At 42.5% G+C, this 263,973-nt stretch overlaps 2 protein-coding genes across 2 annotated transcripts; one reads left to right on the top strand and one right to left on the bottom strand.

Annotated features, from left to right (window-relative positions):
• Positions 1-16,334: 16,334 nt before the first annotated feature.
• RALGPS1 (Ral GEF with PH domain and SH3 binding motif 1) lies at positions 16,335-240,791 on the top strand. Its single transcript, XM_056860277.1, has 20 exons — positions 16,335-16,420; positions 30,833-30,959; positions 35,758-35,865; positions 36,477-36,527; positions 51,277-51,360; positions 53,309-53,398; positions 55,895-55,987; positions 75,924-76,050; positions 154,140-154,277; positions 155,220-155,313; positions 183,177-183,244; positions 219,064-219,190; positions 220,474-220,625; positions 222,351-222,402; positions 227,808-227,888; positions 232,916-233,021; positions 234,673-234,765; positions 234,973-235,078; positions 239,477-239,568; positions 240,762-240,791. Exons 2-20 carry the CDS (start codon positions 30,903-30,905, stop codon positions 240,789-240,791), a joined length of 1,749 nt encoding a protein of 582 aa, XP_056716255.1. The 5' UTR covers positions 16,335-16,420; positions 30,833-30,902.
• ANGPTL2 (angiopoietin like 2) lies at positions 83,934-115,759 on the bottom strand. The gene is made up of 5 exons (XM_056860278.1): positions 115,712-115,759; positions 102,427-103,272; positions 87,446-87,639; positions 86,033-86,303; positions 83,934-84,326 (listed from the first exon to the last, which is right to left on the bottom strand). The coding sequence occupies exons 2-5, from the start codon at positions 103,226-103,228 to the stop codon at positions 84,127-84,129; spliced, it is 1,467 nt and encodes a 488-aa protein (XP_056716256.1). The 5' UTR covers positions 103,229-103,272; positions 115,712-115,759; the 3' UTR covers positions 83,934-84,126.
• Positions 240,792-263,973: the final 23,182 nt, after the last annotated feature.

Raw genomic sequence — 263,973 nt, forward strand, 5'->3', positions numbered from 1 at the left:
GTGGCTAATTGCTCATATATCATGTGAAATTGTCAATAATAATACCACTTAGAATGTATATAATGTGTTTCAAATGTTCAAAGTGCTTCAGATCATCTCAGTTATCCTTATTTTACAAGGTAGGCCAGTAGGATAATGTTTTCTCATATTTGGTTCCAAATATTGGACAAACCCTCTTACAATAAGGCTTTGTTTTTATAGTTTTTTGGCTTTTAATTGAGTTTCACTCTTGTAGTGAATTTCACATTCTGGTTTCATCATTCTCCTAAATTAAATATTAATAAGTAATTGCTAAATCAAATGCAGTGTGATTTTTGATAAAGGAATTACGTGAATATAAGAGAAACGTAACCTGTCACTCAAAATGAGGCACAGTACAAAAAAAATCACATGATCCTAAACATCTGATCCAACATACGTGCCTTCAACAGTGGAGTTTCAACACTGTAGTAATACTTCTGTAAAACTTGGTTTGGGCAGCTGGTGTAAACTGACAATTTTGTCTAAGTATGTCTTATGGAGGCAGCATGGTATAGTGGTTAAGAGCAGTGGTTTGGAGTGGTAGACTCTGATCTGGAGACCTGGGTTTGATTCCCCACTCCTCCACATGAAGCCAGTTGGGTGACCTTGGACTAGTCACAGCTCCTAGAGCTCTTTCAGCCCCACCTACCTCACAGGGTGTCTTTTGTGGGCAGGGGAAGGGAAGGTGATTATAAGCCAGTTTGATTCTCCCTTAAGTGGTAGAGAAAGTCGGCATATAAAAAACAACTCTTCTTTTGCCTTGTTACCACTAAGTAGGCCATAAGTTTGCCTTAAACAATCAAATATACTGTTAATTCTGTTTTGGAGTTGAACTGAAAGCAGAAGTTCAGGAGTTGAAATACATAGGGAGGTGTTTGGAAACCTCCCTTGGCCAAGACCCATTGGGGCATTCTGTTCATGTGTGTTACTGGTGGATAATAATAACAACAACAGTTTTATTGCATTAGCTCAAAGCCATAGCAAAACAATAAAAACAACAAACAAAGGAATACAATCACAGTATCAAGTAAAATCCCCAAAGAATATCTATTCGAAGTTTAGAAGACATAATAAGCATTTAAAACACAAGCTTTATAGCTAAAAGAAGCATAATAGTTTACTGTCAATCAATCATCACCTTTATTGGCATAAAAAGGAATAATCAGAACAGTCTAAATACACCCAGCATCAAATTTAAAAATTTCACAGTTAAGATACAAGCTCCCTTATGCTTATTGCATGTTGTAAGAATTCTGCTACCCGATTGGTTAAGTCTGGGTTCTGGTTATTCAATAAGAACAATAATCTATATTTATCAGACGACTCCTTCTTTTTACTTAGCTAGGGTAATAAGAATTTGACCCGGATTTCTGCATACAAATGGCAGTATAACAAAACATGAGTAACAGTTTCAACATGAGCATACTCACAAGGGCAGAGTCTGTTCATATATGGAACTTTACAATATTTCCCCTCTCTCAGCGCTGAGGGAAAAACATTAAACCTGGCCAGCATAAAAGCTCTTCGTTGATGCGGACTAGTTAAATTATAAAAATACGAAGCAACTTAGTTCAAGCAAAAGGGAATTTCCATACTCAGCAGGGAGCAGGTTCTCCTAGCCACACTCATAAGTTCTTGTCTTTCCATATCCAACAATCTGCTCTTAATTCTAACAAATATCGAGTTTGCAGAGTCTAGGGTCATCTAAAGAAATCCCCATAGATTTAATTTTATGTTCAATAAATTTTGACCATTTGAATTGAACATCTGCAAACATCATGCGTGTGAGACTGGTGTGTTCTGATCTAAACAGTAGATGCAACCAAAATTTGATTGTGCTCAACCAAGCTCTAGTTGACAGCAGCCTTTGGTTAAGTTCCAGGCATAATGCAGCATAAGGGACACATTTTGGCACTCCTAGGATTTTATGAAAAAAGGAAGATTGTAGACTTTCAATTCTTTGATTTAACGCGTTAATCCATATTGGGATACCATATAACAGTTGAACACAAGACTTAGCAATAAAAACCTTGAGGGCAGCGGGCACATATTGATTGCCTTTCCCATTAAAAAAACATGCTATAGCCTGGGCTGAGTTTTTTGCTGTCATTGTGAAAATTTTTTGGTATACAGCCCAGCTTAGATTACAGTTAAAATGTAATCCAAGGTATCTAAAGTGCCTAACCTGTTCTATATTATTGCCATCAATAGTCCACGAACAGGGTTTCCATGATTTCGAAAAGACCAGCACCTTAGATTTCTCATAATTTAACTGAAGCTTGTTATCATTCAATAATTTAAACAGCATTGTAGCAGACGTTTTAGACCAATTCGTGAACGAGATAGTAAAACTGCATCATCTGCGTACAAAAGTAGTGGAACGTGGAGCGAGCCAAGTTTGGGGCTAGGACCATCTATGGTTGCTAATATTGGGGCCAAATCATTTATATACAGATTAAAAAGAAAAGGTACTAAAATGCACCCTTGTTTGACCCCTTTGTTAGTTAGAATTTTGGAGGTTAAATTCTCTTTTGAAGTGTATTTGACCTGGCAGCTGGTTTTAGAATATAGCTTTCTAATTAGGAAGAGCAACCTCTTATCGTTCTTCATTTTAGTTAATTTGGCCCAGAGAAGTTCCCTAGGAATAGAATCAAAAGCTCCCTTGAGATCTAAGAAGGCAGTATAAAGTTTGGTACCACTCTTTCCACTATATTTGTCAGCTAAATGGGCAAGAACAATACAATGGTCTAAGGTAGACTTACCCTGTCGGAACCCAACTTGTTCAGGGCCAAGAATATTTTGATCTACCATCCAAGCAGAACGTTAGTTTAAGTGATGTCTTGCATAAAGTTTCCCTATTATGGATAGCAAGCTTATGGGCCTATAATTTACCAGCGAAGTGGGATCTCCCTTCTTATATATTGGAACTATAAGCGCATTTAACCATGCATCTGGCATCTGACCTGTTAGGTCGACTAAAGTAAACAGAGAGGCTAATGGCAAAGCCCACCAATCTGGGTGGAGGTACTGTTCCTATAATAATGAGGAGTATTCCAGGATAAACCAGTGAACTACTCATTTACCAAATTTGCATGAGAAGATTTTGACTGAATCTTTATAACCGCGGCCACAAACTTTGCCAATTGTAGTGTTGCCCATTTATCTCTATCGGCACATAATGTCACCAATTTATTCTGGTCTGACTTCCCTGAGCATTGTGATAAAATATTCCCAAGATATCTTCCATAGTCTACTGAAAATTTTGGGCACCAAAAAAATCACATGCGCCACATCCTCAATGGACCTATGGTTGCAAGAGCAGACTTGCTCATTATATGGGGTTTTGTTATAGTGACCTCTCACCATTGCCAATTTTAAATTATCTAGATGTGCCTTAGTAAAGGCCTTTCTATACTCAAAATTTGATAAATAGGCCGGGAGGGTTAATCGGGGGTGGGTGGGTGGGGAACGGGACGACTGGTTACTGATGGATAGTGTTCATTGTAATCTTTAAGCTGCATCTACTTGCATTCTTGCTGAAGAATAAATTTGGAGTCACACAAAGACAAAAGTATCCTGTGCAAGTAAACCTGAAAATAAAGGGACCATTATTACATATTTAGTTGTGTACCAGTGTACATTGAGAATATAAATGACTTGAAGATTGTGTTTGTGCTTAAAGGCATGGAGAACCATAATTTCTTGGTTTAAATTCAGAGTATAATTACTGAATAATATAGGTAAATGTACCATAGTGTGGAGTATGCTGCTCTTTATCAAGTACTTTGATTTAAAATCCAACTACCGGTAAATATTGGTGGTTAATTTTGTGAAATGTGAGTAGCTTTGCTGGAGTTAAGATAAGCACATGACAAAGCCTGCTCTGACATGACAATTTATAGCCACAGGTGATGTACTAGAGGTGTTGTTGGGTTGTGTAAATAAACATCCAGACATCTTTATCATAAAATCATTTAATGAACTGCAGATGCACAGAAGCTAGCTTCAGTTCATGGTACTGGCTGTGAGCAAATTGTTTGAATAGTCCATTAGTATGATATAGGAATTTTTCTGGTGCCACTCCTAAATACATTTATTTGGAAATGACCAAGTTTGCATTAATGAAATTTACTTCTGGTTAAAAGTCAGTATTGTAGCCTATAAAGTATCTTTATGACTATAAAAAGGTTAAGTTAGAATTGGCCTTAAATCAGTGAATTGGGACCTTAGTGAAGTATAAAATTAAAGAGTGTATACCCAGTCACTATTGGCAGACAAACAAATGAACAAGCAAAATCTTTGGCATAAGGAGGCTCATTTGAGTTCTGAGAGCTTTAAAATGCACTGGATTCTTTAATTTAGTTCCAGTTCTCTTAATTTTTATCTTGCATACTGTACTGTTCATTGTATTTACTGACACTAATTCAGCTGTAGTGTGTTAGAGTGTTATTTTGAATAGTCTGTTTTATTTTTTTAAAAGGTTGTTCTGTAGCAGTAAGAAGATTATTTGAAACTGTGAAAGAGGTGATTAAATCATGCCTTGTCAATTGACAAGTCCTCTGATTGGTATAAAGATTGTTTTAATATTAATAATGGCACACTGCCCTAAGTAGTTTTCATAGAAAAAGCATAATTGGTACAGTGGAGTTTAGAGCATTACACGCTTGAAGGACATTCCCTGAAATAAAATATATTTAGGATTGCACCAGTAGTCTGTAATCCTATCATTCATTTACACTGGTTGGAGGAAGATACGATCCTAGCATTGCAATCCTAAACAGAGGTACTCCAGTCTAAGCCCATTGAAATGAATGGGCTTAGACTGGAGTAACTCTTTTTAGGATTATACTGTAAGGGAGCAATCATAAGCAGGTCTGGTCAGAAATAAGTCCAATTTGTTTCAACAGGGCTTCCTTCCAGCAAAGTGTTTTTAGGATTGAAGCCTAAATCCCTTGTGCCAGTGGATTCTGAGTATCTAGTGGTGCTAGATAATTAGGCCAGTATAATATGTTGTCATAGTCATGATGCAAGTGTACCTCTGCCAGTGCCTAGCCCAAAAATTGACATAATTGAGGCTGTATCAGGGAGAAGTAGTAGTGCCGTGTTAGTTTAATACTTGGTCTTGCTTGTAACAATGGTATAACATTCTGCTGGCCAAAGAAATAGTATAAACTAAAAAAAAAAAACCTGTTGAAATCAGTGGAGAACCAAAAGCCACTACTGTCCCTTCCATCTTCACAGCAGACGACCTGCTTGCTTGCCAGGCCAGCCACTTGCTTGGCATTCTGCCTGCTGGCAACACCACTGTTCTGCTTTCCTGGCTTTGCCTACCCACTCACTAGCTGCCAGTGGGGAGGAAGTGCAGCAGCGGGCATTGATGGCTTCTTCCTTGCATGTTTACCTGCATTGCTTCCCCTCCATGATTCAGGAAGTGGCAGAGTTAGTTTCTCCTTCCTCTACTGGCCCTCCGTGGCTTACGCAGTGATGGTGGGGTGGTGGTGGTGACAGCTCCCATCCATTTGCTGTCTTCCCTCCTCTTGGAGGTGATAGGGCAACAGCAGCTGTTGGTGCCTACCTGCTGCTAGGCTGAAGTGTGGCATGGTGGCCGTGGCTCCTTCCTACCTGCAGCACTGCCTTGGGAATGAAGGTGGTTTCTGCTCATCCCCCCTGCCCAACAGCTTCCAGGGGAGAGGAGGTGGTGGTATGCCTCAGGGAACACAGGCACCTCCTCACTGCTGACGGTAAGTTTATGTTGCTTATGCTTGCACAGACAACGCATTCCTGTAGTTTGGGGGGGGGGATTCCAAACCGCCCTCCATTTTTTAAAACGTTTCAGATTTTTCTGGAATCTTGGGGGGACCACCAGGTTTGTAGAAAAACCTCCTTTCTCTCTCCATCATCATGATCTGCAAATATAAGTATCCACACATGGGGCCATGTTCAGAATTAGATATATTGTTATTAGGTAAGCATGAGGGGGAAATGCCCCTGTACTTTACTAAATTGTCTCCAAATTGTTTATAAATGCCATCTCTAGCAGCCCTGTCTCTTGGGCTTTAGTAGGAGAGATGAGCAAACTGTACTAGATTGTTGGTGTTACTTAACTTTTTTGGAAAACACATAGAAAATCACTTGCTACCTTGTGAGAGTTTTCTGATTTATGGAGGTGCATGTGTGCAGATGTTGCTAAGTGCTTGTGCATTGCTCCCTGATAATTGTGGCACATTTTTTCCCTGATAAGCATTCTTTATAATTATTTTTAAAATGTAACTGGAGAACAGTTTGCTGTTGCAAAAGGATTTAAAACATTCATAGGAAGAGCATGTTGTTTCTTTTGAGGAACAGGCTTTTTATAATGGTTTAAGAATTTTGTTTTTCAATAGAACAGTTCTGCTGGCCAACATCAGTATTTGATTAGCTCAGAAGTGGAATAATGTAGGAGTATATCCCCAAATGTAATATACATATCCCCAAATATAAATGGTCCTGACCTGGATAACCCAGGCTAGCCCAATCTCGTTAGATCTCAGAAGCTAAGCATGGTCGGCCATAGTTAGTATTTGCATGGGAGACCACCAGGGAAGACCAGGATTGCTACACAGAGGCAGGCAATGGCAAACCACCTTTGAATGTCTCTTGCCTCGAAAACTGTATGGGGTCATCATAAGTTGGCTGCGACTTGATGGCCAAAAAAAACCCCCCAACAACTGTAAATGATGTGATAAGGCATAATTATGGATTTCTTCTACCGGTAATATCAGTAGAAAAAGAAGTAGCTGAATGGGAAAAAATCCTTCCTGGCTAACAAATATGTGGGCAATTAAAACACTTTCAAATCATGGTAATTTTTTTATTTTCTAAAAATTATCCAATAATGTCAGAAAACAAGAAATCAAGAATGTCCTTAGACACCCTGCGACAAAGGGGGAATAGGGCTTCAGAATTACAGTTATGTTATCATGTCACGTAATTAAGAAATGCGTAGGAGAAAAATCCCCCTAATACTGGATAGCTATTAAAATAACTAGACACTGAGCATTACTGATTAGAAGAAATTATATGAATGCACAGAAGACAACCTTTCTTTCTTATGGTTCACGATAGATGGTGTAAAATCCTTGCTGACTTGAAAGGGTAGCCATTTTAGTCTATTTTAGTAATATGAAACAGAAGTCCAGTGGCACCTTAAAGATTAACATTTATTTCAGCATGAGCTTTAGTGAGTCAGAGCTCATTTCTTAAGATGTACATTACAGGGAAATAATTTTGTACATATTTATAAGAAAAATGACATTGGGGAAGGAGGAGGTGGGGCAGAGACAGGCTTTGTGTGAAACCAATCATACATCTTTCAGGTATAAGGGGCTGGAAAAGACTTATGTTTTTACACGTAATGGATGATGAGAGAGGTAAGAGTTTACAGGCTCTCTCTCATGGGGTCAGATAAACCAGTGTAATTGAGTACAGTAAAGTCTCTTGAAACAGACGGATCTAATTCAGACTTTCCTAGGTCAAGCCCCCACTCCCCCATGATGCTACAGGATATCTTCTGGTGAAGGGTGGTGAACAGTTCTCATAATTTGTTCTATAGAACTTCTAACAGGAAACTTATATTTTGAGGAGAAGAAATTATTTGTGCATATTGTAGATGCAGGAACCTTTCAGAGGGTAATATATTCATTGTATGTAGCAAAAGTTATGGTTGTTGAGATCCCAGTTTATCAATGTGATTTTGTGCAGCAATGTTAAATGAGAAGATTAGGGTTGGTTGGTTGAAGGATTTAATTGTACTAGCATGCAGCTACCTGTGCATTTTTGGTGGAGCTCTCTGGAATAACGTTTGCCTCCTCCAGCCACTGTTAATGATGTTATTCATAGATCTCTGCTGACATTAGTTGTACTACTGCTATTGCCATATATCTGTATTTTCAAGCTGCCCAAGATTGTGTAACACACAAAGCTGGGTTTACATTTTATTTATTCCTTTAAAAATTATTGAAGTAATGACAGCTGTGCCCTTAATTCCTCAAAAAGCAGTCCCATAAATGAAAACATTAATTCTCATATTGTTTTTTCCACCTTGCTATATGAGCAAATCTTGTTCTTTTTGGATTGCTTGATGTTCAAATTCCAGGTAATTTGCTAAATTTTCAATTTCTTCAAAACCTTTGCAAATACCTGAAATATCCACATCTAACAGTACAATTGCAGATTCTTTCAAAGAGCTGTCCTCCCTTTGTATTATAACTGTGTACCGGTCACACAGCTCGTATGTAGATTGATAGGCAGTAAGGTTGCTTGCGTAATGATAAATACCAGCCTGCCTCAAAAAGTCTTCCATGGTCATGTTTCTTTCTTCCTCAGTTGTCAAGTCAATGTGAAGAAAGCCTGTCAGATACGTAATTATCTCTTGCTCTCTCACTAATTCAGTATATGTAGAAGTAGGTTTTACATACATTTGTGTTTTATTCAAATCATAGAGCTGATCATTTTGACTGTCAAGACGTTCTAATTGCGTTGGTTTCTTTTCTTGTGAGTTTTTGTAGATAGTGGATTTGGAGTTTTGGACATCTGCGCTGTTCTGGGATAGAAGTTCATCTGTATCAAAAACGGATTCACAGGTGGCAGTATTTTCTCCAGTTGCTTGGTCCTGAGGCCCTGCTATGAGGCACCATTGGTCATTTATTTGACTCAGCCACACTTGAGCCATTGCTAACTCATCTGAAACAGTATCATAATAGTGTTCTCTGTGAGGGACAGTATCAACACACTTAGCACCAACTTGCAGCAGCTTGGCTGTACTACCTTTTGTTACCCAATACTGCTGTCGAAGTTGGATTTTTTGTTGTGTTGCTTCCATTTTCCTGCTGAAAAAAAGCATACATTAATGCAAATGATCAATGTTGGTGTCAATATTATTTTACCAGTTGTGCTTATCCTGTTACTTAAGACCCACCAATGATGACTTGCATACAATACTATCACTGGTGTATATAAAACTGGCATCTAGCAAGAGTAAGGCCTTTTCAATAGCTTTTCCACACTATAAAATTTTCTTTGGCTAGAGGTTGTTTTCTTTCATTCACTTGCCTTATTTAGAAGGCGGGCAAAGACTGTCTTGTAATACCAGGTTTTTAATGATGGAGCTTAAGCTGTTAGGAGAATTTATATTCATCTGTTTCAGAATTGATCTGTACTTTATTGTTTTAATTTAAGTTTTAAGTATTGTTATATAACTTTATTGTTATAATTTAATTTTAAGTTTTTTATGATTTTAATGTTTTACAACCTTTTTTTAGTACTGTTGCTGCAGAAGTAACATACAAGTGGTATATTTTGCTCTTCACTGGAAAAAAGAACCTTTAGACCTTGCCTTCATAATTTCTCATCTTTCAGGTCATAAAAGGTACAGGAGAATTTATATTTCAAATGCCTAGGTGGTTGGGATAGCTGGCACCTAGGATTTTTTTCCAGACCTTACTTAGAGTAAATAGTTAAATCTTTTATATACATAAACTATTGTCCCAGGATGCTGATTGATATTATAACCTAATGTGAAGATCCAGACCTGGCTTCAGACATGCAATTTTGTTAAATTTATTCAACACACATTTTTGACATCCACCCTTCTTTTATTGTCTTGTGGCAGAAAAATGATCAGTGTGTATTCTTCTCACTGAGAGAGCACCTTGACTCATGAGGTGATTCCACTCCCTTTGGGATAGGAGGCAGGGACAAACTGTAGCTTTCTGTAATCACTAGTGGGATACACTCTTTTCCTTCCAGCAGTTCTTTTCCTGATTTGACAAGGAGTGCAGAAATGAAGAAACTGTCTTTGCAGCTCTCCTAGGACATTTTTACCATAGTGTTTTTAACCTTTGTTTCTCTCACTGCCCTGCTGTTTACATGGAAGCTTTCCTTCCCCACTTAGGGTTGTCCCACCTCCAGGTGGTGGCTGGAAACCTCCTGCTATTACAACTGATCTGCAGGCAACAGAAATCAGTTCACCTGGAGAAAATGGCCATTTTGGAAGATGAACTCAAAGGCATTATACCCCACTGAAGTCCCTCCCCATACCCCACCCTCTGTAGGCTCCACCCCCAAAATATTCAGGTATTTTCCAACCAGGAGCTGGCAACCCTATCCCCACTTCATCTTATTTACTTCTATTTTCTTTTCTTTCTTTATTATTGTAACCCACTTTGAGCCCTATTGGGGAGAAAGCAGGCTGCAAGTAATTGATTAAATTAATAAAAAATCTCAATCAGAATTCCCCGTTTAACAAGGCCAGGGCCTCAAGAAGCCTACACTGTTCAGGATGCTTCCTGACAACCCTTTCATGTCCAGCAGGGAGAAACAAATCCATCCTGTAGACCAGGTGTTAACAAATGATAGAAATATTCCCCTCCTGCCAAGGCAGTGGAGAAGGAGTTTTGGCTTACTGGTGGAATACATACCTTGTAAACAGAAGGCTTTGAATTCAATCTCCAGCATCTCCAGATAAAAAGGATTTCACATAGCCAGTGTTGGAAATACCCTTTTCTGCCTGAGACCCTGAAGGGTAGTTGCCTATTCAAAAAGAAACACTAACCTAGATGGAGTGGTGGTCTGATATGGTGTAAGGCAGCTTAATATGGCTAAACTGAACGATGTGGAATTTAACTGTAAAAGTTGCTGACACATGTCTGGTTAGATGTGCTATACTGGTACTTAAAAGCATGTTAGCATTAAAGGAGAGAATGGAATATATTATTTTTATGTTAATGGAATATATTATTTTTAATGGAACAGCGAGAATTTTAATAAGCTTTATATTTGTATTTGATTGTTAAACTTCACAAATAAAGCAAAAGTGGAGCGTAATATATAATTTTAATGTTGTATGCTTTCTTTACTTTTTGTTTTTTAAAGTAAAACACACCGGCTTGAAATAAAAAAAGAAGTGCAACTATTTGATTGGTCCAGTAAGGACTTGTGATCCTCAAACAGCAGTCTCAACTCCCAGCTGCACTTTCCAAGCTACTTCTGAAACAGAGGAATTTTAAACAGTAATATCTGAAGCAGCATGGAGCTTTACTGTTCAAAGGAAATTACAAGTCAGAAATTCCACTGCATACTCCCAAGACCTTGGGGCCTAAAGTAGTTCTTTGGATACAAATATCTCAGTCACCAGAAAATTATATTATAATGCTATCAATAAAGAACTGGCGTCCCTGTCTGCTGATCTAATTCAGCTACCTTATTAAATAAGAAGGTTAACATTTTTTGAGGATAACCCAAACTCGTTGGGATTCTAACTCCACCTGCCTTTCCCCTCCCCTTCCCCTTGTCAGTTCTGGCTTGGGAAAATTCGTGGAGATTTTGGGAGAATGCCTGAGGAGGGAGGAGTTAGGGGAGGGGAGGGAGCTTGGCTAGGATGTGATGCTGTAGAGTCTGTCCTCTGAAGCTGCCCGTTTCCTTCAGGGGATCTGATTTCTGTAGTCTGGAGATCACTTGTAATTCCAGGAGAACTCCGGGCCCCACCTTGAGGTTGGTAATCCTATTCCCTAGTCAGATGACAAAGTGTAATTCTCTGAGTTGCTCTATTTACCTAAAGGCCGAATTCAACACAATTGAGGGGGGCAGCCATGTTCGCTGTATTTGTGTCTGTTCTGTTAATGACTAAAATGGAATAGTAGAGATCTTTTTACAGCAAGAGGTGGGTGTTGGTGAAGAACTGATTCCTCCTCCTTCCCCTGCCTTTCTGCATTCTATAGCTGCAGGCATTCTTCTCCCAGTTAGGTTCTGATACCAAAAGTGAGATGGGTTGGGGAGAAAAAAAAGCTATTGAAGTATTGGGTGGCCGGTAGCGAGGGAGGATTCAGCTCCCCTCACTTGTGTACACTTTTTTGGGGGGTGGGGGAGAGTCAAAAGTCACACTTATTCCAATTTTAGACATGAGGCAGACGTGGATAAACAACTCACATCAAGTTAGCCAAAGAGGACTAGCCTAATATTTCTCCACTTTCTATATGGGACTGGCACTGGAAGAATTGGCTGATTGCCAGGTCTCTTAGAAATTTGGTGTCAGCACCTATTTTCAAAATGCATTTTGTACAACCATGTGAATGGCTGGTACCTAAAAACCTGATGTATGTTCCCAAAATGCACGTGATGCGTACAGATCTGAATCTCTACTCACAGATGTGATACTTTTTGCCAAGCAGGCTGAAATCTAGGGTTAAGAGTGTGTGTTGAGCATTTGATAAATAACATAAGATTTCATGTCAACCAGCAGTCTATAGGAGGAGGTGAACAGACTAAGGAAAAAGAGGATTTTTAGCACAGTATCTGTTATAGCATGTTACTATATATAGTTAATGTTAAGCTGTAAAACTATATAATATATGGCTGGAGGGGCACTGAAAATAATATAGCTAAATCCCTCCATACTAAGGTTTTATCCTGAAGCCATATAGCCCATTTTATACCATATATGAATAAACCACATTAAGTTTCTTAAAAGTGCCAGATGGCTGAGTAACTGAGGGAATTGTACTATTCTGTAATTTTTGTTTTCATGGTAGTGAATGCATCCAGCTTTTTTATCAGGTTGCACAGAAGATATTTTAATAAGAGGACAAAAATTCAATTCTTAAAATGTTTCAATTTTTCCCCCAAAAAATAAAAACTCACATACATTTATACAACCTCAGTTGAACTTGTTTCTTTTTAAAAAAATACCTTAGTTTCTAGCTCAACTGCTCACTTCAGCATATATAGCTTTTCCATTTGCAGTTTTTCTTAAAGTAGGGTCAAAGTGACACTAGTCTTCACCTCCCTGTTCTTTCTATTTTTATCACTGACTGCTCTGCCTGATCAGTAGTTGTTTAATATGATTCCCTTCATTTTTGTTTCCATTTAACAAACCTGATTATCAGTTATTTACTTTCATTCAAGGTTTTTGAAGTGGCTTACCTTGTTTTCTGTTTCAGATTTCAAGAACATAGAAGGCGTTTATTTTTCCTAATTTCAATCCACTTCTCTTGGGCACAAAAACAACTTTTCTTTTGGCTTCTTTCTTTATACTGATTTTTTTTGTCCCGCTGTTTATTTTTAGTTACTACTTGGAGCTTCTATGGCAACAGTGGTAACTGTGCTTGTGGCAAGAACATGTAGTTACTGTTTATAGATACCTCCTGATTGACACTGAAGTGCTTCATAGAACTTTTTACCCAGTGCAGCCTATTTTAGACTGAAACCTGTTTTAGGTAACAAACATAGTAGAAATTAATACAGCTGTAGGCTTAATGTTTCTTAAACAGAGGAGAAGGGCCATTTTTGCAGCAACTTTTGTTGGATCTGGGACACCAGTCTGCAGATGAGTCAAAAATTGTTAATTAACTGCTGATTATGTGACTACATTGAAATACTATCAAATGGTCCTTCTATAAACCCTCTCTTCCTTAATTGCATCTTGATTTCAGGGTAGACATCAGGTAGTTACTCTTGTAGAAGTTGAGCCAATGACGTGGTTGGATGAACCACAGATTGGAAGGTTGATTCGTTCAGAAATTGAGATGCAGGTATACTGAGATATGCTGGAAGCTCTGCACTGGGATAATTTTGCTGAATGGGGTATGTAATATGAAACGTCCTCTACCCAGCACTGTACATATATATCACTCACTGTATATATCACTCATATGTCACTCATATCACTCATCCCCTTGTTTGACCAGGTCAGATGGTTCTTAACAGTGGTGACTCCCTGTATAGGTTAGAGGGGAGATTTTGGCATAGATACATGACGTTGAGTCAAGCATGGTTGAGTAGGTGGTTGGACAACTTTAAACTTTTCTGGATGAAGTTGATTGTTTAGATCCTTTCCAGTCTGGTTTTAGGCCTGGTTATGGGGCTGAAATAACATTGGTCACCTGGTGGGTGACCTGCACCAGGAGATGGACAGAGGAAATGTAACTCTGTTGATTCTCCTGAACCTCTCCACAGTTTTTGATACCATCTATCATGGTATCCTTCTGGACTGGGCTGGGATTGAAAGGCACCATTGGTTCTGGTCTTAAGCGGAGAGTAGATTTCAGAAGGTGGCTCTGAGGGACTGCTGTTCAGCCCTTGGCTTTTTGCCTGTGGGATCTCTCAATGCTCTTGTCCACTGTGCTCTTTAACAGCTACATGAAACAGCTAGGTGAGGTCTAGCAATCTGGGCTGACTTGTCATCAATATGCAGCTGACACTCAGCACTTTCTACCACCACCACAAGACAGAACTGTCAAGTCACAACTGGCTTATGGCAACCCGCTAGGGTTTTCAAGGCATTCAGAGGTAGTTTGCCATTGTCTGCCTCTGCATCATGATCCTGGTATTCATTGGAGGTCTCCCATCCAAATACCAGCCAGGAGCAACCATGCTTAGCTTCTGAGATCTGCCAAGATTGGGCTATCCTGGGCTATCCAGGTCTTATGCCACTGGGCAATTCCATGGAGGCTATAGAAACCATGAGCCAGTGCCCAGAGACAGTTCTACAGAGAATGCTGGCTAATAAACTGAAGCGTAATCCTCACAAGATAGAACTTCTGCTGGTGAGTAGAAAGTCTGACCCGGTATTTAGAATGTCACTCATTTTGGATGGGGTTGCACTCCCCTTGAAGGAACAGATCCGTAGTCTGGGGGTGCTCTTGGATCCAGGCCTGCTGCATAATCAGGTGGCATCTGTGGCCAGGAGTACATTTTGCCAGCTTTGACTGGTTAGCCAGCTGCATCTTTTCCTGAACAGAAAAGATCTGGCCACTGTGGTGCATGTCCTGGTTACTTCTAGATTAGATTACTACAGTATATTTCTAGGACCTTGGCGACCATGTGCATGGAGCATTGATTTCCAGCATGGCAGCTGACAGTGTTTCCTGGCATGAACTTGCTTCCCTCTTTCCTTTTTCAAGTTCCATTTTGTCTTCCTCTACCCTGTAAACACTCCTCCCTTCTCCCCTCTTTCCTTTTGTCATCTTTCAAATTCATTCTTGCCCCTTGTTCTGCCCTTTTTTGCTCTTGGGCCTCTCTGTCCTTCACTTCTATCCCATGCCTTTAGTCCAGCCAGATACAAGATGTACTAAAGGCAATTGAAGGATGGAATGGTTCCAGTGCTGGTTATTTGACTGACTGTTGGGGAAGGGGTAGAGCCAAGCTCCAGCTGCCTCCCTTCATGAAATCTGTGTAGTAGCTGCACCTGCAGGTAACTGGCACTTGAGGTTGAAGCTTGGTTCCTCTTGTCTTCAGTGGGGCTGTGCATTTGCTTGAAATGACTTTGTCACAACACCAGCTCCAACACCAGTAGAGAGGGGGGAGGGTTCCTCCCTACAAGAAGTAAAAGAGAAGAAGAGCTTGAAATGCCAAGAAAAGAAGAACAGAACTGCTTCAGTCTCAGCCAAGGAAACCCATACCTGGAGCACCATACCTGCCACTCCTAGAATACCTTTACTCATACTCACATATCCGAATGACTATCCATTGTGCACAGGCTTATGGATTCACTAGTACTGGCTACAACTGGTGTTAGATTTTTTTTACTCAGTCCAAATTTGTAGTGTAAAAATTCATTATGTAGGACAGTCTAAAGAGAATGATAATTCCTTTGTATACAATAGACATGTAACATATAATCATGGATATGTTAATTGTTTAAATATGTCTAAGTTCATCAACCATTAATATGCTATGTGTATGGTAATATGCTATAGAAAAGTTCAGTGTTATAAATTTAATTTAATATCTGAATATGTTGCTGTATAAGACTTTCTGTCTAAATAATACTTTTTTTTACTACAAAATGTGTGTTTTCTATTGAATATTTATTCTTTCTGTCTCTCAGATGGCAAGAACAATGTTCAGTTTGCAGCTCAGTTTGAATACATTCACAATTGTGTAGTTTCATTTTTTCTCAAAATTTCGAGGAGGGGAGAAAATGGACAAAAAAGGAATTTTTCCTGTGGCGTAGAAAAAATTCAAAATATCTGGAAATTTGACATCTATAGCGATTCTACCTTTCTTGAACAGAAATGGAATGATGCCAGAGTGAGACCATTTTAAAGTGGTGGCTCCAAGCCTCTAGATTTTGCTTCCAGAAGAGGTTGGGAAAGCAGTTCTCTTAAATGTTTATTCTTTTTCAGGTAGCTTATACTTGAATTGTTTTTTATGTATCTATGCTCTCTGTTCATTATCTGTGACTGATTTTCTGGGCCTTGATTTGTATTCTTTGGAAGATTGTAACATATGTGAAAACGGGAAAAATAACATTTGTGTTTTAATTTGCCTCTTTCAGAAAACTTCTGTTCTGAGAAATGTGTTGCCATGCCTCGCTTGCGTTTAACCATCCAGAGTTAAAACTGGAAAAGAATACACATTATGGGTAAGTGAACATGCTTACATTTTATCATGGGGAAAGGGGATGTAGAATAGAAAGAGAAAGCTATGGAAGAATGACAGAATAATAACAGACAAGTTTAGAGTATGCCATTGAACTAAAGCTGTCAATGCTTGGTATGCTACTGCAAGACAAGAATCTTAATAATGTCTAATAGAATAAATCTCTGTAGTGAATGTTTTGCTTGGATGCCGTATATCCATGGTAAATCCACTTGGATTTCCATCTGCATACCTCTTCATCCATTGTGTAGGTGGGCCTCTTGCTATGGATCACATTCCTCTTGTTCTAGCTAGATGCTTTCTGGATCCTTTAATAAGCAGGTCTTATGTTAGTGGAAGTCCTTAATGCCAACTGAATGTGCGATGTGCTGGGGAGGACTGCCTCTGCAACAAAAGGAGTGCAAACAGAAAGGAAGTGTAGGATCCAAGCCCATGTGATTATATCCTGTTAAGTCATAGGAAAGGTGCATATGAATTACACTTCTGATTACACCTTTCATAATCTCTTGGCTCCTATTGCTGTAGCATGGTTCAGACATAGCAGCAAACCATGTTTTGTCAAAGGATGGTTTGTTGTTGCATGGGCACAAATCTGGTTAATTGCATTGCAGTACATTGAAACTGATGATATAAATCTTCAGTCTAATCTTCAGTAACTTTCAAACACAACTGTCTTCATTTCAAGGGTTGTTTGTATCCGAGCAACTGGGATGCTTGATCATGGTTTAATACAGATTAAAAATCCCACGTCTCCATCCTAAACTGTTACTGCCAGTTAATGAGGTAGAAACAAACCTCAGTTAGTAAGTGTGCCTTCCATTTTGGTAGGAAAACCAGTGGGAGTCAGACTTTCATCTTCAATCTTGGCATTTTGTGCAAAGGGAGGAGGGAGGGAGCATTGTGTCAGTTTGGCTATTTACTAGATTAATGATCGCTATTTAAATTAAGAGTTTTAAGTGTAGTTTAGATTGTTAACAATAGTTTTCCAAGTAGAGCTCTAGAATTTTTGTTAGATGGTCGCTAGATGGCACTGTTGAACAAAATATTATGATTTTAGATACCTGCATTTTGACCTTACTGGTGGGCCTCACTGGCTAATGTCTAAAACAAAGCACTTGATTGGCAGGATTCTCCAGTTTAAGTGCAATTGAATTATTTTGAATGATTTGCTAGTTTTTCTTTGTGTCCCTAGTATTCCATTTACATTAGGAAATAGTAATTTGAATACCATATACAAGTATAGTAAAGTGCAGAGTGGATTGAAAAACCTGTTTGGCATTGGGTGCTGAAATCAGAAATATTTTACCGTATATTGAAGTGCATCTGAGGGCTATAAATTTTGTTCTTCCACTTTTTAAACAAGTGGGATTCTTAAAATGCTAATGAACGGGCTGAATGGCAGAGCCAGGCTGTAATCAGCTGTACTGTAATAAAATTATCTGTCTGCCTCCTTTTTGAGTAATTTCTCTGAAGTTATTTTGAATGCTGGTAACTGCGCTAAACATGGTAGAAGGGCATGGAAGTGAAACAACTTTCTATATTCAGTGTGTTTTGACACCTACATAGATGATGGGAATGTGAGTGGGGAGTGGTTGTACTCACCAAAAGAATTCATAGCCATTTCAGGAGGAGGCTACTTTTCTTTTGTAATTCTTTTGTTGTTTATTTTAAGGTGCGTGTGTTAATTATGATTTAGCATGGACTGGAAAGATGAGTCTAGGAGCCAGCAACAGATACGTAGACCCCCATGTAACAACGTGCATAGGAGTTTTGCAGCCCTAAACTCTCTATTGCTCCAAAATAGCCTTGTGATTTTATGTGGTGAATGGAGAATTCAATTTCCTATAGTTCTCTGTATCCAGAAGCACAGATGGTAGTTTTGGGAGCACAGTTATTTTTAAAAACTCTAGAGTCTTTGTGCTATTTAGTTCTTCACAAATGAAGGGAGAACATCAAGGGAGAATTTCAAACAATACAGTTAGTACAGATTAAACAGCAGCAACCACTTATGAGACCTGCATTTCTTCACGTTTTATGTAGTCAAGATCTAAAGTAACATAACATAGTAAAGCTGGTGTAATGCTCGCATTAGGCTGCCTTTGAAAAGTGTTTGGAAATGGTTCAGAATGCAGCTGTCAGAGTTTTGTTTGAGGCAGACTGCCTGGAGCATATAACTCCAATTTTATAAAAATGCACTGGCTCCTAGTTTTTTCAAGGCCCAGTTTAAAATGTTGATTTTCATCTCTAAAGCCTTAAGTAGTCTGGGGCCTGGATAATATAAGGAAACTTTCTTCTTTATGAACCTATTAAACATTTCTTTGGCAGTCCTGCTCTGGGTACCCTTGTAGTCTGAAGTTGTGGTCAGTTGTTATACAAGGGCCTTCTCTGCAGTGGCATTAAGACTGTGAAGCTCCATTAAGAACATAAGAAAAGCCATGCTGGATCAGACCAAGGTCCATCAAGTCCAGCAGTCTCTTCACACAGTGGCCAACCAGGTGCCTCTAGGAAGCCCACAAACAAGACGACTGCAGCAGCATTAGCTTGCCCGTGTTCCACAGCACCTAATATAATGGGCATGCTCCTCTGATCCTGGAAAGAATTCCTAAAGAAGTTCAGCTTCTTCTTTCCCCGTTGGTGCTATAGGTTTCAAGCCATGGCTTTTGCTACTCCTAGAAGGCAGGCATCATGTTGAAATGGTGTTTTTCCTGCTGTTGGGTCAGAAGACACACTCAGGGCCCCTCATATCAGGGAAGGATAAGAACCTGCCACCCATGCTGTGCTTATGCCTTTTCCTCTGTCTGCTGCTCTACTTGAAAGAATGATAGTAAATGACACAGAAAGGTAGGAAACAGTGTGAGTAGGCTTCTCCTTCTTGATTCTCGGGAAAAGGCAGGGGGAGGGGGCAGGGCCCTTTCCAGGCTGCTGCATCTTTGTTTTCTGGGACTTTCCATCTACGGTTTTGTAAGCTCCTTAAAGTTAATGAAAAAATTGAAAGGGTCAGTAAGGGTCTATATTTATGACAGATTCCAGACTTGGCACACTCAAGTTTTGTCTAAGTCCATGGCATCAGCAGTGATAATTAGAAATAATCTACTGTTATAACCTAGGGTAGTAGATGTGGCTTCTAAACTTAATTTCTCTCTTTGTGGGTGGTGGAAGAATTGTTTTGCAGTAGTTTGAATGAAATCTTAGTAGAGGTTAAGGGGAGGGAGGTTCTGCTCAGATAAAGAAGGCTCCCGTGACCTGGATAGTCCAGGCTAGCTTGATCTCATCAGATCTCAGAAGCTTAGCAGGGTCAGCCCTGGTTAGTATTTGGATGGAAGACCACCAAGGAAGTCCAGGGTCTCTTTGCAGAGGCAGGCAATGCCTTGAAAAGTCACCATAAGTCAGCTGTGACTTGATAGCCAAAATACCCACCCTCAGATGGATTGCAAAACCAGCGTGGTATAGTGGTTAAGAGCAGTGGTTTGGAGCAGTGGACTCTAATCTGGCGAACCAGGTTGGTTTCCCCACTCCACATGAAGCCAACTGGGTGACCTTGGGCTAGTCACAGCTCTCTTAGACTTGTCTCAGCCACACCTATTTCAGAGGGTGTCTGGTGTGGGGAGGGGAAAGGAAGATTATTGTAAGTCTGTTTAATTCTTCCTTAAGTGGTAGAGAAAGTCAGCATATAAAAACCAACTCTTCTCCTTCTCCTCCTCCTCAGTTGCCATTTTGGGGTACCTGCTGTGTAGAGAGCAAGGGTTACTTACGTGTCTTGCCTCTTTTTGCATACATGCTGAAAAGGGGAGTAGGACAGCTGGGTAAGGTCACTTGGTGATAAAGAGGATTACTCCACTGAGGTCACTCAGTAGTGGAGAAGCTCTGATCCTTGGCTCATTCCTCACTACAACTTCTGGTGCTTGGCTTGAGTTTCCTGTCCCTAGTTTTTTAGGTTCCCTGCTGGCAGGGTCATAAGTTGTTCCCCCATTCTTATCATGTAAATGTCATGCGGCTTCCTTTCACGTACTTGCAACTGAATTGGTACTGGGTCTGGACAAGGTGCACTGAAAAGATTTTGACTAGAGTGTCTGAGGAATCTCTTGTTTTATTTTTAGAGCATTCAGTCTGGGATCCTAAAATCCCATTAAAATCAGTGGCGCTAATAAACATGTTTAAGATTTGAGGGTTGGATTCACTATAATGTTAACTCCATTCTGACAAATAATTGTGGAACTCTAGTAGTTTCCATGTTATTAACAGTACCATCCTAAGTAGAGTTACACCCTTCGAAGTCCATTGATTTCAGTGGGTTAAGAAGGGTATAATTCTGCTTAGGATAGCACTATTAAAATACCACAGAGAAAACTGTAGCTGTTGAGCGCCTTTACCCAAGGAATATCGAGCTAATTACATGGTGTTTGAAAAAGCACCATATAAAAGGGCATTTTAAAGCATATGTATTTTAGTATTGATATTTTAAAGGAAATTTCTGTTTATTTTTTGTGAGGCATCTGGAGCTGAACTCTCCCTATGAAATAATCTGCTGACTACTGGGGAAAATTATTTTGCTGCTTTTATGACTGGTGGATGCATTAGGGCTCCAGTGATGCTTCCTTGTATCCTTATTGGCTTGCTTATCATTGAAAGCCAGAACTTAAACTGGACACAATACAAATTCACATAAGGGATTTTCTTTTACTTGCATGAAAGAATCATTTGAGCCTGAGCATACCAAAAAAATGCAATAATGAGGCAGACAGAGAGGCAAGAAAATATTAAGTGTGCCTGATATGAAAGCCATGTTGTTGTAGTTTCTCCACTTCACTGACTAATTTGCAAGATCAGTCTAAGATATAGACATTTATTGCAAAACAGTGGTGTTCAAGTAAAGCCCACTTCTGTCTAGAGTCAAATAGTGTTGTAATAAAATTTATGCTATGTTCAGCAGTGGTGATGAAAACATTAAATTTATTAGTGTCAACACATAGGTATTTAGCTGTGCACATGGTGAACAGACAGCATGAAAATGGAGAAAATTAGGTTCTAAGAAAGGTGTTGTAAAAGATTTAATTTTATAGCAAACTTACAAATACATATTGAGAATATTTAAAGGAGCAGGAGCAAAACATCATCAAAGGGAATAAGTCTTTGCTTTGCCGTTTTCTGTATAAAAATTACAGACTGCATATGAGGGATGTGGAAATTAGAATCACACAGGTTTGTGACAGTGAATATGGATGACAATTCTGATTCTTATGGTCTACTAGTAAGTATATGATAAATACACTGATATTGTCAAGTATTCCTTAAAAGGTCTTGTCTTGTTACTCAGTAATTTTATGACACAGATTATTATTTGGACAGACAGAAGATGATGTATTTATTTGTGGGAAGTTTAGATTGCTTCATCCTTCAGCGTCTTTCATGATAAGTTCCACAAAGAAGTTTCTTCCAATCCAACAATAACATTGTTGGAAGCAAGCAAAAAGGATTTGAGCATTAACTGGAGCTAGTCCAATGGAAAAGATACTTGCAGTGCATTGGAAAGGATAATTTGTCCTCTCTTGATACCTTTATTTATGGTCATTTGAAGTACTAGATGATGAATTGCCATTCATAAAGCATTGACATTTGTCAATGGCTAGACTCTAGATGGATTATGAACAAATTCTGTTGGCTTCCCAATTGCAACAGCTGTGGCAAATATGAGCGTAATCTTAGGTCTGTAGACTATTGTTTCAACACGCTCCTTAGTGATTGACATGTTTTTTGCATTGCCAGAAAGCAAGTGAGATGCTGTATTATTCGGAGCTGATTTTGTTGTTGTTGTTGTTTTTGAAGGCACGAGAGAATTTGCTTTGCTTTTTAATAGGTTAAAACAGGAGTCTAGTTTGGTTTGGCATTTGATGTAGCATCAGTTTTTCCAGTTGTTATCCATTATGCTTCCACTAATTCTTGGTATGGTTGTGTACTGGTGCTGATTTTTGATTCCAATCATGATTTCGATAGCTCGTACAAAGGCTTAGGAAATGTGCCAGATATATCCGAACGGCTGTCTCTCCTGAACAGTTGGGTTGATTAACAGGGACGTTTGACACCATTTTCAAGGCCATATGAGAAGATATTATTGGAAATGCGTGACCTCTGGGAGGCAGCCAGAGGGGCTCATGAATAGTTTTGCACAATTGGGATGCCGTGCAATAATAGTAATAGCATTGGTCATTCTCGCTCTGGGAGAGGAGGCCATCTTAGAGTGGGTGTTTCCTCTTCCTCTTGTTCCGGGAGGCAGGACCTAAAACTTTAACTGCCTATCCCTGGAGGGAACGCCCCCGCCCTTTCCAGTCTTGTTCCTGCCTCGCTCCGGGAGAGCAGTGTAATCACAGCTCTCTTCTTAGAGATATACAAGAGCTTAAATTTCCTTATTCTATTCCTTTCTGTTTTCTACTCTATCCAAAAAAAAAAAAAAAATCTTTTTACTCTATTCTTACTCTGTCTCTAATCTATCTTCTGAGGCAGGGCAGGGTAAAGTTTTTTCTCCTTCCCACCAAAACAAAATGGCGACCGATCGCCCCGATACCTATGTTTCTGAGGGGGATTTGGACCCGGGCCTACTCCAGGCTATGCCAGACGCTCGGGATCCGCCTGCAAACGATCACTCCGGTGATCAAAAAGGCAAATCAAAGAAAACCACCGGCAAGCGCAAGAAAGGCTCTTCTCGCCAGGGAAGCGCTAAACGCCTTCTGTCTGCTGCTCGCGCCTGCTTATCTACGGCGGATAAGTCCGCTAAAAGCAAGCCCTCAACCTCCGGAACCGGGAACGGCCGGGGAAATACAGCGACTTCGGCCGCTATCCCCTCTACCAGCGCGCAATCCATTGATCAGGCCGTAGGCGTCTCGCCTCCACTTATACCCGGTCGGAGCACATCGGACGCTGGTAATGTACTCCCCCCCTCCCTTCCCTCCCAATCGGCCGTGAGCGAAATTGCTCTCCTGAGAGCGGAGCTCGCCTCATTAATCAAGGACGCTTTCACAGAGGGTTTAAGAGCCGCACAGCTCCCCTCCCCTCCCCCTTCTATTGCCGGAGTGCAAGCGCCCGGTCGAGACCTCCATGGTCCCCAGGAAATTAATCAAGCGGGCGGCGGGCAGCGAAGTGGCCCTCATCGTTCTCAGGGGGGAGGCGGTTGGCCCACTAAAGCAGCCTTGAAGGCTACCTCTTCTTCCCAGCCTCGGGTATCAGAACAGGAGCCATCACCTCTATCTTCTGATAATGAAGTTTCAGATAGAGAGGAAGGCGAATTCTCCTCAGAAGGAGAAGACTCTTTGCCAAAACCAACTAAGCAAACTAGGATTTTTGAGGCTGATGACCTCCAGCCATTTTTAATAAAGGTGTTGGCTGCATTAGATCTCTCTGATGATTCTACCACATCTCAGGAGAAAAAGAAAGGCGCTAAGGAATTCTTTCATTCCTATACTACCTCTGATACTGTGGTACCTGTACCTGACTATTTTTTATCTCTACTAAAAGGGGAATGGGACAAGCCCATGGGGGGGAAACAGTTCCCTCAGACTACCAGAAAGCTTTATAACATAGCCAGTAATACTGCTGATCTGTTAAAAGTCCCTCTAGTGGAAAACCCCATTACTGCACTACATACCTCTGACACTGTCACTGAGGAAGGTTTAGTGTCTATTAAGGACCCTGCAGACAGAAAGACGGAGCTGGCCTGTAAAAAAGCCCACGAAGCCTCAGCTTTAGCCATTAGCTCCTCTATTACATCCGCCCTAGTGTCCAGAGCAGCTATTGTCTGGACTAGGAAGTTAGCTAAACTGATCCCAGAGGAGGATAGAAGTGCTATGGAGGGAGTATCTAGAATCCTTAAGGCAGTCTCCTTCCTGGCTGATTCTACACTAGATACCATGTGCTTCTCGGCTAGGGCTTTAGCCACTGCAACAGCTGCCAGACGGGCCCTTTGGCTGCGCCCATGGCAAACTGAACATAGATCAAAAGCAGTGTTAATGGGTTACCCATATGTAGGAAAGAAATTATTTGGGGACAAGTTGGAAGAAATATTAGTAGAATCAAAGGATAAAAAGAAATACTTGCCCAGAACCCTTCGCAAGGAATCCAAAGGGTTCTCTAGCCCTACTTCCTTTCGTCCCTACCACCCATACTCACGTTACAGACCTGAGCAGAAGAGAGGTCAATGGAATTACGGAAGGGGATCCTTTCGTAGAGGAGGGCGCTTCCCTAAAAATTCCTCAAGACCCCAGAATTTCCAAAATGACAGAGGTGACAAGTCCTTTCGTCAACCAAGACAGTGACGCCAGACAACAACCAGTAGGAGGCAGACTCAGCCTCTTTCACCACCAATGGTCTCCTGCCCACACAGACCATTGGGTCTTACAGACTGTCACCCACGGCTACCAAATTCAATTCTGCAAAAGACCACGAGATCGTCTAGTAGTGTCTCCTGTGTCTCGACAACCAGACAAGAAACTCAGAACCTTAACGGCTATCCAACATCTGTTGGAAATCAAGGCCATAGAATATGTAGTCCCCTCGGAGCAATCGTTGGGCATATATTCCGTGTTCTTTACTGTGCCGAAAAGAGACGGAGGATGGCGGGCCATCCTCGATCTGAAATACCTGAACAAGCATGTCACATACAGACGCTTCAGGATGGAGACTCTACATTCAATAGCAGAGGCTTTAAGACCAGGAGACTTCTTAACCTCCGTGGACTTGACCGAGGCCTACCTTCACGTATCTATTCACCCAGATCACCGGCGATACCTCAGGTTCCTACACAATGGTCATCATTTTCAATTCAGGGCACTCCCCTTCGGTCTCGGTTCAGCCCCACGAGTCTTCACCAAGGTCCTGGTGACCTTGGTAGCCCTAGCACGTCAGGAGGGCGTACGGCTCCACCCATATCTCGACGACATTCTAATTTGCTCATCGTCAAGAGAGCAAAGTATCCAACACACAAACATCGTGCTCCAGCTATTAGACAGCCACGGCTTTCTAGTCAACCACAAGAAAAGCCATCTCACTCCGACCCAACATCTTCGCCATCTAGGAGTGTACATAGACACCGTCGCCAACTCCCTGGTTCTCCCATCCGACAAGATTCGCAAGATTTGTTCTCTAGCAAGAACAATCATGAAATCAACCTCGGTCCGCCTCATGACCCTGGCGAAGCTGCAGGGGCTAATGATTTCATGCATTCCAGCGGTACAGTGGGCGCGACTACACTCAAGACCCCTTCAGTGGTTCCTCAAGCCTTTTCAAAAGGATATCCTGATAAAGAAAAACAAGTGTCTCCTTCTCTCTGCCACGGCAAAACGCAGCCTCAAGTGGTGGACCATACCAACAAATCTACAAAAAGGGGTTCTCTACATTCGGCAAACTCCTCTACAGTTGTTCACGGATGCCTCTCTGACGGGTTGGGGTGCCACTCTCCAGGGTCAGCCAGCACAGGGTTCGTGGTCACTTCCAGAAAGGCGACTGAACATCAACGCCTTAGAGATCCGTGCAATTTATTATGCCCTCCTGCACTTCCAACATCAACTGACCGGATCAGATCTTCTGGTGAGGACGGACAATGTCTCAGCCAAAGCTCACCTGAACAAACAGGGAGGATCCCGGTCCTCGACTCTGCACAAGGAGTCTTTAAGAATCCTGTCCTGGGCGGAGTCCAACCTCTACTCCATCACAGCAGAGCACATCCAGGGAGCCCTCAACGTCGACGCAGATTGGCTCAGCAGACAAGATCTCAGCGAGGCCGAGTGGACCTTGAACCGGGACGTGTTTCATCTCCTGACAACTCACTGCGGCACGCCCTTGGTGGATCTCTTCGCGTCCAGCAAGAATCACCAGCTACCAAGGTATTATACAAGATACATCCAAGCGGGAGCAGAGCAGACGGACGCTCTCACGGCACCCTGGCCTTCGGGGCTTCTATATGCCTTTCCTCCCTTCCCACTCCTTCCCAGAGTCCTCAGACGAATCAATCTCCTTCAAGCCACAGTCATCTTGATAGCTCCTTACTGGCCGCGGCGCCCTTGGTTTCCCACTCTCATAGAGATGTCCATAGCAAAACCGTGGACGCTTCCACCTCGACCAGATCTTCTCCACCAGGGTCCGATTTTTCACCCAGACCCAGGCTGGTACAGACTGACCGCCTGGGTATTGAGAGGGGTCGCCTCCTGAAGTTGGGTTATGACCCAGAGATAGCAGACACTATTCTTGCTGCCCGAAGACCTTCTACACAGCGGATATATAACTCCACGTGGAAAGCCTTTGTAAGGTGGTGCCAAAGAAAACAGCTTAATCCAATCAAGCCCACCATCTCCAACATCCTAGCCTTCTTACAGGATGGACGGCGGCAGAGTTTATCTCCAGCAACCCTACGTCGTCAGCTGTCGGCAATTGCTACCATTGTCCCAAGGTTATCAGGTTTCCCACTAACTCAACATCCACATATTAAGGCCTTCCTAAGGGGATTTACTTTAATCTCACCTCCAGTCAAACACAGATACCCTACCTGGAGTTTGCATACAGTTCTGACAGCCCTTACTCAACATCCGTTTGAGCCCTTAAGGAACACTTCATTGAATCTTTTGAGAATGAAGACTTTATTTTTAACAGCTATAACTTCAGCTAGGAGAGTTTCAGAGCTAGGAGCTCTATCGGTTAGGCCAGGTCTTTGTACCTTTCACAAGGACAAGGTAGTCCTTGTTCCCGACCCTTCCTTTATCCCGAAGGTCAACTCCCGTTTTCATAGAGATCAGGATATCGTACTTCCCTCATTCTGTCCAAACCCTAAAACCCCGAAAGAAAAAACCTGGCACACCTTAGATCTTAGAAGGGCCCTTCACACCTACATTGACCGTACAAAACATTTGAGAGTGTCAGACACTCTCTTTATCAATCTGACAGCCCCAAACAAGGGCAAGTCAATGTCCCGTGCATCCATCAGTCGCACAATTACTAACTGCATCACTCAGGCTTACAAAACAGCAAAAATTACTGTTCCCTCAGGTTTGACAGCCCACTCTGTTAGGAGTGCGGCCACATCAGCGGCTTTTAATCGCAGAGTGCCTATTGAGGAGATCTGCAAAGCCGCAACGTGGTCTTCAGTTTCCACCTTCGTGAGGCATTATAAACTTAATCTCTATGCCTCGGCTGACGCCTCCTTTGGAAGGTGTGTTCTTCAGAGCATCCTCCATGACGTCTGATCCCACCCGGGCAGGGACAGCTCTTTTAAGTCCCACTCTAAGATGGCCTCCTCTCCCAGAGCGAGAAAGAGCCTTGGATACTCACCGTGAAGGCTTCTTCTGCTCTGGGATACGGAGGCCATCTTGCCCTCCCAGACGTCTACGTAAATCAGGAGGACGCTACTAAAATTGACTAAAATAAAAATCGGTTAGCTCAATTTGAATTGATTTAGCTCAGTTCTCAGGTTAGGTTTACATACAGTTTTTATTAGCATGTTTATAGTTACAGTCACAAATTAGCATTACTTCCATATCTGTCTACTGTTCTTTACTTACTGTTTCTATGTTTAACGGTTAAGCTCCTTGCTCGGAAAGTTTTTAGACTGGAAAGGGCGGGGGCGTTCCCTCCAGGGATAGGCAGTTAAAGTTTTAGGTCCTGCCTCCCGGAACAAGAGGAAGAGGAAACACCCACTCTAAGATGGCCTCCGTATCCCAGAGCAGAAGAAGCCTTCACGGTGAGTATCCAAGGCTCTTTTCAGTTTGTAGAAGTATTTGTCTTTGTTTGCCTCTCAAGAATTTTATAGTGTGTGCTGTGTGTTTATTGGTAACATTTATAATCTGCCTCATAACCGAGGTTGTTGAGGTGGCTCAAAAAAGTCATTAATACAATAAAACCAGTTAAGCTGTAATCTCAATAAAAAGTCATCAACTGTTGTAACAATGAAATGGCAGCATATCAGTTAATAAGAAAATCAAAACTAACAGAACAGCGATTATAAGTAAGAGCAGTGAAACCAAAACCACTAATTCATTGTCAGAGTCTGGGAAAATTAAAAACAACAACACTTGTTGCCAAAAAAATTAAGACAGTAAGCTCCAGGCAAGTTGATTCAGGGAAGGAAGTCCACAGGCAGGGTGTCACTGCAGAGAAAGCTCTGTCTACTCATTTCTGAAAATGAGGCTACACAGAGCAGGTCTTCTGACAATGATCTTAGCAGATGGCAGAGGAAGTAGTCCCAAAGATACCGCAAGACCATTTTGTTTCCCAGGGCTTTTAATGGGCTAAAACTGCAGGTATCTCTTGGGAGGAGGGTTTTATTTGGAGGTTTTAGTTTGCTTATTTTGAATTGTAACAAGCGGAGACCTGGAAAACTCACAGGGAAAAAGGAATCCCATCCTTCTCCCCACTTGCCTGCCTGGCTGCTTGCCGGCCAGCCCTGCCTGCAGTGCCACTGCCTCCACCTGCCTGGATCGTATGACTGCTGCAGTGGCAGGGGGGACAGCAGTGGCTCCTGCTCCTCCTCCTGCTTGCAGTGTCTCTGCCTCCATCTCCCTGGATCATGTGGAGCCAGGGGATGGCAGCAGCTGTGGTAGTAGCTCATGCTGGGTGCAGTGCCTGCTGCTCCCCCTCCCTCTGCTCTCCTGCAATAGCAGCAGTGGGTATGGCAGCTCCTACTCTTCCTCGCCTGCCTGCCTGGCTGGCTTACTGGCTCACAGGGTGGCAGGCATTTGCTCCTCCCTTTTCCAAAAATGGTGGCTGATCTCACGATGCATACTTTCCCTAAAAATATTACCTTGTAATTTTGGGTGGTGTCCCCTAAGTCAGTAGAGAAATACCCCTTGTCTATACCTGGCCCCATATTCTGTGTTTTTTGATCAACCCATGGGCCAGGTATAGAATGCAACACGTTATTAATTATAATTTGTGAGCCTTGTTGGGTCTCCTTGGGTGGACTCTGATCTGGAGAACTGGGTTTGATTCCCTACTCCTCCACATGAGCAGCGGACTCTAATCTGGTGAACCGTGTTGGTTTCCCCACTCCTACACATGAAGCCAGCTGGGTGACCTTGGGCTAGTCACAGCTCTCTTAGAGCTCTCTCAGCCTCACCTACCTCACATGGTGTCTGTTGTGGGGAGGGGAAGGGAAGGTGATGGTAACGGCTTGATTCTTCCTTAAGTGGTAGAGAAAGTCGGCATGTAAAAAACATCTTCTTCTGCTTCACAAGAAAGGCAGGATACAAATATTTGAATAAATAAGATATACCTGTATCAGCCCATTGAGGGCTCTAGGGATAAGAATCAGCATATGGAATTGTGCTTGGAAACTGGCAGCTAGGGGAATTTTACTGGTGTTCCCAAGGAACTGTATTGGTTATTGGTTCTGAGCTGTGATGAACTAATTGAAATTTCTGAACAGTTTTAAAAGGCAGCCCTGTGTAGTAATATATTCTGGATGTGAACAGAGCATGGAGACTATGGCCAGTTCTTGCCAAGTGTGTAGAAGGAGCAGAGGAAAGGCAACACTTAGTAGCATTGTAATTATGTAGGACTGTATAGTTTAATAGGTCAGTCACTACCAAATTACTCAAAAGGAAGATGACCCTGAATGTAAGATGACCCCCTTTAAAAATGTTATACACTCTCTCAAAAAAACTGTTATTGGACATAATGGTAATTTGTATGCAAATATAAAACAAGGCCTTTTTTATGACATCCCTGGGGGGAAAAACCTAGTCTTGCATTTGAGTAAATACTGTATATCAGTAAATGGACCGACTCTTGTGTGGACAACAGAAGTTGTAAAACTGGGCCATGCACAGTCAAAGTAGGGATCCTTATCTACTCCAGAGTCCTCCATAATATGCAAAAAATACTTCAAGCCTTAACCAAAAGGGGGTCGAAAACCCAAAACAGTCTGATGAGGACTGAAGATGCTCTAGAAGGGGCAGATTGCTGAGCATCAGTTAAAAGAAAAAATGAAGAGGGTATGAGGCGGAAGCAGCTTGCTCAAGCTCCTGAAGCTGATAGGATTCCGAAGGGGTAGATTGTTGGGGATGTTTCCCCCCCACCATTCCTGTGATTCCGCAGCTTGTATATCTAGCTGCATTTCTGATTCATGTCTTAGACTGTTGAGAGGATTGCAGGCGGCTCCTTTGCAGTCTACCACCTTCTACAGGATCCAGACAAGATTAGCAGACCTTTCTAACCATTGTCTAGAAAACTTCTGAAGTTGAAAAGTGACTAATATATTAAATAAATAAATAGTATTGACTAAGAAATGCTGTTGATGATATTCTAGCAAATTGACATGGAACACTGCAAATACTTATTAGTCTTCTCAATAACTATTTTTCTGTCCCCTATTGGTGACTTTTCTTCAATCAGTTTCTCAAAAAATACATTTGCCTTGCAGCGATTCTCCATTCATCATGTTGCATTACCAGCGGTGGCTGAGCTGAAGTTTCCTGTATCCTAGGGAGAGTATGTATAAAAGGAATGGCCTCATGGCCAACGTGACAGTGACTTCCCCCACTCCAGAGGTACCTGTTCTGTTTGTTTTTATTCTGTTAGCTACTGTAGTAAACAGAATTTGCGGTTTATTTTGATAGCCCTAGAAGTCATTCTGCTGTCAGTTGGATTTGCCTGTTTAATGAAGAATTACAGACTACTTAAAATTATCAAATTCTTCTGCTTCGATTGTTAATGTGTGTGTGTGTTGTTAATAAGCGAGGAAGTTCAATTCAAGAGGGATTTTGCTTGACCCTGGAGATTAGGAATCTTGCACTGGGAATGGCAACTCTGGGTAACTTTCCAACTGTGCATAGAAATCTTTTAAAGTCTAGTCGTCAATGTGATATTTTCTTTTGACTGTTGAATGGTTTCAGGACATGGGTGAAGGAAGGAGGATCCAGCCTGTTTGCAATGTGGCTCTGGAGCTTCCTTCTGCTTGCATCTAGGTCTGTAGCATTAGACCCCCCCCCTCCATCTCTGTGCCTTTTGCCTCCCCTGTAAGCTTCATGCCCAGAATTGCCAGCTAAGTATGAGAAAAACAAGCATTATGGCACAAACTAACTGACACATCCTTGTTGGATCCCCTCAGAAGAAACAGAAAACAGCAGACGTATGAGGGAACTAATCAGTGAATGCTTGCTGGTCAATAGTATAGGCTGGTTGCTGGCTAACTGATAGAAACTGGTCTGCAGAAAGCTGTTGGTTGGTTCCTGCTGAAATCTTAACCATGGTCCTGTTCTGATTGGCCAACTCCTTAATATTGTGTTCAGTATAAAATATTTAGTGAATAGCACATCCCACAGACTTACAAGATTTACACCTGAGCTCTCATGACCTGCATAAAAGTAGATTTCAAAGTAGATTTCTGTGTTCTTTCATATCCGAAGAGTGGATGGAGCATTATCTATATTATGTAATAGTGACATATGACCTCCATCTGCGGATATCTAAATCTGCGGATCAGGGCCACATGGACACAGAACAGATTTTTCTGCAACCTTCGAGGCCCCCCAGGTTTGCAGAAAAATCTGAAATCTTAAAAAAATATATTGGTGGTTTAACCCCCTCCCCCGCCATAAAATAGGGTTGTCTGTGCAGTTGCAGACAATGCACACTATACTGTGATTCAGGAGAGCTGGTGCTGGCTGATGCATGGAGCAGTGGCAGATGCTAGGAGCCGCTCCAACCAGGATCCAAGGTGAGTGGTGGGGTCTGGAGCCGTGCCAGTCTCGGTGGTGGTGGTGGGGGAGATAGGATCTCGGTGATGGTGGTGGGGGAGATAGGATCTCTCTCATAAGTCTCGTGCCCCCCTCACTTCTATGCTTGTCATTGACAAATCAGTTACATACCCGTTCAAAAATTTATATATGTATATACATTATCTTTATGTTTTTATATCTAGTTCTGAATATGTCCCCAGAATGTGGATTTAAAAAATTCCGTGTGGTGGGGTCATGGACAGCCAGAGGGAACTCCCAGATTTGCAGACAAATCCAAAAAATTTGAATGTGAAACAGAGAATGCTGTTGGAGAGTCACAAAATCTTGCAAAATTACAGCACTGTGGGGTTGTCTGGCAATCCAGGCACTGCTGTCTGGGCAAGCCCAGCACGACGAGTAGAAAGCAGTAGCTGCTGGGAGAGGGAGACAAAGGGGTGAGTGCGGATGGGGTAGAAAGTAGAGAAAAAAGCGGGGAAGAGAGGGAAAGTATGAGCGAGTGTGCGGGGGGGGGTGTATAATTTTCCCTCCCCTGCAAGTTTCATGGGTTCCTTGGTTGTAGATCTGTAGACTTAATAGTCACATTCACTGCCAAAAAATTGCATAGTAGCCAACAGACCAAATGGAACAATAAATATTTTTCATCCCCAGATCTTAAATCTTTTCATGCATGAATAGGAGGTCATGCATGAATTGGATGGAATATATACATAGTTAGTTAATCTTTAGTGGTTGATGAGCCTGCTCTTGGTTTTGTTTTTCTGGACCTTCAAATGCTGGAAAGTAGAATGACTCATAAGAATGACATGTTTTTAGATTAAAACAATGTTCATAGTTGTTTCATCTGTGTAGTTTTGCCAGGTCTTCTTGTAATTGTGGGATACTGTTGTATTCATGAAGGAAAATGCTATGCAGTGTCCCAAGATCACTCAGTGTCCAATTTCCCAAGCCAGAAATTAGTTTAGAAAATTCTGTGGTTGTTTTTACATACTCCAGTTATAGCAAATAAAATTCAATTACTTGCACATGGGAATAATTTACTTCTTATTTTTTCAGACTAAAACTATTTTCTACCTACCCATAGGTTCAATAATATAAAACATCTTTACTTTAAAAGCAGAGCATGTTTCATAAGAGCACAAATGTTACCGCAAATGTCTGCAGTTTCCCTATATGCATCTCCATCCTTTTGGCTTGTTGCTTTCAAACTGTAACTATCTTTCCCTGGTCCAGCAGCTTGTGATAGCCACAACTTTCTGATGCACACAAGGAGCTTCTCTGCCTACAATGACTGTCATGTTCATGTTAATGGAAAAAACCTGATTCACCCATGTGTTCCATTTTTGCATGTAGGTCTGCTTAGTCTGCTGCATGAGAAGGACAGCTTGTGAGAAAATGTTTGCTGGCTGTCTCCATATTCTTGTTGAGGTTTCTTCATATAATGCTGTACATGAGTAGTAGCGTGGGGGGCGGGGGGTAACTGGTTGATATATGAACCGGTCTTAGAACTCAGCCAGTTAGATGGTCACAGAAGTAAACTGTTCCCTCTATAATCCTAAAGAGCTCTTCGTAATTAAAAGCATCTAAACTCTTAAGACTTGGGCTAGGATTGGTAAGCATAAATCTATTTTAACTCAGCTCCACTGGGTATGACTTGACTCCTGCAAAAATAATCATGTTAATAAACTTTTTTTTTATCCTACCAAGTATTTTTAGTGAGATCTTCTAGCATTAGAAATTGGAAATACTAAATGCTAGGTTATGGAAAATGCCTTTTATTATGCCCTATTCAGCTTTTTGTGGAAAAGTTGTGCAGGATTACTGGAATTCACCGTGGGTTTAAACCAGTAGCTAAAATAAAAGAATCAACAGCAAAACTGAGCAAGTAAAACTTGGATAAAACAAATGAGCATAGTTCAGTGATCTAGCATTATTTATGCAGGTCTTAAAAAATAAAGTCACTGTACAGTAAATGTTTGAAATATATAAGACTGGCAGCCTTGTGGTTAAGATTTCTACCATAACCACCAACTTGCAAGAACCTACTTACTGACCTGCTTTTTTTGGCATCTTACATAATCATCTTATTGAGAAGTTACAGTAAATCTGTAATGCCTATTAGAAACTGTCTTACTAAATTTTGGAAGGTTGCCTTCTTGATTAATGCACTAGGTTCAGGTTCAGAAGATAGAAGTTCCCCCACCCCCCAATAATCTTGCTGTGCGTTTGGATATCTCACTAGTGACTAGCCAATATACCAGAAATCCACAGAAATTTTTTACATTTCACAGATGTACATTTAACATCTGACACAATAGGGAATGAACAGTGATGATTCCTGTATTTATGGAGTGGTAAAGATAGTTGCCTCATATGCACCTTTTTCTTGTTTCATTTTCTGATGCGCTTTCACTCAACTTTTTAATTTTCTAGTGTTTCCAAGAGCTTAATGAGTTTGGACACGTGCCCTGTTACGTTATATGGGATGCAGCAATTACTGTAACACATAACATAATACAAAACCATCTTAAAACTAAAAGATAAACCAGATTTAAAGACAAAAAGACCCCCCCCCCCAATATAATAAAAAATGTATACCATTTCTTGATGGTGAGAAATCAGAGCTTTGACATAACACAGCTGGTGAGGAATTCGAAAAATATGGATTTTCTTAATGGGAACACACAACCCAAAAAATCCCCAAGTGTGAACTCCCAGGACTGTTAGCAGTAGCTCAACCTCTAGGAATGCAAGTGTTGAGGACTCCCATGTATAGAATTGCATAGAAAACCTCAGTGAGATAGATCATGGAGAAGTGGGGGCCAGTCTGGTTCTGAGAATAAGCACATCCAATATGGAGAACGAGACTTGACAGTATAATATCTATTTTGAAACACTCTTGGCAGGCTTCTTAAAAAGATGCTTAGGGCAAAATGTACTGGCACAGAGTGACAACAGCTCAGGGTTGTTGTTGTTGTTTTTACCTCCTGCCTTACCAGTAATATGCAGTTCTACTCTTACTTACATTACCTTTTTACTGCTACCCATACCTACTTGTCCATACTTCCTCTGTCCTCTCAGTCACTGCTGTGCTTTGCAGCTTGCTGTCCCAATCATTTAAAGTATGGAGTGTTCTATTAATTGCATAATTGTATGGCAGTTATTCTCTCCCCCCCCCCCCCCAGTCTTAAAGGTAAATGCTAGGCAAAGGTCTATGGGACTATCCCAGTCACCTTCCTTATTTTTCTTTTTTAAAAAGACAAGTTAGATAGGATTGTGGTGTTCTGGGGAGAAATGTAAGAGTGACAGTAGGAGGTAGAATTTGCTATTCATCTTCTCATCTGCCTACCCAGATATTTCCTAAAAATAGAAGCTTTCAAGAATCGCTGCTGTGGAAAAATCATTCTGGGGTACATCCCAGACATTAAATTGGAAGCTGTTCCTATACATCACTACTCATCTTTTCTCCTCTGTTAGCCAGTAGCATCATTCTGAGCCATACACAAGAAGAATCCGTTCTTTATAAAAAAAATTCTTTATAAAAATGCTAAGCTCAGGCTCTGCTAAAAGTAAGATGACTTATAATTAATCCCATTCTTTTCTTTCACAGGGCAGTAGCAGTTCTGACTCACTAGAAGGACGGAGTTCAGATTATGCCCATAAAAGCTATGATGCAGTTGTGTTTGACGTATTGAAAGTAACACCGGAGGAGTTTGCAGTAAGTACAACTACTGCTTTTAAGTTAATGCTTATGATTTCAAGTATTTAAAAGCTAAAGGTAATCTCTCGTGCAAGCACAGAGTCATTACTGACCCATGAAGTGACGTCACATCACAACGTTTACTAGGCAGACTTTGTTTACGGGGTGGTTTGTCATTGACTTCCCCAGTTGTCTACACTTTAACCCCAGCAAGCTGGGTACTCATTTTACCGACCTCGGAAGGATGGAAGGCTGAATCAACCTTGAGCCGGCTACCTGAAATCGACTTCTGTCAGGATCGAACTCAGGTCGTGAGCAGTACTGCAGCTTACCACATATACTCTGAATAGTTTGGAATGGCGGGTGTTGTGTTTTTTAAATTATTTACATTTACATGTTATCTTGTGTATGTGCCCTTATTGCATCACAGCTTTAGTAGTTTAATAGTGCAACTTATCATATCAGTGTCACGACTTGTATGCAGTGTCACCATTGGGAAAGACCACATACACACCTTCCAGAGTGTGGGTTCTATTCGAATTTTCTGCCTCAAGGCCAAATACATTGGGGTGGTCCTGGACCAATTTTTTATAAATTTGTAATTGTTCTATCTTTAACCTTTGTTACAGAGTCAGATTACGTTAATGGATATGCCAGTATTTAAAGCTATACAGCCAGAGGTATGTGCCTTACATTAACTGTAAATGCTGTTGAGATGTGTTGGGGGGGGGGGGGAAGGCCATTACACCCTGTTGAAGTTCTCTCTCTCTCTCTGCTTTCTCACACTTCCTTTCTACCCTCAGCCTCTTTCTTCTTCTTCATCTCCAGATCATGAGGGAAATGAACCAACCATAGCTGCAACCAAATGCTTCAAGCCCACCTAATGGCTAGGTGTCTGCCCAGCTCCACCAGTGATGCATTGTGCCTAAATTGAACTACAGGGGCTGGCACAGTGACATCCCGGACTTGAGCAGAGCCAAGAATGAATTTCTTATGGTCAGGGCTTGGAGAAAACCAATATAAGCACTAAACTGGGGAACATGGTCAGGATTTGGTACATGGGAGCCTTACTAAAAGTCTAAAGAGTACCCCTGTTAAGTCTCTTGCAGCCAAAACAAGAGTTTAACAGACCTTAAACCTTTAAAAAATTATTATGTATAAGATTTCATGATCTAGAGACTACTTTGTCAGATGCATGAAATCTAATGCTTATAGTGCCATCTTAAGTAGTTACTCTCTAATCCCTTAACTTCAGTGGAATTAGAATGGTATAACTCTTCTTACGATAGCAGTGTTAGTATTTATTTTCTTGCCATTTACTGTAACTGACAAGCTAGAATGTCATTCATGAAAGCTTATACCATAATACATTTGAAATTTAAGTGGCCGCTATTCTCTTTTAGTGCCCTTACCTGGATGGCCCAGGCTAGCCTGATCTAGTCAGATCTCAGAAGCTAAGCAGGGTCAGCCCTGGTTAGTATTCGGATGGGAGACCACCAAGGCATACCAGGGTTGCTGTGCAGAGGAAGGCACTGGCAAACCACCTTTGTTAGTCTCTTGCCATGAAAACCCCAAAAGGGGTCACCATAAGTCGGCTGCAACTTGATGGCACTTTACACACACATTCTGCTCTTACTTCGTTACTATCCAAACTGCCTTCCTTTTACTTTTCTCCTTTACACTAAAACCAGGTGCAGGTCTTCCACCCTCCATTTGGGCCTCCACAGTCATCACCTCCTCTAGGCAGAAGATGGAAATGTGGTTTGAGGCAACCTCTTTAAAATTGTTTGACGCTTCTTATTTTAGAAGTCAAAATAGCGAAAACCCAGGTTTTCTAGGAAGCCGTGTAGACGCTGAGTTAGTTTGGCAGAATGCAAGGAAAACTTTGAAGTCTTGCAAATATTATATAGTGGTTCTTTTCCCTAATGAATATATGAAGTGACTAATTTTACCAAGACGTGGCTGGTGAATGCAGTCAGAGCTCTGAAACATAAATGCTTACATCTGCAGTTGAACATATAACATATGGAGTGTATTCTCGGACCAATTAGGCCTCAACTTCTGATGTTGCTGACAGATTTTTCCAGCTGTCTTGTTTAATGCTGTGTAGTCAAGTAAGAACAGTTACCTTGTAGCATGTGGTATTCTTTGTACTTGCTTTTGTCGTGTTTTGCTAATAACAATATATATATGCTGTCTAGTCACATCTGACTTATGGTGACCCCTGGTGGGGTTTTCAAGGCATATATTCAGAGGTGGTTTGCCATTGCCTGCCTCCGCATCACGACCCTGGTATTCCTTGGAGGTCTCCCATCTAAATACTTGCCAGGGTTGACCCTGGTTAGCTCTGAGATCTGATGGGATTGGCCTAGACTGGACTATCCAGGTCAGGGGGATAACAATACAAAGTGAGCTTAATATATATTGGTCTTAAGAATGGCTCTGATAAGCTACATTTCAGCAGGGCCAGCCTTAAGTGCAATCCAGCGCAAAGTGCAGTCCAGTCTAAATCTGTTGGATGACATTTTAAAAATCGTGACATTCTGGAGTGCCTGTGTGGTGTAGCGGTTAAGTGCTGGACTAGAGAAGGATGGGATAAAAAATGTCTTAGAGATTTTGGTGATTTTTCACCACCAGTCCCCATGGTTGTCTTCTGCTTATCAGAGCAAGCTCTGTAGCTCCAGGTGTTCTTGGGAAATATCCTAAGACTGGACATCAAGTTCTTGTAGGTTATCCGGGCTGTGTGACCGTGGTTTTGGTATTTTCTTTCCTGACGTTTCGCCAGCAGCTGTGGCAGGCATCTTCAGAGGAGTAACACTGAAGGAGTGTCCTTCAGTGTTACTCCTCTGAAGATGCCTGCCACAGCTGCTGGCAAAACATCAGGAAAGAAAATACCAAGACCACGGTCACACAGCCCGGATAACCTACAAGAACTGATGAACTCTGACTGTGAAAGCCTTTGACAATATTCTGGACATCAAGCTTCTTCATAATAAGCCTTCACAGATTCAGACATGATAATAACTGGTTGGTAGAGTGAAGGCATGCACATTCTTAGGCCAGAAACTACAGTTCCACAGAGGAAGTAGGGTTTAGAAGTTTAAAAGTAGGGTTTTAGCTCAAAAATGTGTGTGTGTGTAAAGTGCCGTTAAGTCACAGTCGATTCATGGTGATCCCAGCAAGGGGCTTTCAAGGCAAGTGATTAAGCAGAAGTGGTTTGCCATTGCCTTCTTCTGCAGAGTCTTCCTTGAAGGTCTCCCTTCCAAGTACCGATCCTGCTTAGCTTCCAGGGTCTGATGAGATCAGGCTATACTATGATGCCTTCCCTCGCAATTCAAAGGTATTGGGGGAAAAACCAGCACCAGTTACTGGCTGAGAATTCACCCAGAAATCAAAGGCAGTCCCAGCTTGTGAGTAAATACGTTTTATTTAGATAAGAAAGAGAGAGGATGCAAACAGGGTGCTAAGAGATCCCAAGAACAAGCAGAGGAATGTTTGAGAGCAAGAGCACACAAACAAGGACAGAGTTGCAAACATTTTCAAAAATAGCAGATCCCAATAAAGTCTTGATTATACTTTTCTCAACCTTGAGTTACATTGGTCCAGTTGACCCAAGCTATTGTTGCCATCATGGTGGACACGTCCTTTGCAAGCTCCCCTTTCATGGCCTTGAGAGGAAGAATGCTGGCAAAATGAATTAATCATGTCTAGAGAGTGCTAGGTTAGCAGTGCCAGGTTAACAGGAAGCTATTTATTGAGCGGAAACCCAGCGTGGTGTAGTAGTTAAGATTGGCGGACTCTAATCCGGAGAACCGGGTTCAATTCCCCACTCCTCCACATGGAGCCTGCTGGTTGACCCTGGGCCAGCCACAATTCTCTGAGAACTCTCTCAGCCCACGCGGAGGAGGCCACCTCCGAACAACGTCTCTTGCCTTGAAAACCCTACAGGGTCGCCATAAGTCAGCTGTGACTTGACGGCACTTTCCACCACCACCATTTATTTAGCACTGAAGATTAACTGTCTACAATGGGAAGGTAAATCTCTCCATCGTTTGCCCCTCTTCTTTAAGGTGCCCTTGCCCCAGGCCCTCAGTGTGGTATAGTGGTTAAGAGCGGTGGAGTCTGATCTGGAGACTGCGTTCGATTCCCCACTCCTCCACATGAGTGGCGGAGGCTAATCTGGTGGACTGGATTTGTTTCCCCACTCCTACACATGAAGCCAGCAGGGTGACCTTGGGCAAGTCCCAGCTCTGTTAGAGCTCTCTAAGCCCCACCTACCTCACATGGTGTCTGTTGTGGGGAGGGGAAGGGAAGGTGATTGTAACGTGTTTTGAGTCTCCCTTAAGTGGTAGAGAAAGTTGGCATATAAAATCCAGCTCTTCTTCTTCTTCTCCTTCTCCTCCCCCCTCCCCCCCATCGAAGGATAGCATTTCTGATTCTAATGCGATGTATTTGATCTGAATGTATTTATTAGCTTTTTCTTTATGCGTGTCATAGTGTCTACAACCCTAATCCTTATTCCCTTTCTTTTTGTCGTAACATGATACAATGTATCTCAGTCAGCACTAAGTAAAGCAGATTGTATCAGAGACATTCTACAAATGGGGCCTTAGTGTAAGGGTACAGCCTCTTGGAATGCGCACATCTGTTCTCACAAACCGAGATGAAAATACTGTCTCTAGTCGTACTTTCTCTTTTCTGACCATCATGGACGATGCAGTGCTGCTGCTTTGTATGAGTGGAAGAGGGCATGAACTTAAATTCTGAGAACCTGCAGCTGAAATTCGTCAGTGGCTTTTCCACTCAAGCACCTGTTAACAACATTTCAAAGCAACCTATCATTTGGCCGTAGCAAAAGGAAAAGTAGTGTTGTCATTTGCTGGTCAAGAGCCAATGGGTGCTTTTCTTAACTTTGCATATGCCGTGTAGTTTAAGGATAACTCAAAATCAGCAGTTTCAGGCATGGTGCTTGACCTTTTCTGATGTAAGTTTTATCCAGAGCTGAATCTACAGGCATTCCAGAGGACAGAGGAAAGTGTTGGATGTTTTACGAACGGTAATGAGTACCATATGTTTGTAGATATTAAAACATTTTAAAAGTGAACTATAGCAAGTCTTGTCAAGCTTACAATTCGCAGGATATCTGTAACACATTAACCGTATATTAAAACTCTTAGCACCTTATTAAGCTTTCTCATTTTTTGTGTCCTGAATATTAGCATTAGTACACACCATTGGTTCACAATTTATTTTGTATTGGTAGAGTACAATTAAAGCTTTTGCATATCAGGTTGATGTCAAAAGATTAAACTTTAAAACTGTTTCAGTTGACCCAGCTCAGATAAAGATTCTTTACTTATATTAATTGGAGATTTCCCAAGTCATATTATTTCTACTTCCCGTCTATTTCATTTGTACAGATCTGTCTTATCTAGTGTGAAACAAAGCCATTTATTACAAGACTTGGAAAGCGGCGTGGTAACTCACTGTCCGTTGTTGAGCTTGTACACTCATCATTCCATAAACAACTAGAAAACAACTTCTAAAGTAAAATAAGTCAGGATTTGATAGTACCGGTAGTTGTTACTGTGTTGTTGTTACTGCCTCATAATATGTAAAGAGATATAAACACATCAAGAACACACAAGAAATACTTTAAGTACATTAGGAGCAGGAAACCAACTAGGGAAGCAGTTGGACCATTGGATGACAATGAGGGTAAAGGAACACTAAGGGAGGATAAAGCGATTGCTGAGAAACTAAATGGATTCTTCTCATCTATCTTCACTGTTGAGGGATAGGGCAGATACTTTCTCCTGAACAGATATTTTGGGGAGGGGAGAATGAGGAACTGGGGCAAATAGTGGTAACAAGGCAGAAGAAGAAGAGTTGGTTTTTATATGCCGACTTTCTCTACCATTTAAGGAAGAATCAAACCGGCTTCTCTTCCTCTCCCCACAACAGACACCCTGTGAGGTGGGTGGTGCTGGGAGAGCTCTAAAGGGAGCTGTGACTAGCCCAATGTCTCCCAGCTAGCTTCATATGTAGGAGTGGGGAAACCAACCCAGTTCACCAGATTAGCACCTGCTGCTCATGCGGAGGAGTGGGGAATCAAACCCAGTTCTCCAGATTGGAGTCTACCACTTTAAACCACCTCTCTTAACCACTACACCATGCTGGCATGAAGTCCTAGAACATCTAGACAAACTGCAAACTAATAACTCACAGGGACCAGATGGTATTCATCCTAGAGTTCTTCAAGAACTCAAATGGGAAATTGCTGAACTTCTACCGATGATATGCAACATGTCCCTTAGATCAGCCTCTGTACCAGAGGACTGGAGAATGGCCAATGTAACACCCATTTATAAAAAAAGGTTCCATGGGGGACCCAGGAAATTACAGGCCAGTTAGCTTAACATCTGTTCCAGGTAAATTGATGGAAAGCATTATTAAAGATAGAATTGTCATGCATATAGAAAGGCTGAGCAAAACCCAACATGGCTTCTGTGAAGGTAGGTCCTGTCTTACTAACCTTTTAGAGTTTTTAAAAGTGTCAATAAGTATGTGGATGGGTATGAGCCTGTGGACACTGTGTATGTGGATTTCCAAAAGGCTTTTTGACAAAGTTCTTCAGCAAAGACTACTAAGCAAACTTCATAGTCATGAGATAAGAGTACTAGTGCTCTTACAAATAGAGATCTGGCTGAAAAATAGGAAGCAGAGAGTAGGACTCATTGGTCAGTTCTCACAATGGAAGGATGTGAGCAGTGGAATCCCTCAGGGATCTGTGTTGGGACCCATGCTTTTCAATCTGGAGTTGGGGGTGAACAGCGAGGTGACCAAGTTTGCAGATGACACCAATTACCTGGGTGGTTAAAACAAAATCGGACTGTGAAGAGCTCCAAAAGGATCTCTTCAAACTGGAGGAATGGCAAATTAAAATGGCAAATGAGATTCACTGTGAGCAAGTGCAAAGTAATGCATATTGGGGCAAAAAAATCCCAGCTTCACATATACCAGGGGTGGGGAACATCAGGCCCGGGGACCATTTAAGGCCCGTGAAGTCATTTGGTCTGGCCCTTCATGGGTCCTGGCAGATCTCTAGCTCAGAAGGATCTAAGACTGGCGATCCGCCCGCTCCCACGTACAGGAATAGCCTCTATTCAAGGCGGATGTGAGTTTGTTTAGCTGAGAAAAGGAACCTTTTTTCCCCTTGCAGAAGAGTCATTGGCTATGGAGCTGCTAGGACCGCCCAAGAAACCGTGTTAACCCTTTCCCACCTGGGCCGTGGAGAAACGTATTCCCTCTGTACTACAAGAGGGCTGGGGGTGGAAGTGGCGACAATGGAGGGGTTAAAGGGGGCAGAGCCAGAATGTGTGTGGGGGAGAGTTCTTAGCCAGTGTATCCTCATTTCACCCCTAATTTTTAAGTTGATAATTTTGTATGGCCCTCGAATGATGTTATAAATATCCAAATGGCCCTTGGCGGAAAAAACGTTCCCCGCCCCTGACATATACACTGATGGGACCTTTGCTGGCAGCGACAGACCAAGAAAGGGATCTAGGGGTGGTAGTGGATAACTTGATGAAGATGTCAGCCCAGTGAGCAGCTGCTGTGAAAAAGGCAAATTCCATGCTGGCCATAATTCGACAAGGAATAGAGAATAAAACTGCTGCTGTCATACTGCCCTTGTACAAATCTATGGTGAGACCACCCTTGGAATACTGTGTACAGTTCTGGTCACCACACCTAAAAAAGGATAGTACAGAACTTGAGAAGGTGCAGAAAAGAGCAACCAAAATGATCAGGGGGCTAGAGCAACTGCCCTATGAGGAGCTGTTAAAACTCTGAGGGCTGTTTAGCTTGGAAAGAAGGTGGTTAAGGGGAGACATGATAGAGGTCTATAAAATTATGCACGGTTTGGAGAGAGTGGACAGGGATAAGCTTTTTTCCCTCTCTCACAATACTAGAATACGAGGTCATCTGCTGAAGCTGGAGGGTGAGAGATTCAAAACAGAAAAAAAGAAGTATTCTCATAACACATAGTTAAATTGTGGAACTCCCTGTCCCAGGATGTGGTGATGGCTGCCAACCTGGAAGGCTTTAAGAGTGGGGTGGACATGTTCATGGAGGATAGGGCTATCCATGGCTACTAGTCAAAATGAATACTAGTCGTGATGCATACCTATTCTCTCCAGGATCAGAGGAGTGTGCCTATTTTCTTAGGTGCTGTGGAACACAGGCAGGATGCTGCTGCAGTCGTTTTGCTTGTGGGCTTCCTAGAGGCATCTGGTTGGCCACTGTGTGAACAGACTGCTGGATTTGACGGGCCTTGCTCTGATCCAGCATGGCTTTTCTTAAGTTCTTATGACCCTCCAACTATTGTGCTGCATTGCTGTAATTAACGGTCTTCAATAAATATGACTGATTACAGCTTTGTAATAGATTTTAGTGGTTCACTACCCATTCCAATTGCTTGAGTCTCTCTTCCTGCTGCTCCCTCTCCCAATTCCATTTATACTCCAGATGCCCAGAGTTATTCTGGATGGAACATTTTACAGGAGGATCTTGAACTCCCTGCAAATAAGGTTATGTAATGGGACAGCTGGTTTTTGCATATGGTATAGTTATGCTGGCTGACACCTCTCTTAATTTTGTTTAAAAAGTATATAACTCAGAAATGTGTTGATACACTTACATAATGGTTTACTATTTTTCAACATTATAAATAGAAAAAGGGCAGCATAGACAGTCCTAGATTTTAAAATATACGGTGAGACACAGCAAAAACAAATGCTTTTGCAAATGCTGCGTTGTAAATTTACTTTCCAGTTACTTGCTGAACATTCTTTTAAAATGTTCCTCAGTTTAGTTCTTTGGTTAACTTAAATTCTAAATCAGAGATTTATTTAAAGCAAAGTAATATTAGGTTAGCTATGCACAGTTTAAAACAAAACTTTAATTATAAGCATCTTCGAACTCAATAGGATGTTGTAGAATAAATGTTTCCTGACTAGAAGTGATCTTAAAAGTGGAGATAATTCTTGCATCTGTTACTGTTCTTTGAAAGCGAGATTTTTTTTTCCAATCTGGAAGAAGCTGCTGCACTATAAACTCACTTGCGCCAGTACTTGTTCGCTTAACCATTTAGTTGTAGAAGCCAGGTGCTGGCTCTGGACCACTACAGCAGGGCCAATTAGTCTGGACATAGAAATAAAGAGCTTGGGTATTGTCAGCTTATTGGTGACACAACACCAAATCCATGAATACTTGCTCCCAAGGGCTTTAAATAAAGATTAAATAGCACGGAGAAGGAAACAGCCTTGCAGAACCTCATAAGACAAGTCTTGCACTAATGACAACTGGTGTCGAACAGCACCTCTCTGTATATGTACAACAATACACGAGGAACAATTTAAATCAATCCAAGTAAATCCCTCATGACCTACTGTTACCCCAAAAGCAGCCCTGGGCCAGGAGACTTGTTTTTTGAGCCCCCGCCATGACTTCTCAGACTTTCTGGTGTCTGAGATTGCAGGAGAGGCTCCATGCTTGATATTAATGCCAAGAAACTAAGGTCAGATTACAGGCAATCAAAAAGCTGACTCGTCAGGTTCCCCTGGAAGCTCAGGCATTCCCTTGACAACAACTGTATTCTTCCTGAAGACTTCCTGTGGACTCATCAAAACTCTGTCCAGGATTAATGATAGGAGTTTGGCCTTCCTCGGGCACTGTGCAGTACTCCATAGACGCAGTAGTCCAACACACTGTTTCCTGTGAGGCTTTCCCTCCTTTCTCACGCTTCTTCCTTCTCAGCATGATTCCTCTTTCTCCTCATATCCTTTTAGTCATTCATGTGTGCAGGGAAAAGGTTTATATTTTAATGTTTGAATGCAGTAATCAATGTCTAAGATAGCAAGTTTCCTTTAATTTCATTTCATTTCATTAACCTTTATTGGCATACCAAAAGACAGAGGTTTCCTTTAATTTAAAGATGGTCTTCAAAATGTGTTCCTCTAGATTGGGGGCATCTTAAATGGGGGTGAAGTTCAGAGGACAAAGGGGGAATAAAGAAAGCTCCCAACGCTGATATGAAGCAAGAAGGCCAGGCCTCCCACTAAAGCCCTGGTGACCCCTTCTCTGCTGCCATGTAACAGGCCAGCAGGGGGGAATTGGGGGTGGGGGCTCTTCAGCATCACAGTCACTTCTGGGGCAAAACTAGGAGTGGTGTTATTGTGTCAGGGAGTACACTAGGATTCAACCAAAACACTATAGTTTTTGGTGAAACCTAGACAGTTGCAACAGTGCAATGACATCACTTCTGGTTTTGCATTGGAAGTGACATTGGGCATTGGTGCGATGCCGGCGAAACTGTTCCTGCCCTCCAAATTATCCTGCTGGGTTGCCATGGAGCCTTTCAATTTTACAAAAAAAAGGCGATGTTGTTAATTTGGGGGATTATATTAGTGTGAGGCTGCTTGTGGCCTTTTAGCTGTATAAGCAATATTTAAGTAAGCAAAAGATGATGTTGGGGAGGGTAGTGCTACCCTGACTGTACAACACCTTCCACACCTTGAAAAAAGGCTTACATTGCTTAAAATGTTGTTGGTAATGGAGTGAAAGCATTGGTGGCGTTTAGATATTAAGATTTTTGTTTATCTTTAGGTAAATATTTGTAATAATACTGGTATATTTTGTTTTCACATTGTAAGCTGTGAGTGTGTGTAAAGTGCCGTCAAGTCGCAGCCGACTTATGGCGACCCCTTTTGGGGTTTTCATGGTAAGAGACTAACAGAGGTGGTTTGCCAGTGCCTTCCTCTGCACAGCAACCCTGGTATTCCTTGGTGGTCTCCCATCCAAATACTAACCAGGGCTGACCCTGACATTGTTAGCTACCCTCAGAATAAGGCAGGATAAAAGCAAAAGTTTGAAAAATTTACAGGCATCAGCAGTTCCAGTATAACTGGCACACTGCAATTTAGCTTTTTAAATTATCTGAACATAATAGCATGAATTCATGATGATGCTTGTCTCTGCCTGCATCTGTCAGGATTTAGACATGTCGTCTTAATCTCGATGCCTCCCCCCAAGTTTAGAAAACATTTGCTTATGTTTTAAAAACAATGTATAGTGATTCTTGTAGGTTATCCGGGCTGTGTAACCGTGGTCTTGGAATTTTCTTTCCTGACGTTTCGCCAGCAACTGTGGCAGGCATCTTCAGAGTAGTAACACTGAAGGACAGTGTCTCTCTGTCCTTCAGTGTTACTACTCTGAAGATGCCTGCCACAGTTGCTGGCGAAACGTCAGGAAAGAAAATTCCAAGACCACGGTTACACAGCCCGGATAACCTACAAGAACCAATGAACTCTGACCGTGAAAGCCTTCGACAATGTATAGTGAGTTTCTTTTTGACATTAATATCAATGTGCACATGGCAATCAAAAGCAGTTTAGAAATCTCTATGGAAAAGTTTAAAATATAAAGGATAAAACTCAACGAGAACAGTAATGTTTACAGGTTTGTTTTCACTCCTACTTACTTTCAGCACAGTTCAGTCAGACACAGGAAAGGTTTCTAATACTTTTTGCCACATGAACATATGCTTTCCAGACTCTTGGACCCCTAGATAGCACGTGGAGGAACCACGTGTCTTGACAGGTGTAAATTGGCAGCATCAGCTACAGCAAAAACACGCTGGAAACTTGTCTTAAGAAGCGTGGGCGGAGGTTGGAAGTACTTTCCCTGCTGTTTCACAGTGCAACATGTGGACCCTTAGATCCCCACAGGACATCCAACTTGTCACATTCACATAGAATTCTTTGGAGGCCTCCATCTCTTTGGCTGATTCTGGGTCTTGGACAGTGTGGCCTCTAAAGCACAGAGCTCACATTGGGGAAATGGAGTCAATAAATTTGCTTGAAATCCTGCTGTTTGTTTTTTTAAAAACCAAACACAAGAGTGATTTAAAGTGGGTAATCTGGTTAACTCATTTCCAGGATGCTATACGGTTTGTTAGATCCAAATATAAAGAGTATACAGATATGTGGTAACTTGAGCTAGCAATTGAGGAGGCAAGCTGTAGAATGTATTTGGGACAGCAAGAAATAATGATTTGAAAATAGCCTTCTTTTTCCCTTGGCAAAAGTAAAGCAATCTTTTCCGTTTTGGATTACACTGCTTTTCGTGCATAGTTCTCAAATGTTCATATACATCCAATTTAAAACAAAGCCAGTAAAATATATCTGAGATGTTTCATTTGTAGCTGAATAAGAATTGTTGTCTCCAGGAATTGTTGTTTCTAGGAAAATGGATAATCCACTCTGCTCTATAAACCAGTCCTTTAAAAGATACTGGGTCCGTCTCTCAAACTGAGAAAATTCTTCAAGAAAAATGTGCCGGATTTTGTGATGGTCACTAACACTGCCTGCAGAGGGAATGAAGGCGGATTCTTGCAACCATGCATGTCATCTAGCCTAGCTTGTAAAATGGGCCCTTACCTTGATACGATTGATCTGGCCACCTGGATCCATGCCACGGCAACACTGAGTCTAGAATAGTGTAATGTACTATATATTGGTCTCCCCTCAAAAATCAATTCGAAAACTCCAGGTGGTGCAGAATACCGCAGCTCAGATATTATTGGGAGTTAGATGGAGCACATATATTACTCTCATTCTGCAGTCTCTTCACTGGCTGCCCATCAATTACTGGGGTCAATTTGAAGTATTGGCTATCACATACAAAGCCCTTCATGGCCTTGGACCCTCATAGCTGCGAGACCACTGTGGTATGTTGGCTGCACTTAAGCATATTACATGGTAAGGCAGCAACATTTCTAGATACACTGCAAACTCAGTTATATGTTGTGAGAATCCAAAAATCTGGCTAAAACTAAATAGCATTGTCCTGTGTTCCTCGGGGGATTCTTCCGAGTATCTTTCCACCTTGGGAGAATCTGGCATCATTATAGAGGAGGACTGTTACCTTGAGGTAATGATGGGTAAAAGCATTCCCATGCCTCGGAGGCTGAATAAAGACCTTCATTGCACTGGGGGTAGTGTAATAAAATCCCCAAGCCAAGTAAACATTTCAGACAGTTTTTCTCACCTTCGGTGAAGAATAAAAGTTAGGTGTTTTAGAAAGTTGATATTGTGGGAGGATAATGCCCCACTGATTTTCAATTATTCAGAAATACCAAACAATTACAGCAAGACCTTTGTAAATATATGTTCTATTTAACAAATAGTTGTAGCAAATCTTATGAAAATGTATGATGTTGGCTTCACACATTTTGTATATTACGTAAATTGGCAGTAGCAATATTGGTCCCCATTGATGCAGAAAGTAAAATTCTTACTGAAATTGACAAACAATTAATGCCCTTCCTGGTGTAGTAGTTCAGATCATATTTGGTATGTTCTTGATTATTCCTAAATGGGTGCTCACATCATCTGTAAGCTTATTAGCTTGTTTTTTTTTTTCACTTACAAGGCCTTTGTTTCTTATGAGATCTGCTTTTAAAGAGAGAGAGAAGAAATGTTAATGGGCTCTGTCAAAGCCTTAAGATTTCTGATAGTTGTTTGTTGAAGGATGTGAACTTGTATCAAGAATGGAAAATTTGCTTATATATTGTTTTTAAATTGGTCAAAAAGAAAAAAAATACCAATAGGTTTTCAGTATAAGATTTCTTCTTGCCCTCAAGAGGGGGCCACTGCTGTGACTTGCATGAGCTTTGGGATAGACCTGATGATATCCTGTCTAAAAATATATCATTTCCAGACATTTTGAAGCCATGCGGGGGACGACAACGACACTTTTTTTGGGGGGAGTGAGAAATGTTGGGGGAAATTGAAATATATGCAGTTCCTTTCTTATCAAACTTAAATTTATTTTAATGCTTTAACAACATAAAAAGCACCATTTATAACAGTATATAAAATTATACTATTTCCCATATTTATTGAATATAATTTATGAATGCCTTTCAGCCCATTCCTGACTTCTGAGGACGAAAGTCCTCAGGAGGCCAGGAAGGGGCTGCGCTGGCGTTGGGACCCCCGCCCCAGGACACCGGCTGGGCCTTCTGCCTGCGTCCCACCAGCATAAACACCTGTGCTGGAGTTCCGAGGGGCATTCCGGGGGGTGTGCCGGGGGCAGAGCTGCTTGTAGGCAGCTTCCTGTCCCCGTTCAGCCCAGAATGCTGGCAGTGAGAATGGAGTTGCTGCAACTGCTTTTTAACAGGCGCAGCATTGCTGTTCTGTATGGGGTGAAAAGCCCTATTTTTACCCCACCAAAAAAGCCTCTAAAAGGCTTTTTTTGGGTGTTTCGACGGCTGTGAAACGGCTTTGGAGGCGCTGCAGCGGTTCCTCGGCGATGCTGCCTCCGGCCACTGAAAGCTCTGCTATTATGGGCTATTTGTTTTCTGCAAGCAAAATTGTAAATATACTCAGTACTTAAAAGTGATTGGCATACTGCTGCACCCTGTAGTACCTTTGTACCTACTATAATAAGCGAACGGAAGTGTATTATTTGGACAGAAACAGACTTATCCATTAACAATAGGACTAGTAGCTTATTTGGGTATTGAGTTACATTTTAGAACATTGAAGTGAACAAATTCTTCAGTAGTATGTTATTATACACATGATAACCATGATATATTAATTGTAGGGAAAATATTCACATTTAAACAATAAAGATTAAGCATATGTTGGACAGATAGAGTATAAGTCTCCAGCATCAGCAGGATTTTTCATTATCTAATGATGTTGATTGCCTTACATAAAAATATTCATATTACATATTTTTTAAGTTGGTAAAGCCCTGTTTTAAAAAATCTCCACTTTTGCTTATTCCTAAAGAGAAAATATTTCATAGGAGTGTTGGGCTTTCTTCCTAAATGTTTGCAAGCCTTCACATCTCTAGCCCTGCCCCTTGTCTAGGGGGCAGATCATATTTGAGACTACTCTACTCCCATCCATTTTGAGTTGTACAATAAGAGAGGCCACTTCATAATGTCTCAGCCTGGCTGCGTTCACCTACCCATCCGTAAATATGTGGATTTTGGGTTATTGGTGAATTGTTTCTATGAGCCAATGGCAACTACAGGCAGATGCAAAGAGCCCTTTTCCCTTAGATTTGTACTTGGCAGCCTAGCCTTTAGCATCAGCTAGGCACATGCCCACTGTTGACATTTGAAATCCCCCCCACCCCCGGGAAATGTAGGTTTTTCTCTAGTGGCTCTGATAACAGGGACTACGCTTGTAGAAATGAACACGGTATTTGTTTTTTTGTTATGATTACTTGGGTTCGAAAGATCATGTTTCATAATTCACATGTATTTAACATGCAATTTTTTGGGAGGGGGGGCGTGCTGTGAAAGTTGGTGTCTTTATTTTTGATACAGTGTTGTGCTATATTTTCTAGGAATTAGCAAGTTGTGGATGGAATAAGAAAGAGAAACACATCCTTGCCCCTAATATTGTTGCCTTTACAAGGAGATTTAATCAGGTAAAGATGCTTATTCTAGTAAACAAATAAGTATTGTCTTCCAGGAGTCAAGGAGAATTGGATTTATTATACTGTATAATGGGGCATGTACTACATCTGAATCTTATTAATAATCATATTTTATGGATTTGTGAGTTTCTTAAAGTAATTATAACTGCATCTTGTTTCCTACACAGTGTTAAAATTGGGCAGCAAATGATTTGCTGATTGCAGTTGACTGTTCTGCAGCGGTTGGGTCTAAAACTTCTGAAGTAATTTTCTGATAGCTAGTGTTTGTATCAGTTTCTTAACAGACGTAATCAGTAGTATGGAGTATCGGTATTTAACTCTTTTTGTTTTTCTTTTCAGATTTTTTTATTAAACAATGAATGCCCAGAGAATATTATTACTGATTAAAATATTTGGGTTTCCGCTCCAGTGAGTTGTTGTTTAAGTAACTAGGTTTGAAAGATACCAAAGAATGATGTAATCCTTGTGAAATGCAAAGTAAAGCCAATTTGGAAAAAACATCACATTTCTTCAGATTTGTCTCTGTTAATATTGATGTACTATGTTGTACATTTTTCCACATTTCTAAACAAAACATTTCTAATTTTCCCCCCCAGCTTGCTGTTTCCCAATCTCTTATACTTGGAAAACGGCAGAGTTAACCTGCAACCTTACTAAAGTTTATGTAAACATGATGTTCAAACCATGGCATTCTTCTCAGTTAAACAGAGAATAATTAGGTAAAGATAGTCCCCTGTGCAAGCACCGGGTCATTCCTGACCCATGGGGTGACGTCACATCCAGACGTTTACTAGGCAGACTATGATTACAGGGTGGTTTGCCATTGCCTTCCCCAGTCATCTATACTTTACCTCCAGCAAGCTGGGTACTCATTTTACTAACCTCGGAAGGATGGAAGGCTGAGTCAGCTACCTGAAACTGACTCCCTTCGGAATTGAACAGAGAATAATTAGCATTAAGTTCATAGGCATTATGAAAAATCAGTATACCCATTCTGAAAATCTCTTCCTGGTAAAGGTTCCCAAATATTTTACTGTGGAGGTCCTCCAGTGGGAAGCTTTTTTAAAATTTGCTTGTCGTGCTTCCCTGGAAGTTTTTTTTTACTCAGTTAGTCCCCTCTGTCATATTATGTACCACATTTGAGGCTAGCGGTTTTGTAGCTCACCCACAAGCTTCCTTCTCCTGCTGCCCAGCTTTCATTGACAGGCCTGCCCAAACACCTAGAAACTGATTTTCTGCAACCGCTGATACAGTACAGTTCTGATGCCTTAGTCTTAATTTCTTGGGAAACTGCACAATAGTTTAGGCTGCTACCAATGCCTAAACAGCTATCATTTCAGAGCAAGTCGACAGAAGTATATTTTATGACTAGGGTTGCCAACCTCCAGGTACTAGATGGAGATCTCTGGCTGTTCTGACTGATCTCCAGCCGATAGCGATCAGTACACCTGGAGAAAATAGCCACTTTGGCCATTGGACTCTATGGCATTGAAGTCCCTTCCCTCCCCAAACCTCGCCCTCCTCAGTCTCCGCCCTTAAAACCTCCCGCTGGTGGCAAAGAGGGACCTGGCAACCCTATTTATGACCAGTGACTTCTTCTGCAGAGCAGCACTTTTTCCCATGCGAGGGAAATATAGCCTGAAGATATCTGTAAGAAATATCTTGTAATGGGATTCGTTGTCTTCTTGCTTCATGCTTCCAACAAGTTTTATGTCTGTATGGGATAACAGGTGTTGAAACTCCAGTGCAGCCACTGAATTTGTCTGTCTTTTGACCATGGACATGTGAATGTGAATATCCTGTTTGTGTGGTTAGTGGTTGGCAGTGTTACATGCTTTTGTGCACTAAACCTGTTAAGAGTCATAAGCATACTAGTCTTTTAATTCAGTGGAATGTGCCTTTCCTGTTAAATTAAAGCCTATATATGTACTTTTTATAGGTCAGTTTCTGGGTGGTACGAGAAATTTTAACAGCACAGACGTTAAAAATAAGGGCAGAAATATTGAGCCATTTTGTGAAAATAGCAAAGGTAAGTTTGATGGTTTTTAATCCCATCCTTCTTGGAATGTTCTTTACATTTTACATCTCTTCTGTTCCCTCGTACTGTTGAAAAATAAAATGTACTTTATAGAAATTCAGAGGGCCATTCAACTAGTATAAAAAAATTGCTAGTGGTTAAACCTGTCCCATTAATATAGATGAACAAACTGTGTCTCCTATATCAGTCAACTCAATTTTACTACTGTCAGTTAACAGTTCTTATTGACAAAGCTGGGTGTCATTCTGCAAAAAACACATTGCCATTAAAAAGTTTGAGAAAGTATTTTACTCTACGTAAAACAGGCTTTCCTAACTTGGAATTCTGGGAGATGGTTGTACCTCTTTGCCAGTGGAATAGGAACTCCCAGAATATGGAATGTAAGGCCATTTTTTTTTCTTCCCCTTTCCTAATTTTCCAGTTTACTGTTCCATTAGCTCCCATCCCTGATCAAATTGGAATGAACCACACAACTTTCCACAGTGTGATAGTGCCAAACTCCATGGTAATTAGCTTAAATTTGGGGATTACCAAATAGGTGACAGTTTCTTTAAAATGAGGCCTTTTGGCCAGTGGAGAGCAGCTGAGAAGCACGTGTTACTGACTCACCAAGTTATTCTGCCCGCATATTAGCTACTCGTTTTTGAAGAGAAGTTTGTGTTTACAGCAAACCAGTTTATTAAATTGAGGTGCTCTGGGAAACTGGCAAGGAATTGAGCTTAATAATAAAAGTAAATAGCAGTTTGGATAAAGATATCCTGCATAGTGGGCATAATGAAAACTGATATAGTAGTCTGTCAAGCGTTCTAGAACAGCCTACTTTTCTTCCCCCTTCCCCCTTTTGTATACTCTGGCTTTGTTATTGGATTTATAATTTCTCTTTTCATTTTATATCATGCTCTGTCTTTTCTGTAGAGATGCATCCCAGACCAGTGCCTGGAATCTGCATAATTTCCTGTCCCTTCCTTCTTAAATCATCTGTGATGCAAATGCAAATCTGTCATATGTTGGCTGTATGCAGTCAATCAGATCATTCAGCCTGGTAGGGTCAGGAGGATCATAAACTTGATAAAGTCAGATCTAAGGATAAATGATAACCAACCAAATCCTCTTGAACAGTCTGCCTATACAAAAGATGATTTCAAGTGCATGGAAATTTCCCAGACTGTTTTGTAGGAGGTTGATTGAAATGTTTAGGAACTTGACTCCACAGATTGGAGTGCTCATAGCTTTAATGCAATGAACCCACCCTACATTGGTTATAATTGTAAGTTTGGTCCTCTAGGTTCCTTATAATCACAAAGGGAGTAAAAAACGAAGTCAGGAAGCTATCAGTCTATGGAAATGGTTCCTTCTACACAATATTAATGACATTGCTATTCACTTGCCATGATCAACAACAGTCTGGCAGGCCATCTAAGCTGATCCAGATTGAGCTAGTACATTTAATTCATTCAATCCAGCAATTGTGTCCAAGATCCACCATGAATGTAGTCAGCCACGTATAGATTGCTTTACCATGAAGTAGAGAAAAATTATGGAATTCTGCAGTTGTGTGATGAGAGAACATTCCATAAAAGGGACTATGATTGTTATAGGTTTGTCTGGGAGTTACTTCTCGAACTGAGTTCAGTCCCAGCATAGAGTTCAGACCAAATATATTGTCCACGTCTCATGTAAATCAGGACATTTGCTTATCTGTTCCCCTATCCTTATTCCCAAACCAGAGCTTTTTCATATGATTAGAATAAAGACTTACAGGAAGGATCCAAAGCCAAAAGGGGAAACATAAAGGCTATGCCATATACAGTGGATAATCTGAATCTATTCTAATCTATTTATTTGTTAGCACAACCTGCCATAGGGTCTGCTCATGCAGAGCACAGGACAGCACTTCGAGGGCAGCCACCATGCCTGTCTACATGCCTTCATGCAAACAGTTGCTTGTTTAGATATTATGATCTGTACAAACCCAAAGATATGTTTATTAGCCTCTTGGTGGGACTTGTTCTCCTGAAATTACAACTGATCTCCAGACTACAGAGATCATTTCCTCTGGAGAAAATGGCAGCTTTGGAGGATGGACTTCATGGCATCCCGTTCCTGCTGAGCTCCCTCCCTCCCCAGACTCTGCCCTCCCCAGGCCCCACCCCCAACTCTCCAGGAATTTCCCATCCTGGAGTTGGAAACCCTAATGTTTATTGCTGTGGGAACTGAATTTTGGGTTATTGCTTGTCTTTTTATTCACACTGTAAGCAATTTAAAGTGAACACTGAGTAACTTTGCAGTTGACTTCCTTGCAGCTGGTCTTTACATTTTGTAATTTCACATCACAGTAAGACATTCAGATCTTTTGGGTGTTCTATAATTTACAATGTAAAGAGCAAACCCCTGGAACATCTATTATTTTGTAGAGTGAGCTGGACAATTCCAATCTCATATGGAAAACTAATGGCTTTTTCGGGTTTTTTTGTTTTTTTTTACCAGAAACTTCTAGAACTGAACAATCTTCATTCCCTCATGTCTGTGGTATCAGCCCTGCAAAGCGCACCTATTTTCAGGCTGACAAAAACCTGGGCAGTAAGTTATTCTGGATTTTATTTTATATGGGTCCCCTTCATCTTTCAGGTTTGGTACTCCTATGTCATGTCTAGTGGTATCCATTTCATGTACTGAAGAGGGTATAATTTTCTTGGCATACACCATATATACATTAACTCCATTAATTCAAAAGAGAAGCAGTTGTTGCAGCAGTGAACAATCCCTAGCCTTCCCCTACTCTGCTGCTTTGCACTCAGTCCCACTGGACACATTACAAAATCTCATGCAGTATACATGGGGAAAGTAACAGTGGCTCTGAGATTATTATGGAACTTTGATGGAGTAAGCAGTTTAGAAGCTGTAGTTCTTTGTGTTAGAGGAATAGGATAGATCATATTTTGATCAGTAGAGGCAATTTTCTCTTTATAATCGTTTAGTAAGGATATAATTCTTCTTTATGGGACCAAAACAGTCCTTTCCTGCTCTTTGTCTTTCTGCTGCCATGAAGGTATACATGGTGAACCTTTTCCGCTGAGTTTTACTTAGTTTAAAAAAAATAGGTTTGAAAGAATCTACACTCTGTTTGAACACATGAAGTGGCCTTATACCGAATGAGACCCTTGGTCCCTCAAGGTCAGTATTGTCTTTTCAGACTGGCAGCGGCTCTCCATGGTCTCAGGCAAAGGACTTTCACATCACCAGCTGCCAGATCATTTAACTGGAGATGCCAGGGATTAAACCTGGGATTTTCTGCGTGCCAAGCGAATGCTTTGCCACTGAGCCACTACCCCTTTCACCCGCATTTTTCATCAACCATTATCCATGGGCTCTTAGTCATACACGCACACACAAGCCCAAGTGGCACTATATCTAGTTACAGATCTTTTCTACAGCTTTGCTGTATTGCTGTCTGTTAATGGTATGGAATGCATCTAAGCTGGTTCTGCATTTTGTACTAATGCAAGTTATTTCCTATGGTTTGCATGTACAGTGTAAGAAAAGATTACATGCTGGAAACGACTTTTATAGGTATGTTGTATTTGTTTTTAAAAGGTTTTGTAGGATGTTTAATGAGCCCGTCCCATGGCTTTCAGGCTGAGATCCTAAAAGTTGCCTCAGTGAAAATTTGAAGCTCAGTAAAAAGGTTTGGCTTGGACACTATTAGAATAGCAATAAGAGTCTATTTTGTATAAAGATGATTTTTTCAAAGAAATAAAACAGCCAGAAATATGTAGGACTCTTTTCTTACTTGCAAAGTTTAATGTTAGCTTACATTTCAGAGTAAGCCCTGTTTAGGATCTTTTAGCAGCTCATGTTTTATCATTTGTAACCACATCTGTCTGTACACACAGAGACATTTATATGTAGAGGATTAGATCCAGAAGGGCACCTAAGGGATGCTTGGCTTTTTTTTCCTTTTCTGTGAACAGCACATATCCTCTGAACTTGCTGTGTGTCATCATGCTTGAGAAAAACAAGCAGAATTTTATAGACTTGTAATTTCATATTGTATAATTATTTTGGTTTAACATAATTTTATATTGTAAACCTCCTGGGTGCTATTTAAATAAATTAAATTTTTAAAAAGTTCAAGGCCATAGTCATTTAGAATTAATCTTACAGTGTAATCCTATGCAGAGTTATTCCAGTCTAAACCCATTGAAATTAATGAGTTTAGATTGGAGTAACTCTCTTTAGGATTGCACTGTTAGCTAAGTAATTCACCTGCGTTTTTTTTTTTTTAAATTAGGTTATTTCTAGTCTGCCTTTCTCACAGGGTCACAAGACGGATTACACACAGTGAGACCATACAATCAACAAAATGGGGCATTCATTGACCAACGCATTAGGATATTAGAAGTCTGGAACCACTAGAAAGAACTGAAACATAGCCTAAGTATTAACACGACAAATTAAGCGGTACAGGAATTACATAAATAGGATCCTGCTACAATAAGCTGTACACAGTGATATAGAACACGTCCCAATAATTTATCCCAAGTATTTTTGTGAACCATCTTGTATGGTTCAACCCTATTACCTATGCAGAAAAGTCCTCTCGAATAGTTCAGTTTTGCACAGTTTGTGGAAAGCCATGAGAGTGGGAGCTTTCCTGACCTCCTTGGGCAGGCCATTCCACAAGGCGGGAGCCACAACAGAGAAAGCACGTGTACAGGCAAGTTGTTGATTTTGCCCATTTGCAAACTGGCACCTAAAGAAGCCCCTGCTGACATGAGCAGAGTTGTCATGGTGGAGCATAGGGAGAGAGGTGGTCCCACAGATAAGAGGGGCCAAGGACCGTGAAGGGCTTTGAATGTGATAGCCAATACCTTAAACTGAGCTCAGTAACAAATGGGCAACCAATGGCACATCTTCATAATGGGAGTAGTATGCATGCTCCGTCTAGCTCCTGTTAATAGTCGAGCTGTGGCATTTTGGACCAGTTGGAGTTTCTGAGTTGATTTTGAGGGGAGGCCAGTGTACAGTGCATTACAGTAGTCTACTCTGTGTGTGCTTAGAATAAAGCATGTCAGCAGTCACAACAAAGCAATGTTACAGTGTTGCATCATATACTTGTTCATTGTGCAGACAGGCACACTAATGCTGACTTCTGGGAACAGGATTGCATATGATGCTTCATTAAACCTCTTTTAAAAATTAATCTTTCACAATATTTAACTGAAAAATGACGAGCGCATCTTACAGCTCTAAATGAACCGGAAGTCTGAACACATCCTTGTTTGGCTTTGCTGTTAGCCAGAAAAGGAAGTGTGTTAAGAGAGAATTGGGAGCAATTCTGGTTTCACTAATGCTTTATGCACATTTTCTGTTTCTAAGTGTTTTCTCAGGACAGGAAAATAAATATAAGAGGAGAGTTGAGTAATAGGGAGGGGTGTAACAAGAGTTCATACAGGAGAGTAGAGACCGAAACAGAAGTAGCTGTATTAGAATCTGGTTGGAGATTGTGACCCAACAATTACTGTCCTGATCCTTATGGCAAGATGGTTGGATATTCCAGCAACCAGGTTTTAAGTAAGAACTGGTTTTGTATTGAGTGGGAAGAAGTAGTCCACTTGGAGGGGACACTTCCTCTCTTTTCTCCCCCCTTCCTGATTTTTAGACAGGAGTTCTCTTGTCTTTATTGTGTATGAGAATTTTGCTGCTGTTTCTGCCTCTGGGTGGGAAGGTGTCCCTTCTCCTGCTTGCAGGGCTGATTGGCACATGAAGCTCAAGTAACTGAAAAAAGAAATTTTCGCAGAGTCATGCTCATCCTCTTATTAATGAGGTGGAGTTCTATCGACTGTATATGTTATTTTGGGTGGCAAGACTACTATGATTTATCCCTTTTGACCATGTAGTACAAACTTCCAAAATAATGCAGGAGTGCTGGCTGGCTGGTCCTTGTGAAAGTTGTAAAGCCACTCTCCTTTAAAATTTTTAAAAAACACAACATTTTTAATGGCAGATTCAGAGAAGTAGGCATGTTGTTCTACTCCAGCCAAAATCACAGAGACTCATGGCCCCTTAAAGACATTAGAATTTATTGTAAGCTAGAGCTTGCTTCATCAGAGTAATGGAGTATTACATTTAGTTGGCAGTTATATATGCACACCCATGCACAGAGCTACAAACAGCAGAAGGGCGGAGGTGAGTTATTGCAACAAGAGTCTAGAAGGCCTTGTTTCTCAAGACATAGATGGGTTGTTATTACATTGCAGAGCTAATTGCTGAATTAGCAAAGTAGGATGAATATGAATAGTGTACCCAAACCTGTAAGGTGTGAGTTACAGGACTTCGTTGCAGTGAGGTAATTTTCCCATGTCCCTACTGATTCCAATTCTGATATAATGAAATCTGTACATGAATTCCAACTTGCCAGCTTTTCTTTGGAGTTTTTCTTTGGAAGTCTCTAATAAAGAATTGCAATTATTGAATATCTGGGAAGGCTGAAATTATCCTCCACTGGTTTTTGAGTGTTCCCATTTTTAATGTGTGATTTTTGTCAGTTTGAGCTCTTGCATAGAGACTGACCCAAGTAAAGGAAGGTTATTGCTAGCAAGACAGCATATATGACCCATGATGGCTGTGGTTAAATGGCTAAGGGTGAACAAGGCAAAACTGAAACCCGATAAGACAGATAATGCCTAGGTTTATGTCTTTACTGATTTCATTGTTGCTGGTGAGTAGTTGCCTCAAGTTAGGGGGTTGTCTGTAAACAAGGATCAGCCTATTCCCCAGAGGTTTTCTGTGAACTATAGGCAACAACCAGATGCAGGGATAAGCAGAGCTTGCCTTCACCAGAGAAACCTGCACCTACTTCTGTAGGGAGGTATGTCTGTATGCACGCTCTGTGTACGTAGTCATGCTGAATCAACAAGATGACTGTTTTTAGCATTGGTCTTAAAGCAGTGAATTCAGTTTGACACGAAAACATAGGAATTCTGCATGAATGGCCCCTTTAAACAGCCCTTTTGGATTCATATATTTCCATTGATGATTCATTCATCCCTAGGTTTAGTTTCTGTCCAGTCTTTATTCTGTAAAGCAAGGCATTTAGTGACAATGTATTTAGCTCAGATCAGACTGTGAATGACAACCTGTTGACTGGAGTAAATAGTAGGGACAACATTGTACTTGTTCCACCTAAACAGGCTACCAATTTGGTTCGGGGTGCTGATATCGACTTTTAAAGCCCTGTATGGCTTGGCACCATATGGCCTTAAGGAATAAGGCCTACTCATCCGCTATGGTCATTTTCAGGGCCCTGCTTCCATGCCCCTGTCATCTGAGGCTAGATGGATGGTAACCCAAGAAAGAGCCTTCACAGTTGTGGCATCCCAGGGAGATTTGTCTGTCACCCTCTATCATTGCCTTCCTCCAGCAAGTTGAAGACATTGCTATTTTGTTTGGCATTCCCTCACTGAGTCTCCTTCCTGTTTGTGTTTTGTTTAATTGTTCACTGCCTTGGGGATCTGAAGTTGGTGGAAAGGTAGCTTAAAAATGTTTTTTTTAAAAAATGAAATAAACAAACAGCATTAAAACCTGCCATATTCCAGTTCTCTGTAGCTTATAGTAGCAATATTCAAGATAGAAGTTTACATGAAATCAATTACATGCTCAGTATTTTAGTCAATACATTCCTTCACTGAAACATTGCAGCACTGACCTATGTTGTGCAAGTTTTCTTAAGGGAAGGTTTGAAAATTGTATCAGCCAAAAGAAAAGAAAATATAAATAAGCTAATTCATGTTGTCCAAGTAAATTTTATGGCAAAAAGCAGTGCTGTTCTTGGAAAACAAAATATGATGATATTTGAATGCATTGTTAGAATAATGTATTCTTTATCCAGTGGGTAACAGTTTCCAGGTGTAGTGTCTGTTAGAAACAAATCTGTTACATCTAAGGATAGACTTGTAATACATTTACAGTCCCACCCTAAGCTCCAGCTTGAAAGGCCTTAGGATAAAGACTAAGCACTACACCGGTGGAGCTCTATCCTTGTATCCAGAAGATAACCTGGTGGCAAGTCCTGCCAGTGTTGTGCTGGAATCAGCAGTGTAACTGCTACACCAGTGTAGATTTGGGTGGGGTCAGAGCAAGCTGTGAGTGGAGTGGGACTTGGTTGGCTTCCTAACTTAATACGGCTGTGCTCCTAACACCAGCGTAATGTTATGCTGCTGAAAACCCTCGTGTAGCCCATAAAGGCACCTGCAAAGGAATAAATTTTTTGCCACTCCTTCCACCCCCGAAGGAACCCCACAGTGAGTGTCTGTGCAATCCACTAAACCTGAACCACACATGCCTTCCATTGTTCATGCTCAAGAAGATTAATATTAAATTAACCCATGAATCTTGAAAAAGAATAGAGAAAGGAGATGAGGAAGGTCCTTCTCTGAACTCCAAGTTTTCCTTTTGTATGGGGGGAGGTAGTTGTGAATTTCCTGCATTGTGCAGGGGCTTGGACTAGATGATCCTGGTGGTCCCTTCCAGCTCTATGATTCTATGATAGCTGTCAATGATCGTTTTCTTGTTATCATGCTGGGTTGCTTAATACACTCAGGAAAAAAATAAACTAATATCTCCTTGCTAATTTGAACAAGTTGATTAATTGTTTTCAGGTTCAGATGTTCAACTCAAGCAATTTCATTTTATTCTTTCTCAATATTTTAAATAAGAGTTCTAAGTGTTATTCCCAAGGTTCATTTATTTAAGTTGGTAATTTTATCTTTTAAGAATTTGCCAGGCCTTTACGGGGTTGCACGTGCTCTTAGAATTCTTTGATGTGCCCTTAGAATTCTAGACCCCTGAAAAAAAACATTCTCCCATAGTGGGGCTGTCCAAAAGCCCATCAGCTTCACCTGAGCCTTGCCACCATGTTGCAGAAAGAAAAAGGTTTGGCCTAGTCCCAGAGGGAAGGAACAGTTGATTTCAAGCCTGCCCAGAAGGGCATTCAATCATGGGCTCATAGTGCCAAAGGGCATTTAACCCCTGGGAATACTCCCCTTGATCCTCTTGCCAGCGCCATCTTTCACCAGGCATAGGGGTGGGTCAGTAGAAAGCACAGGGTGGAATACTGGGATTTGGATCCCGTTGGTTGGGCAGCCACATTCTAGCAAATGTATGACAGATCGTTCCAACAACCTAAAGGAGGTGGCCCGTAGCTTCTCTTCCTCACAATGCTGTAAACGGAGGTTTGTTTGGGCTGTGTTGCAATTCTGTCAGTAAAGTTGTGGTCCTCTGTTCTTTTTCGGGTGCAGGGCCAAGAACCTTTCCTATCATCAAGTCCTAAGTGCGTCAGTTGTTTTGTTCAGCCAGTAAAATGCAACAGCAGTGCTATCATCACTGACATTACTCCTTTTGAATCTAAATCAAAGAGCATGAATTCATTGGCAAACAAAATCCTTCCCATTTTTGAAGGAAGTCTTTTACCTTTCCTTCTCCCTGACTTAAGCGGAGATATGGTTAGATTATCAAATAAGATGTGGAATGTTTGGCAACAGTGCGCTGTCTGATTCAGATACTGTGATTGCTGAACAGACTGTACACTCTTTATGGAGTTCTGGAGCTGAACTCAAAAGATATCTTAATCAAAACCAATATTCTATATACTTCAGCATTCTCTTCAATTACAACTGTTTCTTAAAGAATTTCATTGTGCTTTTTAATAAATTTTCAAATTAAATTGCCATACGATCCTATTTAATTTTACTACAAAGCTTGTTCTACCATCTTATTCTTACTATTCTTGCTTCTTCTTAAAGACTGTAGTGACAATATGGATAGATTTGTACATATTTTATAGCTTCTTTTGTTCTTCTTTTCTGGTGTGTCCAGCTGTGTGAAATCATTAAGAAGCACGTTGTATTCCAGTAGTATTTGGGTATTTCATGTCCCATGCTGCTATCATATGACTTGCATTGTCAGTCTACAAAGCAAATACCTTGCCGCTATCTCTTTTCCAGGATTTCACATATTTTATTACTGATTTACTCTGCAGTGTGTCTATACGCTCATGTTTCAATGCATTTGTGAAATGCTGGTTGTGGTGTTAACCATCACAAAGGGTATAATTTGTTCTCCCCATATATGTGTCCACCCATCTGTGAGTACTATAAGATAGAGTGCTTCACTGATTTTCTTTCTTGAGCTTTACATATTCAGATTTTATAAGAAGTTTGCACAAAGTAATATCTCCTGGGCAGCAAATTATTATAATAAGTCTTAATAAGTTAAATTGTTCCTGCCAATGTACGTTTTCATTGATGAGTAATAGTGTTCCATATTGCTGTCACAAGAACCTGGTCGTTTTTTTCTTGATCTTCAGCTGTAATCTTATCTGCAAATCTGTTGTGCGTGGGGCTTTTTTTGGCTATAGTTGTCAGAGCTATTAATTTACCATCACCTGATGAAGCAGGTTAGACATCATTTTGTGATGTAAATGCTACAGAAGGCTTATAAGGCTCTGAACTGGCAATGTCCACCAGCATCCACCTCACTTTTATTGATACAAGATGTTTCAGTGTCTGCTGGACATTTGTATATAATAATGAGCTAAGTCATTCTGTGGAAGCATTTGAAAGCCTGTATTTCATTTGGCAAGATTTGAATACATTTTATGCAACACTTCACCCCCCCAGAAGGACTTGAAGTGTTGACATGTTTTTCTATGCTAGAAAATGGCTCTACCATTTTGCTGAGTGAGGGAGAAGGAAAAAAAAGCAATGCAATAATACCATTCATACACATAAATCCTATACAGCTGATGCATCAGATTAAAACGTTTGTAATGGTAAGATTAACTGTGAACCTCCTCCCTCAGACTAACCTCACAGTTTGTAACAAAGTAGACAAAAGTTATTTACAGCTGTACTGGTCCAGAATCAAAATCCAAAAACAAACTACAATCCACGTAATATTGTTATTGCGACCAGCTCCAGTAACACAAAGAAGGGTGCAAGAACTTTTGCGTTTCTTAGGCTAAGTGTGCCCTGACCTGGATGGCCCAGGTTAGCCCAATCTCATCAGATTTTGGAAGCTTAGCAGGGCTGACCCTGGTAGTAATTGGATGGGAGACCCCCAAGGAATTCCAGGGTTGCTATGCCGAGGAAGGCAATAGTAAACCACCTCTTTTGCCTTGAAAACCTTACAGGGTTGCCATAAGTTGGCTGAGCCTTGACGACACTTTATACACACACAGGCTAGATGTAACAAAATACAAAAGTGGAGAAGATATCCCAGGCCATGATTTGAATGACATTCTCTCCTGGCATTTCTGTGCTGAATGCCAGTGGTAGCACATATAGTTTGTGCTATAGTCCTTTTGGACAAGAAAGGAAACAAAAACTAGTGTTCCTTCATTGGAATTACAAAGGCCAATTAATTACAGAGTTATGCACAAACACATGTTGATTTGTGCCTTTGTCCCTTCGTGCACCAAAGCACCTGGAGTGACTGTTACTGTCAGTGGACACAGCCGGAAAGTATCAAGAGAATGGTGGAAACTAAATTAAAGAATGAATTAAATGGTGGTGGAAAGGGCCATCATGTCTCAGCTGACTTATGGCAACCCCATATGGTTTGCAAGGCAAGAGATGAACATATGAACACATGAAACCACCTTATACTGAATCACACCTTTGATCCATCAAAGTCAGTATTGTCTACTGAGACCAGCAGTGTCTCTCCAGGGTCTCAGCAGGGGTCTTTCACATCACCTACCTGCCTAGTCCCTTTTAACTAGGGATGTCAGGGATTGAACCTGGGGCCTTCTACATGCCAAGCAGATGCTCTACCACTGAGCCACCGCCCCTCCCCGATGGGCAAAGGTGGTTTGCCATTGCCCGCCTCTGCATAGCAACCCCCGATTTCCTTGGTGGTCTCCCATCCATGTACTAACCAGGGCTGATCCAGCTTAGCTTCCAAGATCTGACAAGATTGGGCTAGCCAACTCAACATTGTTGAAACTCTCACAGTTCTCTAATACGATCTGCAGAGCTAGATGTCATTCTAGCTAGAAGTAGCCTCTCTCTGATCAGACTTTCAGGTTTTTTCTCTAGGGCTTTGAGGTGCTCAACAGGTTTTTTGCCGTTTGTGCCCTGTGTTCTTCTGACCTTGTTATCCTCCAGAAAGGCCAGGCAGTAAGTTGCATGTTTCCCACCGTGTAGATGCCTGTGTGCTAGTTGTTCAAGGGGAAAGCTAGGAAGGTAAACCACAAGGGAAAGGTCAGAAGAACAGCAGAAGACAGGTAGCAAGTTACAAGCAATTAATAATCTGTATGTTCCTCCCCAGAAAGTTGATGTCAGTGAGACAGAGCTCACAGGAATCAAGAGAGTAGGGACTCCAGACCCAACCTGTAAACTTTGTTACAGTAATACATGATTTATGTGTTCTTCTCTCTTCCTGCATGGGTCATTCTGTCGTTCCCATTCCAGATTGGATCAAAGTGCATATGTAGAAGGGACTTCAACTTTCTTCTGCACTGTTGCCCCAAGTAAAATGGTTCATGGGGGAATTACTTGGCTTGTTGCTGAAGACTGTTTTCTTAAATGGGCCAAACAGTTCCTTCCTCTGACCATTTGTGGTCAGCGTGTGGAGTAGCAGTGTGGGAGAAAGGCTGAAGCTTTTCTTCATGTGGGCTGCAAGAAGTCAAAAATTTGTTATGTGCTGTTTCAGAGGGCAGGGACTAGAACTAACGGGATTAAATTATAGGACAGTAGGTTTTAGTTGAGCATAAGATCGACTTTCTGTTGGCAAGAGCAGTTCAGCAATGGAACCGCTTTCAGTGTGTGTGTGTGTGTGTGTGTGTGTGTGTGTGTGAGGGGAGAGTTGATGATCTTTCTCTTGCTGGAGGACTTGTTCATTCAGAGTGAAAGATGTGCACCTATTTCTTATTGTCAAATGGTGATTTCTTAGGGGCCACTTAGTAAGCAGTTGACATTTGCATAGCTCACTAAAGTATTTGATTCTGTAGCCTTAGGCACATGCAGTCTCTGTGTCTCCAAGCTTCCATATAAATAGATGGCATGATGTGGGGACTCAGCAGCCCTGCCTTCCAGCTGATACTTGCATGGAAACAGTCGTCTCAGGTTGCTCTCCTGGCAAGCTTTCTGTGTAGGAGGTCAGTCCTGACACCGCTCACATGCTTAAGCATGTGAATGGGGGTGGGACTGGGAAACGGGTCTTAATAAAAACCAACATTTCTGAATCATCTCAGCCATTAATTTGACAAAGTGTTGGGAGGAAAAGCCAAACCAGTTTGATAACAGCTTTTGGAATGAGTTTGCAGCACGGCAAAGGCTCGTCTCAGCTAAATTTTGATCATCGGAAACATTCCATTCATATGACACGGGCTTTTTTAGAGAGAGAATATGTGCTTCCAAACATAATAAGATGGAGCCCTTTCTTAACATCTGGAATCCAGTGAATAATTGTCTAAATTATAAAGAATAAAGAACCACAATATATTTTGTACAATGAGCACTTTCACTTTTTTCATAGTGTGCGTGTTGCATTTTAATACGATACCCACATTTATGTAGTGTTTTCTCGGGAGTGGGGGAGTTAACGACTGATGTGCATAGTGATATCAGCAGCAAATAAGTGTAAAACAATATCTTATTAATATTTTGGGAATAGGAATGTGCAATCAGAGTTTAGCTGAGTACTCCAAATCTGCGAGCCTTAGTGCCTGACCTTGCTTCCTTGGTTGTCTTTCAGTCTTTCCCCCATGTCTCCTGCACCTCTTCCATCCAGCTTTGCCTTCCTGCCTGCCCAGAACCACCACCACCACCCCGGCACTTTCTGCCAACACCATAGCAATCGCATCATCCTTATGTCCCTTGTCCTGTATATTGTTTTTCTCAGTTTTATGCTACCTGTTCCCATCTATCACAGAAGCTGCCCTGTGTTGTCCTGATGCAGATACCTTCTGCAGTTAGAAAGTTCATAGATGTTATTTTGTTGTGGACAGTGAAGAAGTGCCATGCCCACCCCCAGAATTTCCACTCAAAGGTCACTGTAATTGGGTCTGTACTACAGAGTTGTGAGGAAGCAGTGGACATCTCTCATTGTTAGTTGATACACCAAAGAAAAACAGTTCAGCTCACCAAAGAAAAACAGCTCAGGGGGTTTCAATGCAAATGACACAAGGAGGGGAAAACAAAGAGATAACTTGTTCACACTACAGCTTGAAAGTCCCACCTAGGAATACAGAGTTTGTATTCCACCTAGGAATTCACAGAGTTTGCACAGAAAAGGACTGATGAGTGAGAGCCAGTGTGGTGTAGTGGTTAAGAGCGGCAGACTCTAATTTGGAGAACCGAGTTGATTTGATTCCCCACTCCTCCACATGAGTGATGGACTCCAATCTGGTAAACTAGGTTTGCTTCCCACTCCTACATATAAAGCCTGCTGGGTGACCTTGGGCTAATCACAGTTCTCTGCGAACTCTCTCAGCTCCACCTACCTCACAAAGTGTCTGTTGAGGGGAGAGGAAGGGAAGGAGATTGCAAACCGGTTTGATTCTCCTTAAAAGGTAGAGAAAGTCGACATAAAAACCAACTCTTCTTCTGGGAGTTGGGAATGTTTAGTATGGAGAAGAGGTGGTTGAGGGGGGATATGATTGCTCTCTATAAGTATTTGAAGGACTGTCACTTAGAGAAGGGCAGGGAGCTGTTCCTGTTGGCAGCAGAGGGTAGAGCTTGCAACAATTGATTTAAATTATGGGTGGAAAGGTACCGACTGGATATTAGGATTTTTATTTTTTTTGCAGTAATAGTTCAACAGTGGAATTAGCTACCTAGGGAGGTGGTGAGCTCCCCCTCACTGGCAGTCTTTAAACAGGCTGAACAAACGCTTGTCAGGGATGCTGTACACTGATCCTGCATTAAGCTAGTCCATTAAGTTGGACTAGATGGCCTGTATGGCTCCTTCTAGCTCTATGATTTTATGACACACAGGAGGTGGGCAAGGGAAGATTATATATTCCCTGACCATGAGGAATGAGAAGTGAATTGCTCTTAGCCATTTTGTCTCAAACCATGAGGGACACTTACCTAGGGACCACATGTTGAGGGACAATGGGAGAAGTCCCAACCCTTGAAACCAAGGTAATGGAACTTTTCTGAGGCCATTTACCTCCAAGGAGAAAGTGCCTTCCCTTCCCCTCCCCACAACAGACACCCTGTGAGGTAGGTGGGGCTGAGAGAGTGTGACTAGCCCAAGGTCACCCAGCTGGATTCATGTATTGGAGTGGGGAAACAAATCCAGTTCACCAGATTAGCCTCCGCTGCTCATGTGAAGGAGTGGTGAATCAAACCCGGCTCTCTAGATCAGAGTCCACCGCTCCAAACCTTCACTCTTAACCACTATTCCATGCTACACCATGCTTAACCACTATACCATGCTGGCTCTCTTGGTGCAAGAAAACTGCAAATTTATTGCCTAGAGGAGGAGGTGACTGTGGAGGCCCAAATGGAGGGTGGAAGACCTGCACCTGGTTTTAGTGTAAAGGAGAAAAGTAAAAGGAAGGCAGTTTGGATAGTAACAGAGTAAGAGCAGAATGTGTGTGTAAAGTGCTGTCAAGTTTCAGCCGAATTATGGTGACCCCTTTTGGGGTTTTCATAACAAGAGACTAACAGAGGTGGTTTGCCAGTTCCTTCCTCTGCACAGCAACCCTGGTATGCCTTGGTGGTCTCCCATCCGAATACTAACCAGGGCTGACCCTGCTTAGCTTCTGAGATCTGACGAGATCAGGCTAGCCTGGGCCATCCAGGTCAGGGCAAGAGCAGAATACAGCAGCTAAATTTCTATGCTGCTGGATTTCAGTGGTGCTGGAGTACATCTTATTTTTGGGCAGAAGTTATAACATTTATTCATCACATCTCAGACTTTGTCTGTATCCTTCTATAATCCTACTCCTTCCTGAATTGATTTGCTTTGTCTTCTAGTTTGCAGTAACCTGCAATAAGACACAAGTTCTTTGATTGCTACCACTTGTGAACACAACTGCCAAAACCACAGGCTTCCCTACTTTTCTCACATCGTGCATTTGAAGATGTATAAAATACTCCAAAAATGTGTCAACCTGTGGTTTCTAAGAAAAGAACTTTCCAATGTACCTCCTGCATTTTCCTTGTCTCTGCCCACATAAATTGTCAATGGCAAATATTGGCCGCTGAAAATTATTTGATAGTAACGTAACAGAAAACTTGTCTGTAGAAAAAAATAATCAATTATCCTATGTCATCCTAAGATTTAAAGCAGGTCAAGATTCCTAAGGCAACCACAAGTAGTGGCAAAATGATTTAATACTTAGTATAGGGCCCTGGGTGTTCCATCTGGTGTTGATGAGACCTTTGATTTACTGCTGGTTCTTATGTTTTCAGTTGGATGTTTTCATATTTTTCTTCTACCCAGACAATTAAAGATGCAGCCCTGATACCTGCTTCACCCAGCACCAGTTTATCTGACTGGCTTACTTAGGATGCAGATAGGATGCGTTGAAATCATAGCTAGAAACAATTTCTCTCCCCCCCACCTCCTTTAAAAACAAACATCCAGCTTAATAAAGCGTTGAACACATGAACACACGAAGCTGCCTTATACTGAATCAGATCCTTGGTCCATCAAAGACAGTATTGTCTACTCAGACCGGCAGCGGCTCTCCAGGGTCTCAGGTAGAGGTCTTTCACATCACCTACTTGCCTAGTCCCTTTAACGGGAGATGCCAGGGACTGAACCTGGGACCTGGTAAAGCAGAGGCTCTACCACTGAGCCAGAGTGGAGAACTTTAAAGCTTGTTGTACACTGTATTATTTTGGTTGTTCTTAAGAAAAGGTACCACGTTACCTTTGCTTTTGGACTTTGCTTTGAACCCGTGCATCTCTCTTCAGCCCACGTCACATGAAATAACAGAATGCACCAGGTTGTCCTCTCCTATGTAGCAATGCTATTTTGTCCTTCAGGGACTTTATGGCTGCTGTCTCCAGAGGTGGCGTTGTTTTATTCCACCTATCTTTTCACAGCAGTCGCTTCCAACTCATGGTGACCCGATGAATCAGTGTCCTCCAAAATGTCCTATCTTTGACAGCCTTGCTCAGGTCTTGCAAATGGAGGGCTGTGGCTTCCTTTATTGAGTCCATCTCTTGTTGGGTCTTCCTCTTTTCCTGCTGCATTCAACTTTTCCTAGCATGACTGTCTTTTCCAGTGACTCTTGCCTTCTCATAATGGGACCAAAATACGATAGCCTCAGTTTAGTCATTTTAGCTTCTAGGGTCAGTTCAGGCTTGATTTGATCTATAACCCACTGATTTGTTTTTTTGGCAGTCCATGGTATGCGTAACACTCTTCTCCAACACCACATTTCAAAGAAGTCTACTTTCTTCCTGTCAGCTTTCTTCATTGTCCAGCTTTCACACCCGTACATAGTAACAGGGAATATGATGGCATGAATTAACCTAATCTTGGTAGCCAGCGACACATCCTTACACTTCAGAATCTTTTCTAGCTCCTTCATGGCTGCCCTTCCCAGTCTCAATATCCTTCTGATTTCTTGACTGCAGTCTCCCTTTTGGTTGATGATGGAGCCAAGGAATAGAAAGTCTTGAACAATTACCTCATTGTCAACCTTAAAGTTGTGTTATTCTCCATTTTTTTCTTCTTGATGTTCAGCTGTAGTCCTGCTTTGGCACTTTCTCTTTTAACTTTCAGCAGTAGTCGTTTCAAATCCTCGCTATTTTCTGCCATTAATGTAGTTATATAGCTTGCCTGAATATGTGAGTGATTGCCAGCCACAACTGTTGCATTCACAGAAATTGTTCCGGTAAGTGGATTTTAGAAGGAAGAGAGAGCTCCCTACGTACTGTCTGATAGAAGATCAGATATCCTGTATTTTGCCTTTTAAAGAACATGTATGAACTGAAAATGAATAATTTATTTTACATTTTTATGGCAAATCTCTGTTTTTGGTATAAAACCAGGGATATTGATGATATTCTGAGATTCTGCTGTTTGGAGTTAAGGGGGGGAATGCTTGCCTTGAAAAGAGCAGTACTTTTGTTTGTTGATATAAAGCAGTATTATTCTTTTGATTAGCTGTTGCAGTTTTAGCAGTTTAAAAATCTCAAATAAGCTCTCTCGCAACATGTAGCTTAATTGCGGCAACTTCAGCATGTTGCCAATGGAGTTTGGCAGTAGTAGTAACCACAGGCAGGCATTGTTTGCTTCCCAGCTCTGTTTATACCCAGGCTCATTATTCTACAGTACTTTTTATGTGTATGCTTAACCAGGAGCACATGGAATTTTTCTCATGTTTTAAGCACGTGTGTAACCAATCTCAGAACCTGAAAACAAAATAGCTCAAATAGTTTTGCAGGCTATAATTCTTTCGAAAAGCTTAGACTGGATGTCTGTGTATTAGGCTAGGACACTTGCAGCTGCTCTCAAGGCATCTGAGTTTCCTACAATGCACCCATGCACTAAGCCACTCCAGTCTAAGCCCACTTAAATAAATTCGACTGAAACAACTCTGTGCGGGATTGCATTATTAATTTTTGAAACTGAGTAGCAAAGGGAATGAAGTTCTTCCTAACGTTCAGACGGAAACTCTTTTGAAATTAGATCAAAAGCGTTTCCGTCTAAACGTTAGGAAGAACTTTCTGACAGAGCGGTTCCTCAGTGGAACAGGCTTCCTTGGGAGGTGGTGAGCTCTCCTTCCCTGGAGGTTTTTAAGCAGAGGCTAGATGGCCCTCTGTCAGCAATGTTGATTCTATGACCTTAGGCAGATCATGAGAAGGAGGGAATCTTGGGCATCTTCTGGGCATGGAGTGGGGGTCACAGGGTGTGTGTGTGGGAGGTAGTTGTGAATTTCCTGCATTGTGCAGTGGGTTGGACTAGATGACCCTGGTGATTCCTTCCAACTCTGTGATTCTATGAATGAAGTATACTCAGTGAAAATTGACACATAATGTCAGTCGCTGCAAAACCCATATATGTGGCATATATGGTTTGCAGCCTGCATGGAACCTCACAGCAGTCCACCTTCCCCTCCCTCTCCATTTCCCAAGGATGTGTTATTTTTCCATATATGCTTGTTTGTTATATAAATTGCAAAGACTCTACGACCATAGTCTCACACTAAAGATTGTGTGCTGTGGTACATGTGTCACATGGCAAGAGTAATGATTTCTGTCCACCTTCTGTACTTTAATATATGCTACATTAGTGGCCTAATGAGTATTACAGATTGCCATAAGCGAAGCTTGAAAACTTGTGATATCTTTCCATAGTAGCAGGGCTACTGAGAGGGAGAGTACAAAATTCCAGCCTGGGATATAGTAAGCAAACCTATTTTAATCAAGCATCTTGAGCTGGCTCTTTTAAATGTGAGGAAGGGGACCCAGAAGGATCTTAGTCTGAGACTGGGGGCCATGGTGGCTTCCATCAGCCCTGCATTATGACAAGTACAACTTGTCTAATTTTGCCTGAGACTAATACTGCAGTTTTTGTTCTCCTGTGACACTGGAATATTGTTAATGTACTGCGTTAAAGGAATGTCATCAGGAGTGTGACAGTGTATAGTTGATGGTTCACCAAAAGATTGATCCATGAAGGCTGCAGTTTATTTTTGTAGAACTGCCAAGAAGAGATGAGATTATGGCAAGAATGTTTTCTGTGGTTCTAGAATCTGGAGCCTGTCAGGCTCTGTACCAGAGAATCATAGTATTTGGATCAAGTATGAGCAGGTTGGATGCCGTGTGGGAAATTAAATGAGTATGCCGAACATTGGGATAGGGTATACTTTCAGTGTGGAGGTATCTGAAGCCATAGAGTTAGTGGCGCTGAACCAGTCAGGAGCGAAGCAATAATAACCCGGACAGCAGAAAAAAAAAGACATCACAGCTGATAGTTTATTTGCAGCCCTTGGCCAGATAAAACAAGATACATCACAGCTGAGATGAGAGGACAGAAGGTGAAGCATCAGAGGAAATGTGTAAGCAGCAGCCAGTTGCTTTTTTGTTTGTACTGAAGGACCAAGCTGGCCCATTATTACCATATGTGGTTGGGAAGACGTGTGTGCTAGGCATAGGTCCATATAAATGAAGCCCATTTCCCAGTTTCCATTCTAATACAAGCCAAGCTCAAGAAAGAAACCTTTCTTCCACTGCCTCTCTTTGCTTTTTTAAAGGAGCTGCAGGCTGAGGATCTAACGTGGCATGCAGAGGATGATGAACAGAGAAATTCCAGTGGATTGTTTTAAAATAGGGACAGAATTCTTGGGAAAGTACTAAAAAGACCACTGAGATTTGGTATCTTGAAAAGAGGGTTTATTGAGCAGGATATAAAGAACACTGAAGCAGTCAGAATAATATCAAGCATGTAAATAGCACTGAGTTACTGGTATGCTCACAAGAAATGCAAATATTCCAAATGCCCTCTCCTCCTGCCCACAGACCTACGCACACCGTGAAGTGTTTTCTTAATAGGGGCGAGAGAGATTGGAGATGGCGAGCAGAGAGGAAAGCTGAGGGTTATATTACCTATCCTGGTAGGATCCTGAGCAGTGAAGTCATTGAGGGAGAGGGCCAGGTGCCTAGGCACTGATAAGCCGAAGGAGTTTCAAGCAGGGCCTTTGTTGGAACTGCCTAAGAGTGCTTGCCTGGATTACAGCGAGGATGCCAGCTAATAGCCCATGTAAAGGTCTAGAGAATTGGGGAAGAAAGGGAGGGAAGCTGGTAATGTTTGTCAGAAATGGGGAAATGGCAGAATTCTTAATGTTACGTTCTTTGTATTCTGAGTTGTGGCAAATAGCTATGGCAGAAATAATTGACTCATCAACTTAGAGTTATTAAAGGCAAGGCTAGTATATTGGATTTTTATGAAATATGGCATGATTTCATCTCATATACAAACCAGAAAGAAATTCAACATGCATCTAAAATATTTCAAAGGTGATGGAAAATAAATTAAAGATATAATGGCCCTTCCTCTTCTTTTCATTTCTAAACGTATTAACCACCTATGCTGTTATTGTACTCCTTTCATACCTGTAATTAAAAGTAAAAGAAAAAAAGTTCTTTAAACCTCCAGTGGCCCAAAGCAGGAACCCTGCTGGGCAAGAGCTCCACCTGACTCTGCCCACATTCTTAAAACACTTGTGTCAGGCGGCAGGAAAGATGTTGATGTGTGCCATGGTCCCACAGGCACTATGTTGGGGACCCCTGGTTTAGGGTGATGCCAGCAGAAATGTGCACTTGGAGTAGGTGCTGATTACAGAATGTGTAAAAAAAAAAAAAAAGGAATGCAAAGAATGTGATTTTCTTGAGCTTGTTATGGAGAGTACAGATGGGTTCACAGGGTACTTCCTGATTGGGGAAGGGGGAATATGGTAGAGGTTGTTGTGGGAAAACATCCAGATAATGAAAAGAAGTCTTGGTACAGGGAAGAGGTGTGCTAGAAGTGATCTTGGCAGAGTAACTAAAAAGTGAATCTACAGAAATAGATAGCAGCTGTCTAGTCCTGTGAGAGGAGAAAATCACATTAACTAAGGCAGAGGTGAACTGGAGTTCCATTGTTCCAGGAATGCTACTGTTAACAACAGTCCCTGTTCCAAAAGCACTCTGATTAATATGCTGAAATATATTGAATAATTTGAGTGTTGTTTTTTTTGCCATCAAGTCACAGCTCACTTATGGCAACCCCATAGGGTTTTCAAGGCAAGTGATGTTTGGAGGAGGTTTGCCATTCCTGCCTCCATGTCATGACCTTGGTATTCTTTGGAGGTCTCCTATCCAAATATTATCCCGGGTCAGGCCTGAGAGTGTGACTGGCCCATGGTCACCCAGGAAGCTTACATGGTGTGAGTGGGAATCTGAACCTGGGTTTCCCTGGTCCTAGTCTGACACCTTAACCACTACACCATGCTGACATTCAATCTGAGTAATAGTCTAACAGCTTTTAGTGTTTGTGGGTCAGTATCCCTTTGGGCTTGCCATTGGTACAAATAGGCTAGATGTTTCCTGTCCTGCACCACCTCTGATTGTTCTTGGCTTTTGTTCTGATAATGGCTCAATGCTATGGTTCGCGAGCTTATGGAAGTGGCAGAGAGGAGCTGGCTGTGGAGTCCAGATGGAGGGTGACAGAAAGAGGCTAACAAAATGAAGACTTGATAGTATCACCAGGACATTATTATAGGATCCATAGTATGTTCACATGATTAAATATTAAAATTAAAAATTGTTCCTTCATTTTACAGTTCTGTGAAAAAAGAACAGTTCTCTGAAATGCTCCTCAAAATGTTAAATGTTGATTTTCATATGAAGTTAAGACTGGCATTGTGGACTATTTAAAATTCATCGCAAAGGAACACTCAAAAAATAATTTTTAACCTAAACTGAGCTACTCAGAAGGGTTTCTTGTGTTCACTCAACTTTCTGAAGAATTTTAATAGCTTTACTTGACTTACTTCTCTTTTCAGCTTCTGAATCGCAAAGACAAGACCACCTTTGAGAAGCTGGACTACTTAATGTCTAAGGAAGATAATTATAAGAGGATGCGGGATTACATCAGATGCTTAAAGATGGTCCCCTGTATTCCTTATTTAGGTAAGTGTGAGAATTATTGTCTTGTTCTGCAGAGAACAGTGTTCAGTAAGACATCTTTGCTGTTCTAAAAGACATACTGGATCCCAACCGCATATTAAACCAATGTGGTTCAGTTGTGTGTGAAATATCCTTGCCACTGGGAATGTGGCCGTTGCTCTCCTGCCATGTGATGAGGTGTAAGTCTCCATTTTCTGAGCTGTGGAGAATGTGAAACAGGCACAGCAGAATAGGTCCTTTATCCTAACACAGAGGTTCTCTCATGATGGAGCTATACCAGAGCCTCTCCTCCCTTCAAAGCTCTCCAAGGTCACTAGCTGCTTTGACCTGACGGAAAATTCCTATCTGCCCTTTCCATGGTGAACAGTGTGAACCAAGGCCAATTTGCAAAGTCTTCCTGAAAGAAAATGTATTTGTAGTTCAATCCACAACACCCAGTGGCCTGTCTCTAAACATTTCTGTGTTTGATACTCCAGAAAACACTTCCAAAGATCCTAAATGGGGGAAAAAAATCTTATTTCTGGCATCTAAGGACTAGAACAGGACAAAAGATATTCTTCCTGTGCGATGGATTTTGTTGAACAGGGCTAGTTGCTTCTCCTGTTGGTTAGATGTTCATATTTTCCTGCAAGCTCTACCAAACAGTATGATATTTAAAGTTTATTACAGAAAGGTTTTACCTTAATTATTCTTGGCGTTAATCTGGGATGTGATAAATTGGATATTTGCATGGTTTTTCAATAGTATAGAAATTGCAGGGATATACATACTATATTATGACATAGGAACCGGTGTTAAGAAGATGTTATAATTGCAGCTTGGGGTTATAAAGAACTCCCAGTGCAATCTCTTAAATGTAGAACTCCTTCATAGGACTCTTAAAGACAAACAGCCCCCCCCCCTTCATTAATGGATGTTGCTGCTCTCCAAAATTGGAAACGTATTGATTTCAGTGATCAAGTATCTGTTTTTTCAGATGCCTGCTAAAACTGCAAACCTCTAGAGCACAGAAATATAAAAATAATATGCTGCCATGTGTGCATAGATGTCCTCAAAATTTAGTATCTGAATGTAGGCAAGAGGTCCTTCATTAGCTCATTTTATTTGGGGTTTTACTGTTTGTTCTGTGAATGCACTGTGTATGCTTTGGCTTCAGTCCCATGACATGTGTTTCTGTGTTTACTTTGTGGCTTTTGCTAAAGAAGTATTCAGAAAAATCTTCTTTTTGCTCGCCTGGGTATGTTTAATGATAAGATCTTCTTCAACTGTTGAGCTAGTGTATTCATATGATGTTGGGCGGTTGCTGTGTTATTTGAATGTGGAGAATCTCCCTTCGTTATGTCTGAAAGAACTATCCCTGGCTAGGTTGTGTATCTACTCTGTGTATGTGTCAGATTGTCAGATATTGCTAGCTTGTAGTGACAGGTATAAAGTGTGTGTGTGTGTGTGTTTTTATGCGGGGTGGATTTACATGCCCAGCAAAGCTCCCCCCTTAACTGGATAAATGTTGTTAGTATTGGACAAGAGGAATAAGAAGAATATGCATTCATGCTGCTTATCTGCCTGTCTTGCTGATTTTCTTTCTCTGGGGCTTTCTCCATTGACTGTATTGGAGACAGCTGTACTTATTTTGTGACATCCAAGTTTTTCATTTGAATCTCGATGTCAGTGGTACAGATCTATGTCAACGTTAAAAACAAAATGGGAAAAGACATCCTGCAGTGTGACAGCTTTATCACCCAGAGGACGATGTGAAACAATAGGGATTTATTTATTTCATTCGTATCTTGCCTTTCTTCCCAATTCAAACCCCAAGCAGCTTTACCTCATGCTTTCCCATTTTATTCTTACAACGTCCCTGTTCAGTGGGTGAGGCTGAGTGTGTATGACTGGCTCAAGGGCACCCAGCAAGCTTTCATGGCAAAGTATGGATTTAAACCTGGGTCTCCCAGATCCTAGTCTAACATTCTTGCCACTGCACCACATTGACATATTTCTTTGTTGCAGCACAAAGAGGCAAAGGCTGCAAAAAGCTCACTTTGTCTTCTCAGCAAAGAAGAGCTACTGAGTCCTGTACTACATGTTACATGTTACATTTAACACATGATCCCAATGGGGACTGGCAGCAGGACGCCAGCTGATGCAGTAGGCTCCGTTCACAGATGAAGATCATTTTTCTTTCTGTTATTTTTGGCACATAAGAAGATCTCTTGATGGCCTGTTCTCTCAATCACCTTCTGTTAAATTTCACATAACCTTTTTTTACTCAGGGAATAGGGCTAATATTTTGCTGGCGACTCCTGGTTTGCAAGATCTTTCCTTGGCGCTACCTTTCCCTTTTTTTTAGTATTAGTATTACAGTTCAGGCTCTGATCGATGGGTACTTTTCCATATTCACTCCTCCTATTCCAACACATTAGTCTTGTGGGTTTTTGCTATGGCACCAGCATATAATTGTGTTCCCTTTCTCTGCTTCTGGAGAATCAGTTAACTGACAGTGACTGCAAAAAGGATGGATGGATTTTTGCAAGAAACTTAACATATTTTGCAACTTGTTTAAAAATGTGATTTTTTAAAATTTAGAACACTTTTTCTTTGTTTCCCCCCTCCCCCGAGGGTAATGACCTTATCTGAAATTTAAAAGTACACAGCTTGTAAAACCAACTGCCAGGAAAGCATGGTGAAACTTGGTGGTAGTTGAAGTTGGGGGTAGAATGCTGTGGAAGAGAAACAGAGCTGGAATTCATGAAGTTGTATTAACATCAAAGGAAATGTGTATATTTCTAGGGTCTTCCCTGCCTGTAGTTTTTATGGTGGGAGGAAAAAAGGAGAAACTCTAGATTCGTATTGAAGATTATGAGGTTGATTTTTAGTTGAACACAGCACAATTTTTGTAGCTTGAGAAAGCAGTGGCTTATGAGGACTTAAAAAAAATATTCCAGAACCTTTTCCAAATCCCATAACTTTTTATTCTTTAGACCATCCACCTCAATTATATATTCCCCGCGAAGTTATGTATTATGTTGGACCATTATCATGATAGCTCTTATCATAGGTCATTTCAAGGTTATTATATATAATTAGTCACATCTGAAACATTACAAGAACCATACCAGCATATCAAAATACATTCATAACCTTGATGTTTAGTACATAAAATATCTGGCATAAACGCTAGATATCAGTGTCATCATGTGGAAAACGAAGCCTCAGCTAGTTAAATTGCTGCTTTAATAATTTTTGTGGCTGCTTTACAGCTCCATGAATATATACAAAACACTGCTTGTTAGCTATGTATCTAATTCCCAGGAGTGCCTCCTATCTGTGGATACCTAAATCTGTACACTTATCCCCAACAGATGTTTCTGCAGACCTGGGGGACCTCCTAGATCTGCAGAAAAATCTGACATTTTTTTCCCAAAAATGGGGGGCAGGTGATTAAAAAAAAGCATTCTCTGCACTTGGTGGTGGTGGCACAGCCTGAGAACTGTGCTGGGCCTGGCTGCAGCGGTGGCTCCTGGCAGGGGCCTCGGCACGACTGGCTGGAGCAGTCTGGACTAGCCACCAAAAAAGAGGGCGTGGGGGGAAGGCTCGGTGCTCCCGGCTGGGCTGCTCTGGACGAGCCACCGAGAGAAAGGAAAGGAGGGGGGGAGCCTCATTGTGCCATTGAGAGAGAGGGAAGACTCGGCACAACGCTGAAGGGGAGGAAGGGTGGGGGGAAACGTCTGCCCACCTATCTCTGCAAGTTTCTTGAAGGTCCCCACTTGTTCTTTTATAGTTCCCGTGGGAGGCAATGGCCGTTTGAAATTTACTTTTTAGATTTTAGAAAACATCTGTACATGCATATTTTTATTTGTTGTATCCATAACCATATGTTCAAAACAAACAGGCAACAGTTGCAAAAGACCCTCTTTTCCTTCACTGTAACTAAGGCCCTCTGTGCCCAAACTACACTTTACATATAATACATGATCCCTATGGGGACCCGCAGTAAGATGCCACCTGCGAATTCCTCATGGGAATTCAATTCTAAAGTGCCTCAGGGGCCTGATTTGGATTGAGACCACAGCATAGGTTATGAGGAACTCTGGCTTTCTTCCCGTACTTGTTTTCTGACCTGAAATGGCCCTGGGCGGGGGTGCTAGTTGCCCCATGGGGGGCAATGCACACGTGCAAGCATTCAGTGCACGAGCGCCCCCCCGATGGGGCAAATAATGCCCCCCGGGGCCATTTTACTTCGGAAAAGGGTACGGGGGATGGCTGAAGCCCCTTATCCCCTCCCCACACCATTGTCCCACTTTGAATTGGGCCTTTACAGATCTTTACAATTGTGTTCCCACTGGGAACGCCCAGCTGCCACATGGCTGTAAGTCCCCATGGTTATCATGTGTTAAATGTAATGCATAGTTTGGGCCTTTAGTGAAAAGTATAATGGGACATTGGGGTTATGTTATTCTTCAGATACCTGTCACTACTTTTATAGGATATTTTTTTCCACAGGGCTCAACTGTGGCAGATTTAGAATATATTTGCTGCTTTGCTAGTAAATATGCCTTTCGTTATCTGCTTGGCAGGAGAAGACATCGTTCATCCTATTGGTACTACCAGAGCCCTTTAGGCTCTTTTTATTGCAAAAAGGTGATATGCGGTTATACTTTTGGCAAATCCTCTTGGCTCGTATATGTCTGAGGCAGTAGTAAAGTGAAGTAACCGTAATTCTTCATAACTTTAATTCTTCTGTGTTTTGGTGACATAGAAAATCACCAGCGTTTGGGGGAGGGAGTTAGTGGCTTCGGTGGAGGGGATTTGCAAAGCAGTGGATTTTATGAGTTCCACTCTGACCTCACCAGCCTATTTTTGTCTTCTGAATTCTTTCCAGAAAAAAGATATCTCCCTCATAAATCTACCTACTGCACCTCGTCCTTCTGCGTATTGCCTATTACTTGTGAAACCAGCATTGCTTTTTTAGCCAGGCCCTCCCATGAATCTCTCCTGCTTTGTATTGCATGCTAAGTGTGCCCATCTCTTCACCCATTTTTTTTAAATGCTGCTGATACTTTCACCATACCTGGGACTATGTTCTCTCCCCTCCCCCAAGCCTTTGTTTGAAGACAAATGACCCATCATCAAGAATAAAATGGAGCTGCAGTCCCTGCTAAATCACCCATGAACAAATTAACATAAACAAATTAACATTACTGACCAAATTCAAGTTCTGGTAAGATTAAACAGTTTTATTCTGAAAAGTTAAGCCAGTAGAGTATACCTGTTGGTGTGTTTGGGCTTTCAATGATATAACGGCATGAGAATGGAAGGAGGTGAAGAACAAATATGTAATTGCTTTATAGCCTGGAACAGCCACAGCAGAATACAAAGGAATGTTAAGGGGCCGTGCAGCAGGAGCAATGCAGACAGCTGCTTATCTCAAACATTTTCAGGGTGAGGCGCTCAAGGAGGAGCCGTGTGCGGAACGTGTTAAATAAATGGGCAGTTGGAGGTTGCACCTGACAAGACAATGCAGTGGAAAATTATTAAATACTGTGGGTTGGATCCAACCAGCTTTTCTGCTCATGAAAAAGGCAGGAGGGTTTGACCGCTAAAAACACTGTGCAGGAGATCAGGGACCCCCGCATGTACAAAAACAGTGTGGGATGGGGGCTGTAGAATGGAGGTGAATTTGGGGGGGGGGTAAATTTGAGGAGGGAGAAAGCGAAAAAGCTGACAAGATCCAGCCTGCTACAACACTGCTGCCTCCAACCGTGAAAGTTCCAGAACCTTTCCTTAACCATGTGGCTAAGTATGGTTCTAATCTATGAGAGCCAGCGTGGTGTCGTTGTTAAGTGCGGTGGGTTGGATCAGTGGACTCTAATCTGGAGAACTGGGTTTGATTCCCCACTCCTCCACATGAGCGGCGGACACTAATCTGACGAACTGGATTTGTTTCCCCACTCCTCCAAGTGAAGCCAGCAGGGTGACCATGGGCTAGTCACATTCTCTAGTTACATGGGCTAGTCACACCTACCTCACAGGGTGTCTGTTGTGGAGAGGGGAAGGTAAGGCGCTTCCTTAAGTGGTAGAGAAAGTTGGCATATAAAAACCAACTTCTTCTTCTTCTTCTATGTTTGATCTTTGGTGTTGCTTCTGTGCTATGTCAAATATATATATATATTGTTTTGAAGTCACAGCCGACATATATTGCTTTGAAGTCACAGCCAATTTATGGCAACCTCAGAGGGATTTCTAGGCAAGAGATAACAGAGGTGGTTTGCCATTTCCTGCCTTTGCACAGAGACCTTGGTATTCCTTGGTGGTCTCCCATCCAACTACTGACCAGGGCCGACCCTGCTTAGCTTCTGAGTTCTGACAAGATTGGGCTAGCCTGGGCTATCCATGTCAGGGCTGTATAACATTACCTGAATTTAATAATGTACTGTTCATTCTTTATTTGCTGTGTGTGAGGGTGTACAGCAGCCTCTTCTGCTGCATATATAAATAGTTAAAAACTAGTTTATGTGGGGTTTCTCAGCACCTGTCCCCACAAGCCTTCAAGATAATATACATGTGATGCTTGGATCACAGCTACTATGGACAATATCAGAAGGAATCGGTACTTTGTGTGTGTGTGTCGGGGTGGGTGTATTTTTATTTGAAGATAGTTTAGCTCTAAAGTGATAAACCAGGACCCCAGAAAGGCTGTAAGGAAAGTCAGGGCAGCAATAGACCATCTGTCCTTTCATTCTTTTCTTTTCTTTTTCTTTACTAGGTACCTAATGTACACATGAGAATAAAAACAAAATATATCAGAATGGTATTTGTTGCTTTTATTAAACATGTTCATTATTACAAGGATAATCTGATCATATATTAAAATCCCTACTTTCATTTATATACAGGACATGCTACATCAGACATCAATACTTTAACACACACCATACATTAGGAAAGAAATAAATGAGGTAATAAGAGCTTGAAATTTATGGTTTTCACTGTTCTTATAATGTGCTAAAATAATTTTATTTTGGAAACTTACCTTAGCAGAGTACTGAAATTCAGGTTTCTACAATTGACTTTATTTATAAATATGGCCTCATAATTCTCTTCTAATGTGTATATTTGGCAATAATAATGAAATATGGCAAATATAGTTTTGGATTACAGATAGTCTCTCCCAAGGATCATAACCTATTGGGTAGATGTGTATGAATAAGTTTTATATATCTATATCCATCATTGGCCTGCAAAGCTGGATAGCTCTTTTCATGATTGCTGTAACTACGGTGCCAGTAATAACTCCTGGGGTACAAAATAGCTTGAAACCTGTAAGCTATAATTTATATGACAAAGGAATTCATGTTAGCAAAATAAAATCAAGGTTGCTTTTGAAATATGTGGACATTCAGTTAAGATGCTGGTACTGTTTCTGTGATGAGAAACATTCCTTCTTGGTCAGTTTACAGATAATGGCAGGTGAATGAACAGAAAGAGGTAAAAGTAAGGATTGACAAGCTGTGTGAAATTATTCATTTCTTGAGTTCTAATATGGCCTTGAGCCCTGAGAAAACAGTGGGGATTTATTTGGGCCAGGTACCGTGAAGACTCTACAAAGCAAAAAAAAAAAAATCTTAACAGCTAACAAGGGACAATTATGCTACCTTTCTGTGGTGCTTTACTGGCTACATAGTTTCAGAGGATATAATTTCCTGTGTCAAATGAATTTATTATATCAAAAAGACTTGCTGTACAGTTTTTAATATGTCCAGTATTTGAAAATATGTATATAACATACAAAAATATTTAGTTGATGTGGCAGTATTTTTAGCATCTCAATTTATCTACAGTCCATTTTATCTGACAGTTTAAAAAAAGAAGGAAAAACTTAATACAAAAAGAGGTGTTTCTTGCCATTTTGGTTCTGGAACAATTCTTCAAAAATACAATATACAAGTCCTCCAGTTAATAGCTGTCAATGTACAATATATTACATTCTTCGCTACTGAGAAGATGTGTTGTATACAGCACATCCAAATGTTGTTGCTTTTCATCTGATGCTTTACACTTAAGGCGCAAGAAGAATAACTTTCAATGGAATGTGTTGGGGTTTGGCCTAATCATCATGACAACTTTCTTCAGTGAATATGAACCCCCTCGGAATTCAGCCCAGTAGACACCGTCTTGGTATCGACTTCGGTAGTGTCCACCCCGGTACCAAACGCCATTAAGGTTGGAGTGTGCACATGCGTTGTACCACCATCCACCTTTCTGGTAATGAGCACAGTTACCTGTAATGGAAGGGAAGAATTACTCTGTAAAGAAGCAGTGTGTATCAGTCTCACTAATATTACCTTATATGTTCAACTGTTTGGTTTTCTATGTATATTTAAATATATAATGTTTGATTCAGTATATGGGAAGACACTTTTCGCTTGTAGTTCTACAGTCCATAAGGGTGATACAGGAGTACACTGGGGGCAGAAATGGACCAGCATAATGTGGTGATAGAATATCCTTTTGGTTGGCATTACTAAATTAGAGCATGCATCTACTTTGTAAGATAAGAAATAGGTACCTGTATCATTCTTTCCAGTTTTGTAAGGATGTAACCAAGACCACATGGCATGAGTTATTTCTCCCTTAGCATACTGTGTACTCACGTTATGAGAGAATACAAACCTTGTGTTAACAGGAACCCCGAAATTCTCCTTTTCCATCTCACCATTGGACATCATGTCTTTAGCTAACTATTCCTGGTCAACACAAAGTGAAGAGACCTCATCCCTTTTCTTCCAACCTCTTCACAGAGGCTTCAGATGGGGAAAGGGACTTAGTGCTGAGCTTGATATATGAAATTCCTAACCTCTGCCAAATTCAATGGGAAATGTGGAAAATTCAGAGGAAAGGTTGGGTTGCTCTGAGCTTTAAAGAATGGTGTAGAAACAGCATGTCTCCCCTCTTTCCTAGGACCTTTGTGGTAATTAGAGAACTTGGGGAAATGGTTGAGTTATAGTCAATAAAGATTGAAAGTAATCCAAGCCAGAATTAGTGCACCCTATAAGGGAGACTGAAGATGCAATCCTGAACAGGGAGGCTGAAGCTCTTTAGGAGCTGGCATGACCCTGTGCCAGCGTAGGCGCCACCTTATCATGGAATTAAGTGGCACCTATGCTGTCTTGGGGGCTTCACCGCCGGCACTGCTTACACCAGCAGTGAAATCCAGGAAGCAGGAACCCGGGATGGGGGAGGGCGGTCCTGGGGGCAGAGCTGCCTTTAGGCAGCTTCCTAACCCCTTTGGACCCAGGAACGCCCCCTCAAGTTGCGGCGTGGCTACACCACCTTTTTTGGTGGTGTGGCCTCACTTTGTGCTCTGGGGGCATTTTCCCTTTTTTTGTTTTAGAAATGGTTTTTATTTTATTTTCGGCATCTGGGAAGCCTCTGTGGAGGCGGCGCAGCTGTGGCACTCCTTGCTGCCGCTGATCTATCCCTCCCCCCAGGAATGGGCTGTGAGTCTCTTAGATGGATTTGTCTGGCTCTTGATAATGTCTGTTACCTCACTACCCCTGCCACTTTTTGGCGACTTGCTACCTAATTAGCTACCTGGAATATTTAGCAAGCCATCTGTGAAATTCAGGTAAGCTAAGCATCTCAGACAGTGGGGCTCCTGGTTGTTCTTGTTTGCTTAGCTTTTCTCCCATCCCTGTAATTCTAGGTTCTTCCTTTTGTTGTCTGGTTTGCCTAACCCACTTTCCTGGCTGTTTGCCTCTCTGGGAGAACTAGAACTATATTCAACAGACTGCTGTCATGGAGTTCCTGGGAGGATGTTCTACAAAAACAGATTTGCTTAACAGCTATCTTGTGTATGGTTTATCTCTGATGTCTAGTAACAGTAACTTAGTTTTCAGTTTGTTCCATTCATTATAAAAAGATAAAATGTTATAACTATTATTTTCTCCAAGATGCATTCTCATAAAATTCCGCGTAACTTTTGTACCTGTATATACATCATGATCTCTGTCCAGTGTAGTGAATTGTTTCCCATTGTGCCATGTGAAGGAATCTCCAGCGTTACCATTGTATCGGCCCAGACGTAACTTGTAGTATTCACTTTCTGGCTCCAGCCGGAAACTGGCATATTCAGCAAATACTTTACGGCCTGACCAGTCTTCCAGGGTTATTAGCAATTTGTAGTTGCCTTGATTGGTCAACCAGTAAATATTTTCTAAGCCCAGCCAGTATTCTCCATCTATGTTACCAAACCCTTGCTGTAGGGAAGAAAAAAAGAAGAAGAAGTGCATTAGTACATGGTGCCAACTTTACATAACTATCCTTAATTGCAGTAAGATTGTGGTGCTTTCACAGTGAATGCAAGGGAACTCCCTGGGATATACTGCCATCTCTGAAAACATCACGGTAAGATCCTTCCTTGGGTTTTTCAGCCCTCTGCCTTTGTGAGCAGTGTGTCAGGAAAAAAAATATTTTCCAAAGGATGTTGAGAAAGCTATTAAGTGTCTGTCTGGTTTCTTGTGGAGCAGTGCCCACCTCTTGGAATTTATGACCAGCATTCTGACTGATTCTCTCATTGGCAGTTTAAGAATGAGCTCATGAAAGAAAATATAGTTTTCTTTTAGTTGTCCAGATTTAAGTTTAAATCATAGGTTACCTTAACATTATGGGAGTTGCTTTCCCATAGCCACTTCCCATGCTGTTCTGGCAGTATAGGCATCTTGGACTCACACAGGGCAGGCCAATGCCGTAGTGCCTTCCCTCAAACATCATGTGGACAGTGTCGAGGAGAAAATATGAAGAGGGAAGAAACCGTGGTAGTGGCCCTTCTCATGTGGCTCCAAGACGGTTGCTTACTTACACCTCATTCAGCTACACTAAAAGAGTAGCATGGGAAGAAGCCACAAGGAAGCAGCTCCCATGCTTCAATGCTGGATTTCTTTTCCAGCTTTCAGGGCTTGCAGATTTCAAACCAAATTCTGCCATGGCTTATCTTAGTAGTGCTTTACCTGGAAAGCCTTTCTTGGGCATAATGGAAAAACTTCCCCAGAACCTTTGGTCCTCCTTCATTCTCCAGCTCAGCAGTAGCCCTTCCACTGAACCACAACCCCTCACCAACCAGGTACCCTGTTTTACATAATATAAGAGCATAAGAAAGGCCAAGCTAGATCAGACCAAGGTCCATCAAGTCCAGCAGTCTCTTCACACAGTGGCCGACCAGGTGCCTCTAGGAAGCCCACATGTATTTTCTTCTGGGTTGTTTAATACTGCTTGAGATGCAAACAAGTGGCCTTTGTGGATGTGGTTAAGCATCCTAACCACTTGTTAGAAAGACTTTAAACATAAATTTTGAGAACTTTTCTTAAAATGAAACTACCCATCCCTTATCATTTGTCCGAACCTTGTAAGTTTCCCAGTTCCTGAAAAAGTTGACAGATCCATCCAGACGTCTCTGAATTACTGTCCAGCCACCAGGATCATGTCGTTGGTCACACCAGACCTGCATCAGTCGGTTTGTATTGTCAGGTTTCACGAGGTATATTGAACTGGTACCATGGCCATCTTCCAGAGCCTGCAGGCAGTCTCTCCAAGGACCTGGTTGAAAGGAGATACATAATGTCAATAAAACTAGTGCTAATGTCTCCCACTGCCAGAGATACTTGATGGAAGGACACATCAGCCAGTGATGTGGGTTTTCTGAGAAAATTTGAATTGGAAAATGTTATAGGAAATTTTCAGGATATTTTTCTGGAAATTTTCCCAATTGAAATTAAAATAAATGATTGTTATAGTTTAAATAAATTTAATTTTAAAAATAATTTTTATATTCAAATAGTGTTATCAAAAGAAGACCAATGCATCATGTACGAGCCTGGACCATGTGCAAAGCTTGTCCATGTTTCATTTCTGACATTTAGCCCATCTAATGATTGATTTGCAGCATGACAGGCCTGACAGCTATAGATAACCTTTCCTTTTCCTTTTATCCCTTAGAAGCTCCTTGATCAATTGATCTTGAGCAGCATATATCTAGTGTTGGAGGGATATAAGGACTGAAACAAATCTTGCCACTGACAATGTAGCCTTGGGGTCCCTATCACTTAGTAAAAAAGGCATTATGTCAGTCACAGAGGCATTGAATTTGTATATTAAAAGGGGGGAAATATAGTGCTATCGAAGATCCTCGTAAAAGCGGCATTCCAAAAGGGCATGGGCTAATGAGTCAATACAGCCAGAAGAGCAAGGGCAGATCCTGTCAGTATGGTATATTCAGAATTCTGCCCTGCATTACCATAGAAGGGTTAGCATTCAATCTAGCCAAGCAAAAAGCTCTACAGAGACGAGGAGTTGTTAGATAATGTGTATAGGCAGGCAGACCACGTGGAGGGGGTATTCCGAAGAACTGGGATGAACAGACACGACAAGCACGAAAAGTAGTGCTGTTATAATCAAGCTCTTAAATGCGCTTTTTAATTTTGGCAAAAGCTTCAGTTTTCCCAAGATCTGATAACATATCCTGCGAGCTATAGATAACAGACTATATTGACATATGTAGGGTGCAAACTTTCCATGGAAAATTTTTTTATCCCACATCGCTGGCATCAACCACCTGACTGGGGCTTGTTTGGAAGATCTCAGTGAGGAGGCAGAGGGATTGTTCAATCTCCAGGTGTTTTCTGCAAGGAAAAGATGCTCATAATCCCACACCTTCTCACCTCCCATTTGGTCTCTGCAAGAGGTCCACATGCAGACATCTCCATCTACAAATATGTATTGACAGTCTGCTGCAAGAGTGAAGTGAGGCTTTTGGTTTCACTTGCCTACAGAGAATCTGTTTGTGTATTTGCTTCTTTTTAATACAATACTCCCTTGAATGAAATTTGTGATACACATTCAGCCCACCGATCTACGGTATGCTGTTTGTTTTTTTGCCTCACAAAAAGCAAACAAACAAACCTGCACAAAAACTGCTAGATATATTTGGTTTCCTTTTCTGGAAGAGATTTTTATAGCTCAACATCTTGTCAAAAGTAACATTGGCATAGGAATTGATAACAGAACCAGCAAAACAGATGCAGCATGGTCTGTTATCAGAAGGGGAACTATATTTGACTTTGCTATCTTTAACATCCTGAGGCTGTGGCCAAGTGGTAGACCCATCTGCTTGGCATGCAGAAGGTCCCAGTTTCAATCTCTGGGATCTCACGTTAAAGCCTTTCAAGTATGGATACCCTAGACCGCCAAAAAAACAAAAAGAAAAATCAGTGGGTTGTAGGTCAAATCAAGCCTGAACTGACCCTAGAAGCTAAAATGACTAAACAGGCTATTGTACTTTGGTCACATTATGAGAAAACAAGAGTCACTGGAAAAGACCATCATGCTAGGAAAAGTTGAAGGCAGCAGGAAAAGAGGAAGACCCATCAAAAGATGGATTGACTCTATAATGCAAGCCACAGCCCTCAGTTTGCAAGACCCGAGCAAGGCTTTTAAAGATAGGATGTTTTGGAGGACATTGATTCATAGGGTCGCCATGAGTCAGAAGCAACTTGACGGCACTTAACACACACAGCACATGTTGGGAAAGACTTTTTTCTGCTTGAGACCTTAGAGAGTTGAAGCTAAGGGTGAGCAGTACTAGGTTAGATTAGATGGACTATTTTTCTGATAAGGTATAAAGCTGGTTCATGTGCAGTTACTGGTGGCAGCTACTGGTCCATATATCCCTGACTCTGCCTACATATCTCTCCACTCTGAAGAGTACAAGAAACATAATGGCAGAATACTACAGAGTATATTTTTCTGGCTGTAATGGTGGACATATGACAAGAATAAGGCAAACCATGGGCCTAAGCGCATATTTTCCAGCTTTTAAAAGCAACACACCACATCACAAGGTAGGCATTGTCATATTTTACTTATTTAAAGATTTGTGTCCTGGGTTTCTGTTAGAGCCTTGGTATACAATTATATAACAAAAAACAAACAAACAATATAGTATCAAAATAAAAGCAAAGAAATTGATGTAAATAGTAAAAACATTTTAAAATATCCAATCTCAATAACAGTAATTGAAAAAAGCCAGTCACTGAAAGCAGAGGGGTTAACTGTATTTAGCTAGTGCTCAGAAGATAAGTGTAGTGTCTTATGAGTCTCTTTGGGGATTTTACTCCCCAGCTGGGGAGCCACTATGGATAAAGTCCTGTTACCAGTCTTCTCTCTTTAAGGCAGCACCTCCTGGGCTGTTCTAAAGAGGTTGGGGCATCTGGAGCAAGGCACCAGAAGCAGAAGCTAAAGATCGTGCTGGTTCCGATGCAAGGAGGCATTTCTTCAGATACTGTGGACCCAAGCTATGCAGAGCTTTCTAGATCAGACCCAGCACTATGAACTATGCCCTCAAGGCAAACTGGATGGCAATAAAATATTTTAACACTGGTGAAATGTCAAATCAACAAGCCCTGTTAACAACCTGGCTTCAGATTTTAGCTGCAGTGCAAACTATGCTGCCGCCTGCTTGTAAAACATTGCCCCTCTCTTCTTGGATCTCTACAGCACCCCTACTATGCTTGTTAAATTTACATTGATATACTATTGGTCCTTGGTTTCCAGGAGCCTTTTTAGACCACCAAATTCCAAATTTCACAGAATCCTTGCTACTGGACAGCCTGTCCCACAGTTCACTTTTGGTCAAGGTGTTATCAGTTGTGTTCTACAGAACATTGCTCCCCAAAACAGAGGGAGGGATCTTTTTAGCGAAAAGAAATAATATCTCCATGCTTTGGGCAATTTCCACAGGTATCAGTATTACTAAAATATACAAATCCTTAAAAAATGTTAAGGTAGTCCCCTGTGCAAGCACCAGGTCATTACTGACCCATGGGGTGACGTCACATCCTGATGTTTACTAGGCAGACTATGTTTATGGGGTGGCTTGCCATTGCCTTCCCCAGTCATCTACACTTTACTCCCAGCAAGCTGGGTGCTCATTTTACCAACCTTGGAAGGATGGTAAGCTGAGTCAACCTTGAAGTGGCTACCTGAAACCTACTTCCGCTGGGATCGAACTCGGGTCGTGAGCAAAGCTGTGGTCTGCAGTACTGCAGTTTACCACTCTGCGCCATGGGCTCGGTATCCTTGCCTCAGTGCAATGCTTTTTTTAGCTCTCTATTTATGTTCTCTGTTTGCAGATTTTATGCATATCAACCATGTGGTCTAGAAGTCCAAATGAACATAAAACTATGGAAATTTGACCTCAGATTGGTTTCTGGAATGAAAATGAGAATTTTAAATTCATAGCAAAATAGACATGGTGCCGCAAGACTTTGTAACAGAAAAAAGGCTTTGCCTCACCGTTCCAGTCTTGCACTAATTACAAAGCACGGTTTGGCACATGACTGTGTGTGACAGATGTACTTGGGTTAAACATGGGGAACATTTTTTCTATGTTTAATGTAGCAGTGTGGTCCTCTTGCATTAATAGAAATATAAAAATGGTCTTCAGAGCTATTTGAGCTGATCATCTGTGTAATACAGGCGCATTAATTCAATACGCATGAACAATATTGTCAGTGTGTACTTGAGATGTAATGGCAGTTCTTGTTGCTGTAGTTTCTTCCCTCAAACACACTGCCTATTAAAGTTTGGAAAAATAAAAGATTTATTGACTGGCGTGATGGCTTGATGAATAGGGATAATGAATGAAAGTGCTTTTAGCAATTGATCTGCTGGAAAAGGTTCAGAGGCTGAATGCTGCAGAGGGTGCTAAATATATCACATTCTGGCAAAGTTTCCACTTGTTGCGTCTTGGAGATTAGTGTCATATTCTAGCAATGCTCTGTAAAACATGTAGGAGACAGAGTGTTTCGGTAGTGTCGGTACTGTTTCTGTGCAAGAAAAGAACGGAGCCACATTAAATTACATTTTAAACGTGTTAGAAAGGACAATTTAAAATAAAGCTTCTTTGATTTCATTAACAAAGCTTTGGTGGAAATATATAGAAGCATTTTTTAAATTTGATTTTTGCTTGGGTTTGTTATGCATGCAACATACTGGCACCAGGGACCCCCAACCTGGGTACTTTTGGAATTCTATGAAAAAGCGGTGGGTGCCACCACAAAATGACTGACACAGAGTGAGGCCAATAAAAATGTCCCTGTCTTGGCAGGGCCAATCACAGAACGTTTGGAGGTTCTAAGCCAAGCATCCATCTATGATGGAGGCAGCCGCTTCCAAAACAGATAACTTTTTGTAGACACAAAGAAAATCCCTAGGCTATTGTAAAGAACTTCCTGCTCCAGTCAGGTGGAAGGAAGCTGGGATTGGTTCTCTGCCTTGAGGAACAGATGTTGTTTGATTTCAGTGTGCAAGGAAAGAAGAGGGTTTGCTCCCTGAGTTGGTCACAGGGAGAAGCCACCAAGACCAGAGACATAAGAACGTGCGGCTAAGCTGAAGGTACAAGACTGGGATACACTAGTTAGTCAACTCGTAGGAAACAACACCAAGCTCCCATATTTTTATAGTTCCATTCTGGACTCTTTGGATTTTACCCCCCAAGAAGCCAAGTGGGCACCAGGAAATACATGAGGTACTTTGGCACCCCTAGGTACCACATTAGGATTACTGATGTACACACATTTATTTGGTTTATTTATTTCTTACTTTGAATTTCTACCCCTCCCTCCCCAGCAAATCCAGGCTCAGCTTATTTAAATTCTTTTTTTTTTTAATTCAGCTTGTTTCTGGGCTTGTTCTTTGTACCTCCTTTCTTTCACAGATGATTCCAGTTAAAAAAGAATTTTGGTTCCCTGTGGTGTATAAACGCAGGTCACAGGTTAACCAGAGTTAGTTTTCTACAGCATCCGGGACTAGGAACCCCAGTTTGTGAGAGAAGCTCAGGGTAGTCTGCATACTAATTGGAGTTCTACATGCATACTACATGGAATTCTTCCTGCAAGAAGGATTGGCATATACTCAGAAACATGATGTAAGCAGTACACAAAATTCACTGTCAATACCTTTTTGATTTAGGAAGGTGATATGCTTGAGGGCCTAGCAACAAGTAGGGTTCATGCACATTGGTTTAAAGTTTGATTGGTATGGCATCTAAAAACAACCCAGGTGTCTTTAGAAAGTTTGACACAACATGGATTGCACAATTTTTCAGCTCAGAAATTCGGAAAACCATATCATTCCATGTGTCTTTTAAGGTAACAGCCTAATTTATTTTAAATAATTTTTAAAATAAGCCACACAAGTGTATACGTGTATGCTCACGCACACACTCACTAAAACCCTTGGCTGCTACAGATACGCTACTTCAGCCACCCCCCACCCCGATTTTGTGGAAACCTTTGCTACTGTTCATACTGGCACACTGAACTTCATCTAACACTCTTTTCCCTGTGTATTTGTTTTGCTACATTAAAACATGATATATGTGCACAAGGAAGCTGTGTTGAATTAGACTGTTACATAGAATCGCTGTATGACACATTTCCTGAGATGTTAAGGTTTAAGCTTATTTTTACAGGAGAGGAAATATATTTCTCCAGAGTTTCATTCTGCAATGCTTGGCACCTTTAGAAAGTATTAATATTCATATCCAATCTGTAGCTAGTCTGTTAAAACAGGTGTGCAGTGTGATGCTTAGATCTTGCATGTTAAACTGTTCACAGGCACATTCTGCTTTTTTCAGAACCGAGAATCAAGCACCACTTTGTCCTATTAAGTAGTACTAGCACCAATTTTTTAAAAAAGTTGTTGATTTAAAACAATGATTGAGATGTGAATTAAAGGATCAGAAGGAAAGATGTTGATGTGTCAGATACATGACACTGTGTCAGATACATGATACAGTTCCAGCACAGCCCTTAGAGCCAAGGGCATTTTCCGTAACTGCAGTAAAGAAACATTGCAGTTTTGTATGAACACAGATTCAACTTCTCTGAGTGGGAAGTAGACTTCCCTTAGGAGATGAAAACAAGACGGAAGAGGAGCAGATTCCTCTGTATCTTTTTTGCCTGAGAATGGCCTCTAGCCATTGTAGGGAGGCTTCCACTGTTTGCCTTTCCTCATGGCTGCAAATTTAGCTTCTGTGAGGTAGGATGCCATGGAAATTGCCTGGGTAGGTAGTCACTATTCAACTTCAGCAGACTGTCCTTGCTTCTATAATCTTTTGCCATTTGTGAAAGAAGCAAAGGAGAATAAAGGCTCTCGCTAACTACAGAATGGCAAACCTTGTTAAAAATGGTTGCCATTTGCATGTGGTTTATATAGTGGCCATGAAATGCACAGTGAATGGCTTTGGACCCTTTTATCACTGCATTCCTAAGCTTTTTAAGTCTATTAAAGTCAGTGGGGCTAGAAGAGTGTAACTACAGTGTGGGACTTCTGTGTGGATATTTCCATTAGGTAACTGCAGATAGGGTCATAAAATCCAGTGTAAATAATCCAAGATATTATAAAATCATAGATTTTTAAAATTGAAATGGTGTATTACTTCTGCTTCATATACTCTACACTTTAAAATGCTAGTTCTGTGTTAAGAAAAATTGTTCAGCTTATGTAAATCATGCAAAGTAAGGACTGATATTGCTTATTTTGCATAATTTATTCTGCAACAGTTATTGCTTGGCAGTATTCTGGTATTGCTAATCTTGGAGAAAGGCAAAGAAATAAAACCCCATCCCTAACTCCACAAAGCTTATTCAATCACCCCTGTGCTTTCTGTGTTCAGTAGGTATTCATACTTTCAAGCATATCTTGCCAGCTGAACAAAAATCGAAGCTGTGATTTTCCATCCTTCATCAGAGTGACAGTATAATCAAACACTTGCATACTAGATGCAAGTAATTATCTTTTTCAAAAGACTTGATCAACAGTATCTTTGTACATATTCTGTTGTGTAGAATAAGACCATTTGGTAACCAATTAGACCAAAGCATATGATTTTAATCCTCATAAAACAATTTGTACTGTGCACATACTGTGTCTTGAATTATGTTAGTGGTTGTTCATATATTCTTATAGTGAGGTTTGTAAGACTGTTTTCTTCTGCAGTGCTGTCTAAGATATCTGACTTCTTGCATGCAAGCTTCTAATTTTTGTTACAACACTTTCTTCCCTGGACTCTGCAATGGTATCCATCACTTTTTAATTTTCTCTTGGGATTTGTAAAGGGGTAGAAACTGACCGTGACATAGTTGATGAAATTCTGCCCAAATTGTAAATGTTCCTGTTAAATTTATGGTGTATTACATAAGCCTTAAAAGGATCAATTCTCTATATCATTAAAATCAGACCCATTCTTTTATATATAGAAACCACATTTTGGCCCAGTTGTGGAAGTAAATGTTGAAATTGCCATTGTGTTTTCTCAGTTTGGTATAGTAAATGATGCGTGTAGGATTACTACACTAGCTACGAAGGGACTTAAAAATATTACCAAAATGTGTTTTGCAGATGAGACTCATTTCAACTTTTAGTTATTGGGGGTATGCCAAACTAACCAAAAAGTTCTTCATCTGCTGGCGGAAGACAATGATAGAGGGAGGCAGATTAATCTCCCTGGGGAGGGAGCTTCAAAGATTGGTTGCCACAACCAAGAAGGCCCTTTCTCGGGTTGCCACCTGACTAGCTTCAGATGGCAGGGACACCTATAGCACGGCCTGTGAAGATGATCAGAGTAGATGGGTAGGTTCATATGGGAGATGGCAGTCCTTAAGCTATGCTGGCCGTAGTCATATAGGACTTTAGAGGTCAATACCAGCTCTTTTAATTGAGCCCAGAAGCAAATTGGAAGCCTGTATAGGTGGGACAAGACTGGAGTGATATGGTCCCTGCATCCAGCTCCACTCAGCACTGTGTCCTCAGCATTCTGTATCAACTGTAGCTTCTAGACAGTCTTCAAGGGCAGACCCACATAGAGTGCATTGCAGTGATCTAATCTAGATGCTGCCCGGGCATGCATGCTCCACAGTAGCAAGATCTTTCCTGCCCAGGAAGGGCCACAACTAGCTCACCAGCCAAAGGTGGTAAAAGGCACCCCAGGCCACCACTGCCTCCTGTTTATCGAACAGGAGGCCTGGGTCCAGAAAAACCTCCAAGCTACAAATTTAGGGGGAGTGCAACCCCATGCAGAACAGGAGATATCCCATTTCTTAAGTCATTGTATGAACCAAGTCCTGCAGAAATCTTAAATATTGGAACTTTGTATGGTGGTCTTTGGCCAGTCACACCCACCCATCTAATTTACCTGACAGGGCTGTTGTGCAGATAAAATGGAGAAGGGGTAAGCCACTTTGGGTGTGAAGAAAAATGGGGTATACATGAAGTAAATAAAAATAGACAACAGTACAGGAAGGTATAAGTATTATGTTTAATTTTTACATTTGTGGTGCGAGGAAATATTACGGTTGGCAGTTGCCCCGTGGCGCAGAGTGGTAAGCTGCAGTACTGCAGTCCAAGCTCTGTTCACGACCTGAGTTTGATCCCGACAGAAGTCGGTTTCAGGTAGCCAGCTCAAGGTTGACTCAGCCTTCCATCCTTCCGAGGTCAGTAAAATGAGTACCCAGCTTGCTGGGGGTAAAGGGAGGATGACTGGGGAAGGCACTGGCAAACCACCCCGTAAACAAAGTCTGCCTAGTAAACGTCGGGATGTGACATCACCCCATGGGTCAGGAACGACCCGGTGCTTGCACAGGGGACCTTTACCTTTAAACGCCATTTGGAGAAAATTAGAAGGTTTTGCTGTAGTTTTGGTTTTGCCAAAAATTGGTCTCTCTCTTTTTTCTTTTCTTTTTTAGTCTTGTTGCTAAATGCCATTCTCACTTATTTGACATCTGGGCCTCTTTACATATTACGGAGTACTCAGGTTGGGTCTGGGGTTCCCGCCTTGTGGCGCAGTCAGACATCAGTTGTGGGTTCTCCTTAATTTCCTCATGTGTGATTTGAAATTCAGATTGTGACTGTGGAGTTCTCACAAGTTTTGCCAGCAGGCCCAATCATGCTGCCCAGAAGTTCAGGTCAGGCAAATGTCACAGAGGAGAAGACTGAAGCCCCTTTTCTACATGTGCCACAGCTACAGTCTGAATCTGGCACTGTGTGTATGGGAATTGTACAAAGAAGACCTCGGACTCCTCTGTGCCCCAAGATTCATCATTCCTGTTGCACTGTTCTGCTATGGGACTTGACAAAGTATTACAGGCTTTTGGGGAGGAAATCATATGATGAGTATATGAAACCGTCTCACAACTTTGGTTCCTATATTTAGACAATCGTTCATCTAGCATGGTATTGTCTACTGTGACTGGTAATATCCCATGCAAAACAGAAAGTGGAAACAATAGAACATGTTCTGCTGCAATGTCCCTTCTACGATGACATAAGATCGCAATACATTCTCCCCATATTGTCATCCTTTCCTGGGAGATTGGAAGAAGCTCAAGTTTCCCTTCTCTTAGCAGACTCCTCTCGGGAGATAACCATTCAAGTAGCCAAATTTTGCCTCCAGTCTACTGGAATTCGTAAACGGCTAATTGAAAACCCTTCCCCATAGAAGATCTTTCCTCCTCTTCTTCAAATCATCCCTCCCAGAATCATCAACTTTTATTATTTTATTTTATTCTTTTAACCTAAATTAGATTTTTAGTCAGAGCTGATATTGTATCGCAATAAAACTTGATTGATTGATTGACTGGTAATAGCTTTCAAGGCCAAGAAGGCTACTACCTCAGATAGTTTTAACTGGAGATGACGGATTGAAATCAGGGACACTCTGTAGGCATCCAGAGCCCCTCCCCTCCCCAGATTATCTATTTATCCACATCCACCCTTCCTCCAAGGAGCATATGGTACATAATCCTCCTCTGCTCTATTTTATCCTCTCAATAACCCTGTGAGGTTGGTTAGGCAGGGGAAAGGGGACTGGCTCAAGCCTAACCTACCTCACAGGGTTACTGAGAGGATAAAAAGTGACCTTTAGACAGAGTGGGAATTTAAACCAGATCTTCAAAGTCATAATATGATACTCTAGCTACCTTGAGCAGGTTCTCTGGAGAGGAAGTATAAAAATGCTCTAAATAAATAACCTCTGTACCATCATAGCCACCAATGATAAAGTCCAGGTTTTGCTTAAGAGTGATTTCATTAGTGTTGTACAAAGATGACAAATAATTGTGGGATTAGCATTTGGACTGGGGTTTGTTTAATGAAGAATTTCTAAGTAACCAGTTTAACTCAAGATCTCCCTTCCTCTCAGCCATCAACCAAATGCCATCAACAATGCCAGAGAGATAAGGTAGCAGCCAGGCATCCATCCATCATGCTTAGACTGAGAACAGTACTAAAAGTATATTTTAATAGATATCTGTATTAGTTTTTAATTGTTGTAAGATGCTTTGGGAGCCAAAAAGCCCATTCCTAAAAGGGGGTAGATCCATGGCGGCTGGGAGCAGCGGAGGCATGCCGACTTCTCTGAGGCTTCCTGACCACCGTGGAGAAAAAAAAGGGAATATAAAAATTAAAGGGGGGGGGGTTTCCCATTCAAAAAAAGCAAGGCTGTGCCACCGCCACCGCTCTAGGGGGTGTTCCCAGGCTGAAAGAGCTGTGGAAGCTGCCTAAAGGCATTTCCACCCCAGGGAATGCCCTGGGAACACCTCCCCCCTGCCAGTGCGGCTGTTCTTTTCTGGGAATTAGTTCCCAGACTAGCCGTGCTGGCGGTGGGAGCTGGCAGAGCTCCATTGCTCCTGGATGCAAGCGCGTATGCTCCCGCGTTGGCTGGAGCGGGGTCATGCCAGCTTCTATGGAGATTGGCCCCTCCCCACCCGGGATTGCAGGCACAAAGGGGTAAAAATTGCACTGAGGCTCCCATATCAGTAAGTGTGGCTTTCCTTCCTGCTACCAGCACTAGACAACAGTGTTTTACCTGTATTTGATTTCTTTAATTGCTCCCATGTTACTACATCGTATGTCATGTTTTAGCCTGGAGTAAAGACTTCTGGCCAAGTTATAATCCTTTTGATACAAGGCGTTCATAAAGGAAAAACTGAAAACAGTCATACAGTTGCTATTTGGAGTGAGGTCACCTTTTACTGTTGAACATTCTTTTAGTAATAACAATACTGGCAGAAAACTGAACTCTGATTTAAGAACTCCTGCTTAAAGAACCCAGCCCGTAAATGACAGCAGAGCTACAGGCAGGCTTCTGCTGGCTTTAGTGAGTTTTACGGCAGCCTCCAAATGGCTAGTCCTTCAAAAACAAATATAGTTTTTGCTGCTATGGTCTCAGTGTTTAAACACTTGACTTTTTCTCTTGAGTATTTTATTTTTAAGACGAGAAAGGAATATTCAAGAGGACCAATCAGTCTCTGAAACAAGTATTTCACAAAACCGTTGACTCCCAATGGATTGTCTTTTCTGCTCTTGCACCGCCCTTTTGCTACTCAACTTGCTTTACGTGGCAGAAACAAAAATACACTAAGTGGGACAAAGTGATTAATCATACATATAGAACAGAGGCACCTGTTGGGCCGGGGTGATAAGGAAGTGCTCAGAATAGCTTTATACTTTAAATAACTGCACATTCAAGAGTAAATGACAAGGGATTAATGTCTCTTTATGTTTCCTGTTGCTTGTGAAAAGTACAGAGCTGGCTACTGCTAGACACGGGCAATGAGCAAGACGGAGCAGTAAATGGCTCAGTATCATGATGTTTCATACTTAAATTTGAATCACAACTCAAAGTAAACAACACTCAAACTAATGGTGGAAAGCTTGGCATAAAGAGGAATCCAGAATTGTTAGATTTGCTTAGGTATATACCTAAAACCGTAATTTGTAAAGTAACCCATTAATATTTTTCCAAAATGGCTTTTCTCCCCAGGGGTGAGCCAACAGCTCTTCCCTGCTTGGGAGGTGTCACTGCCCCCACAGCGGCTGCACCCTGGTGCTAGGGAGGCTGGGGTGGCCGCTGCACAGTCGAGCGAATTGCCATCTGATCAGATGTGCAATTACCAGGCCCATCCCAGGTGGCTGGTTACTTTGCAAAGTTTGCGACTGGTGCGTCAGGTTGGCACCCGGCGACCTATCCAGCTAAAATAATGACCCAGAATACACTTGCAGGGAGCAGGAGTTCCATGCTCAGAAAGCACTGCTGCCCCTTCCCTTGTCAGGGAACCCCTTCCCATGTGAATGACAGAACCCTCCGCAGCACCCTGGCATGGGCGTGCCCACATCAGGAGAGGGAGGGGAGCTACCAGCAGTGAGGGTGGGGAGGAGGGCCTTCCTGTGAGTGCCTAGCAGACCCTTGCCCTGCACCCTCCATGCTGGCGCTGCTGCGCCACCATTCCAGGTCTGCAGACTGGTTTTTTTGCTCTGCTGTCCGGAGCTGGCCGCAGCACAGCAAACCGCTTAGGAGGTGGCTCAGCTACGCCATTGCCACGGCGCAGCTGTCCCCCCCCCGGATTGCACTGAGTGTATCTCTTTGCATTCAAATATAGAAGTAATAATGTGAAAAAGAAAGATTCAGTCACAGATTATACAGGCTTGGTGCAGCCTGTATGTAGTATATGTAGATGTTATATAGTGTATGCAGATGTTATCATCTGAAGAAAAAAAAGCCATGTTTTAATCCAGATATATATCCTCTACTTCGTCTTGTACAATTTTTTAAATAATAAACATGACTGGAAGGAATCTTGATGCAAAAAGTACCTATATTCCTCACCAGAGAAACAGGGATTTGATCATGCGCATTTGCATACATTTTGTTTGAATGATTCTGACTGGAATATGTGGGTTTGCACAGAATTTTGAGTATTTTTACAATGTAATGGTGACAGCTAACAAAGAAAGAAGGGATCTGTGAAGTCTGTGATACCGTGAAGTGTCACAGAACACTTGCCACTGACCACTGAAGCCTTCTTACTTTATACCACAAGCTGTAGGGTTACTAGTGCCTCTGTGGTTGCTCACACACAACTTGGCTATGGTGTGTGTGTGTTTGTGAATCTTACTTGAAGCTCCCTTTGCTCTCAAATTTTCCATTTTCAATTTTTTCCCCTGTAATTTTGTATTATCACATCACCTTTTAATCCCTCATGTAATATTCATCCTCTAAGGAATTCAAGTGGCCTTCTTGGGTTTACTCCATTTTCTCACCACAACAATTGTGTGAAGTTGATTAGGTTGAAGTGATGTCTAGGCCAAGGCAGGTTCATGGCTGAGTCGGGATTTTAACATAGTTTCCCCCATGTTGTAACCTTACACACCAGCCATTTTCCTAATTCAAGGAGATGCACTGAAGCTCCAACTCAAAGAAAAAATCAGGTGTGAGCTTACTATGTCTTATGCATTGCATAAAAATCTTAGATATATTGTGGTCTTCATTGTTCAGAATGATTCAAACACATATGATCTGTTAAAGAAGCCCTATTTAAATAACCTTGAAAAAGACTGTAGATCTGTACTGAATTTTTAAAAATGCATGCCATAGACCAGGGATCCCCAGTATGGTGCCCATGGGTGCCATGGTGCCCACCGACACCTTTTCCAGTGCCAGCCGTGCTTTTAGGAAGTGGGTGAGGCCAGGAGATTTGATAGGTTGTGCAGATTTTTTTTAAGTGGCTTTGGCAGCAGCTGCCAAAGGTGTTATGGAAGTTAAGTTGTGGCAGTCATTTTGTGGCTGGCTCCACCTGCTATGGTCACCATCTTGTTGCTGCGCCTACCGTGCCATGTCAGAATTTCCAAATGTGCCTGCAGGTTCAAAAAGGTTGGGGACCCCCTGCCCTAGGCCTTCACTACTCACTACATCACACTGACTGAATACCCTAAGGATATCTCGTCTGTTGATGGAGATTGCATACTTTAAAAATGGAGGCAGGTTGTGTTCGCCAAATTCAGAACAGAATATACAGATTTTATGCAATTTAACATGTACATAGACATGTACTGTGGCCTCTGCACTCAAGTTGACTCCATTTGTAGAGAATGTTGTAGGGATCCAGTCTCCAAAATGATAAGATGTTCCTAAACTGATCAGGTATTTTAAGATACCCATGGATGCTGTACAGTAGTTGAATAGTATCCATTGGTTTAGTCAGGAAAGTCAACATGCAAAGCATTTGTAGAGAATAGAACTGGTAACATGTTTCGTAAATAATATTGTCTGAATCATATATAAAACAGGTGCTGTTCTTGCAAACCCTCAAAATGCAAAACTTACAATACCGGTTTGTATTCTGCAACATCATTTGTCTACATATTACTATGGTTGCCTTTTTCTTAAGCCTCAGGACCTCATTATGGTTTCCCTACAAGAAAAAAGTTCACAATGTGCTGTATCTTAATCGAGAGATGTCATGTCAGTATGTCAGGAAAACTACTTACCTGATGGCTTATCAGTTGACGTTGGAATGCTAGTAACTGGCGGCATTGTTGGGAGCGTGGGCGGAAGAACCTTTAAATTCTGGTCACTTTGAATTTCATTAGTAGATATTTGGTTAATGATACGGTTATAATTAGGAGGTTGGTAAACTCGGTTTGGTGGTTGTGGAGGTTGTGGGATTGGTTTAATGGACGGTGTTCTCTGGCAGTGCTCTTCCAGCTGTGCAATAATTATTGATTGGTTGTTGGCAATGGTTACCAGATGTTGATATTTGTGCTCCAAGTCCTTGTATTTGTTTGCAAGCTGCAACATGTCAGCAGTTTGATTCAGTATCTTATTTTCCAGTTGAGAAAGTTCTAGAGCATTATCCCGTTTTCGGATGATTTCGTGCAGCAGCTGCATGTAGAGCTGGGTGACCCGCGAGTTCATGTTGCGGCTCTCTTTTCGTAAGAGCTTTACCTCATTAACAATTCCTCCGTCTACCTCCACCAACTGCTGAAGGGTTTCTATTTGCCTCTTTTGCTTAAGTAGTTCGTTGTTCAGCAGTTCTATCTCTTGCTTATTTACCCTGTTTTCAAGTACGACCTCTGGTTCTTTTGAGTTGACACAAATGGCACCTGTCACCTTCTGCTGAGGGACAATGAAGGTGTAGGTGCACTTGTCTTGGGTGTCACTGGAGCGCTTATACCTGTTAGTGTAAATGAATTCTTGTTCTTCTCCTTCATCTCTGCCTTCAAAATCTTGAGGCTTGGTGGCATGCATACCCAACGCAGACATTAGCAACAAGCAAACTGTAGCCTTCATGGTCCTTCGTTTCTGAGTAGCTTTGTATAAATGAACCTTTGGATCTGTTTTAACATAAAATAAGTACATAACTGTTAATAGTCCATAACGAATAAAAGCAAGCTGAAAAGCAGTCCTGTTCTAAACAGTGAAAGTGTTGCATGACAACTAATCCTGAGAAAGTACACTAAAGTTGCACTCTTATAATTGGTGCAAAGCTAGGATGATCATCCATTAAGGGGATTGAGCAAATGTGTGCATTAATGTCCTCAATTGTGTGGTTCCAGGTAAGAAATAATGTTACTCTAATGGCCTCCAGACAGTAACTGAGGAAGCCCACAGCTGCTAGTGGTAAACTGGTTAGCAATATGGCAAGAGTAGCATGGTTGTGCGTGGTAAGTCAAAGTTGCATTACAGTAACCTGGCAAATCTCCTTGATTGCAGAGGGGATAGAGATCTGTGTTAAAATCACCCTAACGCTAATACATTCTAGATCAGCTAGATAGCGGCTTATGTCCTACCACTCTACTCAGAAAAAGGTGAAGCTTTCCTCCAACTTAAGCAGCTCTTCCTCAAGTAGAAGAACATTTCAGTTGGAGGAATGTAACAGGCTAGAGGGAGGCATCAGACTTTGCTGGGCAGGATATAAACCCAAGTCTGTCTTCTTTGACTTCTCTGTCAAGGCATCGCTGTGTGGGAACTCAGGGGTAGAGCGAACAGTGGGTGAAAACAACCTTGTTTCTTGTTTTGTATGATAGGCTAAAGTAAAATCCTGCTGGGCTTTCTTATCCAGTCATGAGAGTGGTGAATCTCAAAGTACCCTCTGTCCTGTCAGCTCCTTAGATCTCTTCAGGGACAGCCCTCACTCGCTTTGGAACAATGGTCAGAAATAAATGGGAGGGTTTTTAAGGCAGTGTCTATATTCCGTGCTTCTCTACAAAAGGGTGTTTCTCAACACTTTTATTCAGTGCTCTTCTGCTTTTAAATTCATGTTTTTACCTTTTAAAGTTATTGAATCAATTCCATATTCTAATTTTATATTTTATGAGAAATTCGCTGCCAATAGCATTTACATCATCCTTACAAGTGTTTGTTTTATAAGGTGGAAAACTATAATGACTGGTAGAAATGGACATGCTTTTTCACCAGGGCTGTTTTGACACTTCTGTATTTCCCAGAGCCGCTTTTAATATTCAGAGGCTTAGCCTTTAGTCCATACATGGAAATGTTACAGCAAGTTCTAATGTTCTGTTCTGTTTGCACATTTTATTCTTAAGGAAAGACACATCAAGTACAGAGAGTTTGGTTCCCTTTTCTCTGAGATGCATATTCTAATGCTTTTTTTGCTTGAAACACCAATGTAGAGACAGCTCCCCAAACTGTTTCAGGATAACCAAAGAAGCCAGGGTTATTTATTTTAGTTTATCTGCTGCCTCAACCTTATGCCTTGGGTGAGGTAACAATAGTTCTTAGAGAAAAAGGAAATACAATAATAATGGAATACTCAAAACATCTACTGTACAGAAATCAAAATTTCTTTATGCCTACTGAATCACAACAGATAAAAACCAATATATATAGAGAAAAGTTTTACAACACTTCAGGACAAAAATACTTAGCCTCAGACTGAGAAATCTCAAGGGAAGGAAGGTTATGGTATAATGTTAGCGCAACACATCCTTTTCTCTGTAGAGAAATAGAGATGTCTTGGGATACAATACAAAAAGATTCCTTTGCCACTGGAAAAGGGAACTGGCTGTTACAAACAAGCCCTGTGTCTTAAAAGCAACATCATTCAAAATCTTGAAGAAATTGGAAACATAAATTAAAACTCCCTGAGACAGCTTTAACTTGCATAACCAGCATTTGTGCAGCAGGTCACCCTTGGTGACCCTGGGCAGGCTTCCAACCTTCATACTTTACACAGTTGAACTGTTCTTTAAAATGTCTTCAGCATAGTATGTGTAAAAAGATGGAAAAAAGAAAGAGATTTCTTGCTTCAATATCTGGCTTTCAGGCTTCACAAATCCTTATTTGTCATGAATTGAACCTCTGTTTTCCCCTAGAATCCCCCTTTTGCTCCACTTTGCAATATTTCTTCACTGTAAGGGTGACAGTTATGGCACAGAGTCTCATAACTGTCAAAAATAACCATTTTCTCACAAAAGTTCCTCCGCCAATGAGAAATAAACAGATCACCTGCATGAGTATCTCCAGATCATAAGAAATAGGGGACAGGCATGTGGTTGGGTGCCCTGACCTGGATGGCCCAGGCTAGCCTGATCTCGTCAGATCTCAGAAGCAAAGCAGGGTCAGCCCTGCTTAGTATTTGGATGGGAGACCACCAAGGAATACCAGGGTTGCTATACAGAGGAAGGCACTGGCAAACCACCTCTTGCCATGAAACCCCCAAAAAGGGGTCGCCATAAGTCGGCTGCGACTTGACCGCACTTTACACACACACATGTGGTTGGGTCAGCCTGAAATATGTTTTTTTCTGCTGCTAAATTATACAGCACTTTATTTACTTATTTAGAAAATGTGTATACCACCTTGCCAGAGACCTACTTGAGGAAGCTCAGAATTAAAACAGTGGAATAAAATCACAAAACGACAGTGTGAAAACAAACAATTAAAACCACAGCATGAAAACAGGCTGCATAAGGTCACATTCTTTTACTGTGTTACCTACAGATTTACAGATCATTTACAGATGAGAATCAGATAGGCCGCACAGCCCCCCTTTCCCCCTGTCAAGTCACAGATGACGTATGGTGAACCCTAGTAGGGTTGTCAAGACAAGAGACATTCAGAGGTGGTTTGCCATTGCCTGCCTTCACATCACAACCCTGATATTCCTTGGTGGTCTCCCATCCAAATACTGACCCAGGCCAGCCCTGCTTAGCTTCTGAGATCTGATGATATCAGGCTAGCCTAGCCTATCCAGGTCAGGGCAGTTATTCCATAGCTCAGGTGAAACTTCAATCACATCATAGAGTTCATCTCTCTACTGTCAGAACCTGCTGGCTTTGTTTTAAAGCTGTCTCTTTAATCTTTGGTTGCCTTTTTTTTTAAAAAAAAGCCTATTACATACTCAGAATCCACAAGCGGAAGTCCAGTTCACAAGAGTGTGTTTGATCTTGGTTTTTTACTCATGTCTCTCCCTCAAGAACAGAGTCCTGGTCTCACAAAAATCAGTGGCAAAGCTCTCATTGACACTGATGGATCAAGATTACATTCTTAGCACCTAGTCTGGCTATTCAGGTGGTTGGCAAAGAGTAAGAGTTAGTAATGGATCTGATTGTGTTTGCAGTTTCAACAGTTGCTCAGCTAATTATGCCTCAGGGAATGCAGTTTGAAAATGCTACTGCCATCTAATAAGTAGAAAGAAAACAAACTTCCAAAGAAAAGATATCACATTTTCTCTCTCTCCCACTTCCCTATTTTCCCCAGTTCCAGAAAATGAAAAACAAGACCAGATATTTTCCTTGGCGTTACAAGTGAAATGCAAAAGACTCACTGTGGGAATTATCCTGTTCTTTACAAGGCCTTTTACATTTACTAAGAATTTTCTGCTCTGAATTAAGAAATGTTTCATTCCTTTTTTTGTCACAAATTGAATGTCTACAAAGCTTGATGACATTGTCAGCATGACATTAAATAGTTTACCTCTATGTTTTCCTAATGTCAGCATTACACTGTATCAATAGCACTGTCATAACAGTAATAGAATTTGCTCTTAAAAGGGGCAAGAAAATACTTTATCACTAAATGCTAAAGAAAGAACTGTACAACAACATTTAGAGAGCAGTAAAACAGATCAAACCTGAGAAACCTTGCTACCCCAAATGAGGTGAATGTCCTAAAATATCTTCCAGTATAACAGGTTGTTGGGGCAACATCTCATATTGCATACTGAAAATATTCCCATAACTTTATAGATTGCTTTTGTGGTTGGGTTGACTGTGGATCCAAATAGTTGAAAGGTGTGTTGAACAGATAAAGCAACAAAATTTCTAGTTATATAAAAATACATCAGTACACATCCTGACTCCTTATACCTCACCTGCCCTGCCCTGGATAGCCCAGGCTAGCCTGATCTCGGCAGATCTCAGAAGCTAAGCAGGGTCAACCCTGGCAAGTTTTTGGATGGGAGATCTCCAAGGGATACCAGGGTCGTGATGTGGAGGCAGGCAGCGGCAAACCATCTCTGAACGTCTCTTGCCTTGAAAACCCCACCAGGGGTCGCCATAAGTCAGCTGTGACTTATCGGAACAAAAAAACTCAAACAAACCCTCAAACATTCAATAACCAGTATTCTGCCTATGCCTATATTCAGGTTATGGCTCTGTGGTGAACCTTGTTGTGACCTAAATAGGCTGCCGCTCTAGTGACTTTTTTCTTCAGATGGCCCTTCCTCCTGGTATCAGTGATGTAGCCAATAAGATATATGATGACATCAGTGAGAGAAAAACTAAGCTTAGTTTGAAATGACGACTAAATAAGTTTCAATACGCTTCACTCTGGATTACCTTGGTTTACCTTCAATGATGCAGTAGTCAAATCAAATTAATTATGCCACCATGTCTCTACTACTAGGAAGAAGGATGTTTTAAAAATAGAAATGAATGAGGAGACAATGTGATCTGCAAACAACAGTGAATAGGCTTTAAAAAGGTTTTGGAGAGGTCTTTTGGGAAACTCCCCCACCATATTTTTTGTGTGTGCCGAAAATAAAACAATAATATATTGTTAGAGATTTATATATTCATATATCCACTACCCAATAATGGTGGACTGGTATTTCATTAGACGTTTTTATGAACCCATTAAGTTTTGTATCCCTGCAGTTGGAGAGTCTTGGAAATGGCAGGGGGTGAACGATGGGTAATCTTTGACTCCTGTTGTTTATACAGTTTAAGAGCTGTACATTATTTTGAATTATATGTTTGAGAAAAACATTTTATGGTTTAAACAAAGTATCTTCTGTGAGGCAAGGAAAAAACATTTTAAAAAGTGATGTGACATGGTGTAACTGATATATGGGAAATGAAAAGTGAGGGTAATACTGCAAGAAACCAGTCCACTGCAGATGTTGTTGCTAGTTTATCTTTAGAGGTGTATATTCTCCTTAGCAAAAAAGTGAGGAAAAAGCGACTTACCTGACTTCAGCTGTTTTGCTAGTTCATACTGTAATTATAATATATATAGTACCGCAGTATATTCCAATATTAAACTATAAAACAAAAGGAAAGCCTCACAGATGTGACATAGCATGAATTCTTTTTCTGTTCTCCAAACTGAAAGTCTAGTTGTTGTGGTGGGTTGCCTTTTTTTTTTGAGAAAGTTCTCCCCCCCCCCCCAACGCTTACAAAGTGTACTTATGATTTCCCCCTCATTCTTACAAAAGGAATTTGCAGCACTTGAAGGTGTGGGTATTCCAGACTCCCTGGGGTAGTAGAAGGTAACATTTAACAGGAAATTATATTGGGCTTTTGAAGGAAGGCGAAAAAATATAACCGCTAAATTTACTATGGTGTTAAGAATGTGAGTGGAGCTATTTATTTCTTAAGCATTTTGTATTTGGGGGCATTTCAGACAGCTTCTCCCAGGTGAAAAGCACAGCTACCATTAATGTACCCATGCAACGTCTCCTGGTAAACCCGCTGTTATTAACTCACTGTTGCCTTGCACTCTAGTTGTTAGCTGTAGTTGCTGGGAAACAGCAGTTGTTGACTCCGCAAGCATGCTTTTCTCCATGGAAGGTGGTTGCGTAAGTGTCGCAAGCATTTATTGGAATGTGCCCATGACATCACAAGGTCATTAGTCCTTTCCTCTTTTATCTGCTCCGTTTTGAAATTCCTTCTGAATCCCCCCCCCCCCGCATCTCCCACTCTTGAGCACCTTTCTGACCATTTTCTTTTAATACTTTGGTAATGCGATAAGGCCACTTCACAAAAGAAAAGCTAGCCTTCTCCTGGTTTGCAGGTACAGAGGGCATATCATGTTACATCATCAGGCTACTGCTAAAACAGCATCAGGTAGGGATGGAATATTTCACCACCCATGTGGAAAGGGTGTCTGGCCCCTTTATTTTGCTCAGTGGCCATTGCTGGTTTAGTGCAGACCCACTTCCAATATTTTTTCCCTCCTTGCACTTTGGAAATGCATGCTGAGAATGGCCAGAAAATGGCAAAATGTACATCTTTGTAATATTGGTGTTAAAATACTATTCTATTATTAATTTAACTATGTTCTGGTAAGAGAGATGTTGCAGAGGGGCAGCTGTGTCAGTCTGTTGCAACCAAAGCAAAATTAGTCTAGTGGCACCTGAAAGATTTACCGTATTTACTGTAACATAAGACAGAGCCCACATCATCCAAGGCAGTGTAAGAGATGGTTATCTTGTAAAGTTCAAAGGGTTTTCAAATTTTACCTTAGCCTTAGTAGGTCAGGAAACCTATTTGAACCTTCTCAAAACCAAACGCTGACTAGCCTGGCTGTGTCCACTTCGTCTGTGGTTTGGATCCTAAGCCTGGATCCCATTTGTGCTGCACCAGTTTCCATTGTGGAGCACATTCCTCCAATGCTAGTCACTTCTGCTTTCTCAAGACTAGTGTCTTTGAGTGATCCGGAAAGTACACAGCACCAGAAAAAACATGCTGTGCAGCGAAGGCCCACCTTCCAATAGATGCGGCACTTTGCAGGCAAAGCTCAGGATTCCTGCCTCTTCTTCATGACCCAAGTCAAGAGGCATGTTGGAAGAGGTGAGAGCAGAACTCATGCTTTCCTTGGCAACTGCCGGATATTCCCGATGGAGGTGTACCTCACACTTGGTTTAGGTTACAGCCACCCGGAATCCTCATAGCAGTGTTGCCTTTGGCTTTGGCACTGTTTAAGGAACACGGCTCTTTATTAGGGAAGAAGTAGATTTTTAAAAAATAGCTGTTAGAAGCTGTCCTTTTGGTAATGTTTAAACCAACTTTAAATAGTTGATATGGGAAAGTAGCTTGAACTCTTAGGTGCTGGTCCTAATTTATTTCTCCAGGTCTTTTTAACAAGGTGGAGAGCCATCTCTTTCCAGGAGGAGAGCAAGAGGAGAGAGGGTAAAACCAACACCGTAGCAGCCACTCAGGGAAAAAAGCAAACTGGCAGTAGTGGGACAGTAGTGATTTTACTCCCCTTTCTCCATGGCCAGTTTGCTCTCCTCTGGGCCCATTGGGCAATCTTGTTGCCTGAGCTTCTGTGCATCTTGCTGGGGACAGAGTGAGCTGGTAGAGGGGGAAGCACATGCTTTTTTTTTTTCAAAGAGAGGCTTTGCAGTACTGCTGGCTGGCTCAGATCGAGCTTCTGCAGCAGGGAGCCTGAGTACCCGTTTCTTCCATCTGTGCCTTCTTCCTCTCCCCCTGGCACAAGACAGAGTAACCTGGTCATATTGCTCTTACTTGAGCTGCAAGCCTCATGCCAGGGAGAGAGCAAGATGACACCTAAGAAAGTAAAGGGTGCACAAGGCTCAACTGTGACCCTCTAAGTCCAAGCCTTCCTGCCTAAGGGGAGCAAATTTCCAGTGGTGAAGAGAGAGAGCCCTACATGTGCAGAAGAGCGTTGGTAATTTAAATGGTTATAGTTATACATTTAGTATTAAGGTAGTCCCCGGTTCAAGCACTGGGTCATTCCAGAGCCATGGGGTGACATCAGATCCCCACGTTTACTAGGCAGACTATATTTACGGGGTGGTTTGCCATTGCCTTCCCCAGTCATCTACACTTTACTCCCAGCAAGCTGGGTACTCATTTTACCGACCTCAGAAGGATGGAAGGCTGAGTCAACCTTGAGCCAGCTACCTGAAACTGACTTCCGTCGGGATCGAACTCAGGTCGTGAGCAGAGCTTGGACTGCAGTACTGCAGCTTACCACTCTGTGCTATGGGGCTGTTTAGTATTATTAGTTGTATCATTAGTATTATTAAGGTAAAGGTAAAGGTCCCCTGTGCAAGCACCGGGTCATTCCTGACCCATGGGGTGACGTCACATCCTGACGTTTACTAGGCAGACTTTGTTTACAGGGTGGTTTGCCAGTTCCTTCTTCAGTCATCTTCCCTTTACCCTCAGCAAGCTGGGTACTCATTTTACCGACCTCGGAAGGATGGAAGGCTGAGTCAACCGTGAGCCAGCTACCTGAAACTGACTCCCGTCAGGATTGAACTCAGGTTGTGAGCAGAGCTTGGACTGCAATACTGCACTTACCACTCTGCGCCACAGGGCTCATTAGTGTTATTAGTTGTATGTTATGTTAGTGTGTGTTTTGCAAGGTGGTACACAGTCCTCATGTGACTCTTAGCTGATGGTAACTAAAATGCGGCTCTCCACGAGCCGTAGATTACTACTGAATAAAGTGACAAACTATTGTGTCCCATAAAGGGAAGTAGCACACCTCATTAAGTTTCTGTCCTCTTATGGTACACAGCTTTTATTTTTGTTTTGGTAAAAAAAAAATTTTTAATCAGTCAAGTTTCTGGAAGTCCTTTCCTTAGTATGGGTTGCAAGAAGACTTTTTTTGTCTCCTGTCCAGTGTACTTAAGGGGAGGGAAAGGGAGATGGATTGCAGAAGCAAGGACCCATGGGTGGCAGATTACCAGATGAACACTGGCTTAAACTCTATCAGTAACATCTCTACTCAGAAACATGTGTTAGCTTTACCCTAGTTCTTCTGGTGGCGTGAGAACAGTTTGATGCATCCATTCTGTGACATGTTTTTCATCATTACCAATGTTGCCAAGAAATAACACATCATAAATGTATTGCTCATCTTGCAGAATATAAAACTCTCTCAAGTCATTCTTAGATATCAGTTCCAACTTGAAGGAGCCTGCTTTAAGAGCCATTGTTTTTCAGAATATAGAATTTTGGGTTTGGCTATGTAGGAATCAGTCATGGATGAAATTGGGTGCCCTTTGGTAAGCTTCTATGAGCCAGTTGATGTTTTCTGGGGAAGCTAGTGTCCCAGACATGCCACTTGAAGACTTTTTGTAATGTGTAAACAGGCCCCAAGTCTCAGCTTGTGCTACCTTACCAATATATAATGTGGATGAAATTAGATAAGTATTACAACTCTGACCTGGCTGGCCCAGATTAGCCCGATACTGGAAGCCAAGCAGGGTTGGCTTGCTAGTATTTGGGTGGGAGTCCACCAAAGAAGTCCAGGGTCGCTATGCAGAGGCAGGCAGTGGGAAGCCACCTCTGAATGTCTCTTGCTTTGAAAACCCTACAGGGTCATCATAAATCAGCTGCGATTTGACAGCACATTACAACTCATCCTAAAGGTATGGAAGAGGCTTTTTCATTAAGTTTTTTTTTTAATAGGACTGAACAAAGGATAGTCAAGGCTCTTCAGTTCATATTGGTTTGTACAATAGTTATTCCAGCTGGACAACTGGGCTTCATTAGATTTTTTTGAAGGTTTTTCTCCATGACAGCTCCCAGACTGAACAGTGTACCAAGACCGTTTGGAGCAATTTTCATAAGCAGCAGATTTTAATATCCAACTGAATGAGAAGTCATGAAAGGCCTAGTGTTCAGCCATGTGGTATTTCTTCCTGAAAAAATAAACCTGGGTCTGTGCCCATACATTAATATACCAGATTGCGATAGGCACTTGGGGGTATTCTTCCCTTTGGGGGGGGGGGAGTAAGAAGAGCCTCAAAAGCTGCAATGTGTGTTTTGTGTTTTAAAAATCCCCCAATTCCTCTGAAGTTTTACACAGTAGCAGCAGCCAGTTAGATTCGAGCCCTCTAATCTTAGATGTTTATTTGTTGGCATATTCAAATAGTGCTTGGTAGTACAGTATTTTTCCTGCTTTATTTACTTAGAAATCATTATTTAAAGAAAATCCTTTTCATGTCTAGCTGCGAAAAGTGCTTTTACCAGGAATTTTGACCAGGGTAGAATATAGAAAATTCTGGATTGGACCTTTTAAACTTCTCAGTACTATTCCATTCCATAACACAAGGGCTCCAACACTGTATAGAGATATCCACCAATGGGATCTTTGTGGTTCCAGCATTTGACCATGAAGTCTGAAAGTATTAGTCTGCATTGAAACACCTGAACACCTGAAAGTATTAGTCTGCACTGGTCACAGTACTGAGCACAGTTCTGACCACTAGCAGACTGCACAGACAATCAACATTCTACATTACCTGGTGGTGGTTCTTCATCCAACATCTAGGAACCACTACTAAAGCTAAATGCCAAGCAAAAGGTTATACAGAGGCTATTTTTATTTGGGGAAATGAAGAAAAGTGTATATGAAACAAAGGAGGAGGACGGCCTCGGAGTATTTAGAACAACAAATATTTTGTCACAATTAGAACGTCTTTCTAAAGTAAGAGGTGTAAAGTCTTAGCCTTTGATCTAGAAGTTCTGCTTCTTAATGCCAGATGTATGGGAGCAGCTGCGGTTACTTGATGTTGAGATAAATTTTCTTTGTACTTGCTCAGAGTACTCCCTTTCCACTATTATTTCTCATGCATCTAGAGTTCAAAATGAGTTCTGGGACTGAGATCCTGCAAGCCCTGCGCCATTCACGCCCTGACATTATCCTTCCCACTACAGCTAATTTTAGTGTGAGATATCCACAGAGTTTTGTCAACTGTGGAAATGTATTCATGGATTTGATATTCCTTGTCAGATGTTCATTCATAGTGGAAGGCAAATTTAATAGCAATTAAGCAAATGAAAAAAAATCCTACCGGGAAATGTTTGTGCCTTTTAAACAATATGTTTCCTAAAAAGCAGCCAATTGTTTCCCTTAGTATGAGGCAATCTTTAAAGTCCCTCCGAGATGAAATTTGTGTAGAATTGGTTCTTGCCAAATGTCTAGCCAATATTCTGTTTCGGTGTCAGTATAGAGGTCGGAGAGCTGGGCGGGCCCTGAACCCTTTCAAAGTAGAATGTAGGTAGGGTGCTGGAGGGGGGGGAGTCCCCTGGGAAATGAGAGGACAACAGCAGTGTTAAACAAGCTTCAGGGATACAGACTTCTTAAGGGTGTTGGAGAGGAATGCGTGTTTAAACATATAGGGACAACTTGAACACATGAAACTGCCTTATACTGAATCAGACCCTTGGTCCGTCAAAGTCAGTATTGTCTACTCATACCAACCACAGCTCTCCAGGGTCTCAGGTAGAGGTCTTTCACATCACCTACTTGCCTAGTCCCTTTAAGTGGAGATGCCGGGGATTGAACCTGGACCTTCTGCATGCCAAGCAGATGCTCTACCACTGAGCCACGGCCCCACCAAAATATTCAGAATATTCCTTGTATAAAAAAGTGAGCTAATAGCAAATATTTTTAATATCAAAATCCTCCAAAACAAGTGATTCCCCCTGCATACTTTTTTGTCACTAAACTGATGTGAAGCAGACAGAAGCAGTTCTGTTATTTTCTTGCTGTTTTAACTAGATACCTAACCTTTTTCATTTGGCTGAGAGCCCTAATTTCCTACTTGCTGAGGAGAAGGTTTAGATGACCAGTGGAATACTGGAAAAACAAAGATCCTCAATTCTTTGAGAGTGTTTGTTTTGAAACGGTAACAAAATGCCCTTAGAGATTTCAAAGAATTACCTATCCAGTGTCTTTGGCCTTTCTTCCTTAATATTGATTGCAAAAGAAGACAAGCCCATAATTGTCTCCACAACCTTTGCTTCTAAGTCAAACAGAAATTTACTTCACAGCATCTTTTTGTTGAACATGTTCCTAGGAAAGCTGAACCCAAATGCTATATTTGTTCTTACTCCCCTTTAAAGGTAGCCTCATTTTATTCTTTCTTAAGCCAAGGCATACACTTTTTGCTTTCTCATATGTCAAAATAAGAGTTTTGCAACACTGTTTTAATCTTATCATTCTTGCTTCGGATTTCACACTTGGCATTCATTGTACATGCTGTTGCAAGAAATATTCCAAAAATTTTCTGGTTGATTTGGACCTCTTTTTAAAAAATGTAAACACTGATATTCTAGGAATTTAGAGGAACTTTCTGTATCTCTTACTCTGATCAGTGTGTCAGGAAAGTAAAGACCAGCTTCCTGGGATGTAATACAATAGTCCTTTCAAAGAAATAGTACAAAGAGTAGAGGTTTTGCTGTGAAGCCTTTTAGGGAGGAAAAGGCTTTTTGCCACATGTATGATCAATGCTGTGATTGAATTCATATACAATTAAAATTATACCTTTGACATTTCAGACTGAGCAAACAAACATGTGTTTGAAGCAAAAATCAAGAAAAACCATGCAGCACCCCTAGCATTTGAAAATCTGTGTGCATTCATCTTAATCTCTCATTTATGGACTTACAGTTTGTCACAGTAATTGATAGTTTAGGGAAGGCTCTAAACCAAACCTTACAAAAGGCTGGCTTTGTTTTCTAAAACATAATAGCATTTAAAAAATGATTTCACGGCATTAAAAATAGGAATTTATCTTAAACGTGACACCTTTCATATTCTTACCCTGTTTCCTTGGAACTTCTTTCTTCAAGCTTTAAAGTTGTTGCTTTTTAAAAAAAAATAATCAAAGATTCCGTCGCTGGCTCACCCACAGAAATAGTGACATCACTGATTGCACAAAAATAAATACATTCATCAGCAATTAAGGTTACCTAGATTTGTTTGTAGAAAAGGTGAATGCATTTAGTACTGTGCTTGGCAGGATGAAAGCATAACGTTATTGCAGTCCAGTTAGTTCCTTATTGTTTACCCTCGTCCTTTTAACTTGATTGCTGAATCTTATCTGTCGGTCCACATACTATAGACCCTGAGGGACAATAGGCTGCAGCAGTGTCTTGCTTTTCAGGAACTCCAGCTCTCCTGCATTTTCAGCTGTAAAGCTTTGAATCCATCATTTCAAGCGAGGCTAAAACCAGCCCTATTTGAACTTCAGCTCCTTTGTGGTGGATTTACATGCTGAAGGAAGAAGGAAAAAAAAAACACAGATAATCAAGCATGCGGTAAGCAGACACGTTCTGGTTGGATAAGCTCCGCTTCCCCCTCCCACAAGAGCAAGGGATCCACCAGCAATAGACACGTTCAGGGCCTCCCCCTTAACCACAAACAGTAGAGGGCTGGCCGAAGCCAAACTTTTAGCCAGTGATGTCACAGCCCTCAGCAGCCCGGAGCAATCTGGTGTGTGGGAGGCGGACTCGCTGGACTTTGTCAAGTAGCAACAGAGACGCTGAAAATCTGCACGTTGCTCAAGAAGACAGCAGCACTTTCTACAGTTTTTAATCAGTGCTGTTGAAGGCAGGGTACAATTTTCTGGTTGAGATTATGTAATCTTTTTCTTTCTTTTCTTAAAAACTCACCTTTTCCCTGCCCTTGCGGGTGTCTTTTTAACCGGTGGTGGAGCCTGAATTAACTGCATCGTCATGAGGTGTGGAGTGCTTGCATTATAGTCATTAGACTTGAATTTACTGGTTAAGCACTTGGTTTTTTCCTCAGAGGATGCTAGATTGTGTTCACACACGCATGCACACCCTTCAGCTTTCTGTCCGTCCGTCCCTTGCTTTTAGGGCATAACCTTGATCTGCTTAGAAGTGCAACGAGCTCACTGTGCAAATTGGCTACAGGAAACTGGGATGAGATCACTTGGGTCCCCAGGGGAGGCAGTGGTAGTGAGACATGGGATAACTAGCCCATCTGTCCAGTGGGTGAGCTGTACATATTTGGATCTGTTCTACACCATTTTCTTGGAGAGGCTGATTTTCTGCTCCTTCGTTGCGCAGTTTGGTATGATGGTGCTGCTGTTTTAGATTTATATCCCAGCATTCCTAGAGCTCAAAAGTAGATTATACAGGTATTTACATTTTAAAAGGAGAGGGAGATCGTGGTCACCATGCCTCCTTTCACATGGCAGAGGCATTTTGAAGCAGCAACGCAGCATCCACACAAGACAAGTTTCTCTGCACTTTGCTTGCCTTGGCTCCCCACGGCTGCCAATTCCTCCAACCGCCAGAGGGCTTTTTCAGACTTTTTGTGTAACCCAGCAATTGTTAGATCGCTACAACCTGATACTGTTAACCATCTATTGCCATGAGTTACTCTTTCCTCTAGATTCCTGCACTTAAAAAAAAAGAAAAGAAAGAAAACTGGGAAAGCCTGAAAAATCCCTCTATTGGTGGGGGTAGGGTAGGGAATAGAGAGCAAAAGGCTGAGGGAAATGGTGTAGCTGTGAACAGGACCTTCAGATTCTGGTGTCTTCCCATCCACATGGCATTCAGAGGACCTTGACCATTAGGATTTTGGGGGACAAAGTGTGTATGGCTATGACCTAACTTAAACTAGGGTTGCCAACTTCCAGGTACTGCTAGAGAGCTCCTGCTATTACAACTAATTGGAAGCCAATAGAAATCCGTTCACCTGGAGAAAATGGCCGCTTTGGCAATAGGACTCTGGCATTGATGTCCCTCCCCAAACCCTGCCCTACTCAGGCTCCACCCCCAAAACCTTCTGCCAGTGGCGAAGAGGGACCTGCCAACCCTAACTTAAAGACAATTTACTTTTACTGAACATTTGATTGCTTCCTAGTGACTGCCCGCTCTACGTCTTACAGGTTCTGGGACCAATTTCAAATTGTTAAATGATTTCCACACCTTGCATGTTGACGTTAACCTTAAGCATGAAACTATGTTAGCAAAGCTTTCTAAATGTACATTTGTCATACTAAAAAAATGCAGCTTCTGGAATATGTCTCTTTATCTGTCTTTTTGAAAGCCATCTGGTGAGGCTAAGGAAAAAGGCTCTGATAGGAAAAGTACAAAACATTGTGATTTAACTTTGTAGTTGTTATTGAGTATCCAGCCAGCTTACCTAGAAAGATGATCAGATTCCTAATTAGAGTACAGCAGCAGTACTCTGGTTTACTTCTTACTCGGTACAGTGAGATTTGTTGGCTGTCATAGCTTAAGATCTGCCCAAAGTTGATTGAACAAGAATCTGAGGATAGAAAGCAACTTGCCTTTATGCTAGTGGTTTTATGTTTAAATTTTATACCTTTACCACCACATGTAAAAATTTCCCTCACCATTCTCACTATTTGTGTTGACCTTGCTACTGTAAATCTTCCAGGAGTAGATCAAAAAGCAGTATGGTAAAGTGGCCTGAGTGGCTTAGTGCTTTGTGCAACTATTCCATATTCTAGACTTTTATGCACATATTCATCCAATCCATCCATATTCTTAATATGCTGGTTTGATTTTGTGGAGTGGCCGTATGCTTAATTGAATGTCCCAAAATGCACCTAAGAAACATCCTTAGTTGTTCTTTGCCAAGGTATTTTTAACCTGGAAACACAGCTCATGAAAAGGATACAACTGACCATTCTAGCTCAGAGGAAATAATCTAATTCTTAACATGGCCCTATCTGGGGATACTTAAATCCAGAGATTGGAGCTGTGAAAAGACAGATCTTTCTACAGACATGAGAAAAGCTCCAGGTTTGCAGAAATATCTAAAACTAAAGAATGCATCAAGGGACTAACCCCCCTCCAAGTGATAAAAGTAGTGTCTGTACCTTTAAGAAAGGAGATCTCATTGGCAATTGTGGAATTGCTAGGCAACTAGAACAATAGTGCCAGCCTTCAAACCTTGGTGGTCTATTAAGCTTATGCCGCAATGCTTAAATGTACTCAGAGAGCAATCCAAAACTGGTTTACTATAAAGTAATTCCCATTTATTCAATGGAATTTACTCTCAGGAAAGGGTTTTTAGAATTGCAGTCATAAGACAACAAATGCATAGAAATCAGGGTCTTCCTTAAAGGTAAAAATTATAGAGCTTGGACTGTCTTCATAGCAGTCTCATGAACAACATGTAATGCTATACACAAAACATTGTTTTATGTCATAACATCATTGTATGTTTGAATATTTTGCTTTAGTCTGTTTCTTTAGTTATTTTGCAAGCAAGCTCTTCTTCCAAGGGAGAGCTCTAACCATGAGGCAAATAAATATGTTGCAATACACTTCTGTTTACTGCCTTTCCAAAATAATGAATTTGCAATTACTACCAGCTGAAATTTGAGTTTTAATGTAGCATATGTTAGCAATGCTAGCTGACTCATTGGACAGACTTGCTTCTCATACAGACCTGTCTGTTACCTGACAAAAGTGACTCTTGGATTTTTTTGCCCATTGGAGACACACAGATAAAGTTCACATGGAACAAATGGGACAGAGACTCTTGTGCTACATTAATGCTTGAAGTCCATCACCATAATTCTAGTACACCCAAATGACATTCTTTGTAGAATGCATTCATGCTAGATTGTTTGTTTCTTGGGAATAGGGTTGCCAACTTTCAGGTACTAGCTGGAGATCTCCTGCTATTACCACTGATCTCCAGCCGATAGAGATCAGTTCACGTGGAGAAAATGGCCACTTTGGCAATTGGACTCTATGGCATTGAAGTCCCTTCCCTCCTCAAACCCCACCCTCCTCAGGCTCCGCCCAAAAAACCTCCGGCTGGTGGCAAAGAGAGACCTGGCAACCCTACTTGGGAAGTATCCCATCAGTATCCTGAATGGAGTCTTTGAACAACACTGAACTTCTGGGTTGGTTATAAGGAAAGAAAATTACCCTTTAAAGAGGAGCTTGTTTTCCCCTGATATGTGGGATATCAAATCTGCTAGCTGAGATGACTCCAGGCGCCTGCTTGAAGCAGAACCCCCCACAGCCAGTAGATACGCTACAGGCCTTGCAGTTGGTTGGTTGGGAAGCAGTAGGAGGCTTCATTTCAGGGGACAGGTTGCTTCTTTGCTATCATACTTAAGCACGTTTCAGTTACATATATGTGGTGTTGGTGCAGGTCTAATGTTAGGATAACGAAAAGGAAAAGGCTGTAATCCTTTTGCTTACAAAAAGGAAGGTGAGTGACCTGTTGTCCTAATTCTACACGTATAAAGTGTTCTAAAGTATCTAAAATAAATAATCCTAAAATATACTGCTGTTTACAAATTAACTTTAAATCTATCCAAGAAAGGGCCTTTCAATATTGCTGAGAAGATGTCCCCTTAATTCTGAAACACGAAAATCTGAAATGGCACCGTGGAGATAATTATTTGTGTTTTCCTTATATGAAAACTACACATTTCCAGATCACTAGAATCATCAGGATTCTGCATTTAATAATGTATATTATGTGACTAGGGTTGCCAGCATCCAGGTACTAGCCGGAGATCTCCTGCTATTACAACTGATCTCCCCGCCCTCCTCAGGCTCCACCCCAAAAACCTCCCACCAGTGGTGAAGAGAGACCTAGCAACCCTATATATGACCATTGTTAGGAAGGGTTAGGTATCCTATGATACACTATTGACTAAAACTGTATAATGAGAGCCATTCGTAATCTCTTAAAATATGCATGTATATTTGGATTAAAATTGTTTGAAAGAGCCAACAAAGCGATCAACTTTCTAGAAAAAAAACAGCTAGAATCAGTAATGACTTGCACATATTCTGCGAATGAGTTGCCTCCTGAGCCATTTAGAGGGAACCCACAAAGACTCTTGCAGAAGAAGCTCTGTCTGTTTGTAAATGATTTGAAAGTCAGGCCAGAGGAACTGATTTTTTTCGTTTGTATGCCATTAATTAACAGCAGAGTTTCAGCCTTATGTCATGTCTCATGTCTGCATGAGCTCTTCAGAGTGCCTACGGTAGAACTAGTCAAATCTATATTCAACTCACTGTGGTGCTTAGCCTTACATTTGAGGTTGAAAGCTTGGACTTGTTTGGGAAGTAAGTCTTATTTGTCAGTTCTCAGGGAAGTGAAATGGCTAGTTTGTTTGAAAATATTTGCAGCTATTGAACATTTGCTCAATTTAAGTGTTCAGTAGTACATGGAAAGTAAATTCAAGAGCTAGGCTCAATGATTCATAGGGTTGGCAGCTCCGGGTTGGGAAATACCTGGACGTTTTTGGTGTGGAACCTGAGGAGGGTAGGGTTTGGGAAGAGGAGGGACTTCAATACCACAGAGTCCAATTGCCAAAGCGGCCATTTTCTCCAGGTGAACTGATCTCTATTGGCAGGAGATCAGATGTAATAGCAGGAGATCTCCAGTTAGTACCTGGAGGTTGGCAACCCTAATGATTCATCTTATGCTGCTCTTTCTCATTTTTCCCAGTACTTTTTCTTGCCCCTTCCCTTGCCCTACCTGCTGCTGTCCCCCCACCCCATCACTACACATGCAGTTTTGGAACAATGCTGCTTAGCTGTAATCAGATACCTCGCAAATACAGGGAGAGAGATTGCAGCATGAGATACCTTCTTTGGCATCTAGTTTCAATTTTTGAAAGGATTTCTTTATTTCAAATTAGGAGTTTTTCAAACATTAAATTATTGTCTTTCCAAGGTTTCAGAATGCAAAGTTTCATGTACCCCCTTCTTTTATGCTTCATTCTTATATTGTCCAACTTTACTTACTATTTTAATGCACTATCCACTTCTGATTATGTAGATATTTCTTCCAAAGAAGATATAAAATGAGCATTAGCATTAATTTAAAAAGAATCTATGAAGAAAATTGCACTTTAAAGATGTTCTTGTAACATAGAGATGAATCAGTTTTGGGCAAAACATTTTTAATTAAAAACAATTTTCCAGAAGTGTATTAAAAACTAAAATGGAGCCTTGGAAAATGGTACATGAAAAGAAGAAGAGTTGGTTTTTATATGCCAACTTTCTCTACCACTTAAGGGAGACTCAAACTGGCTTACAATCACCTCCCTTCCCCACAACAGCTACCCTGTGAGGTAGGTGGAGCTGAGAAAGCTCTAACAGAGCTGTAACTTGCCCAAGGTCACCCAGCTGGCTTCATGTGTAGGAGTGGGGAAACAAATCCAGTTCACCAGATTAGCCTCCACTGCTCATGTGGAGAAGTGGGGAATCAAACCCGGTTCTCCAGATCAGAGTCCACCGTTCCAAACCACCGCTCTTAACCACTACACCAAGCTGGCTCCTAGGTTGATGTTGTAAAAAACAAAAAATGAAGCATCATGCTAGTGTCAAAGGTATGTTTACTTGTGTAGTACTAATGTTTTTACTGTAAATCATGGCATTATAATATTAGAAATGATTATGACCTTTTCCTCTGGCTCCGTCTGTGCTAATAAACATATAACAGCAAAGGATGTGAATCCAGAAGTAAGTTTGCATACAGCTGCAATTTGCCTCTTCCTAACATTCAGGGACATGATTTCCAACGTAAATAATTTGCTTTTAAATTATGTTTTTAGAAGTAATTATAGTTTGTATATCCTTTCACATTTGGTACTCTTATGCACCTTTGTGGCAAATTATGCATGTTAACACCATTACATTCATTGAACAAATCTCATAGAAATGCTTGCAACATCAGAGAACTTCCAAGGCAGGGTTGTATTTTCTTCTGTCCTTAGTTTTTTCCAGTGGATAACCACCTACTACACTTTCCTTTTCAAGTGGAGGTTGGTTGGTTTTAATTGGCTTCCCCTTTCATGGGTTATGCTAGTGTGAATGACTCTTTCAAAGTGGCATGTATAGTCCAGTGAGCCAGGTTACCCTGCAAGAAAGCAACTGACCAAGATTACTCAGTGAGAAGGGATTTGATCCTGGGTCGTCTTGTTCCTTGTCCAACTCTTAATTAGAACACCACAGTAACCCACTTTACAGATAAAGTTTTGCAGTGTTTCACAGTCTAACGGGGTATCTTTTGCAAATTTAACTACCTGGCTGTTCGCTTGATTCCTAATAATTTCTTTGCAAATTCTTTGCAAATTAATTGACATCAGTCCCCAAACAGATTTCTTGCTGACCTAGCGCTGAAAGGGGAAGGGGCAGGAGGAGCAAGACCAACTCACCCCTCCTCACCAACAAACAACCCAGACACCTTCGCCGGAATGTAAAGCAGCCACAACTTTATTGGTTACAGCTGAACAGGACCTTAACATAGCATAGGGGCCAGCTCCATGAATTTGGCCAACCCGCCTGCCGACTGATGGGGGACCTCCTACTCTCAACCCTCCTGCTAGGAAGTAGCATGGGATGGCAGTATATGAGACTCCATCTAGGCTTGATCCACTTGGTGATTCCCCTGCCACTTGGAAGGAGGAGGCCCCTGACAGCCCCCAAACTGGGCATGTACCCTTGCAAAGCCTTCCCCAAAATCTCTTAATGGAATCCCCAGGGTGGGGGAAAGGGGTATGCAAGCTGGTTTTCTCCCCAAAATGGATCCAGCCCCATGCAGACACCACCAAAAAATTGTGACAGCGAACAAAAATGAAAATGAACAAACTGAACAACATTAGAAAGAGAGAGGGAGGGTGGGACAAAGTTGAAAGGCAACTGAGCTGGGCGTGGCAGGGCTCCTTATATGCAGGGCAGACGGACCCGAGTAAAGACTGTGTTGCTTCGGTCCATCTACCCAGCTCTGCAATACACCCCCCCCCCCGGGTGTAGTGGCTGACAGAGATAGGCTAGTTTGAATGGGGGGGGGGATCAGAGCTGATTGGTGGAGGCTTGGCCAGGCGGGAAAATCCTAGCCGAGCTGACCCATACAGTTGTGCAGGCTCTCCCGGCTGCCTCTTTTGCCACCAATCAGCTGATGGGATGGCAAGAGCCGTGCTGCCCAGAAGCCTCCTCTTGCTGTCCTCCCCACATGGGCCAGCAAACCGGGGCTCCGAGGTAAGCCCCGGAATCCCGCTCTTAAAGGACTCTGCTGCTTACTTCCCTCTATGGTGAAAGCTGTTAATTTATTCGTACCTCCATTTATTTCTTCTTCCTTCATTTTATTCAGCTATTCATCCATGAGGGGACCCTATTCCCATACACTTCACTGGGAATCTTCTCTAGGAGCCTTTAATAATGAACTTTTCCAAAAGCTTTTTGTAAACCCAAAATATGCAGTGGACGTCTGTCATCTTGTTCACATTCCTGTTCACATTGTGAGAATGTTCTAAAGGATAATGAGGCAGCATCCCTCTGCAGAAGCCATCTTATCTTTTCTAGATTCATAGTGCAGTCCCTTTGTAGAAGTCATCAGGCTTCACTACACAAGAGGGGGCTCTTACTTTTTGGAGCGTATGCTGTTTCTGGTAAGTAAAAGCCTTCAGAGAAGAAAACTGGAAGGGCTAGTTCTAGGGGACAAAGAAGGACGAAGTATCAGGCAGCAGTGCCAGAAAAAGTTGGTCAGGGTAACTAATATATCTAGGACATCTAGGATTTATCTGAATGGGTAGTGGGCATTCACCAGGCCAAGGAGTCTGCTTACTGAGATGTTCAAAGGAGAGGAGGCTGAAGAAGGTGGAGAAGAATGTGCCATGGCCCATGAAAAGTCAGTCCTCCAGGTGCTTCATGTTTCAATGAAAACGGACACCACTTTACACACAAATGGGGAAAGACTGAGGGAGTTTGAGTGATCAACAATTCCCTGTGGAACCATCTATGCTTCCCTATGAGTTTTGGCATTGGAAAAGTCCCTCCAAAAATTGTGGCCGCCTAAATCCAGGCTCACATATTAGTGCATGTGAGCAAATATTTGGAAACCGTATTTAGAATTAGCAGTGTCAGCTGCACATAAATAAATGTGGAAAGAATTTGCTGTGACCAGGAAACATTTTTTTAAACAACCCATCATTTTAGTTTGATCTTATGTAGTAATGCTATTTACTTTTTGCCCAGAGGTGTCCTGCTTCTCACTTACTGAAGGTTTGTGCATGTGTTTAAACTGTTGACTGAAATCTGCTATGTTGAAAACTATATACACACACACTGTTTGCCAGTGTGCTTGCAAAATACTTACATGTAAGTGCAGTAGCTGACTACAAGATGGATGCACAATCCATTGAGGGTTCAGCATGCTCAGCACATAGCCCTGTGCGTTGAAGTATAGTATGAAAAAACAAGCTGCATTCCTACTGGTGTAGGCTGTTTCTTTCTAGTAACTTGAGCTATTTCCTATACACATGCCCAGATGTATTGCTTTACATGTAAAAGATTTCAAACCTACTTAGTAGAGCATCTTGGAAGGTATGCAACTCCTCATCCTTCCAGGCCTGTGCATTCCTGTACCTTTACCCCTACTCCAACCATGCCACCACCCGTTATCCCTAACTTTTCATTATCTGTACTGGTGGCTCTGCCAATGACAGTACCTCTGCAGAGCTCAAGAGTAGGACAGAAATCCCTAACTGACTAGTGTATATACAGTTGTCATCCTCAAGTATCCAACAGTCGTAAACCAAACCCAATATTTTAACCTTTTTTCTTTTTACTGTAGGAAAATAAAGTGGGTACTAAGGGAAAAAAATGACAGCGGGAAGCAAATTGTTTTTCTTATTAGTATAGGAACTGACACTTTATAAAAAAAAACCATTTTAATTTTCTTACATCTACGTTTCATCAAATAAACTGACAAATGTTTTGTATAACTGCACTTTTATAAGAAATTGTTAATGCATTGAGCATGTTACTGAACTTTATTTCTATAAAAAAAGAGAATACAGTTTTCAACTGAACTCTGATGTACCATTTTAAATCCATAGGCTAAATAAAACAGATGTTTTGTCCTTAACTTTAAGTTGAAACATGTATTCAGAGGCCTATTTGTGTTTGGCTAACCTTTTGTCATGAAACTGTTTTTTTTTTCTTCAAAATTCTAAAAACCAGAACCAAATAAAATGTGTTTAGAGATTTTTTTTTCATAAGGTTATTTGTAAATCCCTCACAGGTATTCTTTTTCAAAGTGAGTTTTACTCAGGCACTGAATAATAGAATATCTTTATAGTATCTAATTTGAAAGCTGGTTTAACCTGTAACAGGACTTGGCAATAAATGTGGGCAGAAGCCTGATAGATCTAGAGTTTTTTTAATTGTAAAACATTAGGGGGAAATTCGAAATTATACCACAATCTTCTTTGTTTAGAAGACTTTGCCCCAGTCTTCTGCTAAAACAACCCTCAAGGCAGTTTACACATTTAAAAAGAATAAAACACAATTATATAATACAAATGTAAGAACAACAAATGAGTAATGTAGCAGCAGCCAATAATTGAAACCAGTAAGTTGTACAGTTCTCAACTTCGCCAACCACAAGAAAGGCATGGCGTATCTGGTGGACAGTCAGGCTGGAGTAGACCGTTAGTTTAGGAGCTGGAGAGCTAGATAGCAGGAGCTATGGAGCTGGAGGCTCACTGCAGGGAGCTGTTGACGACTGGTTGGAGAGGATGGGTTGGAGAGGTGTTGACCCAGTAGTGGCTGAAATTTAACTGAGGTGCTGGTCCAGTCCTTCCTATAAGGAGAGTTGCTGCCAGGTGTGTGCTCATCTGCCTGCTATGCTTTTGAGGTCTGGAAGAGACTGTGGAGGATTAGTGAAAGGGACCTCTCAAGGAACTTCTGATATGGCAGAGGTTCTTTGGACAGGAGCTGGCTCCTGGGTGGCTCTTGGATGGAAATTGGTTGTGACAGAGAAGGCAAGGGGTCTTCTCCTGAAGGTCCTGGGGGTCAAGGAGCTTGGGGTGTAACAGGAACCATATGGGGTTCCTCTCCCTTTGTAGTCCAAGAAATCCTCTGATGAGAACAGGCAGGGGCAGATCATGGCAACAATAGAGCAGTAATAAACAGAGTTTATTACTGCTGGAGGCTACTACCTGGAGGTTGGCAACCCTAGTAATAAAACCCAATAAAACAAATAAATGTGTAACCCGTGTAATTCAGCCCAAGGTCAGCCCTGTTTGCTCCAGATGGTTCACAAGTATCTCACCCTCCCATGCAGGAGAGTGGGGTGTGTGTATTTACAGCAGAAGAATAGCTGGTAGGAAAAGGATTAAATGTCCTGTCTCCACTCACTGTCTCTCTGTTCAAAATTATTTCTTCCCAAACTGGCTTTTTTTCTCCTGAAAAAGCAGTTTTCGAGGCTGTGTTAAATTATCATGTCATGTTTGTCCCATAGTTGTCTGTATGTGATAACTTCAGGGAGACACAGGAAAATAACACACATACACTTGTGTAAAAAATTATTTTGATTAAGACCGTCACTTGTCAACTTACTACATCCCCTTATTTTGCAATTGAAGTGAATCATATGATATATTGAGATGAACCAGATTTTTCCAGCCACTTGATGACTTTTGTAATCTTGCTGCAGTGCAGTCTTATTCGTGTGGAATGATTTATTCACCCAGAGTTCCCTGGGCAAGAGGAAGTGGGCAGAGCCATCCCTGATTTATAGGATCTCAACAGTGATGGCAAATGTTTTGCATAGTGTTACAACCCACCTAAAGTTGCTAAAAGGCCTTAAAAGGTAAAGGTCCCCTGTGCAAGCACCGGGTCATTCCTGACCCATGGGGTGACATCACATCCTGACGTTTACTAGGCAATCTTAGTTTGTGGGGTGGTTTGCCAGTGCCTTCCCCAGTCATCTTCCCTTTACCCCCAGCAAGTTGGGTACTCATTTTACCAACCTCGGAAGGATGGAAGCCTGAGTCAACCTTGAGCCAGCTACCTGAAACCAACTTCCATTGGGATCGAACTCAGGTCGTGAGCAGAACTTTTGACTGCAGTACTGCAGCTTACCACTCTGTGCCACGGGGCTCTTTAAAGGCCTTACCTTAAAGGAATTATTGTACATTAACAGATTGTGTTCATAAAGAGCCCTACAATAGAAAATCAACCAGCTACATTCAGTGCTGTCTCAGACTTCAGGATTGTTGTCCTGGGAACCTCTCTGCATTTGCCACGAAATATCTCTGTGTTTGCATTGTATAACACACTGTACATTTAGCTCACTGATAACTAACTGGGCCTGTTGGGACTCTTCTGCCTTCTGCCCCATATAATGGGGTAGATCCAACCATCCTCCAAGGAACCTTCCTCCAGCCTAAGGAGCTTTCCCTCAACTTCTGTTGGAGGACAAACCACTTAATTTGGAGGAAGGCTTCAAACATGAGCCAAAAGGAACTGTAGGGTATAAATGTTTTAATAAATAAACTTTGCTCGGTCAAGTGGTAGGGTAGGAGTTGGATCCATCCCAATGTCCCCCCCCCCCCAGTGTACTCAAGTCAGTGCTACTGCACATTGCAGGGGAAGATATGATGGCAAACAAGTTACCTTTCAAGGAAGCTTATTGGACATTGGTGATCTTCTATTGGAAACATACCCATTTCAGTAATAGGAACGTTTTATTCAGTGCAGGTTTTGTTACTGTGCGGATTATGGTATGCCTGTACTACAGTCTACTTTGCTTCTATGTTGAGCAATACTAAAGCCAAGGTACACTGTCAGATGCTCCATGTGATGTATTTGTTGCAGGACTGTTACCACATCAGATGGTAGGTGTGGGATCACATGTTTGAATGCCCCTTCATTCTTTAAAAAAAATCCTAGGTATATAGAACAAGCATATCAGGGAGAAAGCATCTAAACTAGTCCCTGGAAGCAATAATATATGATTCTGAGGGGTTTTTGGAGGGTCCTGCTGGTAGCAAACCGTATGTGTGAATTACTGTCATGGACAGAACGAGAGTGTCTAAAAAATTTAAGAAGAGCTCTGCTGGATCAAATCAAAGGTCCCTATAGTCCAACATCCTGCTTCCAGCATTGCCCAACCATATACTTTCTCACCTCCCCCAGTTTCCCTTTTTAAAAGCTGACGTTAAGTTTTCCAGTTTTCCCTTTTTCAAAAGCTGACATTAAGTTTTCTAATTTCCAGTCCTTCAGCAAGGTGGCTGATTTTGTGTGTGTAAAGTGTTAAGTCACAGCTGACTTATGGCAACCCCATGGAGTTTTCAAGAGATGAACAGAAGTAGTTTGTCTCTGTGTGGCAACCCTGGACTTCCTTAGTAGTCTCCCAAGTACTAACCTGGGCCGACCCCGCTTAGCTTCCAAGATTTGATGAGACCAGGCTACCCTGGGCCATCCAGGTCAGGCTGGTTGATTTTAGTGTGCATGTATTACTTAGGCAATTTCACACAAGTATTTTAGGTATATTCCAAGAAGACCAGAGACTGCTGTTGTTTTTTTAAGTTGTCAGTTTACCCTATAACTTTCTCTTTTGTCACCTGGCTCACTTCTTCCCCTATCAAGCCTGAAAACAGCCGATTTATAATGGAGATCTACTCCAGATCTTCTACGGTAAAGACCATTGTAGAATATTCATTCAGGTTCTCTGCAACTTATCCACCTTTAGCAGTCTTTTCACTTCTTTGTTGTCCAATGATTCACCCATGTCTGCTTGTTCCTGCTTCGGATACATTTGAAGATACACATCACTGCATTTAAGTGGGTTTGTGCAACAAGTTCCATTAGAGAATTTTGTATTTCTCTTAAATGGTGCAGTTTTCAACACAGATAGCTACTAAATTTTTCCACACTCATTTTTTTCATCTGAAACTATCCTTTGATTCACTTGAGAAATGGAAGCGGTGGTGCATATCAGTATTTTACCACAGGGAATCTTTTTTATTAAGGGTTAATATTATGTGTCATAACTTCAGAGTTTCTTGTTCACTGTTTAAAAAAAAAAAACAAGTGTAATCTTTTAAAAATCAATTTCACTCATTATCCTTTAATTCTTGTTCTTTTCCCCCTACCAAAGTCCACCAGCAAAAGAGCTGCTATGGAATTTGCATTCTGTAGATCACTTACTTGACAGGCATTAATTTCATGTGGTTGAGTTATCACTGTTCCATCAGCCTGTTGATTTCCATGGTGTGTTCTTGGAAAAACCTGTGTTTTAACATGTAGGATATTAGTCATTAATTATTCTGAAGCAGAATACTTGCTTCAGGGAATGGTATTTTGAAATGTTCTTGCCTATTTTACCTCTATCTTACGATCTTCGTTTACAAAACAGAATGTAAGAAGTTCCATTTTGGGAACATCATTTAAATGTAGTACTATGAGAACTTTCTTCTGATTACTGTTCTAACACATGAATAGGTAGCTGTGTGTCATTAGAACTTGTAGAAGCAACATATGAACTTTCTCTTAGCTTCTTCCCCACCATTTCAATCAATGTTAGGAGTTCTGTGCCTCTTCACACGGTTTTTTTCATGGTGAGAATTAGGATTTTGATCCATTAAAAATCGTATAGGTTTTAACTATTGCATGATACAAATGCATGAATAAGCTATTTTTATTTTTAAACATTGGTCACACATCTTACAACAGATACCACCCCAGAATTCACATTCTCTCCAATGTTAGGGAGACACGAGGAGGCCTCTTGTGATAATTGCCTTACATGGTTTTTAAGTCCTCATGTTTAAACAAGCCAAAAAGTTGTTATCAAACATTACAGCCCTAATTGTGATGGGGACAGATGAAACAACTATTTCCCGTCTTTGCCAGGATGTGAGGTGCGCTTGCCTATCGGCCTCATTTGAAAGAACCATAAGATACACTGCTTTCCTCCCATAACCTAATCAGTTTGGTCTCGTACCTGGTACAAGAGTGAACACAAGTGCTTACCAGATTGCTCTTAGTTTTTTCTCATATCTTCCTACAGATGTGTGCAATTTCAGCAGCACTGAAAATGCTGCTTGAGCTCAAAACGGGAGCTGTGGGGATATCATACAAAAAAAGAAGAGGCAAAGCATTCCGCTATTCTGCCTGTCAGTTTTATTCCCATTATTTTTCCCCCTCCTGCATCCCCCCTCCTGCATATCAGATGAATAAAATTGTGTTGTCCAGCTATTCTCAAGAATACGGTACAGGCTATCTCCATTCTTGACCTATGTGCAGCTCCCTTATGGCCTAGTTGCATCTGGCAACAGTGACCATTGCTGACACTGTAGCGTCATAGCATCATCCTTGTGCTATTACACTGACAGCCTAACAACCCTTGCCACAATCTTACACTTTTATTTAGCTAGCATAGTGAGTCACAGAACTGAGTCATTAGAAATCTTAAAGTATCAATTTATGTATGGACTTTGTCATCAAGATATTCGGAGTGCATTGCTTTAGATTCCTCACTTAAGTAAGCAAAAAAGTAAATGGCCCCAGACTTACTTGGGGCTGCGTTTGCATCCTGGGGCTGGGATCATGGAGGGGGAGGCTGTTGGACCGATACCACACCAGCAGCATTGCTCCTGGCTCTTCCGGGGGGCTGGAGGGGTGGGTGGGAGTGTTGGGCGGAACTGATGAGAAGGTTCATCATCCGAGTCCTCCTGGCCCACCATTATTTATTTATTGATTTCTCACACTTATAGCCCGCCTTCATTCCCAGCAAGCCAGGCTCAGAGCGGGTCACAGCATTTAAGACCATAAAAACATAAATTAAAGCATAAATTAAAACTGCATAAGTTTAAAACTAAGAGCTTAGTACAACAATAATAAGAACAAGATGGCATTCAATAAAAGCTGTCTCTCTCACCCACCGTTTGCATCTGAGTCATTATGGTTAGCATTTTGGATTATCCGTTGTTGCTTTCAGGCAAATCATGTGATGGAGGGCTGGAAGGTATGAGTCAGTACTCAGCTCTCATGCCCCTTGCTTACATGCCCAGGGTAATGCTGATCGCCAATTTGGGGTCAGGAAGGAATTTTCCTCCAGGCTGGATTGGCCAGGGATCCTGGAGATGTTTGTGTCTTCCTCTGGTCATAGAGCAAGAGTCACCGGGGGAGCGTGGGAGATCGCTTCCAGCTCTGTTTCTATGCTCTTCATTTTTGTCACAGCTTGTTTGGTGGTTTGGGCATTGGAGGTGGTGCCAGTGAGACCATTTCCCCCATTTTGGGAACTCCCTTAAGGGGTCTTAAGGGTGGAGCCGTTCAGCCACATGCCCAGCTTGGGGCTGCCGGCTTGTGCTCACCACCAGGTGGCAGGGGAACCATACAGAGGCTCACCTCCAGGTAGATCCCAGATGTGCCACTCCATGGCCTGGGGGGACAGGGTCATATAGGGTGGCAGGTGGGTTGCCCGATATTTGGATCCATTCCCATGCTGCACCAGTGCTCCTGCAGCTGTATTCAACAAAGCTGTGGCCTGTTTTCCCCAATCTGTTGTGTGTGTGTGTGGTCCTTCCCCTAAACGCGCTCCCCTCATTGCCCTCTGGGCCCGCATATATTTTGTAAAGAAACCGAGCCAGCATTTGGAACAGAATGAAATATTTTGTTACAGGTAGCCCTAAACATTGCTTGACAAATTGCTGATATTATGGTTTTGCTTACTTTAAAAGTTCCATAGTTGCTTTCCAGTTTGTGATTTCACTTTACAAATTTCCACCAACTGAAGTAGTTTATCTAATAAACACATTGTATAATTAATTGCCTGTCTGCTTTGAAAGGCACATGCTGGCCACAGGAGACAGAGCAAGGGGAAAGTTATAAAGTTAAAAAAAAAATCTTTTATGAATTCGTTTTTCTCCAGTTTGAATAAATTAGTTAAGAATAAATTTCAGTAACTCAAGGGAAGCAACTTCTTTGTTTTAAAGTTGTCTTGGAAGCTTCAAGGTTCACTGCCTAAAAATAGATGATTCTCTTATCTCTCCCTTACATGGCTTCTCTGATGACTGTCCTTCCAAAAGCATCTTATGATCTCATTTCCAAGATCTCAGCAGCTGAAGTAATTATATGTATTTATTGGAAATCATGAGCTTAAACTTAAATACCTCATCTCATAAAATGCTTACTTTTAGCCCTGTAATTTCTTATGGGTATATTACATTTCTAATTCAGTGTTGGCTAGAGGCTACAGCAAAGCAGACCCCAGTGGGAAAGGGCCACATAATAATGGGCAGAGATATACTCCCAAAAATTGTATTGAAACCCCTGTAAGCTGCTGCAGCTTTCCTTATGGAACCCTGGGCATTTGGGCTGGGAATTGTTAATGGTCCCTAGCTCCCGTAGATAAATACAGATTCTGTGGCTTTCAGTGGGACAACCGTGATAAATAATCCAATTCTAAATGTGTAGTGTGGACATGACATGTATATCCTTCAGGAAATGATGATGGACCTCTTTTTGTGATTTTTTAAAAGGTATAAGATAATCCTCAAGACAGTTTCATAAGCTCTCGAGCTTTGGGCACATTGCCATAGTAGCATTCACGGTCTCCAGAAGAAGTCATGAGCATTTCACAAGTAATTGGCGTAATTCCATGAAGGTTAGTGGAGTCCTCCGGCCCTGATAAACCCATCCCAAGACCATTGCCCAGCTATTTCCTGTCTGTAGATTTCTGTAGCTTTGTGACTCACACTTCTACACAAGGTGACTGTTTTGACTGATCTTAAAGCATTCCCATGGAATATGTTTAGAACTTCTGGAGGTGGTGTCCTGAATCTATTCTGTGTCGGTCTCCAAGTTCAAGCCATGTGTTGGAAAGCAGCCAGTAGATGAATCTTTGTAGGCGGATCACCTGGATCTACTTTCTGGAAAAATGCTTCGGCAAGATTTCTTAACTTGAAAAATATGATTTAATTGATAATAAATGTCCTTATAATCTAATAAGCACTGGAAATCAATAATGCAGTGTATTCAAAAACACTGCAGTGGTCTTTGGAATTTGCCTTCTTTTATGTTACACGTGTACATTTCTAATGTTTCTTCTTATTAGTGTCGTTTTCTAGTTGGATGGCACTAGATTAAAGCAAGAAATCTGGTCATAATTTAATCTTCACACTTTCTTCTGACTGATCCCATTCATTTGGCCTCCGGGGTGGTATTATGTATACATGTCACTCATTCTTGTTGACTTGGCAGAAATCCACTCTCATTTTGCCATTAAAATACCCCAACTCTACCAAGACTAACCAGACTGTTGATTCATCTCAGTAGAAAAGTTTTGCTGCCCTTTCATTCATGGAAACCTTCATCCAAATTTCTGTAAACCAATAAAACCACAGACTTTTTGGCTTCTTTTTCTGACTCTGAGGTAACCTTTTGAAAATGGTGCCTCTGGTTTTGCAGTCTGCTGACACAGTGTTTTAGAGGTTTAACCAGTCAATGGAAAATTGATAAGGTGCTCTTTCTTGGTGTCCTGTGTTTGATTTAGTATGTTGCAACATTGCAAACCCAAACCAATGTGGAAAAGGTTGTAATGAATAAAATCTACGAGAGCCAAAGCACTTTTTTTTCTGTTTTCTGTTTTTCCTATCAAAGCCCTGAAATTTATTGTTTCTTGTGGGGGAAGGAGGAAGAAATATTTACACACAGTGCCTTGACGCTTGAGCATGCCAATGTGCCTAAAGAAAGTATATTGCTGGTGGCAGACAGTAGCAGTGTTTTCGGTTAATATTCTGTTAGTGGTATTCTAGATCTTGAGTGATCATGCATGATCTACTTCACACATTTTACCAAAAGAGACATGTATTGCCTGCAGAAGTCTTTAGGGAAGGGAAGAATTTTCAAGGAATAACTAAATGGGGAGAAGCCAAGTGTTCCTCTTAAATAATCTTGTAGAGAGAAAGAGACGGCAACGTGGCCATGTAAGAGGAGCCCCCCCCTCCGTGTTCTCGCTTTTTCTCACAGCCCCTGCCTTTATCTGGCCTGCCAAGCTGACTGCCTCCTTCATCTTTGAATGCCAGCATAACGGTGTTTTACTAACTGCTTGCAGGTTTACAGAGTGCAAAAGGTTGAGGTAACTAAGGCAGGGACGATGAAATGAGAGATTCAGCTTGTTTGCAAACTGTCCTAAACTCCTTGGCCTTTGAAATGAAGCTGAAATCACTCAAGTTTGCTAATCTTGCAGGTCAAAAATACATGTTGTCAGCTGTTCTTGACCAGTCCCTATGTCATAGAATAGAATCAAAGAGTTGGAAGGACCGCCAGGGTCATCTAGTCCAACCCCCTGCACAATGCAGGAAATTCACAACTACCTCCCCCCCACACACCCCCAGTGACCCCTACTCCATGACCAGAAGATGGCCAAGATGCCCTCTCTCTCATCATCTGCTTAAGGTCATAGAATCAGCATTGCTGACAGATGGCCATTTCATCTCTTCTGAAAAACCTCCAGGGAAGGAGAGCTTACCACCTCCTGAGGAAGCCTGTTCCACCAAGGAACCACTCTAGAAAATTCTTCCTAATGCCTAGACAGAAACTCTTCTGATTTAATTTCAACCCGTTGATTCTGGTCCGACCTTCTGGGGCAACAGAAAACAACTCGGCACCATCCTCTATTTGACAACCCTTCAAGTACTTGAAGATGGCTATCATGATTTCCTTGATGATGGTAGCCTGTCCTGAATAATAACTGATCCTGCACACATGGTCTGTGGGACACTAGTGTGCAGTGACCTGGAAATACTGGCTGAGGTGACAATGTTGAAAAAACAGTTTCTTTCAGCAGTGCATCCTGTCTGTGCCATCCATTGGGTCTAAGATCTGCATCAGCTTCGTTATAGACTTTCTCATTCCTATTCCCATTCCTCTGGAATGATTTTACAGAGGATATGGGGAGGATTGTCTTCCCTTCTAGGTTTAGAAAAGCCTATAAGGTTGTGTTGTTTTTTGTTGCTTTTTGTGGCTGAGACTGACATGGCAGGTATCTTTTTTTTCTGTTTTATTGCACTGTTATCATCCAGCAGGAGATAGTTCGACAGGATACTTTTTGACCCTTGATTTGTCGGCATTAAGAATGAAAAGATGAATATCTTTTCTGGATGCTTTTATCCTTTGTAAATGGAACAGTAAAATTCCTTTAACATCTAAAAACTGGCAGAATTGATTGCCCCTGGGTGGCTTGTAAACAACCTTTGGTCTTTGGTGTCCTTACGTATGATGGTAAATGCAGAATTGAGGACATTTCTGATAAATGTGTATGTCTTAGCACTGAGTTTAAAACAGTGTTTCCAAACACCCTTGTCTACAAGTCCTGTTGAGTTACATCACTTTGGCAATGAGACTGAATCTGTAGAACCAGGACTGTGCTGTTTCCCTCCTTTAAGGAGCGATTTCCTCTCCGCAGCCGCTGCTTGAGCTTTTCAAAAACCAAATTGTCTGCTTCTCACTCAGGTCTGTTAACCAGGGGGAGTGTTTCCAGTGATCTGGTTGTAGTTTTCCATAAGTGTACGTTCCCCAATCCTCACTGCAGAGCACTGACTTCTGTAGCGAGGAGGGAAAGGCATGGCCTGAATCACTGTGAATTTCCTTTCTTTCTCAGGCTCATCAAACCTATTTATTTGTGTGGAGTGGGAAGAGCAAGTAAGTGTCCTGAGGTACCCTTCCTGCTGAGAATCTCACTTTCCACAAATTCCCTTGTTGTTTAATTTAGCAGCCACGGACTCCCTTCTGCCAAGTTCCTCCCCGTCCACACCATTACTCTCTACTGATTAATTGAATTCCAGGGTGTCAAGAGCACAGTGCCTCCCCTCGCCCAGGCCTTAGATTATAATACACTAATAAATGCTGCTTGACTGCCCACATATCCCCATATCTGGTTTCAGTAATAATGGAGAAGTGATGTGTAGATGGAAAATATTTTTTCCCTATAGAAGCAGCTGCCCGTGAGCTCACTCTCTGGAAAGCATCCTGGTGACTTTTTCATCTTATGGACCTCTTCTCTTCCCCACCCACCCGCTGCCTTCTCTGTACAGTAGCACATTTAAAAGTCAGTACTTTAGAAAACTAACCAGTGTGCTGCTTTCTTTGGCACTCCCAACATCCTTGGTTTGCCTGTTGCAAAAGATACATGTCAAGCAATCCTGCTCTTTCTAGGGAAACAATAATGTGCTTCATTTCAGAACATTTGCCTTCCGCAAAATAATCTTCCCTCCATAAATCCCCACAAAACTCTTTATTTTATCTGGAAGTTTCCATGAGAGATGGCATTTTTGCATAAGAAAAGATCACTTTTCCATAAAGCATCTTTTGTTCTCAAGTTTATAGACATTCTTTTTGGTATTCTTTATATATTATTCTGCTCCTAACATCAAGGGCTTTTGTCTTTCACTTTAAAGCAGTTCTGTTTTACTTTTAAAGATCTGTGTGTAGACATGTGGTACAATCTTCTCAGCAGTGACTTTGAAGAAGAAGAAGAGCTGGTTTTTATATGCCAACTTTCTCTACCTTTTAGGAGAATCAAACCGGCTTATAATTCCCTTCCTCTCCTCACAACAGACACCTTGCGAGGCAGGTGGGGCTGAGAGAGTTCTGAGAGAACTGTGACTAGCCCAGGGTCACCCAGCTGGCTTCATGTGTAGGAGTGGGGAAACAAACCCAGTTCACCAGATTAGAGTTCACCACTCATGTGGAGGAGTGGGGAATCAAACCCAGTTCTCCAGAGTCCACTGCTCCTAACCACTATACTACACTGGCTCTCTTGGATATAGTAAAGCCCACTGCAGTGCTAGAGACCAGCTTGCTCACATCCAGGAGGCAATTTCACACTCTCACCTGAGCTGCTGTTCCTCAGGTTGAGGAGAGAGCAAGAAGACAGAGAGGGAAGCTCTTCTTTTCACTCCATGTTTGCAAGAGCTGGCTAAGGTTCAGCCATGGTGGAAAAAGACAACTCTGCATGCTCTGAAGTAATCTGGTAATTTAAAAAGGCTATGGCAGTATATTTAATATTAATAGTGATGTTGCATATTATTGGGTATCTATATTGGCGTTAGGGTTGCCAACCTCCAGGTGGTGGCTGGAGATCTCCTGCTATTACAATTGATCTCCAGCCAATAGATATCAGTTCACCTGGAGAAAATGGCCGCTTGGGCAGTTGGATTCTATGGCATTGAAATCCCTGCCCTCCTCAGGTTTACCCCAAAAACCTCCCCCCGGTGGCGAAGACGGACTTGGCAACCCTAATTGGAGTGGTGCACGGGCTATGCAGTGGGTTTTGTGGCTGATCGTAATTGCTAAAGTGGCTCTCCATGAGCCATGGAGTAAGTAGCTCTATCATAGACTGTTATAAATGGCTGATCGGCTCATTCTGCTTGTTGGGTCACAACTTTTTCAGGTAAATGACCGAAGACCCGGTACAGTGCACTTGCTGCATCTGCTTGACAATACCTACTAAACCTCTGTAATGAGTTTCCTGTCTCTTAAGATGTTGAGGGTCTGTGAGGGTCCGCACAAACAGAGAGCAGGATTGGCGCTTGTTTTCTGTTGCTTGTGGATGTAGACCGAACACAGTTTTGATTTTTGTCAGTTTTCTATACCCTCTGTTTTTCTGTCCCGCTAAGGCTCCAGCTGCTTATTTAGTTATCTTTGACTTTCTCCTGACATGTATGTCTCCTTTCTTTTTCTTGGAACTAATATGTTAATTTTCCAGTTACTCCATTTGCCAGATAACTAGCTGAGTTATACACTGATAGTTTCATTCTCCATACTTGTACCCTTTAAATCACAATTTTCCCTTAAAACTGCAGTGAATTCTTCTAGATGTTTGTTTATTCCTACTCTTTTAGCTTGTGAGATAAAAGCAATGGAGGGATGTTGCAAATGTGAGAGGAAACTAGAGACAAAATTTGCTTATGTTTTGGAAAGTGCAGGCAGTTTTCATGTGATAGATGATGCTATCTGCTATGCATTCATTTGCCATTGTGCCTCTTCACAATTTGTATTTTATTTGCATTTACAATGTAAGTTGTCCCAGCTAGGATCTTTCCAGGCAGGTTCCCTGGAGAGGCATCTTACAAATTTTCAACATAAGTAAACTTCACCTGATTCTGAGTCCAGCTAAGATAGGTTAAATGATGTGGGGATGACAGAAAAGGGCAGATTCTGCTTGTGTGAATGGCCTTTTCCCATTGAAGTTGCTTTTAGCTGTTATGTAAGCAATAATTACTTTTGGAAACTAAACTAACCAGTCCAGAATGCTCTTGCACTTTGTGCTGGTCCATAGGATACAAATTCTTTATGGTATCATGAGGACTTTGGATCACACTGAGAGCTCCATCCTTCCCAGATGCATGGGGGCCCAATTCAGATTGGGATTGCAGTGCATGTGGAGCGGGGGCTTCAGCCCTCCGCACCACAGTTTTCCTGACCTGAAACAGTCTACCCGTGCATTCCTGAGGGGAATGCCTGCGCTGGGCTTAGGAGGCAACACAGCAGCGCTGCCTCCTAAGGAGGTTTCGGCAGGGCCAAAAATCCATGCCCGGCGCCAAAAATCCATACAACCCATAGGGTTGCATGGGAGATATGCCACCTAAAAGGTGGCGTATCTCGGCCTAAAAAAAGGGGCGCTCCCGAGCCATAACGGCTTAGGAGGCTGCCTAATGGCAGCCCCAGGCTGGCGCCAGAACACTCCGGGAACGCCTCCTGGGATGCCGCTGCCGCCTTTGCTGTCGACTGGACGCTGGCCGAAGGCTCCGTCGTTGTCCCGGTCTGGCGCTGCTGCAGCAGTGGCCAGCGACCAGGCCTTCAGGCCAGTGTTGGGGCCACAAATGCCGGCGTACACTGCCCGGACGCCGGCGCTGTGGGCCCTTGCGCAGGCCTTCGCTGGCCTCCAGAAGACTTTCGTCCTGGCCGCCGGCGTGGCTCAGAAATGCGCGGTTAGGAAGCTACTGTTTGCTCCCTTGGTAGATACGTGTAATTATGACTATAATGGAGTAAACAGCAACTCCCCTGGCCTGTTTCAGGTTAGGAAAACTGCCTCTCTGCTGCTTTAGGAAGCATATGAAGCTTCCATCCACATAGTTCAGTCGTGGATGCAACCACAGTGTGGATGCAACCACAGCACTTCAGATAATGTATGAAGTGGCTCTTAGGTCACACTGTCAAATGTGAGAGGATTTCAGACTGCAGCAGACCCATATCAGCTTTAAAAGCCTTATAATGAATGCCCTTCAATGTTCTCTGTGACTTTTAATGACATTTCATACTTATTTCTCAGTGCTGGACTGCATCCGATCTTTTCACTCTTTCTTTCCATTTAGTAGCTGTTTAATTTTGGGATCACCACACTTTATTTTTCTATCTAGGACTGTCATTTAACACCCACACCAGTTTTACCATACCTGTACTAAATACTAGAAAAACAACATTATGACTGCCCTTGCAGTGAATTTTCAATCTATTCATTGCCACCCCATTAATTTTGTTCTTCTTTCGTACTTTCCTCATTTCTGCATTCTTACTGCCTGGTTTCTTGTTCCATAAAACTTTTTTTTTTCCAGGGAACTGAATGAAGTAGATTCTGCGTTAGAGATGGGGGGGGGGCATTTTAGATCCTTTAGGGTTGCCCTTCCCAGTTGGCCAGGGACAACATGTCAAAGACAACTCATCTGTGCAGGTGCTCTTTCCTCCCCAGACAGGCCCTGCCCCATGCTAGGGAAGCAGGGTTTAAACCGTGCTCCACTGAGCTCAACAGTAGTTAGCTTGCTTAGGTTCCTGTGACTTTTACTGCCTTCTGGCTCTCTCTGGCACCAAAGTGAGGCTCTCCCTCAGCCTTTACCTCCAGGCCAAGCTGCTCGGGAAGTGGGCCTGGAGGAACCCAGTCATTGCAAAGGAGTATTCCTAGGAGGGGCCCTTTGCCAACTGGAACATCCAATATAGATACAAGAAGAAAATAAAAACAAATTCAAAGTGGCCTTTGGAAAGCACCTTCCCAGCAGAGTGCCGTGGCTGCCCTAAACATTTTTTTAATCAAAAAGTAAATAGCCACAACTAGTTGTTTCGACAGAAGTCGGTTTCAGGTAGCCAGCTCAAGGTTGACTCAGCCTTCTGTCCTTCTGAGGTTGGTAAAATGAGTACCCAGCTTGCTGGGGGTAAAGTGTAGATGACTGGGGAAAGCAATGGCAAACCACCCTGTAAACATAGTCTGCCTAGTAAATGTCAGGATGTGACATCACCACATGGGTCAGTAATGACCCAGTGCTTGCACAGGGGACTACCCTTACCTTTTTAGGACTTTTGACCTCCCCTCAACTGCACTGCATGTTGGGCCAGAAGACTAGTAAATAGACTAAGGATTTTTAAACAGCCTCTCTTTGTAGTGATATATATGATGCTCGTGGAATTGAGAGCAAGTATTTATATATTTTGTGTTTAAACATATTTCTTTGAACCATATGGGTGCTCCCAGCCTTTCCATGTGTGCGCTATTTTAATACTCTAATGTAGGTGCTGCTGGGGTAAAGAGTGGAAAAATGCAAGCGTTAGTACTCACAGAAGATGCCCATTTAGCTTGCAAAACAGCTGTTACTTCTATTATTCCGTATAGTGGAAGGAGACAAGCAATTCCAGATTTGTGGGAGGAGAATGAACATATTTTACTCAAATATGCAACCATGGAAAAGGAGCCAGAAAGAAAAAGAACCACGTAACAGGACTTTCCTAGAAAAAAATTATCATAAACGATGATAGGAAAAGTAGTTATCGAAATGGTTTTTTTTTTTAATGATTAGGGACATGTAGAATAAGAGAATCAAACTTTTTGAATACTTTTTGTAGAAGGGCAGAATAAGGGTTCAACAAATAAATAACCCATGTGCCATTTGCCATTTATTGTTACGGCCATTGGCCAGCATAAAATAACAGAGCAGTGCAAGTACCTATATAACATTAGTAAAAATAACAATAAAAAGGGAAAATAAAAATACAGTAAAATAACCAAACATAAACTGATTAAATACATTATCAACATAATAGAGCACCAGATAAACATTGTACATTATATATTGTGCATTGCTTCACCCTTCACTCGTCATCTGATATGTCGCTAATAATATAACCCTTTTTGTTTTGATCATTCCTTTTAATAATGGCCTTCCAGCAAAATTTAGCTACATCATAAGAAATAGCAGGGTTTTTATCTTCAAGCATAAATTGGATAATTAATCTTTCTTCCATTATAGGTTGATGCAAATAACCATATTGTTGTAACCAGGGATCGATTATAGATCTTCTAAATTCCTCATAGAGTTCACAGTATAATAGAATATGTGACAAGGACTCCTCTGCTCTTGCTGTACACATACATTTTTTCATCTCTCTGGGTTGATTTAGAAATCTACCCAGAAGAACAGCCGAAGGGAGGGCATCAAAACATGCTCTCGAGAATGCCCATCTCAGTTGGGGTAAAGTAATATTGGAAATATTGGTGACTTTGCCACCACCAGATCATAAATTCTTATATACCCCAGAAAGTTGTGCAATCTCCGACTGGAGCTCCATATCACGCAAGCGTTGATGGACCGTGGCTTTTGCTCTGTTCAGCCCTAAATTTATCAAACTCCCAGGGTCAATGCCAACTGAGGAAAGTTTTTGAATTATCTTAACTGACCATTGTGGGTATGGCGTGGCTGATAAAAAATAGCTTAATAGACCAATTGGGTTGAGGTGCACTTTCAGCCAATAATTAATGGTAATACGCCAAATCTTTGTTTCTACTTTAAGAAGGCCCGCCTCCATTCTGAGTGCAGCATTTGGTACAAGGTTGGGTACATTAAAAAGAGCTCTAAAATAGACAGATTGGACTCTTTCTAAGGTGGTGAAATTATTATAAAGACCCAATTGCGCTCCGTAGCCAAGCTGGGATAGGGATTTGGCATTAAATACCTTAATGGCCACAGGTATACATCCCCCACCCCTTGTCCTGACGAACCTTAAAATAGCATTAGCACTCCTTTGTGCTGATGTGATAAATAACCCGTGCAAATCTTAGATTATGTGAATCCTAGTGCTGTAGTTATGGATATACTTGTGGAAAACCAGTTCTAATCAATGTGACTCCTATAAATGAACGGGGCACTTCCAAGGAGATGTACCTAAGGCGTGTTCAGCATTTTATATCATTTTTGTTCAAATATTTAGCAACAGTAGTGAGCTGCCAAGCTTTTCTTGAACTTCATTTCTTACTTCCATAACCTAATTCATGGCTGTAGATGACAGTCCAAATATTTTATTGAATGCTAAAGAACACATGAGAACATTTCATCTGCAAAGGAAAAAACATTTTTCCAGATGAAGTTATTACATTTTTTAAATTTGGAAATTAAAAATATTGGATTATATTTAATTAATCTTAGCAGATTTCATTAAAACAATCTTTTAAAAAAATCTACGTGCTTTTATTTTCCAAGCAACCTTCTGTATGTTTATTATCAGTGATCCTTGCAAACCTTACCAATTTTGTCTGCACCTAGATTTTCTCACTCTGTATGTGACCCATGGAATATTTAATGATGGCTTCTGTCTCCTATAAGGGATGAAATTTACCTTTGAGTATCACAGCTGCTGTTCCTGTTATTTTAGCCACTGGAATCTATCGAGAAAGTTCTTTTCACACAACGCATAGTTAAATTGTGGAGCTCCCTGCCCCAGGATGTGGTGATGGCTGCCAGCTTGGAGGGCTTTAAGAGGGGAGTGGACATATTCATGGAGGAGAGGGGTATTCATGGCTGTTAGAATAGATATTAGTCATGCTGCATACCTATTCTCTCTAGTATCAGAGGAGCATGCCTATTATTTTGGGTGCGGTGGAACACAGGCAGGATGGTGCTGCTGCACTCGTCTTGTTAGTGGCTTCCTAGAGGCACCTGGTTGGCCACTGTGTGAACAGACTGCTGGACTTGATGGGCCTTGGTCTGATCCAGCAGGGCCTTTCTTATGTTCTTATGTGTGATAAAACCTCACAAATGCACTTCAGGAGCCAACTCTCTTCATTTTTGAAATCTTAAGAGTGTTCTTTCCAAGGCAGGGCAAGAAAACATGGAAAATGTATTTTTAATCATAAACGCATTATCTCTCTCTCTCAAAAAAAAGATGCAAAAATGGAAAGTTAAATGTGGCGGTTCTGTTCAATATGCTGCGAGTTATTTTCCGAACAATAGAATACTTTTCTTGTGTTGTGCCATGGGTGAAGTCAGGAGAAAAGCTCTCCACTTAGTGCAGAAAGGATTCAGAAAGGTAATATTTTCCTTCAGTTGACTATATCAGCCAACTAATTTACTGGTGTCTCTGGAAGGTCCCAACCTTCATGCTTCCAATGTGGTTTTCCAATGTGGTTTTCCAGCAAGGCCTGTTGCTACAAGTGTCCCTTCCTCCTCTTTCATCCTTGTGACAGCAACTGTTAGCAGAGGCAAGGCCTCAGAGAGAGTCAGATTTGGCCCACAAGCTGCCAGTTGCAGACTCCTAAATCGTATGGGTTTCAGATTCACTCTGTGGGACTCGGTTGGAGACCTACGGCTGGTTTTCACACATTGCAGTTACCATAATTTCCTAATTTTCTCCTCCATTTTAAGTATCTTTTTTTCCCTTGCACCATTTGCTCTGCACACATTCCTTATGGATTTCATCTGGCACCCAAACAACTCGGTCTCTAGACTGTGCCATCAGGAGGCTGTAACACTCAGAATATGCTATCTATTTATTAAATAAAACATTTATATCCTTGCTTTCCTCATGGTTCGAGGTGGGACCCTGGGTTTTCCCAGACCTAGCATACTGCTCCAAGAACATTCTCCTGGTAATCCCATACATCCTATTTATGGAATGATGACTGGGCACTAACCAAGTTGACACCAGTGCATCTGAATATCCACACTCCTTCAGTTCTTTAGTTAAGCAGTTAACTGGAATTTCTGTGGTTGAGAATGCAGAAATCCTCCCTCATTGGATGCAAAAAGTGCTTCATGATCAACATGGCCACCAGGTTGGTGAACCATGGTATCCAGCTTGAGGCAGGAGCTGGAGGTGACAGCATGTTATACATGTTGTTGCAATGAAACAAAACACAGCAACCCAGGCTTACAACTATATAAGGTAAAGGTAAAGGTCCCCTGTGCAAGCACCGAGTCATTCCTGACCTATGGGGTGACGTCACATCTTGACGTTTCCTAGGCAGACTTTGTTTACGAGGTGGTTTGCCAGTGCCTTCCCCAGTCGTCTTCCCTTTACCCCCAGCAAGCTGGGTACTCATTTTACCAACCTCGGAAGGATGGAAGGCTGAGTCAACCTTGAGCCGGCTACCTGAAACCGACTTCCGTTGGGATCGAACTCAGGTCGTGAGCAGAGCTTGGATTGCAGCACTGCAGTTTACCACTCTGCTCGACGGGGCATCACACTATATTATACATGTACAAACATAAAAAATGGTCATATACATACATTGGGTTACCTTCTATTTGTATTACATTAGTGCAAGTCATATGAGCACCTTCTGCTTTGCAATGCAGTTAGTGTTTAAGTAGGTAATGTATGTATATGACCATTTTTTATGTTTGTACATGTATAATATAGTGTGGTTTATAGTTGTACGCCTGGGTTGCTGTGTTTTGTTTCATTGTAACTATCATTGGCAACCTTGGTTTCACCTTTTTGTTGTATACAGGTTGTTGCAGCAACAGCTGTGGGTGAACAGAGGTGTAAGGCAGAATTGCTTCTCAGGGGGAACAGGCTGATTCAGACTCATGGGGCTTCTACACATCAGAGGGGCTCCTGGGAGTGTCCCATCTGCCTCTTTCTGTGGTGGTATTAGGTGCCCAGCTCCCCTCTCCTCTGAGTCTTCAGCCTCTTCATCTGAAGAGGAGGAGTCCATATGCTGGTCCATGACACATGGCCTCTTAGGTCAATGAGGGGGTACAAGGATTGCTTCTGCCTTCAGCTCAGTGATCCGGAAACCAACTCACACAGATCGCTACTTACACAAAAACTCCAACCACCACCCCCGACAGAAAAGAGGAATAATCAAAACATTAATGGACTGTGCAAGACGGATCTGTGAACCACAGTTTCTCAAGGAAGAAACTAATCATCTAAATCACGCACTGCTAGCAAACGGCTATTCCAAGAATGAAATGAGAAGGGCCATTAAACCAAACAAAAATCAGAAAACTCAGGAAAAACAGTCTCCCATAGGAAAGGTATTCTTGCCATTTATTAAAGGAGTCACTGATAGGATGGAAAAACCTTTGAAAAAACATAACCTACAGACAGTGTTTAAACCCACCAAGAAAATACAACAAATGCTACGATCAGCAAAAGACAAAAGAGACCCCCTCAGCTCTGCAGGAGTATATCGTATACCTTGCAGCTGTGGACAAGTTTACATCGGGACAACAAAACGCAGAATACAAACAAGGATAAAAGTACATGAAAGATACTGCAGACTGGGCCAACCTGAGAAATCAGCAGTGGCTGAACATGGACTGACACAAACAGGGTCTTATTCCAAGACACTGAAAGACTGGACAATTCTACCAACTATTTTGTCAGATTGCACAGAGAAGCCATTGAAATTCATAAACATCAGCACAACTTTAACAGAAAAGAAGAGAGTTTAAGAATGAATAAGGCTTGGCTTCCTGTCTTGAAAACCTCCAGACTAACAAAGACTACAGTCAACAATAGCCATGCAGATTAGTTTTGGATTTCACACATTAACAGATCACTTCAGGATACAATGGTTCCATATTAACATACCACACCCTCATTAGCACATTGTCTTGATACAGGACAATGGTTAGCACATTACCTTTGTTACTTTTTGCAGGACAATGATTCAGCTCAAATCCAACCCCTTTCTGACTATATATTACTCTTCCTACACACTTGACACTGAGAGACACTGTCCTTCAGTGTTACTCCTCTGAAGATGCCGGCCACAGCTGCTGGCGAAACGTCAGGAAAGAAAATACCAAGATCACGGTTACACAGCCCGGATAACCTACGAGAACCAATGAACTCTGACCGTGAAAGCCTTCGACAATATATTAAGAACATGCTTGACAGACAACCTTTGTGTCAAGTTGGTGTCTGACCCCCTGAAGTGTAATGAAATAATTTTTCCTGGACTTTGACTTTGGCAAAGGCCAGAATCTGACTCTTAAGAATAAGAAGGACTCCAGGGGTCCGTATTTGAGTGCAACCATTAAAGAATGTCGTATTCACATGAACTCGACCTAAAAGCCTCTTGAAAAAGGTTTTATGCCCACCTGCATAGAATCTACCATGCAGGACTTTCTGGTATGTAGAAAGGGGAATTCCAAAGACGGTGCTACAGCTGGTTCAGATATCTCAAAATTAGATGCAGTCATCATCTACATATCATAGTGTTGTGAATCTGCCTAAACCTTTTAGCCTATTACTATTTTCCCCCCAGAAAGAATACTAATGACCAGGGTTATTTAGCAGCAATAATGTCATTTCATCAATATAGATTTTAAGCTTTCTGAAAATCTGACCACAGCTGCCTCTGCGTGCATAACAACTCTCTGTAGATTGTCAGTATATTATGTTCCACGAGAAGCATTTTAACTTTGAAAGATAAGTGTGTTAAAGCAAAATGTTTAACTTTTAATTAGTTGGAAACTATACTAAGTTTGAAAATATGCAGAATACATGGAAAGGAAAACAAGAAGAATGTAGGGGGCCTATAAAAGACAGAATCTTACAATGTTGTTTTATAGAACCAATGTCAAAATATGAATGGATTTGATAAAGAATACTATGCTCAAAAATTTAAAGCAGAGTTTAAACAGTGAGGTTCTCAATAAATTAACAAAATAATACCCATAATGGGTAATTGGTTACAACCTGTAGCAAAGATTGAAAACTGGAAACACACATCTCAATTTTAGATTACATAATATAGCCTCTTATATAAAACTTTCCACCTCTACAGTTTTGTTCGTATGGCAAATACAAAGCAGAAGGGTAGGGGAAGAGAGGAAACTGTATGGAACATTTTCTTGACAATTTGGAAGAGGCAGGTTTTTGTGGTGCTTTGATGAGGCCACCAAGAGTTTAGTTCTTGTACCATTTGTTGGCTGAGTTTCAGTTGGAGGCAATTTTCAGAACATTATTAACAGACTTCAGTCATGGAAAAACCAATAAAACGAGTCAGTCCCAAGCCTGGACTTCCAATGGGTAACCGAAACTTACTTTCTTTCTGCTTTGCTGGATGCTTCACTCTCATGCCGTGCTCTTTCTTCCTACTGATCTTGCCTCTTAATATATTTTTAAATACCATTATCTTGTTTCTTGGGATTATTATTTTTCTTTTCATTTGCTTGTCTGCTGGAATGAGTTGCCAACCTCCATGTGGGCCCTGGAGATCTCCCAGAATTATAACTGACCACCAGATTCCCCTGGAGAAAGTGGCTGCTTTGAGGGTGAACCCTATGGCATTGTACCTTGCCAAGGCCCATCCCCTTCCCACCTTCCCCAGTCTCCACTCCCAGATCTCCAGATTTCCTAAGCCAGAGTTGGCAACCCTAGCTGGAATACAAATGTTTGAGATCAGAAGATGATCAGCCATAGAAAAACATTTACTGACCTCAAACACCCATTTCCATGTTTTCATTTTTAGTGCCAGGGAGATTGTCTGTCTCCCAGGCAGTGTTGAAGGACTTTTTCCTGTATTATGATGCCCACAAACCTTTGTTAACAAACAAACAAAACTTCTAGACATTTCACTAAGTTACCATGCCGTTTCATGCACGTAGCTTTTTATCCTCCAGGATGGTACGGAGACTAATTAGTATGGTCCAGATTAAAAAAAAAAACTAGGCAAGCCGAAGGAGGGTTTTGTTTTGTTTTGAACAGCCTCATTAAGAACTCCATTAAGTACTGCTTTTGAAATCAACCTTTTCCAGAAGAGGCTTGCCATACAATATAGGGACCTGTAATTGAAGACATAGAAGCCCTAGAACCGTGTTGGCGAACCTATGGCACGCGTGCCGGACTTGGCACGCGGAGCCCTGTCTGTGGGCACGGGCTGGTAAGTCGAGAAGCCCCCCCTCCCTTCCCCCGACTCCGGACCGCCCAGCTCGGCGGGGCTTTGCACTGCTCCGTGCTGCCCCGAGCAGTTCAAAGCCCCTCCTTCCCCGGACTCTGCGCCGCCCAGCTGGGCCGCGGGAGCTTTGAACTACTCAGAGCTGTCCGGAGCAGTTCAAAGCCCCTCCTTCCCCGGACTCCTGGGGCTCCCGGCCACACCGGGATTGTTATTCATCTTTACTGGCAGGCTGCCTTCGGATGAGTCGCTGCTTCCTCCAGGCGTTTCTACCTTCCTTTGAAGGTGCCTTCTCCCCTTTGCAGCTTAATTGCCATCATTAACTTTACAATCTTTATGGCCAGCCGCAGCTTTGCTAGCTATTGTCTCATTGCAAATTACTTTGCGGGAGATCTCTTCGTCCTGTCGCTGATGTCATCACATACTTCCTTCTCCCTGCTCCACAGCAGGCGAAACGGAGCGCGCGTCTACAGCGTGCACAGAGCACTCACATTTATTTTTTTAATTCAGCAGGACTAGTAAGTGTTCCCTCATTATTAATTTCCGTTGAGACCTTGCTGCCTTCCCACCGCCCCTAGACTGACACAGGCTTCAGTGTGTTCGTCACAGAGAGGATTTAACATCTACAGAACCGTTTGGCTCATTACTTGCAAGCACAGAAAGGGAGCTCCTGTTTCCCTCCCCCCCCTCCTTCTAACCTTGTGCTTACTGCTTCTTGTGCATGCTTGTTATTCAACTATCTTGGCTGATATTGCGTATTTAATTGTGCTTATTGCTTTTTGTGTATGCCTGTTACCATCTTAGGCTGCTATTGCTGGATTAATTCTGTTGGGAGACTTTAATACACTTGCATGGGATGCAGACACATTTACTTTAGCTGTTCTATTTAATTCTAAGTTGTTCATGTATTGTGGCTTTGTATTGTAATAATATTATATTGACATAGGAATATTTATTGCCATTGTAATTCATGTACTGAAAAGTGTATATTGTTACTAAAAATACTATTTGAAACAAGTGCAAGCTTTTTTGGTATTTATACTTGTGTTCACAGTTGCTGTAAGCAGTAGAGCCTTGTGCTGTATCTTGGGTTGTGACACACATTTTTGCAGCATAGGTGTTCTTTTCCATTTATTTCCTAGACTTGCCACCTGGAGGTTGGCAACCCTACCATGGCGTTTTAAGTGCAATTCTAGGGCACACACTAACTTGAGGGTGTGCTATACTTGGATACAGCAGAGCAGCAGCCCCACATTGTTGGGTATTGCACGGTTGTTATATGCTTAGGGTTGCCAACCTCCAGGTAATAATAGTAGGAGATCTCTGCGTGGAGCAGTTCAAAGCCACCCCCCCTTCCCCCGACTCTGCGCCGCCCAGCTGGGCAGCGGGGGCAAATTGCCGTGTTGGCACTTTGCGATAAATAAGTGGGTTTTGGGTTGCAGTTTGGGCACTTGGTCTCTAAAAGGTTCGCCATCACTGCCCTAGAATGTAGAAGGGTGTAACTGTGCTTAGAATTGCACTGTTAATGAAGAAAATGGTTGATTTGGGAAGTAGCTAGAATCCTAGATTTCCATAGTTGAGTACCCACCTTTCTTGCTGTGGATGAGAACAGCTGAGAAAATGAGGTGGGGGTCCTGTTTATGTCAATGACTCGTGTTCAGCAAATAACATGCAAATTATTTAACAAATACCTCTCATGATCAGACCCTCAAGTGCTGCCTCAGCCCTTTCTCTGGTTTTCAGCTCCGTGCAGCCTTCCACCTCCTTTGACATTATAAACCACCCCCTGCCGACTCAGCTCCAATCCTTTTGTCCAGCCAACTGCTAACACCTTTTATATTCCCTCTCTTCTGCTTATCCTGGCTCTAAAGTGGCTTCGGTTTCTTCCCACCCTACCACTACATTCCCTGTACTTAACGGGACAATTGGGAGACGACTGTCTCTCATCCTTTCTTCCACAGTGCCTAGTCAAGAAAAGTGGACATATTGCAGAACTTTCAATGCAGGAAGAATCTTTGCCCTACACTTGTTGCTAGGAAATTGCAGGTGCCATAGCAGAATTTTTGTAGAAGTGTCTCTAATAAGATCTCAGGCACTTCTAAAGGCATGTTAAAACAGCATCCCAAGACTTCTCAGTTTCTTATAAGGTATCATGTGATAAATAATTTAAAGATTCCTGGGCAAAGCCCAAACCACAAGGATTCCAACCTCTGTGTACATTTGAATGAAGTCCTGCACGGTTTCCTGATGGGTAACACATCAGAACTGTGTTCTGTTTTAAACTGAGTTCTCATAATCCTGCCCTTTACCATTAAAGCATCATCAGGTGTATGTCTGCTATTTTTTCTATATTGGAGCAGTCAAACCCACCTCCGCATTTTTCCCTCCTTTATTCTAGATTGTGAAAAAAAGGCCAGTTTGTTTCCATCAGCACTGGAGTCATGAATGAGTTGTGCAGATTCCTCCCACAGTTGGCTAATGTGATCAGGTGTAGGTGGGGGCGTCAGAAGACTAATAGAGAAAATATTTTTAATCAAGTTTGGTGGGTGCCGAAAAGATCTTACTCAAATTAAAGTAAGGGTTTTTAAAAAACAAAAACAAAAAAAACTTGCTTGGCCTATAGAAATTATTTCCACAAATACTGTGGAAAGCTCTCATGCTGTTTTATGTGTTTTGTATTTAGAGCAGAGAAACAAAGATTTTTTTTTGTTTAACCACAGAGGCTAGCTCTTTGTTCTGTAGGTAGTAAAAAGCGGTATTACTGTTACAACCAGTGCAAGAGGGATTGTCTTTAGGGTTGCCAGGTCCCTCTTTGCTACCATTGGGAGGTTTTTGGGGCAGAGCCTGAGGAGGGTGGTGTTTGGGGAGGGGAGGGACTTCAATGCCATAGAGTCCAATTGCCAAAGCTGCCATTTTCTCCAGGTGAACTGATCTCTATTGGCTGGAGATCAGTTGTAATAACAGGAGATCTCCAGCTAGCACCTGGAGGTTGGCATTAATTGTCTTGTATAATTATTATGAATTATCTACATCCCTACCAGTGCTACATGTAGAAGTCTGAACAAATTAAAGCAAATTTTCTGTACTCTTGTCCGTTCCGCAATATTATTTTTAACCCATCAATAGTTGTTTTGAATATTCTTTTTAATGTGTCCTGAAATGAAAGTGAGTGGTGACAATGCATTGTAGTATGCTCGCCTTCCACTAGGCTTCCCCTTCCTTGACATAGGGATGGAAATTACTTGCATCCCTGTTTTTGATAGCTGGCTCCTTGACATGGCTGTGATCATATTTGACTTCACGTTTATGCCCCCTTGAACTGTTGCAGTTAAAAACGTAACAAAGTGAAGGTGTGGTGCATCAGATTATTTTGCAACCCTAATCACACAGCATACAACTTTGATTTTTATTCTTAAATTCAGTTTGCTGGCATACCTCCCTAAGAATAAGCATAAGTAAAAGCTAACTCTCTTTCCCCTGGTCCTATCATATTTTATTTCTCCTTTGCAAGCTCTCACACGTATACATAATCTCCAGCGTTACGTTTGTGTTGATTCTGGCCTTTAGTTACCCTTTGCTATAAAAATAATAACATGCTTGTTCATTTTCAAGAAAGGAATCAATATATGACTACTACGTTCCCACATCAAACCATGGCTTCTCCTGTAGAGTCTTGGACTTAATTATTGTCTCTGCTAGCACAGAAGGAAGACAAATGCAATCTCAGCATAATCATTAACAGTTGCATTTTTCATCAGGCAAATATGCAGGCAATAAGATTGCGCAGAATTGCTGTGATTCTGAGAGATGGTGGCAAGAATCGAACTGTGATGATGGAGTGAAGAATATTGTGATTGTGGAAAGAAAGCAGAATCCAATCAAGATTTGTTTTTAGGTGGTGATAGAACATTGGGGAGCATGCAGACCTACCATCACTACTAATTCTTGTTACTCTGCCAATCTCTTGACCTTGGTTAAATGACTGGAGCTGGATTTGGCTTCCATGCTCACTCCCCTTCCTAGTGTGAAGTCACCCTCTTCTTCCTTTGTCATCATCGGCCAGAATGCATTACATATGCACCAGTAATGTGCTTAAATTTTGCCAGGGATGACTTACCAGAACTTTCAGGACAGCTTCAAACCCTGGTTAAAGGCTAACCCCAGTTAGCACTAATCATTGTTAGGATCAGTACAGATGTAATGCTTAACCATGATTAAGTCATGAATTCATGCTAAGAAAATATGATGTGAACTAAAGCCCCCTACCACTCTCTTAACCAAGAGATTCTCAGCATTATGTTCGCACAGCCACTCCTTTTCTATAAATCATGAATCTACTGCTATACCACTACTCTTATTAAATCCTAATCTTTAAATCTAAAGAAAACACAAGAAAATATACTGGTGCAATAAATGATAGAAAGTTAGGTTAATTCTGTCAGAGAATCCTGAGTATGCCCATTTTTCAATGAATGAGAGAAGTGTGGAGTATTGGTTCGAGTTTTGGACTGAGATCTGGGAGACCCGGGTTTGAATCCCTACTCTGACATGGAAACTTGTTGGGTAATTTGGGGCCAGTCATGCACTCTCAGCCTCAAGTGTGGTGCAGGGTTGTTGTGAAGATAAAATGGAGGAGAGGAGAGCAATGGAAGCCACTTTGGGTCTCAGTTGGGGTATAAGTTAATACGCAAAGATAGTCTTATGAAGTTTATCTTTATAACTACTCACACTTAATTTTGCCTATCATAGGGTTGGAAGGGAACATCAGGATGTTCTAGTCCAACCCCCTGCACAATGCAGGAAAATCACAACTACCACCCCAACACACACCCAGTGACCCCTACGCCATGCCCAGAAGATGGCCAAGATGCCCTCCCTCTCATGATATGCCTAAGCTCATAGAATCAGCATTACTGACAAACGGCCATCTAGCCTGTGCTTAAAAACTTCCAGGAAAGGAGAGCTTGCCACCTCCCAAGGAAGCCTGTTCCACTGAGGAACCGTTCTAACTGTTAGAAAGTTCTTCCTAATGTTTAGATGGAAACTCTTTTGATCTAATTTCTACCCATTGGTTCTGGTCTGACCTTCTGGGGCAATAGAAAACAACTCCGCACTATCCTCTACATGACAGCTCTTCAAGTACTTGAAGATGGTTATCATATCACTTCTCAGTTGTCTTTTAATGAGATGGTTTTTTTAGTGGCTTGCTAGCAATTCCTAACTGTTCTGTTTATTGCTTGCAAATGTGTTTGTATCTCTGCAAAGCAACTGCTTGAATTCTCGCCCTCTTTAATTTCAGGGATTTATCTGTTGGATTTAATCTACATTGATTCAGCATATCCTGCTTCAGGCAGCATCATGGAGAATGAACAAAGATCCAATCAAATGAACAATATCCTCCGAATAATTGCTGATTTGCAAGTCTCCTGTAGCTACGGTTGGTAATTTTCCTTTTTACCAATATTACTTTAAATATAGTAAATGAAGAGCAGATGTCTACCTCCTATGAAGAGGGGCCTTAGGGGATAATGTAAACCAGGGAGCTCAGCACTACTAAACAGTTTATCCTCCACTTTTGTATGAATTCAGTTTTAATGCCAAATTACGCAAACAAATTTTTATTATTTGTTTTGCTGGCCTAACATAAGTTTGAAGGCATCCTTAAGCATCCATTGTATATGAGGGATTTCTCCCCCCCATGGTTTCAGTTTTTATGGCCGAGGTCCCATTTCAGATGGTCAGCGGCATTCTTGTGTTCTGCTTTGATGTCTAGAAATCCATTACCCTTTTCTGCAATATAGTCATTTCAGCTCCCCGCCTTTCCCACTGAAAACTTACTGTATTAAAGTAATTATAACAGAAAATTGTGCTGTGGTGGTCACAGGTATTTTCTACTGCTGCATCCCACCCCATCCCCCACCCCAAGCTGTTCTTGGCTCTTCTCCTTCCTGACTGTTCCCTTACTTTTCCCTTGTAAATTCACACAGGAGTGATGTGCATCGCAGCATCTTATGCTCCATACCTAATGAGAACCTTGTAGAATTGGCATACACCTTTCAGCTCTTTTCCCGTAGTAGGTAAACATATGTGAAAAATGGACAATACCCTTATATCAATTGATGGCCATGCAAGAAGGTGTATATATACAATTGCATTTGAACCTTCCTGTGATTTCCAGTGGATGCATGATTTCATCCTGCCCATGCAGTGCTCAGTGAAATTAGATTCCTCGATTATTTATTTGTCCTTGGTTACTGTAGGTTACATTTCAGCACAGACAGTGCAAAGAGAGAGTTCAAAAGATGTGGAAGAAACTGAAGAAGAGGTGCCTTGCTTGACTGTTCCCAGATTTATATATACTTTTTTTTTTTTAATACAGATCACCTTATAACACTACCCCATGTGCAAAAATACTTAAAATCTGTCCGGTACATTGAAGAGCTTCAAAAATTTGTAGAAGATGACAACTACAAGTAAGTTCCCGCCCCTTCCTTTGCCCCAGCTGACTTCATGGAAAAGATGGTCCAACTGCAGGCTTGAATAAAAGCAATTATTAAAAAAAAATATCCCTGGCAGGAAAATAAGTAGATATTTTTAAAAACAGTGATGATATTGTCAGGAATCTGAGTGAAATCTCAGATGCATCCTGTCTATAAGATAAAACCTTGTCGCCAAATGAGACGTTTTCATAAAGGCTAAAAGTAAGAATCTGATATGCCTACTTGTAGTTGTTTTTTATTGGATTGGAAGAACACTTAAATGGAAGAACATGCTGTATATGAAGCTTGCATATTCAGAAAACCACTTTTTCCACTGAACGCCAGAGATTTAAATGAACCAGTCTTGTGAATGTCTCATCATGTGGGTTTTTTTATTAGCTTTGCCGGGGAGGGTGGAATATAAGAATGATTAATGAAATAATAAAAATAAAATAAATAATATCCATTGAGTTCAATGTTGTGGTCTGAATGCAGTCACAGATTGGTACTGTGCACACATAGGCCTACCACAGAAACTTCTGAAAAGCATAGACCCTCCCTTTCTCTTCAGCAGCCAAAGGAGGGGTCAGTCCTCTTTCCATCAGGTCTCTCTTTGCCACCTCAGAGAGAAGATACTTCTTTAAAGTCCAATCACGATGAGAAGTTGGGAAAGCTGTATTTCATCACCTGTTTAAAAGCATCACACCCACCATCTTCACCGATAAATCAGCTCACTAATCTCCCACGTGGGACTGCACAGAGACCACGGTGATATAGCAAGAGTTGCACTTTCCTGTAACTGATGTTCATTAGGAGATTCTCTGTGCAGTCACCCATCCCTCCCTCTTTCATCTCAGAGGAACGGAGAGAAAGAGGCGTTCCCCCTCCCCTCTTGCATGAGGCAAGAACAAGAAAAGCCATTGAGAAGTGAGGGGAATGCTTTGCGCTTTCAGAAGCTCCAGAATTTTCCTCGGTTTGCCTGCGCTTTTGCAGAATCCCATGCATGACAGCACAGAGAACCACTCCATGAACATATGTTACAGGTAAGCGCAGCTCTCTTTTCTCCTTTAAAAAAATCAAGATTAACCTATGAGTGCTTGCTGATGGTTGGGACTGTGTGATAAACTATTCAGAAAACGAAGATTGCCCACATTTTAGAAGAGGGTAAGGGTTATGGTCATAGGCCTTTTGAAGCACCCCAACTATAACCAGCCCTATCTTGTCATCTGTTTTTCCAACTGTGGAACAGAGAAAGGTCACATCTGATGCTACCGCAACAGTAAAGAAGCATGATTCATGTGGATCTGCACAGAAGTGGGGGAAACAGTCATAGAATTTCACCACATTAACTGCAGAATTCACCAACGTTCTGGTCGCATGCTGTGCTATGAATGCTTCCTGTGTAGATGGTAGAAGGGAAAGCTGGATTGGATTTATTTATTAAAACATTTATACCCCACTTTTCCTCGTTGTTCAACACAGCTTACAATAATAGATTTAAAGGAATTCCAGTTAAAACCAGAATAAAACAACAAACCCCAAACCTCTACCTCCCTCCCCCCAAGGGAGGGCAGGAGAGTTGGTCAGGAAGCTGGCCCAGAGCCAGAGATGTCACCTAAGGAAAAATACTCTCTACTCCAGATCAGTCCTATATGGCAGCAGGAGAGACTGGTCTTCTTGGTTGTTGAGCCTACAGCAAGCTTACACTCACACAATCAAGAGCATTTACTTCTGTGTTTTTTAATAATTACAATTTATTGGATAATAACAATAACAATAAACAATAACAGCAACTGAAAGAAGCAGAAAAAAATAAAGATGATCATCATGATTTAAAATACAGTATATCTATATACACAATAAGATAACAACAGGATTCCTATGTTACAGATTATTTATTTGTCTTCATATTCATTGTTCCGTCCTAACTGAGCAGGCTGTCGATTCGGTTCCATCCGAACTGAAAAACAGCTGAATTTTCCCCGATTCGGCGGTTTCCAGTTCAGATGGAACCGAAGTAAAAAAAGGCCGGAAAATGACGATCCGAAATCGGCGAGTTCGGGCGGACGCCGAATAAATTCAGGCAAATTCGGCGACCCCGAATCGGCTGGGTCTTCTTCTGGCCAATCAGAGCAGGGATTCTCCCTTTTGAATTGGCCAGGAGAAGAGTATAAAAACTCCCGTCCCGTCCCGAGTCTGTTTTCATTTCCTTCCATTTTGGTGGTGCTGCTCCTGAGAGATCCTGCTTACTGGAATAGGATTGGATTGGATTTACTTCTTGTCCCTGCTCCTGCTGAAAGACATCCACACAGTTTGATTTTTGGGGGTTTTCTCTATACCTTTTCTCCTCTGTGTGTGTGTGTGGGGGGGAGCAGATTCAGATTGTGTGGGGGGGGAGCAGATTCTGTGGTTGGGGGGAAGCCAAAGGGGGGCTGTTGCCAAAGGGGGGTGCATGCTCGCCTCTGCAGGAGTGTGCGTTCTGCTTTTTTCTGCCCGTTGCCACCCTCACCTGGAGTTGAGTGCGGCGGTGCTCAAGTCTCCCTCCGCTCGGCACCCGCTCCTCCTCCCTGGTTTGTTTGTTTGGGGTTGAGCTGAGCCGTACTGGTTTGAGGGGAGGTTGCCTGTCCTGCTGGGGGAGCCCGCTCGCCTCTGCGGGAGTGTGTGTTCTGCCTTTTTTTGCCCATTGCCACCCTCGCCTGGAGTTGAGTGTGGGGGTGCGTGAGTCTCTCTCTGCCTGGTTTGAGGGGAGGGCTTCAGGTGTGTGTCTTCAGGTTACATTGGCTCTTAGAAGCCACGGACTGGCTTCTACTGTGTGGGGGGGGGGAAGCCAAAGGGGGGGTGACCTGTCCTGGTGGGGGGGGCTTGATCTCCTCTTTGCGAGTTTGATTGTTGCTGTGGAAGATTTGAATCTAGCAGCATGAAATCTATCAATACTGGAGTTACGCAATTTGCACAGGTCACACTTACGCTAGTAGCCTTATAAGGTGCACTTTGGCTGTGTTGAAATGAAAAGATACGTTACCCATGCTAGTTATGCTGTTTACTTACGCTTTGAGCGTTGTTGGATGCACTTTCGGCATAGTTACATCGGCTCTTAGAAGCCATGGACTGGCTTCTACTGTGTGTGTGGGGGGGAGCCAAAGTGGGGTGACCTGTCCTGGGGGGGGGGCTTGATCTCCTCTTTGCGAGTGTGATTGTTGCTGTTTTCACTGGTTGCCACCTTCGCCTGGAGGTCATTGTGGGTCGGTGAGTCTCTCTCTGGCTGCTCCAAAAACAATGGGAGGTTTTGCCTTGGATTTGCCGCTCTCTAGATGCACATTTCTGTCAAGATTACAAGTCTGTCAGATAGTTTGACAGGTGCAGGATAGATCAGTGAGATCTAAGGATGATGTAATCAGCCTGGAAAGTACCTGGGGAGCTAGAGAAAGCTGGCCTGATCCAGTTAGAGCCAGGTGGCTGATGCAATGCAGTAGCAATACCAGGATAATTGGATATCTACTGTGATTGGTGGCTGCGTCCACCAGGTGTATATAATGAAGTGAAACCGCAGTTCTATGCGGGATGTTATGAGCGGAGAGTGTGAAAGGAGTATCTGTATATATTTCTGCACTGTACAAATAAACTACACTTTTCTATGTGGCCGTGGACTTTCTGATGGGTATCCTGGATAAGACTGCTAATCCGCTTGGCTTCCGCGTCAATTTCCCCCATCCAAATTTCCAAATCTCAACAAAAAAGCCCCCCTGCAGAGTTTTGAGAATTCAGATGGGGAAAATGTGCATCTAGAGAGTAGCAAATCCAAGGCAAAACCTCCCATGCATAAATAGCCAACGAGAAACAATGGGAGGTTTTGCCTTGGATTTGCCGCTCTCTAGATGCACATTAAGGATTGCCGGCTCCTCTTCATTCCAGTGGGCGGATGGGGGGACCCCTTCTAGACCCCATAACTCAGGACGGATGGACGGATGGGGGGACCCCTTCCAGACCCCATAACTCGGGACCCCTTGACCCAATCTGCACCAAACGTGGGAGTCCTTGCAAGGAGGGCCCCCTCAAGCTACACTGAAATTTTGGAACCTCTACCTCCAAAAATGCCCCCACGGAGGCGTGGAAAGCCGCGAATGTGCTTTAAATGGCTTTATTCGGACGAATTTATTCGGGAACGTTGAATTTCAAGCCGAATTCCACGAATCCGCATAGGGGGAGTTTGGACTTCAGCATTTCCCAAATAAAAATGGGCCGAATTTTGCCGAATCCGAATTTTACCGAATCAACAGCCCGACTGAGCACAATGCATTTCCCTTTCTCACCCTTATTTATAAAATTCTCTATTTTATTTATCATTTGTGACCATAACTCGTCTAAACTTATTGTATCTCTATTTTTCTGATATGCTGTTAGCTTAATTAAAACATAAATTTCTTTAACTTTAACTAGCCATTCCTCTATCTTTGGAATCGATTTTTGCTTCCAAAATTTAATTCTGTTTTGAGTGTTCAGGGTTTCATGTCTCTCCCTGGTTGGGAAAGGGTTGGGGATGGTGCTGGTGGCTTCATTCCTGCTTTCAGTATGCAGGAAGAGGCTTTGCTTTCATTGAGCCTTCTTTAATTATCACGTGGTAGCTATGAACATGAAGGTACTTGCTGCCTAACCCCATACAGTTATAGGCCAGAAGTTCTAAAGATGTTCTACTTCATCTTGCTTCTGATGGGAGCACCCATACCACTGTTCCAAAGTCGAACAATTAGAAATAATAAATGTATAAATGTATGTAAATTATAGTTTCACTGTGGACACTTTAGCTTAATTAGAAGATGAGAACAGACAGAAGTTTTTAAGGGTTCTGATGGCAGGTTTATCAGTAGTGGTGTGGGCCTAGCCCTTCAGTTTTCATGATGGACATACATACCAGCAAATTAACTCCCCATTTCAGTCCACAGTATCACTTTGAGCCTTAAATGTTTTGAAAGCAGGCCATGGTTTTTAAAGCAGCCCAAGCATATTTATTCCTTTATGCTTGCATCCTCCACCTTACCCTCCAAAATATCACAAGCTGTAAAAAAAAGTTGTAAAACTATTTTGGAGTGTGGGGAAGAGAGAGAAGCGTCAGTGGTGTTAAAAGCTGTAGCCGGGAGGTGCCCCCCACGGCTGGGTTTCCCCTGTCCAATCTGAACTTCTCCACAGTCAGTATGACTGGTACTTCCAGAGCTCACTCTGAGATAAAGATGTATATTTGTATACAGAGCTGCAGAGTTGCTGTTATACCCCTTCTGCCACTCTCGAGTCTGTCATCTTATTAGAGTTGCACCAGAATGGCAGAAAGCGATCAGAACAGATTTCTATTGGTGAAAAGGTCCCACTGAATCTATCCCCAATTAATAGTTTGGGGAAGCAGCTAGACGAACCAAATCTCTGCTGTTCTTTTTGCTGCTGAAAGTCCCCCTTGTTTATCTTATCGACCTGCTTATTTTTGTGGATCAGATTGAAAGCAGACAGAGGAACAATGATGTTATTATACCACAGAATCCTGCTTAATGTATCATGCCGTCTTCCAGATGGAAAAAAAAATCCCTTGTCTGCAAATTGTTGTTGAAGCAGCTTACCACTTTTTATTTTAAGAGGAGGATGGGATTTTTATCAGCATACTCATGGCAGGATGTGTACGTAAGAGTGTGCGTGTAGGTCTTGTTTCTGTTTTTCCGCCTGCTGTATAGAGTCAGGAAAAGGGTATGTGGGTTTACATCCTAAAAAGATGCACACTGGCATGTCGAAATCAGTTCGCATTTGGTTTGTAGCAATTTCCAAATTACTATATATGACGGATGACAAATTCCTAGAGGATATGTCCATCAATGGCCATTAGCCACAACAACCAAATGAAACCTCTGTGTTCAGAGGCAGTAGTCCACTGAATAACAGTGCTAGGAAGCAGTGATGGGGAGTATTGCACCCGTACACCCTGCTCGTATGCCTTCCATGCTTGATTAGATGGACGATTGGTCCTGTCCACCACAACTGTGCTGTTATGTTCTCATGTAATGACACAATGAAACCTCCAGTGAGCCCATAAACTTCCATACAATGGATGAGTGCCCAGCTTGCTGGGGGTAAAGGGAAGATGACTGGGGAAGGCCCTGGCAAACCACCCCATAAACAAAGTCTGCCTAGTAAACGTCAGGATGTGACGTCACTCCATGGGTCTGGAATGACCCGGTGCTTGCACAGGGGACTACCTTTACCTTTACAATGGATTAAGGGCATTAGTTACCGTAGTAGTTGCAGGATAATATACTATATCATTAGATTTCTCTCCACACACTTAGCCCTGTACCCCTATACTTAATCGTGGGATAGGGAGGTTCATTGACTTCTCCGCCCTCTTTAAACTTTCCTTCATTTAATTACTGTCTTCAGCTTTCTGCCCAGCACCTAGAACATTGGGGGTTTGATTTGTTTATATGGCATGGTGCTAAAAAGTTTATATCATAACATTTTAACATTATAATTTAAATAAAATTATAAATAAAAAAGTGGTCCGAGGGGGCAGCCCCCTTAGTCACCATCTGCTGAAGATGTCTTCCATAAAGATTTAATTGAAATGAATGGAGCAGTTTATGAGCATGTTCACATTAGAGGGATTCACCGGAGAGAGAATACGGAAACATCCATTTTGTTAACGTTTTTGGTTTCTTGTGGTTGTTGAAAGGCATAGGGAGCATTTTGTAAAAAGTTAATAATTGTATTGTGTGTGTGTGTCTGTCTCTCTGTCTTTCCTAGGCTGAGTGCCAGAGACTTAACCATGTTGTCTAATTCTTGGATAGCATTTCCACATGCAATGCAATGATGTTAAGATTATATATACAGTAGTTTTTCATTAGCTTGAGTATTCTGTGTGGAAAGGAACAAAACAAAGGGTTTCTCTAAATATTTAATGCCATGACATAATACTTGGAAATCCTACAGAACATGAGTAATTTTCAATTTACAGTTTATTCTCAGAAGAGGCATTGCTAGCAGTAGTGAGCAATATTTAAAGTGCGGTTTCCTTTGATCTGAACGTCCATTTCCTGAGTAAATGTACTAATTCCCCCTGCAAATACGTTAAACCATAGGAACCTAAGAAGACTGTAGTGGGAATCAAAAGAAAGAGCAACTGGGTAACAAAACGAGAGCAGAACCTGACAGTTAAGTTGCTCAGAGTGCTGCTGAACTTTCTAGAAATTTCTTTCGAAGAACACAGACCCCTGCATGGACCATGTCTGTTGGCTCAGCAGTGCAGAGTTTTCTCTGCTGGTGGTTGTGGAATGGCATCCAGATTTTGGCCGATGCCGGCTTTCTTCCTGTGTCTGTACTGATTCAGGAGGTATGAATTTCTTCAAGTATTCGGCGGAAAATTCTTCTTCTTAAACAACTCACTCCTCAAAGTATTTGGTTTTCTCTTCGTTTCTGGTGCTGTGCCAGTGGGAAGCACTGACCCTGTAGAGGCAGAAAGCGCACTTGGCCCTTATAAGGGAAGATACCTCATGCCACACACACTTGTCCCCTCTCTTGGCCATTGTATTGAGACGTACCTTAGTCTTAGTTAGATTCAGGGGGATCTGTTTCTTATCCTTGACAGAAAGTAAGACTCAACCTTGTATAACATTAATCCATTGCAGGAAATATATTAGAAACTTTCTTGGAGTCTGTCTCTTCAGTCTGACGACCCTCTCCTCTTGTACACGGGCATCCTCCTTTGAAAGTGTTCTCGCATTGCACCTCGTGAGTCTTTCTATCCCATACTTTCCTTTCGCAGAGAATAGTGCTGCCTCTGCCAAACCACATGTGTGTTTTACTTCTTCCTTTGTGTCTCTCTGGAGTTTGTTATTTGGGCATGTGCCTTCCTCGATACGAAAATATGGCTAATAGCATGGACAGAAGCCAAGGCCCTCATGGCCCCTGTTCTTTCAGCTGAGTGGAACACGTACAGACTACTTTTAGTGGGCCATTTTGTATTTGGCAGGCATATATGTATATAATGGGGACGAGGGCAGATTTGTACAGATGGGGCCTCATTTTGCCTGCAGAACAAGCCTTCAGAATATATGGTTCTGGGATACTGTTAGAGGAGATCTGTGATTTTATCACTGTATTTAGGTTGTGCTCCCTGCCTGCTTTTCACTCCTGTACACAACTCCCTAGTCATATGCTAAATGTAGCTCACACACTGCCTGTAGAAAAGAGCAAGAGTCCAGTAGCACCTTAAAGTCTAACAAAAATATTTTCTGGCAGGGTATGAGCTTTCGTGAGCCACAGCTCACTCTGCCTGGAAAGCTTCAGTTTCTCTGTTTCCTCCTTGACTGTCCCCTGAACAGCTGCAGAACAAATCACCAGTGACTGCCTGTGTAAGCAATACAGCTCTTGAAATCCTGCTGACCTTGGAACGCTTGTTTCTTTCCATTTCTTCAGTGTTCAGACTCCCAACTGGATTCCTCTTCTCTCCAGGTTTCAAAATGCAACCAAGTCTCCCTGCCCCTAATTGACTACATCAAATTGGCACGGCTCACGGAGCTGTCTCCTTCCTGACTGCATTCCTACCGATGCACATCTATTTCAGCTTTCCCACAAAGCGATTTTGAGCTTACCCTAACTGGAGAACTGAGCAAACTGTTGAAGCTGGAGCAGGCAGCACCCTTGGCTACCTGCAGTTCTTTTTCCAGTGTGGAAAAGATCGGTTATCGTTTTCAGTAGGAAATAAACAATCGGACAGCAGAATCTACACTCCTGTCTCTATTTGGGAGGCTTAGATTACATCACCCACATGAAAGCAAGTCTTCTTGCTCTTGAGTAAGAATGCTGTCAGAACTCATTTGTCTGGAATATTTTCTTCTTGGACATCTGAGCCTTCAGTCTGGAAGTGTGGGAACAGGTAGCAGGTGTGACACTCAGAGCATTCATCAGGTGATGCAGCGGCATCACAGCCCCTCTGCAGTGTAGATGAGCAGACAGTCACCGGCGGGTTGGACATGTGTATCCTGCAAAAGCGCTGTTATATTTAGATGTGGGGATTGTATGGGAGCAAGGAAAAACCCCTCATCTGCATTTGTAAGAAAATAAAAACAGGAAGCAGCTGTGAGTTTAATGGTGCTCGGAACAAAAAGCCTCGGGCCAACTGACCAGCCAGCTTTCTTTTTTTTTTAGCTGTAATTGTTGTCCGCAACTGAAAATGTTCTCCTCAAAGTAGCAAATTTACACTTGGTTATATTTAGAGATCCGTTAGTCACAGTCTCAGAAATCAGTTTTAGCACTTCAACTCAGAAGCCATTTGGAATTGTTGCCTTTCAGCTTGCTTAATTGATCACAGATGCAAGGCAGTGAAGGATTACCAATCGCATATGACAGAAAGGAGTTAAAGCTTTTCTCCATACCAGCTTCTCATTAATTTACTGTTCCCTGTTGTTGTCTGCTTTCTGAGGTTGTAGGATTTAATTTCAGAATAAGCAGAGGAGTGAAAGACTATGATCTTCGTGGATGGCTAGGTCTTTTCCAGGAATTGGGGTGCAACCTGTCTGCTTCACAGCATCAGACCGATCAAGGGGGAAGGTAGAGAAGGGATGTGGCAATGATTCACCCATGTCTGTCTTACCTTGCTGGACAGAGGGTCTGTTATCCACAACTGAAAATGTTCTCCAGGTGACAGGAGGCAAATACAATACTACATGGGTTAGAAGAAGTGGGCTCTTTGGGTGCGAGTGACCATGTTCTCCTGGAGTTTGTTATACAGCAGAAAGGAGAAGCAAGAAATAGTCAAACATGTATTCTAGACTTTAAGAAAGCTGATTTCAATAAATTTAGGGAACTACTGGGTGTGATCCTGTGGGTGAGAATATTGAATGAGAAGGGAGTACATGAAGGATGGGAAATTCTAAAAAGGGAGATATTGAAGGCGCAATTTCAATCAATTCCCATGAGGAGAAAAAAAGGTAGAGGTTTGAAGAAACCAGGGTGGATGTCTAAAGAACTTTTGGTTGAGATAGGATTTTAAAAGGGCATGTACAAGAAGTGTAAAAAGGGAGAAATCAACAAAGAGGAATTCAAACAAGTAGCCGGCACATGTAGGGAGAAAGTCAGGAAGGCTAAAGCGCAGAATGAGCTCCAGCTAGTCAGGGAAGTTAAAAACAACAAAAAAGGGTTTTTTGGTTATGTCCATAACAAAAGGAAGATCAAGGTAACGATCGGGTGATTGCGTGGAGAGGACGGTGAGTTATTAACAGGGGAGGAAGAAAAGGCAGAATTACTTTTTTGTATCAGTCTTCTCCCAAAAGGGGGAAAGTGCTCAACCTGAGAATAATGGAGCAGAGGACGCAATAGGGGAATTACAGCATAGTATAGACCCGTGTTGGTGAACCTATGGCATGCGTGCCAAGTCCGGCACACGGAGCCCTCTCTGTGGGCACGCGACTCCCCGCCGGCCAGCTGGGTGGCGGGGGCTTTGAAGGGGCTCCCTGGACTCCCCGCCACCAAAGCTGCCCCCCCTGGACTCCCCGCTGCCCAGCTGGGTGGTGGGGGCTTTGAAGGGGCTCCCTGGACTCCCCGCCACCAGCTTTGAAGGGCTCTGCGCTGCCTGCAGGCAGCGCGGAGCAAGCCCCCCCTGGACTCCCCACCGGCTTTGAAGGGCTCCAAAGCTGGGTGGCGGGGACTTTGAAGGGCTCCGCGCCCTGGACTCCCCACCGCTGGCTTTGAAGGGCTGGGTGGCGGGGACTTTGAAGGGCTCCGCGCCCTGGACTCGGCACCGCCGGCTAAGAAGGGCTCCGCGCCTTGGACTCCCCGCTGCCCAGCTGGGTTGCGGGGGCTTTGGAGGGCTTTGGAGGGCTCTGCCTGCAGGCAGCGCGGAGCAAGCCTCCCCTAGACGGCGGGGGCTTTGAAGGGCTCCTGGAGGCAGCGTGGAGCAAGTTCCCCCCCCCCCCCGGACTGAAGGGCTCCGCGCTGCCTGCAGGCAGCAGGGAGCAAGCCCTCCCCCTGGACTCTTTGCCGGCTTTGAAGGGCTCCAAAGCCTCCCCCCTGGACTCCCCGCCGCCCAGCTGGGTGGCGGGGGCTTTGAAGGGGCTCCCTGGACTCCCCACCGCCGGCTTTGAAGGGTTCTGCGCTTCCTGCAGGCAGCGCGGAACAAGCCCCCCCCCCCCCGGACTCCCCGCAGCCCACCTGGGCGGCAGGGGGTTTGAAGGAAGCCGCCCCCCCTGGACTCCCCGCCGCCCAGCTGCGGGGGCTTTGAAGGGCTCCGAGCCCTTCAAAGCCCCCCCTTCCCTGGACTCCCCACAGCCCCTGTTGGCACTTTGCGATAAACAAGTGGGTTTTGGGTTGCAGTTTGGGCACTCACTCTCTAAAAGGTTCGCCATCACTGGTATAGACACTGAGATAGTACGGGAATACCTGGCTACTACTCTCAATGAATTCAAGTCTCCAGGGCCAGGCAAACTGCATCCAAGGGTGTTAAAAGAACTGGCTGAAGTGATTTCAGAACCACTGGCAATAATCTGAGAATTCATGGAGAACAGGAGAAGTTCCAGCAGACTGAAGGAGGGCAAATGTGGTCCCCATCTTTAAAAAGGGGGAAAAAGAAATCCCAAACAATTATCGCCCAGTCAGCCTGACATCAATACCAGGTAAAATACTAGAACAGATAATTAAACAGACAGTCTGTAAGCACTTAGAAAGAAATGCCGTGATCACTGACAGTCAACATGGGTTTCTCAAAAACAGGTCATGCCAAACTAATCTCATATCTTTTTTTGAAAGAATGACAAGTATGGTAGATGAAGGGAATGCTGTAGATGTAGTATACCTTGATTTCAGTAAAGCCTTTAATTAAAGCCCCCCATGATCTTCTTGAAACAAAGCTAGTAAAATGTGGGCTGGACACTGCTACTGTTAGGTGGATTGGTAATTGGTTGACCAACCGAACCCAAAGGGTGCTCATTAATGGCACAACTTCATCCTGGAGAGGAGTGACCAGTGGGGTGCCACCAGGGTCTGTCCTGGGACCGGTACTATTTAATATTTTTATAAATGACTTGGAGGATGGGATAGAGAGCACGCTAATCAAATTTGCAGATGACACCAAGTTAGGAGGGGTAGTTAATACCCCGGAGGATAGGGTGAGAGTTCAGAATGACCTCGATAGACTGGAGAGCTGGGCCATAAGTAATAAAATGGATTTCAATATGGAGAAGTGTAAGGTACTTCACCTAGGCAGAAACAACATAAGGCACAGGTATAGGATGGGAGAGAGTTGGCTTGACAACAGTACATGTGAAAGAGATCTGGGAGTGAAGCGGGTTGTGCTGTTGAAGTGACTGGGCTCTTAGAAAGGACCACTTCCTAAGAAGTTATATGGTATCTTATTCAGCCAGCCACTAAAGCAGGACTCAACAACTTTACCTACTTTATGAAAAGCAAGTCTTTATATTGATATACTTCTAGTAAAAATGTGTAAATGCAAATTACAAAGTCTTAACACTCTGTTACAATGTATGCAGTGACAATGTATTCAGTTACAATGTATGCAGTAAAAGCAAGCATTACATACTATTCAGCTTTAAAATCCAACTTTAAAATATAATAGTCAAATAAATCTGATTCAGTTTAAAGTATCTAATTCACAATATCTAGAATAATAAGTCAAAACCATACATACCAGTATCTTTTGAGAGACTCTGATTGAGCTCTGAAAATCTAGTCTTACTGTGCCTGTATATATACTGTTTCTAACTCCTTGAAAAGGAGGTAGAAAAGAACTGCACATCTATTATCTAGAAGGGTGCTATAACCCTGTAGCAGGCATATACTAAATTGCATCACTTAGTGTGCTAAGTTGCTCCACTTAGTGCGCTAAGTTGCTCCACTTATATGACCATATTTGGACATCCATATCCTCTTTGTCATTTTACTTAACTATAAACTATTATTTTTTAGCTTTGTAATAAGTCTATATTACTCAGATTTAACACCATTTTCCTTACTAGCACAAGACGCATTTAATACATTCATTTGTAAATCGATAGTATAATGTTAACACATTTAAATCATAAAACACAATTATATGCTTACATTGCATAAGTTAGCCTTGGCTAGCCTTGTAGTTTAGAGTGTAAAAATCATGTAACCTTGTAGGGTGAAAATATCCTCTATAGCCGTGTTGGCGAACCTATGGCACGCGTGCCACAAGCGGCACGCCGAGCCCTTTCTATGGGCACGCGTGGAGCCGCCGGGCCCCCCCGCCCGCCCCCTCCTTGCGGCCTCGACGCCATCTGCCTCCGTTGCCCCGCTCCGCCTTAGCAGCAGCAGCAGCAGCGCCGCCGCCCCACCCAGGCGTCGCTCCAGATCCGCCGCCGCCCGCTCATGCTCGGCCCCGAGAGCTGCCCTGCCGGCCGCACCGCAACGCCCACCAAGTCGCCCCCGCCCCCTCCTCCGCCCCCTTGGCTGCCCATCCCCCTCCTCCGCCCCTCCTCGCGGCCTCGGCACACGTTTCCGCCGCGCCGCAGCCAACTTTGTCGAGGGGCGGGGGCGACTCGGCGGGCGTAGCGGTGCGGCCGGCAGGGCAGCCCTCGGGGCCGAGCATGAGCGGCCGGTGGCGGCTGCGGGTCCAGAGCGGCGCCTGGGTGGGGCGGCGGCGCTGCTGCTGAGGCGGAGCAGGGCGGCGGGAGGCTTGCTGGAGGCTGGCGGCAGGCAACTCTTTCGCTTGGACTTGCCACTGAGATGCACATTTACCCCATCCAGATTCTCAAAACTGCATGGGGGGGGGGGTTGTTGTCTATTTGTGAAAGAGAGGTTTTGCCTTGGAATTGCCACTAAGATGCACATTTACCCCATCCAGATTCTCAAAACTGCATGGGGAGGTTTGTTGTCTATTTGTGAAAGAGAGGTTTTGCCTTGGACTTGCCACTGAGATGCACATTTACCCCATCCAGATTCTCAAAACTGCATGGGGGGGCGGTTTGTTGTCTATTTGTGAAAGAGAGGTTTTGCCTTGGACTTGCCACTCAGATGCACATTTCCCACATCCAGATTCTCAAAACTGCATTGGGGGGGTTGTCCATTTGTGAATGGGAGGTTTTGCCTTGGACTTGCCACTCAGATGCACAACTCAACAATAAGCCCCCCTGCAGAGTTTTGAGAATGCAGATGGGGAAAATGGTGTTTTTCAGTCATTGCCATGATTTAATTTTATGGATGACAAAGGATAGTACAGTTGGTTCTGAAAATGAAATCCTTAAAGTGTGGAATTCTCTGCCAAATAATTTTAAATCAATGAAAGCACTTGGGATTGCTTTCCTTACTTTGTTTGGATCATTTTATGCTTGTGAGCATAAGATGTTAACGTATGAGTTGTTTTTTCTAAACTAAAACCTCAGTATTCAGGTTAAATTGCCGTGCTGGCACTTTACGATGAATAAGTGGGTTTTGGGTTGCAGTTTGGGCACGCGGTCTCTAAAAGGTTCGCCATCACTGCCCTATAGCCTTGTGAGGGAAGAACATCCCTTATAGCCTTGTGGGGGGAGAAAGACAATCTATAACTGATAAGATATGAAGACAGCTATTAAAGTAGTGGTGGTCTCCACCTAAGAGATTATCTTGAAGGGCATCCTTGAAAAGGGTAAAATCCCTCTACTGTAAGGCCTTGAAAGGGGTAGAAAGTTCCGCACTGAAAAACATTAAAAGTGTAAAGAAAGAGTCCCCTGACAGATGGCAGGAGTATTTTAGAAACCAGCTAAATGAAGCCAGAGGCTTTTGTTCTTCCTTTAGTTTGAAAATAACTAAACCTTCAGTTATATAACTGTATATGTAGTGTTAGTTTTATAATGTTACAATGAATAATTCTGCACATGTACAACAAATTTATGTGCTGTAACATGTCAGAGACTATGACAGGAGTCTTAGTGGACCACAAACTGAACATGAGTTAACAGTGTGATATGGCGGCTAAGAAGGCCAATGCAATTCTGGGCTGCATCAATAGGAGTATTGTGTCTAGCTCAAGGGAAGTAATACTACCACTGTATTCTGCATTGGTCAGACCTCCCTTGGAATACTGTGTCCAGTTTTGGGCTCCACAATTTAAGAAGGATGTTGACAAGTTGCAGCTTGTCCAGAGGAGGGCGACCAGAATGGTCAAAGGTCTGGAATCCATGCCATATGAGGAGAGACTTAGGGAGTTGGGTTTGTTTAGTTTGGAGAAGAGAAGGTTGAGGGGAGACATGATAGCCATGTTTAAATATTTGAAGGGATGTCATGTTGATGAGGGAACTAGCTTGTTCTCTGTTGCTTCAGAGACTAGGACACGGAGTAATGGTGATTCCACCTAAACATTAGGAAGAACTTCCTGACGGTGAGGGCTGTTCGATGGTAGAATGCACTGCCTCGGAGGGTGGTGGAGTCCCCGTCTTTGGAGGTCTTTAAGCAGAGGCTGGATGGCCATCTGTCGGGAGTGCTTTGATTGTGGGATCCTGCATGGTGGGGGGAGGGTTGGGGTCACTGGGGATGTGTGGGGGGAGGTAGTTGTTAATTTCCTGCATTGGGCAGGGGGTTGGATTAGATGACCCTGGTGGTCCCTTCCAGCTCCATGATTCTATGTACTAGGCTTAGGCCCACAGTTGAATGCAGAGATGCCCCTCCCTAAGTTAAAGTCTTCCATCTTCCCACAAGTAAATATGGTGTTTACTCACCTGTTGTGATGTATTGGTAGGGCCCTCATAATGATTGTCTATTAGATCTGCTTGATACCGAAATAGTCAATAATAAAAGTCGAATGTTATTTGCTCTATTGTCTGAGACTAAGCCTGAAACAACTGCTTTGGTTGCAAGATTTTTGGTAACGTTATTGAGATGGGGATCCATGAAGCCCGACTAATATTTTAAGTTGCTGTTGTGATTGTGGTTTATCTAGTGAAACGTCAATGATTATGACTATTATTGTTTATTGTATTATATCACAGTCCGGCTGGATGGGCAGATTATTTTAACTTTTTGCTTGATTTCAGTAATATGGTATATTATATATATATTTCATATTTTTGTATTTTATATATTCTGTATATTTCTGAGCCTGATAGGGGCCCTGGTTTGTTCATCTTGGATTGGTGTGATTTGATTTTGATTGTGAGAATTTGTACAAGATGTCTTTTGAACTATGCCTATTAAAGGTTAATGAATGAATGAATGAATGTATTGGTTTTATGCTCAAGACCTTTGGTCATGTGAGCTTTATAATAAAAGGAAAGGTTTACTCACTCTAGAATCCATCATGGCACCAGAAAGGGCAACAAAGTTCATGTTCCTTTATCTTGTAGCCCCTTTCCTATCCCCAGTCAGTCAGCTTTTGTTTGTGTGGGTCTGCGTCAAGCACATGAGCAGACAGCCTGGAAAATAAGAAGTTGTTATTGCCAACCGCAGACATAAGCTGACATACTGCTTGTGACTGATTTGCATTTTCTTCTTAATCAAATAGCCCTCAGGTTTGCCATATCCTTTTTAACATTCTGCTCAATTGTTACTTGTTTAAGAAATGACCAATTTAAGAAGCTTCAGCAGAACGTTGCCATTGCCGTGTGTGTGCTCATTCCATATGTTGGCAAAATGTCTCCAGATACTCTCCAAAATGGAGACATAACTCTTATCCTACATCCTGTTGTGCAGTCTTTAACACAGCTTGCAATTATGTTTGGGAGAGAGGACGTAATGAATGGAGGATTTACATTGAACCCAAGATAACACACTTGCACTCCCTGTTAACTAAACCAGAGCGGCTGCCACCCCCTGATTCCACACTCGCAATCATGGATGTAGATTAGAATCCCTCCATAACCCACAAGTCACACATAATCAGAATTAAAATCCAACCTTCTTGGGAGTGTGCCAAAGTAAATGTAGGGTTTTAAGTGCAAGGTATACTGGGGCTATTGAGGGAGGTAAGAAATTTTTAGATCTGTTACAATCCGTTGCACTTGTTAAAAACTGAGAGTGTATTTTCCATTCAGGTTGCTTTGTTTATATTAGGTTTGTTGGAAATAGCCTTTGCATACATAACATTCTGCAGAAATTAACTATGTTGTGATAAAGGTAAGGTCTTCCTTCACGTAGCAGTGTTGAGCATCAGTTTTGGTTAAGATAGAAATTCACCTGGTAAGTGGATAGAGCTGTTCCACGAAGCTGTCAATACTCTACTTGCTTTAAAATGCCAGTAGTGATTTGTGAGATGTCCAACATAGCTTTTTTTCAAAACTCCTAAACAATAAATCAAAATAAAGGGGGTTAGGGAGCAGCAAATCAGTGAACATAATCTTGAATACATACCTGGATCGTGTGTGTAAGGATATTTTTTAGTCTTATTGCTAGGAATGATTAGGAATATGTCTCAGCCAGATCCTTAGCGAATGTTATGTGTTGAACTAAGCACAAAATGATAGACAGCCTAATCGTGTGCCAGAGGGTAGCGTGCCATGCTTCCTCAAACAAGGGCAGCAGTCTGGGAACTGAATTCTGCTTCCTCAGCTCTGAAAGTTCAAGTAAGAGCAATGCCAAATCAAACACTGAATTCTTTCTCCGCAGACCTCCCTTGCTTTTTAAAAAGCACAATCAGTTGCAGAGGTCCTCCCTGAATTATACTTGACGGCATTCATGTCCCATAGGATTTCTGCGCAGTGGAATTACCAAGTATCAGAGTCAGCTGGCAGATACCCAACCCAGAAGCAGTAAAGGCCAGACCCAGCCTTAGAAAACAAGATGTAATGATAAGACTAAAACAAGCTCTTATGTGATCAGAACTTAAACAGTGATTCTAGGCATAATTTTGAGATGGCCACAACTCTGATGAAACAGGGCTGCAAGGTTTGAACCGTGGTGTGGGTTCAGCAGACTGTACACGTTTAGGAGGCAATTCTAAGTAAGATTTGGGGTTCAGGCAGGAGACCCAAACTCTTCAAAGAGCTGTAAATCCAAGTGCTTCAAATGTCAAATCATTCAAAGAGGGAGGGAGTGTTCTGCATTCAAGATGTGTTCCAAAGAGGACAGCTAGGAAACCTCCTAAGCATTGGCGCTCGCACTGTTATTACTATACGTGAATTCCTATACCTGGGTAGATGTGTTTTGTATGCATCCAAGGAAGAGTATACAGAGAAAGAGTTAATCATTCATGGAAGTCACCAATCATAGGATCCAATCGAGCAGCACTTGGGTTCTGTCAATCACAAACAGGTGTTTCAAGGCAGACTGGGCGAGGGGGATGTTTTGATTGGGGTGGAGATTTGTTTGTTTGATTTTTAAATGATGAAAGAGGATGATTAGAACGGGCTGGGTTATGGGAAATGGCTCTCTTCAGTTGTGGGGATCGAATGTACCAAGAAGGGAAAGGACGATTTAAATATTGTAAGCTGCATTGGGCCTATAGGATAGGGTGGGGTTAATTCAAATAAATAGGCAAAGTCCTAGAGGGCCAAGTGATCTAGGAAGCAGCCTAATGGTCTGCAGTCTTCACTATGATGCCGTGGTCTTGCCAGGAATGATTCTCTGAAATATAGAAGGCTGTGAGGTCATGCCAGTTCATTGTTGTGGTACCTCTACAGTCTCACATGCATACTGCTCACGCACAGGCATGCTGCAGAGAGGATTTTTGAAGCTCCAAATGCCTAGAGGTGCTCCATCCCTCTCCTCCATGTTGTTTCCCACCAGTCTTGTGGTCAATGCCAGTCTTGTGGGTCAAAAGGCCCTGACTTGGTCAATGATGAAGAATGCCTACTATGACTTTGCAAGAAGCTCCATCTGTTGCCCATTTACTTTGAAGGCAAGGCATGACATCTGCTGGTGGGAGACAACAATAGAGGGAGAGACAAATCTTCCTGGGGAGGGAGTTCCAAACTTTTGGCGCCTTGATCAAGAAGGCCCTTTCTCCGGTTGTCACCCATCTAGCGTGAGATGGCTGAGGCACCTGAAGCAGGGCCTCCGAAGCAGGACCAGAGTGAGCAGGTAGGTTCATATGGGAGAAGGCAATACTTCTCTAAATGGGGGATGGATCCATGGCAATTGTAAGGGAAACTGAAAATCCTGCCCCCCAAAAAGTGAATGCTTGAAAAAGGACATCAATTTTGGAGAAAGAAGGGCAGAGGCAAATGCTAAATTGGCACTATAATTAAATCAGTATTACAAGTTCTACATAATGCCTCATCAAAAGTCATGTTCATGAAAATCATGTTCAAGGCACTAATATAAAATGTCTTGGTTCCCTGGCACCTTTGATTTTTTTTTTTTTAAATACTAGCTGTGGGTTTAGGAAAAATAATTATGAAGCTCAATTAATTGTTCCACCATCTTAATATATTTTAAATTATTGTTTGTGCTGAAGTAACTGTATACGTCTGCTCTTAAATGACGTGTCCCATAGTGCCTAAATCATTAAAATTAATGAAGTGCTTGAGAAATAATTTGCTGTTTGGTTCTTATTCACAGGAAGGATCTGGCTCCTTTTGGCAACTCCTTTAATTCTCTAAAAGCTTGGAATCACAAGGGAACTAGAGTTTGAGAACCACATGATTGTGAGAAAGAAAATATCCCCTCCTACACTGTCTGAACTTTGGCCAAAAATTGGCTTGAGGACGGCTTTGTAAGAATACTTGTTCTATGGGAACAAAACAAAATGTTGTTTCTTACCTCTACCATGCAAGAAATTGGGTAAACTCAAAGGGAAGGGCTCCATTAAGACAATGGAAAATAGACCACAGTAGATGATAGAAAAACATCTGGAAGGAATGATATACTTTCCTGATACTTCAACACGTTTTTTATCAGAATATGTCTGTTGTCTTGATATTGTGTTAACTAGCAGGGATAAAAAAGAAGTGTTGTAGCACCCTATAGACTAAGATTTATTGGAACATTAACCTTTGTGGGCTACAGCCTACTTCATCAGTGTCTTACACTAGGGCTAAGGAAAAAGGGAGGGGTAGTTTTCATTTGCTTAATTGTTCATCTGGTTCCAAATAGGCTTTGTCCCTCTAAAGCACTGGTTCCCAACCGGGGGTCCGTGGACCCCCAGGGGTCTGCGAGAACTAAATTAAGGTCCGTGAAACAAAGTTATAAACCCATAATAAATTAATATTTTCAATTAAAAGTTCTCTATTATAAAATATATATATTCAAATATTATTCTAAGTTTATTGTTTAACTAACAGTTATGATTAAAGTTTATTTTCAAATTCTAGAATTTTTATTTTGAACCTTGGGGTCCCTGCACCGAACAAAAAAGTCCTAGTGGTCCCTGGTCAAAAAAAGGTTGGGAACCACTGCTCTAAAGGCATTGCTTACTCCCCACCCCCAATGATATTCACATGTGCTCAAATCTGATTGGTAATGTAGCATTATGACTTCATCACATTTGGGATGGATCACTGTAAAGAAGAAGCTGCATTAACCAGCAAAAAATGGCACCAAACCAGCTGCAGGTAGAGGAGTCACTGCAGGTAGACGCATGAAACAGCCTTAAAAGAAGATGGACATTCTCATTAATTGGCTTTTAAGAAAGTATTCCCCCTCCACACACACACACACAATAAAAAGAGGCAAAATTTGGGGGCAAAATCAAAATAGGCAAACAGTTGGCAAAGCCCTAAATGGCCAAGACTGACAATATAGCCAAAACGCTAGTTATTGTAGAAGAATTGCATAGTGCCTAAGATCTGTTAAATCTTAGCTAAAACCTTGATATTGCACAAGTTTCCATGATCAGCCAAGAACCAGCCAACAGGAGGCCTGAAAATAATCCTGTAAATCCTTTCCATAAAGATAACAGTCATCTCCTTCTAGATAAATAAGCATCTGGTGTAATATGGAAAAGGGCCGTCTCCAAAGCCAAATGGGTTAAACATTCATAGCAATGAATTGACAATCACTGGGACACTCGTACAGCCATTTCCATAGACAGGATGCTCTGAATGCGGCTAAGTTATTTGTGCGCGTTTGGAGGGATTCCCAGATGGTTTGCATTGAGTTAAAAGAAGGTTTTAAAAATCTCTTTAGGAATAAGGTTCATCTCCAAACCCCTGTTAAACCGAACTGGAAGCAACATGCTGTGTTTACTATAACTTGCTTAGAATTGCATGTTTTTCTGAAGAAGTGTGCTGTAATTTTTCTAGATGTTGAAATCTAATCAATGTGGAATTTAACGGTAGACCTGAAGAAAAGCAATTCATTTACAAGGGTCATTTACTAGGGGAAATTATGCATTTTAGAATCTGAGAGGGTTCTATTGAAAGATTCTGAAGTATTGCAGTTGATATGCTTACAGTTTGTATGAAAATTGGGGAACGGATTTGCTGTGTCCTCATTTACCCATTATGGTCTCAGGTTGGGTTTGCATGTGCATGAGTTTGGTGGATTGTTATCCTGCCTTTCCTCAAAGGAGTTCAGGGTGGCTGTCATCTCATGGGGGGTGGGGAGTGATACATTGAACCCAGTGGAATCAGTGTAAGAGCAAAACCCACAAATGCTTAACACATATTGGAGCCTCAGTGGCTGGTACAATTGTCTCATTGCCCCAGCCAATTTCCATTTGTTTAGGCACCTTCTGCCACGGCAGGGCAGCCTGTGGAAGAATCAGAGTCCTTCTTTTGCCACTTCCCACTCCTGCTTGTCCCATCGCCAATTTTGCTCTTTGGGGCTTTCGAGGACAACTTTTGGACTTTCGAGTCAGTTCTCAGCCTCACTTGTCTGACACAGAGGAGTTCTCAAAACACGAGATGCCTTTCCATCACATCCTTCCAGCTTTATTCTCTTCCTTGTCCACCACCCCCACCCCGGTTCCATATATATGTTTCTTTTAAAAGACCAATCATCCCAGCCACTCAGGCTTCCTGGACCCTCCCCTGTCATGCCTGACTGTGCCAGGCTTTATAGGAACCCATGGTGGAATACACAGCTAACATAGCACCTGTTCTTCCTGGGGGAGCCAACCCTCAGAAATCCCCTGGAATAAAGGGGCTACAACCTATATCCCTACCCCAGGAGGCAAATAGTGGGAGGCAGGACAAATTTCACATGGTTCTTCCCACCTCCATTTTATCTTCACAACAATCCTGTGTGGTAGGTTAGGCTGAGAGAATGACTGGCCTGAGGTCACCCAGTACGTTTCATGGCACATGGGGATTTGAATCAGGATTTCCCTAATTCTAGTCCAGTACTCTTAACCACTGTACTACACTGGCCCATAAGGTAGATGTTATGGGCATGCACCTTTATGAAATTGTTCTGTGCAAGCCCTGTGGAATACATGAATACTGCACAATGGTGCTTGCTTGCACTGCTTTCATTTCGATGAGCAGGAAAACTTCTTAGTACAGTAGGCCCCTAATATCTATACAAGCCTTTCCTGGTAACAAGAAATTTGCTAGAAGCGTGCATTCTTTGATTCCACTTCAACTCTCATACTGAACATGCTGCAAGTTTTGGGATAGTTACAACTTATTTTGCAGCAAAAAGATAGAATGTGACCAGAGCCCACACAAAGGGGAGGGTGTTACCCTAACAGCCCATTCCTGAAAGGAGCCCCCAAAACCTCTTAGGAGGCAGCCTGACCCCGCCGCCAGCATGTGCGTGTAAAACCGTGATTACATGCACTTACGCTGGTGGCGAGGCCAGTCCTGCCGGCAGCAGAGCCCCGTGGGACCACGCCTCGCCCCTCTGCCGGTGCGGCCTCTCCGTGGCACAGGCCACGGCATAGAGAGGCCATGCCGGCGCAGGGGGGTGTTCCAGGGGCAGGCCGGGGGGAGGAACTGCCGGTTAGGTGGCTTCCTATCCCGGTTATGCCAACGCCAGGAACAGCGTTTTCAATGTTTTCTCTGTTTTCAATGGGGCTTTTAGCCCCAGTAAAACAAAAAAAGCCGTGAAACCGCTTTTTTTTATTTTACGGCTTGCGCGAATCAGCTTGGGAGGAGGTGCCGCTTCGCCTCTTCCCCACCCACTCCGCACTCCGTCATTTCAGGAATGGGCTGTAAGTAGCCAGTCTCCTTTTAAGTTGGGGAAATTATCTGGGGAGACAGAGCGAGAGGGGGTAACTGGGATCAATAACCTTTGTATACCAGGGTTGTCCCTGGTGAGAACTCTTAAATGAATAGGCAGTTGTATAACTGAAACGGGTTTTATTAAAGAAAAACAATAAAAGCAAGAAATATATCTCAAGCAATGAACACGCACACACAAAGCATACAAGAGCTGACTAAGAGAACAAGGGAAGAAGTTGGATAGTGATAGTTACCAGTCTTGAAGTGGCGTCCACAGAAAGCAGCTCCAAGGAGGAAAACAACCAGCGTTTTCAGGAGCTAAAGGAAGAGGAGGCCCACACACAGTGGGGGTGGGTGCACAGATCCAAGACACATACACACTATGAATGGCCAAAGGATATATAATTATACCCCAAAATGTATGAGGTAAACTTACAGTAGGGTTGCCAGGTCCTTCTTCGCCACCGACGGGAGGTTTTTGGGGTGGGGCCTGAGGAGGGCAGGATTTGTGGAGGGTAGAGAGTTCAATGCCCTAGAGTCCAAAGCGGCCATTTTCTCCAGGTGAACTGATCTCTATCAGCTGGAGATCAGTTGTAATAGCAGGAGATCTCCAGCTACTACCTGGAGGTTAGGAAATCAGTACAGGAGCGAAAGGATAAATGTTGGGAAAACTTGTATTAATAGCTACATAAAGCTCTAGTAACCAACAAAGTGATCTCTACAGTAGACTATCCAAATATAATACATTCACAATAGAAAAAATCTCTCTATGTACCCTATGCGGAACTAGCTGACTATCCTGAATTATGGAATAGCAGTCATGATTTTGAAGCTGATATTTTATGAATGATGAATGAACATTAAGGATAAATATTGATTACAAGTGGGACTGAGGAAGAACTTCTGTGAAGAATTCGAAACGGCCGTATCCCCTTGTATCTCTGGCTTATGCAGAGTGGACTCCTGCGTTGAACCACTTCACATGAACTTTTCCACTCCATGGAGAGACTTCTTCTATTGTGAATGTATTATATTTGGATAGTCTACTGTAGAGATCACTTTGTTGGTTACTAGAGTCTTATGTAGCTATTAATACAAGTTTTTGCACTAGAAACATTTATCCGTTCGCTCCTGTACTGATTTTCTAACCTAAGTTGTACTAGTACAGTGGTGTCTTTTTCCTTTCCACTACCTGGAGGTTGGCAACCCTAGCTTGCAGGAAAGCCAGAGACAAAGAATTGATTCCTTTACCGAGGTTCCTACAAAAGAGTAGGAGAGGCTTGATTCGTCAGAACCCAAGGGAATGCCTGGGCTATACTACTACTGATTGATTGGAGGAATGGGTGCAGATAGGGTGAGTAGTGGTCTGCTCGGAGCACTGATTAAATTGCCTTAGGGTGACACAGTGGGGATTAGCTAGCCCCATTGTCCAGCCAGGCACGCATTCAGGCCAGGGGGAAAGTTCAGCCTCCAACCGCCTTCCTGCCCAAGCTTGACACAAAAGATGGATCCCAAAACTCTCTGAGAGGCATCCATTTTGTGGGGAGCAGTGTCTTGTTCTTACGCCAGTTTTTAGCGCCCATGCCTTCGTGGCACCCTTAGCGAGAAGAGGAGTCCGACTGCTTACAAGGGGGCTATGCTGGGGTCCAGGAGGGCCTGATGTGGGCTGCAAGTCTATCATCCTGGTACAACCTGTCTGTAATTTCAGAAATAAAATAGACATATTTTATTCATTAGTCAAGAGACTGGATTACAAATCTGTACCAGACTTAGCAAGATCACATTTGGGCCCTGCGTGTGACCAATTAAGGAGAGAAGAACTACTCACTAAAATTGTTTGCAAATGTTAACTGAAGGGACATTATTAAAGCATGATTAATGCTGGAGGAGAATCTATTGTTGTGACTGTTTTAAAAGTTGAGTGTGAGCCTCTCTGTGTGATAAGGAATATCTACTTTTTAAATGGCTCCACTCTATATAAAGAAGTGTGTGTGTTAAGTGCCGTCAAGTTGCTTCCAACTCATGGCGACCCTATGAATCAGTGTCTTCAAAAATATCCTATCTTTGACAGCCTTGTTCAGATCTTGCAAATTGAGGGCTGTGGCTTCCTTTATTGAGTCAATCCATCTCTTGTTGGGTCTTCCTCTTTTCCTGCTGCCCTCAACTTTCCAGTGACTCTTGTCTTCTCATGACGTGACCAAAATACGATAGCCTCAGTGTAGTCATTTTAGCTTCTAGGGTCAGTTCAGGCTTGATTTGATCTATAACCCACTGATTTGTTTTTTGGCAGTCCACTGTATCCATAACACTCTCCTCCAACACCACATTTCAAAGGAATCTATTTTCTTCCTATCAGCTTTCTTCACTGTCCAGTTTTCACACCCATACATAGTAATAGGGGATATGATGGCATGAATTAACTTAATCTTGGTGGCCAGTGACACATCCTTACACTTCAGAATCTTTTCTAGCTCCTTCATGGCTGCCCTTCCCAGTCTCAATCTCCTTCTGATATCTTGGCTGCAGTCTCCCTTTTGGTTGATGATGAAGCCAAGGAATAGAAAGTCTTCAACAATTTCAATTTTCTCATTGTCAACCTTAAAGTTGTGTAATTTTCCTGTAGTCATTACTTTTGTGTTCTTGATGTTCGGCTGTAATGTAAAGAAGAGCCCCTTCAAAATAAACATTTGACAAAACACATTGAGATTTTTTTTAAAAAAATCCAAATTTCACCCAGCTTAGTAGCAGTGTTCTTGAACTATGTGTTAAGGATGTAAACTGCCTTTTCAGATTTTCCTGTGGGACATTATCCCACATTGTCTGGGCACTTGAGTAAACCAGATTTTGCCTTAAGACTCTTGTGGAGCCAGAGAAAGTTGCAAGTTGCATGTTTTGAGCGAACCTCTTTGTACCTATAGAATAGGTTATGTTTTTCCATGAATGTGATACACTTTCTGTTGCAGAATGTGCATGGAGGCTTGGGACAGACACAACCAGCTGCATTCTGCTGCTTTGTGGGATTTGTTAATTGTGCATCAAGAATGTTGCAACTGAGGAGCAGAATGTAGTCAAGGAACTGGGAAGTGGGCCTGTGAATATGGCTGGGTTTCATGCCATTGGAGTGACTGACTTCTCCCATGGGGGGATCATTTTAATAGATGTCACCTCATTGGAAGTATGCATAGTTCATTTTGAAGGGGTATACTGTGTTTTGATGATCTACCACTACCTGCTTCGACTTTAAAACCTGTTACAATGCAGTCATATTTCCCCTCCCATCTTTCCTTGCCTGCATTGGGCCCCACTGACTTCACAGTGGTTAAAATAATTTTCAGCAGAGTGCCAATTTGCAGCCCACTTCTGGAGGACCATAAACCAGGCATTTTAATCCAATTGGGTGGGGAGTTTTGTGAGGAATGCACATGCCAGAGACTCTCTGACTGTACATCTCAGCTCATTTCTTTGTTCGGTAAACCACATATGGACCTCACACCCAAGAGGGCAAGTTCCATTTCTATATATACGCATAAGTAACCAAGACATGCAGATTCTGCTTTCTCCAGAGCTCAGCTTAAAAACAACAAAAAACAGTTCATTTCAATTAATAACCCACTTGATCGCAAGGTATCAGGGTGGGTAGCAGCAACAGCTGTTACATAGTGAGTCTGAGTGCCACCAAGAAATGAGCTGGGAGCCACATTCCATCTTCCCTGGCCACCCACTCATTGGTTGTTGCTTAACTGCACACTTCCACAAGGGTGTGTGTGTGTGGGGGTATTCTTCTGGACTTGCTGCAAAGATTAGCCGGGGACTACATTCCATCTGAAGTCCTTTCCTTCTTTCAAGCTCCCTTGACCAAAAGGTCTCGAACAGTAAAAGGGGAGCCTTTAATTCTTTAAGGAAAATATGGTGGATAGATACTTGGCTACTGCTAGTGTTGTTCTTGGGTCCCTCTCCACCAGCAAAAAGGGGGAATCATCTGAAGTCATGCTTCTTGTATTATTTTAATCCATTGTAAACCAACTTGGACTTGAATTGATCCAAACCAGCAGGATATAAAATGTGAAAATGAATAGGTAATAATAGGTAAAATTTAAAAGAGTTGACCCTGTTTTGAAGGACTTGGAGGATATGAGAGAACAAAAGAAGGGAAAACAAGAAGGACGGCTTTCTCCATCTCCCACTTCCACCCTCTTCTATGGGTGGAACCATTCAAGCAATATATTCCTACCAGCCACAGTCAGTTGCTACATGCCCTTAAGAACAACTAGTTTTGCCAGAGGTCTCCTTGAGAAATAGGGGGAGAGTGGTGTGCCAGGGGCTGCTTCTAAGACACACCCCTTTTGCCTCTGTCTTTAGGGCCAAACATCACCCCTCAAAGGACCAAATTTAAGCCTGGGCCCACCAGTTGCTGACCATAACACCATAGGCAAACTAACAAACCCACAAGAAGGGTTGTTTTCCATACATGCCTATTACAAAGAGATTATTTTAACACGTAGTGGGTTTTATTGATATGGTTTGTATCTTTGCTGGCTAAGGCCGTAATAATAAACCTATCCATTCTTGCCTAAGGTAGAATGTAATAGTTGTTAAATTCTGTCAAATTTCTCACCAGTAATGGTCTGCATACTCTTGTAAAAATTCTACTGAGCTTCATATGGCAAGAGTTTAATACTGCCAGTGTGTATCTGTTCTGCTGAAAGAAGAAAACATCCAGGCTAAGCTAGATTTCCTGCTTTCAGCTGATAACATTTTATGTTTAACAACAAGCTGATCCTTCCACCTTCATTTAAGCTGTTTAACTCCTAATATGTCACAATTTCTGTTTTTCAGGTTGTCCTTACGCATTGAACCAGGAAACAGCTCTCCACGATTGGTATCTTCAAAGGAAGATCTTGCAGGTACCAAAAAAGACCCATATTTGAGTGTTAAAACTCTGCAACATATTATTATTCGATCTCCAGTTGTATAAACTTTCTGCTCAACATTTTCTATATCAGGACCATCCTGGTGATTCTTTTCTGCAAAGACATTCTGATGTCTTCATGCAGTCATGATCCACACCTAGACCTGTTTGTTTTGCTTTTGACAGTACCTCTCAGAGGTCAAGAAACTATTTTTAATTCTTAGTTAAGGGTCAGATTCCACACTATCCATGGGGACTTACTGAGATGACTAGCTGAGTCTGTACTTATCAACAAGCTTTTACTGGTTTTGTTTAAATCAAAAGCAATAGAATAAGATGGTTATTGAGCAAGACACTCTTGTTTAGTTCTGTAATCCCCAGGATGAAAATCAACCTCTCTGTATATCACAGTGTTTCTCAAAATGTTGGTATTCACATGTGAATATGGACAATCCTTGATTAATCTTGTGAATGCCCCCAAAATGGGTATCTATTTCTCCACTTCTCAGACATGCACAAGTGTATGCTGACAGTTGCATTTAGGTGACTTACTGTCAACATTCACTAGTATGCATGTGAGTTTTCAGGCATTCACACAATTTGTCTGGGACTATAAACATGAACCATGTTTCAGATATTTGCTGTAACACAACGTTGAGACTACCAGTAGTGAATGTTGACTGTCCCTCATGCATCTGATGAATATCTGAAAATATAGAAATAGACCAGTGAATGTTAGCAATGATCACTCAGTGATTGTCTTCATTCACAACTACCTAATTTTGGATACTCACCAGCCAACAATCTTGGGATTGTTTAAAGAGTTTTCATGGTTTGGAGGTTCACCATATTTGTTAGTTAATGTATGAAATACATTTCTGTTTCTAATGTAGATATCCATTAGGTCAGGTCTCCCCAACTACCGACCTGGATTTTCAAGGGGAGTCCAGGGTAGGTTACAATGTATTCCTTCATTATAAGTTTATCAGTACAAAAACAGCAATATGTAAAGAATGATAACTAGCTTAAACAAATAAAGGTGATAAAATGCCACCACTGACAGTACTTGCAAGTTAAAGATCATCTCAAAGAGGACCATCTTCAGCATGTAGCAAAATACCAAAAGGGGACGAAGCCTTCACTTCAGAAAGTGTTCCAGAGACACAACACTGCTGCTGAGAAGACCACACTCTTGTAACCACCTACTGTACTTCTTACTTTTTGAAGATAACATCAGCGCCCAGTCAAGACTATACGAAGGAAGGCATCCTTTGAGATACTGTGACCCTACACACTTTGAACAGAGCCCATCAACTAACTTGACAGCCAAAGTAGGGCCTACCTGCTTCCGACAGCTTGCCCCAACCAGTGATCTGGCAGCTGCAGTTTAAACTAACTGCAGTTGCTGAACATTTTTCAAAGGCAGGTCCACATGCATCATTACAGTGTCTGGGTGTCACTACAGCAGCAGTAACCATAGCCAGGTCCCTCCTTCCTAGGAAGGGCTGTACCTGGTGAACAGAACAAAGCCGGTGATAGGTGGTTCTTGGCACAGCTGCAACCTCATTACCCAAGAGCAGCGTCAGGCCTCCCCAACTACCGACCTGGATTTTCAAGGGGAGTCCAACACCACCCAACCAAGGCTTGATGTCTACCCCCAGGTCAGCCATGCTTCCAACCAAGAGCAACCCCCATCTTGTCTGGATTACAGTTCAGCTTGTGTACTCCCATCCAGTCCCAAGAACAAGTCCTGCATTTCCCACTCTCTCCCAAGAATTAGATGGAAATAAGACCGAGGGCTTGGTGTCATCGTCTTGTTGATGGCAGCAGAATCAGTACATTTTTGTGGCTTGCCCCAGTGGTTTCATGTAAATGTCAAACAATACAAGGGACAATATAGATCCTTGCAACATCCATAGTTCAGAGGCCAGGGTGGAACCAGTCCTCCCTCGGCAGTCTCATAGCACCAGTCTGTGAAACCTGCGTACCCTCCAATAGAGAATGGAGCTTCTACAAAAGGATGTCCCTCAGGCCCAGCCTGGCCATCCTATCCAGGAGGATACCATGGATGATGGTATAGAAAGCCTCTGAGAGGTCTAGTGTACTTGTATGAAATGTATAAAGCTGATTGTTATTTACTTTATAAATAATATAGATAAAGAATGTACATGGAAATTAAATGCTTACCATTGGCAGCCTTAACATGCAAGCACAGAAACTCCATTTGTAAACAGGCAAATACGTTGGAATATTATTAGAATTATGGAAAGCTCATTTTGTGTGTTGTGCTTCAGAAAGTGTGAACATTGTACTATTTTATTTCTTTAGCTACAGTGATATCGTTAGTACTAGCCAACAAGCTTTACGTCTATATAATATGCAGCACCCTGTCATTTCATGAAAACTTCGACATCCAAATTTACATTAAATCCCAGCACAAAATCATTTGTGGACAGGCAGTTCACTTGGGGAGTACTATCCAGTGAACAGCTGTTCTTATTTCAAGTTTCAGTTCCTGTTTGTAAAACGTCGGTGGCAAAGAAAGCATTCTCCAGTCTTCTTAGTAGAAATAGATTTTTCCAATCCCTAGCTGAATCAGAAACTAGCAAACAAGCTGCTCGGGTCTGTATCTATTGATTTCAAAAGTCATTGCAACAAGGCCAAGTATGCTTGCTGGTTTGGCCCCGTGTGTAGAAAACTGTCATGTTAGTCCCAAAGAGAGGGAGGGAGGCAGCCGCAGCATATCTACATCAGGAATTTTGCAAATATTGAGTTTACTTTTCTAGCCATAGGCCTTTGCGGGCTGTTTTTGCTTGAGGGAGGAGGCCATCCTGGCAGTGATTGGGTGCTCCTTCCTCATCCTTTGAAGCAGGAAACAGCCTACTCTTTCATTTTTCCAAAGCGGGGAGTACCCAGCTCTTCCACAATTCTTTTTCCTGAATCCTGCCAGAATGCACAAATTCAGAAAGCTCTGAAAGCTTCTGGGCAGCCTCCCCCCCTTTCAGTGTGCCGGTCATCTCCTTGTTATCTGCAGCCTTAAGAACTGGGGCGGGGGGGGGGGGGGAGGGCCGTCCTCGTATCTCTCCCCTCCCCCTTCTTCCTCTGCTTGGGGCTCCTTTTGCCTGCTGCTTGCAGCAGCTGCAGCCAAGTTGTTGGCTGGTTCAGCTGAAGGTTCTGGCAGAGCAGCCTCTTCAGGGAGAGAGCTCGGCTCAGTCACCACCCAGAGTGTGGAGCAAGAGGGCCCTGCTCAGCCACATGGCAAGCTGTTCTGTCTCTGCCAAGTGCTGGGGATAGGTGTCAGGCCACCCCACCTATGTGTCCAGGGAGGCCTATGTGTCCAGGGAGGAAGAAGAGATGGGGAGGGGTGCATGGCACAGAGGTAGAGCATCTGCTTGGCATTCAGAAGGTCCCAGGTTCAATCACCAGCATCTCCATATAAAGGGGCTAGGCAAGTAGGTGATGTGAAAGACCTCTGCCTGAGACCCTTGGGATCCACTGCCGGTCTGAGTACACAATAGTGACTTTGATGGACCAAGAATCTGATTCAGTAGAAGGCAGCTTCATGTGTGTTCATGAGATTTGGGGCTAGGCTGGAAGTGCCCCTCAAGGAGTAGCACCAGTGGTCTTCATCCCTTCAGTCTACCAGTTTGGATTGTCCCTCAGCCTCTGGAAGGGGGAGAAGCGATTAAAAACAAGCCAGCAGCACAAAAACAGCATTACAATATCCTTACAGCAGACCTCAGAACAGAAACAGAACTTAAAGCAGCTGAATAGGAAAACGGAACTTTAGTTAAAAGTCTGAGTAAAAAGAAAATTTTGGTCTGGTGATAAAAACAACAGCAACACTATGACAGCTGCCAGCTGAGCATTAAAAAGAGAGGACATTCCAAAGGCCAGGTGTTGTCACAGAAAACGCCCTGCCTGAATTTGCTGTCCACCTTAGAAGGCAGGGACACAGGCACAGGACTTGTGGGCTGGACAGTACGGGAGGAGATGGTCCTTCAGGTAGCCTGACCCAAGTGATTTAGGGCCTCAAAGGTGATGATGAGGAGGTTTTATCCCCTGCTTTTCTCAACCTTAAGGAGTCTCAAAGCAGCTTACAATCGCCTTCCCTTCCTCTCCCCACAACAGGTACCTAAGGTAGGTGGGGCTGAGAGAACTGTGACTGGACCAAGGTCACCCAGCAGGCTTCATGTGGAGGAGTGGGGAATCGAACCTGGTTCTCAAGATTAGAGTCCACCGCTCTTAACCACTACACCATGCAGTACTTTGAATTGTGCCCAGAAACAGCTGGGTAGGCAGTGCAGATCTTTCAGCACAGAGATGATACGATCCCTGTAACCAACCTACGACAATAGCCTGCATTTTGCACTAACTGAAGTTTTCAAAAGCTGACCACATTTTCAGAATAATTCCAGAGGAGTAGCCATGTCAGTCTGCTGTAACAAACAGAAGTCCAGTGGCACCTGAAATAAATGTTGTGAGGCTTTAAGGTGCCACTGGACGTCTGGCACATTTTAAATGCAGTTTCTGTTCTACAAGCATGGTGGATGCACTACAAAACATGCACTGCAGATAGCACCAGAAAAGGTAAGCAAGTGATCTAAACCAAAGCCACTTGTATGCCATTTAATGCCCTCTTTCTGGTTGAAACACAGAAGCAGTACATATTTGCATATTGGAAGGATGCAGTGGAGGAAAAGAACAGCAGCCATTAAAAATCATACACAAGTATAAAATATAAAAAGGTAAAAGGTAAAGGTCCCCATGTGCAAGCATTGGGTTATTCCTGACCCATGGGGTGACGTCACATCCCGACGTTTACTAGGTAGGCTTTTGTTTATGGGGTGGTTTGCCTTCCCCAGTCATCTTACCTTTACCCCCAGCAAGCTGGGTCCTCATTTTACCAACCTTGGAAAGATGGAAGGCTGAGTCAACCTTGAGCCAGCTACCTGAAACCAACTTCTGTTGGGATCGAACTCAGGTCGTGAGATCCTACATCCTACATAAAACATAAGATCCTACTATAAGTTACATTTAGAGATGTTGGACACTCTAAAACCTAATCCTTGTATTGTTTTAATTCCATTTTTTTTAATATTAGGCTTTAGATGACTGTTTTGTGGGCATCTGCTTTTTCTGTTTTCTAGCAAGCATTGGTCATGTTCTGTCCCACTGGTAAAACTGCCATTGATTTTTTAAAGGTCATTTAAGTTTCTAGGGTGTGTGTTTTTCTGCAGTTAAGAAAAAAGTCTGCCATAGACTATACCCAGGCCAACTTGAAAGAAACAAAGCAAGCTTCAGAAATTAAGTATCAGACATAGATGGCCAGGATTTTTTAAAGTTCAGTTTCTGCTTGTTGCCTGATGAAGAACTTCTGTGTTGTTTGATAAGTTCCCCTTTTCCTTTTGAAGCCAGTTTTCATCCAAGACTCTGTCATATTCATGTGCTGGCCAAAAAAGCCATCCTTTTGGCCCCAAGTGATCATGTATCTGGGTTTGGCTGGGACACTTTGGCACAGGTACATTCCAGTCCCAGTCACCACATGGGAAACTGCCAGGGATCAGTTCTTCTTCATGGCATTGCTTCAGTGCCTCCTTTTCAGAGTTGTTTCCAGTGCACATTGCAAAGACTGGGACTGGAGGTGATACTAAAAACTGATGTTCAGTGAAGTATAACCGTAACAGAGAAACCAAATGCCATTTGACCAGCAGTGGCTTGATGCATTTGGACCAACACAAACATCTTAGTGTTAACAGCACCTATCAGGAAAGCAGGAGCTCTCAGTGAGCCATAAATATTTAAATTGTTCTTTCCTTGGGGCCTTAGACAGTTTTTGCATGAAAAAATCAATGCTGTTGCATTGATTTACCCTCCAGTGTAAATGTAGCCATGCTGATGTGCAAGTACTCATACCATTGTAGCTTGCTCGGTAAATTTAGTCAGGCATGCTCTAGGAATATTGATTGATGTATGTTTAGCAAATGTTCATTCAAGCCCAAGGAGGCTGAAATTGTGTATAAAATTACCCCAAATTCCTTATTTTCAAGGATTCTCCCAGAGGATTAGGATTACAGCTGGGGTTTTGACGAAAGGGTCCATAGCTCAGTAGTAGAGCATCTGCTTGGCATGCAGAAGGTCCCAGGTTTAATCCCCAGCATCTCCAGTTAAAGGGACTAGGCAAGTAAGTGATGTGAGAGATCTCTGCCTGAGACCCTGGAGAGCCGCTGCCAGTCTGAGTAGACAATACTGACTTTGATGGACCAAGGATCTGATTCAGCATAAGGCAGCTTCATGTGTTCATGTGTATCCTGCAAGGTCACAGCGCCCAACCATTCATTTGTAATGAAAAGGTTCAAAGGAGACACTCAGGCTTGAACCTGATAAAGGTGGTGACACACCCTTTATCGGTTTTCTCTATCCTTTGGGGACTGCTATTCATGAGCCCCCTTTTAGGGATTCAAGCCCCCCATTCCTTATATTTACAACCAGCATGGGATTAAAATAATGGAGGAGTTGCATTATTCCCAATTTCATGTTCAATATTTGCTCCTGAACTTCTATTCAGCCAGCGTGGTGTAGTGTTTAGGAGTGGCGGACTCTAATCTGGTGAACCAGGTTTGTTTTCCCACTCCCCATGAGCCTGCTGGGTGACCTTGGGCTAGTCACAGTTCTCTCAGAACTCTCTCAGCCCCACCTACCTCACAAGGTGTCTGTTGTGAGAAAGGGAAGGTGATTGTAAGCTGCTTTGAGACTCCTTAAGTGTAGAGAAGATTGGGGGTATAAAAACCAACTCTTTCTTCTTCTTCATAATCTATGTGTAACCAGTCCTTACTCCCTGTAAGTGCCAGTTGCCTGAAGTGTCCAAATTAACTCTGCTGTGTATCCAGTTTCTAAGGTATGGATGGAAAAGAGAGATGTAGCTATGCCCAGAATTTCAAATTCAGAAATTCATTTTGAAACATGAGAGAGAGAGTATAAATAATCTCTAAACGAGACTAAACAAATCAGGACATGCAAACTGATGCAAAAGCTATTATTCTTAAGGCAGTTTCTAAGCTGTCATTGCTGTGCAGGCTTTGCGTTTTACCATGTTGACAGGAGTTAATTGAGTTAAAAGTGCTTCTGCTAGATTCGGAGAAGCTCACTTGACACCTAGAGAGGGTTTTGTATTATCTTCAATGCAATCTTAATTACACTTTCCTGGGAGTCAGCCCCAATGAATAGACCTGCTTAGGATGGCAGCGCTAGTCTCTTAACATAATGAAAACCATCTAAGCATATTTCTTTGCAAGAAAATGATTTGTTGATTAGATATTGTACACATCATTGGTTTTAGTAAATGCCGTATGTCTGCCCTGGTTATTTTTGCTTCTTTACAATTGTGGATTGCTTTTAGATTGTCATAATTAAATCAGAGCAATACAGTGGTAAATTATGTATGGTGTACTACAAAAACAACAAAGTATATTGTGGATATGTGGGTTTCCCCCCCCCCATTAACCCCTCTCTTTTTTGAGTGTGAGATCATTTATTTATTTTTTCAAATGTTTACAAAATTATAACAACAAACACAACTAGAACAAACAAACAAACAAACAATGTGGTATAAAGTTTTGTGAACTAGAGATGACTGGTATAACCCCTAGTTTGCTATTTAAAACAAATTTTAAATAAACCAGTGAGGGAAGAACATTTGAGCTAGATATAAAGCAGGTGCATTTTCATAGATGTATACAGATTCCTTAGCCATGCCTCCTCAGAAGAATTAATCCAGTGGGGTAGATGTGTCTGTTGTAGAAAAATGAAATAGAAATCCAGGAGCTCCTGAAAGACTAGCAAACTTTATTCCAGCATAAATCTTTGTGAGTCAGAGCTGACTTCGTCAGAGGTATGAAGTCATACATCTAATGAAATGAATTCTGACTTGTGAAAACTTAATGGGGAATAAAGTGTATTAATTTTTCAGGTACCACAAGACTTCAGCTGGACAGAATTAAGTTTTCCTTTGTAGATCAGTCTAGGAGACAGCAAGAGTGAATTATCTGTGAGGTTCTCCAGCCAACCTCGGCAATCCCAAAAAGTCACTCGCTCAGACAGGCAGGTCTAAAGCAGGTAAACATTTATTCAGGAGCCGCAGGTACAGCATAAGCAATCCACAGGTTCAAAGCTGCTAATGACCATCCATTCTACAAAGCATAACTTTAAACACAAAGCAAACCCAGGTGCAAGATCAAGCAGGCCTGGGAATTGGGAGATAACAGTGCCTGGTGGGAAGCAGGGAGTGAGAAAGCCATAATACTGAAGTTGCCTGTTTGCGACTCAAGGTCAGAGCAGGGGGGAAGGCAGGGAGTGGGGATAGTTTGAACAGCTCAGGGAAACAAAACGGAAAGACGCTCTTGAACAGAAATGGGCCTAACTCATGTAAAGAGCCTGCCTGGACCACATGACTCCTGACTCCTGACATTATCTGGTGATAGATTCAAATAAATAAGGTTATACCCAAAAGGGCTGGAACATTTTGACATAATAAAAAATTTCCTATCAACTGTTGAGGTTCTTTCCCCTCCTGTTTTCTGCTTTTACACCTGCGGTCTCCAGACTTTTTTATGCCTGTGGGCACCTTTGGAATTATGACAAAGAGCAGTGGGCTTAATCACAAAATGGCTGCCACAGGAGGCGGAGCCAATCAGAAAATGGCTGCAACAGCAGGTGGAGCCAATCACAGAATGTCAGAGATCGAGGTTATATACAAATCTAATAGTAACTCCTCAATGTTTCAGGCAGAAGCTCTATTTAATATGATGCCTTTTAATCTGCATACCCAATCAGAAGCCCTGCTGGGGGAAAGCCCCACTTAGCCCCACCCACTTTCTAACAGCACTTGTTGAGTTCCAGGAAAGGTGTCAGCGGGTTCCACGGTGCCCATGGGTAGCATCCCTATCTTCCACAATAGCAATCTTCAAGCAAGGCTGGTCTTAGTGGTCTTTGAAAATACCCTTGCCAACAGAGTTTCCATCGGAAATCTCGCTCTAGCATGCAGTTTTGACAGACCACTTAACTTGCTTTTGTTCCTTGCCCAGCTGGATAGCTCTAATCTGCTGCCAATTAGACAATGAGTGCCACCAGCTTTTTTTTTAATGCCCACTAAATGACCAGGACTTACAGGACTACAAAAATGTTGCTAAATTGAATCCAGGACTAGACATGTATGTAACATTCTTGTAACAAGTGGAATTAGCAGAATTGCTTGTGTGGTGTGACACTGAGGCTAACTAATTAAACAGAAAGTATCAGAATACTGTTGCTCCAGTAGTCACAGCCTTTAATGTATTCATGACCATCACACATTTTATATATCAAGCCTTCTCCCAAGTTGATGCTGAAAATCATCTGTGCCATGGGGCTTATCTCCAACTTTGAGTGAAAAAAAATCACTTGCTGCTGAAAATGAAAAAAAAAGAATGGAAAACATTGCTTACCCCCTCCCAGGTTTCTTGATTGCCTCTACGTTTTGGATTATAGATTTGCAACGTAGTGGGATCAGCGTGTCACTTTGACAACAGGGATGTTGGCGTTTTCAGCTCTGTGAAATTCTGCTCGGAGTCAGCCAAGTTACAGTCCTCAGAAAGACGGGTGTTCAGTGGAGAGGATTATTCAGAAAACATTCTGCCTCTATCAGTTGTCATGGTATTCGATGTTTAAAAGGGTAAAGGTAGTACCCTGTGCAAGCACCAGGTCATTCCTGACCCATGGGGTGACGTCACATCCCAATGTTTACTAGGCAGACTATGTTGACGGGGTGGTTTGCCATTGCCTTCTCTAGTCATCTACACTTTACCCCCAGCAAGCTGGGTACTCATTTTACCGACCTCGGAAGGATGGAAGACTGAGTCAACCTTGAGCCGGCTACCTGAAACCAACTCAGGTCATGAGCAGAGCTTGGACTGCAGTACTGCAGCTTACTACTCTGCACCCCAGGGCTCATATTCAATGTTAAGGAGGTACAATATCCCCCCCCCCAGTATTTGCTCCTCCACTACTCTAGGGGGCATCCTGGTCTTCTATGTATTCTTGCTGCTCACTCTGCAGAAGACAGGGACCCTGCAGTGAGCTAGGAAGACACTACAGTGACAGACTCTGATAACAATAGAAAAGAGCAAGAGTCCAGTAGCACCTTAAAAACTAACACAATTTCTGGCAGGCTGTGAGCTTTCGTGAGTCACAGCTCACTTCTTCAGATATTCTTCAGACTGGTAATGCATTGGCCATGGATTCAAATAACAGTGCTTCCCTGCCAACACACACATCCTCTGCTTCAAATCTAATTTGCCTGGCAATGTCCATTGCTATTGAAAAGTAATTTAACAATCTAAGAGCCATCCAGGGCCACTTTACAAAAGTCATAGCTTTCCTTGCCACTGTGAATGCAATGGAAATTGCAGTGGCAACAGAGAATCCATACAGAAGTTTCCCCCACATTTTTTTTCTTGCCTTGCAGTTGCCAGTCCTCTTCCCTACACATATCACTGGAGGGTTTGGGGAAGCTTTTTTTTTTAATGTCAATTATTATGTAACTACAGCGCTATAACATTATAACAGTCTATCTGCCAGGTTCTCTGCATTCTTACCTTTCATTTTTAAAAAGAAAGTTAGTGTCATAGAGCAGCCTGGTTGGCAACAGCTGGCTCTGTTACGGCAGCAGAGATAAGGCCCTCTTTGAACCATCAGTTAGGCTTGGCTGGTGGGGAAGCAACTTGTTTGCAACCACTTCACATTCCTGTGATTCTCTTACCCTTCTGTCTGCTAGCAGTCCGAGCAGTTAGCTCTTCTTCTTCTTTTAGGATTAGAATTTTTATTTCAATACATAAACATAGACATACATAAAAACCAGAAAAAAACAAACAAGATACACACACCCACACAAGACCTCCGCTTTCAATTGCAAAGGATATATCTATAATAAGAAAAGTATTGCTAGCTCTCTAGTTACCTCATATACTCTGTATCTTACTTATTGTCTTTGTTGTCATCATAAGTTCATCTGCGTGGCTTCTATGCAATCCCACAGATAAGATTTGTCAGCTTCTAGCAAAATCTAAAAGAGAGTGCTCCCCCTCCTCTTGGGGCATGCAATCTCCCCGCCCACGGTCACATGACCCAAGGAGGAGGGAGCACTCTTCCCTCCAGTTCTCTTTCTGCCGCCAGAAAGGAGAGAGAACATGTCAGCACCTCTCTCTAGCCATGGAGCCCAAAAAAGCTCCACTTTTCAAGAAATGCACTGTGTGTGGTACCAAGATGGCGAAGAATGATACCCACACTGAATGCCTCCTTTGTCTGAGGGAAGGCCACATTCCGGCAGCTTGTAAAAGTTGCTCCAAACTCACCAGCAAGGCCTTGAAGGTTCGGTTGACTCGGTTACTTTCTCATCTCTACAAAGAGTCACTTCGCCCACGAGGTCGTTCTGCTGAACCGAGTACTTCGACCGGTAAGTCACAATCCGAAGTGGGACCTACTACAAAAAAGTCCAAAAAAGTTGGCCCTTCTAAGAAGCCTTCCTCCATCATTATTCGGCCAGCAAAGTTTATTGCTCTGGTTTCGCAAGATGGCCGTGGCCACAGCTCATCGCACCATGCGTCCCGCTCAAAATCGCCCCGGCGTTGATCACCTTCGAGGTCGCCGAAGACCCTTTGACACCGATCGCAAGCCAAGTCGCCTCGCTCGCCTCGTCTGTCTGAGTTGCAAGCTCCCGACGAAGCTGCACAGCAGCCCATTACCATTGAGGATTCGCCTCCTCGTTCCCTGACTACCCCCTCGGTTCCATGTCCGAGCAGGGCCCAGGAAGACTCGGCTGAGTTTAAGCAGCACCTCCTTCACCTCTATAAAGATGTGCCTCCAGTGCTTGCAAAGTCCCCACAGACTGATGATAAAGGGCCTAGGTTAGAACCTACAGAGCTCCAGGTCTGTGCCGATCAACCACCCCATCCTGTGAATGTTCAACAGGACTCCCAGCGTTCGGTTGAAAGGAACCAAGCGGAGTCTCCGAAGGGTTTGTCCCATCTCGAGCCCAGCCAACGGCCTTGGCGTCGATTGACTTCTCGACACCATTCCCGATCCCCGGCTTCATCTGGATCCATTCGGCATCGGTCGAACTCTCACCGTCGTCGATCTACCCGTCGGAGCCAATCTTCTTCTCGACGTCGAGCCGATCGTCGGAGTCGATCTGCTTCCTCCAAACACCGGCCATCTTCTTGTCGGAGCCGATCCCGTCGTCAGAGCCGTTCTTCCCGTCGGAGTCGTTCCTCCCATCAGAGCCGATCCTATCATTGGGGCCGTCGGTGCCGATCAATTTCTCGCCACTCCCGATCTCACCGGTCTTCATCCAGACAGTCTTCTTCAGGTCACAGCCGTTCATCCCGCTCACGTACTCCGGCCGTTCAACAACACCAACCATCATCTAAACAGTCAACCTCCGAACATTGCCGTTCACTTCGTTCACACAGTCCGATCAGCCAGAAGCGCCGCTACTCCTCTAGAAGCCGGTCTCCCTCACGTTGGCATCGAGAGGTTTCTTGACGCCGATATCCTACTCCTTCCATCTACTCAGGCTCTTCAGTCGACCATCGTCGTCCTCACCGACACTCTCGGTCACGTTCGCCTTCTGGAGGCTCTGGTCAGTGCCAACACACGCCGTCTCGCCGTCCTCATGACCATTCCAAGGACTCCGTTCGTCCAAGGCAAGAGTCGCTTCGCAAGCCTCCCCTTTCCAGGTCTCCTTCTATGTCAAGGGACACTGATCCATCCGAATATGACCCCTCCTTCTCTCCTGATGAGGATGAGGAATCCCGCACTTCAGCTCCCTCACCTGAGGACACTGTTGGGGACTCTAAGCCGCTCTCTCCTACGGGAGATGTCCGTTTATATGTGGAGAAGCTTATTCGCATGGCGAAAGCTCTCAAAATTGAGTTTAAGCCAGAAGACTCCGGCCTTATAGATGATATTATGGATATCCTCCATAACCCTGACGTAGGCCCCATGGCCCTTCCTATGATAAAGAGCATTCTGGAAGTGATCCGTACCAACTGGGCTAAGCCTGCTTCGGTCCCCTCTTCCACCAAACGAGTAGAGAATCTTTACAAGGTTCGCAGGGGTGGAGAATTTCTTTACCAGCATCCCCCTCCTAATTCCATAATAGTGGAGGCTTTGCCTGGTAAATATTGGTCTGGAGCACACTCCTCCCCGCAGGATGAGGAAGGCCGTAAACTAGATACCCTTGCCAGAAAAGTTTACACTTCCACTGCGGTGGGTCTCCGCATTTCCAACTGATACTTTCCTGGATCGCCTGAAAAAGAACAAAACAAATGCCAAATCCTTAGGGATTGCTCCCAAAGCCCCTGATTTTAAGCGGCATTATTTTGGCTGTCAAGCCAACCAATCTTCCCGCCCATATCGTTTCCAGGGTTCCTTCCAACAACCCTCCTTCCGCCCGCCCTTTCCCCGCCCGCAGCAGGACAGGAAGTTCCCACCCAAACCCAGGGCCCGTAAAGGCCCCAGAGGGTCTCCCGGCCATTTCAACAAACCGAAGCAGGCATGACTAGACGTGTCTGCTTGCTTTCTTGATCGCCTGTCAGCTTTCTACCATTCATGGTCTGCTATTACCACTGATGTTTGGGTTCTCAAAATAATAAATGTTGGTTACTTCATAGAATTTGATATGTTACCTCCATACAGACCCATGGGCCGCTCCCTTTCACCGACCCCAGACTTACTCGTACAAGAGGTTACCGCTCTCCTGTCTAAGGGAGCCATTTCAGAGGTTGCACCCTCGGAACGGAATTGCGGGTTTTACTCCCGCTTTTTTCTTGTGGATAAAAAAGGGGGAAAGCGCCCTATCCTAGATCTCCAGGACCTTAATGCCTTTATTAGGACCAGGAAGTTCCGTATGCTCACGCTCCCAGAAGTGCTTCTCCTCCTGGATAAACATATGTGGTTCGTGGTGTTAGATCTCCGCGACGCTTATTTCCACATCACAATTCATACTGAGTGTCGCCAATACCTACGGTTTGAATGCAATGGAAAATGTTACCAGAACAATGTGTTGCCCTTCGGGTTGTCCACAGCCCCCAGGACCTTTACGAAGTGCCTTGCAGTAGTGGTAGCTCACCTTGCCCTGAAGGGTTGCGTAATATTTCCCTACCTGGACAACTGGTTAGTGGTGGGTCCGTCACAATCGGAATTAGCCACACAGGTGGACTTAATCCTCTCAGTCCTCAACAACCTGGGTCTTTTGGTTAACTTTTCTAAGTCTAAGCTTGTACCTGTGCAACTACAAATCTTCATTGGAGCGCAATTAGATGCTGTCCAGGCTAGAGCCTTCCTCCCTGTACAGAGAGCTCGCGCCATTCAAAAAATGGTGGCTAGCTTCACAAAAAAGCAGTTTCAAACGGCCCATCATATTCAGAAATTGTTAGGCCTCATGGCCTCTACCACGGCCTTGGTAGAGTTTGCGAGGCTCCGTATGCGCCCACTCCAAAACTGATTCCTCCAGGTGTTCAGGCTCAATATTGATCCCCAATACAAACGCCTTTCTGTCCCCAGATATGTTATTTCCTCCTTACAATGGTGGGCACACGATGCCAACATTTTCTCAGGTGTCCCCTTTCAGCGCCCTTCTCCTCAGAAGTACCTGTTCACAGACACTTCCCTGTCAGGATGGGGGGCTCATTGTGATGACCTTACGGCCCAGGGTACTTGGTCTTCCCTAGAATCCCGGTTGCTCATCAATTTGTTGGAGCTGCGTGCCATCTGTCTTGCTCTGTCTTCATTCACAGGGCACCTGGACGGACAGCACATTCAGATCGCCACAGACAGCTCCACCGCCCAGTTCTATATAAACAAGCAGGGCGGCACAGGATCTGTTTTCGCTCTCCAAGGAAGCCAGCGACATCTGGGAATGGGCCATAGCTCACCGCGCCACTCTCGTAGCGATTCACATTTCAGGGAAGAGCAATACACTAGCGGATGCTCTGAGTCGCCTTCCCAATCAAGCGCATGAGCTCACCCTGAGCAGCGATTGTCTCCACCAAATATTCCGCCTGTGGGGTTATCCACAAATAGACCTTTTTGCCACACACCTCAACTCAGTGTGTCCCAAGTTCTATTTGAGGGCGGGAGCCAGCCCCAGCTCAATGGGAGACACCTTTCAGGCAGTTTGGACCGGGGCTCTGTTTTATCTCTTTCTCCCATTCCCTCTACTTCACAAGGCCCTAGCCAAGGTGAACCACGACAAGACAGATGCCATCATTGTCACTCCATTTTGGCCCAGGAGGTCGTGGTTCGCAGTGCTCATGTCACTTGCACAAGGGAATTACATTCTTCTTCCAAAGAATCCCTCCCACTCCCCCCCGGATCTGCAACTTGCGGCCTGGAGGGTGATACCCCAGGGCAGTGGTCTGACAGGATAGCTAAAGTTCTGCTGCATTTGTTAAAGTCTTCCACATGGTGGTCCTACGACGCTAAATGGAGACATTTTTCTGATTGGGCTAAGGTTATAAATATTTCACCAATCAATTGCCCACTGTCTGTTGTGTTTGATTACCTTCTATCTCTCAAAGATGATGGTTTATCTAATTCTTCCATTAAAGTTTATTTAGCCGCAATAACGGCTTTTCACCCGGATATTGACTCCTTCTCAGTTTTTTCTCACCCCCTTTCCAAAACGTTTTTGAAGGGTCTCAATAACTTGTACCCTCCTGTCACTCCACCAGTGGAGTCTCTCCTTAGTCCTTTCACAGCTCATGAGACCTCCGTTTGAGCCGTTAGCTACTTGTGAATTGGCCCTACTATCCTTCAAGGCGGCCTTTTTAGTCGCCATTACCTCGGCAAGGAGGGTGAGCAACGTCTCAGCACTGTCACATTCCCCTCCTTATACTAAGTTCCACTCGGATTGAGTAGTATTGAAACCTAAGATTTCCTTTTTACCAAAGGTCGTTTCAGCCTTTCACCTTACACAGGACATTGTCCTTCCCGTTTTTCCCCCTCACCCATCCTCAGATGCTGATAGGGCATTACATTCCCTAGATGTCCGCAGAGCCCTTTTTTTTTTTTACATTAAAAGGTCTCAGAACTTCTGTAAAGATGACAACCTTTTTGTTTGCTTCGGCGGGCATCGCAAAGGTTGTCGTGCTTCTCCTCAGACCCTCTCGAGGTGGATCACATCAACCATCAAGATGGCATATGAGTTTGCTCACCAGGAGTGCCCTCCTATGATCAAAGCACATTCTACCAGAGTGTATGCGGCTTCCATCGCCTTCTCTAAGATAGATCTCCGGGACATCTGTAAGGCTGCTACCTGGTGCACGCCCTCTACGTTTATGAAACACTACGCTATGGATGTGGACTCAGCAAGAGATGCAGCCATGGGACGTGCCATATTGCAGTCTTTATTTCGGTGACTGTCCCACACCCACCGTCCTGGTAAGCGAGCTCGCTACTCTCCCATGTGGGACTGCATAGAAGCCACGCAGATGAAAAACAGAGTTTCAGTTACCTGTAACTGTTGTTCATCTGGTGGATCTTCTATGCAGGCACACATCCCTCCCTCCTTCCCTGCTGTGGGACCTCTCCACTAGACCAGTGGTTGGTTCCGTGGTGGCAGGTTGGAGAACTGGAGGGAAGAGTGCTCCCTCCTCCTTGGGTCATGTGACCGTGGGCGGGGAGATTGCATGCCCCAAGGGGAGGGGGAGCACTCTCTTTTAGATTTTTCTAGAAGCTGACAAATCTTATCCGTGGCTGGCCTGCGCCTGCGCAGTCCCATGTGTGCCTGCATAGAAAATCCACCAGATGAACAACAGTTACAGGTAAATGAAACTCTGTTTTTATCTGCTTTCCTCTATTATTCTTAAATGCTTATTCTTTCAATCTTCAAATTCACGTATCAAGTCATTTTTTTCCTGATTTCCGTATGTAGTCCATCGGGGGGTTCTAATTTTCAATTAATTTGTTTAGATTCTTTTCCCTAATCAACACAGTTAGTTTTGCCATCTCTGCTAATTCTAGTAGTTTCATCAGCCGCTCTTCTAAACTGGGTATCACTGGGTTCTTCCATTTTTGTGCATATAATAATCTTGCTGCTGAGATCATATTTAGAAACAAAGTGCTGTATTCTTTAGCTCTCCTTGTTGCAGAGGTATAAGGGAAAGCATATCTCCACCATGAAAAGGACTAGATACTTTAAAAAAAAGACGAAAGCTGGGGCACAGAAGAACTGTGACAACGATGGGAACATATGAAGAGCTGACTTCCTTTCCCTCCCGCCTTCCTTTTTCCTTCTTCCCTCTTCCTTTTTTCTTCCTCCCTCTTCCCACCCTCCTGACCTATTTCGGTAATTCCTCCCCGGTTGTTTCCCCTTCTCCACACTCTCCCTTTATGGTGTTACCTGTCCCTATGTTTTTTTTGTCTCCATCCTCTCTCCCTTCCCTCGGACTGATGGCTATCGATAGTGGGCATCTGATACACGGCCACCCGGAAGTGACATCCTCCATACGGTGGGATAGTTAACAGGAGGAGTCTGTTATTTTAGGAATGATTTTAGAATGTTAATTTGTTACTGTATTATATTGGTATGTTATATTGTATTCATTGATGTTAGGCCCCCTGAGCCCTGCTCTTCCAGGGTCGGGCGGGATAAAATTTTATTGTTGTTGCTGTTGTTGTAAAAACAGCACTCTAACAATATGATACGTCAATGGCTGAACTGTTTTCAAAGCCCCAGAAGGCTCTCTTGTGGAGGGAGGAAAAAGGTGGCCATGGGGCAAAGAAAATGGTGCTGATCAGGGCAGGCTCTTTAAAAATGTGCACCTTCTTGATAGGAGTGCCAGATCTCCTGCTTCAATGGGATACTTCCTGTCCCACCCACCCCCAGTGGCCATTCATGCCACTGGGCAGCGAGAGAAAAATGGGGGGAGGGGGGCCAGTCAGCATCGCCATTTCTGGGGCAGCCTGAAGTGATGTCACATTGCCAGCAAAATCATTACGTCACTGGCATGGGCCCCCACATAGCTGGTAAGTCTCCTTCTGGTTGGCAGTCTCATGCTGGCAACCCTACTTCCTGACCATACGACATATAAATATATTTACATATATTTCTGAAAAGATTGTGCCAAACCAGGTTCAGGAAAGAATAAAGCAAGGCAGGAGAAAAGGCAGAACAAGTACAATTAGGGGGACAAGGTTGTGTGGATGCTTCCAAAAATCCCACTCAGGTTTAAATGCTGAACTGGTACAAAAAACTGGAAGCAATCCAGGACGCCACTGGTAGTATTTCAATACAGAGATATTTGCAAAAATCGAGGTGGGGGGTGGGCAGGGGGAAAGCTGCAAAGGGAGAATACCAAGAAACATAGGTTGAGGGTAATATTTATTTACTTTAAACATATGGCACCTCTTCCCAGACTGCTCATAGTGGCACACAAAATAAAAGAAAAAAAAACACAAAAACTGGCTGTGTGCCATATCAATGAATGACTGACTGACTAACCTTTTATCCTTTCCTTTTATCCCTTAGAAGCTCCTTGATCAATTGATCTTGAGCAGCATATATCTAGTGTTGGAGGGATACTAACAGTAAAAACTTAAAATCATTAAAAATAACAACTATTAAAACCAGCCAATATTCTCTTCCAATAGAGTGACTGAAAGCTGCAAGGAATAGCACTTGGAAAGCAAGCTGTAAACAATTACAAAATAAGATCTTCAATTAGGATTGGTCCTTACTGTTTAAGGACTCAAATAATAAATGTTCACCTCACTTCTTCCAGATACCCTTCAACAGAACTTTCTCCTTGCCAGACTATTCCCACTGGTTAGAAATTCATAAGTTCAGACAAGCTTTCTTATTGGCAACATGTAATGCCCTAGACTTAGCCGAGACACAAGGGTGATACAATAAAAGTATTGCAGAAAAACGAAAATGCCCATTTTGTCCAGATCAAATCGACTCCCTAGCCCACATTGCTTTATCATGTCCACAAAATAAATGTATCACTCCCTAGATAAAACAACTAAAGACGCTTTCTGAGAAGCGGATTCTGCGTTATCTGCTGTCAAATAGATCAGTCAATTGCGTGAGAAATGTGGCAACCTTTCTCTTTAGAGTGTCAAGGAAAAATTAAACTTCATCTCCCCTTTTTAAAGTGTGAAGTAGTTAAAGGAAGGAAAACCAGCCAGTAAAACCCATCAGCATATGACAGGTAACTGGTCTTCATACTGTACTAATATATCCCAACAAAATACAGATAAGAGAGGTGGAGAGGATTAGCTCTAGGTGGGTGAATTATTTAGTACTATTGAGTTCTACCTGGCAAAGTAAAGCTTTAAAGGGTCACTTCATTTTGTCATTAGCTGGGTGTAGAGGGCTCAACTTCTTCCTTTTAATCTGTTCTCATTTGTTTTGAAAGCTATTTGCGCTGTCAGAAACCCTGGTTTTAAAGGTGGAAGGAAGATGTATGCACACTGACTTGGGAGTAACTCCCATTTCTTTCTCCCAAGGAAACATAAATGGGATCAGACTGCAAGTCTAAAACCTGTGTAGTTTTCATGTATGCTGAGTTAAAACTCTGGAATCCTACACAGGATGTTGAGTGCCTTACAGAATCTGCATTCTTAGCAATGCAGGTAGTAGCTGAAATATAAGTGTTCAAAATGTTTCCCCTGCTACGAGTTGTCATATTTTACAGACATGATGTAGGGGGTTGTGTTGTGCTAACCAGCTGAAGTTCCATATTCCATTAGGGTGGGTGGCAACTTCTTTATTATAGTCTGTTGAATTCTAGTCTGCTTGAACAATTAAGGGCACCATGCCAACCCTGATAACCATCTCCAGCACAAGCCTGCATCCTTCCTACTAAAGATCATTTCATGAAAAGATGGTTTTCATAGGAAAGAATCCTGCAAATTGCTTGTGGCTTGGTGAAAGCCATTTTATTCATCATTTCTAAGAAAATTGAGAAAATCAGCTGTCTACTTTCCACCTGAACTTACCAGCCAAGTTTCCATGAATTGGACCAAGCGGTAGACAAGAGGCTAAAGTATAGTTAGCAGAGTGTAAGCCGGTTTGATTCTTCTTTCAGCGGTAGAGAAAGTCAGCATATAAAAACCAACTCCTCCTCCTTCTCCTTCTTTGGGACCGTTTAAGCTCCCTTGTTCTGTCACAGAAGCTTGAGGGCTGTGGCAGTGATGGAGAAAACATATCTTGACATCATTTAAAACCTCTTAGCATTCCACATTTACAATCAAGTGCCTGTGTTGAAAAAATCCATCTGTGTTCCTGTTAACTTAGATAATGTCCAATATGAGCACTGCAGCCAGCAGACAGATTGTTTTGGAACATATTCTTAAGTAATTTTTCCCAGAGCTAACTAGAATGTATTAATGGAATACAGAGCAGAAATTGTAAAAGTTCCCAGCATCTGATGGTTTTTAAACATAGAAGAGCATTAAAAACTTGTGTTCCGTGCTAAAATTTCTCTGTTAGAGTATCAGCAGCTTTCTGTGTTTCTCAACAATCTGTGTATAGTAATCTGATGCAAAGCTACCTGGGTATTTTCATTGTGTGGATTTAAATAAAGTAACTGTAAGAAAACAGCAAGATCAGTAGGCACAATATGTACACAGCCGGCTTTACCAACAGTCTAGATAAGAAGAAGAAGAGTTGGTTTTTATGTGCTTTCTCTAACACCTAAGGGAGAATCAAACCAGCTTACAATCACCTTCCCTTCCCCTCCCCACAACAGACTCCCTGTGAGGTAGGTGGGGCTGAGAGAGCTCTAAGAGAGCTGTGACTAGCCCAAGGTCACCCAGCTGGTTTCATGTGTAGGATTGGGGAAACCAACCCGGTTCACCAAGCATCCGTCGCTCATGTGTAGGAGTGGGGAATCAAACCCGGTTCTCCAGATCAGAGTCCACCACTCCAATCCACTGCTCTTAACCACTACACCTTGCTGGCTCTCATCCCATGTCACTTTCTACATGTCATCCCATGCCACTTTCTACATGTGTTTGCGTGTGTTTAGCAACTGGAACATGCATTAGGAAGCCAACATACCCGTTAGCTTCACAACCCATGCCATTCTGACAAAAGAAACATTGATGCTGCCTTTGAAAAGACATTGTACACCTTTTTAACCTTAATAGAAATTATCTCAATTAGGAATATAGAATGTTACGTGTTTAAATAAGTAAATAGTAAGGACTTGTTTACTGTTTATATCATGTGCTAAATGTTGGGAAACATCAAGAAGACAAAACTAATGACTACTGGGAGATTGTACAACTTTAAGGTCAATGATGAAGACATTAAAATTGTTTAAAAAAATGTATTCCTTGGCTCCATCATCAACCAAAAGGGAAACTGCAACCAAGAAACCAAGAAAGGAGATTGAGAATTGGAAGGGAAGCCATGAAGTAGCGAGAAAAGATTCTTGAGTGTAAGAATGTGTTGCTGGCGACCAAGATCAAGATAATCTATTCCATAGTATTTCCCATGACTATAAACAGGTGTGATAGTTGGACAATGAAGAAAACTGACCGGCAGAAAGTTGATTCCTTTGAAATGAGGTGTTGGAGGAGAGTTTTACAGATATCGCGGACTACCAAAAAGACAAATCAGTGCGCTCTAGTGCAAATCAAGCCTGAACTGACCCTAGAAGCTAAAATGACTAAAATGAGGCAACAGTACTTTGGTCACATTATGAGAAGACAAGAGTCACTGGAAAAGACAATCATCCAGCAAAAGTAGAGGGCAGCAGGAAAAGAGGAAGACATAACATGAGATGGATTGACTCAGTCAAAGAAGCCAGAGCCCTCAGTTTGCAAGACCTGAGCAAGGTTGTTAATGATAGGACATTTTGGAGGACATTAATTCATAGGGTCTCCATAGGTCGGAAGTGACTTGATGGCACTTAACGTACACACAAATGTTTGGAAAAATGGCAGAGCCTGCAGGATGTGTGTTTTTCAGTTCTGGTCTTACTGTAATCATCTGTGAAAAAGACTGACACTGGAGCATGCGAATATGTTAATTTTCCCCCAAAACCAGTAGCAGAGCTTATACTATGTAAGGAGATATGTATATGTGGACTAGATTGTGAGTTTGTTAATGTTTACATGTTTAAATGATAATAATGCTGATCAGAGAGGATCCTTACGTTTCCTATTGGGATAAACTTGTAGAGCAATGACTTCAGCTCCTCAGTCTTCCCTTGGACTTCCTTCCATCACTCACCAGACAGGAAGCTATGGGCATGATTAAGAAATGTTTATTTAGGGACAATTTTAACAGTACAATCTGTAGAGCAGGACATATTTATTCTACCCAGTTTGTTGGTATTCTTCCATCTGGCCAGCTTCCTGACTACTGTTCATCTCTGACTGTTCCTCAGTATAGGCATACCTTTATGTTGGTGTGCCTAAATGCCTTACCATCTAGAGTCTTGCAAGGGAAGTATCTTAAGATACCCTACTCTAATAGAGGAGATGACTGGAGTGCAGGTAGTGTAGATACTCTGTATTACCTGCAACTATTTTACTGAGCTTAGAAATCTTTTAATTTTTCCTTTGCTCCAAAATATAGATCAAGTGGAGACATTACTTTTTTATTAGAAGTTTATAGTAAACCTGCCACTCTTTCAGTTGCAACATTTTATGCCCTTGTAAATTGATTTTCGCAGCCGTTCAGATGTGGTCTAGCTTTTTTTATTTATTTTAGTAATCTGCTTAAAACTAATAAGAAGCAGTATGAGGTAGAGAGAGAATTATAATAATGTTGGAAGTTTAAAAGGTTGCTTTATTAAATGAAATTTATATCTCTGATCTCAGTATATGGAAAATGTCATTTGCAAAGCATTCATCTGCTGGGTCAATTGTGTGTTTAGGTCTGTCTCATATTTAAGATGTGAGTTTCCCCAAATTTATCTGGGAAGGATCAAGAGGTAGTTTTAAACAAACGCTTTTTAAGGCATCGTCATTGTCTCCCACCATTACATATTTTGAAGTGTATTAAGGAGTAGGAGGAGTAGGCTGTGAGCAGGTTCTGTTCTTTGCAAAGCAGCAGGCAGCACTCAGCCATAAATAGAGCCTTTGTTTCTTGGATTTCTTCAGGCTAAACTCCTTGAAACCACATCACTGTTGAGGCCCCATAATACTTCCCGACAAGAGAATTCTCGCTTCCATTACCCCACTGTGAATGCAGAAGAGCAACTCCCTTAAATCAGTAGAATTACATTGCTGTAATGAGGTGGAAATTGGCCCAGTCATGCTCAGTCTGTCTGGAAGGAGCTTACCACATGAATGTATTATGTTAAATCTATGGTGTAAGCTACAGAAGAGTTAAAAGGACAAAGAAAAGGCATCCAAAAAAGAGAGAGAACATAAAGATGTTTGTAAGCCTTGGGCCAGTCAGTGTACTACGCCGGTGACGTAATCTGGATGGAACTTCCTTCATTTTGGATTCAAAGGAAAGCATCCTTTTCCATGTAAACAATTAGTCTGACATTTAGTTATGCCGTCTGTTTTAGGTGTAGCCTTGGTTACTAGTAAATAGCTTTGTTCTGGATGCCTTAGTAGACCAGTCATTTTCGCTAAGCCAGAAGTATCTGCTTCTTTTGCAAGACCTTTATTAAGGTCTTGTTTGTTTGAGTGACTTCTTTTCTAGTAGCCGTCAAGAGATGGTGACAGAATGTCCATTGTAGCCCTTCCTCCTGCATCCCAACAGACAACAATGTGAAAATGTTGCCCTTTATATTTTAGTAAGGTTTCCTAATCCTCTTCTTCCTCACAGATGTCAGAAATCGATCTGATGACTTCCCTTTGCCCTGGGCTCTGAGTTATTTTTATCTTCTCCCATATTTGTGTCCTCACTGAAAAGAAATTATGGATTTACAAAATCAGAATTCTGCAAAAGTAAATAGATCTTGCACATCCTTCTTGGACTGACTGCCAGAAAGCAAATAGATGATTTTCCTTCCTTTATGAGCTAGTCTCTATACTGTACATTATTATTTCTTGAGCCTTTAACTCCTTCAGCTTTTATGGATGCATGTGATAATGAATGCAAGATACAGCCTTATGAAATGTGTTCATTTCTGTTCATGCAGATTCACGGTTGTGTGAATGTTCAATTCTGAGAACCATTTCTAGAAAACTGTTCCAGATCCTATGTTCTCACAATGCTTTAGATGAAGAACTGTTTAACATAGCAAAATTCAAGTCACCTGACAAAATGAGCTTCGACTCATGAACAGTGGCAGACTTACATTTTTGGGACCCTGAAGCTTGAACTGTTATGGGGGCCCCTTCGCAACCAGCAACAATAGGGCAACATCCAACAAGGTCCAAAGGACCTTTTTGCCCTTGCAAGGATCTTGAGACCCAAATGGCAGAAAACAGGGTGGTGGGGTGGAGTCTTTGGAAATAGACCATACAGTGAGCCCCTTCCCACCAGCAACGAGGTCTGGGTAACCGCTGTTCTCTTCTTCAGTGGTGTTCTATGGCAGATGTATTGGTTCATTCTCTAATAGAGAGGTGGAAGGTTATCAGAGGGGGCTTGTTGGGATAAAGAGGTGAAAATCTGGTTTTTGGTGTTAAATTGCACAAGCAAGATGCGTGCACCCAGAATTGAGAATTCAGATGTCTTTTTATTATTCTGATTGGCTCTAGCCTAAGAGCTGAGCTGTAGAACTATTAAGCCAAGCACCAATGAAGGATTTGAGGATCCAGCTGCCAAAATGTAGGCTATGAATAGATTCTGGCAAGCTCAGAGAGCCCATACAGCTGGGGGTTTGGGAGCTGCAAGCCCCTGAGAAAATTTTGAAATTTGACCAATTATAGGGACATTTTGAGGCCATGTGAAATAGGTATGAGAGCATATTCTAAGGTCAATATTAAGTACTTCAACCCATTGGCTTATGATTCTATCACTAAAATAGCCCTATTTTAATAACAAACACTTAAAAAAAACTCCATCAATTTTGTTGAAAAATTTGCTCATTAAAAAAAAGTTGTTTCAGGGCCCTTCTGGGATTGGGGCCCTGAAGCTTAAGCTTTCATAGTAGATCCACCACTGCTCATGAAAGCTTATACCCTGGAAAATTTTGTTGGCCTCTAAGGTACTACTGGACTCCAGTTTTGTTCTGCTGCAACAGTCTAACATGGCAACCACCTGAAACTGTTTAACAGAACAAACTCTTCCAGCTCTTTGCTGCTCTGTTTCAGAAAGACTGTTCAAGAAAAATTGACATCATTTGGAAAGATTAATGCAAAACTGAATGGTTTGTACTCAGCTTTTCTTTTGATAGCTGAAAGGTCATCTATTCTACCAAAATGTGCTAGGCTGTTGTCTTATTATGAGAAATGTCCAACTATGGGTGGTAAAGGGGCACGGGACTGGATCATCATATGACTATCACCTAAAATAGTCATCCAAGTTCCCTTGAGTAACATGTTGTGATTCCAGAGTAAATTTAATCTTTCCTCGGGACCCACCCAACAATGTCTCTTCTACCTTATATAAAATGCATCACTCCAACCTCTATTGGTTCCCCACAATAACCATTGCTATCATGAAGAAGATGATTCAGTATGTCTTTTTGAGCTTTACTGATGTAGCCATTACTATATAAAAGTAACTGTAAAGTCATAAAAGACATTTGTAATTTTAAAGAAGCTGAAAACTTCCTTCAGGATCATGCTTCTATCCTCCTTCGTTTAATCCTCTGTGATATACCTGTCTCCAGCCAGATGGTGTTTCTGATAGTATCACATTGCGGATATGATGAGTGAATTAACTTATGGCGACTGAGCCTCCTTACCCGCACAGTCAGAAAAGACCACAAGGTTAATTCTGCTCACATTGCCCCTGACTGCTGTGCTTATTTGCAGGAAACAATAGGAGCACTCAGTCTACAAAGTCAATTACGCAGAACCATTTGCCAGCATGTAATTATCTAGACATATGGATAGGGGAAAGAATACATTCCTCATTTAAGTTCTTTGCATTTCTTGATTGAAGCTCTTTTCCTTTCCATTATAAAAATATTTTTCAAGTTTCTGCTTTTTAGAGGACAACTCAAAATTCTTAATCCTAATCATTTATCTTATTTAATGGGGTTATGAATGTGCACACCAAACAACCAATACGGACACAAGATCCCCAATTGCTCAACTGTTTCAACTCTTTCTAAGTAATTCCGAACAGAGGTTGACAGGTTGGACAGTAGAGGGAGAACTCAAGGTGTGTCTTTCCCCCTCCCTTCTTTGTTGTGGCTGCTGCATGTGTGCCGGAGAGAGTTACCTCACTCTTCCCTTGTTTCATGTGCTGGCGGCAGTGGCCGTAGCAGCACCAATAACTGGGCAATATGAGATGCGCTGCTTAGAGCACACATTTTAACAGGATGCATCTTTGCACTGTCTAGTAGGCAGACTCTCAATCCTCAACAGCTGATATCCACTGGTGCTAACCTAGCACAGGCCAGGCAGTGAGGATAGGTACACATAACCCACCACTATGACTTCTGTCATTCTGAAGCTCACTTATGACTAAAATGAAGAAACATATGGACTAATCTGTATAACATAGACGGTGCATATAATTTTGCGTCTCTGTTTTTCTGAAAAATCCACGAAACACAAAGGATTACTGTGATGTTGTTTGGTAGTTTGCCTGACAAATATACAGCTATATAGGAAGCGAGGTACCCTCTGGTGTGTGTCATAAGAACGCAACAAGAGGACACTGGGATAAGTTGTTTAAGATAATATGTTTTAAGACATTGAAGGCAACAGTGAGGCACAAGAACGGCTCGTGCTCCCTTGTGCTTCTTTTTTCATTTGTGCTCTAGGCAAAATAAATTTTCCTGTGGGAGCAAAGCCATGAAGGACGTTGACATTGGGAAAGAAATATGTTCTGTGTACTAATGATGATTTATCTCTTTGGGGAAAATGAATAAGCAAATAGTTAGGGTTCTTGATGGCATCATCTGGCTTTTTAAAAGCTTAAAATGTTTTGTTTGAAATTAAGGATCTGGGAAGAAACATGATTTTTGAACTTCTGAAGATATGCAGGAAGTGATGGCAGGACAGAAACTGTGACAGACCATGGATCAACCACAAGCCCTGAGTCCACAGAGTCTGGGAACATGAGCTACTCTTAGGTCCCATTTGGTCCATGTTCTTTCAGAGCCTAAACTTTGCATCAGTGGTAGCACCCCAGACCAATGGTAACATTCCAGATCACTTTGCTCAGTACAGAAGTTCTCCTGTTCTGCCCCAAATCAGTGATGCAGTTGAACTAGGGATAATAGAGTGTAGATCCGTGACTTTTTTGGGGGGTCCAGGAGTTTAACCTAATACCAGCCTGATTTCCCTAACCATAGACTTTCCATCTTGCCACTTTCAGTTTATTGTACCTTATCCAGTCCTTTACTATTTCCAGACACCGATTAGTCAGACTCAACACAAATTTTCCTTTGCTACCATTCTAATCATTCCAGGTGCTTTAGTTCCCCCAATTCTGCTGGTAACCATGGAGCAAAACAAGAACCCCCCAAGTGAGAGGACACTTAGGAGCAAATACATTTACAGCCCGTAGAGCCTCCCAATTCCAGTGGTCCACCAGATTTCCTGTAGGATTACCAGGTGCAAGGTAAAAGTTTATACGTAAGATCCCCTGACGAAGCATATAGCAGCAAGCCTAGGAATCTAGAAGATCTAATAAACTGCTCATCCTTGCACCTTTCCCCTTTTTTCTCCTACCTACCGGTGCAGCCTTATCTTCTTCCTGTAGGATTACCAGCCATGTCAACTGGAAAATCCCCCAGAGCTGCCAGGAAACCAACTGGATCCATCATTTTATGGAGTGGATCATTCTAATAGGTCTCCCATCCCTTCAGGGGTCTTTGGCTGTGTTTAGTCTAAACCTTATCTGGTAATGACCTGTCCTTGACAAACCTCAGATCAGATTATTTGTGTCCTGCACGAAACAACAAATAAAGGGTACAATTTACTGTGTGGGTAGGACCAGTTATTACTTGGGACTGACCCATGGTTTTCATTGCCATGAAATCATGAGGTATACCAGACAGAAATGCCCTAGTGTAACAATGTTCTGTGCTGTAAGCACATCAACCCAGGACCCCATAAAACTATACATGTAGCAGCGATACATAAACATAGATGTTGAACATACAATTTCCACCCTGTTGTTAAGAGTAATCCATATAATCTTCATTTGAGGACAGTGTCCTACCTATGAAAAATCTGAAGTGGCAACCCAAAGTAAATGATAGTCCCAAGTCACAAATTCTGCCATACGGGTAGAGGCTGTCAGGAAGTTTTCAGATGTATCAATACCAAACACATATTTTAGCAAACCATGCATAACTTGTCTGCATACAATAAATAAATAAAATAAAACATGTTGGTTGAAGCAGATGTCAGAGATCAGATTTGAGTGACTGGCCAAATTAATACTCTGATATATCAAAGAAATAAGGGGAGAGAAGTTTCCAACTAAATTACTTCCCCTGGTTTGGGGCTGTGTCGTTGTTGTTTTTAAACTTCTGCATTATGATTCCAGGGCAATTGTATTAAAGATGCATGGAGAAAGCCGAAGTGGTGTGACATAAGGAGGGCAGACTACAATTCAAGAAGTCTGCTTGTGGCATTCAAAAAAAAAAAAAACCTTCCGGGTTTCCTTTGTTATGTCATTTTTTTCCAGGTTCCTGCAGTTTGAGAGCCAAAAAGGAATGTAATTTTACAAATAAATAATGCATTATTTTTCATCTCTGTTTGGTCTGTGGAAGGTAACAAAAGTAATCTGCAGGCCTTCTTCATGCTACAGTAGGCAATTAACAAGATATTTTAACAAGCAACCTGTTCGTCTGCAGTTGCCAGATGTAAAGGCTTAACACTTTGTGTGTGTGTGTGTGTGTGTGTGTGTGTGTGTGTGTGTGTGTAAAGTGCCGTCAAGTCGCAGCCGACTTATGGTGACCCTTTTTGGGGTTTTCATGGAAAGAGACTAACAGAGGTGGTTTGCCAGTACCTTCCTCTGCACAGCAACCCTGGTATTCCTTGGTGGTCTCCCATCCAAATACTAACCAGGGCTGACCCTGCTTAGCTTCTGAGATCTGATGAGATCAGTCTAGCCTGGGCCATCCAGGTCAGGGCTAACACTTCTTACTACACACATTTTTCTTCTTTTTTGGCAAATTCCTTCTCACATTTTCTTAATCATCAGTGTTGTAGCTTGTAGTTGAACTATGCCCTGACCTGGATGGTCCAGGATAGCCCAATCTGGTCAGATCTCAGAAGATAAGCAGGGTCAGCCCTGGTGAAAACTCAGATGGGAGACCACCAAGGAAGGCCAGGATTGCTATACAGAGGCAGGCAATGGTAAACCACCTCTGTTCACCTCTTGCCTTGAAAACCCAATGGGGGTAGCCATAAGTCACTGTGTCTCGACAAAACTTTCTGTCACCGGTATAGTTATGGTAACATTAGCCATTCAGTCAGCAGATAAGTATCTAACCAAATTTCACACAGGTTATATAAATTATGAAAGGCTCGGGGTTCCTCGCTGCCTCTCCCCGAGTCCTCCCTTCCAGTACCCCTCGCGGGGGAGGGGTTTCCTCGGCCTCAGACCACTCCGTCGGGGAATCAGAGCTGTCCTCCCCTCCGGAGTCTGCCAGGATTCTGTGCTTAGCCGACAGCCCAGCCCTGGCTTCCTCATTGGCCTCCACCTGTCTCCCTTTTAGGGGATTGCCTTCCTGCCCAACCCCGCCCCCGAGCCCATAAGGTTGGGGCTGCCCCGACCGCTTCCGGGATGAGCAACGCTCCCCGGCTGCGATGTTGCCCCCGCCCTCCCCCTGTCCGCGCCCGGCCGGTGCTCAGCTGGCCCTCAGGCGCGCCCCGCCCTGGCAGCTCCCGTACTCATTCGCCGCGGCTGTCCGGCTCCGCCCGGTGTCCACACTGCGTGCCTCCGTCGGCCTCTTCTCCGGGCAGGCGTCCTGTGGAGGAGAGAGGGGGATCTGGTAAGCCTGCACTTCACTTCCCTGGACGCCCCAAAACCCCGGTGTTGGTGTCCCCCTTGCCTCTCCCCCCTGCTCTACCCGCGTCGCGGGGGTCGGAGGCGTGACCCGGAAAGGGGGGGAGGGGTTCTGTGCTACGGCCCGCGATCCCGGCCAGAGGGCCCATCGCAGGACATAAATCTTTACCCAATGTAGTCTGCAAGTAGTGAAAGCATTGTTAATAAACGTCCTAAAAACCTTCTTTAAATATGTGTTCTACTCATCATTCAGCCTCGGCTATGTGATCTGAAGCTGCCCTTTCAGACATCTTATCAGCACCATTTGTTAGCTCCTGTTTTTGTTTTATTAAGACAAAAATCAGTGGAGTAAAACCTTTCACTCCAGAGGCCTAGTGTTCTAATAAAGAGTTGCATAAGTTACCATTCGTTTATAGCACTTGAATGATTATTCATGGAAAAAGTACGCAAAGGAAAAAAACAGTGAGATCCTTTGGGATATTAAATCTACGTGGTCAACTTTTCCAAATGTTCCTGCCACAGCTTTCTAAACAGCACGTGTCAACTTCTGCTGAGCTCCTCTCAGGCTCCCCAATATAAATAGCTCGTAAGAATGTTTTAATATCTTTTATACGCTATTTTCTCATGTATGTCATCATCATCTTGACAGTAAAGCTGAGGAATAATGGAAGCTGAGCTAGCCTCTTCTCGTGGCAAATGACAGGAAAACTTTGCTTGATGACATTCGTTGCAATAGGAGGTGTAAGAACATTAGTAAAGGTTCATAGCAATTGCATTCAGTCAGACTCGATGGGGTGGGATTAGTAAACAGAAGAAGTATTTGGTAACAGGTGATGTCATTTGGTGGGATCTCGAAAGCCAAAATGATCTGATTGCAAATGCATTTAAAGCCTGAAACTTTAGTCAAGAAGGCTAAAGATATTTGCCTGCACCAAAGAGTAGCTGAAGTGATGAAAATGAATACAGTGATTACACAATACGTTACATTCTGTTTCTCAACTGAAAGTCTCTAGCTGTGGTTGAGCAACAGATTCTGTTCATCCTCGCACAAGGTTCTCCGAGGGACCGCAAAAACAATTTTGATTTGCAAGAAAAAGGAACAGGATGATGAGTAAAATGACAAATGATACAATCCCTGGCCTCAAGACAGCTCAGAGGACTCCGTGTTCCTTTCAGCAATTTGTCTTTCCATACTGGTGTCAGTAGTAGCAGGTGGCAACTCCCATGGCATTCCTGAAGGTCTCACTTCTACCACAGCTGATAAGGGTGTTTCATTTCTTTTCTCTTCGCTTTGTTGTTTTGACTCGCTTTCACTTTTTATACTATTGCAGGGCTGCACCGAATCTATTTCACACACTTGATAGCTTTGAACATTTTAATTTTTTTAAATTTTCCTTTATGTTGACAGAATAACCATGCCAAGGAGAACTGGTTATTTTTCAAGAGAACTAGCACCATAACAGCTTGAGGATGGGACTGTAATAGGGTGGGTCAGGTTGGTGACACTGATTCAGTTCACAGTAGTATCTTTATATATATTAACAAAAATATAATATTAACAAAAACACACACTACACACACTACATTACAAAGCATCATACATACACCGTTCCAAAGCTTCTAAAATGTGCCATATGACAAACCACTCTCTACAATAGTTAACCACTCAATTATTAATAGTATCTATGTTAAAAATCCGTGTTTGAATAGTTCCGATATCCTTTGATTATACCATATTATACCACTTAATAGTTTTTTAATTCATGTATACCATACTTATTGTTATACCCCTTAAAACCTAGCCTACAGGTCTTTAAATGACCACTAATTAATATGGGCAATATGTTCTACGTTACAAGTATTATGCTAGATAGCAATTTAGCATAATCTTAAAACAAGTTATTTTCTTGATTACTATGTCCTGCTTATTATTAAACACCTTAAAATCTATGCAATACTATTCTTAGATAAATCAATCAATAGTTGTTTCTTATTTGCTCTAATAATAATACTTATACAAGATTACGGTTTTGCATAATCGTGATAGCATTTCCATTTCCTTTGTAACTCTCCTAAAGGTCTTTTGTTCAACAATTGTGTCCGCTTGGCCATCACTGCATATCCTGCCATTTTCTCTCTCCAGCTTTCTATCGCAGGGATTTCTTCTTGCTTCCACATCAATGCTAAAACTACTCTGGCTGCCGTTATCAGTTCACAGTAGTATCTTATGGTCTTTTTCATTCCCCCACCCCCCCGGGCTTCCATCATTCTTAATCATGTACAGGAGATACTCTACTCCCTTGAGCCATCAGGCATCAGTCTTACGTAACAAATCGAAATCAAGTTTGCGTTCTGTTATTACTCAGATTTGTGTGAAGAGAATGTTCTCCTTTGTTAAAGTATAAACGGTATAATGGTGGTGAAAGATAGTCCTACGGACAAAACCTTGTTTTTACATGGTACATCCTTCACTTTGTCTCACCTCTCTAGGATAAAATCTCCTTTCTTGACTCAGTGGCCTCACACATCAGAGCACGACACAGCTGAAGCATGGGCCCATTTTAATGTCATAAAAGACATCAAATAAGTTATTGTTTCCTTTTCGAAACATACCACCACACTCTCAGTACATATAATTAAGTGATAATATTGGAGCCTATTTTAAGCTTTTAGGGTATTGTGGAAACTCTTTTGACCGGCAAGCTATCGCTGCAAAATCAACATTTGTTGTGAGTAATATTTTGCAACTCTGAATTAGTCCTTCTCAAAGGGCTTAAATTGCACAACTGCCTTGGTTTGCTTATGGTTGATTCATCCTTGGTGTGTGTGGGGGGGTTATGGTTCTTTGAGAAGCCCTTTGTAGTCAGACTTTTGCAGAAACATGTTCAAGAAAGCCTTTCTCTTGCTGCGTCTTCCAGAATGTGGTTCTGGTTACACCCCTGATCAAGAAATGAGCAAAGCTGCCTTTTATTGGCAAGGTATTTGACCTTTTAATAAAAGGCCTCTGTAGAAACTGTATAATGCCAAAATGACTCACTGTTCAAATGCTAATTGACTCAAGCCCTTGTTGATATGGCAGGGTAGACACGCAAGAAGCTCCTTCATCCACATGCATTTATGTGTGCGTGAAAGAGAGAGGACAAGCCTGTGACTGAACATCCTTTTCTTGGTCTTGTTTACCAGTGGCTGTTGCATGAAAGATGTCTCAAAATATTTCTCCTCTTCTCTAGGTCCAGAAGCTAGTTTGGCATCTTTCCTTCCGAAGTATCTCTCTGTCATTCTTCTGTTTACATTCCGTATCAGTCAGGACCAAAGGGGTCATATAGATATGAAGATTTGCTTAATTTGTGTAATGGTGAAAAGTAGCAGCTGTTCAAATGTGTAGTTATCAGTGGCATAGCTAATGTTTGAGGCTGAGTCCAGGACTTGGAGAAACTGAAATAAAAGACATTTCCCCATGAAAACTCCATATTTTCTTTCCACATTTGTATACCTTCAGGCTAACAGGGAGGGGCTGTGGCTCAGTGGAGGAGCCCCTGCTTTGTGTGCAGAAGGCCCCAGGTTCAATCCCTGGCATCTTCAGTTAAAAGGACGAGACAGTAGTTGATGTGAAAGACATCAGCCTGAGACCCTGGAACATATTTTGCTGTACTGCTGTCATTGGGCTGATTTGAGGCGGAGATATTTAGGGCAAATTTTACTTTATAAATTTTATCCCTCCCCGCAAAGCTTAATCCAGTGGTTGCTATTTGGCACAGATAAAAGAATGACATTATTAGTAGCTAAATTTTTGAGGGCGGTAATTAAATGTAAAAAGGTTTAATTTGGGGGATTGTATTAGTGTGATGCTGCTGGGGCCTTTCAGCTGTTTAAGCAATATCATTTAAGTAAGCCCTGGAAAGTCGGTCCTAGTATGAATATATAATACTGACCTTGATGAACTGATGGCCTGATTCCGTATAAGGCAGCTTCATGTCTACAGGCTTAATGTAGAATATTAGCCTCAGATCTGGTCGAAAGCAGCTATGATTAGTAGATGATTTATTGGGTGCCTGTGGTCGATGCCATTTACCTAGAGTTGCCAGGTCCCTCTTCACCACCGGCGGGAGGTTTTGGGGGTGGAGCATGAGGAGGGTGGGGTTTGAGGAGGGGAGGGACTTCAATGCCATAGAGTCCAGTTGCCAAAGCAGCCATTTTCTCCAGGGGAACTGATCTCTATCAGCTGGTGATCAGTTGTAATAGCAGGAGATCTCCAGCTACTACCTGGAGGTTGGCAACCCTACATTTACCCATATCTTCAAATGAGAAGCTATGAAACATGTTTGCGTAACTCACCTGCTTATGGCTGGGGTGGCTTCCCTGGCTGAATGCAGAGCAATATTAATTTCAAACTCAAGTTCCACGTATATTATCTGATTTAACCCATCTCTAAAGCAGAGAAGCATTGTTAAGACTTGGGGCTGCTTCAGACGTGAAACCTTTCCTACACACAAGGCCCTTTTGCATATTAAAATAATTTAGATTGTCTCGTGTATTCATTGCACAGCTGCCTGTTCCACTGTGTGTACAGTGTACAGGTTCTAGGAAGCTGCACAGTCATAGCTTTTTAGCCCTGTGGTTGTTGCCTCTGATCATCTGTATTCAGGTTTCAAACTTCTCCTTATGAGACACAAAAGTACCTTCTATGAAGGATCAGTGTAATATGTGAAATGTGAGAGAAAGAGTTGGAAGTAGATAGATCATGATGGGTAGCCGTGTTAGTCTGTCACTAGCAGTAGAAAAGAGTAGGAGTCCAGTAGCACCTTAAAGAGTAACACAATTTCTGGCAGGGTATGAGCTTTCATGAGCCACAAAAGCTCATACACTGCCAGAAATTTTGTTACTCTTTAAGGTGCTACTGGACTCCTACTCTTTTCTGTTGGAAGTAGATAGTCTTTGATTTGTGAAAATGTGTAGAAGCGAAACTCCTCCCTCTTGGTCAGCACTATTAAGATGTTTCCGCTGCAGAGACCATCTTGTTTACACACGCGGAGATGGAATTAGTCTCTTCTACTCTGAGGAGATCATTGAAGAACTTACTAGCTCTGCCCCATCCCTATTACCTTACGTAAGTGCTGGCTAAAAATGTGTGACCCACTGGCAAAGGGGCTTTTCTCAAAGCTCCGAGAGTTTACAGATTTAATTGAGAAATAACACATCTGCCTGGCTCTGGTGTATCTGAAACATCCTCACGTTTCCCTTAGATACTCAGGCTATGAGTCAATGCTAACGAACTGTTTACAGGCAAATAAGGTTGCGAACCAAATTTGGAGCATATGTGTCGTTAGACAGTCATGATAACATCCGAAATATTTTCTGGCTGCGCATATTATTCCATTGGCAAGTCTCCGTCATAGAGTAGCCAAGAATTTATTTTTGTGGCACTTCTGTCATCAGAACGATGCACAATAATAGCAATTTGAGGCCAATTGCTATTTTGATTTAATTGGATAGATTCTTAATAGGAATGGATGGTGTAATACCAGTAGGCAGGAAGCAGTGTTTGGGAATTGTCATTTGAGATCAGCGACACTCCTTAAGTAGATGCTGTTTTCCTTCCTCCCCACATATGCTTTCCAACTGTCTGTCTACAAGATCATCCAACCCTTCCAGAAACCGACCACCAGCAACGTCTTTCCTCGGCTCCAGTTTAGCATTAATTGGTATCTATTTTGTAGGTCCATCAGAGGTGTCAGCATCTGTGAGGTTCAGCAGGAGACCAACCTGTCCTGATGCCTCGGTGGCAGCCAGCCTGCCAACTCCTCCTGTACCACGACACAGGAAGAGTCACAGCCTGGGAAACAAGTGGGTGTTCTAGTCCTCGTAAAATCTTAACAGTTTATTCAGGCACCACTAAGATTTAATTTAGCAATTAGAAAATTCAGGAGTACCTTTCTCAGTGGTACCTTTCCGCATTCCTAATAGAGAGCCAGAGGTACTTTTCCCCATTCCTAATAGAGAGCCAGCGTGGTGTAGTGGTTAAGAGCGGTGGTTTGGAGCAGTGGACTCTGATCTGGAGAACCAGGTCCGATTCCCCACTCCTCCACATGAGTGGCAGAGGAGGCTAATCTGGTGAACTGGATTTGTTTCCCCATTCCTACACATGAAGCCAGCTGGGTGACCTTGGGCTAGTCACACTCTCTCAGCCCCACGTACCTCACAGGGTGTCTGTTGTGGGGATGGGGAGGGAAGGTGACTGTAAGCCGGTTTGAGTCTTCCTTAAGTGGTAGAGAAAGTCGGCATATGAAAACCAACTCTTTTTCTTCTTCTAATATCACAGGAGTGACTCTCATTCCTAATTAAATGCCTGTCTCAGACCCTCCTTCCCTTCTCTTCTGGGTGCGACACACTCTGCCATTTTATGCCCTGCTGCATCTCTTACCCCAGCCTCTGTGGGGCAAAAATAACCAGGAACAGAATTGGTTGGTGTAATGCCCTTTTCAGGCCAAGCAAATCATGACATTGCCTAGCTGAGATGTGCTCAAGTATATTGGATATAGTGTCAGATACTTATAGCCGTATCAGTGTCAGATTTTCAGGCAGAGTTCCCACATTCTGCTGAGTAGGAGAAGTGGTTGGATTACAAGGACATGTTACTTGCCCGGCATCGTCTTATTGAATTCACCTGCATAGGAAGTCAAAATTCAGACATACTAGCTGATGTGAAAGATCTCTCCGCCTGAGCCCCTGGAGAGTGACTGCCAGTCTGGGTAGACAATACTGACCTTGATGGACCAAGGGTCTAATTTGATATAAGGCAGCTCCATGTGCTCATGTGTTCAGTTACTGAGCCTTTTAAACTGGGGCACTACCAAGTATCAGAGGAACAATTTGAAAACGTGCACATGCCTATTTTAAAACAACAGCAGATTAAATTTTACAGGCTGCTTTGAACCCAGTTCTTGTATGGACAGGCAGCCTAGTTCTGGGAGAAGGAGCATGTGAGAAATCTTTTTTAGCTCTTAAGGACTTGGTGACGTGTATGATCCTCATGCAGTGAAGAGAGATGTGTGGAAAAGGCAGGAGTGAATGGATGTTGTCAGATTACATAAGAACCTTGCCTTTTTTTTTCTTTTCCAATTTTCCAGTATGATGTGTCAGTTAAGTGTAGTTGAAAGTAAAAGTGCAACGTTCCCAACAGAGAAGCCACGCCACCTGCTGGATGACAGTGTGCTAGAATCCCACAGTCCTGTCAGAAACCACACACTAAGCTCTGTTTTCACCAATGGTATTTCTATAGGTAAGTATTCAGTGGTTTGGATGCAAGAGCCTTGCTGGATTCTCTGCTTGTCTGTCTCTCCTGCTTTGGGGAGGGGACGTGGCTCAGTGGTAGAGCATCTGCTTGGCATTCAGAAGGTCCCAGTCTCAATCCCCGGCATCTCCAGTTAAAGAGACTAGGCAAGTAGGTGATGTGAAAGACCTCTGAGGCCTGAGACCCTGGAGGGCCGCTGCCGGTCTGAGTAGACAATACTGGCTTTGATGGACCAAGGGTCTAATTCAGTATAAGGCAGCTTCATGTGTTCATGTGAAGTACAAAGAGACACCTAGAAATGTAGTGTCTGGGAAAGATGGTTTTATTTTCAGGGCAAAGAAAAGTGGTCATTTGGGTAGAAACTCTATGAAAGTAGCTGAGAGCTGCTTTTCGTGCGCCCAGAAATGTTGCACAGTTCACTTTGTTTGTAGTTCACTTCAGGCACACACACCTATAGTCAGCTAGCCTCTTACTAACTTGATCATCTGGCAACAGTGACATGGGACGCATTCAATGACTGTGAATTTTCTCCTCCTCCTGTGAGTTGGGTTGGCAGTTAATGTCAAAAAGGAGACACGCTAGTGAAAATTCAAGCAAGTTTGAAAGTTGTCTTTGTATGAGGAGCACCATTTTGAAAGGTAGCAAAGCACAATTTTGTTTGGAAATGATCTCTACAGGAAGGGAAAATGTATTCTGCAGAATATAGCATAAACATTTAAACTTTGGCTGCAGAAAAGGAACTGTTTTGTGTAAAATGTAATCATGAACATCATGCCAGAGAAATGCATGAACTCCTGAAGTAGTTTGGGTAGTCTGTGGCAGCTAAAAATACAAACTTAACTGATTTAGAAAAGAGCAAGAGTCCAGAAGCACCTTAAAGACAAGCAAATTTTCTAGCAGGGTATGAGCTTTCGTGAGCTACAGCTTGCTTCTTCAGATACAGATAACTGATTTAGTAACTTAACTTGCTATGGCATGAGTTTTCATATGCAAGAGCCTACTTCATCAGATGCATGATGCACAGCGGTCACTAATCTGAATGTGAAAAGTGCCATCTTCACATATCACCTGAGCAGCCATCACAGATCATTACCATGCTGAGCGGTTTCCTAGCAATGGAAACCAAGCTGGACAGTAATAAACCTTCCAGGAGTTGAATATCATCTGTCGCTGTGGTGGCTGTTTCTTTGACTTAGCACCTGAACCAAAGGAAATCCACACCACTGAGTTGGTTGGAAAGGAAATGCGTTCAGTTATGACATTTACGGCTTTTAAATTTGCAGCTTAAATAACTTGAATGGAAAACGATTGATTCTGGAAAGTCCTGATCCTGTAATGAGAGGACCATGAGTAAAAGCAAAGTCTCAGGCTGATTTGTCATGGCACTGAAATGTCACTTGCTTCGTGTTAACCTGTTTCTGTCTTAATTAAATGGAAAACAGTCATCCCTTTGTTGTCTGTCATTTGTCTTTGGCTGGTGTGGCTGAATCAGTGATGATAATCATAAGGTACTCAACAAGCACACTGCAATACTGTACTGGTCAGGGCAACATGCACCTCACAGGAATCTCTCTCTTACGACTTCTCACTCTGGTCTCTCATATCTGGCTTCTGTGGTTTGTTCTGGGATGTTTTGTAAGGGGCTTGGACTTGGTCTCTATTGAGTTTATTTTTGACGTGTTAATATCTCTTGTGTCTTTTTTTGTTTTGCAGGAAGCAGTGAAAGCTCAGAATTTAGTGAGGAGCCTTCTTCAGGGCTTGAGAGGTGAGCATCATCTTAACCGATGAGTTGATGGTTTACAGACTGAATCTGCATTTCACAGCATCACGGAAGCCTTTGATGAGCTTGCTTCAGTCACACAAATGGCTCCAGCATGTTGCTGTTGATTGCAGTCATTTGATCAAGTCATGCAGAAAAACAGGAGGGGGGAAAATGCCTCAAAAGTTGCCATTCTGAGGTTTAAAAGTGACATTGGGGGCAAACTCAATGCCTCAAATATTCAGTGTGAATTTCTGCAGATTTGCTGATAAAACTGAATTGACAGATGCTCAGTAATGCATTTAGACTTCAAAATATCATCATACTTGAGAATAAATATTTCTAGATCGACCTTAACCTGAGAGCACAGCATTTAGCTAGTGTCTGTCAATAATCCAGAATTTGTACATTCTGTTTGTTTGCTTATAACACCCTTGTAGAAGCCACAGAAGAATGTAGGCTTCACGCATGCTCCATCTGAGCTGTGCCCCCTGGCTTTCTAGTCTCATTCTCACACTGGTATCCACACTCAGGGACCTCCCAGGTTCTGTTGAGTTATCGAACAACATCTCTCCAACCCTAGGCTTGCCTCTGCACTGTGAAATGTCAGTATCCTTTACACTGTGGTGTCCTTTTTTTAAACAAAACAAGTTCAGTCACGTTCTCTTAAGAAATTAAACCAAATACTTGTTTCTGACTTTGCCTAGTACATGATATCTCAGGTCAGGGGTCTGCAAACTGCGGCTCCCGAGCCGCATGCTGCTCTTTGGCCCGTTGAGTGTGGCTCTCCAAACTTGGTTCAGAGCCCCTGCTCTCGTGCCTGCTCGCGCCGGCAGCCGGGCTGCGGAGCCGGCGCGCCTGAGAGAGAGTGCGAGCAAGCGAGAGAGAGCAGGCGAGCGGGCGCACTGTCTCTCTCCCCCCCCCCCCCGCCATGGAGAATGGCCAGGTCCCCCTTTCCCTTGCCCTCAATGGTTGGGAGGCTAAAGCCTCCCCTCCCCTCTAGCTGCGCAATTGCTGGGCGGGAGGCTCGGCGGTTTCCCCCCCCCCCCCGCCCGCCTATCAGCTGTTGGGCGGGGCGGGCTTCCTTTGGTAGACCTGGCCTCTGGCTGAGTCCCATTGGGAAGCCATGTCTACCCACTGGCTTTCTTGGCGGTAGACCTGGACTCTGAGGAGGGGGAAAAGTCCCCCTTCAGAGGCCAGGTCTACCCATTGGCTTCTATGGGCCTCCAGAGGCCAGGTCTACTGCCAAGAAAGCCAATGGGTAGACCTGGCCTCCCAATGAGACTCAGCCGGAGGCCAGGTCTACCAATAGGCTTTTATGGCGGCAGACCAGGCCTCCAGACGAGGACTCCGGATGGGGAGGGGGAAATGGCAGGGACTTACAATTTAATTTTTATCAATAAATAAGATCACTATTAAGTATGATATCAAGTTTTATTCAGTGTACCTATAGTTTAATTAAGACTTAAAACTTTAATTAAAGTTTATTAAGTTAATAAACAGTGTACCTACCTATATAGTTTAAGTTTAAGAAATTTGGCTCTCAAAAGAAATCTCAATCGTTGTACTGTTAATATTTGGCTCTTTTGACTAATGAGTTTGCCGACCCCTGTCTCAGGTGAAATGTAGTCTGCTGGTAATGTTGGACTCGAAGGAACAAATCACTTAGTGGCCTTGAGGGGGCGCTGCCCCAGAACTTTATTTCATTTTTGTGGTTTCTGTGGAGTCCCACATGGAGAATTGCACATGCACAGGCCTGCCTCAGAACATTGTCGAAGGCTTTCACGGTCAGAGTTCATTGGTTCTTGTAGGTTATCCGGGCTGTGTGACCGTAGTCTTGGTATTTTCTTTCCTGACGTTTCGCCAGCAGCTGTGGCAGGCATCTTCAGAGGACACTGTCCTTCAGTGTTAATCCTCTGAAGATGCTGCCACAGCTGCTGGCGAAACGTCAGGAAAGAAAATACCAAGACCACTGTCACACAGCCCGGATAACTTACAAGAACCACTGCCTCAGAACATTTTGGAGCTCGTCTGAGCATGAGGCGCTGTGCTGCTCTCTTGCAGTGATCCTTCCCGTTGTCACACTGCATCATCCCTCAGCTCTTCCTTTGCCACTGCAGAGAGAAGACGTTTTCTTGGAGTGTCTCATCAACAGTTACTCAGAAAAATAGAGAATTACATGAACAATAGGAAATACGATAATAGGAAAAGGAAGCAAACAAAGAATTGTCTGTGAAGGGAAATGGCACAATCAGATGATCCCCCATTGTGCTTATTATGTCTAGGTGAAGGTCACAATGTCTTTAGATGTTCAGCGTGTAGACAGTTTACACTTAGTGACAGGACTTAATGGCTTGAAGTCTGTGAGATATGCAGATGTGAAGATTCAGATCAATCTTGGTGATTATGGGGATTCACTTCCATCTGTTGAATATTCATTCAGACCGCAGATGTGAATGGGGATTCAGCTGCTTCCCGTAGCCATTCTCATTTGGCCGTGAAGCTTTTTATACAGATCTGAGGAAGCTTTGAAATGAGTGTACTATGCACAGGCTCATAATGTTTTAACGTCTTATGTACTTGATATTTTATATGTTGGGTATGTAACATTCATTCAACACATTGTATCCTGTTGCATTCATTATTGGCTAAAGACGTTCATAACTCACCGAAAACAAATGGGTTGCAATATTTTCCCCTTGGCTGGCAGTTGACAGACAGTTGTCATGGTAGGCTCAGAGTAAACCCTGCTGGATCTTTTGGGCATTGGCGTGAATATCGTAAAAGAGTTGTGTCTTCAGGTGGATTGGAAGGATCAACGGTGATACCAGCTTGGCGCAATCTTTTCTTTGGGGCAGATCTAGGCTTGTTACAGAACATGCTTCCCCTCCAGAAGAGGAAGTGTGACAAATATTGCTTCTAAGCAGTGTAAAGCGTTCAGAAATTGCTGCTGCAGCAATTCCCTCTTGCAGAGCTCAAAACGAGACCTTTACAAAACTGGTTTGTGACAGAGTTCACCCCTATGGTATACAATCAGAACCTGAAACTAAGTATTCCTAGGCTTTTCATATGTTTCCTTCTATGGTGGATAATGCCCTGACCTGGATGGCCCAGGCTAGCCTGATCTCGTCAGATCTCAAAAGCTAAGCAGGATCAGCCTGGTTAGTATTTGGATGGTTCGATCGCACTATATTTCCCCCCTTTTAATATACAAATCCAATGCCTCTGTGACTGACATAATGCCTTTTTTACTAAGTGATAGGGACCCCAAGGCTACATTGTCAGTGGCAAGATTTGTTTCAGTCCTTATATCCCTCCAACACTAGATATATGCTGCTCAAGATCAATTGATCAAGGAGCTTCTAAGGGATAAAAGGAAAGTATTTGGATGGGAGACCACCAAGGAAGTCCAGGGTTGCTGTGCGGAGGAAGGCACTGGCAAACCACCTCTGTTAGTCTCTTGCTATGAAACCCCCAAAAGAGGTAGCCATAAGTCTGCTGCGACTTGAAGGCACTTTACACACACACACGTGGTGGATAATATAGAATAATTTGTTAGCAGGAGTCTTTTTTGTTTCATGTCTGCTTGGTACATGCTTTCTGTTTACCTATTATACTTGATATCACATCCTCTTCAGGAAATATAACAGAGGGGTTTTTTTCATGCTGAAGACCACAGATGGTTGCTTTTACATGGAATAAGCCCTATGTGTCTTATTTTGGAGTTTTCTTTGTCAGCCTTAAAGTGAGGATAGAAAATACCATTTATGACCTCAAGGTTTAGCCTTTCGTTGAACCCCTTTGCTGTTAACTGAGTGTGTTCTTACAGATACAATTTGTGAGCAAAAGAAAATATTTATATTAGGGATTAGGTGCCCCAAAACATATTACAGAATGATGATAAGCAACATAAATGCAGCCAAAAACATTGTCTCCCCAGGTTAGCTAAAATATAAATCCTTTCCAAAAATTAAAGTAGAACTTTTGTTTGTAGCCAAACAATCGCAACTGAAATTTTAATTTGTGCTTTTTTAAATCTATTTTTCAAACAATTGTTTTATTTACATTGTTCTCAAGGTAGAAAGGCAGCTAATAAATAAGTAGCCGTGCTAATGCTAAGGTCTTTGGAAATAAAGTCCTGATTTTTACCACTCCCAAAGGCCTTGCTGTAGTTGAAGTATCTGTTTTGTGCAAGATAAAAAATATATATGCTACCTTTCATTATCATGCGCCAGTTTTTAAAAAAAGTTCTGCTGCCTCTCAGGATCGGTGTTATTGCTGCCGTCTTAGGGATGCTGCAAAGCACCTGTAGCTTGCTCACAAGGCAGTTGTGGAAAGCTCTTCAAATAAGTACCTAAGAACCCCTATTTCCTTAGAGACTACCATCCCAGTCTGCTCTGGGCACATTCATAGAATAGCTGAGATAGCCACACATTCTTGATTAGAAATGTCTCATCTTGAATTTCACACCATGCTAGTTGGGCTGTTTTGATCAAAAAAGAAAACAAACAGGCAGGTTCTGTCCTGCAGATCATACAACTACTTGAAATCAGTGGAAGCCATTCAGTCAGTCCAGAGAACGTACTTCTTGCATTCCGTATATCCAGTTCATTGTAAAGTTGTGTCTCTAATTGAATGTAATTTGCTAAAGTAGACAGGTTTCATCTCAACTGAGTTGAGATTGGAGTGGATTTGTCTGTGTTTCTGGTCTCATAAAATAAGCCTTGTCAAATGCATTGCTTGTTCTTCATGCACTATACCTCTGTTGGGCCAGAGTGTCACAGTAAAGGCCATTCCTCTCAATGACCCCAGCAGTGAAATCTTGCCTCTGAATCCTATGGGATTTAGTACCGTCTGTGGTTATTCAGTGGTGATGAAGATACATTCTGCACAAATGAATATGTAATCCTTTCTTCATTTCTTCTCATGTCCTGCAGTTAATTATTGGCATTTCATACAGGCTTTGAACATTTAATGTTGTTCTTTTGCTAGCCACTTAATTTTTTCTGAAGGCTTTTTTTCAGGTTTGTGCTGCAGGATGATTTGGGGCAAGTGTGACTTTCCTAAGGGCTCGCTTATTCCCAGTGTAATTTTCCAGAATATCGTTAGACATCAGAAACGAAAGGAAGAATGGAAGTCAGTGAGATAGAGACAGTTTCACCAACTTGCATTGTCCATTCACTTAAAGCACCATCTTACCCATGTCCTCACTGAGATTTACTTTGTACTTTCATAGGTGTTAAAACGAGCCATTGTTTCACGGAGAGTAAAACGATCACTAAAGACACCTCTGTCTTTGAGAACATCCAATACAATATGTGTCTCACGTTATCTTGTATGTTTTGTTGTGATGGATGTTATCATAGTATCTGCACGATGAGAAAAGAACTTACCTGTAAATTTATGAACAGGGGTCGGTTGTATGCCACGCTGGGGCCCAACTGGCGGGTACCAATTCGGAATTCTCCCAGAAGTCGAAGCTGTGTCTACAGGTACAATTAGGTGGTGGGTGTGTCTCACCCAAAAATGTGGTGTTAATTCTTATTTTCAGCCTCTGTTTTCCTCTTGCTAATTAAGACAGCATCATGTCTCCTTTTTTTTTCTTCCATCATCTGTGCAAAGACTTTCCTTCTGTGCTATAACAGTTGCCAAGAGGAGGGGGAAATGTTTAGATATTCATTCATCAAGATATACTTTTCATCTACCCCCAACAGAAGCATGATTGGCCATGTTTACATGTAAACATGCATATAAACATGCGTCCCACAGATGCTGACTATTCTTCCTTATCATACTGAGAAGCATAAAGTAATTGAGGGCAGAACTCAATAAAGGTGTTTTTTTTTTAAAAACCACAGATTTCAAGGAGAGTTTAGACTTAACTCTCCAGTTGAAATGATTATGTCTGAAAGTACTCTGCTTGCCTACATCATATTTTAAATTAAAGGGTAACTCTCTAGTCCTGCTTTCTAACTAGTTCTGTTTTAAATAAGACACACACTAAGGTTGATTCTACACAGAGCATTTTCTTCCGGTAGGAAAACCTGGGCAGATTATCTGCCATTCTGAATGTAATGTTAATCTTGCACTCCCCCTACTCCATCCCTTCCCCCTCCCCACTACAACTACCTGACTGGTGCAGCTATTGTTGCATTCAAGCCTCAAGCCTCAACAGTTTTTTCAGGGATCTGTGGGGATGATGGGGAACATTTTGGCCTGTCAGATCATTCCAGTGATGATTCACAGGATCCAAGTCACTGTTTACTTCCAGATATACAGAAACAATGAAATATCACTATCCGCAGTTCATTTAAGGGTACTTTCATACATGCCGAATAATGCACTTTCAATCTACTTTCAATGTGCTTTAACGATCATTTGCAAGTGGATTTTGCTGTGAAGTGCATGGAAAGTAGATTGAAAGTGCATTATTTGGTATGTGTGAAAGCGCAGTAAGACTCTCAGAATGGATAGTGAAATAATGCTACAAAGAAACTGAGAAACCATGCATGCCGTACACCAAAGGGGGAGAGAGAGAGAGAGAGAAAGTGGAAGCATCGGCAAGGGCTACTGGTGTAGCATTGTTATTGTCCAGTGGTATGCATGCGTCGTTTTTTTCATGGATGGAGAGTCGCAATGCCATGCAGCTGACCACAGAGTGACCAGAGAGCAGGTGTGTAGCAAATGCTCACCTGCGAGGAAGGAAAATCACAGAGAAAACAAGAAGGGCAGAGTGGTAATTCTACCGTGTATGTGGAATCTCTGTTGCCAATGCAAATTAACATAGTCACACCAAGTACAAGGCAGAAATGGAAAATCCCTTCTGTGTGGAAGCACTCCAATATAAGGGACTATTAAAGCCAGGTGGATAATAGCATTAAAATGTATGCCCACAGCCCAAGGCTTTGTGTTTGGACTGTGGAACATGTGTACAGTATGCAGTCTTGTGAATGCTCTAGGAAAAAGAGAACTTAGATGCGCTTGATTCCTAAAATGTGTTTTCCTAACATTCAGCATTAATTAGTGTTTCTCCTACTGTGTAGTGAATTAGGCTGCCTTTCAAGCTGACTCCTCCATTTCCAACCTCATCACCACAATTCCAATTGCTTCTACAACTCAAACAAATAAAAACAATTACATTTCTAAGCCAGTGCAGGAAGGGCAGCCATAAAGGAGCTAGAAAAGATTTTGAAGTGTAAGGATGTGTCACTGGCCACCAAGACTAGATTAATTCTTGCCGTCGTATTTCCTATTACTATGTATGGGTGTGAAAACTGGACAGTGAAGAAAGCTGATAGGAAGAAAATAGATTCCTTTGAAATGTGGTGTTGGAGGAGAGTGTTACGCAGACCTTGGACTGCCAAAAAAACAAATCAGTGGGTTATAGATCAAATCAAGCCTGAACTGACCCTAGAAGCTAAAATTACTAAACTGAGGCTATCGTATTTTGGTCACATCATGAGACGACAAGAGTCACTGGAAAAGACAGTCATGCTAGGAAAAGTTGAGGGCAGCAGGAAAAGCGGAAGACCCAACAAGAGATGGATTGACTCAATAAAGGAAGCCACAGCCCTCAGTTTGCAAGACCTGAGCAAGGCTGTCAAAGATAGGACATTTTGGAGGACTTTCATTCATAGGGTCGCCATGAGTCGGAAGCGACTTAACGGCACTTAACACACACACACACAACACACACACACAAGCCAATGCATTTCTTCCAATGAGAGCAGGATCTAAAATCTAAGCATCTCAATTAGCAAGGTGTGCCTTCTTACACAAAGATCTAAAATCTAAGCATCTCAATTAGCAAGGTGTGCCTTCTTACACAAAGATGACTAGAGAATAACATACCCGAAGTGATTAAAAGTGATGGAATAATTTGCCAGGATACTGAAATCTGTGTAAGGAACAGAAATATGCATATTTTGGGGAAAGGGAGAACACTTATGCAAATGATCTTTGACTAATTCTAATCAGTTTGTCCAAGATTAATCTAAAGATTAGTTCCTTACAGGAAATCTTCTCAAGGTTTCTTGTACTCCTTTCTAATCGCTGAATTCTTTTGCTAGTCTTGGTTTTTGTTTTGTTTTTTGGCAGCGCCTTTGTGCTTCTTGCAAAGGCAATGTGTGAACATGTGTGTGTGCTTATGGAGGAGAATAGATGCTTCTGCCTTCAAAATGATCTTGCTGTCAAGCTCATTCTCCATTTCAATCTTGGTTTTGCCTGCCTTTATCTCATTCTGTTTTTATTCCTTTTTGAATAAACATCCAAAATAACATCTTATAATTTTGCCTGCATTAATTAGGGTATCACTAGGAGAAGTGGATATCTTTTATAAATATATTACTTAATTCTAAGAGATAATTCCTTTGTGATGATTTCCATATAAAGTTGTGATGTGTTGTTCTGTGGTGATGGAAAACCTTTGCTAATAGAAATAGTAATGATCTGTTTGCCATACAGATATCTGATATATTTTTAACTAAGCAATCTCAATCTAGTGTACTGTACAGTTGTTAAAGATTCCTTGTTAGATATATGGGGTCCCTCATCAAAGAAAAGGGACAGGTTTTCTGACTCTGTGATCCAAAGTTGAAGCTGTATACATGGGAACAGGTTTTTGTTTGCAGCCATGCGCAGTACATAGGCAGCAGCTCACATACCTGCCAGTCCCACATTTAGAATTAATTAGTACAAATTAATTCACAAGCTCTGCAGCGGGCAAACTAAAGGGACCCCAGTATCATTTCTTCTTTACATTACTGTACACATTTACTATCTTTTTCTTCTCTCTATGGAAATAGCTATGCTATTGTTTGCTTCAAATTGAGTGAAGTAGAACCAAAAGAAAGAGATTTCTCCTGGAACTCATGGTGTGCTTGTAACTGATGCTTTCTGAGAAATTGTGTTGGCCTGAGGCACAATATACCTCTATATATTTCACAGTGGGGTTTATAGAGCCATAAACATTTATTTGGTGCCTACTTTGCCAGGATCTAACCCTGATCAGTCTGTCTCTATTGTGTGTGTTTCTTAACTAGCTAATATTTGGAAGTGAGGGGTCTGGTGGCTCCATTGCTCTTAGCAAATAAGAACATAAAGTAGAACCTGCTGGATAAAACCCATCTTGTCCAACATAGTGTTTCATACAGTGGCCAACCAGTTGCCCTGGAGGGCTAAACAAACAGGGTACAGAGCCCAACACCCTTGTTTGTTTGTTTGTTTATTTAAAACATTTATTAGCTGCTTTTCTACTTGAAACTCAAGGCAGCTTACAATGTGAACTGCATTAAAACACAATAAAATACATTAAAGCCACTAATTTTAAAAAATCAATAATTTAAAACTGCCGGTAGGCAGAAGAATGGAAATGAATTGAATGAATGCCGTCATGTATAAAACCATCTTCAGCTGTCTCCTAAAGGTTGAGAGGCCTCCCTGGGAAGGTAGTTCCATAATCGTGGGGCTGTCTTTGAAAAGTCTCTCTCTGGTGTACCCACCGGACAAGCTTCTTTGGTCGATGGGACAGTCAAGAGGGCCCCTCCCTGTGATTACTTTTCAGGCAGGAACGTATAGGAGAAGACAGTCCTTCAGATACCCCAGTCCCAAGCCATGTAGGGTTTTAAAGGCCAAAACCAACACTTTGGACTAGGGAGTGGATCAGGAGTGGGTCGGAGGCCAGTGTAATTGCTTAATATTGGGGTCACATGATCCCAATACTGGCCCCAACCAGCAGTCTAGCCTCAGCCTTCTGCACTAGCTGCAGCTTCCAAACACTCTTCAAGGGTAGCCCCAAGTAGAGCGCATTGCGTTAGTCTAGTCTACATGTAACTAAGGCATGAATCACTGTAGCCAGATCAAACTAAGCTAGGAACCTCTTGACTCTGCTTAGTGATTAGAGTTTAGTTATCAGTGTCCTCTTGTCATTTAACTGACATATGTCACTTGAGCGGCAAGTTCATAAAATTTAATTATTTGTCCAAGTCACAACAACTTACCTTAGTAGCAGAAGCTGGAAGCAGTTGGGCTTAATCCTGCCCACAAATATTCTCTTAATCACAGCAGCTGAATGTATGGTTTGAAACACATTTTCTTTTGAATCTCTTCAGTGATGATGTCTCTGTTGGTATCTTGAAACCTTTAATGTCCTGAACTTCTGCTGTGAACAGAAATCCTTTCTGTTCACTGTTGTCAGAATTTGGTCAATGTACTTTAATGTTTCTGTGGTTCAAAAATCAGAATACTTATATCACTAATGCAGTGACAGAAGCAGCATTAATGATTGGGAAAATCTGGCAAAAAATGCCAATAGGAATTTAATATTTTTCCATTATGCTAATCATCGCAGTCAATAGGCTGTATAAATAAAGGGGAAAATCAGTGTTCAGGAACCCAGTCAAGAACAGTGTGGGTTGCTTAAATTAAAACAAGGAAGTCCTGTGGAAGTTTTGCACATTTTAAAATTATTTCTTTCCATGTTTGTCTTCTCCTACTGATGTGTTGTCGTTTGTTGTTTCAGTCCAACAGGGGCTTGTAGCTGCACATCAGGGAGTTCCATGGGAGTTGTTACCATGGAAGGGCCTTTAAGAAGGAAGACATTACTAAAGGAAGGCAGGAAGCCTACGGTAAGTGCAGTTTCCGCAGTGGTCATTGTTACAATTTGCAGGGATGGCCATGCTTGCTACAGAGGGTGCCAAAGGAAATGCTGCAACCAGCATGGAATGTGTGTCTCACGGTGTACTACAATGATGGATAAGAAGCCCAAGTGTGAGGGGCATTACTTCAAGCCAGTTGCACACCCACACAACAGACAGGGTGAACAACACTCCTTTTGCCTTTATAGGTGCATATTTCAGCAGGTGCATCTTTTCTACCTTGCATGACATACCAGAACTGCCAGGATTCTCTCTATTAAAGGAATAGGATCTATTTTCTCTCTCCCTCTCTTTTTTTTAACCAGTTTCAACAGGTGTATTTTAATCCTTCTAAATAGAGACCTTTTCCACTGTAACATAACAATGACAATTCTGTTAAGTAACTTTTCATAGGCCACTCTGACAGACTTCATAGATGAGCAGGCAATATGGTTAGACATATATAGGAGTCGATATTCTGATTCAAAATGCTGGTTTATAAACACTACAGCTCATGAGAGAACTTTAGTGGCTTTTTGTGCCAATACTTCTTACCCATACCTGAGGCAAGTTTTTAACATCACTTACAGCTGAACAGAAACAATGTCCTGAAAATGGCTGTGAAGGATTACTCAGGGGGATCTGTTTTCTCTTTTGTATCTGTCCTAAAAAAAAAAAATTGGAGTAGAACAATTTTAAGCCAATTACTTGCCTAGTTTTCAAAACCTTTGTGAGGAAAGCTCTGGCCTGAGCCAAGTAAGACACACAGAACCAGCTTCTCCAGGAAACCACAAGAGCTTTTGTAGGGTACCTAGCCTTTGCCACCCATTACGTTCCTTCCATCCCCGTTTCCCTTCATGGCTGCGCCTAAAAAAATTCAGAGTTGGGTGGGGGGAATAAGATATGCCAACCAGTTGGTGGCAGCACACAACCTTGTTTTCAAAAGGCGGAACAAAGCAGTAGGTTTTCTTCAAAGCAAATTGCAGCCTCATAAATACTAGCCTGTCTTCAATAACATTACAAACAAAATGGTTGTTTAATTCATTTTTATTTGAACCAGCCAAAATAATCACAATCTTCAGAACTACAAAAATAATAAGTAGTAAAGGGGGGCAGAAGGAAAAGGTATTTCATGGCATGATAGAGAATCTCCCAATATTCATTTTGTAGAGTCTTAAAATGGGGGCCAAGAGGTGTTTTGGACATAATCAAATTAGATGAGATTGCCGGCGCAAAACAGATTTCAAGTAGGGTAGCTAAAAGGCTGGAGAAAACTGTCCCTTTAATAGAGGCTTAATATATAGGAATGGGCAGTTGATGTCTTTCATTGCATGGAGGTAAATAACAGTCCTCATTAAAGAGGCAGGGTGTTTTTTCTCTCCAGGCTACTGGCAACCTTAGGTTCAAGGTGCACCAGTGGCTGGGATAGAGAAGCCAAATAAATTGTCACAACTCCGAAAATGCAGAAGCCAGCAGTTGGTCAGACTTCTCTCCAACATATGGGACCCTCACCTTCCTGGAGCTGCCTTAATTTTCTCTTTTCTCCTGAGCTTTCCCCATTATACTCACTTTAGTAGTTCTGCGGGTCAATATATGCTTTTAAAGTTACCCTTTTTTCTTCTTCTTCGTCTTTGTGCTTCAGCTTTCCTCGTGGACTAGATATTGGGTGGCCCTTTCAGGATCTACTCTGATCTACTTTGGAGCAAAGTCTTTAAGAGGCACTGAAAGAAAGCACGTAAGCAAAGAAGTGGTTTTATTCGGCAGACCAAGCACATGGTTTACAACGGATGTCATGCAGTGCCAACAGGGTGTTTACTCAGTGGCTTTTTGCATCTGGGAAATTACAGTGTTTATTCCCAGTTATGATTCTGGCACTCTATAGATACAGGAAACCATCCAGAGTAGTTCTCACTCACTGTCTTCCTGGCTTTTTCTCTCCTAGTATAAATCTACTCCAGGGAAAAGGGTTTCCGTTGTAGGATGGATGGTAGCACTGCCTGATGATCCTGAACACCCTGATATTTTTCAGATAAATAATCCTGATAAAGGTACGTGTTTGTCCTCAGTCAGAGTGTTCGTTCTGATGGGTAACAATAATGGGGTCTACTAGTTATGATTGATGGTGTTTGCCATAGTTGACCTCAAAAACTGAATGTGCAAAGGGAATGACAGGAGTATCAGACGATTTATTTAATACTGCACAACATCAATAATTCCTCTTTTAACAATGATAATAATTCATGGTGTAGATTCAGTGGAATACAGAAGCCCAGCAGAAAAACAGACTGTGCCCCATTAAAGATTTTTTGCCCCCTGTGAAAATCTCATTGTGGGGGTTACCTCACTTGTATTCCCAGCGATGTATTAAGTGTTTGAAAATGTTATAAAAAATACTGTTCGCGCTTTGTTTGGCCCCTTTAGCTGTGAAGGCATCTTCCAAACATTTATAAGCCGTGGTATCCAAAAACCTTTTTAAAGCGATGTTTTTTATAACATTTTCAAACTCTTAATACATCGCTGGGAATACAAAGTGCGACAACCCCCTGTGTTCCCACATACTGGCTTGCAAGGGTTATTTGCTCCAGTTTCGATGCTATTGAGAAGTGTTTTTGGTTTTGCTTCCCCACAACATTGTGGTATGTTTATGCACCTCCCAGCTTTTCCCCAGTGTTTCCCAAACCTTCTGTGCTGCGAAGTCTTGGGCAAGATCACAGCAAAACCTGGATGCGTTGGAAAGTTCAGCCCCCCACCCCCTACACAGCAGCCACTTTCCTGATTCCTGGGCCTACAACAGCAATTTCTTCCCACTGGGAGTTGAGTCTTGTTACAGCAATCTGTGTATCGGATCCTCTGAATTCCAACTTTACTTTGAAAAAGTAATGCTCTAGCCCCTTTCACTTTGGAGATATAAGGGGAAAGGCATATCTTCTACTGAGACTTTATCAGCCCTCTCCCGGATCGAAGTACATTGCTTTTCATTGGCCAAACCTTGCCAGACCAATTCTACCAAGCCGGTTTCATGGTTCGACAAGGAATGTTTAGCCCATAAAAGGCAGCTAAGATCTCTGTTTAGGAAAGTTAGTATGAATGCTGCCTTTGATAGATTTGACGACTACCTTACACACAGAAAGTTGTATGCAAACTTGGTCACAGAAAAAAAGAAAATCCACTTCCAACAAAGATGGTCACATCTTGTGTCCCTTAAGTCCCGTGATAGCAAGACTTTTTGGAAAGCAAAGGTAACCTCAGCTAATAACAACCTTCACCTGAAATTAGTATCCCACCCCAAATCTGGGTTGAACATTTTACTAAGCTATTTCATTCTCACATCAATCTTAGGCTCAACCCTGATGAAATTATCCCCTCAGATTACCCTAGATGGCCAGCTGTTGAGGTTGAAGAAGTCATTGATCTGATAAGTAGCATGAAATCCGGCAAAGCCCCAGGTCCGGACGGTCTCCCTGCAGAGCTGTTTAAGGAATTCTCAGATTGGTGGGCCCCACTTCTCGCCAAATTATTTACCTCCATTGATTTATATGGTATTCTCCCTAACTCCTGGTTAAATTCAATCATATTTCCTATTTATAAGAAAGGTGACCCAACCCTACCTGAAAATTTTCGTCCCATTAGCCTTTTATCAATCTTAGGCAAACTGTATGCAAAGCACTTGGAGCAGCGTCTCCTTAGATGGGTAAAGGACAATGCCATCATCGGCCCTGAGCAAATTGGCTTCTCCAAAAATAAATCAACTTTGGATCATTGTCTGATCCTGGCCACTCTTGCAGAAAAGTACATGAAACTGGGCAATAAGAAACTCTATGTCGCCTTTATTGACTTAAAGACTGCATTTGACTCGATCAACAGAGACATTCTCTGGTCTAAGCTGTTGAGTTTAGGAATTGATCTGTGTCTTTTATTCCTTTTAAAGAAACTACACTCATCCACAACGAGCCAAATTTTCCTCAAACGGTGGCCTCACTGATAAAATTCCATTAAATAAAGGTGTGAAGCGAGGTTGCATTCTTGCTCCCCTTCTTTTTAATTTGTTTATGTCAGACTTGGCTTGTTTTTTAGACCCTATCAATGGACACCTGCCAAAATTAGGTGGCAAAACAATCCCTATCTTATTATATGCCGATGATACTGCCATCTTATCCTATACCAAAATTGGACTCAAACGCTATTTAGTAACTTTTGAGAAATATTGCCAGCTAAATTTTCTCAAAATAAATTATTCTAAGTCCAATGTTTTAGTCTTTTCTAAGAAGTGGTCGCCCTCCAGCTGGCGCATTGGGAAGGCCAAAATCCAACAGGTTAAGAGTTTTAAATATCTGGGCATTTCTTTTAATTATAACTGTAAATGGGCAGTACACAGAAGTAGAATCACTAAAAGAGGGAAAATATCTGTGAGTCAATTGAAGTCCTTTTTCTTTTATAAGGGCAACCAATACATCCCTGCCACAATTAAGGTGTTTAACTCTAAAATTTTACCCCAGGTCTTGTATGGTAGCACCTATTTGGGTAAATGCTTTTAATCGCGATTTAGAATCTCTTCAAGCCAATATTTTTAGACAGATTCTGGGTTTCCCTCGTTGTGTGTCCTATTACGCAATCATCTCTGAACTAGGCCAAAACCTGTGCGAAACCAAGGCCTGGTTATTAACTATTCATTACTGGCTTAAACTATATTTTAGAGCGGAGCACGGTTCTCTTTTATCTCTATTATTAAAAGAACTTCATAATACATCCTGGGACAATTTGATATTGACTAAAATAAGATCCATCGGAGTCTCTCTTGATGACTTGGTTCCATTTACAGAGGCGCACATTTTTAAAATAATCAAACATCGTCTTTTAGATATAGAGTTACAATGGTTGCATCCTACTCAACCTTTTGTCTGCTCCTCAGCAATGTTGTGCCTTTTGAATAAAACAGACAGTGTTCCCCATTATTTTTATAATTTGGATATACCTACTCTCCGTAGAGCTTTCTCTCTTGCCAGGGTCAATGCCTTCCCATCTAGGATACTGTATGGAAGGTTCCATCAAATCCCAATTCACGAACGGACTTGCCCCTGTAATTCAAATTCCTTGAATACAATTGAACATATTCTATGTGATTGCCCTCTATACGAAACACCTCGTAGAAAATGGTTAAAAAACTGTTTACATCCCAAGTTTTACCTGTCTAATAAAGTTAAATGTCAATTTCTAATTAATGATTCAGCTCCAGAGGTTACTGTGGATGTCGCCAATTTTTTAGTAGAAGTACTAAATGTCCAAAAACGTATAACCTCTGATATCTGATGTTACTGGCTATGATTTTATCTTATCGGTTTTAAGATTTATGACCATTGTTCATATCAATTGTAACAATTTATATGCCGTTAAAGGTTTATGAATGAATGAATGCATATCTTCACAAAGAAAAAAGAGGCATTTTTTTTAATGAAAGGTGGGAATTTTGAATACCTGATACACATATTCTTATGACAATTACCATTTTAAAAAAACCTGAAAAGGCCCTGATGATGTGGGTGGGAGAATGGACACTGGCAAGAGACTGGGGCTGAGAAACTACAGGGAAATCTGCCATGGGGAAGCCCCATCGCAGTTGCACTATTGGCAGCCACAGCAGCTTCAGGAAACTACACAAGCCAGTCGCCCTGTAGGAAACACCATGGTCTACTTCGATGGGTAGCAGCTTTCCAAGGCCTCTGCCAAGTCTATCCAGTCCAGCTGCCTGAGATCCCCCTAGGTTTGCAGAACCGTGGCAGTGGAGACTGGAAGCCACTCTGGGCCTGGCTGCAATTGCAGTGGACTTTGGGAGAGGATCCAGGTCTGGCCACCAGGCTTGGAGCAGCTCCCAGGCATTGCCACCAGACTCAAAGGTAGGAGAAAAGAGAAGGGGAGAGATAGAAGGGGGGATTGGCTTGGGTGGGAGGAGAAAGAAAGTGATAAGGTGGGGGCAGAAAGAGAAAGAATGATTTGGTAGGGGGCAGAAATAGAAAGAGAGAGTGATAGGGTAGGGGACAGAGAGTGACAGTCATGAGAGCGTAAGAGTAGGGGTGGAAGGGTAGAGAAAGAGTGAGAGGCAGAGAAGTAGGGGGAGAAAGGAGGCACCAAAGGTGGGGGGAATGCCCCCTTTCCGCACGTTTCTTGTATTACTGTAAACTTCTACGGCCTCATAGATGTGGTCCTGGAACTTCTTAAGCATTAGCACCAAAGCAAAGACAGACCTGGAAGTTCAGATCAGTTATCGTTCAGGTCAGCTTGGCCTGCTGGCCTTGCATGCTCCTATGCTCTCCTGCACCAGGAAGTTATTCCCTACCATGGTCAAACCTTGCTTTCTGCCCAGATAACATCGAGCTTTCAGCTAATTGTTCCTTACTGTGTGTCTCAAACTCAAAGGCTTCTCCTTTTTTAAAAAAAAAACAATTTTGTAGGCAATGTTTACAAGTTTCAGACTGGTTCGAGGTTTCATGCAATACTGTGGCACAAGCATTTGGACGACGCATGCAAAAGCAGCAGGCCTCAGGTATGATTTTTTTGTTTTTGAGCTAAAATGGTAGCCACAAAGGAAGCCACGTGGAACCACTGCAAAACTTCCTTACAAGATTTTTGACAGGCAACATAATCCATGCCAGTTTTTTCAGACTGGTGGTTTTTGAAAAGGGTTGTCATATAGCCAAGAGACAGAGAGAGAGAGCACTGCCACAAATGCTCAAGGCATTGATTTAGGAGTCTCACTCTCCTGTGCCTTGTCTGATCAAAGGACCAGATTAATGTTTTGGCAACTTGTAGTGGTTTAGAGTTCAGCTCTGCTGCACTGCACGCCCAGATTATATATCCTTAGACACACTGTTAATGCAGCTATCCATGCTGCTAAAGGTCCTGCATCCTCTGGGCACAGTTTCTGTGGCTCCAGTTCAGGGGAGGGGTAGAAATGGTTGCTGGGATGTGTGGAAAGAAAGGATTTCAGCTTCAAGAAGGGTAGGAATGTGATTAGTATTGCAATCCCAAATGAATGGGGCCAGCACTTGTACCCATGATGATTACATTTAAGGTCCTTGTTCAGAGGTAGCATCATCTCAAGAGCCAGCGTGGTGTAGTGGTTAAGAGTAGTGGTTTGGAGCGGTGGAGTCTGATCTGGAGAACCGGGTTTGATTCCCCACTCCTCCACATGAGCAGTGGAGGCTAATCTGGTGAACTGGATTTGTTTCCCCACTCCTACACACAAAGCCAGTTGGGTGACCTTGGGCAAGTCACTCTCAGCCTCACCTACCTCACAGGGTGTCTGTTGTGGGGAGGGGAAGGGAACGTGATTGTAAGCCGGTTTGAGTCTCCCTTAATTGGTAGAGAAAGTCGGCATATAAAAACCAACTCTTCTTATTCTTTTGCTTGGCAGCCACAGAGGAGAGGATTTTTTTCACCCTGCTTGAGAACGACCTGAAGGCATCTGGTTTGCTGCTATGACAAACAGGATGCTGGGTTAGATAGACCCTTAGTCTGATCCAGCAGGGTTGGCTTGTGGTATTAACCACTAGCCGGGGACTGCAAGCAATCAGACATGGATTGTCGTGTCGCATTTTTTTACTTATCCGAGACTGTTTTCAAGAGCACGTTCACTGACCCTGGTATGGACCTGCCACTCAGGATAGGGTGACCCTTTGGTTTCCGAATGATCCCAGAAGATCCATTCTGCTGATTGATTTCCATTTCTTACATCAGGTACCTGCAAACCTTATGTCATTCGAGTAACAGTGCTCCGGTGTGTGGTGTGACTTCCAAGTGCCAAACTGCAGGATGAGGAATTGTTCCCACAGGAGAACAGAGGAAGGAGACTCCCGAGCGAGCCAGCTGTCTGCAACAGCAACTTCAGCACTTTTCTATGTAACTTGAAAGTAATTATGACCGATCTTCTAAAAAGCGGAAAGTGAATGTTGTCCTTAGGACAGGATCTAACCCAATGCACTGATGAGAGGAAAATGATTTAGACTGATCCAAGAGCATCCTGCCCCCAACGCAGGATCCTTGAGTCCTTGACTTTAGCTTTGTGGTCACAGACTTCTGTGGATCCCTGTTCTTGCCACAAACTGTGCATCACATCTTCTGCAGATTCTTTTTTTTAATTGCTCTTTTTATTGTTGAGCTGCTTTATGTGACTGAAGAACATTTAGCCCATGTTGGGTTTTCGATTTATTTCTAATGCACAAAAACAATTGACAGTGTTAACATGCTGCAAAAGTGTCAATTAGAATAGTACATTGTGGAACAACGTTTTTTCTAACCTTAAGTGCACTGAGTTGCTTGACAATGTGGCTGCCTCAGATTTTGTATCAAACCTAGGGACAAAACCGATGTTCATCCCTGAGCTATTTGGGAAATGTGTATTTTGGCACAAGATAAACCACCTGTAATTTTAGCGTTTCTTTCTTGAAATTGGTTCTGCTGCTTTCTTTTCATGTAACAGGAGGCGCCCGGTCATGTGAAGGGTGTGTTGCTGCTGAAATCCACTTGTTATTTAAGGCTCTTTCTGGGCTCCTTCACCCCAAAACAAATGTTTGCCTTAAATTATTTGAGTCCCCTCCCCTCCCTTTTAACTATGGGTGCTATTCATCTAAAATGTCTAGCAGTGCAAAAGTCACCTGCACCCACAGAGCTGTGTTCAGATCTTCCTGGTTGCAGGGTGTCTGCTTGTCAGTGTAGATGAGCTGGGAAAGTGTTCTTGCCTCTTTGGAGGGGTTCTTATCATCCCGAGCCTCTCCTTTTGATATTTCACAGTCTCCTGTACTCTCACGACAGGTCAGTGTTTTTTGACATGGCTAACCAAGGAAAGTGTAGCTGGATCGAGCTCCACCCCATTTCCTCATTCCTGGTTACCTATTCTGAACAGAATCCCTTCAACTTGCAATCAGACCCTGCCTGCCCGCAAGAGGGAGGCTGTGTTGTACAGCATTCAGTCTGTGTGGAAAGCCGGCTGTCATTTTGGATGAACGGAGCCCTGCATTTGAAGAAATGCCCTGACAAGGGAGGCTATCTACTGATCTGTTTGAGTCTTGATAATTTTTGAACCTTTTTTTTAAAAAAATTGTACTTTTTTCTTTAATGTTAAGCGTATTGTTGATTGTTATCTGTTTTTAGTGGTCATGTTGTATGTTTTGTGTCATAGTCCTGAGAACGAAACCCAATATGAAACCAGCTCGTGAATCTTGTCATCTCCCCACAATGGGAGTCAGGCAGCCTCTCATACAGGGATGTCCTTCAAGATCCTTTTTCATTGGTTGGGTTGACTGGGCGCTGGGCGCTTGGTTGCCCTGTCAACCCAAAAAGTTGGCCATAGCTATGGACCTTCTGTATTTCTAAGAACAAACTCCCACAATGGCAGATGAATAGTGGGATTTTGTTTGGTCATCGCCATGGGCATTTTCTGGCCAACTGTTAGGATATGTTGGTTTCTCTTGTACAGGGAGATGCTAGCAGTTTATAGATTTCAGTTGCTCTCCAGGATGAAATGCTTACCTGGATTTGCATCTAAAGTGAAAATGTAAGAATGTGATTTTTGCAAGGTCTTTGTATGTATGTGCTGATGATACTCCATTCTTCTTCAGAACACAGAAAGAGAAACATCTTGTAGCTACATGGTTGTAATGTAAAGGTCTAGCCTCCATACCTACTAATGGATGTAAATAATTCAACATGATGCTTTTTTACCGGGAAAGGACCCCATTCTAGCAGCATTCCCTGTTTTGAATTCTCAAATGTAAGTGAGAACCTCATTACAGCCCTAAAGAGAACACAATGGCCCATTTTACACTTGTATTAAATTAATACGATCCTCTTTGTTCTCAGCATATCCCTGAACTCCAGCCTCTACAAGTTTTCAGGATGCCAAAAAATGCAAGGAATGGCCAACTTGAATCTGAGAAATTATAAAACTGAAATGGTTAAAACAAGAACTGGGCTTTCCTTGGCTGCCAAAATGCTAAAAGCTACACAAAGGGAATTAGGACATGCATAATTAATTTCCATCACATCAGTCGAACGATATAATGGTAGAGTTCGAGTTGCCATTCTGTGGAAGAAAACAATCTGCACAGTAAGTTTGACCTCACTTACTTCGAGGTCAAAATATACACTGGCTACAGTGCTGATTTTTAGTTCTTCCCCCAAAGTAGATTTCAACTAAATAAATTCGGACTACCCAGAACAAGATCTACTGACATGATAATCAATAGTCCAGGTGCTCATGGTTAAGGTGATGATCGTTGCATTTAAATCTTGCGACAAATGCCCTATGCTTACTCTCACCTTTCCAACTTGGGGGAAGCTACACGTCAAAATAATGGCGGCAGCTACAAAAAATATTTGATAATTTTTCAATACCGGGGTGGCAGTAGATTCTGCTCTCAGCTACGTTGTAGCAATGACAAAAATGAAGGATGCAATCTAAGCATAGGAAGTAAGTCCCATTGAACTCAATTGGACTTCTGAGTAAGGATTTTTGTATTTAACTGTCAGAGCAAGGGCTCCAAGAAAAGCAAATCCCTAGCTTGCTTTTGGTTTTATTTTGTACTTCCGGGAGGAACAAGGATAAGTATTTTGGCCTTTGAAAAATGATCTCATCTGATGAGAAGAGTCTCCCCAATCCTCACCAGCCTCCACCACGATGTGTTGGTCTCCTCAGCCGCAAAGCATTCAGACCCAAAACCAGCAGGGGCCTTGATCTGACATGACCTGAACGAAAAGGACACTTGTGGTGGTGGCACCCATGTGCAGAAGTCTCTCCTTATGTAATGATAATGAATGAAACTTGCATGCATCTGTAGAGGGAAGGACATAACCTGGAACTTAGTTACTTGAAAGTCCCTCTGCAAATTTGCATTTGGAATGTTTTGATGGTTTTTAAAGAAAAGAAAAGAACTGGTGATACAAATGGCTGACCTTGATTTTAATTTGATATATAAATAGTATTGCATCTGGACCTGAACTTGGGAAATTGTATGCTAATGACTTATGGGATAATGGAGTAACATGGTGCAGTATTCAGCAATACAGGCAGCTTTGCTATACAGTGTTTTAAGAAGATGAAATAAATGAATATATGGATATTGTTGTTAGCATAATCCACATTTAAATGGTCCTCTTTCTATAAAAGCATGTGAACTCTGCTTAGCTACTGATTTTTTTTAGTGCACCTTTGACTAGGAATTAAATAAAAAAGGGATGCATATTGATACTGTTAAAAATGTCACCTCTATCAAAGAGTGTTACAGACTCTGATACAGAGGCCCCGTGAATCTCTGATGCACGCACAGAGCTGTCGGGCTGGCTGGCCAGCTGGCTGCCCCCACTCATTCCAGCAGTGGCAACGGATCCCTGTGTGCAAGGCAGCCTTCTTTATGGGGGGAACTTTTACAGAGGGATTATCTCCGCGTGCAAGTTTGGCACCCGACTCCTAGGACAGACGGCTGTCTCAGTGTAACCACACAATACGCCTGACAAGTGCCAGATCGTGGGTGTGTGACTGGACTCGCAGACAGACGTACATCCGGGGAGCCTGCCTCAAAGCAGACTCCTCGAACAGATGGCTGTCTCGGTGTAACACAGTACGCCTTAAAGCACTCGTTTGGTCAGCGCAGCAAGGAGGGAGATGGGGTTTCCCGTTCCCTCACTCTGCTTTCACTAGCAGAAAGGGGAGAGGAGTTTTTCACCATTTTTCTTTGGCTCCATGTGTCCTTTCTAGGGCACGTGCAAAAAGCTCCTGCCCCCTCACATCGCCAAACAAACAAGCGCTTTTAAAGGTGAGTTCCCCCCCCCCCGAGTCCGGGCACACACCCGTGACCCAGCATGTGTAGGCATATTGTGTAGCTTGGCCCTCAGACTGCTAGTCTGGCGATAATTCATGTACACAGCTATCCTCTTTGTCCAGCAACTTTAAGGTCCCTGTCAGTTGTTTTCAGGATGTCCGTCGTTATGACATGTGAAGCTGTGAGCAACATTGCGCAAATATTATTTATTGTTCATTTATTAGCGTGTGAGTAATTTTAAAGTAAACTTAGTGCCAAAATGCATGTTTTTTTTCCAATTAGCGCTCAGTTGAGGCATAGACAGTAGTACTCTCAATTTTTGACCCATTTGTCACATTGTGATGTAAACCAGTTTTCTATATTTCAGTTTGTTTCTTGTGAGAATTGTTGCACTATTTTTTTTTTTGCCGTATTCCTGCAGCCCTCTGCATGCCATTTGTGTAAGGCCTCTTTCTAAGACATGAAAACAAAAAATTTCTTGTGAATTGTCTCACTCATGATAACCACTGAAATTCTAACCCTCGTGTGGGATTCGTTTAGGTTTTTGGCAAAGTATTTTGTTACCTCAGTCTTCTATCAGGTTGCTGTATTTTTCAGCTTGTTACATTGATAATGATTGTTTCACTAATTAAAAAAAACTTTAATGTAAAAGGTATAATTTTATTTCTTTAGTACATGGGGAGGGGGGACGAATGTGTAAGGCCAAAACTTGGAAGCGCTGTTCCACCAACAGTTCTCCTCTGGTCAACACACAGTGCTGAGGGACTTGAATGCAAAATTAATATTCCAATTTTCTCAGGAAGTTTTCAATAAGGTGAGGCTTTATGTAAAGTTGTACAGGAAACATCTGCGAAAGCCCTCAAGACTGTGGAAATGTTCAGGCCAAGACTCTGAGAAGATAAAGAATAGTTCTAAAAAAATGTTGTTTGACTGAAATAACAGAGAAAACCAGGTATCCTATAATGACCTGAAAAACAGGACCACGGGTATGTGTGTAGGGGGAATTAAAGTGTTTCTCACTCTTTCAATTCCCACGTATCTACTGCCATTTTGTATGTAGCTACTTCCTATATGTTGTTCTTACAAAACGAGTAAAGAAAGGTAATATCGGATGTGTTCCTGAGTCTCTGATGAAGCTGTGAAAAACTCTGGTGAAGCTGTGCAAAACTTTTCGCACACAAATCCTGGACCAGTTGTTCATGGTTTCTGTGCATCTCACTAACAGGAATTTGAGCATGTCCTGAGTATCTTTCAGAATTGTTCGGTAGGAGCATGGAATAGCACACTTCACCCAATGAGCAGTCAGATCCTCTGCTGCCCTTAAATAGAATTCCAGCTCTGTGGTTTACAGGGAGATTGGGCATATTAGAAAGGGTTCTAGACCCCCTAGAGTGTCACTGGAAAAGTATAATGTAGAGCCTATGAGGTGGTGGTGATGGCAGCCAAAAATACAACTTTTCAGCCACAGTAGTATCAGGTGAACTACATTCAGCACAGTCATTTATATTAATTAATGATTGACAACTCCTGAGAGTGGGACTTCAAATGATATTGATTTGACATTTACCTGTGATATTTTTGCAGCTGTTTGACAACAAAGTTGTCATCATCAACAACAGCATGTCTTAGATCCACTCCAGTTTTGGTGCTAATTTAATCCATACACCAGTGGTAGAGGTAAATGTAGTACCATCTGGTTACAGTTGCAAAGATCGGTTCACTTCAGTGTCTCTCATCTATGTTGACAAGATCCTGGGGAGTATGGCGTTTCTATTTGTAGTTTTGAGAGCCAGCATGGTGTAGTGGTTAAGAGCGGTGGTTTGGAGCGGTGGAGTCTGATCTGGAGAACCGGGCTTGATTCCACGCTCCTCCACATGAGCTGCAGGCTCTAATCTGGTGAACTGGGTTGGTTTCCCCACTCCTACACATGAAGCCAGCTGGGTGACCTTGGGCTAGTCACAGCTCTTTTCGAGCTCTCTCATCCCCACCTACTTCACAGGGTGTCTGTTGTGGGGAGGGGAAAGCAAGGTGATTGTAAGCCAGTTTGATGCTTCTGTAAGTGGTAGAAAAAGCATATAAAAACCAACTCTTTTTCTTTAAACCCTTGTCTTTCTTAGCTAGTAAAATCTTGGCAAGGGGGGGGGATCTTATAATTCTGAACAGGAGTCCCCAACACCTTTCCTGTCACCCAGCAAGAAAGTGGGTGGGGCCAGGTGGGTCTTTTGCCCAGCAAGGTTTCTGACTGGTCACTGAAGATATCATTGGCTATGCAGATTTTTTAAAAAATGTTGCTTTGGCAGCATCTGCCACCAAAGCACAAAGATCTGCAAATTGAAGGTCTGCCGTGGCAGCCATTTTGTGGCTGGCTCCACCTCCTAAAGTATCCATTTTATGGCTGGTCCCATCACGATGTGTCAGAATTCCAAAGGTGCCCACAGGCTCATAGGAACATAAGAACATAAGAAAAGTCCTGCTGGATCAGACCCAGGCCCATCAAGTCCAGCAGTCTGTTCACACAGTAGCCGAACAGGTGCCTCTAGGAAGCCACAAACAAGACGAGTGCAGCAGCACCATCCTGCCTGTATTCCACAAGAGCCTAATATAACAGGCATGCTCCTCTGATACTAGAAAGAACAGGTATGCAGCATGACCAGCATCCATTCCAACTAATAGCCATGAATACCCCTTTCCTCCATGAACATGTCCACTCCACACCTAAGGCCCTCCAAGCTGGCAGCCGTCACCACATTCTAGGTCAGGGAGTTCCACAATTTAACTATGTGTTGTATGAAAAAATAAAAAGGTTGGTGATCTGTGATCCAGAAGAAAGCCAATGCCTCTTCAAGTGAAGGGTTTTTCTAAAGGGTTAGAAAGAGGTAATTTACATACCATAGTTCTCAAGAAGCAGGTCTTGGCAAATTATAGACATAAGAACATAAGAAAGGCCCTGCTGGATCAAACCAAGGCCCATCAAGTCCAGCAGTCTGTTCACACAGTGGCCAACCAGGTTTTTCAAGGTTCCTTTTCCTATTTCAAGGTTCCTTTTTTGGGGGGGTGGAGAACTTCATTGACTAAGGAGTGGCAGACCTATTCCATAATACCTGAATGAGACGATCTTTACACCGCGGACGAAGAGGTTCAAGATGGTGACTAGTTAAGAGCTTCGGTTTCAGTGCTCCGTAAGTTCTGACTCCTCCACCCCCTGCTCACTGCTGTTATCCAGATGACTCAGCTGATTAATACCTGGATGAGACCTCTGCCTTCAGCCCTTTTCACTATCCCTCCAGGCTGGATTTGGGACAGGTGGACTGATGTCTTTATTGTGGCTATTAGGTCTGTCAACAGCCTTTGAAATAGTGGACCTTCCAAAGGGCAAACCTTCAAAAGCCTGACACATCTAGAAAGCAAAACAGGTTCGGCAGGGCAATGTTCTGATCAATTCCAAAAGGTTGCTGCGGGATCAGTCCCTTGAGTCCTGGCACTGGAGGTACTTCAAGGATCTGTGCTGTTTCGCATCTTGTTTAAGAACTGCATAACCTCTTAATGAGATTGTTCAAAGGTCTGGCGTGGGGTGTCATCAAGATGCTGATTCCCAGGGCTGTCAAGACCCATCATAGGACCCCAGACAAAGATGAAATCAGTCCCCTCGCCAGCATGGAGATCCAAACAAAGCATCATAAGAAAACAAATTGTATGACTGTGCTGTTAAATAAGTCGATCATTGTTTATCAGGTAAGAAGCATTAAAGGAGAACGACAGGGTTGTAAAGTATAGATTTAATTGTGATTTACACAGGTGGACCACAGGTTGTGCCTGCTGTAGCCTCATCACTGCGTTCAGCCAGTGTGGTGTAGTGGTTAAGAGCGGTGGTTTGGAGTGTTGGACTCTGATCTGGAGAACCAGGTTTGATTCCCCACTCCTCCACATGAGTGATGGAGGCTAATCTGGTGAACTGGATTTGTTTCCCCATTCCTGCACATAAAGCCAGCTGGGTGACCTTGGGCTAGTCACACTCTCTCAGCCTCACCTACCTCACAGGGGGTCTGTTGTGGGGAGGGGAAGGGAAGGTGATTGTAAGCCGTTTTGATCCTTAAGTGGTAGAGAAAGTCAGCATATAAAAACCAACTCCTCTTCTTCAGTGTGGCTAATTTGCCCTGACCTGGATGGCCCAGGCTAGCCCGATGTTGTCAGATCTCAAAAGCTAAGCGGGGTCAGCCCTGGTTAGTACTTGGACGGGAGATTACCAAGGAAGTCCAAGGTTCCTATGCAGAGGCAGGCAATGGCAAACCAGCACGGTTTTAAAAATAAGCTGCACTGTCATTTTATAGCTTTATTTATTTATTTTTTGTTTGCTTGCTGCTTGCCCTCTGCTGGCTGGCAAAACGCCTGTACGTCAGACATCCCATAGGGGTATTCTTCACGGTGGATTTTGCTTCAGTTTCGAATCGGAGCAAACAATAAACCGATTTAAATAGCTTTTTCATGGCAGCGCAGATTCTCCCCCCATCCCGAGGCATTTTCAATTTTTCACGGGTCTGCTGCCGCTCATGACTCACCGCTCCAAATCCACCTAATCCCGCCCACTCTTCCCATGATCCTCTGTGTGTGTGTTTTTTGGGGGGGCATCCTGAGAGCAGCACATCCAAGCCAAAACTCCCGTCACCCTTCTTAAGAGAGGCAGCCAGTCTGCTCTGGGTCTCCCTCCAGCCGGTGCGATCCTATGTGTGTGTGTGTTGGGGGGGCATCCTGAAAGCGGCACATCCAAGCCAAAACTCCCATCACCCTTCAGAAGAGGGGCTGCCAGTCTGCTTTGGGTCTCCCTCCAGCTGGTGCGATCCTATGTGTGTGTGTGTTTGGGGGGGGGCATCCTGAGAGTGGCAAATCCAAGCCAAAACTCCCATCACCCTTCAGAAGAGAGGCTGCCAGTCTGCTCTGGGTCTCCCTCCAGCCGGTGCGATCCTATGTGTGTGTGTGTTGGGGGGGGCATCCTGAAAGTGGCAAATCCAAGCCAAAACCCCCATCACCCTTCAGAAGAGAGGCTGCCAGTCTGCTCTGGGTCTCCCTCCAGCTGGTGCGATCCTATGTGTGTGTGTGTTGGGGGGGGGCATCCTGAGAGCGGCAAATCCAAGCCAAAACTCCCATCACCCTTCAGAAGAGAGGCTGCCAGTCTGCTCTGGGTCTCCCTCCAGCTGGTGCGATCCTATGTGTGTGTGTGTTGGGGGGGTATCCTGAGAGTGGCAAATCCAAGCCAAAACTCCCATCACCCTTTTGAAGAGGGGCAGCCAATCTGCTCTGGGTCTCCCTCCAGCCGGTGCGATCCTATGTGTGTGTGTGTTGGGGGGGGCATCCTGAAAGCGGCAAATCCAAGCCAAAACCCCCATCACCCTTCTGAAGAGGGGCACCCAGTCTGCTTTGGGTCTCCCTCCAGCTGGTGCAATCCTATGTGTATGTGTGTTGGGGGGGTATCCTGAGAGCGGCACATCCAAGCCAAAACTCCCATCACCCTTCAGAAGAGAGGCTGCCAGTCAGCTCTGGGTCTCCCTCCAGCTGGTGCGATCCTATGTGTGTGTGTGTTTGGGGGGGGCATCCTGAGAGCGGCAAATCCAAGCCAAAACTCCCATCACCCTTCAGAAAAGAGGCTGCCAGTCTGCTCTGGGTCTCCCTCCAGCCGGTGCGATCCTATGTGTGTGTGTGTTGGGGGGGGGCATCCTGAAAGCGGCAAATCCAAGCCAAAACCCCCATCACCCTTTTGAAGAGGGGCAGGCAGTCTGCTCTGGGTCTCCCTCCAGCTGGTGCGATCCTATGTGTGTGTGTGTTGGGGGGGGGGTATCCTGAGAGCAGCAAATCCAAGCCAAAACCCCCATCACCCTTTTGAAGAGGGGCAGCCAGTCTGCTCTGGGTCTCCCTCCAGCCGGTGCGATCCTATGTGTGTGTGTGTTGGGGGGGGGGCATCCTGAAAGCGGCAAATCCAAGCCAAAACCCCCATCACCCTTTTGAAGAGGGGCAGCCAGTCTGCTCTGGGTCTCCCTCCAGCTGGTGCGATCCTATGTGTGTGTGTGTTGGGGGGGGTATCCTGAGAGCGGCAAATCCAAGCCAAAACCCCCATCACCCTTCTGAAGAGGGGCAGCCAGTCTGCTCTGGGTCTCCCTCCAGCCGGTGTGATCCTATGTGTGTGTGTGTTGGGGGGGGCATCCTGAAAGCAGCAAATCCAAGCCAAAACCCCCATCACCCTTCTGAAGAGGGGCAACCAGTCTGCTTTGGGTCTCCCTCCTGCCGGTGCGATGCTGTTAGAGTGGCAACTCCCCTAGCCAATCACCGTTCTTGGGGGAGGAGAAAGGAGACGTCCCGGGGAGCGAAGCAAACATTTTTTCATGGGCATACAAGCAACAAAACGCTCTTCTACTGGAAAGTACGGCTCAGAAGTGGTTTGGATTGCCTCTCTTTTAACCCGGCTTATTTTGCTCAGTGGGGGAAAACACGGATCTGCAGTGAATAACCAAAATTTGCCTCCAACGCAAATCAGCATCGAAACAGCAGCAAATCTCCGTGAAGAATACCCCATAGTCTGAGTTGTCCAGATAGTGCTGAATGCAAATCTTTTTGCCTTTCATATTAAATATGTTCTTTCGTTGTCTAAGGCACATCCAGATACCTGTTGTACTAAAAGCAGGTATGTTCCTTAATCTAGGCACCATGCAAGGGAAAAGACTGTCCTCTGGCAGCAAATGAATACCCACTTGCCATCTGATGATGACCACACCTTTTAAAATCTCAAAAATTTAGACCATCCCCTGGGCTCTTAGTTCCATTTATTGCTTCTACCACAATCGGGCTGTACTACTTCAACTCCTGTTCATTTTGCTTTGTCATTTGTTTTCTGGATAATATGCAGCCATATCAATATGACATAGACAGGCAGGATCTCCATGCTGTCTAAGGAATTCTAAGGAATTCAGCTTTTTTATTCATTTGTTCTGTTTCATCGTAACTGCCCGGAGAGGAGAGCTGTGGTCTCTTGTGATTGATCTCCCTCTGAAAATTTGTTCAGGGTCATGTTTCCCAATAAATGTATTTTAACGTGTTTGCCATAAAACAGTAATTTTACCCTGGAAGGGTTTTGTTTCTAGTCATTTCAATGGTTGAGAAACATCTTAAAGTTACACTCGGCAAAAACTTACAAAAATGTATTCTGGAGTAACACCAAGCCAAGTCCCTACTGTATCTTGGGGTTTAAAAGATCCAATTTTTTTTCATGGTTCTTTGTAATACCTGAACACTCTGAGCCTAAAAAATACACTTTCACATGAGATTGAACTTTTGGTTTGATTGACTCTTCTTTTACATATTGAATAACTGGTAGCAGTTCCATTCCTTTATATCGTTTTCTCAGTTTAAAAGAACAAAAACTATTTTGAACCTAAGATATCAGAAAACTAACACTCATAAATTTTCAAGGGGGGGAAACCTAATAATTGCTGGCATTGATAGCATCTGGGCTATTTTTCTACGTCAAGAACTTGTGGTGATAAAAATGTTCTTCAGGTTATCAGAATGGGCTGTCTCTCTCCAGAGCACTAAAAATGCCTCCTTACCCCAAGGCATTACTTTGTCTGGGGTAGAAAAGTACCCCAGTGGCAAAATCAATTGATTTGTCAAGTGCTTTTCTCGTTTATAGATAGAAAGGAGCTAAGTAATAAATGCCTGTAGTTTGGGAATGTTGTTACTAATGTGCATTACTAATGTAATGGTTCATTAGTTACAAATGTGAAGGAGACAATGTTGTAAGAAGAAAAGGTTCTAGCACCATCGCTGTCTCAAAAGTGCAACCAGGGTAGAAATTCACCCCAGATATAGGCATGCGTTAGCGCCTACTATATGTGGGTCAATGTGTATTCTACTGTTACTTTCACTGCTATTAATGGTTGAATTTTGTTATGAACAGTTCATAGCAGTTTTTGTGGCCTGTGCTTGGCATCTTTGGAGGAAGACCAATACCACTAGTGATTACCGTATTTTTCGCTCCATAAGACACACTTTTTTCCTCCTCAAAAGTGAGGGGAAATGTCTGTGCATCTTATGGAGTGAATGCCGGCTGGGCGCATGCGCGTCGGGACAGCGCGAGCCGGGGTTCCCCGCCCCACGGCCAGCTGGGAGGAGGGCGGGGCCGCACAGAGCCGCGCGTGCGCGGCACGATGGTGCGAGCCGGCGTTCCCCGCCCCGACGGCCAGCTGGGAGGCGGGCGGGGCACACAGAGCGCACTCCATAAGACAAGTTTTTAGAAGAGGAAAACAAGATTTTTTCTTGTTTTCCTCTAAAAACTAGGTGCGTCTTATGGTCAGGTGCGTCCTATGGAGCGAAAAATACGGTAGTTTTATTATTTTCTTACATGCATTTATCTTTTTGGTCAATGGCTTCCATTTCTCAGCTTTCACTGTTTTATGATCATGTTTGTGTTGCATATGCATATTGTATTTTTAAAATATGCATCTTATAAGGTATTCATAAAATATTGATTGTGCAGATGTATAAGATATACACAATGCTGATTTATGAATGCACAAATAGTGCTGGGCAAACACACACACATAAAAACCAAAAAGTTCAGTATGAGGAAACAGAAAATGCCACAGAAAATAACTAGATTGAATCTCACAGGGGAGAAGCAAAACCAAAACAGAGTTTTTGGGTTGAAACAGCGGGGATGAGAGTTTTGAAAGTATATCTAAGACAAACATACACTCTAAATATCATATGAATGTTCTTTGCCTTGAAAACAAACATCTTGAAATGCAACAAATACATGTCCAGTCGACTTCTGTCTCACTTTAGACTGTCGGTCTTTACCTTTTCCTTTCCTTTATCCCTTAGAAGCTCCTTGATCCATTGATCTTGAGCAGCATATATCTAATGTTTGAGGGATATAAGGACTGAAATAAATCTTGCCACTGACAATGTAGCCTTGGGATCCCTGTCACTTAATTAAAAAGGCATTACGTCAGACACAGAGGCATTAGATTTATATGTTAAAAGGGGAAAGATATAATGTGATCAAGTTTCTCATAAAAGCGGCATTCCAAGAGGGCAGGAGCTAATGAATCGATAGAGCCAGAAGAACAAGGAGTCTTTACCTTTTGGAAAACAAGTGAGATCCAACCTATTGGCATCTGGATGGTAAGAGTTCAAATGCCTGTTCTGCCGTGGTATCTAAATAACTGTTGGTGAGTCATTATCTCTGCTCCAGGAAATGTAAAATGGGAATAATCTGTAGAGTGGCTTATGGAGATAAGGCGACTGCATAAATTGGAGGCACAGCAGAAAACTTTCTACCGCAGTGTGGCTCGACAACAACAACCAAGTGAGATGTTGCAATATGAAATCTGTCGTTCTCTGCCTGATCTGCACGTAGGGCCCAGGAGCAAAAAAAGGAAGTGGTGGCGCACTGAAAGGGTAATGCAAAGACACTGCTGGGGAGACTACGCCTATCTAGTGGCTGTGAGGCTGACGGAGGTATTTTATTGTCACTGTTTTATTTAAAACGTTTATATACTGTGTTGTTTTATTTAAAACGTTTATATACTGTGTTTCTGTCATACGCTCAGGTAAAGATGGTTTAGCCTGGAAAGAAGGCGGTTAAGGGGAGACATGATAGAGGTCTATAAAATTATGCATGGTTGGGAGAGAGTGGACAGGAAGAAGCTTTTCTGCCTCTCTCATAATACTAGAACACGGGGTCATCTGCTGAAGCTGGAGGGTGAGAGATTCAAAACTGATAAAAGGAAGTATTTCTTTACACAACGCATAGTTAAATGGTGGAACTCTCTGCCCAAAGATGTGGTGATGGCTGCCAACTTGGAAGGCTTTAAGAGGGGAGTAGACATATTCATGGAGAAGAGGGGTATTCATCATGGCTACTAGTAAAAATGGATGCTAGTCATGATGCATGCCTATTCTCTTCAGGATCAGAGGAGCATGCCAAATATATTAGGTGAAGTAAGAGCCCCGTGGGGCAGAGTGGTAAGCTGTAGTACTGAAGTCCAAGCTCTGCTCATGACCTGAGTTCGATCCCGACGGAAGTCAGTTTCACGTAGCCGGCTCAAGGTTGACTCAGCCTTCCATCCATCCGAGGTCGGTAAAATGAGTACCCAGCTTGCTGGGGGTAAAGAGAAGATGACTGGGAAAGGCACTGGCAAACCACCCCATAAACAAAGTCTGCCTAGGAAACGTCGGGATGTGACGTCACCCCATGGGTCAGAAATGACCTGGTGCTTGCACAGGGGACCTTTACCTTTAGTGAAACACAGGCAGGTTGGTGCTGCTGCAGTCGTCTTGTTTGGGGGCTTCCTAGAGGCCCCTGGTTGGCCTCTGTGTGAACAGACTGCTGGTCTTGATGGGCCTTGGTCTGACCCAGCAGGGATTCTCTTATGTTCTTATGTAAGTTGCTTTATTTATAGGCAGTCAGTGGAAATCAGCTCTGGCTGATTCTACACTCATGGCCCACATACCCCAGTCATGGCAACTGTCAGTGTCTGCATACACTTGTTCCCAAGCTGCTTACTGTTGCTGCTGCCGCCACCCCCAGGGTTGCGAGGTCCGGGTAGGGAAATACTTGGAGGTTTTGGGGGTGGAGCCTGAGGAGGGCGGGGTTTGGGGAGGGGAGGGATTTCAATGGGATTTAATACCATAGAGTCTACCTTCCAAAGTTGCCATTTTCTCCAGGGGAACTGATCTCTGTCACCTGGAGATCAGTTGTAATAGCGGGAGATCTCCAGCCACTTCCTGGATGTTGGCAACCCTAGAGACACCCCCCCTCCTTTCCCCTCATGTTCTCTTTCCTTTCTGAGCTGTGGTTAGGGTTGCTAACCTCCAGGTGGTGGCTGGAGATCTCCCCCTTTTCCTGCTTTGTTCTCTCCTTCCCACCCACCAGCTTACCTACCGTTATTTGCCTCTATCTTCAGTTTTCCCTCCTTCCCTTCCCCTGGCAGCCTCTCCCTGAGAAAACTGGCCCAGTTGCAAGGTGCCACATGCTGTCGGCTTCTTTTCATGCAAAGCACAGTGTGGTGCATTTAGAGGAATAAGCGGGGAGAAGAAGAAGAGGAGTTGGTTTTTATACCCCACATTTCTCTACCTTTAAGAGTGGCTTACAATCGCCTTCCCTTCCCCTCCCCACAACAGACACCTTGAGAGGTAGATGGGGCTGGGAGAGTGATGAGAGAACTGTGACTAGCCTAAGGTCACCCAGCTGGCTTCATGTGGAGGGGTGGGGAATCAAACCCGGTTCTCCAGATTAGAGTCCACCGCTTTTAACCACTACGCCATGCTGGAAGGGGAGAGCTTGTCCCTCCAAGCCGTATCTCAGCACCAGCAAGGCATGTGTGGAAGAATTGGGGAGGGGGGATCAATGAAGGCTAAGGTAATTCCGGCTCGTTCAATGGGAGCCTACCCAAGCCATCCAACCCCTTCCCGAGATCATTCTTTTGCCGCTGGCACCTCCAGCACGCCCAGCATCCACTAGGCACGGTACCACTACTTAGGGCTATCTATGAGAGAGGTTTTCTGCCTGTAGGCGTAGTGTACGTATGGTTGGTTATGCAGTTGCTCCGTAGTCTAACTGCTCTCATCTCCATGAGTTAGAATGGCCGAAAATTTCAGCGCTTCTTCTCTCATTCCAAGATACATATATATCCCTTTATTGCTCATTGACAACAAAGTCATAAGCATATACATATGACACATAGATGCCTAGAACGGAAAAAAATACATGAAGTGTAAAAAGCTTATAATAAATTTATACAGAGGTTCCGGAAAGATGGCGGCTGTGGCGAGGTTTGTTTTTTGCCGCTCGGCATTTAGGATGTTTTAGTTTACCCATTTTATCTATTTTAATATATTTAATTTAGTTTTAATTTAGCCAGCGGCAACTCCCTGAGCTTCAAAGTCAAATTACAGGGAACTGTTTATCTTACCGACCTGAAGTTATCCTGTGGGAAGCAAGTTTGTTTCCAAGATACAGTTTTATAAGCAGGGCCAGATTTAGGTTTGATGAGGCCTTAAGCTATTGAAGGCAATGGGGCCCTTTATATGTCCAGCTGTTCTTTGTCAACAACAAATTGTCGCTGTTTTTTTGTGTTGAATATATGCTATATGGTAATTTATGGACCTAATAGGTATCTAAAGTTATTTGCACATAACAAAATATGTATTATATCAAAGTAATTGTTGAACTGAAATACAATTAAGAAGAAGTATATTAATAGTGAAATAATTATTAAGCTCTAACTTAAAATGATTTTTTATTCATAACAAACTTAATAATGCAAACACATTGGCATTTGGCAAAAACAAAAGTTCCTTTAGAAACACCCTATATATAGAAATGAGCAAACCAGTGATATTTTAGGGAGCAGGCTAGCAGGCAGGGCCCATTACTTACATCATAGGAGCCTACACAACACAAAACACTGTTGCTGTATGTAGGTTTTATTTTATTTGTTTATTATCTTATATTTTGGAAATGTACATCCAGTTGTTTTTTTTAATTTGTTGGGGGCCCCCAAGAGAGTGGGGTTCTAAGCTATAGCTTATTTAGCTTATATGTAAATCCAGCACTGCTTATAAGCATTGAGTGTTGCTTCCTAAGTGCACTGATCAAGATGAAGATGAAGAAGCAGAGTTGGTTTTTATAGGCTGACTTTTGCTACCACTTAAAGGAAAACCAAACCGGCTTACAATCACCTTCCCCTCCCCTCCCCACAACAGACACCCTGCAAGGTAGGTGGGGCTGAGAGAGCTCTAAGAGAGCTGTGGCTAGCCCAAGGTCACCCAGAAGGCTTCACGTGTAGGAGTGGGGAAACCAACCCGGTTCTACAGATTAGAGTCCAGCGCTCCAAACCACCGCTCTTAACCACTACACCACGTTGGTAGGAAGCCACAGCTCCACCCCAACCCCCCAACCCCACTTGTGCTCTCTCCCTAGAGTTGGGCAGAGCCAGCCTCTGGTCCCAAACGTATGCCTGCCCCAAAACAGCAAAAGAGATCTTTTTTCTGTGTAAATTCCACCCGCTTATTTAATCTTACATCAAGATGAACATTAAACCAAACCAAACGGAGCGTTTTCTTCTGCTGGATTTGTAAGCACTTCTAAAACAAAGTTTAATTGAATTTTGTCAACTCACACTTCGAGGATGAGGAAATTTTGTGAAGAAGGGAGGGACTGTGAATTCAAACCTCATTTGGCAGACTCTTTTTTGCCTGGACTTCGATGCAATCTGCTCTTGAATGTTAACTGTGTGGCAAGGTGGGAAGTTGCAGGGGGACAGGAAATGACAGCTGTTGACTGTGAAAAGAAACAAGATATGCCAGCCAGTGGGGGAGAGAAACTTCCTGATGGGTGAACCCAGTCTATAGGACAGGAAACTGCAGAATGAGCAGGGAGGGAGTAAGTGGCAGAGGTGAAATGACGCCTGAACGTCTCTTGGGCTGTAAACTGGGTAGGCAGCAGTTCTAGCAGAAGTATCCCCGGGGGAGCTGGCTTCCTCTCATTCACCCATAAGGAGGAGCCTCCATGGTAAGTTCCAGAATTCAATTCTCTGTTGTTGGATGAGGGAAACCAAGCTGGGGTCTTGAATGGCACCGAGTCCATCCCACCAGATGACTTCGGTGGAGAGGACTTCTTGGAATAGTCACCTTCTGAAAGTTGTGGCAGTAGTTGCACAAGCGGAGTGGTGTAGAAAAATGAGATCCAGGGGGTGCTTTTGTGGCTTAGGTTGCATCTCATTTTAACCTGGATGAGACAGGCAGGTGCTGGACCTCGAGGCTAGAGAAGCATCTGCCTCTGCCTTGATTTACCTTGTAATTGTTTCTTTGAGACCAGGTGGATGGAGACAAGTTGCCTGTTCTTCAGAACTTTGCTGTGCACCTGATGGTGTTCTGTAGGGCCATAGAGGCACCCAGCTTGTGCCATTCCTTTTCCCTGCGATGAAGGCAGACGGTTGACACCAGTTCTTGAGATCAACTAAGAGATGGCCAGGGCCATTTTGAGGGACAAATTACACAGGGATACAGTACAGCTGGGTGCCAAGAGTGCTGTCTAGGCGGGTTCAACACTTTGAATAAATGTGTGTTAATTCTGGATTCATAGGGTTGCCAACTTCCAGGTACTAAGTTCAAGCAACAACAGCACACAGGCTCATAGTCTAACAATATTTACAAACGATGGTATTTAAACACAACTATATATTCATGAAGGAAATCATACAAATAGTACAAAAGTACAATAATTTGCACAAATTGGATAACAGGTAAGTAGAGGGAGGTTTTTTGGGTGGAGCCTGAGGAGGGCGGGATTTGGGGAGGGGAGAGACTTCAATGCCATAGAGTCCAATTGCCACAGAATTGCCAACTACCTGGAGGTTGGCAACCCTAGTTTAGAGTCATATTCTATGGCACTTAGAGGCCTACACAGAGTGAGAGACGATACTAAGACCTGGGAACAGACAATGCTAATGCAGAAGGATGTTATGTTCAAGCATGTATCAAGAAGATCACAATAAAAAGAGCCATGCTGGATCAGAGCAGTGGTTCATTTAGTGTATTTAATTTCATGGGGCTTGGGCCTTTCTTCATGCATTTCCATGTACAAGAACAGTGTGGTATAGTGGTTAAGAGCGGTGGTTTGGAGTGGTGGACTCTGATCTGGAGAACCAGGTTTGATTCCCCTCTCCTCCACATGAGTGGTGGAGGCTAATCTGGTGAACTGGATTTGTTTCCCCACTCCTCCACACGAAGCCAGCTGGGTGACCTTGGGCACGTCACACTCTCTCAGCCCCACCTACCTCACAGGGTGTCTGTTGTGGGGAGGGGAAGGGAAGGTGATTGTAAGCTGGTTTGAGTCTTCCTTAAGTGGTAGAGAAAGTCGGCATATAAAAACCAACTCTTCTTCTTCTTCTTCTTCTAAAATAGTTTTCCCCCCCTTAAAATAATGCCGAATTTGAGAATATCACATTTATGTAACCCAGGGCTTCATAATGCATAATACATTGGATGCAGCATTATGAAACAGATTGTGCAGAAAGCATGAGAGAGCACCAGGAGATAGCCAGATTTCAGCACAGTGAGGTAGCTACATTTAGCTACCATAAAGAGCTACAAAAAAGACATGAGCAAGGTGTCTGTGATAAGCAGATGAAATGGCACAAAATCTGCATTTTAAAAATGATAACAATCAAGATTCCAATAATTAAAGAGGGCGGCAGTGAGATTTCTGCCCCGACGAGGGTTGCCAACCTTCAAGTGGTGGCTGGAGATCTCCCGCCAATGCAACTGATCTCCAGCCGACAGAGATCAGTTCCCCTGGAGAAAATGGCCACTTTGGCAATTGGACTCTATGGCATTGAAGTCCCTCCCCTTCCCAAACACCACCCTCCTCAGGCTCCACCCCAAAAATCTCCAGGTGTTTCCCAACCCAGAACTGGCAACCCTGGCCCAGACCAATGGCAGGAAGACCCTTCGTTTGTTACACAACCCTTGGCATTTGGACAGAGAACATACATCCCCACACAGAAGTTGTACAGTAACCACAATGGGATGCAGTTCAAACTTTGCAGTTTCTTTGTGAGGATGAGTAGCAAATTACCTGGAGAAAAAAACCACCCATCTACCCACATCCTCATGGCTTCCAGAGACCAACAAGCTGAAGTGCTCTGGGTGGTCATCATCCTACTTTAGTCAAAAGAGAAGCAAATGCAGGCAGTGGGAAAATCCAGGACTCCCTGGTTCCCTGGGCGTGTTCAGCCAGGCGTGTTGGAGTCTAGAGGTCTCCTCAATCTGTGCTCCTCCTTGAGAAAGAAGTAGTGGGTTTGTGCAGGCATGTAAAAATTTCTAGGGTGGCCACCGTCTTTCCCATGAGTTATTTCACAAATTATGTGGAACTGGAGATGAGCAGTGTGGTGGCCAAGTTTGTACATGACTCAATATTATTCAGAAAAATGAAAATTAAGGCTGACTGTGAAGAGTTTCAGGAGGATCTCCACATACTGGGTGAGCAGACAACAATGAGGCACGCTGGAACAAAAAAAAATCCCAACTTTTAAGTATATGCTAATTAGGTCTGAACTTCCTGAGACCAAGAAGGAAAGAGACTTTGGGGTCTTAGTGGATAGCTCAAGGAAAGGGTTAACCCAGTGTGTTGCAGCACTGAAAAAAAAGGTAAGCTTTTTTTGTTGTAAACTGTTATAAATATATTGAATGCCAGGCTGGTCCTAGGAAAAATAGTTCGTCTAGGATTTGATCCTGAATGAATAGGCCAGTGGTTAGTGCAAGCTAGCGGCTTAGATGCCAGACAATAGACCTCTCCGTTCTTTTAGGTGCACTAGCCAATGTTTTTTATATTCTTTGAGCTGATTTCTTTATTTTGTCTTGCAAAAATCTGGCCTATTTTGTTTGTTCCAAGACCTTTACAGCAAACAACATATAAGCTATAACTTTTATTTATGAGTTATTGTATTGCATTTTTAAAATTTTATTGCTGCCAATTCTAGTGTAGTATTGTTTGATTGTATTTTATTCAACTGGGCAAATAATTAAAAAAAAAAACAGCAGTAGAAAAGAAAGGATGTTCAGTGTCCTGACCTGTCTATCGCTCTAACTCTCTTGTAGTCTGGGGTTAAGAGTCAGCAAAAAGTCCTTCACTTCCAACACAGAAGAGGGCAACCAAGAGGATTAGAAGGTTGGAGCACCTTTCCTATGAGGAAAGAAAAGATATGGTTAAGGGGGGGACATTATAAAATTATGCATGGGGTAGAGAGAGAGGGTAGAGAGAACTTTTCCTCCCGCTCCCAAAATTCTAGGTCGTCCAATGAAGTTAATGGGCAGTAGATTCAAGACAGATAAAAAGAAATACTTTTCACTCGAGTGATTACAATGTGGCATTTGCCACCAGAGGATGTAGTGATGACCACAGGCACAGACAGCTTTAAAAGGGGATTGGACAGATGCATGGAGGTCTATCAGTGGCGAGACAGAATGCTGGACTGGATGGACCGCTGGTCTGATCCAGCAGGGATCTTCTTATGTTCTTATTTATGCCTTTAGGCTCAGTGGGCAGAAATTCAACAGGTCTAGATCTCTTCCTCTCCTATGCTGGGAGTTACTCACCTCTTGTGTTTCTGCCTGTGTTATTTATGATAATGATGATTTTATAGTGGCAGAAACCTGAAGCAGGGAATTCATAATGCACAATGCATTTTCTTAGACTATAATATACATGTGCTACAGAGGGCTCAGTTTTCAGCCCAAAACCCACAGCCAGTAGGATCCTCTCGAAGCTGCATTTGGTTAAAAAGAAAGCACCACTGAAAGTAAAATTGGTGGTGGGTTACACTGTCAAGTCACAGCCAACTTATGGTGACCCTGGAGGGTTTTCAAGGCATGAGACATTCAGAGGTGGTTTGCCATTGGCTACCTCTGCATGGCAACCCTGGATTTCCCTGATGGTCTCCCATCTGAAATACTAACCAGGGTCCACACTGCTTGGCTTCTGAAATCTGTCAAGATCGGGCCATCCAGGTCAGGGCAGAGGTAAAATTACACATGACTATATGTGAAGCCGAGGTTCACCCTAAGAATATGAGTTGAGAGCCAGATTCTCACGGCACTCGCAAACTCATAAAATGGCTTTGTAAAGCAAGAGAACGTGCTCGGGGGAGAACTTTTCAAAGTCAAGACATAACTGTGCTAACTGGCCCAGATTAATCAAGCGCTCTTAATTGAGGAACATAAAAAGTGCCTGGAAGGATCAAGCAAATACCCTGGAAACTGGCAAGTTATTATTATTATTTCAGCCTCTTCTCTCCACCTCGAGTGTTACCCCAATGATACTGGCCTTACCAGCTTGCTGTAAGAATTAATGAAATAATAAGTTTCCACCCCGGGACACTGGTTAAATGTCACCTGCAAGTATTACTGTGAGAGTTTTTGGGGGCACTTGAATATGCATAGGAAGGAGAGCTTCTGGGGCTGCCGTACCACATGCCTGATATGAATCAGAGCTTTGCGGCAATTTTTAAAGAACTACAGATGCTTCTAAAATATCATTGGCAATGACATGATAGACCTGTGGTTGCTGTCACTTGTAGTTAGGCCATCACTCAAAGAAAAAGAATTGGATTTGGAGATCGAGAGTGCATAGGGCTGCCAGGTCCCCCCTCTCCTCTGGCGGGAGGCTATTGTGCCGATATTGTGAATGTGCACCGATGCACGCGCGCACTTCCGGTTTAGAACCGGAAGTGCCGCCTCACAAGGGGCCTTATACCTCTTAGTTTGAGTGGTAAAGCGGCCCTTTACCACTCAAACTAAGAGGTATAAGGCCCCTTGCAAGGTGGAACTTCCGGTTCTCAACCGGAAGTGGTGGATGCGGTATGCACACGCGCCCGCACATTTGCCCGCTGACCCTCAGGTGGTCAGCGGGCAGAGGGGTAAATTGCCGGGGGTTTGCCCACCACCAGCGGGCGCCTGGCAACCCTAAGAGTGCAACCGTTGACTTGGGGGGAATGGGTACCATTTATTGGGGTGAAAAGGGACCCTTTCCAGGCTCCAAACACACTATATAGTCTGTGTCATTCCAGGAAGCCCTGTTTCTCTGTAGACTGTGCTGAACCTTAGGAGTCACATTCCTCCTGTTTTCCATACTCAGGGGGGGGGAGTGGCCAGAGATTTTATTTATTTAAGGCATTTAAAGGTCAGGTTTTAACAAACATTCAAAGCATTTTACATGAACACTAATGAATGTTGCATAAGTTTGGTGGGGGGAACGATAGCGCACAAAATGGTAGGTTATTTTACACACACCCATGCTTGGCTATACAGGAACTAATGGGAGGGGAGTGGCAACATTGAGCCTCTCTTGAGGGTGATGAATGCCTTGAACTGCCTCTTAGAGCAATTGTTCTGTGAAGGACGAAAAATACCTAACTGGACTGTTCTTTAGTAAACAAAACAAATGGTGAACAGACTGATGACCTTCAGCTCAAAGTCGAGTCCCAAACTTTCCCTTTAGACCAACGCTGTCCTCAAAGTTTTTGCGCTCAGCTTGTGGCAGAGCTGAGCCTCGACTGTGTCGGCCTCCCTGCTCCCTCTCA

This window comes from Euleptes europaea, chromosome 14 (assembly GCF_029931775.1).
Source record: "Euleptes europaea isolate rEulEur1 chromosome 14, rEulEur1.hap1, whole genome shotgun sequence".
Taxonomy (NCBI): domain Eukaryota; kingdom Metazoa; phylum Chordata; class Lepidosauria; order Squamata; family Sphaerodactylidae; genus Euleptes; species Euleptes europaea.

What these genes read in the sequence shown, in the direction of transcription:
- RALGPS1 (XM_056860277.1), top strand. Translation starts at nt 30,903, where the DNA reads ATGTATAAAAGGAATGGCCTCATGGCCAACGTGACAGTGACTTCCCCC. An exon ending in CCTTCTTCAGGGCTTGAGAG is followed by an intron (nt 222,403 to 227,807) that starts GTGAGCATCATC and finishes ATTTATGAACAG; the next exon opens with GGGTCGGTTGTATGCCACGC. An exon ending in GCAAAAGCAGCAGGCCTCAG is followed by an intron (nt 239,569 to 240,761) that starts GTATGATTTTTT and finishes TTCTTACATCAG; the next exon opens with GTACCTGCAAACCTTATGTC.
- ANGPTL2 (XM_056860278.1), bottom strand. Translation starts at nt 103,228, where the DNA reads ATGAAGGCTACAGTTTGCTTGTTGCTAATGTCTGCGTTGGGTATGCAT. An exon ending in GGAACTGGGAAACTTACAAG is followed by an intron (nt 86,304 to 87,445) that starts GTTCGGACAAAT and finishes TCTTCCCTACAG; the next exon opens with CAAGGGTTTGGTAACATAGA. An exon ending in AGATCATGATGTATATACAG is followed by an intron (nt 84,327 to 86,032) that starts GTACAAAAGTTA and finishes CTTCCATTACAG; the next exon opens with GTAACTGTGCTCATTACCAG.